At 40.6% G+C, this 288,358-nt stretch overlaps 3 protein-coding genes across 12 annotated transcripts; 1 reads left to right on the forward strand and 2 right to left on the reverse strand.

Moving 5' to 3' along the window:
* Positions 1-67,012: 67,012 nt before the first annotated feature.
* Positions 67,013-138,639, reverse strand: SMARCA1 (SWI/SNF related, matrix associated, actin dependent regulator of chromatin, subfamily a, member 1). 6 transcript variants are annotated; one of them, XM_045473256.1, is made up of 25 exons: positions 138,297-138,639; positions 133,517-133,603; positions 131,055-131,221; positions 130,628-130,728; positions 130,423-130,523; positions 127,615-127,794; positions 123,616-123,771; positions 122,219-122,350; positions 121,183-121,251; positions 115,694-115,803; positions 114,131-114,357; positions 113,043-113,164; positions 110,686-110,721; positions 109,622-109,774; positions 107,203-107,335; positions 106,289-106,437; positions 105,406-105,525; positions 98,671-98,781; positions 98,295-98,408; positions 88,341-88,463; positions 85,899-86,031; positions 82,223-82,341; positions 81,898-82,110; positions 68,854-68,964; positions 67,013-67,752 (listed from the first exon to the last, which is right to left on the reverse strand). In XM_045473256.1, exons 1-25 carry the CDS (start codon positions 138,465-138,467, stop codon positions 67,681-67,683), a joined length of 3,210 nt encoding a protein of 1,069 aa, XP_045329212.1. In that variant the 5' UTR covers positions 138,468-138,639; the 3' UTR covers positions 67,013-67,680. The 6 variants fall into 6 exon arrangements, with proteins under 6 accessions (XP_045329212.1, XP_045329216.1, XP_045329215.1 ...); XM_045473260.1 differs by having other exon boundaries at positions 67,013-67,821; positions 138,297-138,605; XM_045473259.1 differs by having other exon boundaries at positions 68,823-68,964; positions 138,297-138,605.
* An 8,555-nt stretch (positions 138,640-147,194) lies between these two features.
* OCRL (OCRL inositol polyphosphate-5-phosphatase) lies at positions 147,195-205,068 on the forward strand. 5 transcript variants are annotated; one of them, XM_045470616.1, is made up of 24 exons: positions 154,075-154,319; positions 154,581-154,660; positions 159,293-159,372; positions 162,151-162,189; positions 170,884-170,994; positions 171,424-171,513; positions 172,224-172,344; positions 172,432-172,593; positions 173,850-173,951; positions 174,945-175,059; positions 176,248-176,364; positions 176,469-176,656; positions 179,095-179,206; positions 181,039-181,148; positions 182,977-183,112; positions 187,728-187,838; positions 188,499-188,664; positions 188,928-189,163; positions 196,453-196,476; positions 199,311-199,427; positions 200,325-200,409; positions 201,035-201,162; positions 202,281-202,392; positions 202,613-205,068. In XM_045470616.1, exons 1-24 carry the CDS (start codon positions 154,281-154,283, stop codon positions 202,732-202,734), a joined length of 2,703 nt encoding a protein of 900 aa, XP_045326572.1. In that variant the 5' UTR covers positions 154,075-154,280; the 3' UTR covers positions 202,735-205,068. The 5 variants fall into 5 exon arrangements, with proteins under 5 accessions (XP_045326576.1, XP_045326572.1, XP_045326574.1 ...); XM_045470618.1 differs by having other exon boundaries at positions 162,154-162,189; XM_045470620.1 differs by lacking the exons at positions 154,075-154,319; positions 154,581-154,660 and adding an exon at positions 147,195-147,223.
* A 46,875-nt stretch (positions 205,069-251,943) lies between these two features.
* Positions 251,944-261,312, reverse strand: APLN (apelin). The gene is made up of 3 exons (XM_045470738.1): positions 260,859-261,312; positions 255,211-255,382; positions 251,944-254,526 (listed from the first exon to the last, which is right to left on the reverse strand). The coding sequence occupies exons 1-2, from the start codon at positions 260,923-260,925 to the stop codon at positions 255,216-255,218; spliced, it is 234 nt and encodes a 77-aa protein (XP_045326694.1). The 5' UTR covers positions 260,926-261,312; the 3' UTR covers positions 251,944-254,526; positions 255,211-255,215.
* Between the last annotated feature and the right edge of the window lie 27,046 nt (positions 261,313-288,358).

Genomic DNA, 288,358 nt, shown 5'->3' on the forward strand with positions numbered 1-288,358 from the left:
CTGGATTTATGACCAACAGGCGTTGTCCAGACCACCAGCCTAGGACACAATACAGTCACACGCACACACACACACACACACACACACACACACACACACACAGAAACAGTAACAAAACTACCCTTCTCTGGATCAGTTCCCACTTGCAGAATCGGAGGAATGCTAGCCCCTTTGAAATTCCTCCTTCTAGCCCAAGTTAGCTGTGGTGAAGGATAGAAAAGGAAGGATCCTTGGGGTTTGGGGCAAAGGCTACCTTACACCTTATTTCCACATGGTTCCTGGAGACCAGGTCCTAGTAATTATCTCTGAGCCCACCACATTGTCACTGTGCAAAGAATCTACTGCTACTTGCTGTCACAGCACTCCACCTCCGTAATTCTGTTAGTGTCGTCACCACTACCACAGCAGGACCCTTCCGTATTGGCACTCTTAGTCTCATACAGAAATACCACACCAGGATGTGCTGGTACATTCTAGATACTCCTTGGGAGCCCCCACTACCCCAGACTCTGATATTTGTCCCAAAGGAATATGGTAGCAGCCTATGTGAGTGTCAACCCACCACCATGTCCTTGATAATTCCTCTCTCTACACATTAGCATTATCCCTAAACCAAGTTGGTGGATCTTAACTCTGTTACCAAGTTGAGCTCCTAATAATATTAGATATGTATTGTGCAAGTGCTTTGTAGTGAAGCACTGTGATAACTGTATTATCACACTTAATTCTCAAAGCTATTAGGCAGTTCCTGATTAGAATTAGTTTTGTGTGGAAAAGTACAAATGAAAAGGAAGTAATAGTGACTTAAACAGCATGGGGCATAGTTTCCTCTCGTGTTCAAGTAGGACTGGTATGATACGCCCCAGATTCCTATTCTGTTCCTCCATCTTGTGTGTTGCTTCTATTCCCATCATCATTTCACAGTCCTGGTTGGTTGCTGGGGTTTTAGCCACGATTGATCCCATCCCATCCAACACAAAGTAGAAAAGCAGTGGGAAGGGCATGCCCCTTCTTATTAAGGACATTCTTTACAAGTTGCACATAATGCTTATGCTTGCAATTCATTGCCTGATCTTAGTTACATGGTTACACCTAACTGCTAAACTGGTTGGGAAGCATGGTTCTTCTTCTTGACGACTATGTAGTCAGCTGAAGAACTGGGGTTTTGTTGCTCATGAAGAAATGATAATATATTTAGGGGATAATTAGCAATCTCTACCACAGGTAGGTACAAGGCTCCCACATATGATTGTGTATTTTGTGGGTTTAGAAAATCTGAGAGAAAGATGAAAGATGAGATCTAGCCAGTGCCCCCTAGCCAAACAAGTGTTCCCTAGCTCAAGGTTCTATCAGGCCAGAAGAAGGAGTGCCTTTCTGCATTAGGTTGAACCATATGAAATTATCATTTTTATAGACCAAAATAATGGAACACCAGCAATTTCCTATGGTTCAACCTAATAATACAACCTTACCACTACTCTACCTAATGGGGACAGAACAGGCCCTTTTATTCCCCAATAGTTAAATGCTAAATATTTAACAACCAGCTCTTTGAGGAAAAAAGCCCTTATTCATACTATTTGTTGATTGCCATGGTGTAAATATTCCTACCATGGCCAATTTCAAATCTTCAAATTGACATTCCTGAACACAGAGTTGGGAAGAGATATGCAAGAGTACACCATTACATAGTATTTCCACACACAAATATAAGTAAATAATCTCAAGAACATATATAAGCAAAATGTAGTAAAACAATTAGGAAGTGATGAGTTTTGTGTATTTGTTTTTAATATAATTTTCATTATAAGTTTGTATAATTTAATTTTTAATAATGGCTCTACTACTTAAAAATTAGCTTGCAAAATTTCCTAAAAGCTAACAATTGGCTCCTGTGACCCAGAATGAGCTGACTCTTGTACACCTTTGGCTAAAGATCGTAGTCCATTTATCCAGTCATTTGACTTGCCCAGCAAACTCCTTGCTTCCTTCTCTAAACTAATAACTAGCTACTCACCTGTCCAGCCCTCCAGATTTGTAATGAGATGAACTGAATATATATGGATTAGGCTACATCCGGGGATTTCTGTCCATATATCAGCACTTTTTAAACTTCTTCTATTTATCTTTTCAGCCTATACTACCCCTTGGGGTAATAAAATTTATATGTACTCCCCACTGGGTGAAGTCTACATTCATTTCCTTAGTTTATTTATTGTAAAATGATCTCATTAGTCCTCTAGCTTCAGAAAGGGCCCCTACCTGCCCTTTCTAGGATCCAACATAGACAACAGCTCCATTTTCTCTTTCTCCCATCCCCCTACCCTCACTTTTGATAACAAAAATTTCTATACTGTAAGCCATCCTTTCTCTACATAGAGAAAGCCTAATATTTTGTCCTTGTGGTCAAATGTATCCACCCACTCATCCATCCAGAAAGTGTAATCTCATAGTCTCCCTGGCTAGTCTCTCCATCTTCATTATGGTTTACAGATTAAACATTTTGAAGTCCACATAAGGCCCTTCATGAAGTCCATATAAATCCCTTTTCAAGGACTTCAAATTTTGTCACTCCCTACCTCACATGTGACATTTCAGCAACACTGAAAAGCCTGGAAAGCCTGGAGTGGCTTACACTCTCCAGGTGTTCCTTGCCTTGTGCTGCTGATTTTCTGTCTGAAATGCCCTCTCCTCCTTTGCCTGCCCCACACATTCACCTGTCAAAAGCTTGTTCATCTGACTTCATCTCCTCCATGAAGACTTCCCTGATACCTCAAGACAGAATTCATTAATTTCTCCACTGCACAGCATCTCTACTCTACATAATTCTGCTATTATGTGATAAATAGGGTTGCCAAATTTAGCGAATAAAAATACAGGACACCCAGTTAAATTTGAATTTCAGATGAACAATGAATAATTGTTGTTAGAAGTATGCCCCATGTGATATTTAGAACATATTTATGTTAGAAATTATTTCTTATTTATCTCAAGCTCAAACTTACCTAGGCATCCTATATTTTATCTAGCAACTCTAATGACACCACACTAGCATTTCTTTCTGGCTGCTCATCTATGAGTTCCTCAAGGGCAAGGATTTTGGCTTGTTTACCTATATTTCCTTGGGCACCATGCTGTCCTTAGCATATGGTAAGAGTTCACTAAATGTTTTTGGAACTACATTCGGGTACTATTTTATACCATTTGAAGTAGTTTACATATATCATCTTATCGAATCTCACAAAAATCCTGTGAGGTTAGGGGTGCCTGGGTGGCTCAGTTGGTTGAGCAACCGACTTTGGCTCAGGTCATGATCTCACAGCTCATGAGTTCAAGCCCCGCGTTGGGCTCTGTGCTGACAGCTCAGAGCTTGGAGCCTGCTTCAGATTCTGTGTCTCCCTCTCTCTCTGCCCCTGACCTACTTGCATTCTGTCTCTGTCTCTCTCAAAAATAAATTTTTAAAAGTTTTTAAAAAATCCTGCAAGGTTAAAAATATACATATATATTATCTTCATTATACCAGCCATGAAACCAGGGGCCAGAGAGAAGTGACTTACCCAAGACCATACAATGTGAACACTACAAAGCCATAATTGAGACCAGATCCTTCTGAGTCCCTAGTTCTTTCCACTAAACCACGTTGCTGTTTTCATCTGTATATGGCCACAGATTTTTTGCAACTCTGCTATTTTCAGAACTATTTCTAAGCTTTAAATAAATGATCATACTTGCTTTGGTTTTAAATGATATTATGCCTCCATTGGTATAGCAGTGACTTTAATATAGCTTGAGGTGCTTGAAGTTGAGCCTAGTGAATTTTTAATTAGGTATCAATCAAATCGAGGACTGTTATAAAGCATCATTTTTCCAGTAAAGTCAGCAACATGGTAAATGATTTTATTGGTAAACCATGAACTTTTTTTACATATTTATTATTATTATGTCAATACAGGTTTCCTCTATCTGCGTATGTATAGCAGTTGACAATATCAGCCACATTATTAGTTTGGTTTCCTCTGCTTGGCTAGCTTTTCAGTTGTGGTAAGTGAAGTCTGCATTCCCTGCCTCAGCACTTTTGAAGAAGTGGCAGTTACAGTAAAACTTATATTAACTTGCACCCAAGTAATGAGCCCTCTATTAATTGAAATTTTCTGCACTTAGCACTTACGAAAAAAAAAAAAAAACAGAGGAAATTATGTGAATATGGACTGACAAACATTTTTCCCCCAGAAACGTCTGACATTGGTCTATTCAATCCGATTTCCCGTACTACTTATTTCCATCTGGAGTTCTAGATAGTAATGAGTAATCAGCACCTTGGCCTTTATGAAGGACCCAGCTTTCTACGAGGTGTCATGGCGTTCAAAAGAGGGAAAGAAACGAATTTTAATGACTACTATAAACACTTCTGGAAAAATTTTCAAGAAACTGGTGGTTGTGGTTATCTCCTGGGAGGAAAAGTGAATGACTGGGGGACAGGGGTGAGTAGGAGGCTCATTTTGCAACACATTCCCTTGTGTACATTTTGAAATTTTTATCATGTACCTGTATTACCTAATCAAAGAAACTAAACATTGTTTCAAATACCCACCATGTTCTTTGCATGATCTGATAAATTCCCACAGTGACCTTTTAAGATAAGAAATGTTATCTCTGTCTTTATAGAGAGGAAACTGGGGCTCAAAGAATTTAGGTCACTTGCCTCAGCTCATACTGGTTAAGTGAGTAAACAAGAATCTGAACAAGGGTCAGCCTTATTCCAAAGCTATGCTAACTATGCTGCTCCTCAAAGAAAATGAAAGCCCAGAATTTGTCCTCAAGGATAATTTTATTGGACAAATAAGAGATAAAACTCTGAAGAGTTAATTACCACATTTCATGGATTCTAAAAAACACATTTTAAAGGTTCTAAAATTAGGATGTGTCTTCTAATGAGTGGCATGCTGTAGTATATTTGGTGGCATTTTATTTTTCTTAGTGATTCATAAGATAATGGTGTGTTTTTCCACCAATGGCATCTTGGAGTCAGTGAAATATAGTTGTAAAATAATGCCGAAAATCAAAATGTCTAAATGCGCGGCACAATCAGTAAGTGCTATATTTCTGAAGAAAGAGTATCCTCTTCTGTAAGAGTTGCTAGGAAATGCTTTGCACTGATTAGAGCCAAGCCTCAGTGATCGGGAGTGTATCTGTTACCTACTGCCACAATAAACCACCCCAAAACTCAGTAGCTCAAAACAACAATCACTTATTATTGCTCTCAAGTATACAGTGTAACTGGAAAATCCTGATCATCTAGGCTGGATTTGTTCATGTCTACAGTCAATTGAAGTCAGCTAAATGGTCTTGGCTAGGCTCATTCATGTCTAGAGATCAGCTGGCTGATGGCTGATCTAGTTTGGCCTCAGCTTGAGTGAGGGATGGTTTTTCACATACTTCCAGCAGGCTAGCCTAAGCATGTTCCCATGGATGTGGCAAGGGAGCAAGAGCACAGGTGCAGGAGTGAGCAGGAGGAAATGGAAGCCTCTGCTTCCACCATGTTTGTTAACATCCAGTTGGGCAAAGCATAATATGGCTGAGCCTAGAGTCCAGAGATGGGACAGAGCATACTGCCTACAATGGGAGGGATGAAGCATCCCTCCATCAATGCAATCTATCACAAATAGGCTTCAGATATGTAGGTTGAGAAAAGTAGGGCTTCGGCTGCTGGCTAAAAGAAACCCTCTGGAAAGAGGGGAATCAGCCAAATGCACTGTATGCATGTGCTTGAGGGGGTTGTTCCATCAACAAAAACAGAACCAGGCTAGGCTATAACTGTGAGTTTATTTAGGGACAATGTTGACGATGACAACACAAAATCACTGTTTGAAATAAGGATAGAGCCAATAATCTCAAAAATTAAGCCTCCCTCAACCTCTGTACCCAGAATCTCCTGAGCATCACCCACGGAACCCTAAGTCTCTACCAAATACAGCTGGAAAACAACTGCATGGCATCCTTGGCCCCAGCAGCAGACCTAGCTTATCTTTGTTCAGCTTCCTAGGCAAGCATAATGAATTCAGTTTGGAGTAAGAGCACGCTAACCCTGGAAAAGTCACCTCAGCCATCTTGTGAAGCCAAGGCATTTTCCTCACTGACCACGGCCCTATTCCTCATGTTCAACTCCTTCCAAGGCCAGAAAGAGGTCCCTACCCCAGGAAATGAACTTTAGAAAGGACGTGCAAACAACCTCCCCTAGGATTCTAATTTGCACCATAATATGTTTGCAGAGTTCTCTTCTCTGTGATATTGGTGGATAATTAACCACCTTTGAGCTCTGAATCATACTGAAGATATCCACAGCACTGAGAATTTTTCTTTTGAAAACAAAAAGGAAATCAATTTCAGCCAATTCAGTTGTTGCCATTTTATGAAGTTAAGGTGCTCAATGTAAATTAATGTTTTTAATGTATGCCTTTGATCAATAGGTGTAATTATTGATTGGAATCACCCAAAGCCAAAAGCAAACCAATCATTCCTGACACTGTAGACTTTATACCATGCAGATAAATCCTAAACACAACTGCACAGAGCTCAAGGCTTATGTGACTGTCCAATGTTACAAGTCATCTCTTAAAAAAGAACGCAAACATGTTCACTCTTTGCTTCCTTTCCTGTGCACACTACTCTAGAGTTTTCACTAATAGGATCCATGGACCAGAATAGGAGCAGCTGTTCCTGACTGGTCGCTTGTCCAGAAAATAGCCATGAGTTTTTTATATTTACTAATTATATTGCTTCTAGGAGGTATAAATTAAGCAGAACAAATGTATCCAGAGCATTCAGACAAAGCTAGCCTGATTTTCTAACTGGAGGATTACTGCAGCTCCTGTCCCCAGTCAAAAGATTACCCCATGAGAGGCGCCTGACTGGCTCAGTTGGTGAAGATGCGACTCTTGATCTCAGGGTTGTGACTTCAAGCCCCCTGTTGGGTATAGAGATTACTTAAAAATAAACTCTTTACAAATAAAGGCTTATCCTGTGAGCTAGTTTAAAGTCAAGTCTAAAATTCTTACCATTTGTCACTGTCAGGGTACCCAAAGGCCTTTCCCCTCTTAAGACACAGGATCTATTCTCAGACCCCGGTCAGTATCCTATGCCCTCACAAACACTGAGTTAATACTCATTGAACACTTATTTATGTGCTCGGCACTCTGCTAGGCCTTTCACATACGTTACCTCACTGAATCTTTACAAAACTCTATGAAACAGGTAATAGCACCCTAGTCCTGATTCTAAGATTCCATTGATTTTAAGATTCAGTATTAATTTAACAAATCCTATATGGATCACACACACTAACTAGAATATACATATCAAATACAGAAGTGTTAAAATGTTAGAATCAGGAAAAAAGCTAATATCCCCTTTGACAGATGAGGAACTGAAGCCCAGAGGAGTTAAATAACCAGTCCAAGGTCACAAAGCTAGTTAAGTGGTGACTGGGGTTCAAACCCAGATCACTGCATCCAGTGCATATAGAAGCAGCATGATCTCTTTACTTCCTTTAGCAAAGATCATTTGCCACAGGTGAGTTGCTACTCCTCTCAACAAATGCCACCTTCCATTCTATTTCATAGAGTTCTGTTTGCCCCTAGAACCTGGCTGCAAGGGTGACACCAACTACCCAGTTTCTTCCTTGCAAAAGACCTCAAACAACCAGAACTAAAGATCATCCCATGAAATAAGTAAAGATAGTATCATCTGGTAGATAAAGGTGCAGGATTGTGAATTTCAAGATGAAAGACCTAATTAATACATGTTTCAGTCTTTCCATCCAGCACCAAAACCACTGAAATATAGAGGAATCCTTGAAAGATATAAAGCAGGTGGAACAGTATTAAAGAGAAACTAGAGCCCACAATATAATCAGTAAAAATCTGTAGTGGTAGAAGACAGCAGTAAAAAGGATGCTTCATGCCTTCAGGTGGTAGAAATAGGAAGAGCTCAAGGATAACTATCAGATGATTAAGCAAGATCAAATCCCTCCCACTTCCTTCCTTCACAGGCCAGGTAATAGTAAAAATAGCAACAGTGTCTGCCTCCAGGTGGGAGCAGTAAGTATGGGACCTTAAATCAAAGAAACGGCAATGCTTTGCGTGTAAGATTTCAGACAAATTATAGGATACCCAGTCAAATTTGAATTGTAAATAAGCAAGAAAGATTTCAGCTCTATAACTGTGTCCCATATATTGCATGGGACATACTAATACTAAAAAATCATCCAGTATTTGTCTGAACATCAAATTTAACTGAAATTTAAATATAAATTTAAAACTTCTAACATTTAAGGTTTTAACATGCAATATGTGCAACATACTTACACAAAAAAAGTTCACTGCTTATCTGAAATTCAAATTTAACCAGGAATTCTTTTATTTACTAAATCTGGCAACCCTATTCAGGAGGCTAGCAACCCCTAGAAAACACCCACATCCAAAAGAATAGCCACCCATGTACTCTCACCAGCAATATGTCGTATGGTCCCTTAAAACAGTCACAACAACAGTAGCCACTTCCATCTAGTCCCTCAAGCAGACTGCACAGAGGCTAAAACATTTAAGGAAAACTCACACCATTGAATGAAACAACAAACTCAATAAATGAAAGAATTTAAGTTAGAGGAAACAAAATTAAAGAGAAATCAGAATGAGACCTTCACATAAATTCAGTTTATTCCCTCAGAGGGGCATGGAAGGATATCACATTCATAAAACAAGAATAAATGCTTTTGAATAAGAACTGAAGATTATTTTTTAAATAATCTAATTAGATATCTGAAAAATGAAAATAGAACTATTGAAATAAATAGCTCAATAGATAGACTAAATAGCAGATTACATGAAATAGCAGATTTACAGGAAAGGCAAATAAGTAAGCTGTAAGACTGAACTGAGATATTACCCAAGAGAACCCAAAGAGTCAAGGTGATAGAAACTGTGAAAACACAAAGACACAGACGACAGATCCAGAAGTTTTAATACCAGTCTAAGAGGTGTTTCAAAAGAAGAGAACAGACAAAATAGGAGGCAATATTTGATAAATATTTGAAAAATAATTGCCAAAACTTTCCCATATTGAATCATAATGAGTCTTTGATTGAAAATGACCATCAAGGACCAAGCAGGATAAATTATACACACGCACACACCCTTAGACACATTATAGTGCAATTTCAGAAACCAAGCTTACAGTGCTAAATGCTACCAATGAACAGAAAGAAGAATCAGATTATCAGAAAAGAATGACAATCAATTTGAAAGGAGACTTCCATCTGCAACACAGAATGTAAGAAAACAAGGAGCACTTCATATTGCTAATGGAACATCCTTCTAAACCTAGAATTTTATCAATCAAGAAGTAATAAAGTAAGGGTGGCTGGGTGGCTCAGTCAGTTAAGCGTCCAACTTCGGCTCACGTCATGATCTCACAGTTCGTGAATTCAAGCCCTGCATGGGGCTCTGTGCTGACAGCTCAGCCTGAAGCCTGCTTCAGAATCTGTGTCTCCCTCTCTCTGCCCCTCCCCCACTCATTCTCTCTCTGTCTCTCTCTCTCTCTCTCTCTCCCTCTGAAAAATAAATAAACATTAAAAAAAATTTTTAAGTAAGGTAAAATAAAGACATTTTCAGCCCTGGAACGATTCAGAAATTTTACCAACCACAAACTCATACTGAAAGAAGTACTGGTGGATGAATTACACAAAGGAGAAAATTGAATCCAGTAGGAAGTAGTGAGACTCAAACCTAAAACTATCAATAAGAGAATAGGGGATAGAAAGCAGAGGGTAGGGGTGTCTGGGTGTCAGTTAAGTGTCTGACTCTTGATTTTAGCTCAGGTCATGATCTCATGGTTCATAAGATTGAGCCCTGCATCAGGCTCCATACTGACACATGGAGACTGCTTGGGATTCTCTCTTTCCTCCTCTCTCTGCTCCTCCCTGACTCATTCTCTCTCTCCCTCTCTCTCTCTTTCTCTCTCTCTCCCTCTCTCTCTCTCAAAGTAAATAAACTTAAAAAAAAGAAAGCAGGGTGGGGGGGGCGCCTGTGTGGCTCAGTCGGTTAAGCGTCTGACTTCCGCTCAGGTCATGATCTCCCAGTTTGTGGGTTCAAGCCCTGCATCGGGCTCTGTGCTGACAGCTCAGAGCCCAGAGCCTGCTTCGGATTCTGTGTCTCCCTCTCTCTCTGTCCCTCTCCCACTCTTACTTTATCGCACTCTGTTTCTCAAAAATAAGTAAATGTAAAAAAATTTTTAAAAAAAGAAAGCAGAGGGTAGTAAAGCTAAGGTTATTATCTTTTCAGGAAGATGAATTAGATACTTACTAATTCTAGTGTTAAAAATATATCTTTATGTACATGTTAAAAATTTAAGGGTGATTAATAAAACATAAAAATAAAATGTATAATTTACCCACATGGAAGAGGGGAGGGGAATAAAAAAGCTCCATCCATTCAACAAAAAGCAGAAGCAGGGCATGTGGCTGGCTCGGTCAGTGGAGTGTGTGACTCTTGATCTTGGAGTTGTCAGGTGAAGCCCCATGTTGGGTGGAGACATTACTTAAAAGATCAAATCTTTTTTTAAAAAGCAGAAGGAAAAAGTTAACAAAGTGGCAGCATGATAGGTTTATAACAGGAAATAGGAAAGGAATAACTATACCTATAGGTAATCACTGTAAATGTGAAAGAATTAAACTTATCTATTTAAAGACAGTAAAAATGATACAACTACATGTTATCAAAAGACACACTTAAAATGACTCTTGTAGATTGAAAATAAAGAACTAGGGAAATGCCAGACAAATGCCAGACAAATGACAACAAAAATAAAACCAGTGTGGCTGTATCAAGAGAAGATGAAATATAAATTCAAGGCAAAAATAATTCAGAGATAAAGACAGAAACATCATTTTGATTTAAAAAACACTCCACAAAGAAGAGAAAACAGTTATGAACTTTTCTACACCTATATGCAGAGAATCAAAATATAGAAACATAAACTGATAAGTATACAATAACACACCATGCTTTATGTAAACCACAATCATAATACAATAATTTAACACATTTCTCTAAGAAACTGAGAGATCAATTAGACAAAAATTAAGGATAAAGAAAATTTGAATAACACAATACATAGAACTTTGCACTCAACAGAGAATATACCTTCTTTTAACCATATACAATTATTTACCAAAAATGATAATTTGTTACACCATAAGAAGATATCAAATTCCAAAAAACATAATGTCCTGTAGGCTATATTCACTGTTCTCAATGCAATAAAATAGGAACCAACTACAAAAAAGAAAGTGCTTTAAAATCTTTACACCTGGAAAAATGTAAATTTTTTTATGTTCATTAATTTTTGAGAGAGAGAGAAAGAGTACAAGTGGGGGAGGGGCAGAGAGAGACAGACACACACACAGAATCCCAAGCAGGCTCCAGGCTCTGAGCTGTCAGCACAGAGTCTGTCACGGGGCTTGAACTCATAGACTGGGAGGTCATGACCTGAGCCAGAGTCAGACACTTAATCGACTGAGCCACCCAGGCACCCAAATACCTGGAAAAATTTAATGAACACAATTCTAAATAACTTTTAAACTAAACTATTAATAAAATTGGAATTATAAACCATTTAAAATAGAACTAATCTCAAAACCTTAGGAATAGGTACTCAACTTCATTAATCATTGTGGAAACAACAGCAATTTAATACCATTCACAATGAAATGGCTAAAATGAAAAAAAGACAGAAAAATACCCAGTGTTAGTGAGGACACAGAGCAAATGAAAACCTCATAAACTATTTAGTGTAAATACTTAGGGACACTGGCATGAAACCACTTAAAACATATGTAACCTACAATCCAGCAATTCCACTCATATGTATATACCCAACAGAAATGCATGCATATGCTTACCTAAATATATGTAAAAGAAGGTTCAAAGAAGCATTATTTGTTATTGCTAAAAACAGGAAACAATCCAAATATCCATCAATAATTAAATGGATAAATAAATTGTTGTATATTTACACAATGAAATACTACACAGCAAGGATAATGAACCATTACCTACAACAATATGGATGAATCTTAAAAATACAATGTTAAGTGTAAATGTCCAGACTCAAAGAGTATATACCGTATTGTTACATTCACATAAAGTTCAAAAGCAGGCAACAGTAATCTATACAGCATTATAAATTAGGACAATGTTTACTCCTATAGGTGTGGGTTGGTGATGACTGAAATGCGCACGAGAGGGGGCTTTTGAGATACTGGTCATGTTCGGTTTCCTGACCAGGGTGTGTTCAGTTTGTCAAAATTCATTGAGATAAACACTTTTGATTTGTATACTTTGTTATATATATGTTATGCTTCAATAAAAATTGTAAATAAATAACTTAGGGATGTGGCCAAATAGTACTCAAAAATAAATTTAGTCTTAAAATCACATATTAGAAATAAAGATTGAAAATAAATGAACTAAGCTGTCAACTCAAGACAGTAGAAAGAAAACGATAAAATAAGTCTAATGAAGTTAAAATGAAAAAATTATACAGATAAAAATATACATTGATAATAGAAAATAAAACTCAAAAAACTAAATAAAATACCAAAAATGAGTACTCTTGAAATAATTAATATAAACAAATATAAATAATATATTTAAAATATATTTATTAAAAATATTTATTTAAAAATATTATTATAGGGGCACCCGGGTGACTCAGTTGGTTAAGCATCTAACTCTTCATCTCAGCGTTGTGACTTCAAACCCCACACTGGGCCCCACACTGGGCATGAAGCCTACTTAAAAAATTTTTTTTAATTTTTTAAAATATTATTAACAAATAATATAAACAAGAATTTAGCAAATATGATGATTTAAAAAAAGAGACAGCAAAATAAGCTATATGAGGAACACAAAAGAAATAAACTGGAGACTTTAACAATTACAGGAGAATGCCATGTACAATTTAATAACAATCAATGTAAAACCTTAAAAAAAAAAAAAAAGGACAGATTCAAGGAATATACAAATTACCAAAATCAGCCCAAGAATAACAAAGAATGTTGAATAAACCAAAAACTACAGAAGAAATTTTATTAGTAGCCAAAATTTTCTAATCCCCCCCCCCAAAAAAGTCCCAGTGGTTTTACTGACATATTCTATCAAAGCTTCAAGAAAACAATATTTACATGTAAATGAACAGAAAAAGTTCTGGAAGTATACAACCAAACTGATAATAATGGTTGCTTCCAGAAAAAAAGAGGTGGAAAATATGCATAACAAAGAGGTGATAAATAATATTTTTATTGAACATATTCATATATTACATGCATTATTTATAATTTCTTTCGAATTACTCAACAATTCAGGGGGTGCCTGGGTGGCTCAGTCAGTTAAGCATCTGATGTCAGCTCAGCCCATGATCCCCCGGTTTATGAGTTCAAGCCCTGTGTCAGGGTCTGTGTTGACAGCTCAGAGCCTGGAGCCTGCTTTGGATTCTGTGTCTCTCTCTTTCTGCCCCTCCCCTCCTCATGCTCTCTCTCTCTCTCTCTCAAAAATAAAATAAACATTAAAAAAAATAAAAAGAAGCATGGGCCTGCTGACACCTTATTTTCAGATTTATGGCCTCCAGAACTGAGAACTGTCGTTCCAAGCCCCCCAGTTCATCGTACTTTGCTACAACAGCCCTAGGAAGTTAATACAGTCCCCTACTCAAGATAATAGGATAGGGAAGTTTTTAAGTGCAATGGAGGATTTGAGTGAATTAGCTCTCTAATGCTTTGGGAAACAAATTACTCAGAGTTAGGGCACTTCTGAGGAGTCAGCTTTAGGTAAAGTTAGGAGCTATGGACAACAGAAGGGATTATAAGGGTGCTGGTGTCCTAGAAGACTCAGAATGTCTATAAAAGCCAGCGTGCTTACGACCATTTCCTTAGTGTTTCCAAAAATACTTTCTCTGAACCTATCTGATGACTTTCTGGTGCCACATAATGCATAATTTCTCCCTCTTTGGTATTATTTTTTATTTACCTAAACGGAAAATCTCTTGGGAACAGATAGCTTGAGGGGAACCAACAGAGACAGGCAGGCTCTCCCATTTCCAAGCTGTTCAGTCTGGCATCACGAAGCATCTAGTGCTCAACTCACGTGTTGTTTAATCAGAGTGGAGGCTGATTTTTGTCTTTTAAAGGGCAGCGGGCTACCCTGGGTATTAGTTAAGAGCTTTGAAGACAGAGCATCTGGAATGAGTTGGAACATTCAATCTACTTTTCTATGAAGAGCTGGAGGTGGAGCTCACTTCTTTGTCAGCCATGGTATGATTTCTTCACTATAGACCACAGGCTCAGGAATCCAAGAAGATCTTTCAGCCAACAGCTGTTGTCTAAGATTTGAAACTGAGGCCACAGAGGCCTTTCTAGAAAGCTGCCCTGCAACCCTGCTGACCTGCCTGGCAATTGAAAAGGCAAGATTCTTTCCCCAGGGCTTGAAATTGTCTCCCCCTCGTCATTAAAAATGAAATTCACAGAATTTAGAAGTTCATGAGGTTGAAATGTTCACTTGCTGAATTGGCCTTTAATGGTCTCTCATTTCTCTTCTGTGTCTTCCTGTGTTCTAGTCTTCTGTCAGCATGCCCATAACATATAGAAAATAGCCCCTTTTCAGCAAAATACCTTGAGGTTCATAAATGACAAATAGCTGAAAAGGGAGAGAGCCCGTGCCTTAGTTGGCTATGTAAGTTTAATGTGCCATCTCCTATTTTTTAATTATCTTTTGTTTTTTTAATTTCCCCAGCGAATCTTTGCAAAAGTTAGGTAACCATAATTATAAGTCAAAAGGAAGGCCTTCCCCACAGGGTAATTGGAAAGATTTTCAGCCACAATCATCTTGACCAAATATCTAATCATCATACAAATCATGCCCTTGGCATTTGCAAAGATCTTCCAAGATCTAAAAGTGTATCCCTTTAAGAAGACATCAAATAACAAATTAAAATGGGGAAATTATGGCCAAGTTTAGCATTGTCACTACATTTTGTTAAGCTTTTTGAAAGGTGGTAGAAGCTTTGATGAATGGTGTGATTCGTTCATTTATGTATTCATTCAGCAGGTATTTCTAAAGAACCTACTACATTTTAGGCACCATGCTGCACACTGAGGATACATTTGTAGTCAAGATGGACCTCGCCTTCACTGAGCTTATGGGCTAATTAGGGAGATACACAATTAAAGCAGCAATTATAATAATATGTGATGTGTTCTGTGAAAGGTTATCCTCTCAAGTTACCATGAGACTACAATGAAGGGACATTTTTCCTGGACTTGGGAGTGGGAGTGGAGTTAGGAAGATTTTCCACTGGTGGTGAAATTTCAGCTGAAACCAGAAGGATAAGTTGGTCTGGCAGGATGTGGGCAGATTATAGTTCTAGTCAGTAGAAACCCATAAAACAGTCCAAAACTGTGAGCCTATCATTGTAAAAGAGAAAGAAGTATGGCAAACAAAAATGAAATTGAGCAAGTGGACAGATGCCAGGTCATAAAAGGTTTTCTAAAATGTGTAATAAATTTAGACATTTTCCTTGGGCACTGGGAAACCACTGAAGGCTTTTGAGCAGGGAAAGGACATCATATTTATGCTTTAAAAGTACACTTCAGGGGCGCCTGGGTGGCGCAGTCGGTTAAGCGTCCGACTTCAGCCAGGTCACAATCTCGCGGTCCGTGATTTCGAGCCCCGCGTCGGGCTCTGGGCTGATGGCTCAGAGCCTGGAGCCTGTTTCCGATTCTGTGTCTCCCTCTCTCTCTGCCCCTCCCCCGTTCATGCTCTGTCTCTCTCTGTCCCAAAAATAAATAAACGTTGAAAAAAAAAATCACCCTCTTGCGTTAAAAAATAAATAAATAAATAAATAAATAAATAAATAAAAGTACACTTCAGTTGTAATGTAGAGAAAGGACTGGCAGATAGGGAAAGAGTAGATGCAGGGAGACAATGGAGTTATTGTAGTAGCTCAACAGAAATACGGGTGGCCTGGAGGGGAGTAGTAGTCTGGTGCAGTGAAGGAAATGAAGAAGAGTGGAGAGATTCACGAGATATTAAGGACATAAGATGAACAGGACTTGATGACTGAAAAGTAAGAGAGGAGAAAAAAAGTGTTAAGGATGAGTCTTTGGTTTAGGGGATAAGAAACTGGGTGGTTGGTGATGCCATTCACTGAGATTAAGAATGCACAGGAGGGGCGCCTGGGTGGCGCAGTCGGTTAAGCGTCCGACTTCAGCCAGGTCACGATCTCGCGGTCCGTGAGTTCGAGCCCCGTGTCGGGCTCTGGGCTGATGGCTCGGAGCCTGGAGCCTGTTTCCGATTCTGTGTCTCCCTCTCTCTCTGCCCCTCCCCCGTTCATGCTCTGTCTCTCTCTGTCCCAAAAAATAAATAAAAACGTTGGAAAAAAAAAAAAGAATGCACAGGAGAAGGTACGAACTTTAAGGACTGTAGAGAGGGACAGAGGAGTTTAGTTTCAGAAATTTTGAGTTTGCAGCACATGTGGTATATCCCTATAGAGATACCTAATCAGTAATTGAGGAGAAGCAGGGGATGGAAGTATAACTTGAGTGTTGCCATCATTTAGATTAGACTTAAAGCCATCAAATAAGATTGCCTAGGCAGAGAATGTAAGACAATAAGTAGAAAGGGCTGATGTTCAAGTCCTAAGAAATCCAACATTTGAAGTCTAAATGTAGGAGAATAAGCACTCAAATGAGACAGAAAAGAAAAGGTCAGGAAGTAAGAGGAAAATCAGAAAAGCTGTATCATAGAAGAATAAGAAAGGAGTGTAGTATGTTGAGTAAAGGGGAGTGGTCAACAATGTAGTATGCTGCTAAGAAGCCAAGCAAGATGTGCACTGAGAAATGTCCACTGGATTTAATGACATGGAGGTCATTTTCAGTCCCTGTATCTCAGTTGTCTCACTCTTAAAATGTAGGAATTGGGTTCATCTTGATCTCACCCAAAAGCAACCAAAGTATTTTTGCTTTTATATTTATGTATTGAGATTCTTTATATAAGATTCCATTTGAAGAAAAGAAAACTCCATGGATTAAAAAAAATCTAATGAAAACTATAGGAACTACACACTGGACTAGGAATTCCAGCTCCAGCTTGAATATTAGCAATATTAGCTATTAGCAATATTAGATTTTCCAGCTCTGATATTCTGTAATTCTATCCACTCAAGATACACTCCAATCTATGCTTATTTTACTGATATTATCTCCAAATGGCCCCTGATATGGATCTTCAAACCTCTTAGTCAGCCTCTTTATGTCGTCAACCCTATGTTAGTTTCTTTGCATCCCTCTCACTCTTCTCTCCATCAAAATCTTTCCAAGTCAAACTTAAGGGTTCAACTTCTTTCAAAAGTCTTCACTGACTCCAAGTCACTCTGACAGTATGTTCCTCTCCCCTTGTTTTAGCAATTATCACACACTCTCTAACTTAATAGTTCTCTGTTTGAGGTATGTTAGTCTTATCACCCCATTGAGACTGTAAACTCCTGTAGAGCAGCATCAATGTATTTGCTTGCCTATCCCCCCACGCCTGACACAGGCTATATGCTCAGCAAGTACCTAATAAAAACCATTTTTCTCCTAAAACTGGTACGCAGCCGGCCTCTTTAGCTGTTAAGACAGCAAGACCAAGCCCTACACTCTGATGTCTGTGGTATGCTTATTGCAAAAGATTTCCATTCTATGGCATTTTCCATAGTTAATGGGGTAGGGCAGGGAGATGTCAATATTTTAGTTGCAGTAAAGCACAAAAAAAAAAAAAAAACAGGCAAATGCCACAAGAAAGAAAACAACAGCAGGCAATGTGCTCAGGAATCTGGGACCTTTGTTACAAACCTTCAAACCCCAGCATGGGCCTGGCCTTAAGAATAAATATTTCATGCTAAGAGGCACTCATTTCTAAAGAAGGTCATGTTTGAGGTCATAGCTAGTAGACTATATTGCTTTAATGGAGACAACATAAAAATCACACATTTTCTAAACAAGGGCTATGGGGATGACTTTGCTTTGGCTTGTGATGCATTTACCCTGGAAGGAAAGCAGGTAAACATGGCTGAGACTTTCATTAAGCTATAAAAATTGATGGAGCCAATTATCTCCCTCTGAAAATCAGCCAATATAAGGAGAAGAGAAATGGATTGGAAATAGAAATGAGGCACTGACAGAGGTATGAGTGGCATCTAGGCAGTCTCTGATTTTCATAGTGTCCTACAAGGAACTAGAGGTCCTTCTGAGAGCAAAATTGACTGGTCAGTCAGCTTTTATGGAGCACTTCTTGTTCCTATGAGCCTTTGTGTTACACTCTGTCATGGGTAATATTAAAATACAGGGTTCCAGCTCCTTATTCTGGATAGATATCTACAGTGCAGTTGGTGGAGCCAAGACAAAGATATCTGAAATAACAAAAGAACATTCACAAAGTGGTATGAGCTGAAACAAAATGTAAATTAGCTTCAAGTACCCAGGGAAGTGAGGAGTCAGGGAATCACATGATGTGTGTGTGTGTGTGTGTGTGTGTGTGTGTGTGTGTGTCTCCATGTGTATGTGTGCCTACTTGTATCTGTTGAAGAGGTGGTGGTGCAATGATCTGGGAAATTGAGCTTTATCCCGAGGAAGTATATGAACTAGATTGTTGGGGGAAATGGAGCATTCTTTGTAACTATATGAGCAATGGGTACAGAGGCAAAAATAAATAGTACATGTAAATAAAAGGATAAAAAATATCCAGGTTATTTAGACAACCAGGTCTTTGTGAATAAGGTTAGGATTGTAGAGTTGGGCAACAGGCATGCCAAGATTTGTAGTGGGGGAAAAGTTATAAAGATAAATTAAGACGAGTTAAAGGAGAGCTTCAAAACCCATGGTGAACATAATACTCAATGGTAAAAGACTGAAGGCTTTCCCTCTCAGGTCAGGAACAAGATAAGTATGCTCACTTTCACCAATTCTATTCAACATTGTACTGATGGTTCTAGCCTAGGCAATCAAGCAAAAAAAAGAGAAATAAAACTCATCCGTATTGGAAAGGAAGAAGTACAACTATCTCTATTTGCATAAAATGTGATCTTATATTTAGAAAACACTAAGGAATCCACTAAAAATCTATTATACCTAATAAACATGTTCAGCAAGATTACAGAATACAAGATCAATATACAAAAATCTATTGTATTTCTATACACTTGCAATGAACAATAAAAAATGAAATTAAGAAAACAAGGATATTTACAATTGCACCAAAAAGAATAACATACTTAGGAACAAATTTTAAAAGTGAAAAACTCATATGATGAAAACTACAAAGCATTGTTGAAGGATATTAAAGTTCTAAATAAATTGGAAAACTTCCCATATTCACGGATTGGAAGATTTCATATCATAAAGATGGCAATATTCCCCAAATTAATCTGCAGATTCAACATAATTCCTATCAGAATTCCAGCTGACTTTTGTAGAAATTTACAAGCTGAATATAACTTTAATATGGAGTTGCAAAGAACAAAGTAGGAAGACTCACACTTCCTGATTTCAAAACTTTACTAAAAACAACAGTAATCAGAATAGTATGGTAGTGGCACAGGATTGGCATAGATCAGAAGAATAGAATCAGGAGTCCAAAATTAAAACCATGTGTCTAGGATCAACTGATTTTTGATAAGGGTGCTAAGACCATTCACTTGGGAAAAAATTCTTTTCAATAAATGATGCTGGGACAGCAGGATAGTCACATGCAAAAGAATGAATTTGAACCCACACCTCACATCTTACATGTCACATCTTACACAAAATTAACTCAAAATGGATCAGACCTAATGTAAGAGCTAAAACTATAAAACTCTTAGGAAACACAGAAGTAAATCTTCATTACCTCAGATTTTACAAAGGATTCTTAGATACGACACCAAAAACATGACCAAAAACAAAAACAGATAATCTGGACTTCAACAAAATTTAAAACATTTGTGCTTCAAAGGGCACCATGAAAGAAAAGTGGAAAAGAGAACAGAATGAATGCAAATATCTACAAATCATATATTGAATAAAGATATGTATCCAGATTATAAAAAGAACTCTTATGGGGAGGAGACAAATGGTGGAACAGCATGGAAGATTTTTTTGTGTCTCAAATCTATGAAATACAGCCAGATCAACACTAAACCATCCTGCACACCTAGATAACTGATTTGAGGATTAACACAACAATCTGTACAACCTGAACCACAGAACTCAGCAGGAACATGGTGCGGAGAGATAAACTGGGGGAAAAAGAAGCCAAGTAAGGCAGGGAGCTGTTTTCGCGTGCAGAGAGAGGATGGGGACGAGGCGGGGGTGGGAGGGGGAGGGAGGAGAATACGGGAAAAGCACCCCCCCAAAGCAGCTGGAGAGAAAGTGGAAAAGTGGAAACAGCCACAAGGACTGAAAAGGGATAAAGGAGAGGATTTAAATTCCATTAAGACTCTATAAGGGGGAGCACAGAGTCTGAAACTCCACAGCTCGATACCTGGCAGTGCTCTGGTGGGAAGGGCGAATCCCCAGGAGCAGAGTGAAGTCTGGAGGTCTTCAGGCCACATGGGAAGAGGCGGTTCCCCTACTGGGAGGACATCTGGTAGAGGCTGTGTGGCCCCCCCACAGGCAAAGGCCTCAGTGGACCCGGGAGAACAACCACATTCGCTGGTGCTGGAACAAGGTTGTTGGGAGTGAAACCTGGTGCCAGATGCATGTTGTGATTTGCCATAATCCCTGAAATGCTGCTGCTGCACAATCACATGAACTTTTTCTGGGGCAGGCTGGCACCCAGCCACAGTCTCTGGGTGTGAGCAGCAGCCGGGTCCTGCGAACGTTCCTGGATGCAGCCGGCACCTGGCCATTGCTTGGTGAGACTCTCCTGCAGAGGGGCAGACTGGGTCAGAGCCACAGTCCCTCAGAAGTAAGGGGTCTGGAAACACAGCCGCATCTGAGATAAAACTCAGGAGGGAGGTACCGCCTGGGGCTTGGCCACGGACAGTGTAAAAGAAGGGAGTGGGTGGAAGCCGGAGACAAAGGATAGGTGTGCGATTGCTGGCCAGGGAGAACACAGAGTTCCAATACTGGAGAATGGATAGCAGGGTGACACCATTTTTGCGCAGCCCGTGCATGCGCATACACACCTACAAGTGCCGCATCAATCCCCGCCAGTAAGCTAAGCAGCGCCATCTAGTGGAGAATGAAGCCGTTACACTAAGCCCTGCCCAACTGGGTCAAACTGGCTCTTCAGAAACACAGGTCTTTCCACCTGCTTAGTTTATGGACTATAAAGCGCTCCATAGTTTGACTTCTAGGGGAAAACGAAGTAATTTCAGTCGTATTTCAGTCTGTTCGCTGGTCCATCTGTTCAATTTTCTTTTTTTCTTTTTTTTTCTCTTTTTCGTTTCTTTTCTTTTTCTTAAATACAGAAAGAGAAAAAATTTATTTTTATTTTCAATTTTTGTTAAAAATATTTTTCTTTATTTTTTCTACTATATTTTTTACTTTTGTGTAATTTTTTTCAAATTCTATTTTACTTCCATTATTTCATTTTATTCTATTTCAGTGTATTCATTTTTTCAAATTTTCAAACGATTTCCTTTTTTTTTCTTTCTCTTTTTTTCTCTAATGTATCAAGCCCCTTTCAACACCCAGACCAAAACACACCTAGGATCTAGCATCATTTATTTGATTTTGTGTGTGTGTGTGTGTGTGTGTTGTTTTTAATTTTTTTTATTTTAATTTTTTTTAATTTCTTTACCTCATTAATTCCTTTTCTCCCTTCAAAATGACAAAACGAAGGAATTCACCCCAAAAGAAAGAGCACAAAGAAACAATAGCCAGGGACTTAGTCAACACAGATATAAGCAAGATGTCTGAACCAGAATTTAGAATCATGATAATAAGGATATTAGCTGGAGTCAAAAATAGATTAGAATCCCTTTCTATGGAGATAAAAGAAGTAAGAGCTACTCAGCATGAAATAAAAAATGCTATAACTGAGCTACAATCTTGAATGGCTTCCACGGAGGCAAGGATTAATGAGGCAGAGCAGAGAATGAATCAGTGATATAGAGGACAAACTTATGGACAATAATGAAGCAGAAAAAAGAGGAAGACTAAAAAGAGCATGATTTGAGAATTAGAGAAATCAGTGACTCATTAAAAAGGAACAACATCAGAATCATAGGGGTCCCAGAAGAGGAAGAGAGAGAAACAGGGGTAGGAGGGTTATGTGAGCAAATCATAGCAGAAAACTTTCCTAACCTGGGGAAAGACACAGACATCAAAATCCATGAAGCACAGAGGACTCTCATGAGACTCAACAAAATCCAGCCATCAACAAGGCATATCATAGTCAAATTCACAAAATACTCAGGCAAGGAGAGAAACATGAAAGCAGAAAGGGAAAAAAGTCCTTAACCTACAAGGGAAGACAGATCAGGTTTGCAGCAGCCCTATCCACAGAAACTTGTCAGGCCAGAAAGGAGTGGCATGATATATTCAGTGTGCTGAATCAGAAAAATATGCAGCCAAGAATTCTTTATCCAGCAAGGCTGCATTCAAAATAGAAGGAGAGATTAAAAGTTTCCCAGAGAAACAAAAATTAAAGGAGTTCATGACCACTAAAGCAACCATGCAAGAAATTTTAAGGGAAACTCTTTGAGGGGAGAAAAGATGAATGAATGAATAAATAAATGAATAAACAAATAAATGCCAAAAGCAACAAAGACTAGAAAGGACCAGAGAACACCACCGGAAATTCCATCTACAAGCAACATAATGGCAATAAATTCATATCTTTCAGTACTCACTATAAACATCAATGGGCTCAATGATCCAATCAAAAGACATAGAGTAACAGACTGGATAAGAAAACAAGATCCATCTATATGCTGTTTACAAGAGACCACTTTAGACCTAAAGACACCTTCAGATTGAAAGTAGGGAGATGGAGAACCATCTATCTTCCTAATGGTCAACAAAAGAAAGCCAGAGTAGTCATACTTATATCAGACAATCCAGACTTTAAAATAAAGACTGTAACAAGAGATGAATAAGGGAATTATATCATAATTAAGGGGTCTATCCACCAGGAAGACCTAACAGTTATAACATTTATCCTCCAAATGTGATAGCACCCAAATATATAAATCAATTAATCACAAACATAAAGAAACTCATTGATAACAATACCATAATAGTATGGGACTTCAACACCCGACTTACAACAATGGACAGATCATCTAAACAGAAAATCAACAAGGAAACAATGGCTTTGAATGACACACTGGACCAGATTGACTTAACAGATATATTCACAACATTTCATCCTAAAGCAGCAGAATATACATTCTTCTCCAGTGCACACAGAATGTTCTCCAGAATAGACCACATACTGGGACACAAATCAGCCCTCAACAAGTACAAAAAGATCGAGATCATACCATGCATATTTTCACCACAATGCTATGAAACTCGAAATCAACCACAAGAAAAAAATTGGAAAGGTAACAAATACTTGGAGACTAAAGAACATCCTACGAAAGAATGAATGGGCTAACCAAGAAGTTAAAGAGGAAATGTAAAAGTATATGGAAGTCAATGAAAATGATAACAAAACAACTCAAAACCTCTGGGACACAGCAAAGGCAGTCATAAGAGGAACGTATATAGCAGTCCAGGCCTTCCTAAAGAAGGAAAAGAGGTCTCAGATACACAACCTAAACTTACACCTCAAAGAGCTGGAAAAAGAACAGCAAATAAAACCCAAAACCAGCAAAAGACAGGAAATAATAATGATTAGAGCAGAAATTAATGCGATCAAAACAAAAACAAAAACAAAAACAGTAAAACACATCAATGAAACCAGAAGCTGGTTCTTTGAAAGAATTAACAAAATTGATAAACCACTAGGTTTGGATCAAAAAGAAAAAGGAATGGGCCCAAATAAATAAAATCAAGAATGAAAGAGGAGAGATCACAACCAACACTGCAGAAATAAAAAACAATAATAAGAGAATATTATGAGCAATTATACACCAATAAAATGGGCAATCTGGAAGAAATGGACAAATTCTTAGAAACATATACACTATCAAAACTGAAACAGGAAGAAATAAAAAATTTGAATAGACCCATAACCAGTAAAGAAATCAAATTAATAATCAAAAAGCTCCCAAAAAACAAGAGTCCAGGGCCCGATGGCTTTCCAGGGGAATTCTACCAAACATTTAAGACAGAGTTAACACCTATTCCCTTGAAGCTGTTGCAAAAAATAGAAATGGAAGAAAAACTTCCAAACTCTTTCCATGAAGCCAGCATTACCTTGATTCCAAAAGCAGACAAAGACCCCACTAAAAAGGAGAACTATAGACCAATTTCCCTGATGAACATGGATGCAAAAATCTTCAACAAGATACTAGCCAACTGGATCCAACAATACATTAAAAAAATTATTTACCACGACCAAGTGGGATTTATACCTGGAATGCAGAGCTAGTTCAATATACACAAACAATCAATGTGATGCATAACTTCAATAAAAGAAAGGACAAGAACCATATGATCCTCTCAATAGGTGCAGAGAAAGCATTTGACAAAATACAGCATCGCTTCTTCATAAATAAACCCAAGAAGGTAGGGATAGAAGGATCATACCTCAAGATCATAAAAGCCATATAGGAAAAACCCAACACTAATATCATCATCAGTGGAAAAAATCTGAGAGCTTTCCCCCTAAGGTCAGAAATAAGACAGGGATATCCACTCTCACCACTGTTATTCAACATAGTATTGGAAGTCTTAGCCTCAGAAATCAGAGAACACAAAGAAATAAAATGCATCCAAATCGGCCAGGAGGAGGCCAAACTTTCAGTCTTCACAGATGACATGATACGAAAACCCAAAAGATTCCACCAAAAAACTGCTAGAACTGATTAATGAATTCAGCAAAGTTGCAGGATATAAAATCAAGGCAGAGAAATCGGTTGCATTCTTATACACCAACAATGAAGTAACAGAAAGAGAAATCAAGGAATCGATCCCAATTACAATTGCACAAAAAAACATAAAATACCTAGGAATAAACATAACCAAAGAGGTGAAAAATCTATACACTGAAAACTATAGAAAGCTTATGAAAAATTGAAAAAGATACCAAAAAATGGAAAAAGATTCCATGCTCCTGGGTAGGAAGAACAAATATTGTTAAAATGTCAATACTACCCAAAGCAATCTACATATTCAATTCAATACCTATCAAAATAATACCAGTATTTTTCACAGAGCTAGAACAAACAATTCTAAAATTTGTATGGAACCAGAAAAGACCCCAAATAGCAAAAGCAATCTTGAGAAAGAAAAACAAAGCAGGAGGCATCACAATCCCAGACTTCAATACATATTACAAAGCTTTAATCATCAAGACAGTATGGTACTGGCCCAAGAACAGACACTCAGATCAATGGAACAGAATAGAGAACCCAGAAATGGACCCACAAACATATGGCCAACCAATCTTTGACAAAACAGGAAAAAATATCCATTGGAATAAAGACAGTCTCTCCAGCAAGTGGTGCTGGGAAAACTGGACAGCGACATGCAAAAAATTGAACCTGGACCACTTTCTTACACAAAAATAAACTCAAAATGGATGAAAGACCTAAATGTAAGATAGGAAGCCATCAAAATCCTCGAGAATAAAGTAGGCAAAAACCTCTTTGATCTTGGCCACAGCAACTTCTTACTCAACACGTCTCCAGAGGCAAGGGAAACAAAAGCAAAAATGAACTATTGGGACCTCATCAAAACAAAAAGCTTCTGCACAGCAAAGGAAACAATCAGCAAAACTAAAAGGCAACCGACAGAATGGGAGAAGATATTTACAAATGACATATCAGAAAAAGGGTTAGTCTCCAAAATCTATAAAGAACTTATCAAACTCAACACCCAAAAAACAAATAATTCAGTGAAGAAATGGGCAAAAGACATGACTAGACACTTCTCCGAAGAAGACATCCAGATGGCAAATAGACACATGAAAAACTGTTCAACATCACTCATCATCAGGGAAATACAAATCAAAACCACAATGAGATAACATCTCATACCTGTCAGAATGGTAACATTAATAACTCAGGCAACAACAGATGTTGGCAAGGATGTGGAGAAACAGGATCTCTTTTACATGGCTAGGGGGAATGCAAACTGGTGCAGCCACTCTAGAAAACAGTATGGAGGTTTCTCAAAACATTAAAAATAGAACTACCCTACGACTCATCAATTCCAATACTAGGTATTTATTCAAGGAATATAGGCGTGCTGTTTCAAAGGTGCAAATGCACCCCAATGTATATAGCAGCACTATCGATAATAGCCAAAGTATGGAAACAGCCCAAATGTCCATCGATGAATGAATGGATAAAGAAGATGTGGTATATATATAAATGGAGTATTATTCAGCAATCAAAAAGAATGAAATCTTGCCATTTGCAACTACGTGGATGGAACTGGAAGGTATTATGCTAAGTGAAATTAGAGAAAGACAAAAATCATATGACTTCACTCATATGAGGACTTTAAGAGACAAAACAGATGAACATAAGGGAAGGGAAGCAAAAATAATATAAAAACAGGGAGGGGGACAAAACATAAGAGACTCTTAAGTATGGAGAACAAACAGACGGTTACTAGAGGGGTTGTGGGAGGGGGAATGGGCTAAATGGGTAAGGAGCATTAAGGAATCTACTCCTGAAATCATTGTTGCACTGTATGCTAACTTGGATATAAATTTAAAAAATAAAAGAAAAAAAGATTTTGAAAAAAGAACTCTTATAACTCACTAATAAAAAGACATATAAGTCGGGGCGCCTAGGTGGCTCAGTCAGTTAAGCACCCAACTTCGGCTCCAGTGTTAATCTCATGGTTCATGGGTTCAGGCCCGCGATTGGGCTCTGCTGTCAGCACAGAGCCCACTTCAGATCCTCTGTCCCCCTATCTCTCTGCCCCTCTCCCACTCACACTCTCTCTCTCTCTCCCTCCCTCAAAAATAAATAAACATTTAAATAAATAAATAAATAAATAAATAATAGACAACTCAATTTAAATGGTCCAAAAGACATTTTTCCAATGAACATATTAAAAATGGAAAATAAGCACATGAAAAGATATTCAACATCATTAGTCATTAGGAAAACTCAAATTAAAACCACAATGAGATATTATTTCATACCCACTAGTATCGTTGGCTCAGTCAAGACAGCATGTGATGCTTTGATCTTGGGGTTATAAATTTGAGCCCCATTTTGGATGTGGAGATTACTTAACAATGAAACCTTTTTTAAGAAAGATGAATAGTAACAAGTGTTGAGGAGGATGTGGATTAATTGGAACCCTCATACCTTTCTGGTGGAATTGGAAAATTGTACAGCCACTATGGAACACCACCTAGCAATTCCTCATGGTTAAATATAGTAACCATATGACCCAGCAATTCATAGTTATATACACAAGAGAAACCAAAACATATGTCCACACAAAAGTTTGCAAATAAATGTTCATAGTAGCATTATCCATATAGTCCAAAACTGGAAACTCAAATGTCCATCAACTGATAAATGGATAGACAGAATTAGTATATCCATCCAAAAAAATATAAATCCATAAAAAAGAATGAAGTATTGATATATGTTATAACATGAATAAACCTTGAAAACATTTTTCTAAATGAAAGAACAGTTACATTGGACATACTGTATGATTCTATTTATATAAAATGTCTGGAGAAAGCATTTTATAGATTAGTGATTGCTTAGGGCTGGGGCAGGGAGAGGAGGGAAATAGAGACTGACTACTAATGGATATGGAGCTTCTTTTAGGGGGAATAGAAATTATATTGTGGTGGTGGTTGCACAACCCTGTGAAAAAAAGTAACAACCAATGATTGTATGCTTTAAATTTTTTTAATGTTTATTTTTGAGAGAGGGAGAGAGAAAGAGAGCGCATGAGCAGGGGAAGGGCAGAGAGAGGGAGCAGAATCCTAAGCAGGCTTCAGGCTCTGAGCTGTCAGCACAGAGCCTGATGCGGGGCTCAAACCCACGAACTGTGAGATCATACGGAGCCAAAATCAGACGCTTACGCCAACGCTTAATCCAGGTACCCCGAATTGTTCACTTTAAATGGGTGAATTATATGGGATGTGAATTATATATGAATAAAGCTGATATTATCAGTTGAATTGTACCTCCCAAAAAGATATGTTAAAATCCTAACCCCTCATACCCATGAATATGACCTTATTTATAAACTTAATCAAGATTTAATCAAGTTAAGATGAAGTCATTACGTTGCTGTGTAATTCAACCTGACTGGCATCCTTATAAAAAGAAGAAAATTTGAACAAAAATACTCAGGGAAAATGCCATGTGCAACAGAAGCAGAGATTGGAGTGATGCAGCTGCCAGCCAAGGAACACCAAGGATTGATATCCAGCACCAGAAGCTAAAAAGAAGCAAGGGATGATTCCAGCCAGAATCTTAAAGGGGTCATGGCCCACTGACACCTTGATTTCAGGCTTCTAGCCTCCAGAGACGTGAGACAATAAATTTCTGTTGTTTTAAGTCACCCAGTTTGTGGAATTTTGTTATGAAAGCCATATTAAAATAATACAGCTGTTAAAAATGAATAAATAGAGGCACCTGGGTGGCTCAATCGGTTAAATGCTCAACTCTCGATTTCCACTCATGTCATGACCTCATGGGTTCAAGGGATCAAGCCCATGTTGGGCTCTGTGCTGACAGCGTGGAGCCTGCTTGGGATTTTCTCTCCCTCTTTCTCTGCCCCTCCCCTGCTCATGCTCTCTATCTCAAAATTAATAAATAAGCATTTATAAATAAATAAATAAATAAATAAATAAATAAATAAATAAAACAACCCAAAGTGTTTCAACTTGTATGAGACATCAAAAATAACTAGGGGTTAAGAGACCTAAATTTTTTTGTCCCAATTCTCTCCTGACTTACTGTATTATATAAGGTAAGTCACTAGCTCTCTCTGAGCCTAAACTTTCCTATTTATAAAATAATGCAGGAATTCGTTTACATAATTATTAAGGCTCCTTCAAGGATGACATTCCCACCATTAATAGAACTAATTTATTTTACAGTTCAGAAAACATTAGCATGGGGCTCAAAATTCAAATAACACCATAAAACGTAGGAAGATATTTTATAATCAAATGAACTTTTTCCATCTTGAGGCTCTTTTGCTCATCTTGACATCGCACTGAAACTAAAATCACCCCCATTTCTTCTTGGCTCCTATAGGAACATGAAATCATTCCCCAAGCCTTGTAGGGACTATGAGCTAAGACATAACAGTTTCTATGATATAATACAGTTATGAATTAAACTCCATTTGTTCTTTCTCTTAGACTATAAATGTAGAACATCCTTTCCAGCATTGTATTAATATAAAACCTATGTGATACCAACAACTAAGCCTCATTTAACCACAGAACGAAAGGTAGCATTGTCCTAGTTCTTGTTCTGCCTTGTATTCAAAAATGTTTTATGTAGTTTGTAAACCACTGGTTTTGATGCACATTAAAGAAATCTCATGCTGACCTCCCCTTCATTATTACAAATGTACAGCATACTTGCACAACACAGGAAGTGTTCAAAATGGCTTCCCCCTCCCTTTTCTATGTTTTAAAGATTTGGAACATAAAAGGTTTTCCTTTATGTTTCATTTCTGCTTTTTTTTAACTCTTGTTTTAATCTCTCCTGTGGTCCTTTCTCTTTGCAAGAAAAGTCACTTGACCCTCTTGAACCTGGTAAACTCTCTTGTAGCTCAATAAATGGAGTACGTCTCAGTTGCTGAATTGTGCCCCTACCATAAAGCTGTCTTTTCTTTAACACATAGCCTCACGTGAAGTTTAAATTAACTTCCCAGATCATCACAAACCAGCAGAATTTCTTTTCACAGGCTGAATATTCAGGAAGCAATTTTTTATTTAGCTTCAAAATAATGAACTCTTCTAAGTGCCAATCATTGGCTTTTTGGCAACTCATTATGGTTTCTATTTAATAGCCTGCCTGTTGCACTTAAGATTTTCCAACTTACTATTGCTAATTTGTATCAAAACTTTTTATCCTTTGGTTTTTATAAAATGGCATTTTCAATTTCATGCTACAGTAGTTAGTTTTACATTCATTCAGTCACTCATTCATTCAGCAAGTATTTTTTGAGTACTGTGCGAAGTTAAATAGATTTAATTTCTATAAATTGAACCACATTTCAATACAATACATAAGTAGTTCTTTAGAAGAAATCTAGAGTGGATCCTTCTGTAAAGTAAATAATCATTTGGTAAAGAGATATCTCTAACTTATGTTGCATTGAGTTTACTTGAAGTAAGGACCCTATAAGTTGAACATAGATGAAGCACAAATGTTTGTAAGGGGACAAGAAATGTGGTCTTGAGCCCACACAAGACAGAAAACTGGAATTAAGATTCCTATTTAAAATTAGGATCCTCAAAATCTACCCATTTTATGTAAAGGAGACGAGACAATTCTACCCATCATCTCAGGGAAACATCAAGGATACTTATGGGCTGCTAGGGGCTGCAGATTGAAAACAAATCTTCTCTGAGAAGTCAAATTCTAAGTATGTAATGTATTTCTGCATGAGGGTGCCCTCATATACATTATTCACATGGAATATTACAATAAATTAACATAAAACTTGATCCAGAACTGGTAAGACTCCTAAAGTTCTTGTGGAATTGAAAGCAATTATTTAGAAATATCTCCACACCTTAGGTTATGAAACACCCAAGAAAAGACAACCCAGAGTTTAAAACACACACACACACACACACACACACACACACACACACACACGAGAAAATTAACAACTGTGAAGAAGAATCAGTTGTCACAATAAACAGCAGGATTAGCATCTCAAGAACTGTACAAAATAAACAGCTATAAAATAGGCATGTTTAAAACAATTTTAAAAATAAAAGAATAGGATTTTGGAAAAAAATCTGAAGAACAAAAACAACAAGAAATAAAACATAGTTATTGAAATTAAAACTGAAAGAAGTAAAACTTCAGACTAGACACAGCTAAAGAGAGACTTTGTAAATAGTAAAAATTAGCTGAGAAAATTACCAACATGGAAGGATAAAAATAGATGGAAAATGTGAATGATTAAAATACCTAAGGATAGAATAAGCAGAATATAATTAAAGAGGTACTATTATTTCAAAGATCCCATTCACAATAGATGAAAAATGCATTAAAGAAAAAGTGAAGAAAAAGAATATGGAAAAGGCAATATTTGAGGAGATAATTTTATAGAACTGTTATTTTATAGAACTGCATATTTTATAGAACTGTTCTCAGATTTTATAGCTCCTCACATTAAAGACATACATTGAGGGACACCTGGATGGCTCAGTCAGTTAAGCGTCCGACTTTGGCTCAGGTCATGATTTCGCAGTCTGTGAGCTCGAGCCCTGTGTCGGGCTCTGTGCTGACAGCTCAGAGCCTGTAGCCTCTTTCAGATTCTGTGTCTCCCTCTCTCTCTGCCCCTCCCCCCGCTCACATTCTGTCTGTCTGTCTCTCTCTCTCTCTCTCTCAAAAATAATACACATTAAAAAAATTTTAAAGAAGTGCATTGACTCTTATGCAGGATTAGTAAAAACAAGTGCATATCTAGACATAGTATAGTGAAAATACAGAATAGCAAAGGTAAAACTAACCAAAAATATCCTACAAAAGAATGACCATTAGATTGACAACAGAGGCTCAAATAAAATGGAATGATAGTTTCAAAGTGATGAGGAAAATAATGTCTGCTACCCTGAAGCTTATGCCTGGCTAAACTATTTTTGAGTGGGAGTAAACAAAAGGCATTTTCAGATAAATAAGACTATAAGCATTTTCCACTCACAACCCCTCACTGAACAACAATAAAAATATGTACTTCAGTAAGGAAAAATAATAATTATTTCAGGAGAAAGTATAGGACACAAGAAACAATGACGAGAAGAAAAACTGAAAAACATGTTGACAAGTTTTAAAAGTACTGAGTATAAAAACAAACAATAATAATATTTGGGGATAGTAATAAATTTAACATAATAGGAAATAACATGGAAGAGGGGGCGGTGGTGGTAAGTATTTGTGTTCTACTGACTTTGAATTATTCAGAAAAATAGATTTAGTGATTAATATTAGACTTTGTTCAATCACATTTATCTGTACACATATAAGGGATCACATATTCATTTAAATTTTAAAAGAAATTTTAAAGAAATTTTAAAATTTTAATAGAAAAGCAGAAACAACATGTATGACTCCCAAATGAGTAGAGGGTAGAAAGAAAAAGAAAACTTAATCATTAAGAAGAATCATCACTGAAAGTTCCTCAAAAAGTTAAACATAGAGGCGCCTGGATAGCTCAGTCAGTTAAGCCTCTGACTTAAGCTCAGGTCATGATGTCATGGTTCGTGGGTTTGAGCCCCACATCAGGCTCTCTGCTGTCAGCTCAGAGCCCACTTCATATCCTGTCTCCCTCTCTCTCTTCCCCTCCTGCACTTGTTCTCTCTCTCTCCCCCGCCTCTCAAAAATAATAATAATAAATAAACTTTCAGGGTGTCTGGGTGGCTCAGTCAGGCGACCAACTTTGGCTTAGGTCATGATCTCACTGTTCATGAGTTCGAGCCCCACATTGGGCTTCTGCACTGACAGCTCGGAGCCTGGAGTCTGGTTCGGATTCTGTGTCTCCCTCTCTCTCTGTCCCTTCCCCACTTGCATTCTGTCTCTCTGTCTCTCAAAACTGAATAAAAGTTTAAAAATTTTTTAAATAATAAATAAACTTTAAAAAATTAACCATAAAGTTACCATATGACCCAGGAATTCCACTTCTAGGAATACACTCATTCAGAGAACTGAAAGCATGTCCACATAAAAACTTGTAAATTAGTGTTCACAGCAGCATTATCCACAGTAGCCAAAAAAACTGAACCAACTCAAATTCCCATCAAAGTGTGGTATATATATATATATACCATGGAATATTAGTCATAAAAAGTAGCGAAGTACTGAAATATGCTACAACATGGATGAAACTTGAAAACACCATGTAAGTCAAAGAAGCAAGACACAAAAGGCCACATATTTTATGATTCCATTTATATGAAATGTCCAGAATAGGTAAATTCATAGAGACAAAAAGTAGGTAAGTGGTTGCCAGGGGTTGTGGGAAGGAAGACTGTAAGTGACTGCTAATATATACAGGATTTCTTTGGGGGATGATGAAAGTGTTCTAAAATAAAATGTAGTGATGATTGTACAACTTTGTGAATATATCAAAAGCCACTGAATTTTATATGTTAAAAGTAGGAATTTTATAGTATGTGAATTATATCTCAATAAATAAGCTATTAAAAAACTAAACAAAAAAGAAAGAAGTTCAAATATATTGGTAGCCACAGTAAATGATGATTGATTAAATTTAGCTACCAAAGTCCCATATGGTTTTAGAGGCAAGTTTAGGGGCGCCTGGGTGGCGCAGTCGGTTAAGCGTCCGACTTCAGCCAGGTCACGATCTCGCGGTCCGGGAGTTCGAGCCCCGCGTCAGGCTCTGGGCTGATGGCTCAGAGCCTGGAGCCTGTTTCCGATTCTGTGTCTCCCTCTCTCTCTGCCCCTCCCCCGTTCATGCTCTGTCTCTCTCTGTCCCAAAAATAAATAAACGTTGAAAAAAAAAAAAAGAGGCAAGTTTAACCAAATTTTCTAAAACAAAATATATAAAAAAAATGTATAATCAAGATTTTATATAAAATATTTCATGAAAAAAGAAGCTGATCTCTCCAACTTATTTTCTGAGTCTAGAACACATTGGTACCAAAACCAGAAAAGTGCAAAAGGAAGACAAAAACAGGACAATCAGACTTATGATCATTGATGAAAAATCCTAAATTAAATATTAGCAAACCATTGTATTATAATTTTTTAAACATTTATTTATTTTTGAGAGACAGAACATGAGCGGGGGAGGCCAAGAGAGAGAGGGAGACAGAATCTGAAGCAGACTCCAAGCTCTGAGCTGCCAGCACAGAGCCTGACACAGGGCTGGAATCCACGAACCATGAGATCATGACCTGAGCCAGAGCTGGACACTCAACTGACTAAGCCATCCAGGCAACTCATAATTTTTAAATTATGACCAAGTGGTATTTATCCCAGCAATGTAAGGTTAATTTAACATTAGAATATCCATGTAATTCACAAAATTAAATGTCCAAAGGAGAAAATTCATCAAGGCTCACTAGATACAAAAAAACATTTGATAAAATTTAATATTTATTCAAATGAGTTAAATATAAAACAAATTCTTAGCCAACTTAGAACGAAAAGGAACTTCCTTGGGTACCTGAGTAGCTCAGTCAGTTAAGCATCTGATTTTGGCTCAGGTCATGAACTCACGGCTCCTGTGTTCAAGCCCCATGTCAAGCACTATGCTGATGGCATGGAGCCTGCTTGGGGTTCTCTCTCTCTCCCTTTCTCTCTGCCACCCCCACTCACTCTCTCTCTCTCAAAAATAAATATATAAACTTTAAAAAAAAAGGAACTTCCTTAACTTGATAAGGATAAACTCTTAACTGCAGGAAACAACTTGACGGTAGGTGGGGGAATGGGTAAAATAGTTGATGTGGATTCAGGAGTTCACTTGTGATGAACACAGGGTGATACATAGAAGTTTAGAATTACTATACTGTACACCTGAAAATAATGTAACACTGTATGTTAACTAACTGGAATTAAAATTAAAACTTAAGCAGCACCTGGGTAGCTCAGTTGGTTGAGCATCCGACTCTTGATTTTGGTGCAGGTCGTGATCTTGCAATTCATGAGTTCAAGCCCCTGGGCAGGCTCTGTGCTGACAGTGTGGAGCCTGCTTGAGATTTTCTGTCTCCCTCTCTCTCTCTCTGTCCCTCCCTTGCTTGGTGTCTCTCTCTCTCTCTCTCTCTCTCTCTCCCTCTCTCTCTCTCTCTCTCTTTCGCTCTCTCTCTCTCCAACATAAATAAACAAACATTTAAAACAAATAAATAGATAAATAGATAAGTCAATCAGTCAGTCATGGAGATGAAAAGTACAGCATAGGGAATATAACCAACTATATTGTAATAACTTTCTATAGTGACAGATGATGACTACACTTATCATGATGAGCATTAAGTAATGCATAGAACAGTTGAATCAATATATTCTACATCTAAAAAATTTAAAGATACAGCATTTGAAAAATACTTATATGTAGGGCACCTGGGTGGCTCAGTTGGTTGAGCATCTGACTATTGATTTTGGCTCAGGTCATGATCTCATGGTTCATGAGATCAACCCCATGTCAGGCTCTGCACTGAGAGCACTAGTCTGCTTGGGATTCTCTGTCTCCCTCTCTCTCTGCCACTCCCCAACTCTCTTTCTCTCAAAATAAATAAACTTAAAAAAATAAAAATACTTATATGAAATGGAAAGAAATGACCATAACTAGGAGTAAGAAAATCATGAAAGGTAAAAATTTCACAGGTAAAAGCAAACACACAGTAAAGGTAATAGAATAATCACTTAATACACATAAAATGCTACATATAAACCCAATGATAACCACAAATCAAAAGCCTATAATAGATACACAAATAATAGAGAGAAACGAATCCAAACAGAACATTAAAGAAAGCCATCAAACCACAATGGAAGAGACGAAAAGAAGATAGAACAGAGAAGAACTATAAAAACAACCAGAAAACAATTAACAAAATGGCAATAAGTACATACCTATCAATAAATACTTCAAATGTAAATTAACTGCTCCAATCAAAAGATATAGGGTGACTGAGTTGACTAAGAAAAAACAAGACCCATCTATACGTTGCCTACAAGAAACTCACTTGAGAACTAAAGATACATACATACTGAAAGTGAAGGGATGGGAGATCATATACAATGCAAATGGAAGGATAAAAAAAAAAGAAGCTGAGGCAGCAATACTCTTATCAGACAAAATAGGCTTCAAAATAGGCTGTGGCAAGAGACAAAGAAGGGCACTACATGGTGAAAAAAGGAATCAATCCAACAAGAGGATATAACAATTTTAAATATCTATGCATTCAACATACGTGCACATAAATATACAAATCAAATATTAATAGGCATAAAGGGAGAAATTGACAGTAATACAATACTAGGGAACTTAAACACTCCACTTACATCAATTGATACATCACACAGAAAATCTACAAAAAAAAATCAGTAGCTTTGAATGACACATTAGACCAGATGTACCTAACAGAGAACGTTCCACCTAAAAACAACAATACACATTCTTTTTATGTGCACATGGAATATTCTCCAGGATAGGTCACATGTTAGGCCACAAAACAAGTCTCAATAAATTTAGGAAGACTGAAATCATATTAAGCATCTTTTCAACCACAATTGTCCACAAACAGAAATCAACTGTAAGGAAAAAAATTGGAAAACACAAACACATGGAGGCTAAACAACATGCTATTGAACAAGTAATGGGTCAATAAAGAATCAAAGAGGAAATTTTTTTTTTTTTTAATTTTTTTTTTTTCAACGTTTATTTATTTTCGGGACAGAGAGAGACAGAGCATGAACGGGGGAGGGGCAGAGAGAGAGGGAAACACAGAATCGGAAACAGGCTCCAGGCTCTGAGCCATCAGCCCAGAGCCTGACGCGGGGCTCGAACTCACGGACCGCGAGATCGTGACCTGGCAGAAGTCGGACGCTTAACCGACTGCGCCACCCAGGCGCCCCTCAAAGAGGAAATTTAAAAATACATACATACAAATGAAAATGAAAATACAATGGTCCCAAATCTTTGGGATGCAGCAAAAGCAGTTCTAAGAAAGAAATTTATAGTAATACAGGCCCACCTCAAGAAACAAGAAAAATCACAAATAAAAACCTAAGTTTATATCTAAAGGAATAAGAAAAACAACAAACAAGGCCCAAAGCTAGAAGGAAGGAAATAATAAAAATAGGAGCAAAATAAATGAAATAGAAACTAACAAAGAAAATAGAAAATATTAATGAAATAATTAGCTTGTTCTTTTTAAAGATAAACAAAATTGATAAACCTTTAGACAGAATCATCAAGAGAAAAAGAGAGAGGACTCAAATAAAATCAGAAATGAAGGAGACATAACAACCAACACCACAGAAATACAAAGAATTATAAGAGAACATTATGAAAAATTATGTCAACAAATTGGACAACCTAGAAGAAATGGACAAATTTCTGGAAACATATAATCTTCCAAAGTAGCAAAATGAGAAAATAAGAAAACAATTCCACTTGCAATTTCATTAAAAAAGGAGAGGAAGATGGCAGCGTAGGAGGACGCTGGGCTCACTGTGTCCTGCTGACCACTTATATTCCACCCACATCTGCCTAAATAACCCAGAAAACCGCCAGAAGATTAGCAGAACAGACTCTCCAGAGCCAAGCATAGACGAGAGGCCCACAGAAGAGGGTAGGAAGGGCAGAGAGGTGGTGCGAGCTACACAAACTGGCAGAAGGGAGCCGGGATGGTGGAGGGGCAGCCCACCCGGCAAAGCAGAGCCCCCGAGTATGGCTTGCAAAAGTGGAGGGGCCGGATGGAGTGTGTTCTGACAGCCAGTGGGACTTGTCATCTAGAATGTTATAAGTCAACATCTCTGCTCCAAAAGTGGGAGGGCTAGAGGACAATGGGAGGGAGAGTTGTTGAGCCCCGGAGGACAGCACTCAGCTTGGTGGGGAACAAAGGCGTTGGGAAGCCACATCTCCCTCGCCCATCCCCTAGCCAAAATCCCAAAGGGAACCAGTTCTCGTCATGGAACTTGCTTGCACTGCACAAACACCCAAGCTGTGCATCTGCAGATCATCCCTCCAACAGGTCTGCCTCCCTCCCAGTGCCGCAGGGCCCCTCCCGAAGTGGACAACCGAAGGCAAAGCAATTTGAGTCTGCCCCTTCCACCCCTGTACACCTTGTGGCTATACCCCAGCTAATACGCCAGATCCCATCGAAGCAGCACCACAAGCCTGGCAGTGTGCAAGTAGCCCAGACAAGGGCCACACCACTCCACAGTGAGTCCTACCCCTGGGGGAGGGGAAGATAAGGTACACACCAGTCTGACTGTGGCCCTGAGGCGGGCTGGGGGCAGACACCAGGTCTGACTGTGGCCCCACCCACCAACGCAAGTTACTCAGACAGCACAGGGCAAGAGCCATGCAATTCCGCGCCACTCCAGGGACTATCCAAAGTGGCGAAATGGAAGAATTCTCCTCAAAAGAAACTCCAGGAAGTAGCGACAGCTAATGAACTGATCAAAATCAATTTAAGCATATAACAGAAAATGAATTTAAAATAATAGTCATAATATTAATCACTGGGCTTGAAAAAAGTATAGAGGACAGCAGAGAATCTATTGCTACAGAGATCAAGGGACTAAGAAACAGTCAGGAGGAGGTAAAAAATGCTATAAATGAGCTGCAAAATAAAATGGAGGTGACCACAGCTCAGATTGAAGAGGCAGAGGAGAGAATAGGTGAATTAGAATATAAAATTATGGAAAAAGAGGAAGCTGAGAAAAAGAGAGATAAAAAAGCCCAGGAGTATGAGGGGAGAATTACAGAACTAAGTGACATAATTAAGCGCAATAATATACACATAATTGGGATTCCAGAGGAGGAAGAGAGAGGGAAAGGTGCTGAAGGTGTACTTGAAGAAATCATAGTTGAGAACTTCCCTGATCTGGGGAAGGAAAAAGGCATTGAAATCCAAGAGGCACAGAGAACTCCCTTCAGATGTAACTTGAATCAATCTTCTGCACGACATATCATAGTGAAACTGGCAAAATACAAGCATAAAGAGAAAATTCTGAAAGCAGCTAGGGATAAACATGCTCTAACATATAAATGGAGAGTGATAAGACTAGGGACGGATTTATCTACTGAAACTTGGCAAGCCAGAAAGGAATGGCAGGAAATCTTCAATGTGTTGAACAGAAAAAATATGCAGCTGAGAATCCTTTATCCGGCAAGTCTGTCATTTAGAATAGAAGGAGAGATAAAGGTCTTCCCAAACAAACAAAAACTGAAGGAATTCGTCACCACTAAAACAGCCCTACAAGATTTCCTAAGGGGGATCCTGTGAGACAAGGTACCAGAGACATCACTACAAGCATGAAACCTACAGACATCACAATGACTCTAAACCCATATCTTTCTATAATAACACTGAATGTAAATGGACTAAATGCTCCAACCAAATGACATAGGGTATCAGAATGGATGAAAAAACAAGACCCATCTATTTGCTGTCTACAACAGACACATTTTAGACCTGGGGACAGCTTCGGATTGAAAGTGCGGGGATGGAGAACTATCTATCATGCTACTGGAAGTTAAAAGAAAGCTGGACTAGCCATACTTATATCAGACAAACTAGACTTTAAATTAAAGGCTGTAACAAGAGATGAAGACGGGCATTATATAATAACTACAGGGTCTATCCATCAGGAAGAGCTAACAATTATAAATGTCTATGCGACGAATACAGGAGCCCCCAAATATATAAAACAATTACAAACATAAGCAACCTTATTGATAAGAATGTGGTAATTGCAGGGGACTTTAACACTCCACTTACAGAAATGGATAGATCATCTAGACACATGGTCAATAAAGAAACAAGGGCCCTGAATGATACATTGGATCAGATGGACTTGACAGATATATTTAGAACTCTGCATCCCAAAGCAACAGAATATACTTTCTTCTCCAGTGCACATGCAACATTCTCCAAGATAGATCACATACTGGGTCACAAAACAGCCCTTCATAAGTGTACAAGAATTGAGATCATACCATGCATACTTTCAGACCACAATGCTATGAAGCTTGAAATCAACCACAGGAGAAAGTCTGGAAAACCTCCAAAAGCATGGAGGTTAAAGAACACCCTACTAAAGAATGAATGGGTCGACCAGGCAATTAGAGAAGAAATTAAGAAATATATGGAAACAAACGAAAATGAAAATACAACAATCCAAACATATTGGGATGCAGCGAAGGCAGTCCTGAGAGGAAAATACATGGCAATCCATGCCTATCTCAAGAAACAAGAAAAATCCCAAATACAAAATCTAACAGCACACCTAAAGGAAATAGAAGCAGAACAGCAAAGACACCCCACACCCAGCAGAAGATGAGAAATAATAAAGATCAGAGCAGAAATAAACAATATAGAATCTAAAAAAAACTGTAGAGCAGATCAACTAAACCAAGAGTGGGTTTTTTGAAAAAATAAACAAAATTGATAAACCTCTAGCCAGGCTTCTCAAAAAGAAAAGGGCGAGGACCCAAATACATAAAATCATGAATGAAAATGGAATTATTACAACCAATCCCTCACAAATACAAGCAATTATCAGGGAATACTATGAAAAATTACATGCCAACAAACTGGACAACCTGGAAGAAATGGACAAATTCCTAAACATCCGCACACTCCCGAAACTCAAACAGGAAGAAACAGAAAGCTTGAACAGACCCATAACCAGCGAAGAAATTGAATCAGTTATCAAAAATCTCCCAACAAATAAGAGTCCAGAACCAGATGGCTTCCGAGGGGAATTCTACCAGACATTTAAAGCAGAAATAATACCTATCCTTCTCAAGATATTCCAAAAAATAGGAAGGGAAGGAAAACTTCCAGCCTCATTTTATGAAGCCAGCATTACTTTGATTCCTAAACCAGACAGAGACCCAGTAAAAAACAGAAAACTACAGGCCAATATCCCTGATGAATATGGATGCAAAAATTCTCAATAAGATACTAGGACATCAAATTCAATAGCATATAAAAAGAATTATTCACCATGATCAAGTGGGATTCATTCCTGGGATGCAGGGCTGGTTCAACATGTGCAAATCAATCAACGTGATACATCACATTGATAAAAAAAAAAAAAAGATAAGAACCATATGATCCTGTCAATCAATACAGAAAAAGCATTTGACAAAATTCAGCATCCTTTCTTAATAAATACCCTCGAGAAAGTCGAGATAAAAGGAACACACTTAAACATCATAAAAGACATTTATGAAAAGCCCACAGCTAATATCATCCTCAATGGGAAAAAACCAAGAGCTTTCTCCCTGAGATCAGGAACACGACAGGGATGTCCACTCTCACTGCTGTTGTTTAACATAGTGTTGGAAGTTCTAGCATCAGCAATCAGACAACAAAAGGAAATCAAAGGCATCAAAATTGGCAAAGATGAAGTTAAGCTTTCATTTTTTGCAGATGACACGATATTATACATGGAAAATCCGATAGACTCCACCAAAAGTCTGCTAGAACTGATACATGAATTCAGCAAAGTCGCAGGATACAAAATCAATGTACAGAAATCAGTTGCATTCTTATACACTACTAATGAAGCAACAGAAAGACAAAGAAACTGATCCCATTCACAATTGCACCAAGAAGCATAAAATACCTAGGAATAAACCTAACCAAAGATGTAAAAGATCTGTATGCTGAAAACTATAGAAAGCTTATGAAGGAAATTGAAGAAGATATAAAGAAATGGAAAAACATTCCGTACTCATGGATTGGAAGCATAAATATTGTTAAAATGTCAATACTATCCAAAGCTGTCTACACATTCAATGCAATCCCAATCAAAATTGCACCAGCATTCTTCTTGAAACTAGAACAAGCAATCCTAAAATTCATATGGAACCACAAAAGGCCCCAAATAGCCAAAGTAATTTTGAAGAAGAAGACCAAAGCAGGAGGTATTACAATCCCAGACTTTAGCCTCTACTACAAAGGTGTAATCATCAAGACAGCATGGTATTGGCACAAAAACAGACACATACACCAATGGAGTAGAACAGAAACCCCAGAACTAGACCCACAAAAGTATGGCCAACTAATCTTCGACAAAGCAGGAAAGAATATCCAATGGAAAAAAGACAGTCTCTTTAACAAATGGTTACTGGGAGAACTGGTCAGCAACATGTAGAAGGTGGAATCTAGACCAGTTTCTTACACCATTCACAAAAATAAACTCAAAATGGATAAAGGACCTGAATGTGAGACAGGAAACCATCAAAACCCTAGAGGAGAAAGCAGGAAAAGACCTCTGTGACCTCAGCCACAGCAATTTCTTACTTGACACATCCCCAAGGGCAAGGGAATTAAAAGCAAAAATGAACTATTGGGACCTTATGAAGATAAAAACTTCTGCACTGCCAAGGAAACAATCAACAAAACTAAAAGGCAACCAACGGAATGGGAAAAGATATTTGCAAATGACATATCGGACAAAGGGCTAGTATCCAAAATCTATAAAGAGCTCACCAAACTCCACACCCGAAAAACAAATAACCCAGTGAAGAAATGGGCAGAAAACATGAATAGACACTTCTCTGAAGAAGACATCCAGATGACCAACAGGCACATGAAAAGATGCTCAACGTCGCTCCTCATCAGGGAAATACAAATCAAAACCACATTGAAATATCATCTCATGCCAGTCAGAGTGGCTAAAATGAACAAATCAGGAGACTATAGATGCTGGAGAGGATGTGGAGAAACAGGAACCCTCTTGCACTGTTGGTGGAAATGCAAACTGGTGTAGCTGCTCTGGAAAACAGTGTGGAGGTTCCTCAAAAAATTAAAAATAGACCTACCCTATGACCCAGCAGTAGCACTGCTAGGAATTTACCCAAGGGATCCAGGAGTGCTGATGCATAGGGGAACTTGCACCCCAATGTTTATAGCAGCACTCTCAACAATAGCCAAATTATGGAAAGAGCCTAAATGTCCATCAACTGACGAATGAATAAAGAAATTGTGATTTATATACACAATGGAATACTATGTGGCAATGAGAAAGAATGAAATATGGCCCTTTGTAGCAACATGGATGGAACTGGAGAGTGTTATGTTAAGTGAAATAAGTCATACAGAGAAAGACAGATACCATATGTTTTCATTCTTCTGTGGATCGTGAGAAACTTAACAGAAGTCCATGGGGGAGGGGAAGAAAAAAAAGAGGTTAGAGAGGGAGAGAGCCAAAGCATAAGAGACTCTTAAAAACTGAGAAAAAACTGAGGGTTGATGGGGGGTGGGAGGGAGGGGAGGGTGGGTGATGGGTAATGAGGAGGGCACCTTTTGGGATGAGCACTGGATGTTGTATGGAAACCAATTTGACAATAAATTTCATATTAAAAATAATAAAAAAAACAATTGCATCAAAAAATAATAAAATTCCTAGGAATAAATTTAACCAGGGAGGCAAAAGACCTATACTCCAAAAAGCATCAGACATTGTTGAAAGAAACTGAAGACCACACAAATGGAAAGCTATACCATGCTCATGGATTGGAAGAATACTGTTAAAATGTCTATACTACCCAAAGCACACTATAGATTCAATGCAATCCTTATCAAATTACCAATAAATAGCATTTTTCACAAAACTAAAACAAATAATCCTAAAATCTGTATGGAACCACCGAAGACTTCAAATAGCCAAAGCAATCTTGAGAAGGAAGAAAAAAATCTGGTGGTATCCCAATTCCAGATTTCAAGATATACTACAAAGTATTAGTAATTAAAACAGTATGGTACTGGCACAAAAATATATACATACATCAATGGACAGGATAGAGAGCCCAAAAATAAACCCACACATATATGGTCAATTAATCTACAACAAAGCAGGCAAAAATACACAATGGTGAAAAGACAGTCTTTTCAATAAAATACTGTGGAATTTAAGAAATAAAACAAATGTGATATCATGGCCTGTGAAATAGACCCCTATGTCAGGCTCTGTGCTGACAGCATGGCACCTGCTTGGGATTGCCTCTCTCTCTCCCTCTCTCTCTCTCTCTCTCTGCCTCTCCTTGCTCATGATCTCTTTTGTTCTCTCACAAAATAAATAAACACTAAACAAAGAAATAAAACAAATGAACAAACAAAAAAAAAACAAAAAAGACTTAAATACACAGAACAAACTGGTGGTTGCTAGAGGGGAAGTTGGTGGGGAAACGAGCAAAATAGACAAATAGTACTAACAGGTACAAATTTCTAGTTATAAAATAAATAAGTCGGGGTGCCTCAGTGGCTCAGCAGGTTAAGCCTCCGACTCTTGATTTAGGCTCAGGTCATGATCTCATGGTTCATGAGTTCAAGCCCTGTGTCTGGCTCCACACTGACACTGCAGAGCCTGTTGGGATTCTCTCTATCCCTCTCTCTGTGCCCCTCCCTCGCTCAGTCTCTCAAAAATAAATAAATAAACGTTTAAAATAAATAAATAAGTCATGGAGTTGAGAAGTACAACATAGGAAATATAATCAATAATATTTTAATAACTTTGTATGGTAACAGATGACTATACTTATCATGATGAGCACTGAGTAATGTATAGAACTATTGAATCAATATATTGTACACCTAAAACTAATATAACATTGTATGTCAATTATACTTCAGTAATTAAAAAAGAGTATTTTCTCCTTAAATAAATAATAATAATAACTTATATGGTGTTCTGTCTGAAAAAATATTTCGAGGCAATAAGTACCTATAAGCATAACATGCATAATAGTCCATTTTTCCCACTAATAATTTAACACAGTGATTAAAAGTATAGGCTCTGGAGTTTAACCAGCTAACATCTATTGAGGACCTACTAAGTGCCAAATCTATCCATCTTCACAATAATCCTTTGAAGTAAAGTGTTATTTAGCACCATTTTTTAGATGAAGAAGAAACAAGGCCGAGAACTTGAATTATGTACAGCTAGTGAGAACCTGATGGCAAAGCCCAAGTGGCGCTACTCTAGGTGCTCCTAGAAGGAGTCTAATCTACCCAGAGTCATGTTATGAAATTAGCCACAGGGATCTGGTAGAAGGGGAGTGTTGTCTTCAATCCTTGTCAACGCTGTCAGAGCAAAATCTTGTTTTCAGTTCATTCAATGATTTCAGTAATCTTGACACCAAGGAGTCCAGAGAATTCAGACACCTTTGCCAGAGTTTTTCAGACTATTTAAATGTTCAAACTACCCAAAGGAATTGACAGATTCAATGCAATTTCTATCAAAATCCCAATGGCATTTTTTACAGAAATAGAAAAAACAATCCCAAAATTCATATGGAAACACAAAAGAGCACAAATAGCCAAAAGAAGTTTGGGAAATAAAAACAATTTTAAATAGCAACCTCAAAGAGACTTAAGATATTGAATCCCTAAAACAAGGACAAAGTGCTATGACAAGGGACCAATTAGAGAAAACGTTTGTATAAACTTAAAATGTTATTTCCAAAATAAAACCTAGTGACAAGATTGAGCATAAAGCTGAGGAAATTTCCCAGAAAATAGAATGAAGAGGAAAAAGAGGTGGGAAATCTGAGCAAAAAGATAAGAGACATAGAGGATCAACACAAAATTCTAAATTTGATTAACAGGAATTTCAGAAAAGAGAATTGAGAGAGGAGAGTGAAAGAAATGATCAGAACAAATAATACAAGGTAATTTTATGAGTTTTGTGAAGAACAGTTTCCATATCAAAGGGGCCTTCTTCAGTGTCAAGTGCAATGAATCAAAAACACTCCACAGCAGGCCACGTCATTGCAAAATTCCAGAATGCCAAAAATCAAGAGAAGTTGCTAAATGCTTCCAAAGAGAAAAAACTAGTCATCTACAAAGGTACAAGAACCAGACTGACATTATATTTTTCATCAGCAACATCAGATGCTAGAAGACAACTGAGCCATGCCTCTAAATTCTGACCGAAAAGTACTTTCAAATGAAAATTCTGCATCTACAAAGTTATCAATCAAGTGTAAGAATTAGAATAAAACACGTTCACACATTCAAAATTCAGAGAGTTTATCTCTCACACATTCTTTCTTAAGAAGTTAGTTGAGAAGCTGTTCCATCAAGAAAAAGTAGTAAGCCAAAAAGAAAAAGAAAAAAGACATTGAGGTCCAAGATCCAGTGGCTCTCTACGCAAGGACTGAAGTGAAGAGACCACTTTTCTTTAGAACTAGGGAGCCAAGTGGAGGGCTCCAGGAACGAGGTATCCACAGAAGACAACAGGCATCAAGATATCTTATACTATCCTTAAGAGGTGCCTGGGTGGCTCAGTAGGTTAAGTGTCCAACTTTTAATTTTGGCTCAGGTATGATCTGATAGGGTCGTGGGATCAAGCTCCATGTCAGACTCTGCACTGACAGCACAGAGTCTGCCTGGGACATCTCTCTCTGCCCCTCTACCCTGTTTGCATGCTCTCTCTCTCCCTGTCTCAAAATAAATAAATAAGCATTTAAGAAAATAGAGATGTTATACTGTAAAAACAGGAACAACCTAAGGAGATGATAAAAGCAGGAAACACCTGGGAATTAGGAGAGCAACTGAGGTAGCAATAACTTAAGTGATACAATGCCCACAGACTCTTCTGGAAAGAACTACTTAAGGATGTAATACATTCAGGCAAGAAATAAAATAAAATCTTATAAGTAGAGATTTATTAGCTAGTGTTCTTTGGTAAAATTGGCTAGTGTTCCAGGCAGTAAATCAATGTAAATATAGAACTAAAATCAAGCAAGACATTGAGGTTACAGGGACTTCCCACATTGTCAATGTGGTAAGTAGCAAAACTACATTCCTCAGCCTGCCCTACAGATAGCAGATGGCTGGGGCAGGTAATGAAATAAAAATGGCACTTTAGCCTTCTAAAAGAGTCTTTTTGGGGGCACCTGGCTGGCTCACTCAGTAGAATATGCGACTCTTGATCTCAGGGTCATGAGTTTGAGCCCCACATTGGGGTTACTCAAAAAAAATTAAGACTATGAAATGAAGTATATCTATATATTTTTAAAGTCTTTTTCACCTTCTTCCCCCTTTTTCCTGTTTCTTGCCTGGAGTATAGACACAAGGACTAGAACACCAGCAGCCACATTATAACCTTGAAAATGAAAATCACACACTAAACATGGTAAAACAGAACACAGGAATATTAGGGAGTTCCTAATAAGTTCATGGAGCCCTGACCATGTCCTGACTTACCTCCAGTCTTTCTGTAGGTGTGAGACTAAACCCATACGTGTTTAAGTCACTAGAGTCAGGTCTCTAGTAACTGGCAAACGCAATTTCTAACCAATTACTAGAACATGAAATAAATGTTACAAACCTTGACTTTGTGATTATTGTTATATAAAACAGAACTTGTAAGGGGAGAGGGAAAAACATAAGTGTGATTTCCTCACCTTTCATAGTAGAGAGTCAATCAATATCATTAAAATTGAAACAATAAGGATATAAATAACAACCTCTTGATTTTTTTTCATCAATTTTTCCCTCAATCTTACAGGATCTATTAGAAACTGATATGCCTTGTGGTGAATAAATATTTTTCCAAAGTGTATAGTTTCTCCAGTTTGACCTTATTTTCTTTTTATTCCATTAATTTCTAGTAACAGTACGTTGAGTAATCTTGATAAAAAATGTGTAATATGATTCAATTTTTAAAAAAAAATGATTCTGTACATCTATCATCTGTCTGCAGTGGGATATCTAGAATGCTGTTAACCTCACATTAATGGTGATTGTATCAGGGTGGTGGGGATTGGGGTGGTTGTAGCTCTCAACATTTTACTTTGAATGGCTTGAATTTTTTTAATAATGAGGATGTATCAATTTTAGAAGAACAATAAAGTCATTTTGGAATGATATTGGATTCAAAGGTCTCCAAAAATCTCTAAGCTCTATAAGTCTATGATGTAATATTTTATGAAGCAAATATAGAGCTATAATTCAATGATAAAAGCCTCTACATTTTTTAAAAAAAATTATGCCTCACTTTATCTTCTAGCCTCCTATGATAACTAATCTTTGTCTAGGTCCAAGACCTATTAGAAATACACTAGATAGGGGTGTCTGAGTAGCTCAGTCGGTTAAGCATCCAACTCTTGATTTCAGCTCAGGTCATGATCTCATGGTTCGTGAGATCAAGCTCTGAATCGTGCTCCGCACTGACAGCACAGAGCCTGCTTGGGATTCTCTCTCTCTCTCTCTCTCTCTCTCTCTCTCTCTCTCTCTCTCTGTTTCTCCCTCTCTCTCTCCCTCCCTCCCTCTCTAAAAAATAAGCTTTTTTAAAAAGTGTTTTAAAAATGGGGCGCCTGGGTGGCTCAGTCGGTTGAGCCTCCGACTTCAGCTCGGGTCACGATCTCACGGTCCGTGAGTTCGAGCCCCACGTCGGGCTCTGGGCTGATGGCTCAGAGCCTGGAGCCTGCTTCCGATTCTGTGTCTCCCTCTCTCTCTGCCCCTCCCCTGTTCATGCTCTGTCTCTCTCTGTCTCAAAAATTAATAAATGTTAAAAAAAAAAAAAGATAAGGTTAATGAGACCCTTCAGATGTATACCAGTGGGCCATACGTTAAAAATAAATAAATAAATAAATAAATAAATAAAATAAAAAGTGTTTAAAAAACCACTAGATGACCTCAAGCAATTAACCTTAGAAGGCAGTATGTTCTCATCTCAACTAAAAACAATTTCTTGAATACAAATGAAAATTTTAAAACAGGAAGCAAAGATCTAATCCAAGAACAACGAAGAAACATTACTTACACATAAAGCCATTCTAATATTTAATTGTATGACGGTAAACTGTCTACTTAGAGAGGTTGTAAATATAACTTACATTGGCATCCTTTCTTCAAAACAAGGAATCCAAATATACTATCTGGTAGGAACACCCACTATTCCCCTAATCTCCCAGCTCTTTCATACATCTGTGCCTTTATACACACCCTAATGCCTTCTCCTTCATCTATAATTTGGATAAATGCCATTCACCTGGGAAAATTCAGTCTTTCCTACAACTACAAGCCTATAGCACTTGGCATATACTGTTATAACAGTATGCAGGGCCACAGTGTATAATTGTATAGTTTGTGCACTGCACAAAGGTACCCAGATGACGGAGTAAGTGGGAGCTGAAATTCATCTTGAGTTCAGCTGCCAAGCCAGGCTGTACCTGTCTAGAAGAAGTCTTTTTTATTAAATTTGCACAAAGGTGCCTTATAGGTTCACATTGACTCTTACAATTATTAGGTTGAAATCAAAGTTTACCCATCTATTGTACCCATCAAGGACCCTGCATAAAGTAGTAATTTAATGTTTGTTTAATGGATCCTGAATAAATATAAGATATAAACAGTTCCCTTAATCTCTTAACATCACAGTGAAAATAAGTGTCAGGCATTTTTCTCTTCTTTTATTTAACTTGAAAAAATATTTTTTTAAGTTCTACAGAAAAAAAGGAAGGATATAAAACTAAAATTTCATGAGTAGCAACTGTATGTCAGGAGCTTCACATGTATTATCTCATTTTCTTTTCCCAATAACCCTACCCATTAAGTCTCATTCAGAGTGATAGCCAAAATATTTAACACCCAGTACAACATGGGCATCCATCCATCAGAGTGGACAATGACCCAATCAGAACAGAGCCCAGCTGCAAACAGCTGCTCCACTCATGCTGGTAAGTATCAGTCCTGAGTATATCATATCATCCTATTACAGATGGGCAAATTAATGCTCAGAGAGGTTAGATAATGTGTCGAGCTCACATAGCTAGTAAGTGGACAAGCTAGGGCTAGACCCTGGATGGGTCTGATTCCCGAAACCAGTGCTCTTTCCATGATACCATGATGCTTCTCCCTGGTCTCTAAAGCCCAGCAGGAGTGTGGGAAGTTGGGTCTGAGTTTCCTGATGTTTAATCCAATGTCTATTCACTAGACTATTTACTTCTCCAAAAAGGAATAACCATTGTTTACAACTCTAAAGTAATGACCCTCATTCCACAAGTCACACACAACAAATAGTCACATTGCCTTAGAGTCATGCTTCGTATCTTAATAAATCTGAGTGAGACATTTTTATTACTTTATATATTGAAGGGGTTAGCAAAAGGAGACAATTCTTGAATAATGCTCCTGGCTCACTTTGCATTTTTAAAAGTCTGTATTCTTTAAATTTGAACTACATAATGCAGTTCCTTTCAGTAAATACACTTCAACTACTGAAGAATATACCAAACGTAATTTTGTTCTGTGACAGTTCAGGGCAATATTTTTTTTTTTAATTTTTTTTCAACGTTTATTTATTTTTGGGACAGAGAGAGACAGAGCATGAACGGGGGAGGGGCAGAGAGAGAGGGAGACACAGAATCGGAAACAGGCTCCAGGCTCTGAGCCATCAGCCCAGAGCCCGACGTGGGGCTCGAACTCACGGACCGCGAGATCGTGACCTGGCTGAAGTCGGACGCTTAACCGACTGCGCCACCCAGGCGCCCCAGGGCAATACTTTTGTATATTACACAGTTTAGTACCAATTGATGAATTCTAGCTTGTTTTAAGACCTCATATGTTTTATGAACATATGTTCATTTATGGATCTTGTTATTTACTCAATCCTTGGATCATCCATTGCATAGCACTATGGCCAGACACTATATACATCATGCCAAATCCCTACTGAGAATGAAAACATTCAACAATGTTTGGTTTCCTTTCAGGTTGTTTTCCATTACAGCCTTGTAGGAGATTTTAATAAATTTGTTGCTACTATGAAATCAGTTCTTCTCTGTAAAGGAAAGGGGATTTCCCCCTTAGGTCAGTTTTACTAGAATATAATACTAACTTAGAGGCAATCAACTCATTCTGATTTGTGACCAAAATGAATTTTCCTGGCATTAAAAGAATAAACCTAAAGAAAGATTATCACTTTAAAAATGCTTTTTTAAAGACTTGATTTCTTCGTTTTTACAGAAATAATTGGTGAATGTCTAAAAAATGCAAAATTTATACAAAGACACATTGAAATTGCTTTAGAAGAAATCAACCCAACTACAAAATATGTTATTTACAACTATACTTACACAAGTAAACATAGAAAATATTGTACATATGCCTTCTGTAATATGGGTTTGGAATCCTCTTTCCACATAAGCCACAGGAGTGGTATTCAAAATATTTAACAATCACTATGGCAAAGACATCAGCCAATCAAAATAGAAGCCAACCTTAACCCTGGAGCATAAGCCTGAGTCCTCATACCACAAATTCACTTTTAGTTGCTAGGTAGTAAGAAGACCTTGGGGTTTCCAGGGAGAGATCAAGTCAGCTGGGGTGAGGGAGGCACTCAAGAGGCTCAGGAAGGAACTATTTACCAATCACTAAGAGGTATTCAATATTTTAAATATGTATGTGTGTATATATATATATATATATACACATATATATGTATATATATATTAATGTTTATTCATTTCTGAGAGAGAGAGAGAGAGCATAAGCGGGGGAGAAGAAGACAAAGAGGGAGACACAGAATCTGAAGCAGGCTCCAGGCTCTGAGCTGTCAGCACAGAGCCCGACACAGGGCTCAAACTCACAAGCATGAGATCAAGACCTGAGCTGAAGCTGGACACTTAACCAACTGAGCCACACAGGTGCCCCTTCAATATTTTAATAACAAGTACAGTGGTACTGGCTATTAGATAATTAACATTAGTATATTATAATGAATATTATATTTTATTAAATATTACTATATTATTTACAAAATAACAAGTATGGTAGGTACCATCTGAAAACTAATCCTGCCAGTCAAGATGCTATACTTAAAATATCCGTCAGTGCCTGGCATACCCCAAGCCCTTTGTTTAACCACCCTACCCTTAACCCCTGCTGTCCAGGCAGCCATGTTATATACTATATTACTCAGACATTCACTGGCCACAGCCACCAGGACTGGCCATAGCCAATGGGACTCAGTATGGGCTCACAAGCCAAGGGCTGAAATCCAAAGGCCAGCTAGGAACACTTTCTGGCCTAACACAAAAAGATAACCTGACCAACCAATCAGATTCTTAGTCTTAGGATTTGGAGTTAGGAAACACAAAAAAGTACGCAAGGGGCAATTAGTCCTTTCCTGGGGGGAAATTAGAATGGAAAAGATGATAGCAAAGTTATCACTAAATACACAGAAGAAGGGGTCAACTAGGGTTGAACACAAGTGGCAGCAGTTAATCACAGAAGGGAGTATGGACATCACAATCAGCACATAAAGAAGGATGGCAATCCAGGTGCCAACAGGGACAAACACAGTGAGACCTGAGGGGTTCCCACAGAATAGAAAACCCAGAAATAAACCCACAACGAACTATATGGTCAATTAATCTTCAACAAAGCAGGAAAGAATATCCAATCGGAAAAAGACAGTGTCTTCAACAAATGGAGTTGGGAAAACAGACAACAACATGCAAAAGAAAGAAACTGGACCACTTTCTTACATACATCATACACAAAAATAAGTTCAAAATGGATGAAAGACCTAAATGTGAGACCTGAAGCCATAAAAATCCTAGAAGAGAACACAGGCAATACCTTCTTTGACATCACTCATATCAACTTTTTTCTAGATAGATCTCCTGAGGCAAGGGAAACAAAAGCAAAAATAAACTATTGGAACTATTGGAAGGTAAAAAGCTTCTTTCTGCACAGCAAAGGGAATAATCAACAAAACTAAAAGGCAACTAACTGAATGGGAGAAGATATCTGCAAATGACATATCTGATAAAAGGTTAGTACCCAAAATATATAAAGAACTTATAAAACTCAGCAGCCAAAAAACAATCTAATTAAATGGGCAGAAGACATGAACAGACATTTCTCCAAAGAAGACATCCAAATGGCCAACAGACACATGAAAGGATGCTCAACATCACTCATCATCAGGGAAATGCAAGTCAAAACTACAATGAGCTATCACCTCACACCTGTCGGAAGGGCTAAAATCAACAATACAAGAAACGACAGGTGTTGGTGAGGCTATAGAGAAAGGAGAACCTTCCTACACTGTTGGTGGGAATGCAAACTGGTGTAGCCACTCTGGAAAACAGTATGGAGGTTCCTCAAAAAGTTAAAAATATAACTACCCTACAGTCCATCAATATCACTATTGGGTATTTATGCAAAGAATACAAAAATACTAATTCAAATGGACACATGCACCCTCATGTTTATAACATTATTTACAATAGCAAAGATATGGAAGCAGCCTAAGTGTCCATCGATTGATGAATGGATAAAGAATATGTGGTATAGGGGCACCTGGGTGGCTCAGTTGGTTGCGTGTCTGACTTCTGATTTTGGCTTAGGTCATGATCCCAGGGTCGCAGGATCCAGCCCCACATTAGGCTCAGCATTGAGCATGGAGCCTGTTTGGGATCCTCTCTCTCCCTCTGCCCTTCTCCCCCATTCATGCTCTCTCTCTCAAATAAAGAAAGAGTATGATACACACACACACACACACACACACACACACACACACACAATGGATTATTCAGCCACAAAAAAAGAATGAAATCTTGGGATTTGCAATGACACCGATGGAGCTAGAGAGTATTATGCTAAGCGAAATAAGGCAGAGAAAAAACAAATACCAATTCATTTCATTCATATGTGGAATTTAAGAAATAAAACAAATGAGCAAAGGGAAAAGGAGAAAGAGTGAGAAACCAAGAGAAAGGCTCTTAACTATAGAGAACAAACTGATGCTTACCAGACGGTAGGGTGAGGGAGCTGATGGGGATTAAGGGGTGCACTTGTCCTGATGAGCACCAGGTGAGTTATGAAGTGTTGAATCACTATATTGTACACCTGAAACTAATTTAACAGTATATGATAACTAGAATTAAAATAAAAACCTAAAAAAAAACTTAAAAAGCCAAAAAAAAATTTTAGGGATCCCAGTAACACAACTGACAGATAAACTAGAGAAATTCTCCTGGCTTGAAACTACCAACAAAACCCCACTTCTTTTTTTAACTGTTTATTTATTTATTTATTTGTGGGGGGAGGGGCAGAGAGACAGGGAGAGAGAGAATCCCAAGCAGGCTCCACGCTGTCAGCATGGAGCCCAACACAGGGTTCCATCCCACGAACCATGATATCATGACCTGAGCCAAAATCAAGAGTCCAGTGCCTAACCAACTGAGCCACCCAGGCGCCCCAAAACCCCACTTCTACATGACCACCAAAGGCCTGATTCAAGCACCCTAGAACAGGGGTTTTTAAAGTGTGATTCCTGGACCAGCAGCATCTACATCACCAGGGAACCTGTTAGAATGGAAATTCCCACTGAAGGCCAAACTCTGGAGGTGGATCTCAGCACTCTGTTTTGTTTTTTTTTTGTTTTTTTTTTCTTTTGAGAGAGAGAGAGAGAATGTGAGAGAGCATGAGTGAGCAAGCATGAGCAGGAGACAGGCAGAGAGAGAGGGAGAGAGGGAATCCCAAGCAGGCTCCTTGCTGTCAGCACAGAACCGATGCGGGGCTCTATTCCACAAACCATAAGATCATGACCTGAGCTGAAATCAAGAGCCGGAAGCTCAACTGACTGAAGCCCCCCAGGCGCCCAGCAGTCGTGTTTAATAAGCCTCCCAGGTGATTCCAATCCAAGCTCAGGTTTGAGAAGTAAACCCTCAAAGCTGCCTTGCCCAGCATGCCAGTATTACCTGGAAGTGGACTGCCACTGCCCTTAGAACACGTCAGGGGTAAGTCCTCCCAGAGGCAGATTCTCCAGTTGGTCAGATTTGCTGACCAAGGAATTGACTTCTGTGCAATAATGTATGCCTACTGATTCCAGTATATAATTCACCATACCCAAGCAGCTGCAGGATGCAATATATACTCTGAATAAACAACCATAGGTAGGCCCACGACTTGAAGATTTGAAGATGCCACCTAGAAATTATCAACACTGGGTCCAATAAGCAGCTTTTAATGAGATCTTTCCACATCTAGATAAAACTGGCTTGTCTTCCTCCTGCAAGTGGAGGGAGCAGGTGTTTGTGGCTGAAGCCTAATAGGTAGATTGTTTCAGGCAAAAACAACTTTGGTGCAGGATACAGGAGAAAGATTAGTATACATTGGGCAAGAACCAGACTACAGGGAGGTATCAATCACTACCTGCTTACAACCTCTGCTGCTCATGCTGCCAAGTTTCATATCACATGACCTTGCCCGGTAGCCACAGGGTGTACGCCTGACCCAGTTGCAGCCAAGTCAGTCAAACCATTTACCTACAATGTGACCTGATGCAGAAGATGATCTATGTCCCTGTGATTCTCCCACTCAAAAAATCTGAGGACTATAGCAGTTAGAAATGACAGCTAATGCTTACCAAAAATGCCCTGAAGAGAAGGATCTATGAAGGATCATGGCAAGGCAAAGTAACAACAAAAGCAGAATGCATTGAACAGCATGAGGTTCCAAGAAATAAAATCAGTAGGCCATCCATTAAGGCTATAGAGAAGCAGAGATACTGAGATAGAATGACAGTGACAAGGACATTGAGAGACATCATGTGGTGTGGTCCTAAAGAGAGACCGAAAGTATAACTAACTGCCTGGATTCCTGCTGGCTTACAATACTCACCTTTGCATATTTAGGTATCAGAGTGAGTTACTAGAATGCCTGAGAAGGGGGCCATTTAAATTTGTTTTGGTGTAAGAGCAGGTGAGGGTGATTAGCAAGTTGAGAGAGACAGATGCACTGTAATGAGAGAGACAAAGAAAACAACAGAGAAATACAGGTCAAAGGAGACAGAGAAAGTCCTACTGATGCAAAGCTTGAAGGGCATTCTGTCAGACAAGTGGTCACGGCTACAACCCCTTCTCCCAGAAGTTTACCCCAAAGTCCAGTGAAATGAAGAACAAAGGAATAAATGAATGCACAAATTAATAAATAATAAATACATTTTAAATACATGAAATTAATGACATTTGTCAGGATGGACAGAGGTGACTCTGGTCAAGGCCCTGTGGCAGAATAGAGTAAGGGAGCTTCTGAGATCAAATCACTATGAGAGTAGAAAGAGATGGCACTATAGTGAGCCAGCCCTTGCTCACAGCCAGGTAGTCAAAGAGGAACAGGACTGAATCTGAGGGGTGCCAAACCCAGCAACCAATTGCACCTCGGTTCTTCTGGTGTCCTTAAGAAAAGTTAATGTTTCTAAAGAGTTCAGGTGTTTGAATTCCAGACCAGTTTTTGCGAGAGCACCTTGGCCCAGAGGTGGCCTGGGTGGGATCTCACTAAGGGGCCAGGGAAGTGACTCGAGTGGGAGTGTTCTGCACTAAACATATCAACTCTGTCATGACGAGTGACAGCGCACAGTCCAACACAGCAATGGCAACAGGGGAAATCAAAGGATCAAAACCCTTGCCAACTTCAGTAGCAGTGAAAGTGACATAAAAGCCTGTCCTGAAGCAAACAGGTTAGAAAAGCCAAGTTAGAAGTCTCCACCCTCAAAGGGCTTGTCTGAGTTCAGACCCAGTGCCAAGAGAAGAGTAGCAGGACCAAGCCCTGAACCCGGATAAACATACAGGACCTTGGGGGAATTCCCAGACACACAGAACATTTTGCTCTTACTGCCTATTTTGACCCTGCCATCTTAACCCCAGAAACATTTTTGTTCTGTGTTTTACTCTCTCCTCGACACAGAATGGAGTCACTCAGGTTAGAAGAATTCAACCTTGGTAGGAGTTTAATGCCTCTACTTCAACTTATAAGAAATTTCTTTGAATGTATAAATAGGGACTTGACATCTTGAAAGCAACTGAGCCCATGAGGAAAGACACTGTATGCTGATCTCCCCAGTTATACAGCTGGCATATGTTGCATTAAGTCCTCTTCTCAGAGTACTCTTGTTTTACCAGTTTATAACAATGATAACCTGAAGCGTGGTGCCTGGGGGCGGAAAAAAAGGCATCTCCTGAAATCCAAAAGCTGGCCTGATGGTCACAGCTAGGTCGTGTTATTCTCCTACTGGACATTAACAATTTCACATATCAACCCAAAAAAATGTTACTCTGAGAACATGAGAGTGTGCAACTAAACAAAGCCACTTCATAATTTTGTCCTAAGCCCAAAGTCAAGGTCACTGTGCCCCCAACAAACTACCAAACACTGCTGCTCCCTCTCAGCTAAAATGAGTAATCGCTATTTCTTTACCAATTATAGCTTTTCTATCTCTAACCTGCCCTCTCTATAGATTTTACTGAGAAACCCAGTTATAGAATCATCCCTTCTGACAGCATCCAGTCTAGAAGGAACCCTCATTTCCTTAGACCCTCCCTCAATCACCTAACCAAAGCTCAAATCCTATAAAAGGTTCTTTCTACTATCCTCCCAATGTGAGACCCCATGGTTCCCCATGGTTTGTGTTCTCTCCCCCTACAGCAAGTAATAAGACCAACTTGTCCAACTACAGGTGTGTTCCTCGTAGACTTTAGCTAAAGATCACTGGCATGCCCCTAAAATGTATTATTTTAATTGATTCATTTTGTCTTTATTGTTATGTGTGTGTGTGTGTGTGTGTGTGTGTGTGTGTGTGTGTGTTTCATTAAATGTTGGAGGACATAAACTTTCAGTATCATATTGATGATTTCTGGGGGTGGTAATAGGGTTTTACATGTTGAGCATACAATAGCTGCAAAGAGGTTAAGGAGAACAGGTAAATAGCTATATTATATTAGGAGAAACTGCCTAGTTAGGTTCTATTATGGTAAGTAACATTAATTATTAAACCACTTGAGTGCATTTTAATGGAAATTTGGTGCTGTTTTAACAAAATTGGTGTCAATTTGGGGGCTCAGGGGTGCGTGACATTTTCTCCCATTTAAAGTAATGGTAATTGCAACTTTGACTTAGGAGGATTTGCACTAAAGGAGATTGCCAGAAACAAATGACAAGAGGAAAGATTATAAGTATGGATGTGCAAGACCACAGATTCATTCTGAAGAATGGGAAAATTCTGGAACATCTGAGGGGAGTTGCTCATAATTTCCTTATGGAATCACCAAGAAATTACTATCAATTTCCAAGTCATAAAAATATAGCAAGTAGAACTAATCAACACAAATAAAATGGTCAATGTCTAAAACTGCACATAGTATAATTTATTAGAAACAAAAAAACAAAAAATACATGTCATTTGTAACATTGGAAACATGGTGAAACTGCACATGATAAAATTTGTTATTGACTATAATTTTAAAAATCACACGTTCTTGAAAAATTTAGATTTATAAAATTTGACCCAGGGAAACTATACCTTGATGAAAATAACATCCACAAATATGAAAAATAATTTATTGATAAGTTAAAATGAAACTAATCAATCCCAATGAAAATATGTTCAGAATAAAAATACAAATGGAAAAAAATGGAATTGTTCTACCTTGCAATTTAGAAAACTCATCAAGGATTTTAGTTAGCTTAAGGGAATTTATTTCAAATATTTGCTCAATAAAAAATCATCAATACTGGGGTATTAGTTAGGATACAGTTCCATATACCAATAAAAACAAAGTTTAAGACAGGGGCTTAAACAGATGAAAAACCATTTCTCTCCCAAGATAAAGAAGTCTAGAAGTGGGGGCACCTCAGGGCTAGAAGGCAGTTCCATGGTCATCAGAGACCCAGGCTCTTCCATCCAGCTACTACATCATCCTTGATGTGCATCCATTTAATTCAAGATGATTGCTTGAACTCCAGCCATCAAGTCCACATTCCAACCAGAAGGAAAGAAGAAAGGATGAAGAAAACTTTTAAAGACACTTTCCAGAAGTTGCAATGTCACTTCTGTTTACATCTCACTGGCCAAAACTTAGTACAGGTCCATACCTTGCTACAAAGGAAGCTGGGTAATAATAGTCTTTTAAGCCAAGTGGCAGTGTGGAAAACTGAAAATAAATGTTCTCACTAAGCAAGAAGTAGAAGATGTGTACTGGGATGCAATTAGGAGTGTCTGTCCCTGTTAGCATAATTGTGATATACATGCTTATACTCGGAAACAGGGGGTCCAAATATTCTTGGAGCCAAAATAGATGGGGGATCCAAACTCCTAGATCAAAAATACTACTAGTTCAAAATGGTAGCCAAAAATAAAATATTTTGTACCCCTCACAAATATATCAGGAAGGAAGTCTCTAAGTGATAGACTCTGAACTTTCCACTGAGCTATGCCCATGGGGGCTCAAATGTTATAATTTGGGATACTGCCAGAGGACTGTTATTCACACACTAACTATAAATCGGGACACCTCAACAGAAAGAGCCTGTGCTAGATTCCCCTCCACACTCATCTTGTACCCAGTCCTTTTGCAATGTAACACTGCAGCATCTCCCATCTAGAACTGGAGTCAATTTCTCTACCCCTTGAATCTGATCTGGCCTTGTGATTTGCTTGAAGTTGTGTGAAATCCAAGCCTGGGCCTCAAGAGACCTTGCAAGCTTTCGCTCTTCCTTTTGGAACCCTGCCAAGTTACCATGTGAACATGCCCAAACTAACCCACTGGATGATAACAGATACATGGCTGAGGTACCCCCACTGACCAAGCCAACAATCAGTCAACCACCACAACCAGAGTCACCTAACTGACCAGTAGTTGACCAAAGACATGTGAGTGAGCCCAGTCAAGACCAAAAGAACTGCCTATCTGAGCCCAACCCAAATTGCCAACCCACAGAATTGCAAATTAAACAAATGGTTGTGTTGGGGTGCCTGGCTGGCTCAGTCGGTACAGCATGAGACTTCTTGACCTCAGGGTTGTAAGTTTGAGCCCCACATCAGATGTGGAGATTACTTAAAAACATAAAAAAAATAAATGGCTGTTTTAAGCTACCAAATGTTAGAGTGGTTTGTTATGCAATAAAAGCTAACTGATGCAGAACCTAAATAAAACAAAACCAAACCAAGCTTAGTTGTCTTCAAAGCCTGAAGCTGACAATTCTGAATAGAATTCCAAATGTTTCCTTCAGTATATTAAGTCCAAACTCTACATCCTGGGAGACACAATCACTTTTACAGTTCTACGAGGTTTGAGCAGTGTAGCAACTCCAGCACCGACCTAGCACTCTGGAAGATCTCCACATAAAGAAAATTATGGCATGCAAATTATTCACACATAGTTTACATTGCTGTTTTAAAAAAAAACCCTACAAAATAAAAACAGATGTTTTAAAAACATGGGCATGCATATTCAAATTTTAGCAGTAGATGTGCATTTATAATAGCATATGAAAAGCATCACACTTTTTCTCCTACTATCATTACTAGGCAACCATTGCCATATCGCAGAAGAGAAAACTCAAAATGCTGTAACACTGTTGTATAATAAACCATTGTTCACTGATAAACTTAGTCTCACCAATAATCACAAAATATGATAGATAATAAAAAATCCCGCATAGATGATACGATTCTCATTAGAAGTTACCAAGTTTGTATTCTATAATGGTACCTCTTGTGACACCTTTTCTATTAGTCAATGTTCCTGCCATGTATGATCATGTAATCAACCACAAGCTGTAGGAACTGACCTGGCTACAGAAGCTGAACACTGAAGCAGTGTATGCATAGCGTCCATACTGGCCCCTAGAGGCGGGGGTGGGTTCAAGGCTCTTCTGTGGTCCTCCCCCTATCCTCCTACACAAGTAGTGGAGGAGTCTGAACTGATGGGTAAGATTCCCAAACACTTCTTGAACCACAGTTTCTAAGTGGGTAGAGCTGTAGAAATCTAAACAATCCCATATGGATAGCCTCTTTCTGGATTCATTCATTCCCTCTGGAGTTGGTAGTTTCGAGTTTTTTTTCTCATTGGAATAGCAAATTCTGAGTTGATTTCGGCCTAAGGGAAATGCTAAGCCATTCATCTTGCTTTGGTTCTGAGTTCCAGGCAGCCTCTACCTTAAACCTGCTTATGCTCAAGCCCAACTCAGTAGCATGCTAAACTGGAGTTTGGAACCAATGTCCCAGTTTATAAGATGCTACTTAGCTTTCTTTTACCACTCTTTTATGCACATGTATCCCTTGTGGAACACATAGAGGTGGTAAGGCCAAGGCAGAATTAAGTATTCCTGAGTCCCCAGGCCTATTACCATCATAATTCTACCCCTTAATAGATTTATAATAGATTTATAATAATCTCACCTTCACCCCTAACCCTGGCATGATCTCAGCAGACAGAGCAAACATATGCCCCAGGGAACTGACATTTGGAGAGCAAAGTCCCAAGAAAGAGATTGAGTTTCAGTCCTCCAACTTGAAGCAGTGCTTCTGTACGCCCAGAATATAATCTCCCACGTGTAACAGGCAGGTGTTAGTATTGATGCAAATATTCATTTTAGGAGGTAGGGCAGACTTCAAACTGCAGGAGCAGCAAAGGTCCAGGAAGACATGACCTAAGTCTTCCTAAAATAAGCAGTGTGACATATTTGGCCTACTGGATTGTTAGATCCAAAGAGTCACATGGCCAAGTAGATGGCAGGCCCAAACTCTTAATTCTCTTAATGTTGTTTTAAACTACATCCGGGGATAAAGAGAGAACAACGGTGGGATGAAATTCTGGGGTGTCATATGCCTTCTCTAAAGTTTTCTGAGTCCCTTGTCCGTCATACGTTCTCAAATTGACTCTGATTTGGGCATTATCTAAATCCTAATCTATGAATTTGTGGAAAAAATATAAAGGGATAGAGTAACAGAAATAACCCTTAGTGATTGGCAAGGCCTAATTGGGAGAAAATACATTCCTTGCAATGGCTTTCCTGATCAGGTATCTTCGGTGAGCACTGACCAAATGTCTAATCATGGTTGTGAACTTCAGAGGCTTCAGAGCATGGATGCAATCACTGCATGTAGAGTTCACTAATAAAAAAGGAATTGAGGGCTTTATTTCACAGGGAAAGTAGACTCTTTGAGGTGGAGAGGAAAATTTAATAAAGAAAAAGCAAATCCAAAAGTCAAAAAGACATTAAGTAATGCCTATACCCAGAATGGCTTGGCTTTGAGAACTGGGTTCACCTGGAAATAGTGGAAGGCTATTAGTCAGCAGGTAGAATGATTACAGGATATTTTAAAACTTTTGTCCAGGAGATACTTTGAGCTTTTGTTGTGATGGGAGAAAAGTTAGAGAAGAATTAGGAAATAAAGAAAGAGAATAAAGTTTGACATCTTAGAAGCCAGGACAGATGTATGAAAGAAAAAGATATACCCAGACCTAACTGCAATCCTCCCTCATGAAGGTAAGGGAGGCTGTCTACCTACCTGTATGCAGTATAGCTAACACATATGGAGAAACAATAGATGGAATACTCTTGGCGATCAGAAGAAAATGGGTAAATTATATTTCATCAATGCTCTCATATGGCCAGTACAAAAACTAAATGGCATTTGGGAGACTTATACTCAATTCTGGGAGAGAAATGAATAAGGTATCTATCAATCCCAACTGATGATGATAATGGTCACACACCAAATATTCTAGAAAAGATAAGACCTGGTGCAAAGATCTTTACTGTCTTAGATATAACAAATGGGCTTTGGTCTTTACCACCAAATGAGGTATATTAGTTCAAAGCTGTATTCATGATGGGAGGTAGACAACTGCACATACATGGTACTCACCATCAACCTTCCATAGATAAATGGGGACTCTCAAAAATAGACCACAAAATTTGGTAGTCGTATACGGACACATACTAATAGCTATCTCATGGGGAAAAGATCAGAAATTAACCAAGCATGTCTCGGCCTTCAATGGAAATATATAGCTTGAATCTGATTACAGTGGCCTAGATGAAAGTTTCCCTAGTGGGAAAGCAATGTATCAGGAAATGGACAAATCATCAGGTCACAGATGTAAAAGCCTGGTGATACCACAACACAGTTATATGCCACACCACAGTGATAAAGGCCTACACTTGGTCATCTCGTGAACCACTGCTACAGGCAAGAGGCACCAACCAGCACGGACACCACTTATAGAGACAATAGCCTGGGCACTAGCTTTGGCCTTACAAAAACTTGGTAACCTTTTAACCTCTGCCGAATAAGAAATCCCAACGCCACAGCTACTGGTTATATGAGAAAGTTTCATTTGTTTATGGAGAGAAATCAGAACCTAGCACTTTGTACCAGTGCAGAATATCCTGATCCAAGCACATCATCTGCTAAGTGTCTATAGAGGAGTAGACCTAAGAACAGGTCAGTGATATACTATCCAATCAATATTCTCCTTGAACACTCTATACCTTTTAATGAAATAACTAAGGGCTAAGAAGAACTATGTATACAAGGGGAGTGTCTTAATTGGGGTTTCCTCAGAAGCAGACCCTGGGATGATTCTCAGGCAAGTAGTATTACCGACAAGTTGACTCCAGAAAATACCCAGAGAGGAACAAGTGATACAGGGAAAGAAACAAAGTCAATAAAAAGTGTGTCATCAACACAACTACTACTTTGAATGACTGGAGCTTAATTCTTTGAGTAAACTCCAGGGAACCATATAGAAAAGACCCGACCTGATTCCTTGTTTGCAGAATGTGCAAAGAGGGAAGTGGATAGAAGAACAGGGACCCTGAGAAAGACCTCACTCAAGGGGTGAGAGAGTTTGGGTACTTATACACCAACCCCAATTAGTTTTTGGTTAAGAGGCACTCAGAGGTGTTAACTTTCTAGTTCTTCCAACCTATCATGCAAAGGGTAGAAAAGCCTTCCAAAACTTCTGATAAAGTCCTCAGACAAAGCCCTTAGACAAAGAGCGGCAGTTAGAAATCAGCTGGAGCACACAGAAATAAGGCTGAGGCATAGGGGACAGAACAGATGGCATTAGCTATATATATTTGAACCACAGGAAAATCTTACCCCTTGTCAATTGGGGAGGGTAGCTTGGACAGACTAAATGAAGGAGACATGGAACAGAATTCTGATAGAAGTTTGAAATTTGATGACAACTAGAGGATTTCAAGAGTTAGTTAAGAATAGCTAGAGAGAAAACAACGTGGACACCAGCACCATCATGGGACTTGAAACTGGCAGGGGAATCTGAAATAGCTGCATTGGCTACTGCACCACAGAGGAGGAACAATAACCTACAGTGGGGACCTTGGCCAGTAATTGGGAAATAATAGCATTTTATTTTGGTGACAGTAGACAGCTCCACCAGTTGAGCAGAGGCTTTTCAAACCAAACACCCTGCAACTAAGATAGCTGCAATAACTTCTCTTAACTGCAAGGTCTCAGACAATACACCAAATGTGGGCACAGGTTTCATGGGAGAATTGTGTAATGCGACAAGTATCCAGGTTTTCCATATAGCATAACCACTCATAGGCCAGGGAAAAAGGAGCTGTGCAATAAAGAATGAGATACAAATGGCTATTATTACAATGAGAGATTACTGAGCTCACTGCCTTCTTTTGATTCTAAGGAAATTAGTGCCTGAGTATCCAGTGGATCAAGACAGATGCTTTCCAAGTGCCTCTTTGGGAGCCCAAGGATTATTGGTAAACCCATTCACCTCTTGTCTTCTACAGAGGTCTTGAGTGAAGAAAACCACTCAGGGTCCCTGTTCTTCTATCCACTTCCCTCCTTGCACATTCTGCAAACAAGGAATCAGGTTGGGTCAGATTCCCATACAACCGATTGGACCATTTTTGCTGGTGAGCTGGATCATTGTGCATTTATACAATTGTATTCAAGAATACAGCATGCTCTTCTGCTTCCTCTGGCCTCCAAGTAGCTGGTAAACTGATTGTCCTGCTTTATCTCTCCAAGCCTAGGGCTACTACCCCATCAGTCTCAGCCCCTTGTTAGAAATGGGATTTCTTTCTTAGAACTTTTGAATTTTCTATCATACCTTAATTTCTCTGTGTAAAACTGATAATAAGAGAGGTTTCAAATAGAGACTTGGGCATTTTGTATCTCCAACATTGTATTATTTGGACTATGCTATCATCTGGGGTTCACTGCATGGGCCTCCTTGGTAGGCTATGTGCAACAACAACGCTGTACATAAAATAAGATGAATATAGTAGGTGGTGATTTTTTCACTGAATATATAGTGTGGCCTTTAAGTTAAAGTCCTGAATAAAACCATTTCACAAGTTTCTGAGGATGACATCAGAGGTATTCAGTGAACATCTTGGAGAGCTGAATTTCACTTCTCTTTGGTCCAAAAAAGTTTCATAAGAGCCATGATATGGATCAGGAAAATGGCCCCATGAAAAGGTTCCAGGAACTTACCTGCAGATTTTCTCCCCTAAAGCAGATAGTCACATACAGCTTAACTATTAACCCCTCTGGGTTAACAGAGAAAGAACAAGCAGAGATTGTTAAATTTCCATGAAAGAAGTTTAAAGATCCTAATTGTACTTGCACGCACCCTGCATCTTAATTCCTAAGAAATGCTGAACTGATTGATCAGAGTCCAGGACCCTCACTGTTTTTCAGTGCACAAAACTTGGGGGTTTCAAAAAAACCCTCTCGGGTATCATTTTCTCTAGCTCAGGTAATACAGCATTTAATCTCACTGGTGTACAAAATTCCAAGATTTTATTTTGGGCTTAAGAGCTCTGGATTGAAGTTTGAAGCAAAAGCACCAGCTATTGAAGAATTACCTTGCTTACCTTTGCCTCCTTTGTGAATCTTACAGAAAGGGTAGTTAAGTGGGACAGATTTGGGGATCTCTCGGTCCCTTGACCTAATATCACCCTAACCTCATAATAGCACCTTCATTTCACCCCAATCTCCAACAGAGTACAAGACTCTAAGTCCTAACAATAGAAACAGTAAAAGGAACCCAATCAGGAGCATGGCAGGAAGAAATATGAAATCTAGACAATGAATGAAGACTTGGAAGAGTCCAGCAGACACTGGTTTGTCCTCCTAGATCTATTCCTATGTTTCAGAATGCCTATGAGAAGACTGAGGGTGTAAAAGATGCCGACTTGCATGCACGGCTACCCAAATTTTGCTGGTGATACACTAAATAGAGTCTGATAGGAAATGCAAAAGATCTTGGTGGGGGGTGGGAGGGTGGGGAACAACTCTTTAGTGATCCAAGCCTTGTCTGGTAATGAAAATCACTGTCCTGCATTCCCCAACTTTGCTTATTTGCTATGTGTTTCACACTAGATCCCAATTCATTTTCCCTGTTCCCCTGACAACCTGACCTCCATCCTGATTAATCACAAACCAACAGTTTCATGTGAAAAACACAGGTTGTTTCCTGAGCCAACAGGCCCCGTGGCAGAGGCAGTAATGTTAAACACTCCATTTGTTCCCCTACATTTGCCAGCCCTCTTTCAGATACACAGGACCATGTGACTACTTTGGGACAATAAAATATAAGTGGGTGTGACATGTGTCACCTCTGAGCCTACGTAATGACGAACCTACATGAGACTCTTCAGCTTCTCTTTCTCCTACAGTAGCAGCTGAAAAGGCCACATGTCCCAGATTGTACTGCCACAATACTAAACACTGGAGCCTCAGTCAGTCTGGAACCTTAAGTGACTGTGTGAAACAGATCCCCTCCCATTCTCATATCCTTCTGACCTGCATGGAATCTGTAGTGTGAGCAAGAAATAAACTCTTGGTGTATAAAAACTCTGATACTTTGAGATTGTTTGTTTTCTGAGCCTAACTGTAGTCCTATGGATGCCAGCCCCCATTCTTCCACATGCATAGCACTTATTTCGTAACCTTAACTTAGTTGTTAATAACTCTACATGTTATACCCAGACTCCTCTGAACTGGCTCTATGGGACAGAAGATCATGCACAAGTCAGCAAACAAAGCTTTAACTTTCAACCAAATACATAGTAGAGTGAGCAAAACAATTCAATAAACACAACTATTTTTCTACTGCACAAAAAACAGGAAATAATTAAATTTCTTATAGACATTTCTTTATTATATTTTCCCACTTGAATATTTAGAGAATAATTTAAATGTAATGCATACTGACAGCAAGCACAGTATCAAATATTAGTTTTTTTTTTAATATTTTTCTGTTCTCACCCTTTATTCCTTTAGGAAAAAAATATTTAGATGACCTCAAAAGAAACAATTATTATGCTAATCACAGTATGCAGTAACACATACAAGCCCATACTCAATAGAAAAGAAAGCAACAAAGAAGTGAAAAAGTCTTTCTCCTCAAATCATTTTAATTCATTTTTCCACAGCCATATAAATTTAAAGTATGAAACAACAATAATACAGCTATAGAATCTAGGTTCTCTTTCAAAGCAGCGGCATATAAAACATAGAAAAGCTAAAACCTCAGCACAAGCTTCAAAAGAACAAGGACTGAGAGGATTTTGATGAAGACATGAAATGCACAAAATACAGTACACAAAAATACTAGAATGCATAAAATATAAAGCTACACATTTCAGGTAGAAAGCATTGTAAAATATATAAAATATGCAAGAAATCAAAACCAAAGAGATTTTTCTTAGAGTACCATGAATACACTGGAACTGGCAATTAGCATTTGAAGATGGGAACAAGAAAATAGCAGTTTCCCATTTAAAACTTTATTTCTAGGCTTTAGGATTTCACCTTCTTGACATCCTTCTTTCCAGAGCTCTCAGTAGCTGACTCTGCTTTTCTTTTCTGTGACTAAAATGGAAACAGATTTAATGTTCTGCTCCAATATGCACATTTTTAAATGGCCCAACAATGTTAAATCTAGGATGTAAATGCATCAAAAAAAAATTTTAACATGAATATTCACTTAAATGTTATACTCACAGTTAATGTTCTATATAGCCCAACAAAATATATAACCCAATGTAAAATAACCTTCAAAGACTTTTTTTTTTAAAAAGACATAAAATACCCATCAAAAATAGTCAGCAAATGTCTACTTACACAGGGTACCATAAATGTACTCTCATGTTAAAGAACTACTTAATACTTAAAGTTTTCTAGGCAAATGCTATTTATTTTTAAAACCTTATGATAGATGTTAAAGCACCATATTTCATATATTCTATGATGCGCATTTCTTTTTCACTTTAGCATCTCTGAAATCAGGATGCATCTTACAGTTGATGACAAATGAGTTAGTTGGCAGCAGTTTCACTTAGCAATACAGAAAATGATGCTGTTTCTTACAATAGGAAGCATCTTAGACTTGATGAAATATGGTAGTTTACTTAACCACACTCAAATACTATGATCTATTAAAGAATATTTCAAATTGTAGCTATACAAGGCGACCTGACTGGATTAAAACCAAGTCATCTTATTATTCAGCAATTTATTTGTTACCAAGTAGACCAAGTAAAAGCTTTGCTGTCTGCTCCAAGTCTCATTTGTACTCATAGTTCCACAAAGATCAGAAAACTTATTTGATCAAATCAGAACTCCAAGTTTCAACCTCAGCCCCATCCCATCCCACCCCACCCCTCTCCTACTCCCCCACGACAACTTGACTCTCCATTCAAAGGATTTTACTTGCATTATACTTCTGCTTAAAGTCATGAGGAATTTTTTAAAATATTGAGCCCTCTTACTAGGGAGTTCCTAACCATATGTTCTACAAACAAATAAGGAATGCGGTTGTAGTGTATTCTTTTTCTGTCAAAAACAAATTAGCATTTCATAAAAACAGTTTTTATAATAGGTATCACGTGGCATTAAACATAATATAGGCATTTTAATTATGTAAAAAAAGTGAGATCTACCTAAAAGTTAGGAAAATGCTGAAAATTTTACCATTGGAGTTTTAGTTGCCCGTTTCTTCTTTTCTGCTCTCTCTCTTTCCTCAATTTCCATATTTTCTTTCTCAATCAATGAAATCAGAGTATTACAGCGTCTCTGGAATTCCTAAACCAAATAGTAACAGACTTTTAATTTCTGCAACTCCGGCATAATCTTTAAAAAGTTGTAATTATTTATTGTATCGTTTCTGTGGTACAGGATTTCTAAAGTTGATTTACTTCAGAACAATATTCATACAGGATATTAATGGATTCCACCAAAAATATATGGAGGGGGTAAATGTCATCCAGTGGGGTGAATGGGTAAACCAACTGTGGTCCATCCATTCAATGAAATACTATTCAGCTATAGGAAGGAAAGAACTATTGGTACACAACAACCTGGATGAACCAAAAGTGAATTACATGGAGTGAAAACAGCCAATCTCAAACAATTATTTACCATATTCTATTTACAGTACATTCTTGAAATAACAAAAGTTTAGAAATGGAGAACTTATCAGTGGTGGCCAGGAGGTAGGAAAGGGGGGGAGAATGTATGTGACTATAAAAAGCTAGCATAAGGGAGTCTTGTGGTGCTGATTATACACACCTACAAGTGATGAAACTGCATTGAACCACACACACACACACACACACACACACACACACACACACACACAAGTGCATGTATAACCAATGAAATCCGAATAAGCTCTATGGATTATACTACTACGGATTTTCTGATTTGACATCGTAGTATAGCTATGCAAGATGTTACCATTGGGGAAAACTTGGTGAAGGGTGAATGGGACCTTCCTGTACATTTCTTTATAACTTCCTGTGAATCGTTTCAAAATAAAAAGTCAACAAAAATCACAGAAACAAAAAAGGGGGAAGTCCTATTGCCAAAATAAGTTTTGGAAGTATTCAGGCTACAGATGTACAACAGATTTCTTTCTACATACAGGGCTTCTCAGTTCCTGATGAGCACTCTCAAGCACTAGGTGGGAGATGTAGGATGCAAGCAGTTCTCAAAGCTATTCAACCAACAGAAATCTCTTCTCACAGGACATCTTGTAGGATCAGAGTCCTGAGGAGCACATCTCAGGAAACACTGCTGTATTTGTTAATGCAGAGAAAACAATAGCTGAAAAGATTTTGCCTTAACCTTGCCACTACCTATATTTCACTGCCAGCAAATCAATGCATCCAAACTATAAATAGTGCTTATAAATGTATGGTGAGCATTAAACATGTGATTCATTAATATGGATACTCACATATATTAACCCTGCATACACAGCTGTATTTAAAGGTAATTCATAGATAAATAACATTTTAAGGTACAATTCCTTTTCTGTATTAGCAACAGGGTATGATACATACAACATAGCTAAACACACAAATGAAAATGTAGGTTTACTGGCAATTAAGAACCCCCAACAGGGGCGCCTAGGTGGCTCAGTCAGTTAAGTGTCTGACTTTGGGTCAGGTCATGATCTCATGGCTCATGAGTTCAAGCCCCGCATCAGACTCTGTGCTGACAGCTTGGAGCCTGGAGCCTGCTTTGGATTCTGTGTCTCCCTCTCTCTCTGCCCCTCCCCTGCTCGCTCACTCGCTCTCTCAAAAATAAATAAACATTAAAAAATTTTGAAAAAGAACCCCCAACAAAAATATGGTCAAAGTACAAGAATAGAAAACTCATAAAAAATTAAAATGTCCACATATTTACAAAATTTTCACTGAAACTAATGATCAAAACCATTATTACACTATATGTTAACTTGGAGTTAAAGAAAATTAAATAAATAAATAAACTAAATAAACTAATGATCAAAGAAATGCAAAGTGAAACAAAGCCATCTTTATCAAATTACCAATGATATGTGCATGCATGTGTATGTGGTGTACATATCCAGTATTGGCAATAAGATGGGGATATGCGAACTTTCATTCACTGATGATGGCATGCCAATGTTAATATCTGTTATGGACTGAATTGTATTCCCCCCAAATTCATACATTGAAACTTAACACCCCCACAATGTGACTACTGTTTGAAGACAAAGCCTTTAAGGAGTTAATTAAGTTAAATGAGATCGTAAGGAGCGGGGCCCTAATCTGACAGGACTGGTCATCTTCTAAGAAGAGGAAGAAACACCCAGAGATACCTCTCTCTACACTCTTACAGACAAATGGCCATGTGAGAACACAGCAAGAAGATACTATCTATAAGCCAGGCAGAAAAACCTCACCAGAATCAAACCCTGCTGACACTTTGATCTTGGACTTCCAGTCTCCAAAACTGTGAAAAATTTCTGTTTAAGCCACCCCATTTGCGGTATTCTGTTATGGCATCCCAAGCAGACTAATACTCATATACTACGTTCATGGCGCCTGGCTGGCTCAGTCAGTGGAGCACATGACTCTTGATCTCGGGGTTGTGGGTTTGAGCTCCACTGGGTATAGAGATTACTTAAAAATAAAGTCTTTAAAATAATATATACTACACCTTCCTAGAAGGCAATTTGGGAGTATCAGTGAAGCATCTTAAAAATCTCCTACCTTTTGAGCTAACAATTCCATTCCTAGAAACTTAATGTAAGAAAATAAGAGATGTATACAAAAACTTACAAAAGAATATTTGGAGAAGTTATTATTTTTTTAGCATGGAAATACTGAGAACGAAATTTGTGATCATTTAAAAATGGAATACACAGACACATCTTACTATATACATATCTACACAATTATAGCGGAGAGATTACTAACTACAGCATTACCAGTTAGCAGCAACTATCTCTAAAAGTAGGACTAATGCTAACTTTTATTTTCATGTCTATACTAGTCTGTATTTTCCAAATTTTCTGCAATGAATGTGTAATTCTTGGGCAATCTATAACATTTTTAAGAAATGGCAAGTGACTTTTTAATACACTTTTACTTTTCCAAATAAAAGCCAGAAAATGACATACAACATAGGAAATGATACATACAGAAATATTATTGACTATCCAAGCATTTTCTACTCTCTAAAAATTCAAGCCCAAAAGGAGGCAGAAAGCCAAAGGCAGTGTAACCAGAAAAACAAATCCTCTTATTGTTTTTAAAATATTACTATTTAAAAAAATATGTATATTACTATTTATTAAAAATAACCTTACAGAACACTGGTATATTCATGTTTCTTCTGCATCCTCAATTATACAAGGTTAAATAATTTAGGAAAAATAACATCCTTACTTACCAAAATAATACTGATGTTTTTAATATGCAGACCAAATATTCTCCATACCTTCATTCAATAACACACATACAAACTAAACAGCATGTTATTCAATTTATCTATTATAAAAAGGGCTAAGTTGACCCTGATGAGATTTGATTGTTGGTTTCTAGGGAGACTAGATAGAGTCTTTATGTGAAGCTGATTCTTGAATCATTAAGCTATACCCTCTGGCTGTTATTATTCTCAATAAGTAATAGCAGCCAGTGACTGAAGATATCTGTAAGATACATGTTCATGGTTCATATGGGTGATTCAGGGGAACTAATACTTTTGAGACTGTGTCATATGCTGGGAAGGAGAACATCTCCAAATGATTATAAATAGACTGTATAATAAGTTCTCACCTTTATTCCTTTTAACCTGTCACTACTCCAGACACAGAAAAATACCCTCTCTAGAGAACAGCACCAAGGAGTGGGAGAGTATGGATATTACCTTTCTAGCATAGGTAATGTCACTTCCTCTATAGATATCAACCCCATTTTTTATTCACATGCTTAAACACTGCCTAACCAAACAGATGGTATCATAAACAGAACACTAGCTGAAACCAGAAATTACAAGGCAAAAGGCCAGATTACCAATAAAACAGTGATTCACTTTTTGAATAACTAAGTGACTATGAAAAATTTCATGACATCTAAAGCACCTTCATCTTACAGGATTTCTCCTTTCACATTCATATTCTCCTAAATTCTTGCACCTCTTTATATTCCTATTTTCCTGGGGTTACAGGGAGTGTTTTGTGTGGTCTCAAAAGGTTTCCACAAACTCTGCAGTGTAATTATCTTTTTCACCATTTCCAAACGCAGGATTAGGAATGAAGTTGGAGGGAGAAAAACAGCACATAAGAAGAAGAGAGAGAATGCAAAAACAACAAAAAACAAAAAAGAATACAAAAATGACAAATGGAAAACTGGTCTGCAGTGTGAATAGTGGTGGCAAAAGGAAAAAAGGTATTGTGTTCATACATGTGTGGGAGATGCTATAGTTTTAAAAAGTTAAACCAAGGTCTTCTCAGAGCTTTTAGTACCCTAATGTAGATTGGAAGTGTCAAGGACGAGATTCAGTATCAGCATTTCCTAAATCTATTTGAACACAGAACCTTTGTTCTACATATCACAGATTTGCATATCCTAGAACAATGTTTGGTAGAAACCAAGGTGGGAGATGCTGTGCAGGTTAAGATAGATGAGGCTAAGTTTGGATCAAAGTACAAAGAACCTAGACACTACCAGTGGAGAACTGAAGAATTTTACTTAATTTAGCTGACAAAAAGATTTCATTAATGGATTTCTATGCAGAAGCAGTGATGTACTCAAAGGTGTATTTTGTACTGGGAAATCTTCCCTTGATACAGATTCTTGGTTGTGTGAGTTCATAAAATTACAGACTCTCAAAATTAGAAAACTTTAAAAATCATTCAAGATGATGCTGAATCCTTTCTACTAGGTCCTTGCTAGTTAGTTGTCTGACCCGTCTGAATTCTTCCAATGATGGGAATACCAATAGACTACCTCCCAAGGTTTTCTATTCCACCTTTAGACAAATTAAAAATGTTCCATAATGCAATGCTACCTTATATTTCCAACAACTGGTTCTAGGTCTAATTCTTATACTCACAGAGAACAAGCTGATTCCCTCTTCTGGATGACAATCCTTCAAATATTACAGGAAGTTCCCATGCCTCCATCACAAACACCTCCCAAACACCTCTCTTTTGAGCTAAATAGCCTCTCCCTTTACCTATCCTTCATTTAACCTGATTCACTTAACCTTCATTTACCCACATTCTTTTAACCAGAGCTCAGCACATCTTCTCTGTGAAGAGCCAAACAATAAATAGTTTCAGCTTTGCAGACCACACAGTCTCTGTCACAACTACTCAGCTCTACCACTGTAGCATGAAAGCAGCTGTAGACAATACATAAATGAATGAGTATGGCTGTGTTCCAATAAAACCTTACTTACAGATACTAAAATTTGAATTTTGTAAAATTTTCACATTTCACAAAATAGCTTTTTAATTTTCTTCCAACCATTTGAAAATCTAAAAATAATTCTTGGCTTGCAGGCCAATACAAAAACAGGTTGGTGGGGGGCAGGCTGTAGTCTGCCAACCCGTTTTAAACTATAGTCTTTAGATTTACTTTAAACAAATTGTGGTGCCTTGGTTTTTCCATACCTTCTTAATGGTTTGTGATTCTATTCAATGCAAAGTCACCCACGTTTCAACTTTTGAAATACTTTTCAAAAGTACTATTCAACTTTTGAATACTAGGATATGTATCTCTACTTTTATTTAATAAATGATGAAATATTTGCAATAAGCAGTGCTGCCCTTTACTGTGTGGTGAATATCAACCACACCAGGCACCAAGTTCAAATATCCTTTGCCCCAATACTCAGCTTCAAAGCATCAATTCAAAAGGCACAGAAAGCATCAATAGACTTGAAGTGACTTATTGAAAGAGATTAAAGAGCCTCCATGTTACACTTCCTATGTACTAAAATCCTAGACACTAAGCCTGCCTAAGTCTGAATGACAGAAGGTCTGTGCTTGTTATAGTTCAAAGTCAAAAGCAGGTGAATGAACAAGGGAAAAAAAATAAACTGCACTTCACATTTGCACCTCTAAATCTGTAGGTAGTTCTAAAAAGTCAGAATTTTCTTCTACAATTCTTAGTAAAATAAAATTGGTATTTTTCTCCTTTGCTCTTTTATTACCTCCCCATACTTTCCTTCTAGAATCAATACCTTTAACTATACATTCTCTGGTATATTTTCCAGGCTGTCACTTTTGAACATTTATCATACTTAAAAATAATGCAACAGCATTCTATATTAGAATCTCAGGGTCCAAGCATATTGGCAGTTAAATGGGAGTTAATATTCTAATAAATATATCATATATGTCTCAAACAAGTATCAAAAGTTATGATACTTTTACATAACTGCTGCCATTTAAACATCATTATTTATGTTTTTGTCACTTCCTCAGAAGATAACACAGAAGTATAAATACATAAAATGGACCCCTGTTAGCGCATTTACTGTATTTCAGATTGCTAGAACAGTTCAGTCTTAAATCAAACACTGTATTTGCTAATAAAGCACATGATATTTATACCAGGCTTTTCAAACTTACAAAAAAATAAAAAATTCAGGTATGACAGTCAAATAAAGTCTCTCATTAGAAAAAGGTAGACAAAAAGAAAAGAACTCAGAGTCATTCCTACATTTCTTTACTTTCTATCCAAATGTGATCCAACTATAGGAGACTATGAGACAGAAGCCAACTAAAGTACAAATGTTCCATGCCCATTTATTCACTGAATGCCTACTTTGTGCAAGGTGCTATGCTGGTCCCTTTAGATATAACCAATGCACTTGAGGGTTAAGAGAGCAGCAGTATAAAAAAAAGGAATCTAGGGCAGATGGTGATACATTAGCCAAGGGAAGGGGGAAAAAAGGAGGAACAGAGAAAAGACAGAGATAGAAATTTGGTGATAATCAGCCTATATGGTAATTGAGGCAGACATTTGCCCACTTGCACAGAACAGTGTTTCTAAAATGTAAATCTGATCACTGTCACTGCCCTATTAAAATCTTTCAATGATTCTTTCCATTTCCTATAGACACGAAGAAGACTTCTGTACAGCAGACAAGGCCCTTCACAATTTGGCTGCCAGCTATCTCTTCTTCTCTGAGTACCTCCCTACTTATACTAACCTCCTTGCAATTTCTTCATATGCTGTTTCCACAACCCAGAATGTAGTCCCATGGCCATTTCCTAGTTTTCCTAGACTTGGATCCAAGAAGGACCTCTTCTGTGAAGCCATTCCTCTAACCTAACCCCAAGGCAAAGTTAAGCACTACCTCTCCTGTACATGCCTTTGTATAGACCCTTTTTCAAACTTAAGGCTGAAAAGGGACAATTCAGTCTTTTAAATGCATGAGGAATTACATTCCTATGAGCATAAATATATTTTTTTAATATTTTAATAATTCTACAGTCAAGAAGCATCCATCAGTATATATTACAGTTCACCAACTTTACAGTGTAATTGATATTTTCACATTTCTTTGTAATGCTCCAAAATATCAGTATTAGCTATTATCACACAATTAAGTGCTAATACACAAAATTTAAAAAAAAACAAGCAGCACTCTGTAAGAAATCTCCTAGACTATGCTGCATAAGCAACAAACCAAAATGTTATTGCAACTACTGAATTAAGTGGGAAATGTTTTAATTTGACTTTCATTTTTCTAAAGTATCTATAAAGAAAATCCTTCTCTAACTGGACAGATAATTTATAAAATATCCTGTGCTGAACTAGTAACCCAATTATCATTTACTATCACTGATAAACTTATAAAAAGGGAAGCAACCTAATAAAAAGCTATAGCAATATTTTTTAGAAAGTATTTTTTCTCCTGCAATTCTAATGAGAGATGTCAATGTCTTAATTTTAAATAAGGAACACTTCCATTAATAACAAAGTTGTGATTTGAAAACAAACAGTAATAATGTGAAGTTTTTATTACACTGTATGCAACAGTGTGTGATTCTTTTTCTCAGATGCTATCAGAAAAATTCATTTAACTACCTAAGGCACGGTAATTGTAAACAACTCATTACTAATATTTTGATTCAGTTCCAAGGTACATGGCCACAGGCAATGCACACACAGCTTCCTGAGGTGGCTATGAGAGGAAAGAAAACAGCTCCTCAGAGGCTAAAAGGTAAGAATGTTTTTTGACTCAAATTAAGAGTCAAAGCAACTCTGTAAAGGATGCAATAAATAGTTATATCAAGAAATGTTCTTTAGCTCAGAGAGTTAAATTCTGCCTTTTCTTCTTGAAGTCCTTAAAAGGACCTAAGCAGGTCTAAGGAATTACTGGTTGAACTTTGGGTATTTTCCACATGTCCTTTCCAGTAAACTGACTAACGTGGGAGATCTTTTGGACCTCTCAGGTTCCTCTCCAATCTCCCAGTCATGTCAGTCTGTCACTAAATGAATGGAGATAATATCCTGAAACTCATTCCCTAAAAGGAATGGCAAAAAAATTAATAAGCTCATGTTAGTAAACAGATTGGCAAGCATTACATAAAAGGTACTATATAAACACAGAGTATTATCATTTCCTCTTATAATCACTTGGTAAAGGTCCTTTTAACTTTGATCATCTGTGAATGTCCTACAACTAAGACCCCATTATAAGATATTTTTCTTTGAAGGAAATGGTAGGGCAATTCACATGCTCTGAGCTTAAAAAACTAAATTGATCATATCCTTCCTACTTGTTTATGTAGTTCAATAGAGACTGATTGCTTACTTAAAGACCACACAAGTTCTCAGAGAAAGAAATCACTATCTTTTTAGCACACAGAAATAGAACTAAAACTCATTTTCTCTTTTGTATAGCCAGCATTTTTAAATGGAGAAAAGCCTCAAAGAAATCTTCATACTTTAGCTGAAGGCTTTAAAAGTGAAGCATATTTAGAAGTGGAGGTTCATGCCTTTAAGCACTTTAAGACTGTTAGTTAACTCAGGAGCCATGAATTCAGTACTTTGAGATGTCTGAATAAAATATAACTACCAAGGTTCCCACTTTTTTCCTAAGTATTTCACACTATTTATTGGCATCCCTGGGAAAGAAGAGTCACTTTTAAGCAAAACTCTGTTTTTAAAGATAGCTTCTTTGGTAAGCTAAGTTTAAAGTTTAATCATTAATAAGATTTTAATTTGAACACAGTGACACACTCACATAATCAAACTACATCCTCCGTGTTTCTAAGATAGGATTTTTCAATGAAACAAATTAATATCGGAAATGAAAACTGCCTCTTTCCCAGGGGAAAGTTCTCTTCCTAGATTGTACATGAGATTCACTGTATGAGAGCAATTATTTAAAATAAGGAGGGCAAATGGATCATCTATTAATACTCCATTCCTTTAACTGCCTAATAATTGATGTTGTCATGAAATATTCCAAAAACACCTTATGAATATATGCATGTTCTAAAATATATTACTTATACTCTAAATCCAGAAGCATAAGTAAAAATTATCCATTAACTAGGAGGGAAATAAAAAGCAATATGATAGAAAAGTTAAACAAAAAACTCTGGATTAAAATATTTAAATATAAAATAAACTATTATATGTTCTCAAAGATTCTTTAGAAATCATAAACTCCACCTTCCAGAATGACAAAGGTATCTTCATTATTAACAAATAAAATAAAGGTTTCACTTCATATTCACCTAATGAATTAATATTTGCCCTTTGGAAAATATACATAGGAGATTTAAATCTCCTGGTAAAGAAAGAAGTAAATGCTTTGTAGAAAGAAGATGGAGGAAAATGAGGATCTTTACAAGGGAGTTCAGAGCCATCTAGTGGTTGTTAATAATATACCGGTTTTTTTATTTAGAAAATGAAATAAGGATATGTAGTTCCATAGCCATGTTCATGTATTTCAAATAACATAAGGTTTTTCTTGCACTTGTGAATGTTTCATCCTCTGCTTTAGTTTAATGATTCTAGAGACTGAAAACAGCATCAAACTCTCAACATTTTAAAAAATTAGTAACATATTACTGAAATAATACTCAAAATCCAGCAAATGATCTATCACATAAAAGGGCATTTATGATCTAAAACATGATTCACTGACAAATGCAGGTAGGCATTTGTCTTTTGCAAGCTGTTGGTGCTTCTCTACATTAGATCATTACACACATAAAACTCCAAATGGCTAAAATTTTTAAACTCATGGCCTTTGAAAGGAGTTCTCTGCTAAACATGGTCATAGATGCACTGAGTTAGAAGACACCTTAAAAGGCCAACTAGCTCACTGCCAAAGCCTTCAGACAGTCAAAGGAGAATCTCTTTCAAAGCTAACAGAAAAGCTATTCTATACCATTCTTCAATAATCTATTTCAATGATCCAAAGAACTCTGTCAAACAACTCTTTCCTACATCAAACTTCTGGCTTTCATGCTACAAATTAATTCTTATCTTTTTTATTCTTATTTTTTAATTCAATGCTTCCTACTATACCTTATTAACATAAACCTCTTCATATTCTTTTGTGTAAGCAGAGCACTTTAAATTTATGCCTATTGAATGTTATGGTGTGAGACTCAACCTATCCATCATTCCAATTTCTCTAGTTCCTTTTGAATCCTGGCTTGATCCAAAGTATTTGCTAGCTCTCCAGCATTATGTATTTCATAAACTTGATAGATATATTCTAATAGTCCAAGAACACTCTAAATTGATGTTACAGTTTTAAGAAATACTTGATCTTATCTGCCAGAATTAGAGTCTTCAGTGCAGCAACCCAGATTTTTCTTTTTTTTCAGTTCAGCTTGAACTTAAAATAAAAAATGAATCAGAGGCACCTGGGTGGCTCAGTCAGTTAAGCATCTGACTTGATTTCGGCTGAAGTCATGATCTCGTGGTTTGTGGGTTCGAGCCCCACGTTGGGCTCTGCGCCGGCGGTGTAGAGCCTGCTCGGAATTCTGTCTCCCCCTCTCTCTCTGGCCTTCCCAGCCTCTCTCTCAATCTCAAAATAAATAAATAACCTTTAAAAAAATATGGGGCACCTGGGTGGCCCAGTCGGTTGAGTATCTGACTTCGACTTGGGTCATGATCCCGCGGTTCGTGGGTTCGAGCCCCACATCAGGCTCTGTGCTGGCAGCTCGGAGCGTAGAGCCTGCTTCGGATTCTGTGTCTCCCTCTCTCTCCACCCCATCCCTCTTGTGCTCTCTCTCTTTCAAAAATGAATAAATATTTTAAAAATTTCACAAAAAAATAAATAAGTAAGGGGCACCTGTGTGGCTCAGTCAGTTAAGCATCTGACTCTTAGCTCATGTCATGATCTCACTGTTTGTGGATTCGAGCCCCACATCAGGCTCTGCACAGTCAGTGCAGGATTCTGCCTGGGATTCTGTCTCTCCCTCTCTCTGCCCCTTCCCTGATCGCTCTTTTTCTAAAAATAAATAAATATACATACATACATAAATGAATCAAACAAAACATTAAGCATTGCTTTGCACCCTTATTTCCACTTGGCCAAGAAAACATTTATGAAAGATAGCAGCTACTTAAAAATGTCCATTATTTGAACTGTTAGTTTCTGGTGCTTTTAATTTTTAGGCTATATAAAGCTACTTTTGTCTTAATTACCTCAGCTGACAAAAGACTGACAATGCTAACATTAAAAATGTGTTGTATTCTGGGGTGCCTGGGTGGCGCAGTCGGTTAAGCGTCCGACTTCAGCCAGGTCACGATCTCGCGGTCCGTGAGTTCGAGCCCCACGTCGGGCTCTGGGCTGATGGCTCAGAGCCTGGAGCCTGTTTCCGATTCTGTGTCTCCCTCTCTCTCTGCCCCTCCCCCGTTCATGCTTTGTCTCTCTCTGTCCCAAAAATAAATAAACGTTGAAAAAAAAATTAAAAAAAAATGTGTTGCATTTTAAAAACCATTCAATATCAATTTGAACTCTGTTAAGCAGCATTAAAATTTAACAGGCACACAATTTACATTAGGAAGTAACAAAGTAAATTGCATGAAGCTAAAATTCTTTTCTACTTAATTATTCTCTGTCTCATAATATTCTTTTAAAGACTCACTTAGGCAACAATTCCTTCTCATTGAAAATAAATCCTTAAGTTGCTCACACAGTGTGAAGCACCACCTGCCTAATTACAAATGGGGAAGTATACCTTTAAAGTGGACAGCTCTGGTGGTCACCATTTTAACCAAGTGATCAAACTTAGCATCACCAAGAGGGGGACAACCTATGTCATCGTGCCCCCTGACGTGATGCAATAAGTACACATCACTTATGTCACATTCTTGCCAAAAATGCTTAACCTAAATCTAAAAATGAGCGAGATAAATGTGGAACATTCTATGGGGTGCCTGGGTGGCTCTGTGGGTTAAGCGTCCGACTTTGGCTCAGGTCATGATCTCACAGTTTGTGGGTTGAGCACCGCATCGGGCTCTGTGCTGACATCTCAGAGCCTGGAGAGCCTGCTTCAGATTCTGTATGTCTCTCTCTCTCTCTCTCTGCCCCTCCCCTCCTCACACTCTGTCTCAAAAATAAACATTAAAATTTTTTAACAAAAAAAAAATGTGGGACATTCTAGAAAACAGTAAGTTCAGGTACCTTAAAAAGCCATTTGTCATGAAAAACAAAAAGTTGTAGATTGAAAAAGACTAAAGAGGATCAGCAACAAAATGCAATATGTGAACCTTGCCTAGATCATCAATTTAAGAAAACAGCTATGAAAGACACCTTGAGAGAAACTGGAAAATTCTGTACATGGGACTGTATACCAGATGACATTACTGAATCACTGTTCACATTTTCAGGTAGGATAAAGGTATTATGGTTATGTAAAGAAAAGTTCTTATTTCTAGGAGATAAATGTTTAAGTATTTAGAGGTGGACACTCATGATTTTTTCAACTTACTTCCAAATGGCTCAGAAATATAGAATGTATATTTATGACTATCAGATACAGATACGTATTTCTGAATATAGGTATGTTCCTGTATTTCTGAATACAAAATATAGGCTCTATGTGTACATACAGATTCTATGTATATATGTACAAATGTATATGTGGGTGGGGGAGAAAGCCAATGTGGCAAAAATGTTAACCATTAAAGAATCTAAATGAGGAATATATGACATTTGAAATTTTTCAAGATAAAAAGTTGAAGGAAATAAGAAAAGAATACATACCATGGCAGTTCTAGACTTGATAAACCAGTCAAATCTAAACTGAGGAGCATTCCGTACACACTGTCTTAATTCTTCATACACGTTTTCTCTGTCAAAGCCCATTTTGTGTAACATACAAATCAAGAATCTATCTTCTTCCTCAGTATAGTTCTTTCCTTTGCTGGTTCCATACTGAATACGTAACTGATGAAATGGAGCCTTGTATCTTGCAATCTATAAATTTAAACAAAATAGTGATTTTAACTAAATGTGTAATAAGTCAAAACTAATCACTGTATCAATTAAAACAATCTAATAATAATTTTTAAATTATGAAATAAAGTACTTTGGCATCCAGGGCTTTCTTGATACTGATCCTTCGTTGAATTCTTGCTTCTCCACGTTCAATCTGAGCCATAATTTTCTCAATGTCCTGTAATTCATTGCAACGTTCCCAAAAGACAGCTGAAAAACACAATTATTACTTTTCAATAAATGTACTACCATCTTAAACAAGTGGATCCAAGGAACTATAGAATAAAGAATTAACAGGGCATGATGTAGTAAACTTACACTGTTTAAAACTTAAGATTCAGATTCATCTGTATATGTGTATATGTTCAATTATTAAATACCCCTTTTTATTTAAAAGTAAGACCTTGGGGCACCTGCGTAGCTCAGTTAAAGCTTCCGATTTCGGCTCAGGTCATGATCTTGCAAACCAGTCCATGAGTTCAAGCCCCGCGTCAGGCTCTAGGCTGACAGCTCAGAGCCTGGAGCCTGCTTTGGCTTATCTCCCTCTCACTCTGCCCCTCACTGGCTCATGCTCTGTGTCTCTCTCTCAAAAATAAACATTAAAAAATTTAAAACACCTCAACAAGAAGGTTTTAGATTAGTGAATTTCTTTTCATGAAATATTATAGAATTTTTAATTATCAATCTCAAATGACTAGAATTTTTAAAGATACTACAGACACTAATTTAAGCTATGCTTTCATTCAAACATGATATAAAAGGGACCAAACACATAAAGTGAAACAGGAGAGAGGTAGCCATATAAACTTAGAGAACACAGCTTCCTAGCAAGAAAAAACAAAAACAAAACCCATTATCAACTCAAACTTCTTATGAAGCAGCAATTTATTACTGAAACTTTTTGTTAAATTTATCTTGAGAGAGAGCAAAAGAGAGTGCATGTGAGAGAGGGAGAGAGAGATTCCCAAGCAGGTTCCGTGCTGTCAGCACAGAGCCCAATGTAGGGCTCGATCTCATGAACCCAGAGATCATGACCTGAGCTGAAACCAAGAGTAGAACTCTTGAGAGCCACCTAAGCACCACTCTTACCAAAACTCTTATTTCACTTTTGGAACCACTCACTAAACTTACAATATTTCCAACAACCTATACCCTGTTTTCTAAACTTACCTGAAATAGTCTTTTCTCTTAAAAACAAAACAAAAAAAACACAAAGTCACCCAAATTTTATATATGATCTAAATGATCTGGCTGCATTAGGTCACATCTTATGACTTCAGTGGAGGGTATTTTAATGTTTGTTTGTTTGTTTGTTTATGTTATTGAGAGAGAGAGAGAGAGAGAGAGAGAGAGAGAGAGAATCCCAACCAGGCCATGTGCTGTCAGTGCAGAGCCCGATGCAGGGTTAAATCCCATGACCATGAGATCATGACCTGAGCCAAAATCAAGAGTTGGATGCTCAACCGACTGAGCCACCCAGGTGCCCCAGTGAAAGGCCTTTTAATGGCATACTCTACATTCTCAAATTTTTCATTTTTAGAGCCTATCACAAAAGGAATGTTAGTGCTCTCTGATTTTTATTTGCGGAGGGGCGGGGGCTTCAGTAACAAACATTTATTTCTCACAGTTATGGAGGCTGAGAAGTCCCAAGATCAAGGTGCTGGAAGATTCCAAGTCCAGTGAGAGCCCACACCCTGGTTCATAGATGACGGTCTTCCCAATGTGTCCTCACATGCTGGAAAGGGCAAGGGAGCTCTCTGGGGTCTCTTTTATAAGGGCACTAATCCCATTCGTGAGTACTCCACCCTTATGACCTAATCACCTCCCAACCCTACCTGCTAATACCATCACACTGAGGGTTAGGATCTCAACATCTAAATTTGAGGGGGAAACATTCAACCTATAGCACACAATCTGAACATTAGTGGGCCATTTTCTTCTTTGCGCTGGACGTTAACCACCCATCTCAGCATCACAAAAGAAACTGTCACTCTCTGGTTTTTATAAGCACCTTTGTTCATTTATTCATTCTCTCTTATTCATTCAGCATACAAATGCCTGCTATGTAGAAGATACGAACAGCCAATTATATACACTTCTTTTATTGCAACCAACTACATGAAACCATTCCGATCTCCCCATCCTGTGACATGGCCCCAATTTAACCGCGCTGAGCCAGTCCTGCCACCGGGCTTGGTGTCAAATGTGAGAGAACATCTGATATGGTATCATTCTGAATCACTTCTTTTCTTGCAATTTCATAAACATTGATGCTATTTTGAAGAAAATTCTACTTTGGAAAATCTCTCCGCACAAAATCTCTTATATTCTTTTCATTAGAATGAAAATGCTGTTAGAATTTCTCATCTATTTTTACCCTTTCTAAGCCCCCAAATGCTGTAAACTTATGTGATAAAGCTTACAAGTAATAGTAATGCTATACTGGAATCAAGGAAAAGGAAGTTCATAAATTTGGTATTATATGAAGTAAAAGCTCAATATAATCAGCCTCTAAATTCCTTGTTAATCACCAGAAACCCTCTCTGATTTCCAAAAGAAAAAGTGTCTTTTCTCTTATTAAACCTGGATTTCTTCAAGCACTAACAGTACAGATAAATTAAAAGCTGTTCCTAGCTTATATTAATTTTTGGTATATTTATTAGTATCCTCTCCCAGCTATTTTTCATGGCAAAAACACAGAATTTCAACTGTTAAAGCCACATAGGCTTTGAGGGGTTAGCACAGAAACCTAAACCTGCTTTGTCATATTGTTTCTATAAGGGAAAAAAAATGCTCTAGATTCTAAATAGCTGATACTCAGACTAAATTTGAAAGTTCAACCTATTTTGTAAGTAAGAAAATTCCTGTTCTACATATAGAAAACTTGCTAGAGATAATTACCGATTTTTACTAAGATTTCTTTCAGAAGCCTGAGGTTCCATGTGCTGCGACATTGGCATTCATATTAACTCTATATGCTTCAAGACCAAAGACACAGCTAAGTAAGGGAGAGGATTCCAGAACCAATCAAAAGATTTATTGTAGGGGGGTATCTGGGTGGCTCAGTAGGTTGAGCATTGACTTCGACTCAGGTCTTGATCTTACAGTTTGTGGGTTCGAGCCGCATGTTGTGCTCTGTGCTGACAGCTCAGAGCATGGAACCTGCTTTGCATTCTCTCTCATTCTCTCTCTCATTCTCTCTCTCTCTCTCTCAAAAATGAATAAACATTAAAAAATTTTCTTTTAATTAAAAAAATTTAAAAATTAAAAATAATTCTAGCAGTCTTTTTAGATCTATTCCAGCTTGCCTCAAGTTAATGGAATCCACATGACCTGTCTGGAGCTGATTAGAATTCTAAGGGTGTTTGAGGACCTAAATTCCCTGAGAAGAATCTTCTACTTCAAGGATGTCCTAGAAAGACACAAATTCAATCTTCTGAACCTCAAGTCTCAGATCTGAATTGCCCATAAGAGGATCAAATTCCAGAGATGGGTAAGTGGGAAACTCATTTTGTCAATGCTCATTCAACAGCTACCCTTGTTTCGTTAGGACTTTACTTGGCTCGATAAGCTAACTGCTAAGGATAATAGCAGCCTGTTTAGGTAAATCTTATAATCTTATCGTGGAAATACAATTACATTTTATCCTGTTACCTACACTTTATGCTTAATAGTTTAAAAGATCTCTGAACAATGATACAATTAAATTGATACTAAAGAAATGAATAGGTTACAATTAAACACTACGTTTAAAGTTATACACAAACCTGAATACTCCATGACCTCTTCAGGTGATTTGCCCTCCACCTCTCGAGCTATATTATCAATGTCATCTCTTCCATACTTCTCATTAGCTTTAATAAACTGGTTAAAATCTCGCTTAGTCCAGTTTGTGAATCCCTGTGAACAAAATATTAAGCATCATCAACAGAGGTTAAATTAGCAAATCCATTTATCCATTTATTATTCTACATGTTTTTTACAATGATACATTAAAAACAGTTTGAAAGACTTAAAATGTTCCTCCTTATAAAATCCCAGGGTATTTTTGGAATCAGAAGTTGAGTGTTATAAAAATAACTGATTTTCTATCATGAAGAGATATACTTCTAAGTACTACAAATGGATTTATAGTTCCAAAATATTGTGTAGTTTTTAATTCCATATTTTATAGAGGCCTACATTAAAATACAAATGCACTGATATAAAAATGCTAATATAAAAACGAAGTCCTTTATATTTCAGTGCTTCAACAGTTTTTTTTCAGATCTGTTCCCATGTAAATTAAGAAAGGAATGTGGTTGCATTAAATCCAAAAAACTTAGAGGGAAAAATAAGAATGCAGAAAATATTTCATACTCTTTATAGCATTCCAAATTACAGGTGACCCTTGGGTTTGTTTTTTTGTTTTTTTGTTTTTTTGATGAATACAGTGCAGCACTGTAAGTGTATCTTCTCTTCCTTATGATCTACTTAATAACATTTTCTCTTCTCTAGCTTACTTTATTGTAAGAATACAGTATGTAATACATGTAACATGAAAAGTATGCGTTAATCTGCTATTTATGTTAGCAGTAAGGCTTCCAGTAAACAGTAGGCTATTAGTAGATAAGCTTTGGGGGAGTCAAAATTACAGGAAATTTTTCAGCTTCATGGGGGGTCAGCATCCCTAACTCCCACATTGTTCAAGGGTCAACTGTACTGTGAATAAATAATTTCTATTCAAAATTGTATTCATAAAATAGAATCTGTATAAACAGAATATGACTGGTCCCACTCAATTTCCTTATTAAAAGATTGAACAGTTTAATCACTGTTTTAAATCTCTGGTATTATTAGCATGTCTGTGAAATGACAAAACCAAGAATTTGTTTTCTACTTCTTATTTCCCAACCCATAAAAATGTGATATCCCTGGCAGTTCAAAACTCTATCCCTAGCTTTTAGTTGATGAAGATTTCAGGTGACCCCACATTTTGTTTCTTTGCCATGATTTTTTATTAAGATTAATTATTTAAGGCACCAGAGAAAGATGTTTAAAGATGAATTCAACTACTAGGAGGAACAAAAAAAAATTTACTTTACTTCTAGTTACAAACTAAAGCAATTTCTCAGTTGATAATGTGTATTCACAATATACTGTACATTCACCATATACTACAAGCCAAGTAGTATTCTAAGACCAGAACTTTACTTCTGTGTTCAGGAAATAAATTGTGAAAATACAACATGAATATTTAAATGTTTTATTTTATTCTGTGGTAAGTCCTAATATTCAGCCAAAGCAATTACATTGTCAAACTAAACTTTATGACTTCCAGGCATTTGGCTGCAAAACTTATGATTATACTTTGCAAAAATTCATTCAGTAAAGTTACACATCATAACAAAGATCTATATAATAAGATAAAAATACAAAACTATCTTTCAATAATTAATGTGGCCAACTTTCCTAGCACTGTGCTTTGCATATTTTTCAAAACAACTTGTTGAATAAATAAATCTTGCTAGCAACTTTCTATATACTAAGGTGGAACCATCCAGTACATTTGTTTATTATCTTGCAAGGGTCTTTTACACTGTAACTTTTTTTATTTTCTACAGATTATTTGTGTATTACTTCTATACTCATAAAACTCATTAAACCAACAATGACCAGAAAGCATTAATATTTTGTTCAAATGAAAATGTTCCCTATTTAATAACTATTAGCTTTTAATTACACAATAATCACATTACAGGTTCAGAAATCTCTCATTGTTATATGAAAGTCCTTTCCAAGAAAGGATAAAAAGCATTTTGAGAATTACAAAATTATTCTAATAAAATATTAGTAGAGTACAATTTCAGAGGACAGTTCACAAAAATGAAATAAATTTAAACTTTGAAGAATATGCTCGTAATTACTGTCTACCAAGCTTCGTATGTGTATTAACTGAGTTTAGTATAATTGCTAAAATATGTCTTCTTAGTAATAACTGACACTTATATTTTGCATTTATGTATTCTCTAGCATTTCCAAATGCATGTATTCTACAAATGGGATAAAAAAAAAAGAGGAATATCTTATCTAAATGTATGTTTACAAAATAGCCCTGAGTGTTGCTGATGTGTCTAATCAGCCCATACAATAAAAGGTAAATGTGATCTGTTTTTTTTCTTTTTCTACTGGTTAATGAAGAAGCACTTCAGCCACTTAAAATATTTTACTTGTGTGAGAAGTTTTTCTTTTTCTTCAGTCTCTTCTGGTGTAAGAGGTTCAGCTCCATCAATCTTTTTTTGCTCCTCTCTTTGAGCCACAGCTGGATTGGGGATATCAGGATTCCTTGGGACCTATAAATCAAGAGATGAATTTTAATCAAACTGTTGAGAAAAATTAATTAAGGGTATATATATACGTATCAATCTTAGAGTTATTTCAACAGTAAACAATATAAAGCCATACCAGAATGATACGGGATCCTCTCCACGTTCTTACTACAATGCTATTACCAAAATAAAAACCATTTTTAAATGTGCCATGTGGTATTTTAGAGTTAAGCCCACAGCTAAATGCCACATTATATTCTAGATTTATTTATAACTGTGGAACAAAATACATCCTTGTAATATTGTAATATATGGTGGTAACAATAATACCATTATGCCAACACTAACATTATACAATAAAATTTCAAGCCCAGAAGAAACAAAAAGTTTGGCAGTACAAAAAGAACTCATACACACCTGGCAATATAGACCAGGGTAGAGAAGTGCAATGCACTCAATGCTCTGATCACTTCAAAATGCAAAAAGAAAGGAATGATTTTACTGCCTGCCAGGGCATGGAAAGGGAGAGCAACTTCACATAAAATGCCAAGACTGGAAGAAGTGACAGGATAATGAAGAACCCAAACTCTACACTCTACATATATAGAGAATATATGTAAGAGGGAAAGGGTGGCTGAGTATGTGAACAACTGTGATGCAATCAGCAGTCAAGAGAAAAAGATAAAGTAGCAGTGACCAACAGAAATTCTAGTGTTTAGGATACAGAGTTACAGATAAACTGACAACTAAGAAGAGAGTTCAAGTCCAAAAGAGTGGGGACAGAAGCTCAGCTCTCCAAGGAAACAAGCAATCAGCCAGGCACCTGTATCTCAAAACCGCAGCCCCTATATCCAGTGTGTCACAGTGAACACAACCAGTACAGCTCAGCAGTTTGCAGCAGCATTCACTGTATGGATTGACAAACTAAGTCACTCAGCCCAAAGCCTCACACCATTTCTATGTGCACCTGCAGTAACATAAGTAACATAAGAGGGCAAGTACCTAACATGTGTACTGCATTTTATAGTATTCCATTAAACATGAAAAGAAAAGGGTTGGGGCACCTGGGTGGCTCAGTCAGTTAAACGTCCAACTCTGGCTTGGGTAATGATCTTGAGGTCCTGGAGTTCGAGCCCCACATCGGGCTCTCTGCTGTCAGCACACAGCCCATTTCAGATTCTCTGTCCTTCTCTCTCTGTCCCTCCCCCACTCATGCTCTCTCTCTTAAAAATAAATACAAAAAATTTTTTTTAATTAAAAAAAAACAGGCTGACACTAAGCCTTCCACTGTTTGATATGCACACCTATCATAAACAACTCATTCCCTATGGTTTTACTACAATGTAATTATGATACACATCAGAGTACATTTTTCTAATTGTTGTACATATTTCATAGAGTTTGAAACCATAGTGTAACTTGAAAATAAATATTTTTTAATTTATTTTTTGAGAGAGAGTGAGTGAGCCAGTAAGCGTGAGCCAGGGAGGGGCAGAGAGTGGTGGGGGGGAGACAGAGGATCAGAAGCAGGTTCTGCGTTGACAACAGTGAACCTGATGCAGGGCTCAAATTCACAAACCATGAGATCATGACTTGAGCCGAAGTCAGACACTCAACAATAATTTTTAATATTTTCATAATAATTTTTAAATTATTGTATCCAGTAGTTTTTTAAATGTAAACCCTACTAATTTTAAAAGAATTACTGAAAAAACAGGTTCATTTGCAATCATCAGTACCAGACAATCAAATTAGTAAGTACAGACTAAATGTCTATTATGTCTGTAGCACCATGACAGGTATTCACTGGAATATAAAATCAGTGGACATGGTCCTTGCCTACAGGAAGCCTCACAACCCAGTTGTGGAATTTTGAACTCTAAGGATTTGGGGAGCTGAAGAAGAGGCAAACAATATTTGAGGCTGGAACACTAGGAGCAAAACCAGTAAAAGCAATGCCAGGAAGGATCATACAGGGTTTATGTTGAAAAGGGGTAAGAAACAAGGCCAGGTGGAGAGAGATTTACAAGACTTTTAAACTACACAGTACACAACAGCAAGCCACTGGAGATTTTTCAATAGGAGACTAAAGTGTCAAAACGTGTTTTCACTTGGAAGCTTTGTGCTGGATGCACTGAAGTGTGGAAACGGCAAGAAAACCAGCTAAACAGCCATAATCTAGAAATGAGGTATGATCACCTGGCCTAAGATGGTTACAAATGTAAATGGAAAACGTATAAATTAAAAATGAAATGCAGGCCAATGACAAGCATGACTAAAATAACTTTTATCAAAAAATATATATATAAAATAATTTTTCAATAGCTAAATTCAATTTTTAAATTACAGGCGCACCACCAATTCCATTCCTAACATATCTATCTATACAAAGGCTTTTACAAAGGGGTGCCTGGGTGGCTCAGTCAGTTGAGTGTCTGACTCTTGATTTTGGCTCAAGTCATGATCTCATGGTTCGTGGTTTTGAGCCACATCAGGCTCCGCAGCAGAGCCTGCTTGGGATTCTCTCTCTCTCCCTCTCTCTCTACCCATTCTGCACTCTCTCAAAATAAATAAATAAACTTAAAAAAAAATACTTTTGCAAAAATGTTCATAGCTTTACTGCCAACAGCCAAAAGCCAGAAAACAGCCCAAATGTCCATCAACATGAGAACAGATAAGCAAACTGGTATATCCTTACAATGGGATAGTATTTAGCAGTAAAAAGGAATGAGCCACCAAGAATGGGACATGAATGAATCTCAAAAACATTATGTTAAGAGAAAAACACCTTACACATAACACATGATTACATTAATGTGAAATTCTAGAGTAAATAACTAATCTATGGAGGAAACTACTATCAGAACGGTGGTTGTCTCTGGGGAGTGAGTATAGAGATTGACTGGGAAGAGGCACTTTCTGGGGTGACGGTAATATGCTATATCTCCATAGGGGTTTAGTTCTGCAAATATACGTTTGTCAAAATACAATGAATGAAACCCTTAAGATTTATACATTTCATTGTATGCTAATTTTACCTTGAAAAAAGTATCAAATAAATATTGAACACTGGCTAATAATATGCACGTTGAAGTGTTTCTGAGTGAAATATACTTAGGTCTGCAACTCTGAAATGCATAAAAAATAAGCTGGATATCCATTTGCTAGAAGGCTGGAGAAACGGACAAATAGGTGATAAAGCCAATATAGTAAGATATAAATTGAAGAATATATGTGGTGTGTATGTAGATGTTCACTATACAATCATTTCAATATTTTTATATGGTTAAAATTTTTACATAACAAAATGTTTGGAAAAAATTACAGACAGAGCTTTAAAAAGTTTAATAGACCTGGGGTGCCTGGTGGCTCAGTCGGTTAAACATCCAACTTTGGCTCAGGTCATGATCTCACGGTTCATGAGTTCAAAGCCCGCATCGGGCTCTGTGCTGACAGCTCAGAGTGTGGAGCCTGCTTCAGATTCTGTGTCTCCCTCTTTCTCTGCTCCTCCCCTGCTTGCACTCTCTCTCTCAAAAATGAATAAACATTAAAAACATTTTTTTAAAAAAAAGTTTAATAGACCCTTGGTGATATATGAAATTACTGTGACTTTAAGTTTTAATTTTAACTGAGAAAAACTTATTTAATCTTAAGATATTTCTCTATGAAATAGCTTCAAAATCTCCATGTCCAAGAAACCATTTTAACAAAGTACATATTTTATAAATATCTAATTTTATGCCAGAAAATGGAAATACACCTGGAAACATACCTGCACAAAATAAACTGCTCATTCCTATGCAGATATGCCCAATACTAAAAATTTCCCCCTTGAATTTTAACAAAAGCAAAATCATAATACTATATTACACCATTAGATTTTAGGCTCCTTGGCAGACTACTTTTTCCACATCTACTGCTAATATTTTCAGTGCAGCAAAACTTTAGAAGGACTTCATCTGTGTTATGTTTACTATTTTAATTAAAATACCTAACCGCTAAAATTTCTAGTATTAGAAATTACTCAAAATGCCTACATTCCCATATCTCTTCCTATAATATTCATTTTTAAAAGGTATTTATTTTTTCATTTGTCATATTTGAAGCTGGAGAAAGCTGTAGAACATTCTAACATTTATCTTCAATAAAAAATTCGTTAGGGACAGATACAGACATTTGACAAATGGAGAAAGTTCTATAATCTCCGTGAGTTTTGTACATATTTTATAAATATGTTCTTATCAGCATTAAACTTCCTGGAGTGATTTCAAAGTGCTATATAAGAATTAAGTAAGTAAATCATAGAGATACCTACACACTACCTGAAATATTCATACTGTATGTCTTACTGATGGCCCTCCCCCCAGTAACACTTAACACAGCCACAATAAACTAAAAGTTATCTTTCGAGAGGAAACATCTCCATTATTACTTGGATTTCTAGTCAGACATTAAGGAATGTGCAACTAAGAGCTGTGTTCCATTGAAAAGTGAAAAAAAAATTGGTCATGGTCAGAATGAGTTTTAGGAAGCCTTTCATAGAAATATGGAACAATGAATTAAATGCAGTGGCACACAAAGTCATGTAGTGACCTGAAATCAGCACATGGTACTGTCCTGCCACTGCAAACAGCTGGCTCACGATGGCACATTACCAAAACTCACAGATATTATAGAACTTTCTCCATTTGTCAAGTGTCTGTATCTGTCCCTAAAGAATATTTTATTGAAGATAAATGTTAGAATGTTCTACAGCTTCCTCCAGCTTCAAATATGGCACAGGTCTTTCACACCAGATCTTAGACTCAATGGGACTTACAGATCCTCCGTTTTTTTTTTTAATTCTGCAATCGAAATTTCAATGAAGTCATCCTCTTCCAATAGAAAGATTTCAGGGAACAAGTGATTAAACACACTGAGTAACTCATTTAAGTTGCAAGGGCAGTAAAGCTTCTGAATGTGTCTAACTTGCAATAAGGTCAAAGCTAAGACAGCAGGGAGAATTGGCACATGATGCACTGCTATCCAACAAGTGGTTAGGGCAAAACAAACAAAACTTCTCAGGTTCAAATAAAATAAAACACTTTAATTCCAGATGTTATCATGAGCAATATTGTTGTGACCTTGTTGTGCTGAGTATCAGGGGGAAAAACAAAATAAAATTAAAAATGCAAATAGGCAGGCTCGGGAGAAAAAATGTTCTTTACTAAGTGCTTCAAAAGTACAGAGTCCCCAACTAGACCCACCCAAAATCACTACAGAATAAGACTATGGGGGCTCAAAATGGACAAAACAGTACCGTGCACCACAATACCCCCAGCTATAAGACAACACCTCTCTCCCCAACAACCCTTTAAGCAGAAAGGGGGCAAGAGTCCTTTTTAAGAACTTAACTATGCTTCGAGAATACCCGGTAGTTTCACTGTAGCAGTTGTGTTCAACTGAGAATAAACCATTGCTCCATTCACTTTATGGCTCTAGTGAGTTTTCTGTAGCTATAGGGGGAAAAATGTTAGATACCTCTGAGAAGATATGTATAACCGTTATTAATATCACATGGTCCTGGGAAAAAAAAAAACTTTTGCAGAGGACTAGCATGCCATGCTCCTCTGCCTATAGTCTCAACTCCAACACGACACCCACCCAATTGAAGCACACACCTTAGCTCAGATCTGCATCCCCTGGTAAAGAATGGAAGAGACAAGGTTCAGAAAGAGCCAACATCCAGAATGTACTCTTATTTGTGTTATAAATCCTCAACTAAATAAATATGCATATGGAGGATCAAGGCAAGCCTTAAGATGACACAAACACAATCCACGATGAGGCTGAAGAGAACACACAGCTAGTAGAGTGGTAGGAGATAAATTCTCCTTCCACCATCGCCACCATGCTCCAAGCTGCCATCATCTTCTCTCATCTTTTCACCCTTCAACAGCCGCCTGGCTGGTGTCCCTGGGTAAAGTCATCATTCTCTGTATGTAGCCAGGGTGATCTTTTAAAAAATGTAAATCTGATCATACTCCTCATCTTAAAAGTTGTTTAACCTAGGGCAAATTACTCAACCTCTATGTGCCTCGGTTTCCCCATCTGTAAAACAGAAATACAGTCTCAGGGCTGTTAGGAGGATAATGAGCCAATCTTCTTATTTTTAAATTTTTTTTAACGTTTATTCATTTTTGAGAGACAGAGAGAAACATAGCACGAGCGGGGGAGGGGCAGAGATAGCGGGAGACACAGAATCCGAAGCAGGCTCCAGGCTCTGAGCTGTCAGCACAGAGCCCGCCGAGGGGCCGAACCCACGAACCGTGACATTGCGACCTGAGCTGAAGTCGGACGCTTAATCGACTGATCCACCCAGGCATCCCGAGCTAATCTTTTTAAATAACTTAGAACAGAAAGCAACACAAGTAAGGACCAAATAGGTAACTGCTATTAGTATTTCACGACCCACTCACCCCTCCATCTTAAGAACGTCTCAATGGTTTTCCTTTGCTCTAAAGCTAAAGTTCAACTTAATTAATAGGACCTACAATTAATGTTCAGTTAATGACCCACTCCACAACTTCATCTCACCCCTCTCCCTCATCACTCCTTACCAACCCTGGTCTGCCTTCAGTTTCTGAAGGGGCAATCCTCCTTCCTACTGTAACACCTTTGTACCTATGGTTTCCCTGATGAGCTCTTCTCTCCCATACTTCATACTTTGGCTAATTCCTGTGCATCTCTCTGATCTTAACTTAATGACACTGCCTTAGGGACCAACTCCCTGATCTCCCAATCCACATTTGATACCCATATCATGTTCCCTTGCAGCACCCTCTGTAAGCACAGAAAACAACTAATGCCATTACTCTGTTGTATCAACTTAATATCCATCTCCTCCAATGAAACACAAGTTCCATGCACTGAGGGACCTTGTCTGTCTTATTCACTACTTTCTCATCACTGCACGGCATAGGACCTGGCACAGAGGAGTCCTCAGTAAATATGAATTAAATGAAAAACAGCCCTCCTTTCACTCATACTCCCTTCTCCTGTTACTTCTCTCTGGGAGGTGAGGAAGAGAAAACAGCAAGGTGCCATAGCGTGGATTCCATGCCATCTTCCCTTTCCTCATTCATCCCTGTCCTCCCTCCTTCCACCTGCCTGCTTCTTGTCACCCTCTGCAGCTGTCCCTTCATTCCTCTCTCTACTAAGGTTTCTCTCTCCTCCATCTCCTTCCAGTTGGCTACTACCCAAATATGATTGTAAGACCTCACCCCTAACCACAAACCGCCCGTAATGAAAGGCACTGCTTACATTAAAACCAGAGTTGTGGCGAGAATGTGGTGGGCACTGTACTATGACAGGGAAAAGAATTTCAGTATCTCCAAAGGAGCACGAATAGTTATATCCGCAGAGATGATTTTTTTCATTGCTGCTATTTGACTACCACTTGGCTTACCTCCCAAACAACATGTCACACCACTATAAACACAGTCCTTATTTAGGACTGCAAAGAGAAGCAGGGTTATGTCACATGCAGAAATAGCCCACAATGCCTGGGGGAAAGAGCATAGCATTTGAACAGTGAGAACTCAGGTTTGAGACCAGCACCCTTGGCAACTCTGTTAGCTATGTGAATTTGAACAAGTCTTTTAACCTCTCTGAACTTCAGTCTCCTCATGTCTTATATGGAGGAAATAACACCAATGTCACAGGACTGTTAGAAATCAGATGAAGTGTGTGATAAAGGATTTCATAAATTATAAAAGGCTCTATACAGATATTTGATTAATAACTGGGTCTAACATTTCAATTAATTTTCAAGTCTCACTGATAACAGTCCATAAAAGTAACAATATAACGATTAACATGTTTATAACTTTAGTGGGATAATATATATTTGTATATTTGTTCACCTCATGAAATATTACTAATCATTTTATTAATATACTATTTTCATTTTTATTTTGAATCATTAAAATAACATGTTATTATCACTATTTTTGAAATATTGGATAATTCTCCATTAATTTTACAGTTTCTTCTGGCATATTGCCATTTTCACTTTCTTTGAAACTGATTTTACTCCTGGTCTGAATGTTCAACCATGGTACTTTTAGTCTTTTACAACTTCCTAAGACAGATTTTATCCAGTCATGTTGATTCAATACATTCAAATTTAATCACATTTCCTAACCAGATTATAATTAACTACTTATATTCACCTTAAGTTTCTTGTTCCTGTTTATATATATTGAAATTTAGTACATAAATAGCAAGCAAACCTTTTTTGCTCCATTTCAAATGGTACTGCTCTCACTCTGGACAAACAGTAGAAATACTCTAGAAATTCACTCTACTTTCAAAATATAAATGAACTAAGCATCTTATCTACATGAAGCTGTTCTAGACACATTACAACTACTAATCAAAATAATTGGGTATAGTTCCACTTGTGATAAAGGTTCACAAAATAAATTAAAGCATAGCTTCCAATGCATGAAACAGAAAAGCTCATAAAACTACAATAGTGTTAATATTTTTTAAGTTTATTTATTTATTTTTGAGAAAGAGAAAGAGAAAGGAAGGGACAGAGAGAATCCCAAGCAGGCTCTACACCGACAGCACAGAGACCAACATGGGGCTGGAACTCACGAACCATGAGATCACGATCTTAGCCAAAATCCAGAGTTGGACACTTAACCGACTGAGCCACCCAGTCCCTAGTGTTAATATTTTTTATAATTTTGTTTATACTACTGAATTTTATACCTTGGTCATCCCTTTCCATTCACCAGAAAGTGAGTTTCAGCATATAGAAATAACCAGATATGCTTAATCTCTCAGTGTGAAAGCTTTAGGGTGACAAACATTTCACTCACTAAAAATGGGTTCCTATCTACTTAAAAATTAAGAGTTTTGATTTCCAAACTATCATTTTGTAAAGTTTTTTTAAATTTTTATTCATTTATTTTGAGAGAGAGAGTGAGTGGGGAGAGGAGCAGAGAGAGTGGGAGAGAAAGAATCCCAAGCAGGCTCCACGCTGTCAGCACAGAGCCAGAAGTGGAGCTCCATCTCATGACCTTGAGATTAAGACCTGAACCAAAATAGACACTTAACCAACTGAGCCACACAGGCACTCATCTAAAAGATCATTTTAAAATGTTAAAATTCATTATAATGTTTATTATTAGCTTTAACACCTACGTGGCAACAATCAATAACCACCAACAGTGCTTTCATCAACCCAAGAACAATAAATACAAAAGTATTATTTCTTGATCTTATTAAGGAAAATGATTTAAAAAAAACCTCCTGTCATCTATCATATATTCACTTCTAATTAAAGTTAATTGTTCGATTGTTCTTTCTACATAGTCTCTGACCAAACACTAGCATTATTAAAATAATGTTATTATCATTATTTTTGAAATGTTGGATAATTCTCCATTAATCCCATTTCAAATTCATCCTATTGGTGACTTGATAGTTTGATGCTTTACTTCTAGTTAAACCTCCTCTTTGGTTTTAAAAACACCACTATTTTGAATTATTCTGATGTTCTCTCACATTAAAATGGAATTCTTTCCAGTCTACTTTAACAGATTATATTAGTTTAGAAGATTAGATTATAGGGCTTCCTGGGTGGCTTAGTTAAGCATCTGAGTCTTAATTTTAGCACAGGTCATGATCTCACAGTTTGTGGGATCAAGCCCCACATCAGGCTTCACGCTTGCTGGAGCCTGCTTAAGATTTCCTCTCTCCCTCTTCCTCTACCCTTCCCCCACCTGCATGCATACACTCTCTCCTCAAAAAAATTATACTAATCTGAAAACTTTTAAAAATAATAAATACTTGAAAAATTACCTTATAGCCTATTGTCTTCCTGTAATAAAGAATTTCCTTTTCCAGGAGCTCAAACAAACGTGGTGGGAAAAACTGAAAATCCTGAACATTTGGCTGCTTTGGAGGTCGGGGAGCCTATGGGGGGAAATGCATTATACACATATTTGTTTTCAGTACATGAAGTGAACATACTTTTCTTTAACTATTTATTTAATATATAGAAAAATAAATATAATAAGTCCCTTTATATAAGGCTGGGCATACCAGCTACTTTTCTACATTGTTGTTATATTTTAAAGACTATAATTTCACACTAATATAAACCAATCAAAATCACAGACCATGTTACAGGAGAATTCTGCTGTAGAGCAAAACAACAGAGCTCATTCTTTTTTACCTTTGGAACCTTTGGCTCACTGACACGTAAAGCCTCTCTAAAGTAGGCATCCACTGCGTAGTTTGCTTTGCGTTCTCGTTTAGGAGGTTCGATCCATTCCACCATCCCAAGCTATACACAGTAAGAACAAGGAATTTAATTATTCCAAAATGTTTATAAAAAATCAAATACAGCAAAGTTGCACAAGCATGAGAAAACTAAAGCTATTAGGAAGAATCAAACTTGCTTTAGATGTCACAATTATGTATCCCAAGTTCCAAAACCTTGTACCATACAGGCCAAGTTCAGGTTCAAGGATGCTTATCTTTTTTCTTTTTTTTTGTAAATAAGTTTAATTCTTATTAAAAAAAAACCTAGTTCTTCCTTAGTAATTGGGAAGAATTTGCACAGATTAGTATTTTATGTTAAAATGAATACACAGTATCTAATACAGATGGAAGACTAACGTTGATTCTGGTGACTGTGTCAAGTGTATGAATTAGAAATAGCTGAATGGAGTATGATGAATATCAACACAACAGGCATGTGTCCCTTCAAATCAAGAGTTAAGTAAGGTCTTGGGGCACGTGGGTGGCTCAGTCAGTTGAGCATCCAACTTCAGCTCAGGTCATGATCTCACCAGCTCATGAGTTCGAGCCCCACATTGGGCTCAGTGCTGACAGCTCAGAGCCTGGAGCCTGCTTCAGATTCTGTCTCCATCTCTCACTCTCTCTGCCCCTTCCCCACTCGCACACTCTGTCTCTAACTCTGTCTCTGTCTCTCTCTCTCAAATGTAAATAAACAAATTTTTTAAAAAGATGTAAAATGAAGTAAGGTCTTAGTAAGACAGCTGTGGGAAAAGTCAGTGGAATCAGAAAGACCTGAATTTGAAACCAGGTTCTGCCACTTTACCAGTTGTAGAACTTGGGGAAGATTAATTTCTCCCTCTATGAAGTGAGAATAGTAATACCTAACTTTAGGATTAAATGTGACCATGTAAGTGAAGGTATTAAATAAACTGCCAGGAGGTAAATGTAAATTATTATTAAATATCCAAAGTTGGGTGAACAATGGTTAGGTTGCATTAAAAGACTTTACCCCAATATTAACTAGAAAATACAATTTAAAAGCCAATAGGCAAAACTGACAATCCAAAATTCTGGAGTCTCAAGAGACGGTTTTCCAGTTCAGATATTTTTTTTTTGGTTTCAGAGTGTCTATCCTAGTGCCTGTACACAAAAGAGGCCATTAATCTATAATTAATACCACTCTATTTGATTCTATCTGAGGGTTGAGTTCCAACCTTGGTATCCTATTTTAAGAATGGATGATAAACCAAGATGACTAAGATGGTCAGAGATCTACAAACTCTCAGTGTCCAGAGAAGGGAAGACTAAAGACAGACATAATGGTGGCATTCACATATGTAAAAGTCTATCAAATAGAAGAGAACACAGTTCTCTTTTGAGCCATAAGGTTAAAACCAATGGGGAAAGTAAACTGCTACTTGATATAATTTAACAAATATGTCGTAAGTACCTATTTTATTATTTACAAGTCAGCGTCATGGATACAAAGATGAATAAAATAATGTCTTCCATCAAGGAGCTTGTAAGTCAAATAAGAAGTGTTATGAGAAGCAAAAAACATAAAACAGTGAAATGAACTCTCCCAAGAGGAGTATGATTCCCAACATGACCACATGCAAATAGAGGCTGGATAACTGTCCTACATGCTCTAGATGGGATTTCTTAATTACAAAAAAGGTCGGACTAAATGACCTTTAAGTTATCTTTTAACTCTAAAAGCTTATGAAATACAGATAGTATAATGTAAGTTTACATAAAATAAAAATACCCAGTGAAATGAGTTTTGTTTTTTTCCCCTCAACTGAATTAATGCTAGAGGATAGTAACAGAAAAGATGTTTTATTAATAACCAATATGTTATTTGTCTCAATTGGGATGAAAATAAATCAATAATAATTTAAATTAACTTAATCAAAAGTAATGTACTGGCCATTTAACCCAAACTTATATGCAAGTCTAGGTATTCAAACTTGGAATAAGCATTAAGGGTCAATTCCCAAACTTTGAAAAACACCAAATGGTGCTGAATTAGTTTTAGATAAGTAAATTAATACAAACTAATTCAAGTTGATTTCTTCAGGATCAATGTCAGTCATTATGATTTAATTTACCGGACAGACATGGCTGTAAAGTAATGCAACTGGTTCAACAAATCATATATGAACATTTACCTCATTATATAATTCCCATGATTTATGTACAAACAACATTCTTCTATGTTTTCAATTCTCTTCAAAGGATAATATTAACCTATTTTTTGAACCTATCTAGAAAATATGAAAAGCCAGAAATAAAAGGTAATCTCAAGTCAGAATATTTTTAAAAATCTTATTTGGCCATTCAATTATAAAAACACAAGTCATCATAATTATTACTAAAATTTCTCTATATGTGTGCATTACTTTGCTAGAAATGGAAGCACAGGAAAACCTGATATATTAGAAAGACAAATATTTTACTAAGTCTAATTTTACTCTAAGAATGTAGATATGAAGATCCACTGATATTTAGACTTTTCGCTGTTTAATATTTTTCCACTTTATAAAATACTCTTATTACCAATAAGCCCATGGAAATAACTGTAAAATTTACAAAATTCATACCACACAATGAGATATGGAAAACAATTTCTACCTTATGCATGCAAGCCATCACGTTCATCTCATCAGAATAAAACGTAAACAGTCTAAACTAAGATTACAGATAGAACCACCAAATAGATGTAAGTGAAGACACTAAAAACTACCAGAAATAACGATAGCAACAGAGCATTATCAGCATACTAGTTGCAATGCAAACTAAAATGGCTCACCTCTCATTCTTCAGTAAAATCAATATCCAAAATAAGCTTTCTTATTTTAACAAAATTCATTTCTGTGAGTTAAAAATATAACAGCCTTATGGAACAATTTCAGCAAACAAAATGATAAAATTATATTATAACTCAGAAAGTGAAATAAATATCCATGAGTCCATGCTGATATAAATAACTGAGTATATAAATAAATGGGAAGGGACAGGTCTTCCTTACAGAAAACTCTCCACTAATAAGTGTGGGAGGAATGAAAGGAAAACAAAATTACTATTAGGCAAACACCACAATAATAACTATTGCAGGCAAACTCCAATACATGCTTAAATCAATGGGTATGTTTGAGTATATTCCCCAAGATATTTATCAAGTACAAAGGGAAAATGGTAACTCTACAGTGAAGAAACCCAGAAGACACCACCTCAACTAAGTGATCAAGGTTAACAGTCCCTACAATACAACACAGCAACATCTTATATTCCCTGGTAAGATGTACTGAGGACATAACATCTCTTCCATGGCATTCTTGCCAAAAAATATATAATCCAATCATGAGATAATGTCAGACAAACCCAAAATGAGAGACAAACTACAAAATAACTGACCAATACTCTTCAAAATGGTAAAAACTGGGAAAGACAAAGAAATACTGAGAACACAGATTAAAAGAGCCTAAAAATATCAGCAAAAAAATGCAATCTGGGTCAACAGAATGAGAAGACAGGCTCAGAATGACAGAAAATATTTGCAAAACATAGCTTATAAATGACTATTATCCAAAATATACAAAAAACTCCTAAAATTCAACAATAAGAAAACAAACAACCTGATTTTAGGTGTTTTTTTAAGTAGGCTCCACACCGAGGATGAGGCTTGAACTCACAAACCCCAAGAACCAGAGTCACATGCTCTACTGACAGAGACAGTGAGGTGCCCCACAAACAACCTGATTTTAAAAATGGGCAAAGGGGGCATCTGGGTAGCTCAGTCAGTTGGGCGTCTGACTTCAGCTTGGGTCATGATTTCACCTTCCGTGAGTTCGAACCCCACATCTGGCTCTGTGCTGACAGCTCAGAGCCTGGAGCCTGCTTCTGAGTCTGTGTCTCCTCTCTCTCTGCTCCTCCCCTGCTCATACATTCTCTCTCTCAAAAATAAATAAACATTAAAAATTTTAAAATAAATAAATAAAAATAAAAATGGGCAAAGGATCTGAAAAGATGCCTTGCCAAAGAAGACATATAGATGGAAATAAGCAAATGCAAATAGGCTGAACATCTTCTGTCAGTGAAATACAAATGAGAACAATGAGATACTACTACACACCTGTTAGAATGGCCAAAATCCAGAACATTGACAATACCAAATGCTAGTGAGAATGTGGAGCAACAGGAACTCTCATTCACTGCTCATAGGAATGCAAGAAGAGTTGGCAGCTTCTTACAATACTAAACATAAACTTACCATGTACTCTAGCAACCATGCTCCTTGGTAACCACCCAAAGGAGTTAAACTCTCTGTCCATCCAAAAACCTGCACATGGGTTTTTATGAGAGCTTTATTCATAACTGCGAAAACTTGGAAGCAACCAGGGTGTCCTTCAGTAGGTGAATGAATAAATAAATTGTAATACATCCAGACAATGGAGTATTACTCAGCACTAAAAAGAAAAGAGCTATCAAGCCATGAAAAAAACAGAAGCCACCTTAAATGCATACTACTAAGTCAAAGAAGCCAATCTGAAAAGGCTACATACTCTAGGATTCCAACTATATAATATTCTGGAAAATGCAAAATTATGATGACAGTACAAAGATCAGTGGTTGCCAGAGGCTGTAGAGACAGAGAAATGAATAGGTAGTGTACCAAGGACTTTTAGGGCAGTGAAACTATTCTGCATGATACTCTAATGGTGGATACATGTCATCATACATTTATCCATACCCACAGAATGTATAACACCAATAGTGAACTCTAACATAAAAGATGGATTTTGGGGGCGCCTGGGTGGCGCAGTCGGTTAAGCGTCCGACTTCAGCCAGGTCACGATCTCGCGGTCCGTGAGTTCGAGCCCCGCGTCGGGCTCTGGGCTGATGGCTCAGAGCCTGGAGCCTGTTTCCGATTCTGTGTCTCCCTCTCTCTCTGCCCCTCCCCCGTTCATGCTCTGTCTCTCTCTGTCCCAAAAATAAATAAACGTTGAAAAAAAAAATTTAAAAAAAAGATGGACTTTGAATGATAATGATGTATCAGTGTCAGTTCAATTTTAACAAATATACCACTCTGATATGGGAAACTGGTAGTGCAGTAGGCTATGTTTGTTTGGGGCAGGGAGAATATGGGAACTCTTTGCATTTTCTGCTTGATTTTGCTGTGAATCTAAACTGCTCTTTAAGGCTTCAGGGGTGGCTGGGTGGCTCAGTCAGGTAAGCGTCCAACTTCGGCTCAGGTCATGATCTCATGGTTCATGGGTTCAAGCCCCACATTCGGCTCTTGGAGCCTCCTTTGGATTCTGTGTCTCCCTCTCTCTCACTGCCCCTCCCCTGCTTATGCTCTGTCTCTGTCTGTCTCCCTTTCTCAAAAATAAATAAACATTAAAATAAATTTTTTTAAATAAAGCTCCATTTTTAAAAATTGCAATGTTGAGACCCTGGATTGTATTTCCTAGAACAGAGAAAGAACATTAGGGAGAAAATGTGTTTATTTCCTGGACTTGACAATTGTACTATGATCATGTAAATTGTTAACACTAGGGGAAGCTGAGTGAAGGATACATGTGAACTCCATATTATTTTTTGTAATGAAGTCTAAAGTCATTTAAAATTTAAAAAAATTTAGGGGCACCTGGGTGGCTCACTCAGTCAAACATTTAACTTCAGTTCAGGTCATGCTCTCTCTCACAGTTCCTAGGTTCGAGCCCCACATCAGGCTCTGTGCTGATAGCTCAGAACTTGGAGCCTGCTTTGGATTCTGTGTCTCCCTCTCTCTGCCCCTCCCCTGCTCACACTCTTTCTCTCAAAAATAAATAAATATTTTTTAAAAATTTTAAGTTAAAAAAATTTAAAAATTTTTAGTTATGGGGCGCCTGGGTGGCTCAGTCTGTTGAGTGTCCGACTTCAGCTCAGGCCATGGTCTCCCGATTTGTGAGTTCAAGCCCCACATCAGGCTCTGTGCTAACAGCTCAGAGCCTGCAGCCTGCTTCAGATTCCGTGTCTCCTCCTCTCTCTGCCCCTCCCATGCACATGCTCTGTCTCTCTCGGTCTCTCAATAATAAATAAATGTTAAAAAATTTTTTTAATTTAGTTATAGCCATAATTTTAAACAAAGTAAGTAAAACTCCCACTTCCTCAAAGGACTCTTGTTGTCCATACAGTGCATTACTGTACCCTCAATTTGACAGGGGAGAAAAATGAGTACCCAAAGTCAATTAGTGACACAGTTGGGATTTCAGCTTCAGAATCCAGGAACTCAACCACAATCCTACACTGCTTCTCAAAAACAAGAGTAGCAGTAGCAACAGCAGCAAATACAATGATGAAGATTATGGTACTAATAATCTAGCAGAATATATTAAAAGATAACACTTGCATGAGATCTTCTGATTTACAGCAAATTTTACTCCATAGCAGAGCACTGTAAGAGTTAAGTGCCAGTGGTTATTTTATTTTATTATCATTTTAATTTTATTTATTTATTTAAGTAATCTCTACACCCAACACGAGGCTTGAACTCACAACCCCAAGACCAAGAGTCGCATACGCTTCTGACTGAGCCAGCGAGGCTCCCCTGCCAGTGTTTTTTAATAATGGTTATGGGGAGAAATGCTAATTTGAGAGTCTAATGGTTAAGGTAAAAGGTTACCTTCTGTTTTTCTCTATAATCTTCTCCTTCAAACTTGTACAAACTTTGTTCAGTGTCCATTCTAAAATTTCTCAGAGAAGATTCTCCCATTTTCTGCAAGCGTTCATTCATCTCTGCGGTCTAAAGTTCAATACATTGAAATTAGAAAATTATCACTGAACTGCTTATAAAAATCTGTGGACTCTCTTTTTAGAAGTCAGGTTTTGACATGAAATATCCAATCGGTTAATTTACAAGGTAAGAATACAATGCTAACATTAAGTGAATATAAATTTAACTTCAAGTATTTTAAATATTTAAATGGTTATTCAAGTATTCTCTATTAGGCTTTCTTTAAAATCTTTTATCACTGAAGATATAGTCACACTTTGATTTCAGTCTACTCTTACTTATATTTGAAATTATCCATAATTTTTAAAATAAAAGAGATAAATTCAACACAAAACTATAATAGTCTGAAACAGCTTATTAGACTTTAACAAATGATCCTTTAATATTTCATGAAATGTTCACAAGAGATTTTCATTCAATGCAATTTATCAGTAGATAATTTCTAATACAGTGCAAAAAAATGGGAGTTGTAAAAATGTGGTCCTGATAGATGTGATTAAAAATGAAATTTATTTGGCTTTTAAGTAAATATCAACATCATTTTCAATAAAAATAAGGTATAAGGTCACTCAATTTTAAACTCTATTTCTTAGTGTTTATCACCAAAAACTAAACTAAAAAACCCTAAACCACCTCTGGATATCAATCTACAAATCCTTAAAACAGGAATTATTTTAAACATGCATTTGAAATGATGAAAATACAAGAAGCATGCCGAAGTATGTTGATGTTAAAGCAATTCATCATGAAAACAAATGCCATTTTAACAAACCTTCTTTTCCCCTCTTTCTAGGAGAGTTGTAATATCTTCATCTGTCAGCTCACTTTCTTTAGAAGCAAAAACATGGGTGGCTCCATGACGTATCATTTGCAACATTTCCTCTTTTGCCAGCTTATTAGACTGTTGGTCAATGAGTCTTCCTAATAATAAAAGTTGTGTATTTTCAATTATATTCCAGAGAAAGCACAGCATCATAGTTCTAACCAGACACTACCACATTTAACCATAAGTCAAGCTTTATGAGAAAGAACAATTAGTGAACTTTAAAGTTATATTAATGAACAGCCCTACCAATTTTTCTTCTACCATACCTTCTATTTCAATAGAAGTTTTTCTGTAAAATTCTAATTTTTAAAAAAGGAAGAACTTCTAAGCTATGCCTCACTGACATTTTAATTGCTTCCAAAAATAGTAAATTATCCCATAATTTATTGGGATTTTGAGTGCAAAGCTATTTTGCATCTTTGTACTTCTGAAATTAAATTTCTTTATCTTAAAATGTGAGTCACACTGACAGATGTGACTCTAAAACTCAGAAGAACAGAAATATTTTTTCATGTTCAAACTTCATTTTTCAGATCAAAATTTCTTTCCACCAACAGGCACTCTCTAATACCTGCTTAAAATGTTTTAACCTAGACATTTTAACTGCTGCTTAATATCAGAATCTTCAGAAGACATGCCATTGGCATTCACCTAGAAGGTAGTGAGTTCAACTATCTACTCCATACATTACTGAATACAAGGCTTTAAATTAGAAAGATTTAAATTGGCACTTATTAAAAAAACTGACTTTTTTCCTCTAAATTTGCAAATTTTTGTCAACTTTAAAAGTAATCTCCTTTAAAGAAAATTGCATGTGTTTTTGCAAACAAACACCTAATTGAGTTTATATGTTTAAATACCTTGTTGTATAACAATTGAGTCAAGTCTCAGTTTTATCTCTGCTCTTTCTACAATCCTTTCTTCAACAGTGTTGTCAGTGATGAGACGGAACACACGTACTGGCTTCTTCTGACCAATACGATGTGCTCGATCCTAGTAGAAAGAATCCTAATGTAAGATATTGGGTATTCTGGATAAAATATATAGTATAGCCATCATATGCTATAAAATGCTGGATATAAAATTAGTTTCTGAGCTCTCTAGACCTGTCACTTTTTAAAGAAGGATGATGAGAGGTGGTGGTGACTCAGTCGGTTGAGTGTCTGACTCTTGATTTCAGCTCAAGTCATGATCTCACAGTTCATGGGATCAAGCCCCACACTGGGCTCCACACTGACAGCACGGAGCCTGCTTGGGATTCTCTCTCTCTCTCCCTCTCTCTCTGCCCTTTCTGTGCTCACTCTCTCTCTCAAAAGTAAATAAGCTTTAAAAAAGGAAGATGATGAATATTAAGAATATCTACAGATCACTGTGACCAAAAAAAATCTGCAAATATTATACTATACCATTAATGGAAAACTTCCAGAAAGACAACAGCCAAAGCACCTGTAAGATGAGGACTAGAGGGAGTTTATTAAATAAATTTACGCCACTAAATACAAACATCTTCCCCACTAGCAAGAAATTTTGTGAGGGGCAAAGTAATTATCAAGGGTTGCTGTGGTGGCAAAGTTAGCTTTCTCTCATCATCACGCAGTTCCTTCTGTTTATGGAGGCAATTTAGGGATGTAAAGGGTCATAAAAATTAATGGTATATCAAAATCCTTACTATATAATGGTCTAGAATTAGTCCTATGATTTATAGTTGGTAAAGGTGACAGATGGCAAGTACTGATTATATAAAAATAGCTAGGGAAGTGTCTTTAAAACACAGAAGCTGCTAGGGGTGCCTGGGTGGTTCAGTTGGTTAAGCGTCCGACTTCGGCTCAGGTCATGATCTCATGGTTCATGGGTTCGAGCTCCACATCAGGATCCGTGCTGATAGCTCAGAGCCTCGAGTCTGCTTCAGATTCTGTGTCTCCCTCTCACTCTGCCCCTCCCCCACTCGTGCTCTGTCTCTCTCTCTCTCTCTCTCTCAAAAGTAAACATTAAAAATATAAAAATAAAAATGTCCTGATGGTCAATATGTTTCAATTCTCTATTATAAAAAAAAAAAAGAAGGTGGTGGGTGCACTCCTGAGTTTTGGCCTCAAAAAATATAAATACAAATATATAAATACATTTTTAAAAAAGGAAGAACTTGGGGTGTCTGGGTGGCTCAGTCGGCTAAGCGTCCGACTTCAGCTCAGGTCATGATCTCGTGGCCAGTGAGTTCGAGCCCCGCATCGGGCTCTGTGCTGACAGCTCAGAGCCTGGAGCCTGTTTTGGATTCTGTGTCTCCCTGTCTCTCTGACCCACCCCGTTCATGCTCTATCTCTCTCTGTCTCAAAAATAAATAAACGTTATAAAAAAAATTTAATAAAAAAGGAAGAACTTCTAAGCTATGCCTCATTGACATGACTTTAATTGCTTCCAAAGAGAATAAATTATCCCATAATTTATTGGGATTTTGAGTGCATAGCTGTTTTGCATCTTTGTACTTCTGAAATTAAATTTCTTTATCTTAAAATGTGAGTCACACTGACAGATGTAGCTCTAATTTAGTAAATGACACCATGATGAAAAGGAAGAGAAATAGCTCCTTGAAAAATTTTTTAAAGAGTAGGATAGTTTAGTTTTGTTTGAGAAAGAGAGAAAGAGTGTGTGTGTGCACACATGCAAGCAGGAGAGAGGCAGAGGGAGACAGGGGCAGAGAATCTTAACCAGGTTCCAAGCTCATCACAGAGCCAGATGCTTAACCAAATGAGCCACCCAGGTGCCCCAAAAGGGTAGGATCGTTTCTAATGCTATCCTTAGGTAGCAAACATTTTCCTGGAATATATTCTTTTGTTACCTTTTTACCTCCTCACCTCAAATGTTTTATTACAAAAGGTAAAATCATATCTCTCCCAATTTCAGTGCTAAGGATTTTAATATATTTACATATTAAGCAGAATTAATACTGACAGATTGACTTTTTAACCCTTTTCATTAAGACGTACGTATATGTCCCCTTCAATATTCAGGAGTGGGAAAAAATATTACTGTTTCATGATAAAAGTCAAAATAAACACACAAATACTATCATTGGGTCTGGGGTATATGTGTGTTTGTTTTTGTTTCCTTTTTTGTTTTGCAACTGGCACAGCATCTTTTGTTTCCCAGGATAATCTATTTCAACATCTTGAAAACCTCCCAAAAAATAGTTACCCTTTTATCATTATTTATGTCTGTGCTGTATATATTAACAATAATATTCTGAGCTAAGATAAATGTCTGGCGTCATTGAAGATTACTAACCATAGCTTGTAGATCAACCTGTGGATTCCAGTCTGAATCATATAGTATAACCACATCAGCACTTGCCAAGTTAATTCCGAGACCCCCAGCTCTGGTACTCAGCATAAAGATGAATTTGCTACTATTAGGAACATTAAAGGCCTCTATTGCTTCCTTTTTTAAATTGACATAGGAGATGAAAGAAAAAGAGAGAAAAAATAACATTTTATTACCACAGTCCTTAAGAAAGAAACATTTTTAACATGCATATACAAAACCCCACTTTATACTATTCTTCCATCTCAAAAATATTAAAGCAAATGCCTATATATTGTACTTTGTGAATTACTGTAGAAAGTATATTACATAAAGTTCCTAATCTTTAGAAGCTTACATCAATAGAGACAAACTCAGAACAACTGCACAAAGTAATAAATATTTTATTTAAAGTAATAATAGTGAATATGTTTTAATTGAGAGCTGAAAAATATCTAGGAAGTAAAATGTCAGCTATCTCAACTTCATTCCCATTACTTTATATAGGATTAATAAGGAAGGTATAGTTTAGAAGATCAGCCAAGAGAGAAAAAGGTTCAGGATGCAAATGAGAGCAATGGATAAAGGGGAGGCTAAGTAGATTTATTTCCATATCATGAAAAGGGGTAAACAGGGAAGTAATGAGGAAATTCAGGAAGGTAATCCAGGGATATTTAGTAAAGAGTCTTAACAATTAATGGGATGCTAACATCTGAACTATATAAAGATCTCATACAAATTAATTAGAAAGAAAACACTAAGACCCCAATAGAAAAATGAGCAAAAAGAAAAAACAGACAACTCACAGAAGAACAAATACAAATGGCTAATAAATACAAAAATAATGTTCAATCTCACTAGTAAACAAATAAATGCAAATTAAAACATAATACCATTTTTTGAAGATTAAAAAAATGATAATACTCAATGTTGACGAGGGGGCGGTGAGACGGGCACTCTCATACATTGCTGCAGGGAGTGTAAATTGGTACAACCTTTCTGGAAAGCAATTTGGCAATATGCATCAAGAGTCTTAAAAATGTTCATACCCTTTGACCCAGTAATTCCACTTCTAGGAATTTATCCTAAGGAAATAATCAGAAATGTGCACAAAGATTTATGTATAAGGACTTTCACTTTAGCATTATTTATAATAGTGAAAAACTGGAAACAACCTAAATGATCAACAATTGGGGAATAGATCATTTATAGTACGTCCACTGGATATATATTATACTTAAATTATTTACAATAAATTTTATTACTGATATAGGAAAGTACAACATAATGCTAAGTAAAATGTTACCAAACTTCATATATAGTATATATAATTTAACAGCAATTACTTATATATGTTATATATACAAAAAGAGATTGGCCAGAAATACTTTTATTTTGCAAATTTCCTTCAGCAATCATATATTACTTTCATAATCAGAAAATACAGGAAGTTATATTTTTAATGAATGGAATGGCATGGTAAAAAGTTGCAGCAGAGGTGACACTCACTGCCGCAGTCCATATAGCATGTAGAGGGGGCAGTGTAGAAAGCAGCATGGTGTAGTGAGAGGCAATTTGGTGTAGAGGAAATAGCAAAAACCTGGTGTGAATCATTATCATTCATTACACATGTGTTTCTAAGCAAGCATTTAACCTCTCTGAGACAGTTTCAAGTGGAGAAAATTATACCAGAAAATTATACTTTACTGGAATGCTAGAAGAATTCAGTTGGAACTATACATTGCCTAGCTTCAAGTAGTTGCTTGACAAATGTTATATCCTTTCCCTATAACAGTGAGGAGGCCAATTAAGTAAAGGTTATAGGAAATGAGTCAGAGAATGACCAGAGTCTTAGCTAGCTGAATTTACCTGTACCACTGAAGGGCAAATCTGAGAACTACTGAAAAAGAACTGTTAACAGCTGGCAAATAACGAAAGTAATGAATCAAATATGGTCATTTCCTCCTTACTAGGGAAATAGATGAAATGATTATGTGGACAGCAGTATAATGGGAAAGGGGGGCATTTCCAAAAAAAAAAAAAAAACAGCTCTGCTTTGCTGTATCTAAAGTCTAACTACTATAGTTAGTAAACTACTAAAGTAAACTATTATAGATCAGGGATCAGTGTAAACTTTGAGACACCCATTATTTGCAAATGTTATCAATGGGTAGCAGGTTAACCCTGAATATTAAAAGAGCCTGTGTGTCTGCTATAGGCCCTATCCTATGCTATGAACCAAGCTTCAATAAGTAAGCACACAAGGGACAGTGTTCACTGAAGCTATGGAAGGAAAGAGACACGAACTAAGAGTCTTTGTAGCCTGAGATGGGGCCCTAAAGTTGAGGTAAAAGGCCTGTGTGCAATTTCCTGACAGTGTATCCTGCATGACACAGTTTAAAAACTATACTCACATCTATTATATCCAATGATCCTCACAACATTATCAGAAAAAAAGAAGCCTAGGTATTAACATTACCCTAATAATACAGTTAAAAATACTGAGGCTCAGAGAATTAAATAGCTTGCATATACTACAAAGTGGTGGAGTTGGTGTTAAAATTTAGGTCTTCTGAAACCAAGTTCAATGCATTTTCCACTATACCATGAAATCACAATCTTTGCCCAGAGCAGGAGAATAGACTTAAAAGAGAAGTCAAAGACATAGCCTTGAAGGACCACAGAAAAAAGAAGATAAATTAGCAAAGCCCTCCTCCCCCCAAGAAAGTGCTTTACATTAGACCCATGACATTCAGGAGGGATAATCTAAAGATCTGTTAATAATTCCTTTTGGGAATTCTTACAGGCTGAGAAAGATACTGGGTGCTAGTTAGCCTTCCTCACTAGCTAAGTGACTCATTCCTGTACACCAACCTTTTAGTATTCCAAGATCCAAATGCATGATAAGCACCTATACCTATGCTTATCCAATTTCAGTTTTACAAAATCTCTCTAACACTGAGATTATTCCCTTTACAAATTACTGTTTCATGAGTCTTTAGGGTTGCTAATAAACTAGAAAAATCTCAACTGTTAAACTCCAAAATGGCGAGGGTCTACTGTAGGAAGGAAATCAAGAAAAATAAGATACAGAATCAGAAGTTAAAAAGTAGGATGAGAAACAGTAATCAAAAGGTTAGAGATAGCAGTGGTTAGAGGAGGTAAGGGTATAATGGTACAGTGTCCTTTAGATAAGTAAGGATGTCTTTGACGATCTTGAAAAGGATGATTTGTGAAGAGTCAGTGTAATGGGAGCCAAACTGAAGATCTCAGACAGAGAGAGAGAGGTGTTAGTGAGAAATTCAATGCACCTAGCTTAAAAAAAAAAAGTCAAAGTTCAAAACTAGTGAATGATGAAAAATATGGATTAACTGAACTCTGAATTTGAAGTTTTTTTTCCCCTCACCTCTCTTTCTTCATGTGGGGTTTGTCCATCCAGTCGACAGTACTCATAACCACGCCACATACAATAATCCTCCAGAATGTCCAGCAAGCGAGTCATCTGGCTAAAAATGAGAACCCTTGAACCTAAAACATTTCCCCCCAAAGAGCAAGTTATTCAATTTGTGTAAAACTAATTTGAAACTTACAAAAATAAAAGTAAACATCACATGTAATAAAAATGCATAGTGCCTGAACACTCCACAAAACACACACATGCACACACACACAACCTTCAAGGAATGCTATACAGAATTATGCATTGCTGAGTTATGCATTTTTAAGGACTTCAAAACCCTCCACACATACTGAGATTATTTAAAGTCTTCCTTTATTCTGTCCCAAGGATGAGTGATGGTCCACACCACCTTTCACTAGAATACTGCAGTAGTCTCCCAACTAGTCTCCTGTTTCTCATCTGTCATCCTCAGTGGAACCCGCATACTGCTTCCAAGGTTCTCCTTCAAACATAGAAGTCTGATCGTGCCAGCTGACACAGCAAAATCTTCTAGGACAAACCCCCTCCTCACCTTCCAAGTGGTCCAAAGTCCTTAAAGCATGCTTAAAAGGCCTTCTATAATCTGGCCCATCCAACTTTCCAGATTCATCAACTACCACTGTACCCAAATACCATAAGCTCTGCATTCCCTATTTTCACACTGCTGTTTCATTGCCCTAGATAATGTTTCCCTTCCTTTTCCCCATGAGTTACTCCTACACATTCTCCAGTGCTTAACTTCAAATGTTGTCTTTATGAAGATTTCCCCAACTCCCAGTATCTCAACTTATTTATTATTTACTTATTACTTACTCCTAGCATCTCAACTTACAAATTGCAACTATTCCTCTTCACTACACTATGAGTTTCTCCAAGGCAAAGACTGTTGTCTTACACATCTTTGTATACCCAGCCCATAGGACAATTCCTAGCAAATAATAAGTACTCAACAATGTTTGCTGAATGAATGGATGATGAGTAAATACGCAAAATATTATTTATACACAAGTCACTAATACAGTCATTTCAAGTGAATGTATAGATTTGTAACTCACCCTGTTCTTTCAGTTTGGCCAAGAGTTTATCAAGAACTACCATTTTACCACTATTGCTGACAATGTGCTCATCAGTGGTATAAGGTGGGCCAGGTTCAGCACCATCAAACAGGTAAGGATGATTACAACACTTTCGAAGCTGCATCAGAATGTTTAAGAGTCGCATCTTGTCCATCTTGCCAGCAGAGTTTAACACATCAATATCCTTCATCAGGATTTTTGTATACCTAAAATTTTAAACTATAATTAATCATTGATTATTAGAAAGGTTTAATGGCATCAAGCAATATCCCTTTGGTGATCAGCATTGAGTCCTATTTAAATATAAACAACAGGTCTGACTTTGAGACTAAATCTGATCACTAAAATCAAGAAACTTTTGAACATTTTAACGTGTACATTGCCCATAAACCTGTTTCCTCCTGCTTTATCCATTGCTACAAATTGCCATTAGCTGATAAGTATTCAGATAACTGTATCTGATAATTAACTATTCAATAACTACAATATTTGCTGAAAGATGGCATCTAACTTTTACTTGTTTGAGCTTAAAACTATCACAATTTCTTATACCTATATTCATAAGGCATTTTTTTCGGATCTATAAATGTTTTTCATTATCTTTTGTTGACCTTTACCCAGATGAAAACAGACCTATTTATCCACCTGAACAGCAATTAATATTTAATTATAGTAACAGCCAACTTGCACTGAGTGAAAGTGCCAGGTATCATGGGAAGGGCTTTCTATAAATTATCTTGTTAAATCTTCACAACAACTCTGAGGTAGGTACTAGAATCACCCCCATTTTATGAATGGAAATTCAGGCAGCTATGAGAAGTGAAACAGCCTACTCAGGACCACAAAAAGGGACAAAGCTGGAGTTTGGTCTTTTGTTTGAATCTAGAGAAATATACTCTTCACCACTACCCTATACTGGTCTCAGTAGTAGAGAAGTCATTATACATTATAAGTGACCTGATTTTATTTATATAAGCAACATTTTGCTTCTTTAAGCAGCATTATGACATAAGCATATCTAATTTGTGATTCCTTGTGACTTCTCTTGTCAATTTCCTGCTTTGCTTGTACTTATCAAACCGATTCAGCTTCTATTTTTGTAATACCCACAATCGCTATTCTCATCCATCTTATTATTACTTATTATGGTTATTACTATTTTCACTGATGCAAAAAGCAAAAATAACAAACAAACGTGCAAGTGACATCAGCCTCTTTAACCCTGACATCAACTCATAAGCTAAGTATCATACCTGTTTTACAGAAGAGAAACTGAGGTTATAGAATTTGCCCAAGCTAAAAAGCTACTAAGAGACGAAGCACTGTATTCAAATACAGGTGTATAGACTCAAGGCCGACATGCTTTCCCAAAAGCTAAATAAAATATTCACTAATTTTCTATTAAAATATTTGAACTACTTAACTTGCCATTTAAACATAAAATGTAAGTTTTGATCTAAAGGCATAACTGAACCACTAAAAAGTTAAATTTTAATAAATCCTTATACATAAATAAATGCTAATGGAAACAAAATAGCTCACCATTCTCGCTGCATCTTACTCAGTCCCAAGTAAATCTTTATTTCCTTTTTAGGAGGTAGGCTCTTCTCTACATCAGTTTTTATACGACGTAACAAAAATGGTTTTAAAACCTAAAAAGTGACAGTTTTCATAAAAGTTTATAAAATATCTAATATTATAAACTACATCTTTCATTGACAACACCCTAGTGTGAAATTTACTTCCCAATGCATAATCTGAAAGAAATCTGGCATCCACCAATGCCAGATGCCAATATTCTCAGTAAAAAAGAATCAAGTAATGGCCCATTAGAAAATCAGAATGGCGGGGGGTCGCCTAGGTGGCTCAGTTGGTTGAGCGCCAGACTTCAGCTCAGGTCATGATCTCACAGTTCTTGGGTTCAAGCCCAGTGTTAGGTTCTGTGCTGACAGCTCAGAGCCTAGAGCCTGCTTCAGATTCTGTGTCTCCCTCTCTCTCTGCCCCTCCCCCTCTCCCTGCCCCTCCCCCCTCACAAAAATAAATAAACATTTAAAAAATTTAAAAAAAATAAAATTGGAATAGGGAACCTAAATTAGATATTCTTAATTTGATGGCACAAAATACATTAAAAAGACAACAAGATTACTGACTACTGAATAGTCATAAAAGAATCTCTTTTTAAAGTTTATTTATTTATTTTGAGAGAGACAGAAACTGTGAGTGTGGGGGAGGGGCAGAGAGAGAGAGAGAGAGAGAGAGAGAGAGAATCCCAAGCAGGATCTGTGCTGTTAGCGCAGAGCCTGACATGGGGCTCAGTCTCACATACCAAGAGATTATGACCTGAGCTGAGGTCCAGAGTCAGATGTTTAACTGGGGCGCCTGGGTGGCTCAGTCGATTAAGTGTCCAACTTTGGCTCAGGTCATGATCTTATGCTCCATCGGTTCAAGCCCTTCGTTGGGCTCTGCACTGACAGCTCAGAGCGTGGAGCCTGCTTCAGATTCTGTGTCTCCCTCTCTATCTGCCCCTCCCCTGCTCATACTCTGTCTCTCTCCATCTCTCAAAAGTGAATAAATTTTCTAAAAAAAACCTTTTAATTAAAAATAAGTCAGATGCTTAATTGACTAAGCCACTCAGGTGCCCCAAAAGAATCTTTTTTTTTTAAAGCTGTTGTCATACAAGATTTGTTTTTTCATTTGGTATAGGAATAATTTTGACGGTAAGGAATATACATTTTTCCAAAAAAGACATACAGATGGCTAACAGACACATGAAAGATGCTCAACATCACTAATCATCAGGGAAATGCAAACCAAAACTGCAATGAGATATCACTTTACACCTGTCAGAATGGCTCATATCAAAAATACAAGAAATATCAAGTGCTGGCAAGAATGTGGAGAAAAAGGAACTTCATACACTATTGGTGGGAATATAAATTGGTGTAGCCACTGTGGAAAACAGTATGGAGGTTCCTCAAAAAAATAAAAATAGAAATACCATATGATCCAATAATTCCACTACTGGGTATTTACCCACAGAAAATGAAAACACTAATTTTAAAATATATATGCACTCCTATAGTTATTGCAACATTATTTACAACAACCAAGATACAGAAGCAACACCCAGATGTCCACCGATAGATGAACAGATAAAGATATATGTATATATGTGCATATATGTGTGTGTACATACACACATGATGGAATGTTACTCAGCCGTAAAAAAAAGGATGAAATCTTGACATTTGTGACAACATGAATGGACCTAGAAGGTATTATGCTAACTGAAACAGCAAGATTTTTAAATCTTAGAGGAAATCTGAAGTCAGAGTATGGATCAGAGTGTCACTAAAAGTAAGATAAAGATGTAGGCCTCTTCAAAATAGTTAAATATATACATGAAGAGAAAATGGTTCAATGTTAAGATACAGATAAATAGAGAAAAAAGGTGAAATAATCAGTGTACACCTGCAAGACAGATTCTATCACAAGAACATAATAGCACTACCGTCTATAGAGTACCTGCAATGTGCCAGAAACTGCACCATAAACTTTACAAGACTGAGTAATAAATCCTTGCAATACATCCTTAATGGGAATGTGATTATTTCAATTTTTATTAACTTAACCAAAGTCATTTTGCCAGTAAGTGGTAGAAGCCGAATTCAAACCGACATCAAGCTGATTCTACCATCAGCTCAGTCCCTGATTAGCTGTTGTGAGCCTAGACAAGTTCCTTAACTTTTCTGAGACTATTTATTCATCCATTCATCAAAAAATTATGATATATGTATATGACAAGCATTTTAAAATTAGGATAATGATACCTATTTCCAAAGCTGCTGAGAAAATTTGTGGTAGTACTTGTGTAGACCTTAATAACTGTAGATGTTAGTAAACAGCAGATATTATTATTAGAGATCTATGGGAGGTAAAGAAAAGGAGAGTAAAAGACAACTTCTGGTTACTGGTTTGGGCCACTTACATTTTTCTAAGAGAGGTTCTTAAGAGTTTAAACTGTCTGTGAGACATTTAGTCAGAAAGACTCAGAAGGCAGTGGGATATGTAGGAACTCAGCAAGAAATATGGAAAGAGAAACTTGGTAGTTATAAATAGATAGGTAGTTACTAAAACCATAGGAGTGGATGCCCAGAGAGAGCACATATGAAAAAGAAAGTCAAAGACAAAGCCCTACAAAACATGAAACTTTCAGGGACAGACTGAGAAAGAAAAGCCCATAAAGGAGCCTGATAGGAATGGCCAAAAAGGTAAGAGAAAATCCACTCTGTATCCCAGAAACCAAGTAGGAAATGGTTTCATGCAGGAGTGGTTAGCAGTGCTAAGCAGTACAGAAAAGACAAAATACTGAGCAAAAGGTATACCCTGAATTCAGCAACTGGAAATTGACTGAAGACCTTGCAAGGTAAGTTTCAGTTGTGTGGAATGGATAGAAGCCAGTGGTCAGCGGTTTCAAGAGTAAACAGGAGATCAGGTAGTAGACACGGAGAATATAAACTAATTTTTCAAGAAGCTGAGATATCAAGGGAAGAAACCAGAATCTCAGCTAGAGACACACAATGTTGAGAGTACTATTTTGTATATTTGTGAGGGTGGGTGGGTATGGGTATGAGTTTGGATTTTAAAATACTTCAGCATGTTTACATGTTAGAAAAAAGAGCCAATATAAAGTGAGAGCCAGAAAATTCAGTCAATAAGAATGATAAATAATGGGGAAAGGTCCATAAGGAAACAGGAAGAGATGAATGAGATCCAAGGTTCATGCTGAAAGACTTAGCCACTGACCAGAGAAAACACCTCTTCCACTCAGAAAGAAGGTAAACACAGAGGCAGATATCCTTGGAAGATGGATATCCTTGAAGGAGTTCCTACCTAATAACTTCTATTTTCTCTGCTGAGAAAGGAGAAGGGCAGGGAGTATCCATGATAGAAGTCTTGGAGAGATTGGGGAAGGTCTGAAATAGTTGTTATAGGAAATTGGAAAGAATGTTATAGGCAGCCATGTTGAAGGATTGCTGACATCATCAAATCCCAGCTTATGTTACAGAACATGAAATCTGGAGTTGTTCCAACGTATACAGTTGTATAACCTTCTTTATCAGTGTTGAGAAGCCCCCAGTATAGAGCAAGTCACTCTTCTAGTAAATGGTAGAAGCAGAATTCAAACCCAGAAGACACAGACAGTTATAGTATTCTAGTTTAGGGTTTCCAGGGCAGAAATGACAGATGGACAAGAGAGAAAAAGAGTTTGGGAGTATTGGCAAAAGGGTGATTCAAGAGATTGAAAATGGGCTCAGTTCACTGATACAGAAAAAAGTAACCATAGGGGCGCCTGGTTGGCTCAGTCAGTGGAGCATGCAACTCTTGATCTTGAGGTTGTGAGTTTGAGCCCCATGCTGGGTACAGATATTACTTAAAAATAAAATCTTTTTAAAAAATTTTTTTATTTTTTTAATTAATTTACTTACTTTTGAGAGACAGACAGCACAAGCAGGGGAGGGTCAGAGAGTAGGAGACACAGAATCTCAAGCAGACACCACACCATCAGCACAGAGCCCGATGCAGAGCTCGAATCCACGAACCGCGAGATCATGACCTAAACCGAAGTCGAACACTTAACTGAGCCACCCAGGTGCCTCACTTTTTCCTTTTTTTAAATAAAGGTTTTGGGGTGCCTGGGTGGTTCAGTCGGTTAAGCATCTGACTTTGGCTCAGGTCATGATCTCGCAGTTCGTGGGTTCGGGCCCCACACTGGGCTCTTTGCTGTCAGCTCAGAGACCATTTCAGATCCTCTGTCCCCCTCTCTCTGCACCTCCCCTCACTTCAAAATAAACATTTTAAAAAACTTTTAAGAAAAAAGTAACAACAGAAAAGAGGTAATGGATGGGGAGAAAAACAGGGGTCCAAGGACTAGAGGTCTCTGTATGGTAACAAAGTACAGGAGTAACAGGAATGAAGGAGTTAAAAGGACATAAGAAGTTGTTATCAAAGAATGGAAAATTGTTGTCTTTTCTTAAGTTTATTTATTTTAGAGAGACAATGAGAGCGAGCAAAGGAGGGGCAGAGAGAGAGGGAGAGAGCTCTGCCAGTGCAGAGCCTGATGAGGGCTCAAACGCACGAATCGTGAGATCATGACCTGAGCTGAAATCAAGACTCAGACGCTTAACCGACTGAGCTACCCAGGTGCCCCAGAAAACTGGTTTTTAACAAATGTGAGGGAGTCACCTGGATGAATAGATGACAGAGAAGAGAATGGGTAGAGGTTGGACCTGCAACATAACTTAAGCTTTAAAGGAAGAGTTCTATACATGATGGTGGAAAAGCAGTGGCTTAAAAGTGGCATGGGTGGGGGGGCATCTGGGTGGCTCAGTCTGTTAGGCATCTCACTTTAGCTTAGGTCATGATCTCACAGCTTGTGAGTTTGAGCCCCGTGCTGGTCTCTGTGCTGACAGCTCAGAGCCTGGAGCCTGCTTTGGATTCTTTATTTCCCTCACTCTCTGCCCCTCCCCCACTTGTGCTCTGTGTCTCTCTCAAAAAATGAACAAACATTAAAAATTTTTTTAATTAAAAAAAAAGCAGGGGGCGCCTGAGTGGCTCAGTCAGTTAAGCATCCAACTTCGGCTCAGGTCATGATCTCACAGTCTGTGAGTTCGAGCCCCGCATCAGGCTCTGTGCTGACAGCCCAGAGCCTGGAACCTGCTTCGAATTCTCTCTCCCTCTCTCTCTGCCCCTCCCACACTCATGCTCTTTCAAAAATGAATAAATGTTAAATTTTTTTTTTAATTTTAACAAGAAGTGGCATTGGGGAACTAGAAAAATACTGATGCCATCTTGAGACAGGCTGAGAATATAATGGAGTTCATTTCCCAAAGAGGCTGTCAGAAAGGTTGGGAGAAGCAGTGAGACTGAGCCAAGAGGTAAACCCAAAAGTTCAAACAGATTCTACGGCCGTTTGTTTTCTAGCTGGGTTATATACATTTAATTACTAAATTTTCTTGTCTATTACTTACTGCGTGAAGTCTTTCCACAAGCTTTTGATCACCAAGACAGTTTTTAGTGTCAAACCAAGAATCAAAGTCCTGTGGAGGGGTGGAAATTCTGCAGTAAGCACACAGGTGTTTGTTTGTTTGTTTTAATAAACTCAATATTCTATAAATTCTTATACAGTGATACAGCAGTAATTCATTTTAAAAGCACTTTCAAAAATATATTAACCATGATGGTCAATATTATTTACTTATGAAAATAGCTAAAATACTGGATGAGTTAAGAAAATTTGAATTCCATGATACAGGAACTCCGCCAGCAGGGTTTCCTTATAAGACTTTTATGAGGCTTCCCCACACCATAGTAGTATTATATCCAGTTAAAGAGTTAGAGTAGGAGTGAGAATATAAAATTGAAGGCACATAATAATAATGAAACTTTTACACAAACAATAAAAATGAACAAAAGCAATATAAGGTATACAAACCAATGGATAGCTGAACTTGGTACTTTTTATTATCAATTAATAGCACTAATGAGGAAAGCTCCAAAAGTCCTTAAATCGTTCAATTCGGTTTGCTGCACTAGCATAACCTTGTGTTAATGATAAAAACAATGTAAATCATACATTTACAAAATATGTTGTTTTTCGAATCACACATTATGAGCTCTTCAGTACTCACAAATATTAATGACTACAATAATCAAAGATCATTTTAAAGACTCCACCTGCCAACCTAGTATGTAGAAAGCCCTTTCAAAGAAAATTTTGAGCTTGCTGTTATGAACTCAGCCTATCTCATATCTTAAGTTGTGGTAACAAGGAGATATAGGCAAAGTTTAAAAGGCAGAATAATCTCAAAGAAAAGAAAATCATTTCTCTAAATATCCCCATTTGAAAAATTTGTGCTTAAGAGCTTTTTTTCTGAGAACACCAAAACACACAGATAAACAGTTACAAATGAAAAAAGAACTATAAATTTTATCTATATTCTATGATTGGAAAAGAGATCTGTGAACATAAGAAGACTGTACTTAAAACATAGGACTTAAACTTACATCTGCAGAATTAAAGACATCAGGCAATAAAAAGTTGAGTAATGCCCAGAGTTCATGCAGGTTATTCTGCAAAGGTGTTCCAGTTAGGAGCAAGCGGTTAGTTGACTTGAACTCACGAACAATCTCTGAAAGCTAGAAAAAAATAATAGTTCTGTTAACATTATTTCATTTGTAAGAATGCTCAACATCCGGAGTTCTTTATCCAACCAATGCATTTTTTTAATAAATCTTGAAAATTATCTTTCTATAGAAAAATATCCTAGTTCAGGTGACACTGCCACAGTGAGTCACAACTGAACAAAATATTCTAGGCATTTCTACACTTATAAGAACGCAAATCATAGTCCTACCTGACACCCCTCCCTCACTTTAAAAAACTTATTTGGTCTATTTTGGGTCCACAGAAACAGTCAGAACTCCATGGAATCCAGGCTAGTCACTTAACACAATAACATCTTTCTCCCTGCCAATCATGTTCATCCACATACCTAGCCAAGTTCTAACTTGGCCTGGTAACAATTTTTTTTAAAGTAGGCTTCGCACCCAGTGCAGAACCCAATGCAGGGCTTGAACTCACAACCCTGAGATCAAGATCTGAGCTGAGATCAAGAGTCAGATGCTCAACCAACTGAGCCACCCAGGTGCCTCAAAGGCTGGTGACAATTTCTAAGCACCAGAGTTGAGCCCATTTTCCCTGATATCTTAACTTTCTAAATATAAGACTATAAAAATTAAAGCACAAAGCATAAAAGAACAGTAATCTTATCAATACAAATGCATATTTTTATAATGCTCTTAAACAATTATTCTCTAACATGCATCCTTTTATAAGGTATTAGTCTCAATTTGAAGTTAGTATGATCTGCCTGGTGGTTTTGCTCCAGTTCTGTCCCTGTTTCTCCCAAAGTAGCCCAGTAATCATAATAATCGATGCTTTTCCTATTGTTGATGGAGTTGAATAGCAAGAAATAGTGGTATTTTTCAAAATTTACACCATGCTCTAACTCACACAAATCAGGTAATTCCAGGAAATTATTGTTTCTAATCCTTATGAATACACATAAGGTAGAAGGCTCCTCAATAAAAATCAATGCAAATGCCTCTGGTACACAAATATTACCAAAATATTAAAATACTGTAGCTTAACAGAGTTAGACTGCAACAGGTATAGAAAATGAACACCTTATTTTCTTTACATTAAAAACTGTGTTCAATTTTCATTTGTCTCATATTCAATAATTTAAACTTCAAATCATTTTTAAAATGGATTTTCATTCATATTCTGTGAATAAAATCACAATCTTCCATCACATTTTTTCTTTTGAATACACAGAAGTAATAAACGGACATGGTTAGTTAAAAGAAAAGTTTAACAATGATATTGAAAACTGGCTTACCTTAGATTTTTCATTCTTTATTCTGTGAGCCTCATCAATGACTAGGTATCGCCAATGAAACTTTTTAAATACAGATTTTTCTTTAATTACCATCTCATAAGAAGTAACACAAACATCCCATTCTCCTGGCATCATTTCATCACGAATAAAAGCAGCCTAATGCAAAATAAAGTTCTTTATATTAGAATACACTGACATGATGATCACAGAATTAAAGCATCAAGAAAATACTAATAATTCTAAGAGCCCTCAGAATCATTTGGTCTCATCCATCTTAAAGATAGGAAAACCATTTGGTGTCATCCATTTTAAAGACAGGAAAACCAAATCCCAAAGACACATTATCTGGGTGGCATACTAATATCAACAAAAGAGAAGCAAAGGCTTCCCTTAACCGAGTACAACATATTCAATGAACTGGAAAAGTTCGTATCACCAGATGACAGATATTAAGCTCTCTTCATACAACAAATGGTCCAAAAAGACAGGAGCAAAGTAAACTGCTTTCTGAAAAGCATGTTCTTACTAAGGTCAAAGCACTACCAACTATTACCAACACAGTTTCAACAAATGAAAAGAACTCAATATACATGAATGATTTCCACCTTTTGATCTCTTTTATGTTCCTTCCATTTCTAACAGGAATGAGTCATATATTTTGTTAAGGGGTCATGAAAGCCCATTAATGCTTTTGTGAATTCCCTGATATTGTTGTAAGACTACAAATATGATCTTATAAAGAGGACTTGCTCTATCTAGTACAGAGGGCTATTTAAGACAGTGAGACTATTTAAAACTATTTTTAAATCTTCTAAATCTTCATAGGCAGTGGCCAACATAGTAGCCAAGTTGACTGAGAGCATTTTTAACTTGTATGAACTGAATTTCAGATGTTATGTATGGGTCAAAATAAAACCATAGAAGTTAACAGGGAGCAGCCAAATCTATATTGAGAAGGTTCTGATTAGTACTGTAAATATGAAATTACAGTGCATAAACAAAATTAACTGTTCACTGCAAACTCATTATTTCATAAACTCACAGTTATGCACCAAACACACTGTGGACTCATTCAACAAATATTTACCGAGTGCCCTGATATCTAAAAGGATTGTCTGGACTGAAGTAGAGGACAGAAAAAAGGCCTTTGTAGAGATCCCAGTTGCACTCTGGGAAGTGGTCATATTTAAAAAGTTAATTAAGACATTACAGAATTGGAGGCAAAATAAAGAGAACCAGGATGCCAGACTCCATTTGGTCTTGCAAACACCTTATCTTTGTTTGATTTTTTTGAAACACTCAGTTTTGAAACTCCTACAGTTTCACGGAACACACATATATTTTTAATTTATATTAGCTCTGCCTTGAAATTTGTGTAACAAAACACTGAACATCACATAATCCAAAAGCTCTTTTATAGGTGACAAAATGAAGGCCCTTCAATTGTCACTCAATGTCACACACGGTCAATAGCAAAGCCAGAACTAAAACCAGATCTTCCGTTTCCAGGTCCAAGATCTTTGATGTCTCTGAAGTGGAAAAGGAAGGAAAAACCATGTTTGGTGGGCGCCTGGCTGGCTCTGTTGGTAGAATATGCAACTCTTGATCTCAGGCTCATGAGTTCAAGCCCCACATTGGGCGTGAAGCCTACTTAAAAAATAGAAAACAACTAAAAAACCATTTTTGGGATTCACACCTCTATATACTGCAGGACTACATTAGTGTCAAACTGGGTCAGAAGTATTACTAAGAATTTCCCAACTCAATCAAATACCTGTGGTAACTTACATCAAATTTTTTATTAGTAAAACACTGACCTCATAAAATATTTACAGAAAGCCAGGAAATTATAAAAACACATTGTATCTATCCCATGTGGTATCAAGATTCAAATTTGTCTATAAATAATTATCTGGGTGGTGCCTAGGTGGCTCAGTCAGTTGAGCATCTGACTTCGACTCAGGTCATGATCTCACGGTTCGTGGGTTCGAGCCCTGCATCAGGCTCTGTGCTGACAGCTCAGAGCCTGGAGCCTGCTCCGGATTCTGTGTCTTCCTCTCTCTCTGCCCTTCCCCAACTTGTGCTCTGTCTCTCTCTGACTCAAAAATAGATGTTAAAAAAAATTTTTTAATAATTATCTGGATTTTCTCTATACATTCTAACACCAATCTGTAAGTGCTGAATATAGTACATTATTTATGTAATTAATAATTACCATTCCACAAACTCTTTGCCCATGGCCCACAATAAAATAATATTTTAGGTTGCAATCCTTTTTTAAAAATGTTTTTAAGTTTATTTATTTATTTTGAGAGAGAGAGCAAGTGGGGTAGGGATACAGAGGGGGGAGAGAGAGAATCCCAAGTAGGCCCCTCGGCGTCAGTGCAGAGCCTGATGCAGGGCTCGAACTCACAAACTGGGAGATCATGACCTGAGCCAAAATCAAGAATCAGATGAGTAACCGAGTGAGCTACCCAGGCACCCAGGTTGCAATACTTAAAAAATGAGCAATACATATCCCTACCATGTGCGAAACACTCTATTTTCTATTCTATTCTCATTTTTTTTTTATTGTTGTCCACACCAACACAAATTTGCAATATTAATGACTGGCAATATGAAAAGCACTGACTTTGAAGACTGGTTTTCAAGATTAAAAAATTTTTGAAGCCACTAGTAAAATCTCAGCCACTCATGGGGTAGAGATAGGGCAGTCACAAATTAAATACAAGCATTCTTCCTTTAAAACTCCCAGAGAGAGAAAAAAAAAAAAACTCCCTGAAATATTTCATGAAATCCTTGGATTCCGTATAATATAGGGGAAAACGACTGACACAGTTTTATTGAGACATATGAAAACACAAGTGCACATATTTCTTTTTCTTTATGATCTTAGAGAAATACTTTCAAACAAAAATCAATACTTCAGAAATACAAAGTTTTTTAAGGAATGATATTACATTAAGTAACAGCAGTGATCAGAAAAGGGTTCTAAGTGACTAATTTGCCACTGGGAAATATTAAGCATAAGGAAGAATCAAGCCTGTAATTCTAAATTTATGAGCTCAGTATTTCAATACTTAAATTATTTATAAGCTGAATTTAAATAAATTTAAGTAATTTTTCTGCAAGCAAAATGTTAAGAATAAAATTACATAATTCATTATGCTACCATTCTTTTGAGGATATCTTTTGATAACCTATCTAAATACGAAAAATAGAATAAATCTTTTCTCTAAACTATGTCCTCTGGAGGCGAAATAAAGGCAAAGTTTAATAATATGCTTTCTAAGCTGATTATTCATTTTTATATTTTTGCATAATTTATTTCTTTTAGATTAATTCTACAGTCCTAAAATCATTGTAGCCTACTAAATTGACAAATGGCTAATTTAAGCAAGAGCCCAGCATTTCCAATACCTAAGAACGTATGCAGGTATGTATTTTTCTATTCAAAGAGCAAAACTGAAAGCTGTGCCTTTGCAGAAATACAAAACACAGGCTCTCTGTATGAATAGAAAAGGCCCCATTCATGTGTGCATCTATGCACAAGTGTGTGCATGTATACCAAATCAAAGTTAAAAAATTAAAAATTTAAACATAAAAATTAAGTCATATAAAGGTATATATTTTTGGTGTCAAAATAATACAACTGATGAGTCACTGATAAGATATACTGTCAATGATGATTTCTTTTAATAAAAAGTGATTTAAAATGCAACTCAAAAAAGCTGATGTTAATGTGCCAGTTAAAAGTAAATGCAGATAAGCATAATAAAAGTGATTGCGTGTTATTAATAGGTAACACATCTACTTCACAGGAGTGTTGGATTAATTAATATATTAAAGGCATTTACAACAGAGCCTAACATAGAGTAAGCACAATGTGTTATTTACTAGTAGCAGTCAACTTAAATGTCTTTTATGGTATTTGTATAAAACTTAACCCCAGAAATGATGTTATTCTTGATTGCCTCTTTAAATCAGTTTCTCACTTACTCTTGCATCTTTGTCTCCGACGAAACAAATAACACGGAGAGATGGGACCCATCGTTTAAATTCATTCATCCAGTTGTATAGAGTAGACTTTGGAACTAAAACCATGTGAGGTCCTGGAATGTTTCGGTAATGTTTCAGGTAACCAAGCAAAGCAATCGTTTGTAAAGTCTTACCAAGACCCTGCATTATCGTTACAAAGAAAAAAATCCATAAATGTTTATTTAATGAAACATTTTGTTAGTAATAACAAAGACATTTGCCAACTAGCTCACATGGGGAAAAATTTTAAAGACCTTTGTTTTTTTTAAGTGAATAACCATACCAATTCGTACTTACTGTGTGCACAAAAAGAAACCAGGAACTTGCAGGCAGAAAGTTGCTTTGTTGCTCCTCTTAAAGGAGCAAGTAGCATACTTCATAATTTTTTCTAGTGGCAAAATTAGGGAATTTTGTGTGTATGTGTTTCACACTCAAATACCAGCCTGCTTCAATACCAGTCTTTCTTTCCCATTGTCCCCAACATTATTACAGCCCAGGCATGAAATATTCAGACTATGCATCTCAAGGGGCTTGTAGCTCTGTACTTGCATCTCACACCTTTGAAGACCTATGGAACCATAAAAGAACAAAACATGAAAGAACTCTGCAGCCAGAAAAGGCCTTAGAGATCACCTAGTCCAGTAGACTTTTTAAAAAACAACATACTGAACAGGGGAGACTGGGTGGTTCAGTTAGCTGAGCATCCAGCTCTTGATATCAGCTTAGGTAGTGATCTCATGATAAGGGGATCAAGACCGGCATCCAGCTCTGTGCAGAGCATGGAGCCTGCTTAGGATTCTCTCTCTCCCTTTCTCTCTCTGCCTCTCCCATGTGTATGCACTCTCTCTCGCTCTCTCAAAATAAATAAATAAGTAAACATTTAAAAATAAATAAGTAAAAATAAAAAACATACTGAACACCATGAACCCACCACCTAACCCATGAGGAAGGGAATGATGTCCTATGCTGTGTGGCCTTTTAAAACAGTTTCTGGCTTTATCTCTATGCAAGGTATATATTTTCTTTTATAAACCTAGGCTCAAAACTATTTTTATAGGGTTTATCCTAATATTTCACTTAATAAGATGCATCAAAACCTTAAAATACTTAAAATTCTTTAATCAAGCAATTCCATTTTTAGGAATCCTATGGAAATAATTTGAAAGGTACAGAAAAAGTAAATTACAAGGGTTCTCACAACAGCATTATTATGTACCATATACACGTGTATCAACCAATATATACTATATACATCAGTCCAAATGACCAGCAATAAGGGAGGATATTAACAGAATTATGGTAACTCTCCAGGATTATTATACAGTAATTAACAATTATTTTTACAAATATTTGAATTATGCAGAAAATATGTATGAATGTGAAGAAATCAGAATACCAAATTATATGTACAATATGATCTCAACTATATAAAATAAATACATCCAGAATTAAAATGCTAAAATAAAAGATGCCAAAATGTCAACTGTGGTTATTTCTGGGTAGCATAATTATAATTTACTTTCAATTTTTGTCTTGTTTTTTTTCCAAATTTTCTATACTCCTTAAAGTATCTTTCCCTTTTTTAATAAAAAGTACCTGGTGTCAGCATAAATTCAATATGAAGGATCTTCAGATCCTTCATGTTTAAAGGCTGCAGTCAAGAAGAGCTTGGGGCAAATAATCCTGGTCTTTCTGCTATCCAATTAACCAAGCTCCTCCCCTCCTGAGCTAATTGTAGTCTCCAACCCAGAATACTAAATATAAGGAGCTACAGACCCTTGATTTTAAAGGACCTCCTGCCACACACCTAACAGTTGCTTAGCATCTATGGGATCATTACTACACTACATGTTATAGAGCATAAACAGTCATGTGGCTCTTCTGGAGAAGAGTGATTGCAATAATGGCTCCAGAGTTTCATAAATAGGAATATCACTGGGTCATATAGATCTAGAACTCCCCCCAGTCCTCTCTTAAATCACATTTAACTTATTTTGTCTTAAAATACCAATCTAAGTCTTCATATACTCCCCCAATCTGCTGAATTAGCATCTTCAATGGACTTACTTTTTCTCTTTGGTCATTTTATTTATATGTCCATCACTCCTTAGCTTACTTCCCAGGCCCTACCTGGTATTCTGCTAGGTCAGAACTCAACATTGCTCTTTACTTTTTTTTTCCATCTATTCACTTTCTCACTGCTCACACATTGAGGCATTTACATTTATTCATTCATGCTTTCATCATTTATTGTCTGGTCTATTCATTCACTCATTTAGTGTTTGGTTTATATACCCCACCTCATTACCAAAAGGATTTCAGGTAGCCTACAAAGAAAACATGTTTCAGGTGGCCTACAGTGAAAACATGGAATGTAAATTAATGGTAAAATAGATATAAAGAAGGGCCAGGGAAAGATTAGAAGGTATTGAATAGGAAAAGACACAAAAGACACAATGGGCCAACCATTACATTACACAGGTGCTCCATTTTGGCATTCATTTTGGCTCTGAGCTTCCTGGAAGCCAAAGTATAAATAAAAACAAAAGTACAAGGAGGTTTTTTAAAACCATTTGAGGAAATCACACTAAGAATTATGTAGCCTGTGAAAGTGTAAACAATCCTAGACTCTACAAATGCCTTTTACATTATAACTAAATAAAGCAATTAGCCTCCAGACCTCAGGGGTGCAATATAGCTCAGGCACTTCAAATTTACAAAAAAAAAAATTGATAACTGAGATCCTGTTTTTAGCTATCATCTCCTTACCATTTCATCTGCCAAGATACCATTGACTCCATTTTCATACAAAGAGATCAACCAGTTCAGCCCTCGAATCTGATAATCCCTCAATGGTCCTCCTTTCACATCTAAAAAAGAAATCAAGATGCCTCATACTTTTATTAATATAATCAAGTAAATTTTTTCTAAAATCAAATTGGGAAAAAAAACGCAAACATGATGAGGTACTTACATGAAGGTGACACCTCAAATCTAACACACACATTAGATGTTTTCCGACTCTCTGAGAGTAGCTCTTCATCTTCTTCTTGTTCCGTACGCCTGTGGCGGTAGCTGAAATGAAAAGAAATACCTTTATGTTCAACACAAATGTTAAGGTGTCAATGAAGTCAGTATACATCGCTAGTATCTTCATGAAAAGAAAATGAGTTACTTAAGGTCTTGCTTAGAAGGTGGTAGAACCGGCCTACATTTTTACTGATTTCTAGTGAGAAAAACATGTTGCCTCCAAAACTTATTTACACTGACAATAACCTTATTTTTTGAACATAGAATTATACTGAATAAGTGAAGAGGAAATGAGAGTATAAGGAGGGAGAAGGGGGGACAGGAGGAAGAGAGGGAAAGAGGGAAGAAAATAGAGAGAGATGCCAACATACTCTCCAGCAGAAATTAAGCTCTGCTTGTCATCTTTCTTTATTCGAGGACGTCCCAATTTCATGTTCAGAGGAGATGTTGGAGATTTCTGTGCTGACGGTTGAATGAAATGTGCAAAAAGTTCTGTTTGCTTTAATAAAAATTCAAATCTCTTTGCTCGGTCTGCTTTCTAATGCACAAAAGAAAAAGTAATGATTTTCTTTTTTATTTGCTCGAAGTTATTTAACAAACACTTACATTGTCCTTACTTTGTACTATGTTCTAAGCACTTTAAACATGCTAACTCATTTAATTCTCTTAATAAACCTATGAGGTAGACACTAATATTATGTCCATTTTACAGGTGATAAAACTAAAGTACCGAGAGGGTAACTAACTTGCTCAAGTTCCCACAGCTAATAAGCACCTAAATTTGAAAAATGGCATTTTCAGATACTCTGAATAGAAACCAAGTGATCTAACAGAAGTAAATGCCCCAATAAGAAGTATCCTGCTGGGGCACCTGAGTGGATCGGTCTGTTAAGTTGTTGTGCATCCAACTTCTCAGGTCATGATCTCATGGCTCTGTGAGTTCAAGCCCCGCATTGGGCTCTGTGCTGATAGCTCAGAGCCTGGAGCCTGCTTCGGATTCTGTGTCTCTGTCTCTCTCTGCCCCTCCCCAACGCACAAGCGTGCACACACATGCTGTCTCTCTCTCTCAAAAGTAAGCAAACATTAAAAAAAAAGAAGTACCCTGCTTAAAGAGTCAGGGTCAGAAAGCAAATCCTCTTTCCAAACCATAATAATTTTCTTTTCCTAGTTAACAAAATAAAGCATCATAATATGTAATATATCCTAAATGCAGAAATATAAATTATTGGCTTTGATATACATATACCATAAACTGATCTCTTAAGAATTTATAAGATTTGGGGGAAAAATACACATACACATATAAGTAAAATAGTTAACATATATTAACTATTAAAAATTTATATGTGGGGCACCTGGGTGGCTTAGTTGGTTAAGTGTCCGACTTCGGCTCAGGTCATGATCTCCCTGTCTGTGAGTTTGAGCCCCGCATCGGGCTCTGTGCTGAAAGCTCAGAGCCTGGAGCCTGCTTCGGATTCTGGGTCTCCCTCTCTCTCTGCCCCTCCCTGCTCACACTCTGTGTGTGTGTGTATGTGTGTGTGTGTGTGTGTGTGTGTGTGTGTGTGTGTGAGTCTCAAAAATAAACATTAAAAAAATTTAATTGATATGTGCTATAATTTCTCAATAAATTGTAAAAGGTCATGTAACTTGTACCATATTAATGAAATAAAACTTCACTAAAAAATCTTAGAAGATCAAAAAATGTACATATTATTCTAGATGAAAAAAAAATGAAAATGATTTTTTATTTCCCAGTCACTTTCTGACCACAGGGTAGGGAATATTTGATTGCTAATGAAGGATGCATAATTAATAATACCAGAAACTTACAAGAGTTCATTAACATAAACACAAGAATTAGACAAACATTCAGACCAGAAGCTGGAAGGAGGCCAAAACTTTTCCATTTTATGTTATCCTCACTGGAATGTTGTTTTTAGAGTTGTTAAAACATTAACTGTCTATGTTAGATGTGACCTTAAACATTAAGGCATGGAGTATGGCAAAATCACTATGAACAACCAAAAAAATACTTCATTTCTACTTATTTTTATAATATTACTGCAAAAGCAACCCCTCAACAAAAAAATTCAGTTCCAACTACTTGTTAAATTTCTCTTTTGAATTAACCAAGTTCACTGGTTTTGAAAGATCCCAGGGCATAAAAGGTTAGTTAAAATGAAAGTTAAGATATGGATTTTAGTAAATAAAAACTAAATAATTTGAAATACACAGCAAAGCAGTAGGTGGCATAATTAAGATTATACTATTTAAATACGTAACAGTTTCATGTACTGGGAAAATGTCCTCTCCTCCAGAGAAAGTGTTACTGTATTACATGTCTCATAATATGTAACATTCATTCAAATATCCAAAGCAAGAACAGAGGGAGAAAAAAAATATCAGTCCAGCTCTGTGACCTGATTTCTTTCAGCCATACTGATATTCCCACTGATATTTTCACTTAGTGGATACAATATTTCTAGCATAAAGCATCTTATTATGAGATAAAGAGTGCTGAACAACAGTGAAGAGATGTGGTTTCTGTTCCCAACTATTTCATATAGTTTTTCTGCTCCTTATTTTCTCATCTGAAAACGAGATTCATTTATTCAACAAAATCTATTATGATGGATTTATTATTAAATTACTTTCCAATTCTAAAATCTATGATCCTGTATTCATTATATATGAACATGTGTCATTTTAATCTTTCACATCTCCTCAATAAAAATCAAGTACAGTGAAACTAATGTTAATATTGGGTGCCAACTACAGTTCAATGACAAAAAATCAACTACATTATTCATGATCAACCCAGGAATATATTTACCATTTTCTCTTCATATTCTGGGTCCATTTCCTTTTCAGATTTAGAAGCTTTAGCAGCAAGTTTGAGTTGAAATGAAGAAACATTTTTCTAGAATTTCAAAAAAAAATAAGCCATCAAATTGCAAAGCAAGATCTTAAAAATGGTCGACACTGTCATTTGAAGAAAGTAAAAAGTAATTAAATACTAAATAAATAAATCAACATGGGCCACACATAGACCAATGATGAGAGCATGTCATGAAGCAGGGCTTATGATTAATCCAGTTCTGTGCACCTGGGGTCCAATAAAAAATCTGTATTATAAAAGCTAGAGAAAGAACATTAATTAAAATAAACACCAAAAGGTGAAACATTGAGCCATTTCATCTATTTTTTAATTTCAAGCATAAGAAAGTACAGAACCACTGAATAGATTTAAAATCTAGAATATGGTAATATTATCATCCACAAACCAAGGAATTCAAGGAAAGTAAATATTAATTCTCAGAAACACATCTTTATGTAATAGAAACGAGCCAAAATTTCAGAAGGAGACTATGGTTTCTGTTCCTGAAAAGACACTTTTTCATTGTTTTCATATTCTAATAAGAACATTTAAACTTTTTAATGTAATACATGTTAATTTCTATTTAAATAATAACACAATACAGTTTTAAACTTTTGATTTATGTTAATTTTTCCCAACTGGAAAGAAAACTATTTTAAACCCTGTTACATAAATATTTTGTAGCAGTTTCTCAAGGCTATCAACTATTAGCATTTGATATTTAAAAAGTTGTGATTTAGTGAAAACTAACATAAATCAGCTTCTTCAAAATATTGAAATTATCTGGGGGTTATTTCATGCACACTATCCTTTGTAAAGATAAGCTTGTGCTTGCAAATATAATTAGGTATATAGAATATACCTCCTTCCCTATAATAAATAGAGAAATAATAAAAACACAAATCTACCGTTTACTATCAGAGCTGAGAGTATTTCAGTTTTAACACAGATTTTGCCCAAGTCACAAATCAGTTTGTGAAAACTACAGAAATTACGTCCATTTTATCATGGCTTTTGTCAATCAGTTCCTGAAAACTTAGATCATAAATCAAAAACAGAATGTGATGTTAAACATAAAAAAAAACATAGCTCCAATAGTTAATGAATATGCCTTCTAACATTTACTGAAATTCCTAGTTTAAGACAATTCAAACTAGGATTATGGAATTTGACCCTGGTCAGTGTTCTACTTTGAAGCACTGATCAGATATTGTTCAGTTATTCTTAACCCAAATAATAGCCATCTTGATTTAAGCATCGCATACATATATATCGTCCATGTGAGATGTTTTGAATGTAATCCTGGATGGACAAGAATAGAAAACTGCTAAAATCCCCTCAATCCCACTCTTTCAAACTGTCCCATGTACTATAAATCTGATTTTATTTTCAAAGCAACAAGTAATGGAATACTGGGTAACAAAATTCACACCTTTATCATTCCTTGAAAAGCTATATGAAGTCTAGTTTTCAAGTTTCAAAACAGTGAAAATTACTTCACATCATATACACAAGTATATATCTAATAGTGTGGGACAAAGACTTCGCTTATAGAAAAATTAAGGCTTTAATTAGAAAAAAAAAACTTTACTCAATACTCTTGCCTACCTTGTGGTAGAATACCATAAAATTTAATTATATGCTAATTAAAATTCCTAATCTTAAGCAGTGCTATTAAAAGCTGTGGGTAATTACTTAATTGGCACTATCTTCCACAACAAATTTTAAAATACCTACCTTCTAAACCTTCTCCTTTGCATATGTTTTCAAAAATACACTTCTTTTACAAGAAAACATAAAAGGATATTTTAATGAATTTCCTATGGATTTCATCATCTGGTAGTTTAGATGCCATGAGAATGTGGACAAGGTCATCAAGATGCCCTTAGAGACCATGACCTTTTTCTTGATGTTTTCATTACCAAAAATACCAACTCCAACTTCCAGTGTTAGGTTATCCACTGTCACTTAAACCAAGTTAAGCTCAAGAACCAGAACGTAAACAAAAATACGTTTCTGTAGCTAAATGTCACAAGTCAATCAACCAAATCTCATCTACTTTATGCATCACAAAAATGCTCTTACTCAGAGCCTATTTTCTTTTACTTGATATACAATTCTAGCAAGTTTGATCATCTGACTTGCCATACTACAGAGAATAAAAGCAACAGCAAATGACACAGGAAAGATCACTTAGAAGAAAGCACAATGTCAACAGCAAGAAGGGATGGCAGAAGCCCAGGACTAAAAGAGGAGTTCCACTGCAGTAACATCCCTTTTCCTTACTATTCAGGCATAATTATTTCCCTCTCCCTGCTGCATCACTTGTATTTTTATATTTTGTATTTTTACAGTTGTTTTAAATGATTGAATGGTTTTGTTACATCTATGTCATTTTATCATATGTTCTTTCTGATGAAAGTAGATGAAGTTTTTAAAAAATGATAGCTAACACCTGACAATTGAAGGAGGCGAGTGAAAAGTCATTTAGGAAATCAACACAATACTGGGGGCACTGGCTAACTCAGTCCGTAGAGCATGCGACTCTTAATCTCAGGGTTGTAAATTCAAGCCCTGCGTTGGGCATGGAGCCTAGTTAAAAATTTTTTACAAAATCAACACAATACTGGAAATGGCCGGGAAGTGGTTATTTAATTGAGGGGGAACAGCCTCCTACATCTCAAATGCCTATGTATCACTTTCAGAGTACAGTAACTGATGAACATGAAGGAAAGTTTAATCTACATTTTCAGTCCATCACTTAGGCAGTCAAGGTAGTGAGCAATCTATTTAGATGGAGTGGGGGGAGTGCCAAATTACTTTAATTAAAGGAATGAAATGATACACATGAAAGAACTTAAGTAGATATTTGGTACTCTTTAGATTTTTCAGAAAAAAATTAAAAATGAAAGATGTGGTGACTAAAATAATCAACTTAAGGTATTCAGAAAGTTCCTGCCATGCAACACTTCACTTCCCGATGCTGAGCAGACAAATGAGATAGTATTAGGACTTCTGATGAGGCTATAGAATTCATTAATATACGTATCAATTCAGTGTTTGTTACATAGGTTTTTTTTTATTGATTCCCAATTTTTTCACAACTCAAAAAATTTACACAATCTGGAAATTCAACAATCTTTACTGCCATACAAAAGAGTTTATCCCTTACATTTGCACAGTCTAGGGAATAAAAGGCACCTAGACTCATGGGTGAATTCCCCAGCATTTGATTTTATATTGATACTTCGTATCTGAACCATCTTTACAATACCATGTTACTGATTCAAGTACCACATAGATCTTAAAAAGTGTATGTTTTGTACGGTTTTCACTTACCACTACAATTGTCTTTCTGTTTAGTCAACCTTGTAACAGTAAAATATATCACTTTAAACAAATGCTGGATTTAAAATTACTAATTCACGGCAAAAGGTGTTAATTGCCTTCGAAAGCTTTTCATTTGGTCGCATCGTACCATATAATAATTCAGACAAAGCCACTTGAGATCTCTAAAGCATAATTTTAATTACCTACCGTTGTTTTAATTGCGAGATGTCTACTCGTAAACGGAAAAAAAAAAATCTACCTATAAACGATCCATTCTACAATTTAATTATACATCAACAATCCTTATACCCCATCTTATTTTTTATTCTGAACGTGTTTCATAGTTTCATTTGCATGTCTTGGTCCATATGAAATATGCCTTATGGAGATAATACATATTTTCTGGATTTGGCTTTAATAGGTGTCTGAGTGGTCCCTTTATGTATGTTAGCAGGAGCTCATCCTAGCGACGCTGGGTTAAAGAAAAAGAAAAAGAAAAAGAAAAAAAGCAAAAGAAAAAGAAAAACCCTGCATGTGTCCAGGAGCCAGCAGCGCCCACTAGGAGAGGGAGGCGGAAGCCTGGAAGGCTTGGGGCCGGATTGGGGGACCATTTGGGTGGCCCTGGAGTGAAACACTATACCGTCGGGGGCGGGGCAGGAGAGGGTGAGGGTGCACACGTTGGAAATTTTCCTAAGCCAGCGTCCACGGTTCCTCAGTTTGGGGTCTGGATTGCGGGGGAGCGGGTAGCACGCGGAGAGCTCATTTTCTCGGGGTGACACCCCCGCTTCAGCAGGCGGGGACCAAACGAACAAGGGATGATTTTTTTGCTGCCACCTAAAAGGCCGACATGGCCATTCAAAAAAAATAAAAGTCTCTCCTACCGTCCTCCGCCTCCCAACCACCAGCACCTTGAAATTCAAATTAAAAAATTGTAAGCCCCAGCAGAACCCCTTTCGCGCGGGTGTGGGATTGAAGGGCCCAGATTTCCCAGGCAGAGGCCGACGGGAAGGGGGGGAAAGGGAGCCAGCGAGAGGAGAGGGAGAGGCGGAGGCTTTTTCCTGCACAACCCCATCCCCCACCCTGTTACCCCAGTTCCGGGAATGTGGATGGGGCCGAGGGCTGTCGAGGGGCGTCCAAGCCCCCCAAGCCCCGGGATAACGGGCACCCTCCGACCCGCGCCGCGCCCGCGCCCAGCCCCGCCCCCGCCCTCCAGGCGGCATGGAGGAAAGGGGGAGGGGAGCGAATGCTAGACTGTTCCGCCGCCCCCCACTCCCAGCGCGCCCGCGGCCCCCATCCCCGCTGAGCTCCGCCGGTACCTGTCGGCGCTGAAAGGTCAGGGCTTGGGCCCCTCGGAGGGGCCCGGCTCAGGATTTGTTGACTACACACACACCCCCTTCCTATTTACCTCCTTCTTCTCGCCCTTCTCCGTGGCCACGGTGGCTTCGGTGGCCGCGGCGGCCGCTCCCTCCTCCTTAGAGGTGGATGGCCCCGGCTGCTCGTCCTCTATGACCACGATTGTGGCGGTCGCATCAGCAGCTGCCACGGTGGCTGCCACTGCAGCGGTGTCCGGCTCCATTGCGTTGGAGCGGGAACGAGGAAGGGGACGAGAGCTCCTGGGCGGCGGCAGTGGCTGCACTGGAAAGAGCTAGATGGAGCAGGGGTGGGGAATCACTCCGCTTCCAACCCCTTCGCTCAGCCCCCCCCCCTTCTTTAAATAACCCTCAACCCTGCCCCACTTCCGTCCACCCACCCTACGTCATGGCCTCCCCCCCGTCACCCTCCCCCCTTCCTCCACCCCCCCCCCAACGATCGCGAGACTCCCCCTCCCCACCAAGAGCCCGGGCCCGGCCCCGCACGACCAACTGTTGCCTGAGTGTGGGGCGCGGACTGGGGTGGAGGCGGGAACCCAGAAGCCCGCGGCTCCCTAAAAATCTGCCTTCCCACACGCCCCCAACAGTCAGCCTGAGCTCCCCACGCATATGTGTGCAGAAGGAATCCTCTTTCCCTTAAATCTGCTCTTTGTACCTCGGGGCGCTCTCCCCTTCTTGCACAAAGAACTTTTACTCTGCTTGTAACTGCACTGTAAAAGGTCTCACTATTTGCAAAGCAGAGAACCCCTCTGGGGACTGCCCCTTCCCAGGTTCCAAAAGGGGTATTGGTGGTGCTATTCCCACCTTTGGAAATTCTGCAGAAAGAGAAGCATTCCTTGAATCTCTTGATTATAGCTGCAAACATTCTCTTACAAGGCAAAGCGTGACACTTGGGTTTTATGTATATTTGCTCTATTTGCAACTCTGATACTTCTCAGATGGCCAAAGTGCAGGAGCCCTTCTGTTGCCATCACCGCTGAATTTTAAAACTCGTTGCGTGGGGGACAAGGTCAAGGGCCTCAGAGAACCTGGGGCAAATCATGGTAGAAACCCAATATTAGTAATTGGATTAAATTACCGTGAGTTTTTTGGTATGTGTTCTTTTTGTATCCCCATTATTAAGTAGTAATTAAACACCAATAATAGGCATAATCATGGATATAAAAGCATTTTGTAAAGGGTGGGACAGTAGGCAAATGTCAATTATTAAATATTATTGTTTCTATTTCTCCTCACCATTTATTTTGATCAATCATGGGAAGGTTTACATCTTTCTAGATTTTGATCATTACAGACGAAAGATAGCAAAACAGGTGGAAAATAGTATACCAAACAACAATCACAAAATCTACAATTTCCAAAATGAAGCAAATACTTTTCAAAGTGTAAACAAATCATGATTAATTTCCCTCAACACACCTTCCTAAATTACCAACTAAAATCAAATGTGATTTCTATGAATAGCAGGAAAGCACACAATTGCCCCCCAAATATATCCCTTTTTCCTGGGAATAATAGCCTAAATTCCTCTCTGTTTTAAAGTTGTGACTGCTTCATATGCAAAATCCTTGTGACATTTTACCTACTATTGGTCATTTAAACCTTAGTGTAAAGAGGTGTGAGATACTGTCCAGGGACTGGTTTTGCACACAGGTTTTTAGAGGCAAAGAGCAAGACAGTGGTGACTGAAGGAGTGTGTCACTGAGACTGGTAGTGATAGCTTTGCTCTGATTTTACTTTCATTATTTTTATCATTTGCCCTTGTTTCTCATCCTGAAGTACACATGTGTAGTATCCAATGGGTGTGTGTGTGTGTGTGTGTGTGTGTGTGTGTGTGTGTGTGTGTAGCATATATAACAATGGTTTGTATTTCTGGAACATCAACCTTAATCAAAAAGTGGGATGGAATTAAACCACTTAACTGATCATTTGAAACACTATTTTTTCTGTAAAATATGCAGATGTATTAAGGAATGAACTGCAGAGTTTGAACTCTCTCCACATAAAAGCTTGAGACTTCCAGTTAGATATCCTACCCCTTCACCACCACCTTTTCAGTCTCCTCAGTCATTAAGACTTGTTTCATAGGGAAGTCCAGGAAGCACTAAAAGACAAGGATGTACGTATCCACTTGACTTGAAAAGGATCCTTCTAGAAAGTGTAATGAAAGATTTCTTTTTCATGAAACTGAAGCTATGGAAGGATATAATTCCCCTTTCCTTGCCTGGGGATTCAAAGAAAAAAGGGTTAGTAAATATTTATTATGTATTGGTGTGTTCCTGCTTACAAAGATACTTTATTCCACTGTATTTCTCATTTCCAATGCATAGTATTTCAGTTACACCTTGGGCTAAATGCACTCTTAGAGGAAATCTGGGAAACTCACATCCGTTTGTAATACCTTTTCTTTCAAAACATGTGTTTCAAGTTCCAAAAAAAATAAGTTAGAAATTCATTTGAGGGCCAGAACATATTTGTGTGTTGGTAATTTTCCATATGTGTATAATGTGATCCTTCCTTTTCAGGATGACATGGCTGAAAGTGCTACCAAGTAATGAGTTTGGCTGGAAAGGTCAATGCTTGGTCCATAGACCTTGCTTCAGGATTCATGTAAATATTGCCCTTTGGCTTGTGGCAACAGCTGCTATTTACAGAGCATGTGCTATCCTTATTTGCAAATCTGCCTAAAATTCATGATCTGTAGACTTTGCTCAACAAAAGTCATCTCATTTCTGAGCCTACCCAACACTTTGCTCTATCTGTTGCTACTACTACCTTCTATTTTGTCTTTTCATTTGAAATGGTCTTTAATTGCTGTACTCCAGTGAGGTAGGAGAACAAACCAAACTTTTGTAGAGGATCTTGGGGTCATATTTGGGAGCCTCAAAACCAATCCTAGTCTACTAGACAATACACCCATCTTGGCAGATAGCAAGTATCATAGAAATTATCCAATAGTCATTTTTGTATAGCCAAACAGTATCTACCAGAATGCATGTCCAGTAGTGGTATTAAATACTTTGATAGAGTTCATGAAGGCAAGGTCAAAGACTTGGTGTTCATTCTCTTATCCTGTATCTGATATTTATCATTGAAACCACAGTGTGACTTAAAACTACATTGTGATCCCACTAATCAACGTTCTTTAGAAGTTGGTACAAAGGATTCCGGTCACAGTATCTTGCTTACCAACTATAGTAACCTCTCTGTTCTTAGCAGTAAGCTTTCTCACCATTCTCCTTGAAGACATTTATGATATGTCATTTTTGAAAATATGGTTATTTCCTCAGCACTCTGTATATTAAGGAAAAGGTCATCATAGTGGCTAGTATACATCAACCATTTCTTGAGCACTCACTATTGTACTAGGTTCCTGACATATGATGTTGCTAATCCTCCTGGTAATACTATGAAATAAATGTTATTATCCCTATTTTACAGATCAGAAAATGGAGACTTAGGGTAATAACTCATCTAAGGTTTCACAGCTAGTGAGTGACAAAAGCCAGATTCAAATCCCAGGCCGTCTGGCTCCAAACCTCATCTTTCCACTTTACCTTTATTAAGTTCTCTGTTCTTCATAGGGCTTCCTCTTTGACAGTTGAAATCATATTGAGAAAATTACTGAAAAATACTTTTGCCATCTATCTCCAAAGTGTTCCCTCTGGATTTCTGAGGAGACATTATCACTCTTTAAGGCTCTGGTAGTATGCACGGCCAGATAATTTCTTAGGCTGTACATAAAAGTTGCTGTAAGGTGGAGATTAGAGAATAATTTGGGATTCTTGAACAGCATGTACCCAACGTAAATTCTCAGAACAGTAATGGGACTCAGGACACAGTGCAGAGTGGGGGAAAAGCTAACTGAAACAACTTAAATGTGCAAGAGGAAGTGTTTGGCAAAATGTTGTACAAAACATTCATAAAGGGAATACTATGCAATCATTATGAATGGTTATGGAAGTATGTATCTGGTTGATATGGAAATATAACCCTAATAGGTTGTTTTTTCCATTTTTCAAGTTTTCATTTTGTTCATTTTATGTGTATATAAAATATTTGAGTCTCAACAGTCAAAATTATATTAAAATATATGTTCCTAGAATCTCTACTACAACACTGCCTTATCTTTTTTTCTGTTCCCATCAAGTAACCACTTGTATTCTTTTTCAGTTTTCTTTCCCATTTTTACACCAAAAAGCTAACTAGCTATATGATATTCTCCACATATAGTAGAGATCACTCCATATTAGATTGGTAGTCTTTCTCGGACTTTTTATAACTCCACGTTATAGAATCATGTGTCCCCCCTCATTTCCTAGGTCGTTTTTTTGTTATTTTATTTTTTTTATTTTTGGAAGAGAGAAAGGGAGAAAGAACGTAAGTGGGGGAGGAGCAGAGAGAGAGGGAGACACAGAATCCAAAGCAGGTTTCAGGCTCTGAGCTGTCAGCACAGAGCTGGATGCAGGGCTTGAACTTACAGTGAGATCATGACCTGAGCTGAAGTCAGATGCCCAACTGACTGAGCCACCCAGGCGCCCCTCCTAGGTCATTTTCAACAGGGCGAGTCAATATGACAAATTCTACCTAATAGGATAAGAGTAGAATAGATATCTCACTTCTAGGCCAATTTTTTAAGAGATAGTCTGTGGCCTTCTTGCTCCCGGTTCCTTTACAGTCATGATCACAGAGGCCCCTAATATATTGTTGAGTGAAAAAAGGCCAGCAACGAAGAAGAATGATCCCATTTTTTAAAAGAAAGAAGGAAAGAAAGAAAGAATTGAGTACGTAACTAATTTACATAAATAGATTTCCACAAAGGAAAAGGTCTTGAGGGTTCTACCCCAAATGTTAAAGTAGTTGCAAGAAGGTGGTGGGATTATGAGTGACTTTTTTCTTATTTTGTTTCTCTATTACTTCTAATTTTCCTTGGTGAAGGTGCTTATACTTATATAATGAATAAATAACATTTTAAAGGATTAATTGCAAAATATTGCTCAAAACTAGACAGGTTGAAATAATCCCTAACAGATGGAGTAGGAGCTAGTAGACAGAATGATTCAAAAAAAGGAAAAGAACACTTTCATACTAAAGAGACAACACAGTTATTTAATGTGTAAAGTAAGAGAAGAAATATAAATTACTGGGCCGTTTGCAATAATGTTACCTGGTTAAAGAACTATTTTTGACATTATCATTTTAAGTTGTATGTAAAAGGATTTTTCAACTTTTAAAAATTATCACCCAAATCCTAGTTCTAAAAAAAAGATATTGGGGCGCCTGGGTGGCGCAGTCGGTTAAGCGTCCGACTTCAGCCAGGTCACGATCTCGCGGTCCGTGAGTTCGAGCCCCGCATCAGGCTCTGGGCTGATGGCTCGGAGCCTGGAGCCTGTTTCCGATTCTGTGTCTCCCTCTCTCTCTGCCCCTCCCCGGTTCATGCTCTGTCTCTCTCTGTCCCAAAAATAAATAAACGTTGAAAAAAAAAATAAAATAATAAAAAAAAGATATTGTCAGTTTTTTAAACACTTCCCACCCTGAAATTGTATACAGCAAAGCATGCCCTAAAACCTGTAACACATACTAAGTAGTCTGAACTGGGTTTTCTAAAAACACATGGTGAATATTACCAGAAGGAGAATAGCACAATTATTACCAACCTGGGCTCTAGAGTCAGAAAGACTTGGAGTTCAAATGCTACCAAATTATTTAACCTCCCTACGCCTCAGGTTTGCATCTGCAAAATGGATATAATATCTAACTCAAAACCAACTGCAATTAAAATAACAACTTTTAAAAAACCTAACTCAGAGTTGCTTTACAGAGAATTTAATGCACAAGTATATGTAAAACATTCGCATTGTCTTGGTACATAATGTGCATTCATTGGATGGTAGTTAACATGAAGGTGATGCATTGAGCTTCAGACTGAGCCAAGGAAAAAGCCAGGACACAAGAAAAGTCAGTCTGGAAGTAAGTCGTGAACTAAAGTGGAAATAAAGCAAAACTGTTGTTTGCCAAGTTAATTTTCTCTCTCCATTATCATTTATTAGGGTCAGCAATTACACTTTCTCAAAGGTAAGTTCTGAAGAAAAGTAGTAAATGAGGGAAAAGAGGGTCAGGACACTTTCCTACATAGACCGTGACCTCCTTGAGGACAGGGACCATATCTGATTCATCTTTGTTAAAAGCCTGCATGAAATGAGGTGGAAGGAAGCGGGCCCAGAAACTGGCTCCCCAGCTCCATTGTGTCTTCCACCCTCCACATATACCCTTCAGATTTTATGTTTGCCCCTGAGGTTTCTCCCACTTTTCCTCCTAGGTATCTATTTGGCAAGATCTCATATGCATAAAAATACATCTATAGGACACGTTTGAAGGCTCTTTTACAGCTTATCCACTATGGGTAGAACTAAATAGGAAGGACTATGATGGCTCACAAAGAGAATGGATGAGGTCCTTGTCCTACACCTAGACCAGAGGTCTCAGACTTTAACACATCAGCATCACCTGGAGGGCTTGTTAAAACACAGATGGCTTGCCCCATTCCCAAAGCTTCTGAATCAATAGGTTTGCAGTGTGTCTAGGAATTTCCCTTTATAACAAGTTCCCAGGTGATAATGATGCTTCTAGCCCAGGGACCACACCTTAGAACCAATGACCAAGAACAGAGATAGCAAACTTTTTCTGTAAAAGGCCAGATAATAAATATTTCAGACTTTGTGGCCCTTAAGGTCTTTATCACATGACGCTATTGTGGTAGCATGAAAGCAGCCATAGGCAGTAGGTAAACCCATGAGTGTAGCTGGGTTCCAATAAAATTTTATTTATTTATGGACACTGAAATTTGAATTTCATATGAGATATTATTCCTCTTTTGATTTTTTGAACAATTAAAAAATATAAAAACCAGTATTAGGTTGAGGGGCATACAAATATTGGCATCAGGCTGTTTTCTGATCCCTGCCTGAAAAAGGTTCATTATCTAATGAAGGCAAAACAAATACAAGTGAAAAAATGAGACATATCAAAGGAGTAAATGTATGAGAAGGTGTTTAACCTCAATAGTCATCAGAGAAATGCAAATTAAAGCCACAACAAGGGCTCAGTTGGTTAAGCGCCTGACTCTTGGTTTCACCTCAGGTCACGATTGCATGGTTCATGGGTTCGAGCCCTGTGTTGGGCTCTGCACTGACAGCGCAGAACCTGCTTGGGATTCTCTCCTTCCCTCTCTCTCTCTGCCCCTCCCCTGCTCTCTCTCTCTCTCTCTCAAAAAAAAAAAAAAATAACAAACTTTAAAGCCACTATGAGATCCTGCTACACATCCACTAGAAAGGCTAAAATGTTTTAAAGATTAACAGTACCAAGAATTGATCAGGATGAGAAGGAATAGGAACTCTCATATAGTGCAGGTGAGAGTGTAAATTGTACAACCACTTTGGAAACCAGTTTGGCATTATTAACCAGAGCTGAACACTTATATACCCTATTGCGGGTTGTGGTAGAGAAAGAGATATAATGCCACCCAGATTCCCCTTCAAGGAAAGACATTCTGCACAGGTATGGGTAATGCACCAACAGATAGCCTCCAGCTGCCAGCTCCTTGAGGGTCTACATTATCTTCAGAGAGTTGCTTTGCCCAAGGTCACACTCTTCCTAAGGTGAATGAGCAAGGCAGGAGCAATGCAGAACACATGAATGAGTGCTACTTGTTCCAAAGCTCTATACCAAATCAGCTCAAGCTTTGTCAGACTTGTATCACAGTTCATCTTTTTTCTCTGCTTAATCCTACTTCCTTCACCTTTCTTTCACAAATGTTAGTCCCTAATAAACATCTTGTACTCAATACTCCATCTCAGCCCTTACTTCTGGAGAGCCCAACATGCAACACCTTTGACCTGGTAATTCCACCAGGATAATATACCCTAGAAAATAATCATTCATATGTGCACCAAAAGCCATACACAAGAATGTTCATAGCAGGTTTTATTTATAATAGCCAAATTCTTGCAACCATTTAAATGTCCATCAACAGGAGAGTGAATGAATTGTATTCATACAATGGAATACTATACATCAGTGAAAATGACAGCTACATACAGATACATGCATGACATAATATTGAGTGAAATGAGCAAGACATGAAATAGTGCATACTGTTATGTCATTTATATAAATTTCAAAAACAGGCAAAGATATTTATGGCTGCATCTGTAAGGGGTAAAACTGTAAAGAAAAGCAACTAAATGATTATCATAGAAGTCAAGACAGTGGCTATGTACAGGGATGATCCTCAAAAATTTAAACAACTGGTAAGACACAAACCTTGACTAATCCAAACAGACAGAAGCTTTTATGCCTCATCAGATTATCCTGGCTCAGTACCAGCCCTGGTTTAATTCTGGGTGGAAGAAGAAGAGGTGGTCAGAAAGAGAGGTATCAGGTTGAGGGGTGTCTTCCAAAATGCTAACAATGTTTGCTTTCTTTTCTTTTTTTATTAAAGACTTTATTTTTAAGTAATTTCTACACTCAACCTGGAACTTGAACCGTCGGCCCCGAGATCAAGAGGCACCCCAATGATGTTTGATTTCTTGACCTGGCTAGAGGTTACATGGGCATTCACTTTACAATCATTTGTTAAGCTGTACATATATATTTTATGTTCATCAAAAGAAGGAAAAAATAGGCATACTATGGAAAAATATAAATAAATGTTTTGTAAATGATTTACTTGAAAACGTATAACAATAAAATGCTGAGGAGGTGGTGGGAGAGTAAAGATAAGAAACATCAGAGCTCATCATGTGCTTATTCGTTCTGTAACAATATGATACAAGATAGACCTTGAAAAGCTCCAAGAAGTTCTATAAGAGGTACACAGAGACACTGTTGTTCAGAAGAGGGAGCATTCTTTTCCAGCTGAGGGGTGACAGGAGAAGAGCTTCAAGAGGAAGGACCATTTGAGGTGAGCATTGAAGAACAGAGAATATTCCAGCAGGTATAGTTGCAGAGGAGGTTGGGGAAAAGACAACATTAATGAGATGGAAATCGTACCATGTGATCAAGAAATTAAATAGTCAAATTGATTAAAGCAGCATTTCACAACTTGTTTTGATGCTTAACACCATTAGGAAAATTCTAAATCATGCATTATTTTCTGCAAGGGATAATTATATGTTCCACAGATACCTATCAAATAGCTACCGTGCTAGATGCTAGGTGCTAGGTGCTAGGTACACAGCCATAGCAAGAGAGAAAATGTTCTTGAGCTTACACTGCCTATATTTAGACTTAATTTCTTTCTAGAGGCACCATTCTTCCTGAGAGCAGAAAACAATCTAGCCTTGTCCCCGTAAACTCAGTCAATTCATTGCTGTGTGTGTGTGCGTGTGTGTGTGTGTGTGTGTGTATCATTTCATGTTAAACTCAATCAGATTTAGGAGTTACCTCTTCCCTTCTTTACTCTCACGTTGATTTGGAACTCTAGAGTTTATGCAAGACTGAAATAGCAGTGGTGGGGAGGAGGTGTCTACTTCTAGGGCTCTTGATATATTCTGCACCATCTTTCCCTGGGATATACAGTCACCCTCTTATCCATCCCTACTGCCATTCATTAAGGCAGCTAACTCCCCATCAGGCCTCTAATGACACAGTCCCTACTGCTACCAAACGCTGCTTCCTCTCATCATGACCACAAGATCCCATCTTCTAAGTTCCCTTTTCCTACTTGCCTTCCTCTTCTCAGTTCTGAGGATTTTATCCACTAGGGTAGAGTAATGGGGTGAGTAACATAACATATCTTCCCCAGCAAGTATTCTTCCTAAATCTGTCTTACACCCTGGACTGAGGCATAAAACAATAACCTAAAAACCAAGAGAATGTTCTGTCCTTCTTTCATGATACCTGTGTTGGAGGTGAGACCAGTCTTATGTGTCACTGCCTGCCTCGAGAAGGGTCACAGGGTTGAGGATAGAAGGGAGCTTAAGTAATGCTCATAGATCATCCCACTAGATCTATCACAGTGTAGATTTTTTTCATAGTAGGCTCCATGCCCAACATGGGGCTTGAACTCATGACCCTGAGATTAAGAGTTGCATGCTCTACCAATTGAGCCAGCAGGCGCCCCCACAGTGGATTAAATATCACAAATAGACAAAAAAAAAGTTGAATTTAGTCATAACCCTATTTTCTCTTTTCAGGTTTTTGAAGTATGTACTAGAGAAATCTTTACGTGCCATGTAAGAATTTTGATCAGATAAATGCAACTTATGGGTCCGATGATTATCACCTCGAGAATTTGTAGAATTTTTATCATTTTTACAGTCTGTGTTTCAACATCAGCATCTCTCTAATTCTTTGTGGGTATATATTAACCAGCTTGTGACCATTAAAAAAAATTAACACTCTGTAAAGGTTAAGACCGAGATGACAAGTTAGCAGTATTCAGCTGAATTATCAATGGAGTACCTGAATCATGAGCACACCAGTCTGATTGCCACTAACCACTGCACATGTTCAGTTCTTAAGAGAAACGCTGGGTAGAGCATAAGGTTTATAAAGAGTGGTCTTGGGAAGTAACTGGGAAGCTATGTTCAGCACAAAATCCTTGGGGCCTTAAATGCCAGGCTAACTCTATATTCTTTCAGTTCAGCATCTCCAGAAGGAAAGTAGGCCTGGGCAATGCCAGACCTGGCTATGGGATTCTTGAAACAGAAAGGAGAGCCTGACCTAGCAGAAAGAAATAGGGGTGGAGGCAGAAGGAAATGAAGAAATTAGCTAGGGTGGGAATAAAGCAGCAAGTACCAAATTCTAAAAGAAATGAAAAGTACAAATGGAAATCTGTAAATAAAAATGAGCTCTTCTTTATGCCACTTTGTATGGAAAGCCAGATCTATGTTGGATTTGTGTATATGAAAAGTGAAGCTTTTCAACTAGCAGTGATTTAAAAATCAGTGAATCATTTATACCTCTGTTCAGCCTGCCTTTCAGCCTCTGGCTGCTGACTCACCTATGTGAAATCCTCCCCAGCCTCATCTATGTTAGGCAGGCCTGTTTCTGCCTTTGCAGGCCCTAAGCTCTCTCACTCGTGAAGGCTTCAGCCAGCATCATATTAAACATATTAAAATGCATCCACATCTTGCATTAAATATTTATATTTTTGTTATAAATTTTTGAAAGGGCTTTTGTAATTCTGCTTTGGAATTATTTGTCTGTGCATAACTAATTTAATTTATAATGGCTGTGATTTCTCCATAATTATTATGCATATTGGAAATTCTTGAGAAGTGAGAAGATCCAACCCAGAAATTGTTTTTAAAGACAGTGGATTTTTTAATAAATAGAAAACTGGGGTGCCTGGGTGGCTCAGTTAGTTAAATGTCTGACTCTCAATTTTGGCTCAGGTCAGGATCTCATGGCTCCGGAGATAGAGTCCCTGAAGCCCTGCTTCAGATTCTCTTTCTCCCTCTCTTCACCCCTCCCCCACTGACACTCATGCTTGCGTGCTTGCCTCTCTTTCTCTCTCTCAAGATACATAAGTAAACTTTAAAAAAATAAAAAATAAAATGTAATAATGAACTTGATATGTTATATTTTGTAGCCATTTAATTAAATAATTATTTATAAGTTTTCTCATTTTCTTTTAGTATTTTATATTCTTTTCTTAAGATCTCACTTTTTAAATTTTCTCTCTAAAAAGCCTGTAAGTTCTAAGCTCTTAGTTACAGTAGTCTAATGTATAAAAGATAGGCACTGATCACCAATTTAATTGTGTGTGTGTGTATGTTGTACATATATGGTGTGCATGTGTGTTGTCTGTGTATATTTGTGGTGGTGGTGAAGGTGGTGAGACTCATGTTTTCTTGAAGCTAGAGTTTCATTTAATTTTTTTAATGCTTATTTTTGAGAGACAGAGAGAGTGTGAGCAGTGGAGGGGCAGAGGGAGAGGGAGACACAGAATCTGAAGCAGGCTCCAGGCTCTGAGCTGTCAGCACGGAGCCTGACACAGGGCTCGAACCCATGAGCTGTGAGATCATGACCTGAGCCGAAGTTGGATGCTTAACCAACTGAGCCCCACTGGAGTTTCACTTATTTAAATTTTGTTCCACAGCCATTTAACTCTTTGCATTGGATGTCTCTTGCATCTAAATACAAGTATAGGCTGTAAGACCTTTATTTAGTTAGGCACAATGCCATCTGATGATGATAGGTGAGAATGATCAGAGATATACACTAAGGAATTTGCTATAGAACTGACAAAACTTGAGTTATTGGATATGATAGATGAAGGGGAAACACGGTTCACCAATAAATCTGAAGTTTCAAACTTGGGTGACCAAACAATGATATCATTAACAACTGTAGCTAAGTCAGAAGGTGGTTGTGGCTAAAATAATGATTTTAGCCAACTTACAAAAATTACTTAACATATACAGAAGCATCTAAGTAAGCATAGTCCCTGAAGTGATCCTAAAAAAATACAATAATTTGCTACAGGATCAGACCCAGGGGAATGATTGCATTCGTCAAGCTTGCCTTCATTCTCTCTGCTGGTCTTAGGCTGAGGGGATACATACCTTTACTTAACTTTGACTCCAGAATAAGCTATTTCAATGCATCCCAACTACCACTTTAAACTCCCTCACCCCATGACCTACTGCTTTGCCTGCTATACTAATTCCCAAGCTTAATGCACCTTCTTGGTATATTTTTACTACTCCCGCTTTTCAAAATCTGCCAAGCATTGCTACAGAAAGTTACAGACCCGTGCTGATTTGGACCACCATAGAAATTCATGTCATCTTCCTCCAATTGGGCTTTCTCTGTTGACCCTAAACACTTTATTAATTTTTCTGGATTCACTGTCACTCTCCAACTGTGGCTGTTCCCTCCTTCTCCACCTTATTCAAGTTCTCAAACCCTCTCTCTCAACTTCAGTTTCATCAAATTAAATGCGATAATACAGGTAGGGAAGTTACCATAATGCCTGGCACATAGAGGGTTCTAAATAAACACTTACTGTTAATACTGTTAATATTGAACGAACAGCATAATGTGTTTGGTTAAAAAGTTCCAACTCTGGGGTGCCTGCATGGCTCAGTCAGTTGAGCAGGTGACTCTTGGTCTCAGCTCAGGTCTTGATCTTGAGGTCGTGAGTTCAAGCCCCCTATTGGGCTCTGCACTGGGCATGAGGCCTACTTTAAAAAAAAAGTTCCAACTTCAGAGTCAGACTAACATTAACTTTGAATCTTGATTCTGACATTTACTAGTTAATGGGAAAGCTGCTAAACTTCTCTGAGTCTCATTTTTCTCACCTTTAAAATGGAAACAATAATATTACCACTTTACAGGGATTTAGTGAGGATTAAATGAAAGTATGTATGTAAATCCATGTGGAGATTGTCACATGAGCATTCAACATTAGCCACCAGGATTATTTTTGGTATTACTATTACAACATCCACTTACTATTTTTTTTTTTTTTTTTTGGAGAAAGTCATTGTCTCCCCTGTGAGAGACCACAGTTTTTAGTGACCTCACCTCAATATATTTCCATTTTTTCCCAACCTCTTATTTGTTTTATTTTAGAAAGGGAGAGCACGTGTGAGTGCAAGTGGGGCAGAGGGGAAAAGGGAGAGAGAGAGAGAGAGAGAGAGAGAGAGAATGAGCAGGGGAGAGGGGCAGAGGGAGAGAGAGAGAATTCTAAGCAGTCTCCATGACCCTGGGATCATGACATGAGCTGAAATCAAGAGCCGGATGCTCAACCAACTGAGCCATCCTGGCGCCCTGGTGTGATGTGAATTTTCAAATTTTGCCAAACCAATGGTTGTGAAATGCTATCTCATTGCTTCAATTTTCAATTTCTCTGAATAGTAATGAAGTGAAACTTCCTTTCTTGTCTTTATTGGCCATTTGGGTTTCTTTGACTATGAATTGCTTATTCATATATTTTGTCAATTTTTCTACCAGGTTTCTTTCTTTTTCTCACTGATTTATAGCAGTTCTTATACATTCTGAACACTAATTCATTCATTACTTTAATCAATATTTTTCTAGTGTATACTTTGTTCCAAGAATGGTTGTAGGTGCTGGGAATGCAGTTATGAACAAAACAGACAAAATCTCTGCCCTCATGGAACTTATATTCTAGTGGAGGAAGGTAAACAATAAACAAGATCAATAAGTAAAATATAGGATAATGGATAGTGATGGATCCTATGGGGGGAAAAAATGAATGTGGAAGATGAATGAAGCTGCATGTTTCAGTAGAAATGGATAAGGAGATTGTTGAATTGCAATGTTAAATGAAGATGTCTAGGAAGGCTTCACTGAGAATGTGTCATTTGAACAAAGACCCAAAGGAGGTGAGAGGCCAGGCAGAGTAAACAGCAAGTGCAAAGGCCCTGAAGCAATAGTGTGCCTAGAAAGTTCTAGGAATAACACGGAGCAGTGTGACTAAGCAGAGTGAGTTGCAGAGTGTGGTGGGAGAGAAATAGGTAAGATGATGACAAGTAGAAGTGTAGAACTTCATAGGTTATCCTTTGTCAGTTATATGCATCAAAAATATCTTCTCCCAGTATGTGGCTTGTCTTTTAACATGTTTATGTTGTCTTGAAGCACATGCATTTTGAACTTTAATGTAGTTAAATGTATCTATTGATTCCTTTATTGTTTGCACTATCTGGTGTCTTAAAGAGCCATTCTCATTCCCTATTCCCAGCTCATAAAGATATTCTCCTATTTTCTTTGGAAAGCTGTAAAATTTTGCTTTTTCACATTTGGATCTTGAATCAACATGGGATTGAAATTTTCCTCAATGGTATGAGGTAGGGATCTAGTTTTATTATTTTCTATAGTGATGATCAGGAGTCCCAGCATCATTTAGTGAATAATCCATTCTTCTCCCATTGATTTGAAATGCCACATATGTTGCATATCAACTTTCCATATATGTGTGGGTCTCTTTGGGGCTCTGTATTCTGTTCTATGGGTCTGACCAGCTCCACTCCACACTGTTTTAATTACTATAGATTTAAGATCAGTCTTGCTATTTAGTCCAGTGTAGATTCTTGAACAAGTAAAAAATACAATTGAAACATTACTCTGAGAAGAATGTTGTTATGATTATCAACAGAGTAAAATGATCAAAGGAGATATCACAAGAGCTAACAAAGTGAATGGTGGTACAGATGGGGAGAAAACAAGGAATCTGAAAGTAACTCCAAAGAAAATATTAATAACCTTTGTTGACGGATTAGATACAGAGAAATTAGGAGAGAGGAAGAAAGCATATGGCTTCGAAGTTTCAAGCCTGAGTGGCAGTGTGAAATGACGAGTTAGTTTTGTCATCCAGTATTGTGTTAACGATGGGGTGTATTAGGCAAGGGGTCTGAGCTAAGGGAAGTGTATTTGGTCGTTGTTTGCTTAGAGATGACCTGGAGGGGGTGCAAAGGAAGAGCAAAGGTCTGAGCTTTGAGGATTTGTCCGACGATTTCGGTGGTGGAAGGAAGAAGAGGAAGGGGAGAACATCTGAGAGGTAGAATTAACCAACACGGCGCGTTCTAACTGTAATAAGGATTTTTTTTACTGGATGATGTGGGTCCTATTGGCCCAACACATTTGAGTTTTCCCACAGGTATGGCTGTGTTTTGTTTCTGTGGCAATCTTCAAAATCCACAGAATAATTCTGGTGTCACAGGCAGCATTTAAAACGCACTCCTCCTTGGACCTGGTAGAGACGCCCGCGTCCGTCGGTCTCTCGCTGCAGTTCCGCAGGTTGGCCGCAGGGGGCGAAATCTGCGGCGGCCTGGAAAACTGACGGGGGCGCAAGGCGCCGCTCTCTCTTGGGTCAGGCTCTCGGTTCTCGGCTCGGCTCCCGGCTCCCGGCTCCCGGCTCCCGACTCCCGGCTCCCGGCGCCCGGTGCCCGGTGCCCTGCGCGGAGTTGTTCCTCAAACAGCGCGCAACCAAGGGCGGTGGGATCCGCCCGCAGTCCGCAGCCCCACTGAGCCCGGAGGCCGCCGGGATGGAGCCGCCGCTCCCGGTCGGAGCCCAGCCCCTTGCCGTATCCACCAGAGGGAAGGGGGAGGGGAGGCCGCGCAGGACGGGAGGGGCGGGGGTCGGAGGGACTGCGGAACGCGGCAGAGGGGTGGGTGGTCGGTCGGACTCAGAGGCAGAGCCGAGCCGAGGAGGGGGGCCGGCGCGGGAGGCGATGCCTTGGGCACCCAGGAGGGCGGGCAGAGGGGCGGGAGCCTCCCTCCACCCCGCACCGCGCCACCCCTCCCCGGCCGCGCTTCTGGAGGAGACCCTTGACTGTCGCCCACATACTGTTGAGGGTATGGAGATGAAGGGTGCTCTCCGGGAGCCCTGCTTCCTGACGCTAGCCCAAAGGAACGGGCAATATGAGTAAGTAACCACCTGATTCCCACGGAGGAGGGGAGCCTGCCATTACCTCCTAACCCCAAACCGCGACAAGCCGCCCACTCTCCGTCCACTGAGGCAGCGTGGACAACAGGTTCAGGCCCAGGTGTGAAGTGTGAGTGCTGTAGCCATGGGGCTTTGTCCCCAACTCTCAAGCCGCTAGGTCGCTCCTGGCAGTGTGGCTCAGTGGAAGGACTCAACAGGCGGGCGTTGAAGCAGGAAGCCTGGGTTTTTAGTTCCTGCCTCTGCAACTGGCATGTGTTGTGTAATCTTGGGCAAGTCAACAATGATTTCTGGGCCTTGGTGTCCTCATCGGTCAAATGAAAACATTAACTGCCTTACCTTATAGACTTTGAAGTTGCAACCGGTGGAATAATAAATAAATGCAAAAGCGGTTTGCAAAAAGTAAAAGTGTTGTAGAAGAGCTGCATTGTTAACCTTACAGAAGTGCCTTTTCTTAACCCATTCAACTGGTTCCTCCTGTCGCCCTACTCCCTTATTTCACTTGCTTGCAGGCATATTCATTAATTCAGTAATGGTTTAGTGTAAGCCAGTAACTGCCTCACTTATTGACTTGACTATTAGAAAAAGTAACGAAACGTGTAGAAATATAAACAGCATTTGGCAGTGTATCAGTGTGTGTTACTTTCCATTCTGCCTTGCATATATAGGAGGTCAGTAAATACTGTTGACTGGTTGAATAAAAGATTATTTTGATAAGCTATCACTATAGCTGCTGATCTCACTCCCTTTCCACTAATGCCTCATCTTAAAAGTATCCATGGTGACCATTACATACATAGCATAGGCCCTATCGCTCTGTGCCCAATTCACCTCCCTTGGGTCTTCTGTTGGTTTCTTGACATCGGAGTTTAAAAATCGGTGATTTTTAAATCCTGCTTTCTCCCAACATTGGATTCGGCCAATTTTTCTCGGTCCCTGCTTTTAGATCTTACAGACTCAGTCTGGGTCTATGCTGTCGAATTTACACAGAAGAAATTCCCACTGACCTAACCTGCCCTTTTCTTGAGACTCTTGCTGCCACTCTAACTGGACAACAGCAGGGCCTATGAAGTGGTTCTTCCTTAGGTCCTGGTTGGTCAGTTCTGTTGATGTGGTAAATTGATGTTATTTTCCCCTGATTTCATCAAACACTGAAAGACCAGTTGAATAGTAAATTCAACAGAAAAGTGAATTGAAAAGTGGAATACCACTGCCACTTCCACAGGCTAGAATGGGGTGGAGAGATGTGACCCTTGAATAAATCAGTAAATTTTTTACAGCTTGGTTTCCTCTTCTGTAAAAACAATGTTTTGAGGATTAAATAAAATAGCTACATTGTTGAGATGACCACAGCCTCAGATATGGTTCCTTGGTTTGATAGGGTTGGAGCTCTAGTTAGCTAATAGGGGAGTGAGCAGCTGGTCTTGAGATGAATGCCTCATTCTATCTTGTCTCATGTGGTAGGAGAACTGGTAAACTCGGAGTGATAGCTCTATTTGTGTCCTCTCCACAAAGAAATGAAAGTTTTATGTTCCATATTTGTTTGAGTTAAGGGGGTATAGCAACAACTGAGACTTAATTGGCTTGGTGTGTGCCAGGTCCTCTTCTGAGCACTTTCCATGAATTAGTTCATTTAACCCTCATGTCAGGGTTACTGTGAAATTGTGATATTATCACCATCACCCCCATTTTCTAGATACAGAAATTGAGGCACAGAGAGATTAAGTCACTTGTTCATAGTTAGGAAGTAGCATACCTGAGATTTGAACACATGTAACATTTCAGAATGACACCGTTTGAGATGTTTCTTTTGAAATCATTTATTGGAGATACCGACTATTGTCATACCATCTATAACCCTCACATTCTTGTCTCATGGGTACCTTCTCTGACTTGGGCTCTTCTCACAACTTTTTTCCTTTGGTCTTTTTATTCTAGAACTTGAAGTCTGTTTTAGTATTTAGTACTGTAGTTCCTGCTGTCAACCTGCTGTCAATAGGAGAAATTTAGTTGAGAGAGTAAAATTACAATTGAAAATAAGGGTTTTTTTCAAGGAGACTGGATTATGATGCAACCTGTTTCATCTTTAACCTTCCTTGAACAAATCAAAGTATTTCCTAGAATAATGCTGGGTCTGCATTCAAAATTTGTTACTCTTTTCTGTTTGACAACACTCAAGTTCTAATTTCCATTGTTTTGTCATACACCTATTATTTTTCATCTTTCTGTTCTGAAAGTAATGATTACATTTAGGAAGAATTTTTAAAAAAAATTTTTAAGTAGGCTCCATGCCCAATATGGAGCTTGAACTCATGACCCTGAGACCAAGAGTCGTATGCTCTACTGACTGAGCCAGCCATGAACTCCAGAAGAATTTTTATACTTCTTAACCCTATTCTTGCTACAATTTATTTAGTGACTAACACATGGTAGATATTGTGGAATTGACTTAAATTCCAAGTTGATCTTTGTTTTGTGATGGATTTTTTGGGGGGAGGTTGCATTTTTAAATTGAGATATAATTGACATATATTAGTTTCAAGTGCACAACACGATTCAATATTTGTGTATATTGTGAAATGACCACAGTAAGGCTCCTTAACATCCATCACCATACATAGTTATAGATTTTTTTCTTATGATGAGAACTTTTGAGATCTACTCTCTTAGCACCTTTCAAATATACAGTACAGTATTATTGATTGTAGTCACCATGCTATACATTACATCCCCACGACTTATTTATTTTATAACTGGAAGTTTGAGCCTTTTGACCCCCTCCATCCATTTCACCTACCCCCCACCTCTAACCACCACCTATCCTCTGTATCTATGATTTTGGTTTTTTGGTTTTGTTTTGTTTTTAGATTCTACATATAAGTGAGATCATATGATATTTGTCTTTTTCTACCTTATTTCACTTAGAATAATGCCCTCAAGGTCCATCTATGTTGTCCCTTTTGTGAGGGCTTTTAACAGTACAACCTAGTTCAAGCTTTAACTGCTAATATCAAACACTGTCTTTTTAGTCATTTCTTGGAGATTGTATTGGTTTGTGTTCATTTTCCCCAAAGTAAGCTCTTCCTCCTTCACTCTTGCTTTTTATCTAGTTTCTGATCTCCATCTGGGTTTATAGGACTCTGCTCGACTCATGAATTTTTCACATTGAAAGGAGCCTGCCCCATGTTCCTCTAGTCACCTTAAAATATGAACCCCTACAGATTAGGCATGCAGAATCAGAGCAGAAAGACAGCATTAATAGTTTTATTTCCCTTAGTTCTATCTGAGCAATTCCTTTCCCCATGTGATCTCCTTTAAAGTTAATACATTTGAAAAAAATTCAAAAAGCTAAAACAAGCCCCTGAGAAGACATCAAACTAGAAATAAAGCCCTTCAAAACAATGACATTTTTTAATGTCAGGTTGAACAAATTATATTTAGAAATTTATCTCTGTTTATAGCTTAGTGAAACTTAGTGAAATTGATTCAACCAATATTTATTGAGCATCTCTTAGGCAGGAGACAACTGAATATGATAGGGTCTTTGTTTTCAAGGAGCTCAAATCAATGAAGGAAATAAATATAACTGCAATGAAGGGTGTAAATGCTCTAGTAGAGGGGCAAACAAAGGGGACCAAACAAAGGGGACTGCTTCTGCTTGGGGGAATTAGGAAAAGCTGCAAAGAGGAGGTGATATTTGAGCTGGGTCTTGGAAAGAATAGAAGAGTGTTCCTGGCAAAAAGAACCACCTGAAGACTGCTTGATTTGGGGAAGCTAGGAGATGTTCAGAATGGTCGTTTTACCAGTAGGTCATACCTTGATCCTGGGCCACTAAGGATAAGCAGTAAATGAAAATTAATATTTCAGGAGTACCTAGGAATTTAGAAGTCCTTCATTTCGTACTGGGAGGCCAAATCAGTTATGTTTACCTAGAAATACCAGCATGAAGTTGGAAACCATAGTAAAACACAAGGAATATAAGGCACTGGTTGTGATATCTGCTGCCTTGGTCACAGGTTATGTTAACTGATCCAGCTGGCTGAGCACCTCTTCTTACTTCTCCATGAACCTGTATAGTCGTTTGAAGAGATAGAGCCATTCTTTGGTAAAAGCCAGAGGAATATAATCTGAAAGCTAATTTATGAAATTTCTAATTCACTTATTCAGCAAACTTGAGTGACTGCTATGTGCCAAGCACTGTGATAGTTGCTAGAAACACTATGGTGAAAATGCAATCATAAGTCTGCCCTCATGGCATTCACACCTAGCTATTCTTTGCTCTAGTATACATACTCTGAAGGTGTATGCACTATAATCCTTGCTTTTGAGATTGTAAGCTGTTTTTAGGACATAGACTATTATATATTCTTTATGGCATAGTACAGTGTGGGTATTCAGATATTGATCGTCACTAACATTCTCTTAGATCTCGAGTGATATCTCACTGTCATGATGCTCAGATCCAGGAAATATATGAGATATAGTAAGTAATATGAGATATAGTAAGTCTAATAAATATGGACCAGATTTGTGTAACAACACAGCAGTATATTTTGTTGTTAAATGTTTGGGTTTTTCAGTAGCCATTCGTTGATGCCTTCTTCTGTTTCCTAGGTTAATAATCCAGTTGCGCGAGAAGGAACAGCATGTTCAAGATATCATTCCTATAAATAGCCACTTTAGATGCGTTCAAGGTACTAGCTTTAATTGCCTAGCTAGTTTTACGGTGTTTTTCCTTAGTCGTTCTTGCATTGTCTAATACCATACATATTTAAATATGTCACTGCACATAAAATGAAATGTATTAGTCTTTGCATAAAGTTATAACATTACTAAGCTACCATTGAGAACATGGTAAATACTTTGTCTATGAGTGCTGAAGGGCTATACTGAAATATGTATATAGACTCACCTGCTTCCCTGGCTGGGTGTTAGAGATGTATGTAGTCTCTTACCTATGTAGGTAGTCTTTTATGCTTATGGACTTCTATGTGGATTTAAATGACATTCTTGGTTTAACAAACACACTGCTCATTGTAAAGTATCAAGGTCACTGGATTCACATACATTCAGTACTTTCTCCCCACACTGTTTGAAGTTAAAACATTTGGCAACATGCCTTACCAGATTTTAATACCTTACACTCAATTGTGCTGATTCTCAGACCTTGATGTTGGTGAATCATACTCCAGAAAGGACATATTTGGCTTCGTGCCCTCAAATTTGGGGACAGAGAACAGAAAATCTGTTGTTTCATCTGCTACAATGAGACTCAAAATTTGGGAGCTTTGTGTGGGAAGTGTTGCTTCTGTCGTCTCACATTGCTGTAGAAGGAAAATTGATTACTAGAGAACAAATGCATTATGTTTCCAGTAGGTTCATTGGCTTTGTCAGAAAGAAACATTCTGTATCAGCTGTAGCTTCTTGAAAAACTTGAATCTTACCTTGCATGGATTCTTTTTTAAACTACATTGAACTTTTTTTTATCACAGAAGTAATATGTATACTGTAGAAAGTTTGGAAAGAACAGAAAAGTATACAGAAAATAAGTACATTCCCATCCTTCAGGAACAAACACATAACATTTTCCCTTTTTTTTTTCCCACATGTAACTTTCAGGGTGGGCAGAACTCACACTATATGTAGTTTTTTGTCTGTTCTGCATGCCATCATATTATGAGTGCTTTTCCATGCTATAAATTGGTAGTGTACTATTCCATTTTATGAATAGCCTATAATGTAAGTATTCCTGTGTTTGACATTTGAGTTATTTTTTGCTAGTTTAAATAGTAATGTGATGAATATCTCTGTACATAAATCTTCTTGCACATCTCATATTAGGATTTATTCCTGTAAGTAGAAATACTAAGTGGGTATGACTTTTTAAGACAACATTGTATTGAGAATTAAAAACAACAGTCTCCACATTGTGTAGAAGAGTGAAATAGCCGTTTAGCCTGACCTGTGTGAGAGTTACATGTTGAACAAGGCACTTGCCTGCCATAGTAAGTTGCTGTGGTCACTTTACTTTTCATGGTGTAGTACCCTTTATTACATACCTAGCCCTTTAAGGAGGAGAAAAACTAAAGAACACAACTTTAGGGTTTCGCATCCTATTAACCCTCTACCTTTTTGTACTACTTCTACAGTCTCTTTAACTCTCTTTCTCTTAGTATTGTTTTTAATAAGAAATATAAGGTAGATTGTTAGGTTGGAATCTAAGAAAATATGTGTGTGCACACATAGTTGTTCCCCATAACAAATCTAGAATGGCTACCTCCTTGAGTTTTCACATCCTTTGTTTCCCAGCCTGTGCATCCTTTTTGATAAGTCTATAAATACTTGGGTTTTAAGGAATTAAAGTTACTGAAGAACAGTGGGGAACTTAAAGTACTATGTCCTGATTCACTATTGTCTGTTGATTCATCATGCTAGTAAGGATATTGAGGCTATTTTTTTAATATTAGACTACTTAGTCCCTTACCATAGCTTCTGTAGTAACTGAATAATGCAGCCAAATATACAATCTGGGCTTCTGAAGGAGCTAGAAAAGGCTGAGGCTACTCCATCTGGCCAAGGTAGATCCAGACTAATCCTAGGGAGTCAGTACCCAGAGTTCAACTAGCCAGGAGGGTCTTACAGGTGCTGTTGGCCAAATCCAGGGAAGTCCGAGAGGAAGAGATGGGTTGGATCTAGACACTGGAGCTAAGGAAAGAAGTTCAGGACAGCCGGGGGAGGAGAGAAAACCGAGCTCTGAACTACAGAGACTGTGCTTTGCCCTGTTTTATACTTCCTTGTTGGGTGTGGTAGACCCGACCCAGGTATTAAATTGTAGCCTGAAGGTCAAGAACTGAAGGTATTCTCTGATCCTAAAAATGGCAAAGGCTGAAGAAAGGAGATTGCTGGAAGTTTTCAGAGACTAGGTCCAAGTTAAGAAAATAATTCACTTCTGGGCCTTTGGGGTCACTTTCTTGACTTTTTATAAGAATTGTCTAGGGACACCTGCCTGGCATAGTTGGTAGAGCATGTGACTCTTGATCTCAGTGTTTTAAATCGAAGCCCCATGTTGGGTGTAGAGATTACTTAAAAATAAAATCTTAAAAAAAAGAATAAATGACACAGATTATATTAACGTCAGTATGTTTTGGTTGAGGGGAATTAAACTCCCCTTCACTTGAATTAACATGTTCTTATATTGCCTACTGTTGTCGTTGCTTGATTTGCTTTGAGTTGTTCCATTCAGTTATTTGTTTAGTTTTCTTTTAGTTGAATTGTCATAATCTTTAGAACCTAGTGCTACCAAAATCCATTTTTAAAAATGCTAAACAAAAAAACAAAGGATTTGTAAAATGTATTGTAAGACCTAGGAGTGGTGATTGAGAGAAGCAGTTATTTACTTAGGCATGTACTTCTTTTAGTTGTAATGAATGGTTTTCCCTTCCCTAATCTTGTTCTTTCTTCTTTTCCCTCAGAAGCAGAAGAAACTCTTTTGATTGATATAGCTTCAAACAGTGAGTATCTTTCTGAGTGGAGTTGATTTTTGTTCAACAAATATTTAATTGAATACCCACTATATTTAAGACACCATTTTTGGCACATTTTTATTTTACTGTCTTATTCTGTATTCTTCATTTTCTATTTTTTTTAATGTTTATTTATTTATTTGGGGGGGGCGCACATGAGCCTGAGTGGGGGAGGGGCAGAGAGAGAAAGAGAGAGAGAATATCCCAAGCAGGCTCTGCTGTGTCAGCACAGAGCCCACCGAGGGGCTCGATCTCACAAAGTGTGACATCTTGACCTGAGCCGAAATCAAGAGTTGGAAGCTTAACTGACTGAGCCACCCAGGCGCCTCTATTCTTCATTTTCTTAAGGCAGCCATGTGAATTAGCATTGTCCTCCCAAAAACATTTAGGCTAAGCATAAGAAAAAGCAGGTGGCTGGCAAGAATCTTTAAAAAGTTGAAAATATGATCTGCTTGTCTAATGCTGAACTTCTTTGAGCCATCAGTATTTTTGCCATCAGTTAAATCATTACTGTGGAATTAAAAATTCCAGAAAGAGCCAGAAAATGTTTAAAGCACATAAGGTTTATGAGTGGTTTTGTTTTTATTTTAACTGCTATTATATTTTTTTTAATTTTTTTTTTCCAACGTTTATTCATTTCTGGGACAGAGAGAGACAGAGCATGAACGGGGGAGGGGCAGAGAGAGAGGGAGACACAGAATCGGAAACAGGCTGTAGGCTCTGAGCCATCAGCCCAGAGCCCGACGCGGGGCTCGAACTCACGGACCGCAAGATCGTGACCTGGCTGAAGTCAGACGCTCAACCGACTGTGCCACCCAGGCGCCCCATTAACTGCTATTATATTTTTAAAAATTTTCTGACTTGCTTTTTAGTTTTGGATATTAAATCATAATTTTTTCCTTTATTTTATCATTTTGGGAGGCTATAGAGTCACTCTCGTACCAGATACCTTGCTTTTCCCAAGCTACCCTTTTTTCCTTAAAGTAATTTTGGTCTTTTATTTAACTTCCATTCCCTCAAGGCATCCCTTTATCAGGAAGAACATGATCTTCCTTCTCACTGTTTCAGTTCTCTCATTTTTATCTGTTTGAAGCAAATCATCTTGACTTTCTGTGCAAGCTGTTCTCTGTTTATCATCTAATTGTACTGTGTTATGGGGAGGAGAAAATGGGCACTTGAATGCTACCTTGACTAGTCTGTGGTTGCTATGGAAAAGAGTTTGTGATCATATAAATGTAAATCAAAGTGGTTGCCTTATCTTCTGGTTGAGTCCTTGGATAGTGGGGCTTAGCCCTTACCTTGGGGCTATGGGTTATACATAACTTTGTTTAGAAACAGTCTCTGTACTTGCCACCATTAATTTGTATTGAACAGTTTAGATAGGCTTTTTCTGGTTTGGGTTTTATTATTCTTTTCATTGGTCATGGATTTTAGAAGTCTTAACGGTTGATTCTGAAAGGCTAAATAAACCCAGCTGCTGACTTGTGCAGGTATCCAAGAGAGCAAATAACTTACTATCTCTGTCTTACTGTGCTTAGAAAGGAGAAGGCAGAAACAACACTAAAAAAGCAAAATTTGAGCAAAGGCATTTCAGCAGTGACTGGCATTGCTGCTGAAATAAGATGTTGAAATGTCCTGTTCTTGCTGTAGAAATAGATATTTGATCTAAGGCTGAAAAAGTTAAACTGAGCTGTGCTTTTTCTCTCATAAACATTTATGGCATTAGTTGTTTTGGCCTTGCCTACATAGAAATTAGCCATGTGTTGTTATGTCCAGAGTTCCAGTTACTGGATCACAGCAAGGTAATAGTTCAGTAACCACTTGAATAAAATCCTTTGTTACGTCTGCCCATTTAGTAATATTTGCAGTGAAATAAGATTTTATCATGATCCTTGGGCTTCATACATAAACCTTTAAAGCACACAGTATGTTGCTTGAGGGAGGCCCTGGGTTTGTTTGTAGTCCTGATTTTAACATAAATATGTGTTTTCCCATTATCTGCATGTTGGTATTAAACATTTTAAAATAATTTTTTTCTGATTGTAGAGGAAATAGACATATCTTCATTATAAACAATTTGAAGAATTTAGAAAAGTTTAAAGTACCAAATTAAAATTATGCTTCTGCAACCTAGAGATCAGCACTGTAGTTAATATTGTATCTCCTTCCAGTTTTCTATTTCTACTTTTGTATGATTGGAATCTTTAAACAAAATTTTTTTAATGTTTATTTATTTTTGAGAGAGAGAGAGACAGAGTATGAGCGGGGGAGGTACAGAGAGGAAGGGAGACACAGAATCCGAAGCAGGCTCCAGGCTCTTAGCTGTCAGCACAGAGCCCGACGTAGGGCTTGAACCCACAGACTGAGATAATGACCTGAGCCAAAGTCGGACGCCCAACCGACTGAGCCACCCAGATGCCCCAATATGATTGGAATCTTTATATGTAGCTTTTATCCTGCATTTTCATTTAATATTATATTGTAACTTTTTTCCATGTCATTTAAAATTATTTAAAAACATGATTTTTAAAGACTAATATTTCACCATAGGTTATGTGCCAAATTTTATTGAATTAACTCCTTTACAAAATTAAGACACTGTCAAGGAACATGGTCTATCATTCTACTTCTTCAGGTCCTCTTTATATTTCTCAGTAACGTTTTGTGTTTTCTTCATATATATCATACATTTGTAGGTTAAGGATTTTATGGTACATTTTATTTGTTTGAGTGCTGTTGTCAGTGGAATCTTTTTCTAATTGCTTATTTCTATTATATAGAGAAGTTATTGAGTTTTAGATATTTATTTTTTATCTAGCCACTTTATAGAAATATATTTTAAATTTTGGGGGTTCTGTTTATTTTGTTTTTGGTTTTGATAGACGGCTGTGGTCATCTACAAATAATAATTTTGTTTCCTTTTTAGTAGCTACAACTATTAGTTTTGCTTTGTGTCTCATTATACCAATGAGAATTTTAAGACCAATATTAAATAATGATGATAATCCTTGTTTGGCTCCTATTTTCAGTAAGAAAGCCTCAGGTGGTGCTTCATTGTTGAGGACATTATTGCCTGTGGATTTGATAGGGTTTTTTTAAAAAACCATATTAAGAAACTCCATTTCAAGTTTGTGTGGTTTTTAAGATCATGAATGTATATTGAATTTTATCAGATGTCTTTACACTATTTGTATTGTAAAGGAATATTGTTATTACTTATTTGTCCCATCGATGGACTGTATTATATTAATTTCCTAATAATAAATCTTCCCTTATTCATTATTCAACAAATATTTGTTGAGTGCCTTCTGTTTGCCAAGCACTGTTCTAAGTGCTGCAGAATCAGTAGAGAACAACATAGCTAAGATTGCTGCTCCTGCTTTTGTTCTTGCTTCTGTGCTGTTTGGTACTAGTGTCACACAGATACCTATAATCCATCATATAAAAATATGAATACCTTTTATGTGTCAGGCACTGTGCTGGTCTAAGGATATATCAGAAAGCAGTATAGTCATGGTACTTCATTTAATAGTGCAGGAAACAGACTTTAAACTGATAAGGTATAGATACTTACATAATTGCAGTTTTGATCAATGCTATCAAGGAGAAATACAAAGAGTTTATAAAAGGGCTGACTAAATTAGGTGGCATGGTCAGGGAAGGCCTATTTAATAAGTACCATTTAAATAGAGACCAGAGGGGCTAAGTAAGACGGGTAAAAATGGGGGAGAGAAAAGTATGCCAGGTAGAAGGAACCACATGTGTAAAGGTCTCAAATTGGGTAAGTAGCTTGACACCTTTGAAATAAAAGAAGGCCAGGGTGGTTGGAACAAGGCTTAGGCATCAAGTTAGGATGGGGTAAGGCCAGATCCAGTAGTATCTTGTAAGTCATGGTGAGGAATCTGGATTTTTATATTAAAAAAAATGGGAAGAATATGAAGGATTTTATCCCAGGGTGTCAATCATTTGCATGGAAATCAGTTAGGAAGCTGTTTCCAGTTTTTAAGCTAGAGACTATGAGTATGGTGGCAGTATAAACGGAGAGAAGTAGACGGATTTGATAAATGTTTTCAGAGGTTAAATCAGCAGAGGTTGGTTTGGGCATGGGGGTAAGTTAGAGAAGTGTCAGAGATGAATCTTAGGTTACTAGCATGAATGTGGATGATGGTACCATCTGCCAAAATGAGAACATTGTGGGAGGAATGAGTTTTCCTTTGAGGGGGTCATGAGTTCAGTTTTAGCTATATTTAGTTTGAAATTTCTTTGAGACATTTGAGTGTAGATTATAAATTGACAGTTGAATGTATGCATCTGAAGCTCTAAAGAAAGGTCTGGGCCACTAGCACATAGATGTATTTGAAACCCTGAGAGATGATATGATTGAAAATAGAGCTGTGCTATCAGATACGTTAGTTTCTAGCTACATGTGCCTATTTAAATTAATTAGAAATAAAATTAGAAGTTCAGTTCCTCAAAGTAGTCACATTTCAAGTACTCAGTAGCCACATGTGATTATTGGTTACCATATTGGACAATGCTGATACAGAGTGAGAAAAAGGTTTAGGACTGAACGCTAAGGAATTCTGCTTGTTTAAAGGTTAGATAGAGGAGGAGATACCTCAAAGGGCACTAAAAAATTAGTGATCAAAGACAGAGGCAAACTAGATGAGGATGGTATCATAGAATCCTTTGGAAAAGAGTATTCAAGGAGTGGTCAACTATTGATTTCTACTGATAGGTCTGATAAGATGACTGAAGAGGATCCATTGGATTTAGCAATTTGGAGGTTCTTGGTGACCTTAACAAAGCTATTTCAGAGGGGTGGTGGGAGCCAAAGTCATATTGGAATGGATTAAAGAGAGAAATGGGAGGTAAGTAGTGACTGTGTGTTTTTAATAAAGCTTTACTGTGGAGGGGAATGTAGAGATGGACTGGAGTTGGAGGGAAATACAGGGTCCAGGAAGGTTATTGTTTTTCAAATGGGGAGAATTTAGAACACAATTTGTTTCTTTTAATTTTTTAAAGTTCATTTATTTTATCTTGAGAGAGACAGCATGAGTTGGGGAGGGGCAGAGAGAAAGGGAGAGAGAGAATCCCAAGCAGGCTCCGCAGTGTTGGCACAGAGCCTGACGTGGAGCTCAGACTCACGAAACTGTGAGATCATGACCTGAGCTGAAACCAAGAATCAGGTACTTAACAGACTGAGTCACCAGGCGCAATTTAATTTAATGCTAATGGGAAGGAGCCTGTGAAAGGGGGAGATGAAAGATATTGGGGGGAGGTGTCTAGGGAATGATTGTGAGTGTAAAATTCCTGAGAGAACTAGAGGGGTTATAATTCAAAGAGAAGGTGGTCTTTGATAGGAGGGCTCCTCTTATATCAGAAGGGAAAGGAGAAGATGGGTACAAACACAGGTAGCTTTCCATGTGGTGCCTTCCATTTCCTCTGAAGCATGAGGTGAAGCAATCAGCTTGGAATGAGAGGGTTTGAGAAGAGGGGGATCCACAGATAAATGAGGAGGTGCGAAATAGTTTTTCCACTATTGAAACTTAACATTACTTCCTATCATAGAGGGCCAGATTGAAGTTAGCAATCAATTTGTAATAATTTGTGTGTGTGTGTGTGTGTGTGTGTGTGTGTGTGTGTTTACTCCCTCTGGAGTAAGGCAGTTAGTTGGATTTCTGAGGGTTGAAAGTTAATCAGGTAGGTGCTGTGGAGGAACAGAGTGGTAAGGCAGTTCTGGGCTTTTGCAACAGAGTTGTTTTTTTTTTAAATTTTATTTATTTTTGAGACAGAGAGAGACAGAGCATGAACGGGGGAGGGGCAGAGAGAGAGGGAGACACAGAATTGGAAGCAGGCTCCAGGCTCTGAGCCATCAGCCCAGAGCCCCACGCGGGGCTCGAACTCACGGACCGTGAGATCGTGACCTGAGCTGAAGTCAGCCGCTTAACCGACTGAGCCACCCAGGCGCCCCTGCAACAGAGTTTAATGATGACATCTGTTTGATAAAATGGGAAGTGAATGTAGGAGTGTGTGAATGGACACTAAGTAGAAGGCTGGAGGTTCCCATTTGAGCAAGTAAGCTGGAAATAGCAGGTCAGAGTTGGGTATTTTAATTAGAGATTTATGAGGTGATAGTGTTTCTATGATGAAAAATTTCAGGGTATAACTGAGGGAGTCCCCATAGGGACTGAGGGAGTAGGTAGCTGAGATGGTGGGGCAAGGTCATTGCATGAGGAAGTTGAAGATGTTTATTGTGTTTTCTGTGTTAATTTGGAAGGGACTCAAATTTAAGCCAAGAGTTTGAGTGGAGAGGAAGTCATATGAGTCAGGTATTGAATCCTGGATTCAGAAGTTTTGGGAAGGATGGCACATGATCTCATGGGGGAGGGAAGGGAAGAAGCTGGTATAGCCCAGTGGGTGAACCTCGAAGGAGAAAGGATTTGTCCTGAGGGAGGAGAAGAGGGAATGGTCTAGAGTTGGCGTTAGGACAAAAAAGGACACCAGTCTTAAATTCCATAGGGTGTGAGAGACCATAAACAACATCCAGGGATAAGCCACTTTGCAGATGAGTCTTTGGTTTTCAATCTGGATGCACATGAATCACTTGGGGAGTATTTTAAAAACTACCAGTGCCTGGGCTTCACTCCCTGACATTCTGCTTTATTGGCCTGGGATGGGATGCAAATGTCTGTTTTCTAAAAATGCCTCTGGTAATTCTAATGCATTTTGTTGAGAGTTACTGAGAGACATAGGGAATGTTCAGAGGAGAAGTTTGAGGATATAGGAGTGCCTGCTGGTCACAAAGAGGCCAGGGGGTTTTGGAAGGAAGAGTAGTAGAAGGTTGGGTCATGGGATAATTTGTCCTCTTTCCCATACAACATGGTGAGAGAACATCCAATGTTATTTTGTAAGCAATTTCTGGAATTTTCTGTTAAATGAGTCAGTGTATTTTTTGTGTTTGCTAAAATATATCTTTCAAGGATTGTGGGAGAGAGAGAAAATGTATTATTGTTTAAGTTTTATCAGATAGAGACTGATCTTTTAATTTCTTTTCTACTTTTAATATAAATTATCTGAGAAAGGGAGGACTACTTGTGCCCTGAAGGAGGTTTTCCCTGTATCTTCAAGGCTGCGATAACTGACAGCCTTTATTCATGCCCTTCATTTTTTTCTTCTCTTTACATTAACACCCTCAGTAATTTTCTTATCTGTGGTCTGCTTGGGTGCCTCCTTTCTCAGTATTTTTACCTCTTTTCTTCTAATCACTAAATCTGTGAAGATAGAAACTTACAGAAATACAAAGGAAAAAGAGTCAGAGGTTCACAAGTGGATTTCCAACATAAGAAAGTAGGATTTTCATTTCATTTTCTCATCTCTTTGTCATTTACAAGTATGAAAGAGGTTCAATAGTCATTGATTAAATGCCTTCTGTCTGAGAAGTCTGACATTCATTGTCACCAGTAAAGGAACCAACCATCCTGGTTTGCCTGAGACTTTCCCAGTGTTCGCTTTGAAAGTCCTGAGTCCTGAGAAGCCCCTCCGTCCCAGACAGTCTGGGAGCTCCTCAGAAGTGTTGTGTTGGATAACTTGTATGTGTAGCCCACTTCTTGCTCTCAAGGAGCTTATGGTTTCCAGGAGCATGAGAAAGCAATATATGTAGTAAGTCAGTTAAATAAGAATATAAACAAGTACATAGGTTTCCTGGATCACCATATCCAGACCATTGATATGGATGAGAACTAGGGCATCAGAAAAAGGGAGACAGTATGTTAGACACATAAGAAACTAAAGTCCTAGATAACTTTACTATTAATTATACTGTTTTCCAGTTGGCTGTGCTTGAACCAGGCCACTCCTAGTCATAGGTCATTATATTGCTTTCATATGTTTATTCAAGATATGCATTGTTTGGGGCGCCTGGGTGGCGCAGTCGGTTAAGCGTCCGACTTCAGCCAGGTTACGATCTCGCGGTCCGTGAGTTCGAGCCCTGCGTCGGGCTCTGGGCTGATGGCTCGGAGCCTGGAGCCTGTTTCTGATTCTGTGTCTCCCTCTCTCTCTGCCCCTCCCCCGTTCATGCTCTGTCTCTCTCTGTCCCAAAAATAAAATAAACGTTGGAAAAAAAAAATTAAAAAAAAAAAAAAAAGATATGCATTGTTTACTTGAGGTAATGAGATCTAGATGCTTCTTTCCGGAATAATTCAAACCAATTCCACTACTCTTTTCTTTTTTAATTAGTTTGTAAATTCAATTGTCTAGGTACAATGTGTACCTAGGAGCAAACCATCTTATTTTCTTTATTCCCTTTATGCTTTAGGTACTCTTACTATATGATCTGTATTTGAAATGGTAGGAATCTACGGCTGGAAGATGGGAGGAGGGTGGTTGGGGAATTGATCTTTTGTTAGAATTTGGTCCCTACGTTGACAATGGAGACTATGATTTCAATATCACTGTACTGGGCTGTTCATTGACACAGTTCATCGGCCCCTTAGATTTCCCTGTCTGTATTGCAACCCCACCACAACAAATCCCCTGATCCTGTAGATATGCTTCCTACATTAGAAGTCTTAGAATATGTGTGATCTGGACCTTCTCTTGTTAAACTAATAAGTTGAGAATCTGACCCCAAGAAAGCACATATTCCATAGCTGTATGTGTATGGATTTCACTTCTTTTTAGGTGGCTGCAAAATTCGGATTCAGGGAGACTGGACCAGGGAGCGCCGCTTTGAAATCCCTGATGAGGAACATTGTTTGAAGTTCCTCTCAGAGGTCCTTGCTGCTCAGGAAGGTAACTCAAGACTCAGCAGTTTTCTTTCTACTTGTTTGAATGGTAGTGACATTCTGGCATGCAGATGCAGAGGCAAGCAGCCGTTAGCAAAGTACCTCACCCCTTGAGTCTTCATAGCTGATTTTTCTTCCTTCAGGAATGAACCAGGGTTAGGCTAGAGAACAGGTGTATTCAGCTATAAGGAAGGACACTGAGCCATTTTCCAGAATCTTCAGTGTCATAGCATGGACAGGTTACTGAAGACAGTAATCCTCCTTCTGTTCCCAGATCATCCCAGAGCTGCCCTCATTCTCTTAGTCTCTTCCTTTACATGCAAGAATGCTTCTGGTCCCTGCATTTGAGGAGTGCTGAATGAATGGCTTTTGGTTATGGTAAAATTCACTCAGTGAAGGGCTCCCCTGTTTCTGACCATGACTCTTATCTCTCTAGCTCAGTCACAGCTTCTTGTTCCAGAACCAAAGGACTCATCTAGCTGGTACCAGAAATTAGACACTAAGGACAAACCTTCTGCTTTTTCAGGTACTGAAAAGATTCTCTTTTGCCTGGTTGCTATGATCATTGCAGAGTCAATAGATTTTATCTGGACAGATAAGATAGTGTGGATTAATGTCAATCTCAGACACCTTCTCCTATGGAGTGGTTTTATTGAGTTCATGCCCACTGACTGATGTTCATTCCTGATATTTTCTGTGGCATGTTAGCTCCTCAGGAGCCAGCTTAGCAGTGTGGTAAAGATTGGCGTGCTCCAGGCCCAAACTGCTTGGGTTTAAATTCCAATTCTACGACTTGCTAGTTACATATGACCTTGGTCAAGTTACTCAACAATGCTGAGTTGCCATTTCTTTTTCTGTAACATGAGAAGATTTTTAACACTACTGGCCATATGGGGTCTTTGTGATGATTAAAAGAGATAATAATATAATCCCTTACTATCAACCAGACATTATGCTAAGTCTTCAATAAATGTTAGCTGTTATTATTCAGGTTCCAAATTAATGTAACTTGCTGTTGTTCTAGTTAATATGTCAAGTCCTTCAGGGACAGATGTGTTTCTTCCCCCAGTCTAACTTATCACTCTCCTTGTGATACCTTTCTGTTTGGTAATGCCATTGAGCAAATAGTGATCAAATCAAAACCACTGTGATGAAGGCAAAAAGCTCTGTCTATCCTGGATAATTTGGATGTTATCTTTATTTTCCCCCTTTGATTCTGGATTCTGTGTACTTCAGGGCTTCTTGGATTTGAGGATAATTTTTCATCTATGAATTTGGACAAGAAAATTAATTCACAAAATCATCCTACAGGGATTCATCGGGAACCCCCACCTCCACCCCCTTCTGTGAATAGAATGTAAGTCCTATGTCATAACATATTTCTCATTTAGGAACTTTTATATTTTAGGCAGTTTCACTTTTGAATTTCTCATTTATTTGCTAGGCTTCCACGTGACAAAGAAGCTCCTAATAAGGAACAGCCCAAAGTGACCAACACCATGCGGAAGCTCTTTGTACCAAATACCCAGTCTGGGCAGCGAGAAGGTCTCATCAAACATATCCTGGCAAAGCGAGAGAAAGAATATGTCAATATTCAGAATTTCAGGTTAGTCTCTCTTCTACTTACTGAGGTATGGCATAAAATGTCCTTTTGTTACTTAAGGTATTAGTTTAATTAGCTTAAGAATCAAAGCATAATAAAAAGGAATGGTCAGCCAGTTCAAGCCCCTATCTCTATATTAGTCAGTGACATACATATACAAACATATATATATACAAAACTGTAGCAAATGCTACAGTTTCCCTTGGATTTTCTAACTACTAATGATACCGTGTCTACTAATGGTTCTGTCTACTCAGAACCAAATCAAACTCACATGTACTGGAGAATTATCCCTTAGCACATTCCCTAAGCAAATGTGTTTATCTTTCTGGACTGCTGAGTTTTTTCTCACCAATATTAGAAGATTAAAGTCTCCCATTACCACTAGTTTAACTTGCTTACTTTGGTAAGTTAACTAAAGAACATTTCACCCAGTCCTCTTGTTTGAGAGGTCTGTCTTGGATTCTTTCTTCTTTTCTCTGTATCATATTTTTCATTTCACCTTTGCTTGTCAATCTCTTCTTCTCTGGACCTAGCATGAGTGGTATCTGATGTGGTGTGGTGTATATCCCAACGTGCAAAGCAGCAACACTTTTCTTTGTTGTTTGTGAACGGCACGTGCCCTTAATAGTCCAAGATTCCAGTCCCATACATCCCATTAAGCCTCATTTGTTATAATTCAATTATAACTGTATCCCTACGCCAAAATCTATAGTTCCTCATATTCCCCATGATGCTTATTTTTGTATGTAAACAGTTAAGACAGTTATGAGTTTTTCCTTCTGCTTTCCCCCTTAGTACTATATCTGCCTCAACAGAATTTCCTACACAGATGTCCTTGTAATCCTTTGGGAAATGAGTTTTTGGATTCAACTATAGCTCCTTATGGAACAGTTATCCACATCAGACGTATTTACAGCATGAAGATACCTTTTTTCCCCATCTACAAGCTCTCCCTTCAAGTATAAGTTTGGATGGAGTTTAATTGAAAGGAAATGTGGTAGAGCAATTAACTTTATGTTTTTTAAATAGAGACTTGGTTTCCTTTTGTGGATTCACCTAATATGAAATTTAGAGAATGAGCCTACTGCCTTTGTGTTCTACATGCAAGAGGTTTTTCTTATATGTGTATAGCAAAACATTTTGAGAAATTATGTTGGCTTATTGTGAATATACCCTTGTATAAAGAGTGATGAGAGAACTTTCATTGCTTCATACTTGACCTTTGTTTTCAAGTAATTTTTCATATTATGTATTAGATTTTTTGTTGGAACGTGGAACGTGAATGGCCAGTCTCCAGATAGTGAGCTGGAACCTTGGCTGAACTGTGATTCGAATCCTCCTGATATCTACTGCATTGGGTAAAGAACACATCTGGAATTTCCTTTTGGCTATATGTTTGGTATTAGTTTACATGACATTTTGCCCTCCTTTTTTTAACAATTTGGTAAAAACCTACTATAGACTATATGTGAGAATTATCTTGTGGGTCAAATTTGTGAGATAAGAAAGGAATGATACCTGAAATGGTGAAAGGAAACATCTAGTCATCCCAAAATGCAAATAAAACTATATTCTTTTTTTTTTTGAATCTTTATTTATTTTTGAGAGAGAGAGAGAGAGAGAGCACAAGCAGGGGAGGGGCAGAAAGACAGGAAGACACAGAATCTGAAACAGGCTCCAGGCTCTGAGCTGTCAGCACGGAGCCCGACATGGGGCTCGAACCCACAAACCGTGAGATCATGACCTGAGCCGAAGTCGAGTGCTTAACTGACTGAGCCACCCAGGTGCCCCCAAATAAAACTATATATATATATATTTTAATGTTTATTTTATTTTTGAGAGAGACAGACAGAATGCAAGTGGGTTAGGGGCAGAGAGAGAGGGAGACACAGAATCCGAAGCAGACTCCAGGCTCTGAGCTGTCAGCACAGAGCCCGATGTGGGGCTCAAACCCACGAGCTGTGAGATCATGACCTGAGCCGAAGTCAGACACTCAACCAACTGAGCCACCCAGGTGCCCCTAAAACTATATTCTTAACAGCAACTGAGACTTGAGGTCATTTCCAACAGTGACTATTCCTAGGATATATAAGCAAAGCTCCACTGTTATCCCTTGTGGAGGTTTTTGTTTGTTTGTTTATGTTTTGCATAACCTGTGCATATACTTATAAAGAGTCTTTTGAAAACAAAGTTGCTTGTCCTTACTGATCACCTGGGTCAGTGGACCAGTTCTATAAAGTTTCTCTCTTTCCCCATTCCCTTTCCACCTAATGTCTCAGAAAATGGGATGGGAGGTAGTCAGAGATAATTATGGGATATGTATAGATCTCATGTCTTCGTGTTTTTTTCAGATTCCAAGAGCTGGACTTGAGCACGGAAGCCTTTTTCTACTTTGAATCTGTGAAGGAACAAGAGTGGTCCATGGCTGTAGAGAGGGGTTTGCATTCCAAAGCCAAGTATAAGAAAGTAAGCTGCATTTCATTATTAGTATACAACTAAATAGAACTCACTAGAAGTTATTCTGTTATCTATAACTTGTTCCAAAAGAATGGCTTAATTGAATTCTTCTCTGTGTGTAATATTGCAATAGGGCAGAATAGTCCTTTACACCTATTTTCTAAAAATAATTTTTTTCCTAAGCTTTCTGACCCTATATTTTCATTGCTTAGGTAGCTTTTAGGAGAAAAAAAAGAATTTTATTCTCAGAATGATAATTAGCTTATGATAATTACTTACAGAGTAACAGTAAGAGTTTAAGATCAAAATTGTTCACTGACCTGGTCAGAACCAGATACTTTACAGAAAAGCAGTTTGAAGCATGTGGGTACATAGGGTATGCTGTGGAATCAGGAAGAAGTATTGTGGAATTTAAATGAGTTCTAAACATTGTAAATCAAAAGTAGAGTTGACTTTAGCAAGGTGGGCTAATTTCTTGGTCTTTGGAAGGCATGTGGTAGAGGCTACCAGAAGAGTTATTTTAATTACATGGTTACCATAGTAACCCCTTTAAAAGGAGTCCTCTGAATATTTTTCATCCACTCCTTCCAACAGTTGATATAGGTAATAAAAATCCTGAAGGTGTTATTCCTCTCACATAGATCCCTGACTAACACATATTTCAGACATATTTCTAGCTCTAGTTTACATACTTAAAAAAAGATTGCTATTTTAGAAATTTTAATTTCTTAAGAAATTGGAAATCAGAAACTAGGAAGGAGAGGCAAAAGGAATAAGCTGGGATAGGGGTTTTAGATTTGATTTTTTAATGCTAACTACTCCTGGTAAGTTTAAAAGTGATTAAAATAGATACATAGGTAGGTAGATAGATAGATAGATAGATACATACATACATACATACGTACATACATACATACATACATACATACATACATAGATTTGATTAAAATAATGTATCCTAGAGCTGAGTATACTTGATGTCCCCAAAGATTTTTATCTCCAACTGATCAGAGCTGGATTAGAGTTTCCCCAGAGAAATTTTGTTTCCTTTGTATGGGGTCCACTGGGAAATTAAAGGGTTTGGATTCAGATTTGAACATCATTAATATCTTCTTGGTGGAAAATTAGTTGTGGGATTAGATGTGTGGCAAAGAGTGTATTAACATGAACCTTTTTCTAACTCCCTGGAACTCGTAGGTTCAGCTAGTCCGCCTTGTTGGGATGATGCTCCTCATATTTGCCAGAAAGGACCAGTGGCAGTATGTCCGTGATGTTGCTACAGAAACAGTTGGAACTGGAATCATGGGGAAAATGGTGAGTTACTTTGGAAATGAGCTTGATTATTATTTATGTCCATGTGAAATTCACCTGCCAGTTCTGTCTTTGTACTAATTGTGAATAATTACTCTTGCTAACAGGGAAACAAAGGTGGGGTAGCTGTGAGATTTGTATTTCACAACACTACCTTTTGCATTGTCAATTCTCACCTGGCTGCCCATGTGGAGGACTTTGAGAGAAGGAACCAAGATTATAAGGACATCTGTGCACGAATGAGTTTTGTGGTCCCAAACCAGACACTCCCACAGCTGAACATCATGAAACATGAGTGAGTGGTTAAATCTCCTTTGTCCTTTGAATAGTGGGGCTGAAACGAGATTAAACTGGTAGGAAACTATGGAACTGTGAAGAGTGAATGAATACTATTTAGGGATTGGAGTTGCAAAGAAGAGCGGGTTTTTGAGGAATTCACTGAGGCAGATTCACTGAGGAGATTCACTGAGACAGAGAAATCAGATTTGCTATCAGAGGTTCTGTTAGTGGGCATGTAAGAGTAATGCTGGAGGGGTGTGTCAATTGGAGTCAGTTTTTATTATTTAAAAAATTTTTTTAAGTTTATTTTGAGAGAGTGAGTGAGCATGGGTGGGGGAGGGGTAGAGAGAGAGAGAGAGAGAGAGAGAGAAAGAGAAAGAGACACAGTCTCAAACAGGCTCTGCACTGCCAGTGTGGAGCCTGATGTGGAGTTTGAACCCACAAACCGTGAACTCATGACCTGAATGGAAATCATGAGTCAGGTGCTTAACTGACTGAGTCACCAGGCACCCCTTTATTGTTTTTTATTATAAAATAGAAATGTTTATTATGAATGTAATAAAAGATAAAAGTAGAAATCACTTTGCTGTCCCCTAGCCAGTTTCTATCTTCAAAGGAAAGTGTTATTAATAGTTTGGTGTGTATCCTGGAACTGTGCTGTCCAATGTGATAGCTAGTAGCCATAGGTGGCTATTGGACACTTAAAAGTAGCTAGTCCAAATTGAGATGTATTGTAAGCATAAACTATACACTGGATTTTCAGAGACTTAGTAAGAAAAATGTAAAATATCTCCATTTTTCAATATTGATTACATGTCAAAATGATAATTTGGATATATTGAGTTAAATGAAATATATTGTTAAAGTTATATTCACTTGTTTCTTTTCATTTTTAAATGCAGCTACTAAAAAATTTAAAATTACATCTCTGACATGCATCTTATTTCCTTTGAATAGTGCTGTTCTAGACCTTTCTGTATATACAAACACATGCACACTCATTATAGAGGACTGTATTGTCCTATTGTGGGTCTCATTCCAAGCCAGTGTGTGTATGTATTATATTAATTTATGCATTATATATATATTGTATTATATCTATATTATTTTTTTAATGGCTGTGAATCATTAAGAATTGGGGCACTGGAGATGTAGACAACAACGGATCAACAGGATAATATGAGAAAAGTTTGTGAAGAATGGACTTAATAAGAATACAAGCAGAAATCAGTTGAGGGATGGACTGGGTAGTACGAAATGATTAGTCTTCAAGAAATTCATATTGGTAATTGAAATTCTGAGAGGGTGGTGTGATTTGGAATAAGTGATTTGAGATGGGAATTAGGAAAACAAAAGATAATTTAACATATTAGGATCAGCACAGAGTAGGGTATTTGGGAAAATAGTAGGGAAGAGTAGTGATATTGGCCTGATTCCATAATGTCTCAATAATAAGGATCCTATAGAATTCTTTTTTTAAAATTTTTTTTATGTTTATTTATTTTTGAGAGAGAGGGAGAGACAGAGCATGAGCAGGAGAGGGGCAGAGAGAGAGGAAGACACAGAATCCGAAGCAGGCTCCAGGCTCTGAGCGTTCAGCACAGAGTCTGACGCGGGGCTTGAACTCACAAACCGCGAGATCATGACCTGAGCTGAAGTCGGACGCTCAGCTGACTGAGCCACCCAGGTGCCCCGAGGATCCTATAGAATTCTGCTTCATGGTAGTAAAGTCAAGGCCTTGACGTTAATGGTCATGAGGTTGTCCTGAAATGCCTTAAATTTATTTCCTCAGGATTCCAGACATTTCATGTTGCATTTAAGATTGGCAAAGAGACCCATTCAGGACTTGAGATAGCTCACAGGAGAATCCTTTTTAGTGTGGTAATTTCTGGGTCTTCCCTGTGGGGGGACTCTCAGCTCATCTAGGGGCCTGTGGCAAGCCAGTCTCCTTCCTGCCTGAGACTTGGACTGTTCATCTGGGGCAGGAGTAGGCAAATTGGCTATGGTGCATAGCTGGTCAGACCACGCAGACCTTAGTTAAGAGTCTGCAGAATGTCAGGGCTCAGAGAGGCAGAAAATGTTCAGATTCTCTTCCCCTGGAAGAGGGGCAGGAAGCCAGACAAAATTTTGGAGCTAGTCCAGCAAATAAACTACATGCTTCTTTTAGGCAGTTAACTCCTTAGCTTCTGAATTCCACACATATACTGTATTTCCCTCTCTTTGTTCTTCATGTATGGAGTGCCTATCTTCCCACCTATTTGGTAATCCCTAGTCCTTCTCAGGTGTTGGTAGTACTTGCCCCCAGAGGATAAGTTACAGCTTAAACTCCTTGTGTCAGGTAGTGATAAATGAATCCTTATCAACAATCTACTAGTTTTCTTCTTTCTGTTCTTCTCTGATTGACTTGTTATGGTAATTCTTGCTACTTCTGTTCCTGTATTTCTTGATCTTCAGTGTTGTCATCTGGTTGGGAGATTTGAACTATAGGCTTTGCATGCCTGATGCCAATGAAGTGAAGAGTCTTATAAACAAGAATGACCTTCAGAGACTCTTGAAGTTTGACCAGGTAAGTAAATTTTTGTTTTATGGGTATGTTCCTAGATGGCAGATAAAATTGTTCGGTTTATGAGATATATGTGTGGGAGGTGTGTCTTACTCTAGGAATAGATGGAAAGGTCTCATTGTCTTGGGAAAACAGTGTGACTAGCGATGCAGCGAATGCACACAGGTTTGTAGTGCTTTTATTGAGCGTTTGCATAGGAGAAGGGGAGATAAAAAGTAAATATAACATTTGTTCATTGTCTTTATCAAGAAGACATTTTAGAGATTTATATAAAATAAGTTGGATAATGGGTGGGGTTAATTGGAGACCACTTCCTGGAGGAAGTGGGCCTTCAGCTATGTTGATGCGGTTTGGCAGATGGGACAGGGAATGTTGCTCTATGATTACTTGGCAGTCTTAGAAACAGCATAGAAGTAAAAGAGGGAGGCCCTGTGAGGGGATTGGGAAGAACAGAAGTTTGGGATAAATAGCACAGACTGTGGTCTAATGGGAACTGATTGAGAAGTTGGGCCTGGCTGGCTTATAGATGTTAAAACCTGTGGGAAAAGCATTGATTTGGTAACATTTATATAAAACTTGGTATTCAGGAACCTAGTTTTCTGTAAATTTGCCTTGGAACCTGGCACATGACTTGAATTTTTACTTCAGCTTATGGATACTGGTTGCTAAAAGTGAACACTTCTTTTTTTTTTTTTTTTTTTAATTTCTTTTTTTCAACGTTTATTTATTTTTGGGACAGAGAGAGACAGAGCATGAACGGGGGAGGGGCAGAGAGAGAGGGAGACACAGAATCGGAAACAGGCTCCAGGCTCCGAGCCATCAGCCCAGAGCCCGATGCGGGGCTCGAACTCACGGACCGCGAGATTGTGACCTGGCTGAAGTCGGACGCTCAACCGACTGCGCCACCCAGGCGCCCCTAAAAGTGAACACTTCTTATAGAGGGAAGAAAATGTTTCGACTTGATTTTAATGTCTTTAAATCCTTATGAAAGCCTTTTTGACCTTTAGACATAGTAAAAATGTAGGAGTTTTGCAGTAGAATGTTTTTTTTTTTATATATAGTGAGTCTTTTTGGGCTCTTTCTTCATATTGAGGTTGACTGGCTAATTTCTTTGCATTTCTTCCTCTGTCATGTTTCCAAAGGGGGTACAGTTGGAATAAATTCTGAGTCTTATGTAATTCTGGTAGAGTATTTGAGTGAGGATAACTTTCAAAACGATCCATAACTATTCACTGAATTTGGCTTTTGGAATTATCCATTCAACATTTGTGTGCTTTTTTAAAAAATTAAAATTGCGCTAGATGATTCCTGTCCAACTTCAGAGAAAGATTATTCTTATTTCATTTTTCCATTTTACTCAACCACTATTTTTAAAATTAGAAAAAAATTTTTTTTAACATTTATTTATTATTGAGAGACAGAGACAGAGCATGAGCATGGGAGGGTTAGAGAGAGGGGGAGACACAGAATCTGAAGCAGGCTCCAGTCTCTGAGCTGTTAGCACAGAGCCTGATGCAGGGCTGGAACTTCCCAATGACAAGATCATGACCTGAGCCGAAGTCAGACACTTAACTGAGCGACCCAGGTGCCCCACCCAACGACTATTAGCAATAAAAAATTAGTGATTTGCACATAATGAGCATTCTATCTGTGGGTGAGTTTAGATGTCATGGGAATGGCAAGATTTAATTCATAAGGTACAGAAATTTTATTTATGCACTCTGACAGTTGCAAAAGCAATGAAACTTGATAGTTAGAAATCGTTGATCAACCTGATAATCACCTGTATTAAGATGGTGTTACCCTGCTTATGTGATGCTTTTTTCTATCTCTAGCTAAATATTCAGCGCACACAGAAAAAAGCTTTTGCTGACTTCACTGAAGGAGAAATCAAGTTTATCCCCACTTATAAGTATGACTCTAAAACAGACCGATGGGATTCCAGGTAAAGTGACAAGAACCTTGTCACAGAATAGGTTCAGGCCTGGTATTATTTCTGTCCCTACAGATTGGTGAACGGCTAGGAATTTTTAGGTCATGCCAGATGCAGATATAAAGACCTAATGGTTCAGTGCTGTTACAGAAGAGTTTTTTTTTTTGTTTTTTTTTTTTTATAAATTTTTTTTTTTCAACGTTTATTTATTTTTGGGACAGAGAGAGACAGAGCATGAACGGGGGAGGGGCAGAGAGAGAGGGAGACACAGAATCGGAAACAGGCTCCAGGCTCTGAGCCATCAGCCCAGAGCCCGACGCGGGGCTCGAACTCACGGACCGCGAGATCGTGACCTGGCTGAAGTCGGACGCTTAACCGACTGCGCCACCCAGGCGCCCCAAGAGTTTTTAATGCATGTGTACTCACAGGTGAATTTATCTTAAAGTATTACTTTTGTTGAAATTTTATGGGCTGTCTGCAGTGCCTTATTTCTATCATCTCAACAGACTTGCTGAGATTTTTACCTTTCTGACCCCCTCCCATTTCCTTATCTATTGTCCTGTTCTTATTGTTTTATCCAAATTGTTTCTCAACTCTTCAACTGTGAACACCAGAAATTGAGTCACAAAAGGCTCTTCCAGCACAATGGTTCTCAGTCCTGATCACACATTAGAATCTATTGGGGGACTTTTAAAAATACTGATGCCTGCAAGCTCACTGCTGTCAGTGCAGAGTTGGCTTCAGATCCTCTGTCCCCTGCCCCCTCTGCTCACATGCTCTCTGTCTCTCAAAAGTAAATAAAACATTTAAAAAAATACTGATGCCTGGGCCTGACCTCTGCAACTGCCAGAGAAAGCTGAGAACCATTGCCCAGGGGGCCCTTTGATTTCCTGATAATCCCCAGTTAAGTACCTCTGTCAGTATGTTCCTGCTAACTATTTGCCTTCTACCTACTGTCTCTTTGTTCCCTGTGGCGTACTAGCTGGCTGAGCCCAGAAGCTTGATTAAACTTTAGATTCAGAGAGCACTAGGATGGGGTGGAGAGGGGTCTGCATTCCTGTGCTCTGAGCGAGCTGGTCAGCAAGTGAAAAGTGACACTCAAAGATCTTGTACACCTCACCTTGTTTCTTCCACTCACCTGACTTGAGAGTCAATTGAAGAGCTACTGATAAGAACTTATGTGTGTCACTTTGTGGCTTAGGTGTACAAGGTGTTACTTATTTTAATTGAATGATGACTAGGCTTTTTCCCTACCCTTGGTATTCTATGGGCTGTTATATGTTCAGACTTGCATGCTTAGATGTTAGTTCATCTCTATTTGAAGAAGCTAGTCATGAAAGTCTAGGTTGAAAAGGAGAAATCTCTAGTTATTTCCAGAGATCAAGCCCAGTCTAGGAATATAGCATTGGATTTTTAGATTCTTACCAGTTGTCTATCTGTTGTGAAATGTCATTGCAAAATGTCATAGAGCAAAGTATTCTGAGTATAATCCTGACCTTCTGAGGATATCTTAAGAAGATGCTATTATATTTTCCTCTGGGGCAGTGTTGTTAAAGATGTAATGCTAATTTGGGGAGCACTGTTTATTCATTCATTACATAACTAATCACTGAGCACCTACTTTGCACAAGACACTGTCCTCGGGGTTGGAGATTCAGTGGCAAACAAGCAGACACAGACCCTTTACAGAGTTTGCGGTATAGTAGGGAATATTATAGTTGGGATCATTAGGGAAGGAGAAGCATTTAACAAGACGGCCTAACCCTGGTCTAAACCAGTGTGGTAGGTATTACATTCTTGTGTGGTATGTTCCCTTCATAATTCCTTTCTTTATTTGCAGTGGGAAATGTCGGGTTCCAGCCTGGTGTGACCGGATTCTTTGGAGAGGAACAAATGTTAATCAGCTTCATTACCGGAGTCATATGGAACTAAAAACCAGTGACCACAAGCCTGTTAGCGCCCTCTTCCATATTGGGGTAAACACTTGTTTGTTCATTTATTTGTTTGTAGGTTAAGTATGTATTCTTAGAGCATCATTTAGACTCAAAACAGATCAGTAGTTCAGTGAGCCATAAATGTTACCATAACCAAATAATTATTTGCAATTTTGAGAAATTAGTGCCCCCAACCGTCCTAAATGCTGTCCATATGGTTCTTAATGAGCTTGGCCTTTTAGTGACACAGATGTTTCTCATGCTGCAGAGGGGCTGGGTGGTAACCTTAGCCTCCTAAAGTTGTTATTCATAAAGAAGAGTTAGAAGCTAGGTTTTAAAGAATGAGTAGATAGATAGATAGTAAGGAGGGAAAGGCCTAGGAGAGAGGTTCCAGGTGGAGGGGCTGGGAACAGCAAGAACAAAGGCATAGACTGATCAGCATACAACCAAATCTGTGTATTAGCTTAAAAGGCATATTGTCAGCTGTACTATTAGTGAAACTTTCCTGTTCAGGAGCACATGTTTTAAATTTTTCTTTAACTCTGTTGCATCCTAGGCTGGATTAATGGCCAGTTAATTTTTTTTGCCTCTGTTGTGAGTAGTTTTTGCTTTCACATTGTATTTTCTAGCTGTGTGTATACGTAGGTTATATCTTGGGATCTTGTTGATTTAATTTATTACAGCTAGTACATTAAAAGAAATTTTTTAATCTTTATTTATTTTTGAGAAAGAGAGAGACAGAGTGCGAGCATGGGAGGGGCAGAGAGAGAGGAAGACACAGAATCCGAAGCAGGCTCCAGGCTCTGGACTGTCAGCACAGAGCTGGATGCAGGGCTTGAACTCACAGACTGTGAGATCATGACCTGAGCCGAAGTCAGATGCCCAACTGACTGAGCCACCCAGACACCCCATGACAGCTAGTACATTTAGATTATTTCTTGTAGATTTCCCAGACCTACAGTCATGTAATCTGTCAGAATCTATATAGTTCAGTGCTTGATAGGGTGGACTTTATAGACTGCTTAGATTTGCATCCTTGTTCAACTACCTCCTGACCATGTAACCATGAAAATTTATGTAACAGCCCTATGCCTCAGTTTCCTCCACTATAAAATGGGGATAACAGTGGTACTACTTATGGGGATTAATGAGTTAAGACATGCAAAGAGCATAATAGGGTAGATTTCTTTCCTCTGTGTATATGTTGATTCTTTTTGCTTCTGAGATAGATTATCCCCAACATGTCTTATCCTTCTGTCTTAAAGGGGAATTTTGGGGGTATTTCCTTTATTTACAAAGTTACTTCTTGGTCTTAGAATAATCTGAAGCAATTGTGACTTGACTTTTATCCATTTTGAAATTTTAAAATAATAATAAATAATAGTTTTTCTCAAATAGTAGCTATGTGTGCTGGGGACTGGGATGGGCAGTTTAGACATATCTCATTTACTCCTCACAACAGTACTATGAGTTAAATATTTCTCAGTTAACAGGTGAGCAAATGGAGAACTAATGAGTTAAAATAACTTCCTTAAGAGCATTCAACCAGAAGGAGAGCTAAGATTTTAATCTTGTCTGTTTAACTCCCAAGCCTATGGATGTTCTTTCCACTAACCCCACAATGCCTCTATAGTTACAAAGAACTTACAGACTACATAAACCTTTAGATACTATTTCTAGCCCACCTAATTTCTATTTTGTACTTGTGAGCTGCTCTGTTTTCTTCATTTGAATTCTCTTAATTCATTTTTAAAAGGATGTCTTTCCCCAGACACTAACCTTTTTGGTTTAATCAGCTGTGCTTGGCTTTTTTGTTTGTATTTCTTTTCAGAACCTTGGAATATTTGTAATATTCCACATATATTAATCCAGAGCTCCCAGCAGGATAGTTAAAAATTTTCCATACTACCTGTGTATTTTTGTGTATCTTTAATAAATGTCTACCTTTCTAATTTTTAATACTACTTAAATTATGCAGGAAATTAAAAGTGCTTTCTCTTTAAAATTAAAAAAAAAAACGTTTTAAGCAAAATTTACAGATAAGGCTGAAGTTCTTCAATCCCTGTTCTACTCCCACCTTTGTCCCAAACCCCCACTTTCCAGCCAGGCCAACTACCATTATGAATTTATATCTTTCTAGACCAGTATAGTCCAATAGGTCTTTCTGTGATGATGGAAATGTTATAGATCTGTCCCGTCCAGTACAAAAGCTACTAGCTTCAGGTAGCTATTGATCACTTGAAGTGTGGGTAGTGAGACTAAGAGAGCTGAATTTTCAATTTTATTTAATTTGAAGTAATGTAAATTAAAAAAAAATTAATGTTTATTTTTGAGAGAGAGAGACAGAGTGCAAGCAGGAGAGGGGCAGAGAGAGAGGGAGACACAGAACCAGAAGCAGGCACCAGGCTGTGAGGTGTCAGCACAGAGCCCCACGGAGGGCTCAAACCCACTAACTGTGAGATCATGACCTGAGCCAAAGGCAGCCACTTAACCAACTGAGCAACCCAGATGCCCCTGAAGTAATGTAAATTTAAATATCCATATGTGGCAACTGGTTATTATCTTGAACAACACACTTCTAGACTTTTGCATATGCTTTTCAGTGTTTACCCATATACAATAGAGTATTGTTTTGTATATTGGTACATATATCATAAATGGTCTCATACCGTATTTGTTGGTCTGCAGCTTGCTTTTTAAAAAAAAAATCAGTGGTGTGTCTTGGAGAGCTCCCCGTGTTACTACGTAAATATCTAGCTCATTAATCATCTAACTCATTCTTAATTCCTAATTTTGTTGGTAATTTCCTTTTCTAAAGTGGGTGTATCAGGTGGTGACATTCTTATGGTGGTTTTCCCCTTCATTATCCTTGATATGCCATTAAGGGGTATGATCATGATAACCCACCGAGAAAAGTTTTGAGTTTATTGAGTTAACCACCCCATATTTTGGTCTCTTGGGCATGCTTGGGCATGATTAGAGGCTTTAAGAAAACACATTATATTTTTACCACCATTGTCATCAATGACTGTTAATAAAGGGACCAAGTGCTCAATGGCCAGTTAATTAACTTCAGAAGACTTGCTGTGGGCTAGCTGAGATATGGTTTTCACCCCTGTACTTGGTAATGGGATCTGTTGCATTGGTTCTCAGACTTTGGTGGACAGAGAAATTGCCTAGAGATCTTTTTAAAAAATGCAGTAGACCAAGGCATCTGCATTTTTTAAGACCTACATGAATTAATCCTGTTGCGTACCTGGTATTTTGGAAAGGATCTTACACTAAAGGTCCAGATACAACAATTGGATACAATTGTGGATACAACTGTGGCAGTGAGCAACTTAGCTGATCTTTTTGTATCTTGATATTCTCAAGGATCAGAAGAATAATCCTTTGGTAGCCTGGCTGGTTGTTGTGAAAAGATGACACACATAAAATACTTTATGAAATAAGAAGTTGCAAAATTTTATAAAAATATTAAAAATCTATAAAATTTCTCTTAACACTATAGTATGGACCCTGGTGACACTAGCGATTGCTTGGGCCTCAGTTGTCTAAGAGTTATGGCTTAGACATGTAAAAACCTTCCCAGTCGTTGAGATCTTTGGCTCAGCTTTGATGCTTTTATTTTCCATATTTGATTTACAACCTCTGCTACATGCATCAGTCCTTTTTTTTGCCTCAACATGGAATCTGTGAAGTTTTCTTTCTAAAAAGAAGCTGCAACCTCAATAAGTTAAAATGCTATGTTAATTATGTTCATTTTTGGCATTGATTTGTATGAAGTTTAATAGTGAAAAAAACCCGAAGCTATTTCAGGAAGCTGAAAGCGCTGTGTCAGATGGGAAAATTTTTTGATCTATTAGTCAAGATGATTTGTTTGTCATGCTTTTTTACCCTAATCTAGGGCATTTTGTATTGGCTCTTCTCTAAAATAACCATAGGATCTGTTTACTAACGTACCTTTTCATTATATAATGATATAATGCACTGACATTATGATTCTTGGCATTGCGCATAGCAGCTAATAGAATTAAATACTTTAATCATTTTTCTGCTGTTTCAGCGCTTTGTGATCATTGTCAGAAACAGTAGTAGGTATGTTTTGACACTTAATTTGTGCAATGCAGGAAATAATTTTTACCATAATTGTCACATTTCCCCCAACACCAAATAACTTAACAATGGAGCAAGAAAATATTCTTCCCAAATATTACTGCCAAGCTTTTCATTTATTTATTTGTTTGTTTATTTATTTATTTATTTATTTATTTATTATTATTTTTTTTACTGCCAAGCTTTTTAGCACAGAGGTTTAACTTTTCCAGGAAGTTAACCAATTAACCTTACCTTTACCATAAAGTGTGTAGTGCTGAAATGCTTAGTTTAATTTATATTTGTTTTAGTGATGTTTAAAAAATTGTTAGACTCTTAGAGATTCAAGCTGAGAGCACACAAGACTAAAATAAGGATCTGTTTTCTTTGAGGTAAAAGTTGTGGATGGAGTGATATTTCAGAAAGTGTTTGAAGATGTTGTTTGCACCACATTTTATTTTAAATGATTGCTGTAACAATGCCTTTTAAATTGTTAGGTAATCTCAAAGGAAGATGAGCTAGGAGCATGTAAGACTGAAAAAGAGGGTTTACTTTCTTTCAGGTGAAGGTTGTGGATGAACGGAGGTATCGGAAAGTGTTTGAAGATATTGTACGCATCATGGACAGAATGGAAAATGACTTCCTTCCTTCCTTGGAGCTCAGCAGGAGGGAGGTGAGCAAAAATACATGGCTTCCCCATGCACTGCCCATCATGGTCAGTGCAGGGGAAAGCATGTTTGTTAGAGAAGGCAACACAACAAAGTGGTGAAAACCATGTGTGTTGAAGTCAAACTGCCTCCATGCTGATTCCAGCACTGTCATTTAGTAGATGTATGACCAGAGGCGCATGTCTAACTCTCTCAGAGCCACACTTTCCTTTTCTGGTTAAAGGGGTGGTTGTGAGGATTACATGAGTTTGTATATGTGAAGCTCTTAAAACTGTGCCCAGCACAAAGTAAGCCCTCAGATGTTAGCTTTTCTTACTTAGTATTTCAGAGCTGCTGGTTAATTCATATCTCAGGAACCAGGATTTGGTCATGGGATGAATGTCCTGACCCAAGGTTGGGTTATCCTCTTAGGATCTCAGGAATAATCAGAGTAGTCCAGAGAAGTAGCAAGAGCTGCCTAATTCCTCTTCTGCTGGTGTGAGTAGAATAACAAATGAGAGGACGTGGCATACAGCCAGCTCAGTCAGTGAAGGCGTACAGACAATAGTTGTATACCTGGTCAATAATAATTACCTTATTCTTTATTCATATTCCCTATGGAATAATCCAACTGACTGACTTCCCCTACTAGTGATGCATGTTTGTGTCTGTCTGTTATTCCCCAGTTTGTGTTTGAGAATGTGAAGTTTCGGCAACTACAAAAGGAGAAGTTCCAGATCAGCAACAATGGACAGGTTCCCTGCCATTTTTCTTTCATCCCTAAACTTAATGACAGCCAGTACTGCAAACCATGGCTTCGGGCTGAACCTTTTGAGGGCTACTTGGAGCCAAGTGAGTTGTCCCTTTACCATTGTCTCTGCTTGCAATGCATCCTCTCCCCCTGGCTCCCACCCCTCCCTCTGTTTAACTTCATGTTTTCTAACCACATGTCTCTTACCTTTACTGTCATTATATTGGGGAGACCTCTTTTGTGCGTCTAGTCTCTCCTTCATCACCTGATGACTTTTTAGAGGACGATTCTTCTGTTGGTTTTCATCTCCTTTCACTTTTCCACCATAAGTTTCTGTTACCATGTGTCATTTCTTATATTTCAGATGAGACCGTGGACATTTCCCTTGATGTATATGTCAGCAAAGACTCTGTGACCATTCTGAACTCAGGGGAAGATAAGATTGAAGATATTCTAGTCCTTCACCTGGATCGAGGCAAAGATTACTTCTTGACCATTAGTGGAAATTACCTCCCAAGTTGCTTTGGTACATCCTTAGAGGCTTTGTGCCGAATGAAAAGACCAATCCGAGAAGTGCCTGTAACCAAACTCATAGACTTGGTAAGAAACATCCTAAGACACAGAACCTCCTCTAGATATAATTTTCACAATACTTAAGTTATGTCCTCATTGTCTCTAGGCTTTCTCTTTTGCTGGGGTTGGGGGAATTGTCAAGTGATAAGAACAAGAATGTCACTTTACTCTAGCACTACTTTCATTAGATTAAGTCTCAAAAAAGAGAGAGTAATCTGTAATTGGCTCTTGTCAGGAATATATAATACTGTGTTCACTGAATTAGATTAAAGACTCCCTTCTTAAAGATCTAATGCTTATTTGTTTTGCTCTTCATAATTTAAGTTACTTTTGTATAAATTAGCATGTGTGTGAGGTCCAGTAAGTTGGGGGGGGGCAGTATTATCCTCATTAAACACATGAGAAAACTGAGGCATGAGACAATAACTTTCCCAAAGTGGAATAAGTTAGCAACGAATCCGTCCCCCAGACTTTTTCATTCCCAGTTTGGTAATTCCTTACTTGTATCATCATATCTAATCCCAAACTTGGCTGCATGTTGCAGCCCAGACCTGTAAATGAACCTCAGAATCCCTGGGGGTCCTTGAACAAGTACAGATTCTTCCCTCCGTTCACCTCTGGCAATGGAAGGACAGTCTCGGTGTGCAGGGCTTAGGAACCTGCATTTTATCAGCATCCCACATGATTATAATGTACACTGAAGTTTGCTGCATGTTTAATGGGACTCAAGAAAAGGAAGCAGTAGGATTTCCCTTCCCTGACACCAAACTATAATAGCAGTGTTCTTATATAGGAAATGCTTACTACCTTCCATAATGTAAATTGATGTAGTAACAAGTTCATTCTGTTAAGAACTTTTCTTCTAAATAAAAATATTGCTGGATTTGCGTGCAGACCTCTTTGGGCTGTAAAAGCATGCTTTTGGTCTTTTACCAAGAAAAATGAGGTGATGTGGCAGCCATACTTTATCACTACTATTAGTATTCATGTTGATGTTCTTCAGCCTCACCAGAGCAGTGATGTTATCATCTAGCAAGGAGGGCTAGACCAGCGGGCAGACTGCTGGCCTGTGTGATCTGTTCTGTTGCCATGGAATTGTTTTAGCTATGACTCAGATGGCAGATTAAAACACTTGAGTCCAGTCCCAGCATTCTTTCTTGGAATTATACTTGTTTCCCTAGAGCCCTCATAACTGGGTGTATTACCTCTGTTTGAGAGAGAACCATTTTCTTCAGAAATTTACATCCTTACATTCTCTTATTTTTTTATGATACTGTTTTTTTCCTTTCACCACCATATTCTGTCTTTCCAATTTCGTATTTTACTGTTTAGGATATATTCTAAATGAAGTTTCCCATTTTTTCCCTGCCCCCTTCCTTCCATCCTAAATATCATTTCCCAGCTTTCTTTTTCCCAACGTTTAATTATGAAAGTGGCAGATGTACAGAAAAATGGGAAGGACAGTACAATGAACCCCCACATGCCTTACATAAAATAGGCATTTTTTTTTGTTTTTTGTTTTTTTGTTCTTTTTTTTTTTTTTGCTGTAACATCTGAAATTAAGTAGTGATATGTCACTTCACTGGTGAACACCTTACTCTGCCTCTCTTTTTTGAAAAATTTTTAAAAATGTTTATTTTTGAGAGAGAGCGAGCATGAGCAGGGGAGGGGCAGAGAGCGAGGGAGACACAGAATCCAATGTAGTCTCCAGGCTCTGAGCTGTCAGCGCAAAACCCGATGCGGGGCTTGAACACACGAAACATGAGATCATGACCTGAGCTGAAGTCTAAAATTATCTGTACCCCATTTGTAATATCTTCCCACTGTATTTTGATTTGATTTTGACCTTCTGCAATGCTTTCTTGTATTTGTTTATATTTGTTCCAAGACAAACATGATATTTCACATCCTATCAGATGATGCTATTAATAATGATACCCATTATCTTCTATTGTATTATTTACTCTAAAATTTTGGTGAAACCAGAAATGAGTTCAGTGCCTATGTTGAGTTTCCTTGTACTGTTTCAGAAAGATTCTTGTGCCATACCGTCTTCCCACCAAATGTGGAATGAAATACTGGCATAAACCCTTTTCATTCTTCTTGCCCTTCTCAATGATAGTGAATTTGCCACTACTAGAATAGTTGGAATTAGCACAAGTGACAGACAGAGGAAAATTTGTTTGTAATTATCTTTATTCTTTTCCAGAATAAAGATAAAATTTTCTAGTTTATTAACTAGCATATAATCATCAATATTTATTCATTACACATTGAATACAAAGTATTATGGAGTTTATGTAGGTTCCTGAAATTTAGTGGTGATGAAAGTTTACTTATATATACAATATGGCTAAATTATAAATCAAGGTTAATAAGGAATTTGGTTAGAGATACTCTAAACATTAGCTACTTTTACTGGTTAATGTCCAGTGTATTTGGTAAGTCAATATTTTGGAAAGGCATTTGTAATGAGACTTGTGGAGCTTGTAATTTGTATTAACAATAGATTCCTTTCCTGTGCTGTTTGCTCAAGCCTTATATGTTATAAAAGCTTATTGATTAACCAGCTAATTTCTATAAAAATCAATCTCAGAACCAGCTTATTTTGGCTTTAATGCATATTTGATTCATGTAACATTAACATAACTAGAAACAAGTTCAGCACATAAGAATAAAATTGACTAGAAAAGTGATTTGGGGTTCATGATACAAGTATTTTGAGTTAAGTCCAAGTATTCAAGAAATATGTATTAACATATTGGGTAAGCATGTCTCCCAGATGTAAGGGACATCATGGATAAATGCTAGAAGGTAAAAGCAGAGGCACCTAGGTGGCTCAGTCAGTTAAGCATCCAACTCATGATCTCAGCTCAGGTCTTGATCTCAGGGTCATGGGTTCAAGCCCCATGTTGGGCTCCATGCAGAGCATTGAGCCTACTTTAAAAAAAAGGTGAAAGCAAAAGACCACATATGAAAAATTATAAGATTTCCCTGGGAAGGGGCACCTGGGTGGCTCAATCAGGTAATCATCCAACTCTTGATTTCAGCTTAGGTCATGATCTCACAGTTGGTGAGGTCAAGCCCTGAGTTAGGCTCTGTGCTGACAGTACAGAGCCTGCTTGGGATTCTCTCTCTCTGCCCTTCCCGCATTTGTGCATGTGTATGCTTTCTCTCTCTCTCTCTCTCTCTCTCTCTCTCTCTCTCTCTCTCTCTCTCTTTCTCTCTCTTTCTCTCTCAAAATAGATAAAAAAAGAGATATCCCTGGGAAGAGTGAAGATTAAAGAAAAGAGTATGTGAGGCTGGTTGGGTAGGTTGGGAGCAGGGAATAGAAAGTCTTGAAGTCAACAGATGAGTTTATGCTGGAGCAGAGGGCATCTACAACTATCACAAGACTTTTATGGGTAGTATGAGGTTGTAAATTGACATATTTGGAGGAACAGCTTGGTCTTGCTTATAGAGTGGGCTAATAGACCAGGTTTGAACTTGCCAGATATGGTTAAAGGTTTTCTTGTAGATACGGAGACAAAAAATGTTGAAGGATGAATGGACAGACTATATTTTCTTGGGGACATGTTTATTAGAACAATATCAAAGTTGAAATAATAAGAATAATGGTTTGGTGATTAGTTCGTCCCCAGTGATCTTTTCATTAGGTGTTTACTTCGTCTTACTGATCAACCACTCATTTCTTATCCTGTTAGGTGTATGGTTTGTGTTTCTCCTTTTTATATTTCATTTTAATTAATCCTTTCTAGAACTTCGATATACATTCAGTTTTCTGCTTTTTATTTTCTTTTATTTTTTATTGTTAAAGTTTATTTTTGAGAGAACGCATAAGCAAGGGAGGGGCAGAGAGAGGGAGAGCGAGAATCCCAAGTAGGGTCTGTGCTGTCAGTGCAGAGCACGACATAGGGCTTGAACTCATGAACCATGAGATGATGACCTGAACTGAAATCAAGAGTCGGGCACTTAATGGACTGAGCCACCCAGGCACCCATTTGCTATTTATTTTTAAATTTGAATCTGCCTCTAAATGACTCTTTAACATTATCTTAGCTACATTTACTACTGGCAAAATTCCTCTAGGGATGAGTGTTGGAGTGAAGAATGATTTGCAGTGCATTTGTAGCATGCCAATGTTGCCCCACTAGGGAATCTGAATTAGGTTTCCTTTTTAAATGTAATCAATGCAGGGGCACCTAGGTGGCTGTCTGACTTCAGCTCAGGTCGTGATCTTACTGCTCATGAGTTTGAGCCCCATGTCGGTCTCTGTGCTGATAGCTCAGAGCCTGGAGCCTGCTTCGGATTTTGTGTCTCTCTCTCCCTCTCTGCCCCTCCCCCACTCATTCTCATTCTCTCTTTCTCAAAATCAAAAATGAATAAACATTAAAACATTTTAAATGTAATCAATGCATAGCCTTTTGTAGAGAGAGGACAGGTCAGTTGAACTAAGTGATTATAAGCAACCTTAGAACTACCTTAGGAGTATGCTGTTTATCAATGGAGGCTAAGTAGTGTTTCTGTTTGCAGAATTGAGCCTAGTGTTGAAATAAGTTATTTACATCTACTATATGCCTGTAGCCAGAGAGGTAAACTCTCAGTATAAATGTGCTGCCCCACCAATATCTAATCAAAGTCCTTTTGATTCTTCTTTCAGAATTTTCTCTTTTATCTATTTATTTAAAAAAATATAGTTTTCCCATAATTAGTTAAAGTGTTTACTCGCTCCTTTTTGATCTACCTTGATAACCTCTTAACAATCCCTTTTGCCTCTATCGCTGCTCATTCATTTTTCCTCTTCAGGGCTGTCAGACTGATCTTTCTATAATACAGCTTTGGGGCCTATCACTTCCTTGCTTAAAGGTAGTCCGTGGCCTGCCCATGCCTACTAAATACAATCCAAATTGCTTTACCTGCCATTCAAGTTCACCAAAAGTCTGACTTTAACATTCCTTTTCATACTTATTTCCCACTATTTTTCTCAACATCCTCCCATGCTGTCTGCAGAACAGATGACCAACTTTTCCCTACACCCACCTTGGGATTTACCTTCTCTGAATCTTTGCTTATTTTTGCCCCTTCCACTTGTAGTGTCCTCACCCCATCTCTACTCTTTAAAATCCTATGAATCTTTTAAGGGCTAGTTAGGTCCCATCTCCATTGTGAAAAGTCCCCTGACAGCCCCAGCCTAAAGCCATCTCCTTCTTTTGAACCCCTTTGCTTGTTTTTCATATTAACCGTTTATTGAGAACTCCTATCTGTGAATTATAACAATCTCAGGCTATAAATTGTGGGATTTCTTACCCCAAATCAATTGCATACCCAAATCAGGGACCATATCATTCCCTTCTGTGTAGCCTCCTTTCTCATCCACCCCCCACTACACCCCCCAAAGGCATGCCTTGCACTGCTCAAAGAAAACTGCTTTGAGGACCTGGTTTGACAGGTTAGTGTATAAAAACTCTGCCTAGTTTTACTCATCGAATCATGTGGCATGTATTCATGGGAGGAAAAATAGAGAAGTCTGTTAGGCTAGTTCTACTATTTCTTAATAAGTAGTCCTAAATTTAAAGAAAGGTTGTGCTCCAAAATTGTGTTAAATTAGATGTTTGGCATTCAGAATTTAGCTTTTAAATTAAAAAAATAAAGTAATTACAATACTATTAATACTGCATACTTCATAAGACAATATTACTCTGATTATTTTTAGCTCGATTTATATGTGGTATTTAAAAGTCTAGGTAAACCTACAAGAGCCTGTTTAATCCATAATGTATCTAATAATACTAAAAAACCTATCCACCATATATATAAAAGTCGTTTGGGGGAAATGTATTTAGCATTCTATTTGGAACATCAGGGAGCACACACTCCCCCACCTCCAGCGTCCTGCACATCTCTCGTAGTAAGATCGGGACTCCCTCTTTTACTATCAGACATGAGACGTGTGATTTATACTCAGGTTCTTGGTGGCCTGTGGCAGCGTTGGCAGGATTCCAGCTGGGAGTTGGTGGGGAGGTGCTGGCATACTGCACCACCAGTGTCCCAACATGCCTGGATTTTAGGCTGTTTCCTTGTCCTACAAAGTAAATATCATTATCCCTGTTTTGGAGATGAAGAAACTGAGGCTTTATAAAGTTTAGTAACTTGCCTAAGGTCTGTACAAAATTAATAGGAGGCAGAACAAAGATTTTACCCAGGACTGTCTACCACTAGTTTCTGTACTCTCTCCACTAACCATGGTGCTTTGTTTCTCACTGTCTTTTTCACAGCCTTGCCCTGCCTTGCCTCTCTGCCCAGGAAGCAGCTAGATTGCATTTTTTGAGTTGTCTAGGGGACAATAGTGGTAATGACTATAGAGTCAGTCAGACCTGAGTTCTAATCCTGTACCTGCCACTTAATACCTAATAGTATGACCTTGGGCAAATCATTTAACCTGGTAGAGCCTCAGTTTCCCCATCTGTAAAATGGGAATAATATCTACTGTGCACACTTGTGCAGACTAAATGACATTGTATACAAGTACTTTACAGTTTCCAGTACATGGCAGGTGCTCCCTAAGTGGTGGCAACAGTTATTGTTGCTCTTGTTATTGGATTATAATAAGAGCACAGAAGACAGAGCCCATTAACCTTCTTCCCTCTCCCTTGCTTCTCTTTTTTTCTCTTATATCATACAAGAAATCACAATAGGGATAATTATGGGTCTTCTGGTCCACAAAGGTCTGAAATGAAATAAATTTACATTTCAGAGGGACCTCCATATTTGGGGAGTTTAGGGGCCTTTGAGGAGGGGAGTAGGTACATGGCGAGGGAAAAGAGTGTGGGATACTGCTTAGGGTGAAAGGAATGGCAGGGAGAGGGGAGAAGCCAATTGTCTCCTTCTGAATGGCCACTGTCAAACTCACAACCAAATTCGTGCATCGAGTGGCATTAGGATGACTTAGGAAGCCGCATAGTATAGCAGCAGGGCCTGCCTCCAGGCAGCACGTGGAAAGGAGCCATCACTGGGCATTTGGCCAGGTCACCTGGAAGCTGCCAAAGGACACAAAAGTCTAGAACTGCACATGTATGCTTCTTGAGTGATAATTTCAATAAACCACATGAACGTTTAATATGTACAATAGAGAACTTTGCATGTAGAGAGAACATAATTCCATTTTCAACAATGATTTATTTGAAAAATTTAAAGCTGTTTAAAGTATATACATCTAGCAAGATAGTGAGTTCTAATAATACTGATCTGTTTCTAATTCTGTAAATTAATTCTGATTTCTGTCTGTCAATGACTATCTTTTCCTGCTCTGCTCTCAGGAAGAAGACAGCTTCCTAGAAAAGGTAATACAATCCATTGGTGGTTATGTGCTTCCTGTGCTTAATTAACACTTAACTGTGGTCCCTGGAATTTGTCCCTAATCTTTCCCATATCAGAGACCTCTGATTCCATGAGAATCCACCAAAGTCCTGCCAGCTGTTTTTAAGTGTGTCTGAAGTATAGAAAAGATATTTACTGCACTGGTGGTCGTTGAGACCCAGTACATAAAAGCAATAGGAGTCAAGTTTCCAAATTTGTATTTTTAAAATGAGAAGTAACTAAAGAGCTGTCTTGATATACGTGAAAGCTCATGAGGTGGAGCAGGGTACCATTCAGCTGTCCTCCATTTCCAATGATAATAAAAGCAGAAGTGGATTTGTGTTGTATTAAGAGTGATTTGGGGTTGGTGACAGTAGTCATTAATTACCAAAAGAATGCAGTTATATGGTTAAGAAAGAGTGTAGAATAGAATTATAGAGCTGAACAAGACCATGAGGGATCATCTGGTGTAGCTCTCTGCCTTCAGACAGGGTAATTTTCCCCATTCTAATAGATAAGACAACCAAGGCCCAAGGTTGAAAAACTCACTAAAGTCATACTGCTCCTGGTATCAGGGGTGTGGGGCAGAGGGCACTAGAACCCACATCTCCTGAATACTCAGTCAGGGAACCTAGTAAAGGGCTCCTGTAGTGCTTTGCCACTTCTGTCTTCAAGCTGGAGGTTATCTGGCTCCACACAGGGCTATCACATAGAGAAATGTGGGCTTGAAAACCATTCTTAAAGCGGTGTCACACAGCATCTAACACCATCTCCCCATTTGATGGAGTTTAATGCATTTTGATGGTGGAAATGGTGTACTGTTTTTCTGCATTAATTATTAGCGCTAAGGTTTCAAAGTCTGCTTTATTTCCCTTTGAAAATTAAAGTTATCAGGATAATTTGTGGACATTTGAGAAAGTACTATTTCTTGTGCATGATTTTTCTCTAGACTTCAGAGACACACGTCTGACATTTCATGTTATCACGCATGAATTTGAAAATGGATAGTGGATGATGTATATAACCTACTGACATTTTATTAACCTTTTTAAACCACTAAGGGTTGAGACAGTTCTGCTTCCCGGCCTTTCCTTGTTAATAGCAGGCCATGTTGTCTTTTCATCGCTGACAGTGCCTTGTGTTGCCTTAATGCCTTAGTACAGGAAAAGCACCAGTTGGATGTCAGATTTTTTAAAAAGTACATGAATCAGTGCTGAATAATTTATATATGGTAAGTTTGGAGGCATCTGCTAAATCTGTACATGTGTTGCATTTGGTTCAGAAAATGAGCAGAGTGCATTATGGACAGTGTTTTGATTCAGATACCATGTGAATACCTGGATTTAATACTTGCAACTAGAAAGAAGTTAGTGGATGAGCCCCTGATAAAGTTCTGGCAGCCACAGGGAGCATGAATATCAAGTGATAGACTCCCAGGGAGGGAGGGAGGGAGGGAAGGAAGGAAGGAAGGAAGGAAGGAAGGAAGGAAGGAAGGAGAGAGAGAGAGGAAAGAAAGAAAGAAAGAAAGAGAAAGAAAGAAAGAAAGAAAGAAAGAAAGAAAGAAAGAAAGAAAGAAAGAAAGAAGGCAAAATGGATGTGAAGAAAATAGATTTTAAATGGTAACCAACTGTCATGCTCTTTTCTCTTCCTCATTCTCTTAGAAAGGTAAAACAGCTTTAAAACGTCAGCAGTGCTGGTTGAAGAACATAGTGTTAAGCAGAGCCCTCATTTCTGCTCTAGTGTACACAGTCTTTGGAAGTCGTAAAACGCTTTTCTTTCCCATAAAGCAACATGGCTAGGGTTGGGCTAGAATTTACAGAATTTCCTAAAGTTGAAAGTACACAATTTATAACCTCAAGCTGGAGAAGGGGGGAAGATGCAAAGAATTGGTTACTGTTTTCTCCACTAGAATTTTTCTGAAGGGTGCCCTCAAGGACTTAATCTATTTCAAACACCTTTTTGATATAATTTATATTTGACTATATAAACACAAGATAACTGAGTTTATGTCCCCAGCCATTTCCAAGTTCAGGTTTAGTTGTTAGTTTTGGGTTTTTCTCTTAGATTCTTTCAGGAGAATCTAACAGAAAGTAGAAAAGTGAAAGGGGTCACAGCCTTGAGAAATCTGCTGAGTTATTAATATAAAGAATAACTTCTGGACTCAAACCTGGAACTTTTCACAGTATTTTTGGCTCTTGGTATGCTGTATTCGGTTTACTATTTTTGGATCTTAAGGGCTATGAGTTTAGTGCCTTAAGATTAGACCTTCTATTGAGGCTGAAATATTCACGAATGTAGGTGTAATGTGGAGAATTGTCTTTAATTTCTGTGGACCAGAGAGCCTCATTTAAATCAGCAATGAAAACTGTAATTTTGTGGTAAGACCTGAAAGAATCAGAAGTTAAAAGTCACCAAAAACCTAAGTAGATGCTGCTCTTCCAAAGTACTGTGTTGACCATTGTAATTTAATGGCCCACAAGTCTCAGTTGGTATGTGCACTCTGCCGTGACTGTACTGCTACAGCGCTGGCTCTCCGTGTCACCCTTGAGAGGATTTACCACACACAGTGCATCCAGTGATAAACATAATGAACCCAAATGGAATGCTTACCTGTTAAGCATCTAGAAAACGAGATTCTTTAACTGTGGGAATCAGTATCAAGTGCCTTCTGACCAGGAGTGACCCCAGTGAGAAAAAATGAAAAATCTTAAGAGATGAAGATGAAATTGTACTTACATAAGCAGAATCTGGAGGACATCAAGTTACATACATGTTTTTATTGAGACCGCTTTGATTCTCTTCCTTTTTCATCTATTAGGAGAAATCCCTTCTGCAGATGGTTCCCTTGGATGAAGGTGCCAGTGAGAGACCCCTTCAGGTCCCCAAGGAGATCTGGCTTCTGGTAGATCACTTGTTCAAATATGCCTGCCACCAGGTAAGTGACTATGGGCCTACCCTACAACTTTGGAAGGTGTGTGATACCTCCTGTTGGTATTGTGCTTGTAACTTTTGCAAGCTACCTTCACAGAATAGCACTGTCAGATCGTCTGGGCAGATGGAAGTATCCGTATTTACAGATATGACAATGGAAGCATACAAACTAAGTGATTTAGTTAAGACCACAGTGTAAGTGTAATGGTGGAGCCAGGCCCAAACTGAGCATGCCTGTCTCCTGGCTACACACAATTTCCCCTGGACCACTGTGTACCTCGGTCTATAATGCATGTTTCCTGTCTCACATAGGCATTGCAGATTTTAAAGTCCAAAGCCCATTTCTATACTTCTAATACTTCAAGCCCATTTCTTGAATTTGATTTTCATTTTTTAATCCTATCTAAAATATTAGCTACCCCCAAGCCAACCGCCCAAAAAGAGAAATTTCTTGGGACTAAATTGAAGGAAAACATTTTTTTACCTACTGAAGTGTAATAGAACTCAAAAGCAAGGTTTGGTATGGGCATGCCATTTACTGCTGCCCTAGCATTCCCTAAGATCAGTATTTAACTGTGGTTCAGCTGTTTGGACTCTGCCTTCTACTTGTCAGGAAGCTAGAAGTGGAAACATCTGGTCTCCCACTGTAGCCATCTAGTCCTCTGCCATATCAGGTATAAGCTAAAACCTGTGGAGATCATTTTCTGGTTTGAAGTAAAATTTCACACGGATTATACAGATGATAAAGGGAAAAGATGCCATTGTCACACCTCCATTCCTAATCACGAGTATGCACATTACACTTCCATTTGCATTGTCACTCTCTTGATCCCTGGATGGACTTCAGATCCTTAGGGCTGATTATCTTGCCTTGTTCCATTTATTGTCATGTCTTTGGTAGGAGGATCTGTTCCAAACCCCTGGAATGCAGGAGGAGTTACAGCAGATCATTGATTGTCTGGATACTAGCATTCCCGAGACAATCCGTATCCTTTTTGACAAAGGCTTAGGAAGCTGGATGAATTCTTGACCAAACTTTTCTTCCCTCCTACATTTGATTTTTGTGTTTCCATCTGTACTTTCTCTCTGACTGTCATCTATTATAAGGTAATCATCAAGTCTGCAGTTGTTTTTCAATTCCTTTCAGGAACTTTTGACTTCTCTCTGTATCAGACTCTTACTGAAAGGAATAAAGGGGTAGGTAACAACAACTTTTAATAAACATGGAGCATAAGACCCACAGCACTGGTACTGTTCTGCTTCAGGCTTTTGATCACTCCTGCCACCATGTATGTTGTCACTAGGACATAAAAGAGAATGGGAAACACTGGGGACTAGTTTCAAGGACTGATCGAGTGTGAACATCATTCTGCATGCCACATTCCCCTGACTCTCAAGTTGAGCCAAACCTCCCAAGAGTCTTTGATCAATTCTGTAACAACTCAGCTGCAGCATACCTGGACCAATAAAATATCAAACCCCAGTTAGGATCAATGTGCCCTGAATAACAGGAAGGAAACTGTCCCTGAGGGGGTTGGAGGAAGGAAGCAAATCAGGTCTCTGTGTGGCCTTTTTCCTAGAGCCTCTTTCCCTTGACTTAAGTTGATACAGCTGGCAGTAATCACTCTGTGGCTGAAGCACTGCTCATTTTCCTGGAGGCCCTGCCAGAACCCGTCATCTGTTATGAGCTGTATCAGCGATGCCTTGACTCTGCTCAGGATCCCCAGAACTGTCGACAGGTGAGTTTTACTGCTCTGAGGATGTGCCTGGGGTAGGTTCCCCCATAGAGAAATCAATCTAGCAAAGCCAGGCGTGTAGCTAGCTATGTGGTAAGATAGGTCTGGATCTGTTATTCATGGCAGAACACCAGCTTCGAGAGTTGGGACTTATTTATTTATGAGCGGGGGAGGGGCAGAGAGAGAGGGAGACACAGAATCGAAGCAGGCTCTGGGCTCTGAGCTGTCAGCACAGAGCCCGACACAGGGCTTGAACTCATGAACTGTGAGATCATGACCTGAGCTTAAGTCGGACATTTAACCAACTGCGCCACCCAGGTGCCCCGAGAGTTAGGACTCTTAAATTTTAGGTTGTATTATTTCCTATTATAGTTGCCACACTTTTCTAGTTGGCCTACTGAGTAGGGTGGATACCTCTACGTTGGCAGAAGATTGTTTATGAAGCTGAATTCTGGCTGACATTACCAGGAATGGTCGGTGATACTTGTGAGCCTTTCTTCTTTTTGTCTTCTTGGTGTTTTTTTTAAGATTTTATTTTTAAGTCGTCTCTGCAGACAGTGTGGGGCTACACACAACGTGGGGCTCAAACCCACAATCCTGAGATCAAGAGTCACACACTCTGCCAACTGAGCCAGCCAGGCACCCCCTTCTTGGTGTTTGTTTTTAATCTTGAAATAATTTTGATGCACAGTAACTGAGAATACTTCTCAATCAGGCTAGTGAGTATTGGGAGGAGCTCCCATCCATGCTAAATGACATTACAGAGAAAACCATTCAGCTTGGCAGATGCCATGGATGCGTGTCTGAGGAGATGGGAGAAGACCAGATTAATACCAACCTTCTTGTGAGGTGGGGTGTGCGTGTGACTGTGTGATGACCACGTAGCCTGGTCATTGAGTGTATACACAGGCCAAACAGGATGACCTTTCTGACTTGGAAGTTATTATTTGCAGGTACTCTGTTAGTCATGAGTGAATAAAGGAAAGTTGTGACAGATGAATGGGGTTCTGTATAGGTTGGATTATAAACTACTTCTGTGGCAGCTGTAAGCTCTTCTTACTCCCTTCCTTCACCTGTTCTCACTGCCCACCCTTCCCCCCCTTTTTTTAAAAAAAAAACAGGTGATTTCCCAGCTTCCAAGATGCCATAGAAATGTTTTCCATTACTTGATGGCATTCCTTCGAGAACTCTTAAAATTCTCTAAATACAACAATGTCAGCGAAAACATGATCGGTAAGAGTGCTTCATAAGAATGGCAACGTGAGTGGGGGTAGGCTGGTCGGGACAGTCTGTGTATGGTGTACACAGTGTGTTCCTTCCTTCACGTCCAGGCACATGGCAGTTACTTCCCTCCCATTGCCCTTGTCCCCTGGCCCCCCACTTCCTGTCTCTGAGGCTTTGCTTAGGTTGTGTCTGACAAAGGGTTTTACCTTTCCTTTCTCTCACCCTCTAGCTACTCTCTTCACTAGTCTTCTCCTAAGGCCTCCACCCAACCTCATGGCAAGACAGACTCCAAGTGACCGTCAACGTGCTATCCAGTTCCTTCTGGGGTTTCTTGAGAGCGATGAAGACTAATAAGCCTTTACCTCTTACTACTCTCCAAGGTTCTAGAGGCGGAAGGTCTCAGGCACTAAGTATTTCAGAATGGTTTGAAAAGTCATGCCACAGGAAGGGGCAGTTGCAGAATTTTGAGGCTGTTGGCATGAAAAAGTTGTTTCTAGTGCAAAAGGAAAAGAGTTTCCTAATCCCTCCCTTACCATATCCTGCACAGCAAAATACTTTTAGACTCACATTGCCAAGCCAAAGGTACCATATTTTGGTGTTTTTGTGTTCTCTCTTTATAAGGCAAGAGATCTATATCTACACTCCTTTATCTGGGATGTGTTTGTTGCCCTCCTGCCAGCTATCATGATTGTCCTTAGCACCCTAGGCCTAGATTCTGAGATGTTCCCATTCTAGGTCTGCAAGCACTACGTGCTCTAGCTCAGACTAGTCTGTAGTCCTTCGTCTAAAGCACTTTTGCCCGGCCCCCTCCCATATCACCTCTTTGCACTCCACTCCACTAGTACTATTACGTCAAAAGAAGTCTGGGTAAAGCTAGTGACTCCTCGGGTGTCCCCAACAGTGAGTTAACTGTCTACATGTGGTTGTGACATGCATTTGTGCATTTCTACTACAGTGGCATCTGTATGTCTCTGTAACATTGTCCTTGTCATGGATCAACACTAGGTGGAACCGTATTCTCTTGTCTCCAACCACATTGAGTAGCAGAACTTTAGGGACTGTCAGAGATGCCATCCCATTGATGTGAGAGAATCACAATCAGAGTGGAAGCACTTTGAGCGTTTCAAGAGTGAGAATATTCATGTTTGACAGGTCCTGCTTTCTACCATCCCTTTTCTGTTTTTATTCAAATTGTACATGAGCACTCATCCTGGTTGTCTGTGGGACCTGTTCCCCACTTACACATCCATCTCCAGAGCAATGCTTGCATCACAGTCAAAAAGGCAGTCTGCATCTCAGGTGGGCCTCTCCAGCGATACTGCTCCTTCCTTCAGCAAGGCTGTTGTGGATAACCCTTAGAACCCCCTCTCTGGTCTTCTGAAATACCAGGGGGTAGATGTTGCCCCCTCTCCCGTCAAGGCTGGTTCTGGGCTCTATGACCAGCTCCCCATGGTTTCTAGTCACCTTATCCAGTGTTATGTAAAAGAGACTATGCAGTGGGACCAATGAAGCCCCTTTCTCTCCCACCCAAGACAACCCTCTGAGCATTTCATTCACTCAAGCTCTGTGGGGAGCATTGTTGTTGTTGTTGTTGTTTAATTCTGTGTTGGTTGGCAAACCAGCCATCAGCCACTAACTGCAAAACTACCTGATGCAGTTTTCTTTGATTAAAACCACCCTGAGTTAACTCATTCTTGGCTGTTAATATTAAATCCAAGGAGCCTAATGTATAGGCTTTGTGTCTGGTCTTGGGCATTGACTCCTGACTCTTCTAGCACATTGAAGGAGAGAGCCAGGGGAAACACCACTGCTGAATGGTTCTTCAGTTCCCCCCATCTCTTGTAAGTTGAGTTCTGTGGGGAAGAAAAGGTATGTATCCTGTGATATACTGGTTAAATCCTTTCTTGATAGGGAGTTATGGAACTAGGAGTTAAGTTCTCTGTGCCAAATAGCTGCAGATCTGATAGGTCGGAGGCTAGGTATTGAACTTAGTTAATAGAAGATTATAGGCAGAATGCTTTTGCCATCTCCACTAGGCCAGAAGGTGATCATAGAGGCAGATTATAGAATCTGGGGCAAGGTCGTTACACAAAGACAGGGAGATGCCTGTCCTGGACACATTGTCTAGTATATTGCCAACCTGGGACCTTTGGGTGATCAAGGATGTGGTTGGTGGGGGGTGTAGGCAGCATCCTAACTCTTTCCTCATAAGGCAGGCAGATGCACTAAATTTGTTTAGTGCCTCTACGTTTTTCCAGCTCTGGCCCTGGGATGTACACTGCATTAAGGGTTTGAGACAATCTCTAGGTAGGGGAGACAGAAATAGAGTAGATGGAAGAAATCTGCCTCCCTACTGTGCCTACTCCAGCACACCAACCTCTGATTCCTAAGTAACTCTAATGTGCTATTTATTTCATAGCTCCTGAAGTAAGGAGTTCAGATTCAACTGGTAGAGAAGGACTCCACATCTATTGTTTTAGGGAAGAAATGGCTCGAACCTATATGGTGACATTGCATTAGTTTCCCTTTCACTGTTTTCTGATTCTTATTCTGTAATTGTTATATTTCTCAAAAATGTCTTGGTCACTAAGCAAAGCTGCTAGTGGGATTCTGTATTTTGTGTCATCTTTTTTATTATAATTTATTGCAAATGTTTTTCTGAATAAATATATGTTGTGTGAAAAATCAGTGTGATCTTGGTAAACGGGGGCTTATGGTCACTGGATCCTACTTGACTGCAGTCCTCACAGCTACGACTGTACTGTTATTTCCTGTCTTACACAGAAATAGAAGAATGCTCGGTATGTTTGCCCCTGGAGGGGAGAAGAAGCCATGTTATTTGCTGAGGCTAATAAAGTCACAGTGCTTCCAGAGGCCAGCCCAGGATTCTTATTTTAACTCCAGGGATTCAGGCAACAAAATAACACGATTACCAAAAAGGATGTTGATTGTTTATGCATGTAAATATCACACTGGGTCAGATTCATGATCACTCCAGCCCCAGAAATCTGACAAAACCCAACATACACATTTTGGGAGAACCCAGTTGTCCTTGCCAAAATAGCCTCAGCGGTTTAGACATGTTCCTACAAAGAGCCTGTTTTCACAAAAGTCATTTTGCAACTTTTGAAAACCCATTTTGAAGCTTTATTACCTCTCGGGGGGGGGGGGGGGATGAAGTCCATAAATTAAGTACTTCTGAGGGAGCTCTACTCTGAACTCTAATACTTTAGGAGGAAACCCCTAATTTGAGCATGCTGCCTTTTATTCCCCTGCCGATCTCCATTATGACTTTGCCCATTCTGGTTCCATTCCCTTTGAGGCTGAAGAGGCCTCAGCTGGAGCTTTCATAACCAGGGCCCTCTTCCAGTTCCCTTTGACTATGAGCTTGACGCTGATGAATGTGCTGATTCAGTGTTGTCACGAACGGTTTTCTTAGCCCCACCCAAAGCCTTGGCAGAAGAAGATGTTTCCTTTTGAGAGTGATTTCCCCCCAGTGGATGGAGACTGACACCCAGCAGTGTTTACACAGCAGCAGGCGATATGGCCGAGCACACACCTCTTTCCAGAGGTTACAAACTGCATCCCTGGATGCTGTTACAGGAGAACCATTAGGCTCTTTCAGACCACAGGACAAGCTGGTGACCTGGCTCTTGGTGTAGCCTAATGATTTAAAGCTAGACACTGCCAGAGCGGGATTACTGAGTATTAGGGAGAGAACCTTAATGGTGATCTAACCCAGTCTCATTGTTACAACGGGCAGAATCAGGCTCAGAGGGGACAATGAGGGAATCAGGGTTACTTAGATTAGTGACACAGTAATGCATAGTGGGTAAAAAAGAGTTTAAGCTTTGATGTTAGACCTAGTTCTTTTTGTTTCACTTTATTTATTTTGAGAGAGAGCACAAACAGGAGAGGGGCAAAGAGAGCGGGAGAGACAGAATCCCAAGCAGGCTCTGCGCTGTCAGTGAGGATCCCAATGGGCTCGAACTCATGAACCATGAGATCATGACCTGAGCTGAAATCAAGAGTCAGATGCTTAACTGACTGAGCCACCCAGGCACCCCAGACCTCTTTTTTTCCCCAACTTTTTATTACAAAATCTTTCAAACATACAGAAAAGTCAAAAGGATACAATGAATACCCTATACCCTTAACTCATCACCTGTTAACATTTTGTCACATTGCTTTATCTCAGAGAGGCCTGATCTTTAATCTAGATTCAGACACTTCCTCATGTGACCCCAGACTGGCTAACCTGTAGTTTCCTGGCCTACAAAATGGAACAGGTGTAGTACTGATCTTTGATGACCTAACTACATCTCCTCACTTCTCTCTTAAAAACTTCAGTGACTTCGCAGTCTAATTAGAAGAAAATCCAAACTTTCCATGGCCTACCAGGCCCTGCGTTATTAAATGAGAAAGAAACAGTGGCAACCACGGTACCTGGCGCGCAGCAGGTGTTGTGTAGATGTCAACTTATGTCCTGCTCCCCTAGCTCTCCACTATATTTCACTGACTCTACCGCACTGCCAAAGGCTTTATGGCTTTCATTTGATGTTAACCTTGTCAACTAGGTATAATCAGACCCCATGTCAGCCTACTCCGTTGCCCTCCTCCCCCCCACCACCACAGACACACCACGGTGCCACCTTCTATACGTCTGTATTTAAGCCTTTTGCTGCAGATTTTTTGGGAGTAGGGGTGAGGTGTAAATGAAAGGATGAATAACAAGCTGCGGAGCTGCGGTCACCAGCATATACACCTGGCTGTTGTTGAGCCTCAGGAGCCACACCTGCTGTTCTGCCCTTCCCCCCATTAGCCTCCTTTTGCTCTTTCCTATGCTGCCGTTCCCTGCCCTGGGTGCCTGGTTCCTAGCCCTTCTTTCTCTTCCTTCTGCTTTGTGGATAAATCCCGCCACCTCTAGTTTGTACCTTTGCTGCTCTTACCTACATTGATTCTTACCCAGTCAGTGCTACCTACCTTCTCCCTCATTTCTGTCTTGTGGAAGCTACTCCCATCCCCTAGCTCCTGCGTGGAGAAGAGGGGCTTTCCTCTTCCTCCATCACACTTTGAAGCCATGGTTTTGTGCCATTCAATTCCCCATCTTCAATTTAGATGCATGGTTCTCAACCCTGGCTGCTCATTAGAATCATGTAGGGCATGTTTCTCAAAGTGTAGTCCCCAAATGAGTATCACCTGGAAGCTGGTCTAAATCAGTGGTTCACAACCCTGGCCACATAACCTAGGGTTTTTACAAAATACTAGTACCTACACCCCACCTTACAATGTTTGAATGCTCACCAGTAACCCTCCCCTGTCCCCACCACTGTGCTCTGACACTGACTACCCCCAATTAGCTAAGCTCTTTTCCACCCCAGGGCCTTTGCACATGCTGTTTTCTCCTACTCAGAAACCACCTCTCTTGTGCACTTTAGGATAGCTCAGTTTCTACCTTTACCATGCCTAACTCAAAGTTACCACCACCCCATACACCTCCATCCCATTCATGGTTTTTTTTTGGGGGGGGGGTTGGTTTTTTGTTTGTTTGCTCCCATTCCTGGGCTTCCTGGCATAGCATTGGCTGACTGCTCCTAGGCCTGCCATATATCATTCATTCCACAGTCCTCCTCTTCATCTCTTACAGACCCTTCCTAGACTTGGTGCTTCAGGAACTAAGAGGCAGGAGATTGCTTTGGTTCTTTGCATAGGCTCCAACAGCTACATTGCCTGGTTCGAATCCTAGCTCTGCCACTTCTAGATGTCTGATCTTGGGCAAAAGTTCACTGACCTCTCTGGGCCTCAGTTACCACATCTTAAAATGGAAGTAATAATAGTATCTTCCCTCATAGGATCATCATGAGATGGCATTGGCTAGTATGTTTCAAGGGCTGGGAGCAGTGCCTCATGCATAAGCACTAAATAATTGGCAACTAGTATAATTCTAAAACCTTCCACTGGCCTCAAGGCCCAGACCTCTCTTCCTCAGCCCTTCAGCTCTCAGCAGGTGGCCACATCCTTTACTTTATGCAAATGTCAAAGCAGTTAGCTGAAGCAGCCATCTCAGAGCCCTGCTCTGCAAATCAAAATGTCTATAGCTCATCCCTCCCTCTTCCCACTTGTCAGAAATAAGTGGTCTTCCTCCTTGCCTAGGCTAACTCTTCCACTGTGCTTTGAGCCCTTCTCTTTCCACCCTGATTGGGCTTGTTCCCATCATTCATCACCACCCACCTCGCGTCTTCAATATTGATCAACCATTCATTCAATACGTATTTATTGAGGCCTCCTGCATGCCAGGTGCCTCTCAAGGTGCTGAGGCTATAGAAACCACGGTGCTTTCACTAGGAGGGTGGGGCGGGATGGGGAAAGCAGACATAGAAATAGTGCACAAGGTAATTAGTATGACAGATGCTCTGCAGAGAATAAAGGATGATGTGCCAGAGGGCATGGCGAGTGGACTTGGTCAGGGAAGGTTGCTTTGAGGAGGTGATGTCTGCTAAGACATAAATTTCAGGAAGACAAAAGATCCCAAATCCTGATTTGAATGACGATTATACAGTATATATGTCCCCCCCCCTTCCAAAAAAAAAAGCCAGCCATACAATATCTGGCAAAGAACATTCCAGGGTAAGAAAAGAGCAAATGCAAAGGCCTTAAGGCAGCAAAGCAGCTTGCTGTGTTCAGGGGACAGGCAGGGAGAACACAGTGGGGTGGTGATGGGGGTGCTGGACAGGAAGTGGTCAGGGCCTGTGGAGCCTGGAGAAGGAGGCTGCCTTTTATTCTGTGTGTGCAACAGGAAGCCATGAATGGCTTTACTTGGTAATGACATGATTTATGCTCCCTCTGACTTTAATAACAGTGATAGTCACTAACAACTACAGCTATCATTTACCCCAGGTGCTGTACTAATACATTTAACCTCACATTCACCATTGATAACCACTTTATTAAGTACTACTTTATCCCCCTTTCATAGGTGGATAAAACAGGCTCAGAGAGACTACTTGGTACTGGGCTAGTGGCAGACCAGAATATGACCCCAGACCATAATTGGTGCTCTTAAATATAGCCACTATCTCCCCAGCTGGAGTGTGAATGAAAGTGGGATGTTCCTTCAAATCTCTCTTCAAGCTACATCCCAAAATTTCAAGTCAGCTGGATGACCTTCCAGAAGCTCAAATTAACCTGACTTTGAGCAGCTTCTCCTGGCATCCTACTCTCTCCCATCAGCCAGGCTTAAAGCTTTGGTTATTTTTGGCCCCTGTCCCACTTCGAATTAGTCACCAACTGCAATTCAACAAATATTTACAGAGCACTTGCTAAGTGTAGGCCACTATGCAAGGTTCTAAAGGAAACCAAAATGAGCAAAACTGGTCATTGTAAGACATACATAATATTTTTCAAGAAGAAGTAGGAAGAAAAGAAGAAAGAAAAAGAAGAGGGAGGGAAAGAGAAAAGAGGGAAGGAAGGAAGAAGAGGGAGAGGAGGGGAGAAAAGGTGTGATGGGATAGTCTCAGAAGGGAGTCCAAGGTCAGGTTGTTCATAGTCTTGTCCATCTGGCCCCTCCTTTCCTCTGCGCACTTCCCACATCCCACCAGCAAATTCAAACCCTCATTACTTCTGGCCTGGTATATCCTGTTTAATCCCTTTCTAACTGATTTTTCAGCTCCCTTTCAGTCTATTCTACACACATCACTGCCAGACTAATCTTCCCAATGCATTACTTTGATGACACTCCCCTAATCAAAACCCCTCATAGTCCCAAGCCTCTGCTTACTGCAGAGTCCCAGTTCTTCAGCCCGGTATTAAAGCTCTCTTTCGTCTCTCCCGCCGACCTCTCTGGCCAAACCTCCCACTCTTGACCTTGTCATGCCCTCGCCTTCCCTAAACTCACATACACTCCACTTTGGCTCAGTCTGTGTAAGCCACTTGGAACTCTTTGGCCACTACCACTCCACCTGTCCAAACCCTATCAAACCCAAATGTCACTGACTCCAGGAAGCTTTTCCTCACAACTCTTGCTTCCTGTGAACTCTTAGAACCTTCCCCTTGTTCCACTATATTAACACACCACACACAAAAAAGTGTTGTTGCCAACCTGGGACTCAAAGTATCATGAGAGTGGGAACCAAGCTAGGCATATTTTGGATTTTCCCACAATGCCTTGCTGAGAGAAGTGCTCAGTGATATTTGGTTAATAAATATTATTCTTCAGATCACTTAAAGACACAAGTCTGTATACAATAGGTGTTTTTAAAAGGTGAATACATTTAATTATTCATACTGAGCTCTATTAACTTTAGAGGAGTTCACTTGTGGGTGTGTGTGTACTTAGTAAATTATATTAATGTAGTCCAAAAAGTTAATAGCTTTTAGCAGCCATCCAGTACTATTTTCTATTGTTTTTGTGGGCAACAAGATCAGCCTTGCTGAATTTGCTTTTTAAAAGTGGTTCTCAAGGTTCCTCAAAAAATTAAAAATAGAACTACCATATGATCTCCCATCCAAGTACTAACCAGGCCCAACCCTGCTTAGCTTCCGAGATCAGACGAGATTGGGCACGTTCAGGGTGGTATGGCCGTAGACTACCATGTGATCCATCAATCGCACTTCTGGGTATAGATCCAAAAGAATTGAAAACAGGGACTTGAACAGGTATTTGCACACACGTTCATAGCAGCATTATTCACAATAACTAAAATGTGCAAGCAGTCCAAGTATCCATTGATGGATGAGCGGAGAAACAAAGTGTGGTATCTGCATGCAGTGAAATATTGTTCAGCCTTAAAAATGAAGGAAATTCTGACACATGTTCTAGCATGGAAGAAGCTTGAGGACATTATGCTAAGTGAAATAAGCCAGTGGCAAAAAGACAAGTACTATATGACCCCACTTACCTAGCAAATTTATAGACAGAAAGTAGATGGTGACTGCCAGGGTCTGGGGGGAGGGAGAAATAGGAAGTTGTTGTTTAATGGGTTTAGAGTTTCAGTTTTACAAGATGGAAACATTTTGGGGATCTATTGCACAACAATATGAATATATTTCACACTACTGAATCATACACTTAAAAATGGCTACAGTGGTAATTTTTTTTTATTTGTACCACAATTAAAAAACATTTTTTAAAGTGATTCTCGAAAGGCAGATGTAATCGCATCACCCCTCTGTTTAGAGCCATTTGGTGGCTTCCCAAAACCGGGGCCCACAAGGCAGCAGGTCTGAGTGCCACTGACTCCAGCCTCCTCCCACATCCTGCTACTCCCATGGTCTCTGCTTCAGCTATACAGACTTCTTCCTTGACTGCTCTCTGCTTCCTCTCACCACAAAGCCAGCTCTTCCCATGCTGCGCTCCCACCCCCCTCCCCCCACCGCCACAGCATCGTCACAGTCTGTACTTACACGGTCATTATTGGGTCAGGCCGTTCTCCCACCAGGTCAGGAACTGCAGAGGCTGAGACCATGTTCTTTTTTTTTCCTTACTGTGCTAACCCCAGGACGTAGCCCAATATCTGGCACCCAATAATCTGTGTCATCTATAACTCTAGAGGCACAGATGAGGGAAAACATGTGTGTCCACCGCTTGTCAAAGGCAAATGAGTGTCACCTCTCTAGAAATGATATGGTCATAGGTATCAAGAGCCTAGAGACATTCATAGTAGCAGTTCCGCTTCTAGGAAATGTGCCAAGAGGAGCACAAAGGGGCAAGTCCACAGAGGTTCATCTTAGTGTTAGTAGAATGAAAACCTGGCAACAATCAGAACCAGAAGATGGGTACACATGTTATATATTTTATGGATAAAACATTATGCAGCCTTTACAAGTAATGTTGCTGAGGGATGAGCAGAAAAGCAGGCTCTAAATAGATATGTACCAAGTGTTCCTAAATTTTAAAAATCAGTTATAAAGATAATACATAAAGATAAAACATGTGATGTAGAGCATGGTGAATACAGTCAATAATACTGTATTGTTTATTTGAAAGCTGCTAAAAGAGTAGATCTTAAAAGTTCTCCTCACAAGAAAAAAATGTGTAACTCTGTGGTGGTGGATGGTAACTAGACTGTGATCATTTCACAATATACACAAATATTAAATTATTATGTCATACACCTGAAACTAATATCGTGTTATATATCAATTATATCTCAACAAAAAGTAAAATTTACAAAAGATAATACATAGACACAAAAATAGTGAAAGTCAATGTTCCATCAGTCAATAGCAGTCACCCCGCGGTGGTGGCATTGTGGGCTGCAGTGGCTCCAGAATGTCTGTTAAAGGAAGGTTTAGAAGCCATTCAAAGGGAGGCTAGTGACTGTCTGGAAACTGCAAGCCGTATTTGCATAGCAAGTGGAGTTTTTCCTTACGTTGCGTGTATATTTAGAACGACTTTGGGAGTGCTAATGGAGATTACGGTAAAGCCCCCCAAGCCACCCTCTGTGCCAGCCTAAATTATTTTGTTATTTTTATATTTCTCTGCTTCTCTAAATGTCTTACAATGAGCACCCATTACTTTTTATATCAGAAAAAGATTAAAGAAAACATTATTTCATAAAAGAAAGAAACGTCTGTGTGTTGGAATGAACGGGCACAGTGTCCTGCTCAGGCTTGTAGGAGGCTGGAGAGGGCCTCTCGGGCATGGAGCCCAGCCCCACACAGCTCCCTTACATCCCTGGCCTGCTCCGTCCCTAGCGTCTGCAAGCTTCTCTTCCCTAACTTCTGGCCCAGCACACCAGCACACCAGCAGGCAACCATGGGGCTCTCCAGCCAGCCTGGCAGCTCCCTGGGGCATGATATTCTAAGCCATGTCCTGGCACAAAGCACAGTTGCAAGTGCCATCTGGTGACCATGGGCTACTCTACCTTTAATGGTGGCCCTGGCTCCGCGCAGCAAGGATCTTTTTTACTGATTGTAGCTGTGGCCAGTAGGTGGCAGAGGAGCGTGTTCCCAGATGTAAAGCTGGTATTTAAAGCTGCAGTCACTTCTCTGGTTTTCTGATCATTTCTTTCTATTTTGAGGAATTTCATTGACTATTTTCCTTATAATCTCTCACTTATGGCCTTTGAAGTCAACAACAACAAAAACAATGTTTCAGGACTAGACTGAGATTATGTAATGGCCATGGAGGTTTCAGCACCATCTCGCTGAAAACAGGCCAAATGAAATATCATTTTCCTCTCTTGCTTCCTTCACCATCACTCAATGCTGCAAGTTATTTAGAAAGTTTCAACAAGGGTAGGGAGGTCATTTTGCTGCAGAAAAATGATGCATTAGATCTTCTCTGGAGAGGGGTCAGGAGGGATGGAGGCCTGGAGACAGCTGGAGGAGGGGGCGGCACAGATGTGAATGGGAAGGAATAGAATAATTCCTGACCATACAACTGGACAGGAAGTGGAAAGAAGGGAAACCAAAAGGCTTGTTATAGGTTGAATTGTGCCCCACCTGCCCCCATGAAAATCCATCTGTTAGAGCCCTAACCTCCAGTACTGTGATTGTGACCTTATTTGGAAATAACATCACTGCAGATGTAATTAGTTAAGTAAAATGAGGTTATTTTGGAGTAGATGGGCCCTAATCCCGTATGACTGGTGTCCTTAGAAAAAGGGGAAATTTGGGCACGGACGCACACACAGGGAGAAGGTCATGTGAAGATGAAGGTAGAGATCTGGGTGATGCACGTACAAATGAAGGAATGCCAAAGACTTCCAGCAAATGACCAGAAGCCAGGGCAGAGGCCTGGAATAGAGTCTCCCTTGCCACCCTAAGAAGGAACCAACTGTGCCAACCTGGATCTTGAGCTTCTGGCTTCTATAACTATGAGAGAATAAATGCCTTTTGCTTAAGTCTGTGGTACTTTGTCATGGCAGCCCTCTTCGAAAACTAGACTCTTTGGGCCAAGGTTCTAGGAAAAATGAGATGGTGGCAGAAAATGAATGGAATTCCTTTGCTCATCCCCAGGACTATACATGCTGGTATGAGGAGTGATGGCTGATGGAGAGAAGCCTTCCTGTTCTACCAATCTGTCCCCCACAGCCACACTTCTTAAAAGAGTTATCTCCACTTGCCACCCCCACTTTCTCACCTCCACTCACCCCTTGACCCTCTCTGGCCCATCCTTCTGATACCACTCCCACCAAGGTCACCAGCAACCTCCATGTTTCCAAAGCCAAAGGTTGTTTCTTAGCCCTTACCTTCTCCAACCTCTCAGTAGCACTTCACTACTTCTTCTGGAACACTCCCTCCACCAGGCCACCAGGACTCAAACTCCTCCCGGTTTCTTTCCCACTTCACCCACCATTTGGTCTCAGGCTCCATTGTAGGCTCATCTTCCTCCCTGACCCTATTGCTAAATGATAGCATATCCTAGGTCCTAGGCATCAGGCTTGAGCCACTTGTCTTCTTATTCTATATTCTTGCTCCGGAAACCCCACTCACTCTTCTGTCTGCTGTTGCCACCTATGTGCACATGGACCCCAAAACTCTGAAACGGTGTCCTTCCCCACCACCTTGTACTTCAGACACATTTACGGTGTCATCACACCCCATTCAGCACACACTCTACAGTCAAGTACTTCAGGCAAAAATTGAATATACACAGAAAAAAAACCTTAAATACCCCAAAAGAGAAATAATGCTCCCAGGAAGCATGTCACGCACACATGTGTGCACATGCACACACCATAAAACAACAGCTTTATTTTTTTTTTTGCATTTTTAAATCCAACTTAGTTAACATATAGTGTAACAATGGTTTCAAGAGTAGAACCCAGTGATTCATCACTTACATATGACACCCAGTGCCCTCCTTGATGCCCATCACCTATTTAGCCCATCCCTGCCACCACCTCCCTCCAGCAACCCTTAGTTTGTTCTCTGTATTTAAGAGTCTCTTATGGTTTGCCTCTCTCTCTGTTTTTATCTGATTTTTCCTTTCCATCCTCTGTGTTCATCTGTTTTGTTTCTTAAATTCCACATATATGTGAAATCATATGATATTTGTCTCTCTCTGACTGACATATTTTGCTTAGCATAACACACTCTAGTTCTAGCCACGTTGTTTCAAATGGCAAGATTTCATTCTTTTTGATCACCAATATTCTCATATATATATATATATATATATATATATATATATATACACACACACACACACACACACACACACTCTCACCACATCTTCTGTATCCATTCATCTGTCGATGGACATTGGGGCTCTTTCCATAATTTGGTTATTGTTGATAGAGCAGCTTTATTTTTTTTTAAAAAAAGATTTTATTCTTAAGTAATCTCTCCACCCAACATGGTGCTCAAACTTACAGCAAGATTCAGAGTCACATGCTCTAATGATCAAGCCAGCCAGGCTCCCCACAATAGCAGTTTTAAATACATGACCCGTATCAGCCCAGAGAGATGATCCTACCGTGACAGGCATGGAAGAACTGAGACTCAATGAAGGAGCGACAGACCCACTTCTTTGTCTTACATTAATTGAAGAGTCCATGCTTACTTGGCCAAAGGGCAGGTGGAATCACTAGAATACTTGCCATCGTCATCTTTTTCTTTGGCAGCATGAGTAGACTTGAATTCAGGTAAATCAAATGCTTGTGTGAAACCACCTGCTGGGTATCTCCACTTGAATGTCCCACAGCCATCTTAAACTCAACATATTCCACAGCAAACTCACTATACCCCCATAAACCTCCTTCTCTTCCTGTGTTTTCAATGAATGGCAGCACCATCCCACCCTGGCAATCTTCATGTCTCTTCTCTCCTTAGACAGGCAGAGCAAGGGGTGGCCCAGGATTGGCTGGTGGTGTGCTTGGAATCAGCCAGTGAGCTAACATAAATGGCTTGCTGCAGTCAAGGAACTGATACCTATGTGTAATGGCCCTAGTTGAGGTTTGGATTTAATCCAGTGATAGTCTAGGATACCCAGAATGCCAGGAGGTCCTGCTCTGTGAGGGTGGGCACAGGACAGTTGAGGGACATAAGCCAGATGCCCTGCCCACCTAGACAGCCAGAAAGGCTCCATTTAAGATGTCCATGAAGATTCTCTATGACCCTATATTTGATTTGGCACTCTCTTGTGTAACTGATGTGTAATTTGCCTCTGGACAGGTCTTGTAAAATTAGGTCTCAGTTGCTCTCAGAGGTTGACAAACTATGGCCCACCATCTGTTTTTGTAAATAAAGTTTATTGGAACAGAGTCATGCTTATTTCTTTACATGTTGTCTATGGTTGCTTTTGTCTGACAAAAGCAGCATTGAGTGGTTGCAATAGAGACCATATGGCCTGCAAAGTCTAGTATATTTACTATCTGGACATTTACAGAGAAAGTTTGCTGACCCCTGCTCTAGACTGTTGTGGTATTAGCCTTCCATCACTGGAGCCTGGGGCTCCTTAAAGAGCACACACAAACCTGGAGGTTGGCCTTGATAGGAAGTACATGTCATGTAGCATTTAACTTTTAGGAATTTACGTATATATGCTCAGAACAAAAAAAGAGATAAAATGATTTATGCAAGGGATTTCAGTCTGCTACCACTCAACAAGCACATACCTTAAAAGGGCACGAGATACATGGGGACTGTGAATCTGCTGTTCCCTCAGTCACCGTCCCTACATGCTTTTCCCTGCGTGAGCATCTTACCATACTGGGTGTGATTCTAGTGTGTACTCTTCAACAAGCCATGTTGGGACAACTGGGTAGTCATCGGAAGAAAATACAACTGGATCCACAGCTCACATCTAAACAAGTCCCACAATCAGGGACTGAGAAACTCCTCCCCTGCCCGAGGAGGCCACTGGCAGGATGGTCAGGTTGGAGACATGAAAGGTGATTGGTGCCTTGTGGGACTCAGAGACTGCAAGGGATTTGGGTTTCATGGAGCTGGTCTGCAACAGGTGGAGCCCTTGGTTGGACAGAAGGCACCCACGCTGGGCTTCTCAAATGTATATCTCTCAAAGCCAGCCAGGAGGTGGGGCTAAAGCTGATGGTCTAGGATGGAATAGGCCAGTGGCTCACATAAGGTGAAGCCTGAGGAGCATATCTTGATGTCCTAAGAAGACCACAGCCTGTCAGCCCAGGAGGTCAGGCAAACTGTTGTTCGTTAGTTACTGAAAGATTGCTGGGGCACTGTACAACTTAATGTCCGTGACAAATTTTCTCCCCCCAACCCAACCTGCCCTGACCTACAGAACCTCCAGAGGTCCTCATTCTGGAAGACTCACTGCCCATGCAAAAGATGAAGGACTTCCTATTTCAAGTCAACAACCAGAGACCCTGATGGGAAGGGAAAGGGAGAAAGTGTGAGGTACTTGGACCTAACTGGTGTCTATATCCTTGCAGGGGCTCAATCTCAGACCCTTAGAAGTATTAATTATAACAAACAGCAAAACACTTTATGTATATTAACTCATGTGGCCTGGGTGGCCACCCTATGGGGTATTATTATTCCTATTTTGCAGATGACACATGATAAATTATAGATTTCTCCAAAGTCTTAGGCACAGGAAAATAGGGTCCAGGGCTCCCAGAGGCCATGAAAAAGGCTGATGGCTAAAACCTGCTACGAGGAAATGGCATTCATTGGGAATGGCTTACCATCTCCATCCAGATGGTGTGGGAGACATCAGCTGTGGGTCAGTGATCACCTCAGCCTCAGTGACACAGCCTGGGTGTCCCCAGGCCCTCATGGCAAGTTCCTAGAGGGGAAGGGAGGGAGCTGTATTTCCTGAGGCAGTCTCCTTAGAAAACCTTTTCAATAACTCCAGATCAGCTTTGTGCTACAACCCACAGGGTCATCTGAGGCCTGATGTCTTTCAGATTCCCAGCTTGGGGCATAGAATGTTGGCTCTGGCCACATACTCACAAGCTCTGGTGTGGAGGGGAGAGAGGGTGGGGCACCTGGTAGGTTCTTTCTGACTGGCTATAACCCCAGAGAAGATGGTGGCATGCTGGAGAGTGGCCAGGCCTGCTGTTTGTCTGGCAACACGCCCACCATGGGGAACCCGATTGTGAGACCCACTCTGCACTTCCAGTTTTCTGGGCTGGAATGTCCCACAAGCAGGTGTGGGAGGGACCGCAAACACAGCTATTTTTAGATAGATACCAGGCTGGTATTGATCAAATATGGAAGGCTGGGAAGTTTGAAGGCTATGAGCAGTTCAACCTGGAGGCCAGCTTCCTGAATCCTGTCAAGAACAGAGACCTCAAGGCCTAGTTGTTCAGTTCTTTGGATGCCATCTTGGGCCACCTCTCTACCAGCAAGTCCACCAAATGGATGTGTTGTTCAGATTCGTAAGAGCTGAGGAGCGTCAACCGCACTCCTGATGGATGGCCACCAGCAGAGGCAGGCTTCCTGTGCCCTGCCAGGGGAGAGATAGGAATGTAAAGCTCTCTCCATGGTCTGCAAACCAGTCTCCCATCTCGCCTCAGCCTGCAGTCTGCCGTGTGACCACTAAGTGGCACTGTTGGGTCACAAGAAGCTCTGAGAAGCCAGGACACTCTTCTAGCCTCAGCGTTCTGGGGGGGTGAGAAAGCCCCTAGGGAAACCTGTGGTGTTCTGGGAATGTTTGGAATTTTCCTCCTTGGCAGGAAGGATCTGTTCTAGTCAGTCATGGAGGCCTGGCCTGGGCACCTCATGCCAGCCGTTGGGGAGAGTGGTGCAGAGAGGCAAAGAACGAAGCCTAAAGGGACCCTAGCTTGATTCTAGGCACCAGATCCTGGCCAATTAGCTGGACCAAAGTGCAGAAGCAAGCAGGTGTGAAATCGAAAGGAGCCAGGCAGGAGACGGGCCAGAGCAGGGGAGGACAAGGGTTTGGAGGCTGTCTTGGTTTCTGGGTTGGTAGGTTCTCTGGGATGTTTTAGGAAGGACCTTTGACCTCAAGGTATGTGGTAATTGCGGTGAGGTGCGGTTAGAGGACCCAACACAGAGCTAGCAGCCCAAACAGGAAATTGGGTCTTATGTTTGACACCATTCTTCTTCTCACTTTTTCTCATCCATGTCATCCCCAAGTTCTTTCATTTCTATCTCCTGAATACCCCTTGAATTTTTCCACTTCTATCCAACTTCACTACGTCTACCCTAGTCCAAGCCTCCAGCATATCCTTGATGTCTCTAAGATAAGGTTGCCAGATAAGATATGGGATGCCCAGTTAAACTTGAATTTCAAATACATGAATAATTAATTTTAGTATATCCCATGCAATATTTGGGATAGACTTATACTAAAATTTGTCTATCTGAAGTGCCAAATTCAGTAGGCATCATGTTTTCTTTTCTTCTGTTTTATTTTGTTTCTACATTTGGCAACCCTCTCAAGAGCCTCCCCAGCCTTACACTTCTACAACCCATTCTCTATAAAGCAGCCAGAATAAACTCAAAAATTCAAATCCAACAATGTCACTATCCTGCTCAAAGCTTTTCAGGGATTACTGATCACCTAGGGATCAGGTCTAAGCCTTCCGTGTAGCACACAAGGCCCTCCAAGCCCTGACCATCAGCCAGCTCTTAACTTTATCTCTCACTGTCCCTCTCAATGTGCACTACAGGCCCAGCATATGAAACATTCTGTTGTCCCTTACATGTGCCTCTATGCCTTCACACATACCTATCTCTGTCAGAAGGCCTTTCCCTCAGCCACCTAAAGAACTCAAAGTCAGGGAGCCAGGGTGGCTCAGTCAATTAAGTATCTGACTCTTGATTTTGGCTCAGGTCATGATCTCATAGTTTGTGAGTTTGAGTCCTGCATCAGGCTCTGCACTGACAGAGGGGAGCCTGCTTGGGATTCTCTCTCTCTCTCTCTCTCTCTCTCTCTCTCTCTCTCTCCTTCCCCCACTCGTGCTCTCTCTCTCAAAATAAATAAGTAAACACTTAAAAAAAACCTCAAAGTCAGTCATCAAACTCAACCAAGCTCTTCCTGACGTGTCCCCTGCTTCCGCTAAGCCAAGCAGGCCTTCTTTGTGCCACATAATGACCTTTAACAGAGCACTTACTTAAATGCTTCAAAATGATCTTTGTGTGTCTATCTGCTCCACTAGACTACAGCACCCTTCAAGGAGGGGAGGTCTCTGTATTATTCATCTTTGTACCCACAGTGTACGGCACAACACTTGGCCCAGGGTGGGGCACTCAATACTCGCGTGAGGCACGAATGAATGGTTAGTAAGTGATTCTAAATCTCCTGAAACTGAGAGGGACCTCTGGCAGTGACTGCAGTGACAGAAGTGGACACCAGGGGGCAGAATTACCTCAGTTTTGTTTGGCTTGTTGGCGAATGGCACAGAAAGCTGCCTCCCTGAATCTTGACACTCCCCCCACCCCCAACTCCCCTGTGGGAAAACCTGTCTGTTCTGGGTGCGCCTGGCTCAGTCAAAGTTGGCCACTGTGCTAGCCGCACATCCCTGGATCCTCATCAACCAAGCCTAGAATGTCCTTGTAGACCTGAAAGACTCCGTGAATCACAGGAAACCACTGGGCCTTGGCCCAAGCCCTGTGGCAGCTACAAATAGGACTGGGAGAAGGTGAGGCAGGTGAGGTGCCCAGGGTGCAAAATTTAGGGGGGGTGCTCTCATCCACTGCAGGGCCAAGCAAGTTCAGGGTCAGCACCTGACAGTGAGCACCTCCTGACAATTTGTGCCCTAGGCACCTCACCCGTGCCCTGGCCCCAGGCACAGCATTGAAATCTGAGACCTTGTTCTCCATCCAGCTGCCAGGCCAGCCTAACCTCAGAGGGTCCACAAAGAGGCAGGGGCCACCAGAGCTCTTTGAAGCAAGGTCAGATGGATGGTAGGTATTCAGGGATAGTGTTTCACACTGTGTAACTGGTTCATTGTAGTCTTAACTCAATGGGGTACAGACGTACAATGATTTTCTTTTTCTTCACTCACTATCTTCAGTTTGAGAGGGGTCTGGAGGCCTCCGCACTTCAGAGTTTCCTGATGTGGAAGAAGCTATTCAGCCACTACTTCCTCCAACCAAGCCCCCTGCCCTCATGCCCACACTTACACACAGATGCTGCCAGCAGTATCCTCAAAGGCCTTTGCTCCCAGGGTCCCCTCACCCAGTGGCCAGTCCTCTTGGGTAGTATAAGGTAAAACAGCTCAAACCTCACTACCTTCTGAAGCATCCACTTGACCTGAGGAAAGTGCCACGAGTCTGCCATGCAAGCAGATGTCCAACCAGGAATGAGAGGCCATTCTACTCTCCTCACAGGTCCCCCAGTCTTGATGGCATTCTCTTGGAACCCCCTAACCTGGATGGGGGCCTGGGAGGGGGGGAGAAGTTACAGCACTAGTCCAAAGCTTCCTGATCCCAATGATGACCCCCCCCCCTTTTCTGCTTGTATAGACAGTGTGGGAGGGGATTTGGAGCAGTAGAGCCTGTTCGGTAGGCTCTTTTTAAAATTTATTTTGAGAGAGAGAGAGAGAGGGAGAGTCAGAGAGAGGGAGAGAAGGAGAGAGATGATCCCAAGCAGGCTCCACACTCCCAGCATGGAGACTGATGCGGGACTTGAACTCACAAACCATGAGATCATGGCCTGAGTTGAAGTCAAGAGTCAGACGCTTCACTGAGCCACCCATTTGCCCCTAGTAGGCTCTTGATAAACTCCACAGAAAGTGCTGGCCCCCCCATTGTTGGAAGTCCCTTGGCAGTTCTCATGTGACATTTGACCTCAGCTTTAGGCCCTAGTTACCGGTTCTGGAACTACAAAACTCCCATTCACATCTTGTTGAATGTCAACTGCATAAGTCTGTATGCCTCTATTCCAACTCCTAAGGATCAGAAATAAAATGAGTGCCCTTCATTGACCTCAGCTATTTTCAATTGGGCAAAAAATGAGGCTTAGGACACCATGGTGCCAGGAGAGGAGGAAGGGATTACCTGGTGGCCAGTTTACAAGTGAGAGGCACCTTGGGATAGCAAAAAGAGCAGCTCATTGTCATTCATTGGGTGTGTGCCTTGTGCAACTCACGGATCTCTCCAAACCTGTTTCCTCATCTGTAAACTGAGGATAACACAGATGTCTCAGGAAGGCAGTAAAGATCAGATGACACCAAGTATGTAGAAGCCCTATAGAAACTGGAAAGTGCTGGCCAAAAGAGAAAGGCTAATTATTAACCAATTAAAAGAAACTGTCCCTATCCTCAAAGAACTTACAGTGATTGAGGAGTAACTCAAAACATATGATAATGGAGGCTGACCTGTCAGGAGCAGAAGAGAGTACCGGTTATAGCAGGAGGTCTTAGAATCTGATAGGCTTGGGTTCCAGCTTTGCCACGTATGAGCTGTGGGATCCTGGGTAGGTCACTTCCCCTCTCTGAACCTCAGTTTCCCTGGGTGTAAAATAGGGATGATAACACCTCCCTTAGAATATAGGAGGATCAGATAAGATAGCATACAAGAAATATGAGCTACTGAAAGGCTTAGTGGTGCATAGTGGTATACAATAAATGTTGGCTATAGTTATTATTAAAAGATCAGGAGGCAGGGTGCCTGGGTGGCTCAGTTAGTTAAGGGTCTTACTCTTGATCTGGACTCAGGTCGTAATCTCACAGTTCATGGGATCAAGCCCCGTGTTGGGCTCTGTGCTGACAGTGCAGAGTCTGCTTAGGATTCTCTCCCTCTCTCTCTGCCCCTCCCCTACTTGCTCACTCTCTCTCTAAAAGACAGAAGAAAGGAAGGAAGGAAGGAAGGAAGGAAGGAAGGAAGGAAGGAAGGAAGAAAAAATTGGTAGGCATTACAGTGGGAATGGGGAGTCAGGGAAGGTTTCATAGGAGAGATCAGGCTTGAACTTGGGTTTGAAAAAGAAGAATTTGGGAGGTCAGATGGGAGAAGATGCTTGTAGATAAGTCTTGCCAAGCATTTAAACAAAAAACCAAAGCTCCAAAGTTCACTTTGATTCTCTCTCATGGGTGATTTACATAGACAGTCATAGAGGTAGCCTGGACTGAGAGAGGTATGGCAGTGAGAAGCCACAGGGAAACTGGAGTGATGAAATGACCCTCCTGCTTCTGATGAAATTCAAATCCTTTGGTGGGCAGAGGAAGGAGAGACAACCCTGGGCCAAACTGTGTAGTCTGCCTCCAGTTTGTGATCCAGAGTGGACCTGAGCCCCTGGGCCTATCCCTCCACCCCTCTCCTGAGAAATCAGTCCTTAAGAAAGTGCTTCCTCCATTTTCCCACAAAGATGGTGCCAAAGGCAAAGACGGAAGCACCGGCCCCTCCCAAAGCCAAAGCCAAAGCCAAAGCCAAAGCCAAAGCCAAAGCCAAAGCAAAGGCTTTGAAGACCAAGAAAGCATGCTTAAAGGTGTCCACAGTCCTACGCAAAAAAAGATCTGCCCATCACCTATCTTTTGACAGCCCAAGACACTGCGTCTCTGAAGGCAACCCAAATATCCTCAAAAGAGTGCCCTCAGGAGAAACCAGCTTGACCACTCTGCCATCATCAAGTTCCCAAGTCCCGAGTCAGACATGAAGAAGACAGAAGACAATGCACTTATGTCCATTGTACATGTCAAGGCCAACGAACACCAGATCAAATAGGTTGTGAAGAAGCTCTATGACATTGACATGGCCAAGGTCAACACCTTGATCAGGCCGGATGGAGAAAAGAAGGCATGTGTTCGACTGGCTCTTGACTATGATGCTTTGGATGTTGCCAACAAAATTGGGATCATCTCAACTGAGTCCAGTTGGCTAAATCTAAATACAAATTTGTTCACAAGAAGAAAGAGAAAGAAAGAAAGAAAGAAAGAAAGAAAGAAAGAAAAAGAAAGAAAGAAAGAAAGAAAGAAAGAGAAAGGAAAGAAAAGGAAAGAAAAAAGAAAAGAAAAGAAAAGAAAAGAAAAGAAAAGAAAAGAAAAGAAAAGAAAAAAGAAAAAGACAGTGCCGCCTGGTTGTCATAGGTTAAATGAGTGAGTCCTTCCAGGGAACTTGTATGCATTTCACTAGGGCTTTCTGGAGATAATGCCTTATCGCTCAGGTTTCCCAATGTTTAGCAGCTGGAGCTCTTGTTTTCTTATGTGAAACCACAACGGATTCCTTGGGCTGTTTACATCTTCACTGTTGGCTGAATCCCAGGACCCAGGAAACACAGTTTGCGTTTGTCTTAATACCAAGGACTCACTAGTGCTGGTGGCACTCATCTGCTTTTGCCCTTGTTTGGACAAACGTGGTATATATGTCATGTCCTTTTCTCTGCCAGTGTGCATTGGTCAAGATGGGTTAGGTTATGTTGCAGTAACACAGAATCCCTAAAATCTCAGTGGCTTGACACAGGAAAGGCTTCTTTCTTTTTTAAAAAAAATATTTATTTATTTATTTATTTATTTATTTAGTATAATTTATTGTCAAGTCAGCTAACATACAGTGTATACAGTGTGCTCTTAGCTTCAGGAGTAGCTTCCCATGATTCATCGCTTACGTACAACACCCAGTGCTTGTCCAAACAAGTGCCCTCCTTAATGCCCATCACCCATTTTCCCCTCCTTCTGCCCCCCATCAACCCTCAGTTTGTTCTCTGTATTTAAGAGTCTCTTATGGTTTGCCTCCCTCTCTGTTTGAAACAATTTTTCCCCTTCTCTTCCCCCGTGGTCCTCTGTTAAGTTCTCAAATTCCATATATGAGTGAAAACATATGATATCTGTCTTTCTCTGACTGACTTATTTCACTTAGCATAATACCCTCCAGTTCCATCCACATTGTTGCAAATGGCAAGATTTCATTCTTTTACATTGCCAAGTAGTATTCCATTGTATATACATACCACATCTTCTTTATCCATTTGGGCTCTAGGAAAGGCTTATTTCTTGATCACACAACATCTAATGCAGGTCAGATGACAAATAACTGAGCTATCTGGAACATGTGATCTCTGAGATCTCCATACCAGGGAACATGTGTCTTAGGTTGGGCTGCCATGACAAAATAGCATAGATGCAGTGGCTTAAACAACAGAAATATATTTTCTCATTGTTCTGGAGCCTGGGAAGCCAAGATCAAGGTGTTAGTCAATTCAGTTCCTGGTGACAATCTCTTCCTGCCTTGTAGACTGCTACCTTCTCACTGTGTCTTCACATGGCAGGGACAGGGAGAAAGAGAGAGAAAGAGATCACTTTCATGACCTCATTTGATCTTACTTACTTCCTTAACACAAATATAGCCACACTGGAGGAATGGAGGTTAGGGCCTCAACATACGAATTGGAGGGAGGGGGATGCAATTCAGTCATAGCACATACCAACTCTGAACTACCTCAGCTCAGAAATGGTGCAAATTACTTCTGATGACTCTCCCTTGGTCAGAATTAGTCATGTGGGTCAAACTTAACTATAAGGGAGGCTGGGAAATGAAGGGGACCAAAAGTATATTTGTTGAACACGATCTTTGTCTTACACTCTCTTCTGGGCCGAGCTTTGCTGGAAAAGGAAAGTCTTGACGGTAGAACAACAGATCTGAGATATAAACGGGAAAAGCACACAGCTGACACTATCTACCAGGTAGGTTCAAGAGCCAAGACCTGGAACCTGATTCTGAATAGGATCCTTAGAGGTGGGGGTGGGAGGGTAGGAAGCTTATCCCTGTGTTTGGTATATTTTGAGCTTTATTATGTCCTTCCCAGGATGTGAACAAAATGTTTCATTACATATATATCAATAGATGCTTAGGAAATTCTGGTGAATTGGGCAGGTACCAGGCTTTTGATTCAATTGTTAAAAATTGATATATTGAACATCCCTCCACCAAGGCTTTGCTTCCTCTTCTTTTTTTTTTTTAAGAATCATTTTCCAGGGAGCCCAGGTGTCTCAGTTGGTTTGGCGTCTGACTTTGGCTCAGGTCATGATCTCAACGTTCGTGGGATCGAGCCCCACATCAGGCTCTTAGCTCTCAGCAAAGAGCTCGCTTTGGATCCTCTGCCCCTCCCTCGTACTCTCTCTTTCTAAAAAATAGACATTTTAAAAAATTTTGTTTAAATCATTTCCCACTACATATGAATAAGAAGAAGGCTAAAAAAGTGCTGCCAAGTCAGTCTTTAGAAACCTGCTTTAATGATTAGATAAGCCTGCTCTGTGAGCTGCTCAACAGCCATGGTTGATTTCTAATTTGCCAGCGAGTCTGTTCTTTTCAACACATGAACTCTGCTTTCATTTGGTGTCATTTGGAAGGCAGTATAACAAACCCACCACCTCATAGCCCAGCCTCTGTGTGGACTAGTTCAAAGTTTGAATTGGTGAAGTCCAAAATAGACAGGCTTTGCTGTTCTGAAATGTCCATAACCATGATCGGGAAATGCATGACTAGGTGCCACATCTTCCCTCTTTTACAATAGAATGTGGATAATTGTGCAATATATAGATATATATATATTTTTTTTAAGTTTTATTTATTTACTTTGAGAGACAGAGACAGAGACAGAGACAGAGAGAGAATCCCAAGCAGGCTCCATGCTTAGCATGGTGCCTGATGCGGGGCTCCATCTCACAACTGCAAGATCACGACTTGAGCAGAAATCAAGAGTTGGGCGCTTAACCAACTGAGCTACCCAGGTGCCCCAATGCATTATGTTTTGACAGATTGTTATAGGAAAAGCTCTCAGTCGTCTGGGATTGTTCTTCAATGGCTTCTCTTATGGCTTATGGGGCCCATGCCTGCTTCTCTGGCCTCACCCCTCTACCTAATGACCCAGGCACACTGGTCCCCATTGGGTTCCAAGAGACCCCAAGCCCTTTGTTGCCCTGGGGCTTTTGCACTTGTTGTTTCCTCTGCCTGGAATGTTCTCTCAGATCTTTGCAGTCTACTTCCTTCCCATCTTTCAGGTCTCTACTCAAATGCCACCACCTCATAGAGGTCTTACTAGCCATTTAAAGTCATAAAGTCTCTCCTCTTCTTCCCCAGCCACCCACATACACATATACTTTTTATCATCACTCAATTTATTTCTTTGGTAACAGTGGTCATAGTCTCCACCTATCTGTTTCGTGTACCTATTTGTGAATAACTTGGAAGTGATTTCTGAGGGTTGGGCCTGGAAAATAGGGATTGAGGTGTCTATATCCTTTGTCTCCCCTACAGGAGGGAGGAGTACTGCTGACTCCCGTTTGAGAATATTTGAATCCTAAAGTAGCAGGAGAGTTACCAAAGCCCTGGGCGAAAGTCACATGAGAGTCAACTGAGCACCTACTGTGTTTAAGTTTAGTACGCACTGTGTTCTAGGGCTCGAGGAAGTCATGGTCCCTGCCTGACTTCATGGAGCTTGCGGTTCTTATGGAAGACACACAAACAAGTAATTACACCAGCCCTACTCCTAATCATTGTCGTCGTCGTCATCATCGTCATCATCATCATCATCATCATCATCATCCTGATAGCAGTAGTAACAGCTAACACTTATATTGTGCTTACGTATTTTGTTCTGGACTTGGGGGAGGGGGGATATAGATCCTCTTCTAAAGATACTCATCATCTAGAAGTAATACAAACAGTAAGTGACACTTATATAGTGCTTATTATGTACCATGCATTGTACCTTACATCAATTAACTCTCTTAAACTTCACAGTTGTCCTATGAGACAGGCACCATAATTGTTCCCATTTTTATAGACAAAGATACTGAGGCTCAAAGAGGTCAAGTAAGTTGCTCGAGGTCACACAGCCAGTGAGTGTGAAATGAGCTATTATTAGTCACTAACCGGGAAATTCCCCTGTTTCTGTTGTGGCTGTTGTTGACCCAGGTTGCTTAGGAAGTGCTACATCAACCCCTCCTGCAGTTTAGATCCTGTCTGCTGATTGTCGTGGTAAACAAACAATTCTGTAGGAGACCTGTGTGTGCCCAGAGCACTTCTGAATTTTCTCATTGATTTTGTATGCGAATGAATAGCTTTGAACCTCAGTCTCACTGAAGCCCTTCCTCAAGTGACCGTTGCAGTAACTGATCTTGGCAGGGAAGTCATGTTTATAAGAGTTTTTCCTTGTTCTAAGTTAAGATCTCACAGTGGTCGGTTTAATGACTATGTTCCCAAATGGCATGCCTTCTCCTCAGGGATGGCCGAGAAGGCATGACAATGTAAATATCATCACGTTTAGTGCTCAAAAATAATTGAAATCAGAGAATTTGTTCATTCAACAAAGTCTTCTCAAGTTCTATTCTTGGTACTGGGGCCACAAGCAGTGAGCTAAACAGCCACCACCACCCCTTCCCCTGTCCCTGCCTTTGTGGTCCACATAATGTGATAGCAAAGAAAATGAATAAGTAAAAACTGTCATTCGAAGGGCGCCTGGGTGGTTCAGTCAGTTAAGTGTCTGACTCTTGGTTTTGCCTCAGGTCGTGATCTCGTGGCTCCAGCCCCGCATCAAGCTCCATGCTGATGGTGCAGAGCCTGCTTAGAATCCTTTCTCCCTCTCTCTCTGACCCTCCCTTGTTTGCGTTCTTTCTGTCTCAAAATAAATGTATAAACTTAAAAAAAAAAGTCATTTGATGATAAATGCTACTGGAGAAAAGGAAAACATAGAAGGGGGATAGAGAGAGCTTGGGATGGGTGCGATTCTCAAGAGGGTGACTGTGGTAAGCCTCACTGAGAAAGTGACTTGTGAGTAAAGACTTGAAAGATGTGGGAACCATTCCTGTTCCCTGTAGACTAGTCCAGGGCCCTTGTATATGCGAACCAGTGGGTGTTAGCCTGGCTTGCCAATGCCTCAGAAGTGGATCTCTTTTTAAGTCTGTTCACGTGTTCAGCAGTTGTTGGGTGGGGGTTGGCATGAGCAGCTCAGACCAAGGGACACCCCCACCGCATGGCTTGAGAAGCTGTTATGCTGAAATAACCCTGACCCCGTGCTCCTCCTGCAACTGAAGGGGGCAAGTGGACAACCAAGGAGACTCCCCAAAGTCTCAAAGGAGCAACCCCCTTCCCTAGTGTTTTATCAGTACCCTGCTGAGAACCTCAGCTGCTGTCTGTCCTTTTGGCTTTGTCCTTTTAGTGTGAAGGCAGCCCAGGGATGGCTCTCCCTCCCCATCCCCCAAACCCTCAGCAGCCTGTGCTCTGCAGAGTCACTTCCCTGCTGAGGGTTATAATATTTGCACCAAAGAGATGTTCTCTAAGCTTGGGGTGTGTGTGTGTGTGCACATATGCATGTGTGCTTTGGAAGGGGGGATGTGTCTCAGGACCCTCACATTTCATCAATTCATGTCTTTCGCTTCCAGCGTAGGACTAATGAGGTAATTGTTGTGAATTCTGGTTTCTTTCATTCATTTGACAGTATAACGTGGAGTTACGAGCCTGACTGAGTCTAGCATCAGATAAACTTGAACCGGAATACTAGACAGCCATATACTTGTTCTGTGACTTCAGACAAGTCATTTTTAACCTCTCTGAGCAGGCATTTCCTGATTTGTAAAACAGGGCTACAAAAGCAACACCTTCCTCATAAGATTGTCAAGATAAAATGAGATAATCTTTGTAAGGTGCCTGGCACAGCTGCACACAGGAGATGTTCTGGACACGGCAGCTGTTATTGCTGGTAATTAGTAAGGTGTTGCTGAGCATGTACTATGTGCCAGGCACCGTGCTAGGCGCAGGAGTGTGTAGGAGGAATTCAGAAATGAGGCCGATAACTTGACTCTGTTCCTCTCCCAGCCCCCGGGCCAGCTGCCTCATGCAGGAGACCTTTCTGGTGCATGTGTGAGCACCTGCTGAGGGTCCCACAGGGTCCAGGCCAGAGAGTGTCACTGGTTTAGTGCACCACCCATGCCCACATCTCCTACACCCACACCAGTGCTAGAGACACAACTGCGTGCTAGTTCAAGGCCACCAGTAGAGCAGGGCATGCATTTCCCAGCTGTGCATAAGACAGCTGGTGGGGTGCCAGTGCTGTGGAGATTGTAATTGGATCACCAGCATTCTGTTTCCCCTCCTCAGTTTTTTGGCCATTGGCAATGTGTCATCACTTTCTCCCTTTTCTTGGGAACTGGCTTCCCCTCCTTGTCAGAGACTCTGCCTATTATCTTTTGTGTCCTTTTCTTTTCACCACTTGCCCACTCCCCAGTTCCTGTCCTCAGTCACTACTAACCTGAGTGGTCACTGGATCACCCATGTCAATGGGGAGGCTCATTGGATCATATCAGTATGTCTTACTGGTCCACCTGACATGGCTCATTGTTGGCTGCTTTGCGAAAGAGGAGGAGGGAGGGGGTGAGAGATGACAAATACTTGCTCTCTGCCCTGGCTGACAGAGTGTCATCTCATGCAGGAGGGAGGGAGGAAGCCCAAGGGGCATTCCATACATAGCCCAGTGTGAAACTATGAAGCCTGTACTGTATGCCACCAAAGATGAAGGGAAGAGCAGTGAGGGCCACAGCAGAGGCAGGCCTAGGGATTTAAGGCAAGGAGGGTCTGGGATGGGGGGCACAGACTCAATTGTGGCCAGTGCGGTGGGAGGTAATCAGCTGTCTGAGGGCTGGTAACCAGGACTAGCAGGTGGTCAACAGTGTAAGAGATGCTGGTCAGGCCCAGGAGAGTGGCAGAACACCCAGGTGGGGGCCAGAGGTGGGGACATAAGAGAGGTACCAAGGGACCTCTGGCCAGATAGTTGCGTGGGCGTGGGGGTAGCCCTTCCTCAGCAACCCTCATTCTGCTCTCTTTTAGCCTTCATTTTCTCATCACTGTCCCTAGTCTCTCTCCCTTGGTTGTCATTGTCCTCCCTTCTTCCGACTCTTAGTTATTTCATCCATAAAATAACAGTGCTCATATTGGAGGCTTGTGCTTTTTTAAAAAATTTTACTTATTTATTTTGAGAGTGTGTGTGCGTGAGCATGAGAGAGAGGGAGAGAGAGAATCCCATCCAGGATCCTCACTGTCAGTGCAGAGCCTGATGCGGGGCTTGATCTCATGAATGGTGAGATCATGACCTCAGTCAAGATGAAGAGCCACTTGCTCAATTGCCTGAGCCACCCAGGTGCCCCTCTCCTGCTTTCTGTTCTTCTGAAATCTGACGAGTAAGATCTGCTTCCTTAGGGCTGTTCTCCCAGGTCTTTGCCCTGTAGACTCCTGTGGCTGTGTCCCCATGGGGAGGAGGCACAAAGGCCTAGGTCTTGGGTTCTCTGTTCCTGCCTGCTGGGAGTTGGGGAATAAGCCTGTTTCACTTTTCACCTGGGCTGGAGACAGGCAAGGATGCCAAGTCTAGAAGTTGCTTTTCTTCCAGAGTCAAATGACTTCCCCTCAGCACCAGTCCCTTTAAGATGAGAGGGAAGCCAAAAGAGGAGATCTTTGATGTTGTTCAATTGAGAAATCCATCAGGTGGGAGCCAGCCCGGAAATGCCGGAGTGAAGGGGTCTCTGGTTGTTGCACTGGTAGGGCTGCTGCCTGGGCTTTGTTTTTGATAGCAAACGTTCCCTGACATAAACACAGGCAGAGCAGGGAATAACAACATTCAGTCCCCAAACAAACAAAACAGGAATGGGACCTGCCTCTCACAGGCAACGGCTCTCAATGTAGTGATGTGGCTCAAGGGGACTTCACTGTGGTATTTCCTGTCTTGAACATGATGGATTTTCCATTCTTTCCCTGAATGAACACCCACCTCAGAGCTTAGAGGCTGGCAGTGGGGCTCCTCAAGGCCCCCTGGAAATGGGCAACACTGTCTTAGCTGTGCCTGGACTCAGAGGGAGCATGCCTCCTTTCTTGAGTCAGGCCTGAGATGAGTGCTTCCACTGAACCCGTCAAAGCTCCCCAAGACCCATTCCACTCAAGTGCTTGAAGACTTAGCTTGAAAGCACCTTCATTTTCTACTTCATCTTGGACTACTCCCCTTCATACACCAAATGCTCTAGCCATAACAGACTCATCTCTGCTTTCCATGAGGAGATTGTGTTTTCTTACATCCCTGACTCTCTGCTCATTCTGTTCCTTGGACCACTGGGCCCCCACCATTCTGTGCCTCTGCCCATCCGAGAGGCAGTGGTTATGAGCATGACTCTAAGCTTGATTCTGGGTTCCATCACTTACTTTGTGGCCTTGGGCAAGTCATTTAATCTCTCTGTGCCTCCATTTCTGCAATGTTAAATAAGGGTGGTGATAGCACTTACTTCATAGGATTGTGGTTAGCCCTAAATGAGTTACTATTTTTAGTGTACTTGGAAGAGTGTCTGGTACATAGGTAGCACTGTATAAAGTGTTAGGAATTGATCTCCAAATCATACTCCCTTTCAAAGTTCAGTTCAAATGCCATCTCCTCCATGAAATCTTCCTGACCTTCCAGATGGAGATGCTCTCTCTCTCCTCTAATTTCCCATAGCCCTTTAGCCGGATCTGTCCTGGGAACCTAACTACTTGGTGTTGTAACAATGTAAGCACAGGTATCAGCTACCTGAGGGCTGGGACCCATTCTGTAACTTCCACAGGATCTTACACTCAATAGGTGCTCCATAGATGCTTGGTGAATGATTGAATGGAGCTGAGAAGGATCCAGGGACAATGCAACTCTTCTTCAACCAAGGCTGGCTTCCCCAGGGGAAGGTGAGGGACCCATCATCAGCAAGTCATGTGTATAACTGGCCCCTAGGCCAGCCTGCCATCTGGTGCTGGCCCCTAGGGCAGCCTGCCATCTGGATCCATAGGCACCCCCACCCGGACTGAGACAGTGCAGCTGGCTCATGTGGATCCATCTCTACTCCCTGGTCAGGACTTCCTTGTGAGCATTTGCAAGGCTGGGGCACAGTCAATGGAACAGAGTGAAGGGATGCACCAAGCTGCCTCCATCATGTTGTCTCCTGACAGTAGCCATGAGGCACATTGGACTGGATCTCGGCTGCTCTATGCTCACTCTGATCCTGAGATTCTTTGTCCATAGTAGAGCCAAATAAATCCAGAACTTAGAGCCAAATGCCATACATTTCCTTCCCCCAAAATGCAGCTCACTGCTCCTCTTTCCATATGATTGACTCAGTTCCTTCTGACCTTAGGCCTTCAGAGGCTGCCCATTTTCTTTCCTTCCTCGTCAGGGATTATGGACACATCCAGCACCTCCTTGAGTAAGGCCCATATAGATTGAAGCTAGACTTGGGTCCTACAATGGTGCTGAGTTGTTTTCTTGGTAACCCCAAGCACCCTTATATACTTTAAAGTACTCAACGCTCTGACTTCTGTTCTTTGCCTGTCCACCTCTTGCTGAAATGACTTCTCTGTGAGCTTCAAGTGACCATAGCTTTTTTATGTATTTCACAGCACCTAGCATGGTGGGGGTGGAGGTTGGTCTTGCACGTAGTAGAGGCTTCCTTAATTCTTTTTGGTTTAATTGCTGACTTAAAGGCTTGGAAGAGGGAAATAAAACTACAATCACTCTGATCATATTCTTAACTTCCAAAACTCTGATCATGTTAGTGGATCCATGAATTACCAGACCCCTTCATGACCCTTGAGATCTAAACATTATTATGAGCTGCCCTCCACCCCATGCCATGATTTGTGCAAGCCAAGAGCCCTGTCCAAGGTATTCATGAATTTCTTGGAGTAGAGGAATAGGAAAGATTTATATTCTTTTTTTTTTGTAAGTAGACTCCACACTGAACATGGGGCTTGAACTCATGACCCTGAGATCAAGAGTCACATATTCTATCGACTGAGCCCACCAGCAACCCCAGAAGATTTATATTCTTGTGGCTTCCTCTGCTGCCCAGGTTTCTGCAGCTTGGGGCATGGTCTCTGCTTTCACTGCATTGACCAAGGCATGAAACCTTGACCCTTCGTCAGTTACCACCAAGTAAAGGAGAGAATTTACTGAAGGTTTTTGGTGGGTGGAATCCTGGGCAAGAGATCACATCACACACTGATCACAGACTTTCTTCATCTCTTTGGCTCCTTTATCCCTCTTCTCCTCTGCTCCTTACCCTTTCCCTTCAAGGTTTCTGAGGTTGCTACAAATTCATCCCCCACTTCTGAAGCCTTGGTACCTATTAAGTGTGTGAAGATTGGAGGTAGGTATCACTTTCCTCAAGAACCTAAGTCTTTTTGCTGACATAGATAGTTCTTACCCTGTACTTCATACTAAATAATGAAATTTTCTCAACCTCATTACATGAGCAAGATTCTTCCCCTCTCTGGGCCTTGGTTCCATGATCCATAAAATGGACTAAAACCACTAGACCAGTTCTGTCCAATAAAAATACAGTGTAAGCCACATACATAATTATAAACTCTCTAACAGCCACATTAAAAAAAAATAAACAGGTGAAATGAGTTCCTTTTTATCCTCTCGGGGAGCAATGGGGGAGCTAGTATAAAATTTTTTAACAGCATTATTGAGGTGTAAATGACATGATTGCAACTATTTAAGGTGTACAGTTAAAGTTTTGAAATATATATACATCTGTGAAACCATCCCCACAATCAAGAAAGTGTCTTTGTGCCCTTTGTAATTATATGTTTAATAATATATTTTAGTTAAACCAATATATCAAAAATATTGTCATTTATATATGAATTCAACATGAAAATTGAGATATTTAGCATTTTTTATATTAAGTTTTCAAGTTCCAATGTGTTTTACACAGACAGCATGTTGTGTTTTGCACTAGCTACATTTCAAGTGCTCCATTGTGACACTAGTGGTCATTTTGGACAGTGGAGATCTACATGATCTTTCAGCAGCCCTCCCTCTCTCTCTGTCTGAAGGGCGCCCTATGTCTGTATCTCTCCCGTGCATTTCCTGAAGTGTGTCCTCATCTTTGGTCTTCAGGCTCTACAATGCTTCTGTCCCTGAATCATTTCAGCTGGTCCGGTCTAAATGGGCTCCAGCTCTGTGCTGTGTACCTCGGGGGTTGTGAGCAGGCTGCTTCCCAGTGTTCAAGGTGGCTTGAGCCAAGTGTTGCTGCTGTGTGCACAACCCAGGTGCTGGTCCCTAGGGCAGCCTGCCATCTGGATCCATAGGCGCCACCACCTGGAATGAGACATCCAGAGGAGGGCCACTGGTTGGAACCCCTCTTAAGTAATCAATTCCAGAACAGACTTGGGATGGAGCCATCTGTCAACAACAGAGTTAAGGTAGATCGGTTATGAGGTGCATTATTAATAATAAAGTATGGAACTTCGCAACGAGTGACTTTTTATTATTAACGAGTTTGGATTCAGGATTATTATAACAGTGGGGTTAGAGTTACCCCTGGAACAAGGTCACTTTCACTCGAGCAGAGCTTCTGAAATGGGAGAGACAGGGTGGTGTCATACCTTTGTGCTGGGAATTGCACATGACCCCCAGTCTGTCTTCCCTTTGCAGAGCCCTTGAGCAACCATGAAGGATCACTGATAGGTGTGGCCATGATTACTACAAATTTGCGTTGGGGAGGTAGTAGTTACCACAATCTGAGTATGTCAATGGGAGCATGTTTAGAGTGTGTTATGGCGCAAAGAAGGTTGAGAAGTTCTGGAACAGTGTACCGAGGTGGGATAGGTTTCCCAGAATGAGAGGCCTCAATTTGTCTGGGGCCTGGTGCTGTTCACGGAGGCACTTAAGGAAGACATGGAGGCTGGGCAGTGCCCACCCAGGCCGAGCTAGGCAGGCTGCAGTGACAGGGTGGGAGGGCGAGCAATCTTCCAGTCCCAAATGCATTCAGAACCAACCGCTCTTTTAGCAAAGGAAGTACAAGCTTGAGGTCAGGCAGGGAAAGAGCCATAGACAATCATCTTAAACTAACAAAGCTTTCCTTTAGGCCCAAGGGACACTCTGTTGTGGCATGGCTGAGCTGCCTGCCTTCCTCAGGGACAGCAAGGGAGACTGGGAGTGGGGGATGCCTGGGCCCCCCAGCTCCCAACCGGTAGGACAGATATTTGGGGCCGGAGGGAAGCTGCAGCTTTTGCTTTTGCAGCTGTAGCGGCAGTGAAGAAAGCGGGAGGGCATCCTGAGGCGGGAAATGCCTATCAGTGTCATCCCCAGCTGCTTCCGGCTTCTTCCTTCAAGGATTCTGTGGCTCCTCTGTATCCCCGCCAACCCCTCTCCCATGCCCCAGGTTCTGGCAGGCAGCTGTGCACCCCTCTCAGGGTCCGCACGTCCCAGGTCCGCTGAGGGACTGTCAGCTCCCCATTGTTCTCTGGACTTCTCCAGCATTCCTTTGGCTCATGAGGGGAAATGCCTGAAGCTTCCCCCCACCTCCTCAGAGATGCTTGACCAAATAGTCACCACCATTCTTGGCTCCTCAAGGAATACTGTTTGAGAGTCTGGTTAGGCTGGCTGCATCACAAGTACACCTGCTGGAGGTCACAGATGGAATCTGAGGGGCTAACTAGGCCTCTGTGGCTTGGGCTCACCCTAAAGGCCCCAGGAGGGCATCTTTCCCCTCTACCTCCTGAGCATACACACAGTTACTCCACAGTTCACACACACACATTCCACCACCACCACCACCACCACCACCACCATACTCCCTATTCCCAATCCTACTCATTTCCACAGAGTTCCACACATGTTCTCATACATATGCCCCCAACCAGTCCATTTTTCCAGGGAAGATATCAGATGTGACAGAATCAGAAACTACATTTGCTGTGGGTGTGGACTGAGACTCTTCCAGAAAGCCTTCTTTGATGATAGGCAAAACTTCCTGGATGGAAGCTGCCCCCAAACTCCCCCTCCCACTATGCGTCAGGCTTATAGGCACAGGGAGTACAGTAGAGAACACACCAGATAAAACCCCTGCCATCCTGGAGTTTACATTCTAGTGTGGGGAGGGGAGAACAATAAATAAACAAGTAAAATGTATAATATGACACATGGTGATAAGTGCCATGGATAAAAAAGTAAAGACACAAGAGAAAGGAGCAGTGAGTAGGGGAGGGTTTGTAATTTTAAATATGATGGGTAGGGAAGGTTTACTGAGATGAACATTTAAGCACATATTGAAAGATGTGAGAGAATAGACCCTGCTGATATTCAGGAGAAAACTATTCTGGGATAAGGAATAGTGAGTCCAATGGCCCTGCTGTCATCTTCCCTCAGCTCCTTGCCACATGGAACTCTCCATAGGGCAGCTCACAACATGGCAGCCATCTTTCCCAGTGCAAGCAAGAGCGAGATGCTAAGTGAGTGTGAGAAAGACAGGAGTGAAAGTCTTACAGTCTAGCCTTGGAAATGACAGCACATTTCCATATTCTGGAAATTTGCCATATTCTTTTGTGATATTTTGCCATATTCTGCTTGTGAGAAGCAAGTCACTAGGTCTGGCCACACACTCAGGGAGGGATTAGATGAGGGCGGGGAATACCACGAGGCGGGGATCATGGGGACCATTCCAGAGGCTGCCTACCACAGAAGCCAGAGGGCTTAGGTGGGCACAGGATTAGTGGGATCAAATGTCTGCAGAGATGTCAAGGAAGATGAAGACCAAGGTGGGGTGAGGGGTAAAACCAGAGAGCAGGAATAGGAGGATAGGCTACAGACAGAGAAAATAAAGGCAGCTAGCAGACACCATTTATCTCAGAACTTTGCTGGTGTATGTCAGTGGAGGGACAGAGTTCTGAGCACATTTGAAGGCCAAGGGGGAGGCAAGGAGCCAGCAGAGAGGTGAACATTACAGATGGAAGGGGAAAGTGTGGAGCCAGACTCCTAGGAGAAGAGGCAGGGCATCATGTTATCTGCTGCTGAGCGTTTATATAGCACACTGTAGGTTTAAAAGCACTTTTACATATACATTCTGATTTGATCCTCATACCAACCCAGGGAGGTTGTCAGGGAAGATTATAGCATCACCCCCATTTTACAAATGAGGAAACAGGTGCAGAGAGGGGAAGTGGCTTTCCCAAGGTCAAATGGCCAGTACGTGTCTGAGTCAGGACTAGAAGTCACATATTCCATCTCTGGGTGTTTCAAGCCCAGTGCTGACTCCTTACTAGGCCCCAGTACTTTCAGCATGCTCTTCCACAGCTCAAGAACCAACCTTGGCTCCCTTGTGCCTATAAAGCTGGAGAAACTTCCTTCCCCCAAGGGGACTAAATGAGGGACTATAGTTTCAGTTAAAGCAGGGCAGACTACAGCTGGAAAGGAGTGAGAATTCCTTTACTGTCAAGGGGCTGTAACTCAATCAAATCAGATGGCTTTGGGGTGAGGGGGCAGTGGGGAAGCCCCTGCACAGTAGCTGGTGAGATGTAACCAGCACGGTCCATGGGACTCTGATTAGGCCCAATGAGGCAGCGTGTGCAGGAGAGCTGCTGAGTCTCCGTAGGCCAAGCAAGGCCCCTCAGGGGAGGAGAAGCTTGCTGTCACTGTGGAAGTGCTGTACCCATGATTTCCTCTCCTAGCCACTCAGGGTCGCTGGCTCTCCAATTAGCTGATGAGCCCAGAGAGTGGCTGCTTTTATCCAGCTTTGCCAAGGCCTGTCTTACCCTTTTAGCTGAAGCCCCTCCAGCTTTGGGCAACATTTGGAAACTCACTGGGGAGATGGCAGTCTCCTTCTGGGAATCCCTGTCTCAGGCCACACCCCCTCTGTCACCATGGCCTTAGCCCTTTCCCAGGAGAGCTGGAACACCTTGAGACTGGGGGCTGTGTCTCTCTCAAAAGGCAGGGAACCCAAGCCCTGCCATTCGTGAGCCCCAGGGCACACACAAATCACCATGAGCTTGGGAAGGGGACCAATGACAACTGGTCATCTGGAACCACCTGATATACAAGGGTTGTCAGAGACCTTCTAGAACTTCATTTTTTTGAAAAGGAAATTAAGCTAGAGAATAAGGAGGGATTTGGTCCAAGGTCACAGAGCTACTGAGAGGCCAAAGGTGAGGGCCACAGTTTGAAGGAGACTCGAAGCTAAGAAAGAAAGGACTACTAGGCAGCTAAGGCAGGAGCTCTTTTACTTTAAGTTTATTTATTTATTTTAAGAGAGAAAGAGATCACAAACAGAAGAGGGGCTGAGAGAGGGAGAGAGAGAATCCCAAGCAGGCTCTGCACAGTCAGCATAGATTCTGACGTGGGGCTCAAACTCACGAACTGAGCCATGAGATCATGACCAGAGCTGAAACCAAGAGCTGGACATTTAACCCACTGAGCTACCCAGGTGCCCCAATTCTTCTAAAGAACTGATCCAAGCAATGCTTGAAAAGTCATGGGAGTGGCATGCAGTAGGTGCTTAACAAATGCATCATAAATAAATGAAAGTGTTGTTCCTGCAGAGGTGGGGGGTGGGGTGGGGCAGGAAAGGACCAGGCCACAGGGGTAGAAAACTCTGCCCTGCTCAGGGTCCTGCTGGGTCCACATCAGTGAGGCTGGAATAGCCAGTCTGGGCTTTCTTCCCATGGGACCCAACTCTGATAAGACACTGGGGTGGTGGCGATGAGAGGGTGTTAGATGGAGGGAAGCCCCACCCTTACTTGGGATGAAGTCTTCCCCCTTACTTTCCCCTTCAATTTTTATTCAGTGCTTACCTGGTGGCACACAGTATTAGAAACACATGGACACACACACGCGCACACACACACAGCACTGACATATGAGATCCCTATGAGGCAGACACCACCAACTTCTCCATTTGACAGATCAAGAAACTGGCTCTGAGAAGCTTGAGTACTTGGCCCATAGTCTTTCCACTAATAAGTGGCCACCTGGTTTTAATGACCGTGCTCCTAACCATTAGACTGCGCTGCCTTTTGGCTGAGAAGGGCAGTTTGTAGTGGAGCTGCTGCCCCTATTAGTCATAGGCCCACTCACTCAAAAGCAGCCCTGTTTGGTGGTGGCATAGCAGTGTGTGTTTTGGGGTTGCCAGAGTCCCACATGCTTCCATACATCCTTTACCTGTCATGGGGCCTGAGGTGCTAGAACGAAAGGCCTATTAAGCCATTAGCCCCAATGAAGGCTTTGACATGAGTCTCTCAGACCTCTGCAGGGATAGCAGGGTCCTAATGAGACCACACCAGGATAGGAAAGTTTGGAAAGGAAAGGAGAAGGGGTGGACCCGGCAGCCTGTCGCCATCTCTTTTCCTTTAACACTTGTTAGACACCTACTCTGTGGCTGTGCAGGGGGCTGGTACTATTGCAGTGGGCCAAGGGGGCCTGACCCTGCAGTCACCCAGCTCACAGGCTAAGGAAGGGCAGAAACCAGCAAACAGTTACTCTGCAGTGTGACAGGGGCCAGCAAAGGGGCAGTGAGAGGGCCATGGAGGCCCAGAGAGGAGCCGAGCCTACATCTCGTCCAAACTAGTCTAGGGTGCCAGGAAAAGTCTCCCCAAAAACTTGACTCTTTCAGTGGAGGTCTTGTTTGATTCTTGCCATGGCGGGGTCTACAGAGAAGGCCCAGTGCAGTGAGTGAGTCACAGAGCTGGGACAGTCAGTGAGTCACACAACTGGGACCCAGAGTCAGCACTCGGACTCCCTGTCTGGTGCAGCAGAGCACGCGAAGACAAATAAGCTCCCATGAAGGGGGAAGGTTGTGCAATGGAGGAGAGGTGTGAGGTGAGCAGGCTTAGAAAGAAAGCCATCCTACAGTAGATGGAGTCTAAAAGAGGGGAAGGATGTCTATGGGGAAAGGTGTGACCTGATAGAGCTCAGTGCCCTGTGAGTCCCAGTGAGGTCCTGGAAAGCCTCTGACCACAGCCTCCACACTTGCGTGGTTCCTGGGGGGCAGCTGAAGGAGGGCCACACTGACCAGGCCCATCGACTGTGGAGGTAGCTCTGTATGCTGCAGCCCCAGACCTTCCACAACATGGATGTGGCCTTCCCAGCACCTTCCCCTGAGTTGACATGGCAACTCGGAATCATTCCCGCCCCCCCCCCATCCCAACTCAAGCTGTTTTGCCTGATATGGCCAGCAGCTGTGTGACTTGTGAAGAAATAACATGTCTGGCCTTCAAGACTGGGTTTGCCCTTCAGTCATCCCTGATGGGGCAGAGTTAGATGTGGATGTTAGTGGCGGGTGAGGCAGGTGGTAAGGGGTCTCTAGTGCTTCGAATGCATCCACTTGTTTCAGCTCAATGTCACCAGAGATAGGTTATGGGTCAGCATTCATCCCAGAATCCCCTGCTGGAGCTCATAAGGAGGCATCCCCCCTGAAGAGATGCCCGACTTTTAATAGACCCAAGCTTCAGTTCACCCCCAAAGCTTCCATTTTCCCATCTGCTAAATGAAGGTAATTATGCCTGGCTAAATAGCTTGTTATAAAGAAGAAATAAGATCACGTCTAACACAGAATGCATGTTCTAACAAAATGTCTAGCACAGAGTAGGTGCTCAAAAATGTCAATCTGAAGGATCCATTCTAAACATTTTGCCTGCCCCTACGATAGAACCTTCTTTCCTCTCCAGATCCTTATTATAACATCCATGAATAGATAGGAAGACAGAAGCCCCAGTGGTCTTTGGGAATCGATGAGCCCAAGCTAGAGGTCACTCAGAAATTCATAATTTCCTGATCTATTGGATGTGGCCCTGCCAACATGAGAGTCTTGGATTTTAGTGCTCACTATATTGATGACCGGCTATGGGGCATTGGTCAAGTCACCTGTCCTCTCTGGTCCCCATCCATACTGTCCTCATCTAGAGTAGTCCCCTGTTCTTGTCTAGACTATGAGGGACTGGCCTAGGCCGGAGACTTTTCAGATTGTGTTCCACAGAAGGCTAGGTGCCTCGGGGCACACTGTGGTGTGGAGAAGGTAAGACTGAATGGGTGAGGCTGTGGTCCTCCAGATCTTCCTTTGGTGGGATTCATATGTGCCACAACTTTAAAGGTAGTTTGAAAAATCTGGGCCCATGCTCCTGGCTTTGCTAGGGGGAGATGGCCCCTGGCTGCTTCCTCAGCTCCAGAGTGCATGAGCCCTGTGGCCTGGGAGCAGCCATACCAAGAGATGCTCCTGGCCCCAAATGTGACCCAAAGTTCCCATTTTCTTCCATGCCAACCAGCCTGAGCCTTCTTCCTGCACCAGTCCTTCTTCTTGACAGTCCAAACTGCCTAAACCCAAGTTGCTTCAGCCAAATACCCTGAAGAGCAGTATGGTGAGTGGGGCTGGGGTAGAGTGGGAGCCTCAGAATGGGAATAAGCACTGGCAAACTCTTTCTCTTGGGAGGGAACAGCAGGACACCGGGCCAGTGGCCTGCCTCCCAGGGTGTTCTTACTGAGTGTGGAGGGTGAGGATCTAATCTGCATTTGGGACAAAGCCTACCCAGTGCTTGAGTGTTGTTGTCATGGAGACTCAGAAAGGTGTTATTAGCATCTTTTCAACTCGTTGGCCCTGTGTGGTCCAGTCCCTTGCAATCTTAGCAGTAGCGCACCATCACCCTGGCAACCCATTAGCCTAGTGTTGTTACCATGGAAACCTCTGCAAGGTCGATCAGGCTAGAACTTCCTGGAGGAGATGTGTGCTGGGGGATCCACCCATGGCAGCACACACTCCGCAGGACTCCCAGTCAACAATGACCCACTCCATGGACACAGAAGGTAGTTTAGGATGTTTTCTGGAGTGAGCTCAGAGTCAGTGAGACAGGAAAGAATTTGGCCCTGACAAGTGGCAGGCCATGCCTCCTTACCATGGAAATGCTGCTCTTAAGGATCTCAAAGCACAATCCAAAAGTTACTCTTCCAGGAGATTGAGGCTGTCAGGAAAGGAGGCTGTGAGTCTGTCCTTCTTTCACTTTTCCATTTATTCATTCAGAATTTATTGACTGCCTATTAATACAATGGGCACTGTGTATGTCCTGGGCTCTAACTATCAGAATACCTGCTCACTCACTCATCTTACTTCCTGCTTCAATCTCCATTTGAGGAGCCGGTATTGACATGCCAAAGAGAATAGGATCAAAGGGTCTGGGTGTGTCCGGGGCGGGGCGGGGGGTGGGGTGGGGTGGGTATAGGGGAGAATATAGTCTTTCTAGAGTCTCCAGTTTTTAGCCTACCCCTTGCTTGAGTCTTCAGGGAATTGGGATCTTCGTGTGGTCTGGATCACCAAAGGTTTGCAGGGAGATTCAAGCAGCCACAGCTGTGTAATGTCAGAACCGACTACCTTGGGAAGTGATGAGTTCTCCATCCCTGGACATATGCAAAGGAGGCAAAACAACTGCTCAGTGAAGACTGTAGAAATCATAGAACACAATGATTAAGAACACAGATTCTGGAGCCAGACTTCCAAGCTTCAAATCTTGTCCCAATTGACCAGCTCTGTGACTTTGGGCAATTTACTTAAGCATATTGAGCCTTGATTTCCTTATCTGCAAAATGGGAATGATGAGAATTTCTACCTCATGGGGTTGTTGTGGGCGTTAAATGAGTATAATTTACATAAAGCACTTTGAACAGTACCTAACATATAATAAGTGCTCAATGAATATTAGCTTGTATGATCTAATGATAGCCCAATGGTGGTTCCTGCCAACACTGGGATTCTATAGGACTGTTGTTTACAAATCTACCTGAACACCCTGGATATATATATTTTACAAAAGGGATTCTAGCAAGAGTGAGACTGCCCCACGGGGGAGCTGGCTGAGGGGAGCACCTTAGAGCTTTGTATTCACCCCTTGCGTGCTTCCAGCAATAGTTTCCTTTCCAAAGCGCTTTAGGTGTCAGTGTCTTAATTGAGCCTCAAGACAGCTCAAGAGGTACAATTATCATCCCCATGTTATAGATAAGGGAGGTGAAGCTCAGAGGGGGAAAGCGAAGCAGCTTTCAAGTGGGGCAGCTTCCCCTCTATCATACCATCTAGCAGTCCCCAGGGCATGTGGGGAGGACAGAAGTTGGAAAGGGCAAGCCATGGGGCAGGCAGAGGAGGAGTCCTGCCCAACTGCAACCTGTGGAAAGCAGCTTCCACTGTTTGAGTTTCTCTAAGGAAGAGCTGAGGCCAAAGCCCAGGGAGCAGAAGAAGGTGTTTCCTAGAAATGTTGTGGGTGTGGCTGGTGTGTCTCACCCATGGGCAAAGGACAAGGCTAGGCTTGCTCCTGAGCATTCACTTGAACCTGAACTTGAATCCTCTAGAGCTTCCCTACCTCTGAGCTTATTGAGAAAGCTGGGCCTTTGGGCAAAGTCCAAGGGAGTCATTAGACTCTGATCTGATACTTCTGAACCCAACCTAATGGCTCCAGTATTTGACAGATGGCCAATGGCCTCACCAAGGAATTTTGCCTGCTGAGACTAGTAAGGTGGACTGGTGTTTTCATGCCATTTGGAGGGGTGATGAAGAAGGGCCGTTTGTTTTTTTTTTTTAAATAACTCTTCCTGTCAGTCTTGAGAACAAGAGTAATATCCTAACTCAGGGTCTCCTGAAGCTCCAGGCAAAAAAAAAAAAAAAAAAAAAAAAATATATATATATATATATATATATATATATATATATTACCTGGGAGTGTGGGAAGTGGACGGGGTGACATTAAAATTCTTTAATGATCAGTGCCAACTATCAGAATGTTCACAGGCCAGAAGCGCCTAGGAATGCTGCACTAACACACAGAGGAAAAGAGCAGCCTGATATTGGGCTTTGGCAGCGGTGGGGTGCTCCTTTAGGCCTCTCCCATGAGCACATGCAGAAATCAGATTTGCTTATTGCCTCCAGAGGCCATGAGATTTTGCCCAGTAGCTGTGAGGGTGTAGGTGTGTACTTGCTAGCAGGGATAGAGAAACGTCCCTTGAGGGGTGCCTGGATGGCTTAGTTAGTTAAGCATCTGACTTCACCTCAGGTCTGCTGTCAGCATGAAGCCTGCTTCGGATCCTCTGTCCCACTCTCTCTCTGCCCCTCCCCTGCTTGTGCATGTGTGCTCTCTCTCTCTCTCTCAAAATAAATAAACTTAAAAAAAATGTTCCTTGGGACAGCCCAAGAGCCAGATATCCTCGAACCACCCCATACGGATGCAAACAGGGCCTGGCTTGGACTTAGAGGGCCAGCGGCTGCCTTTTGCAACCACAAGCTGGATAACTTCACCCCTGGTGTCCCCGGGTGTCAGCTCCTCTTCCTTCCTGACCCACATAGCATGCACAAGCACGGTTAGCATGCACGCCGACTAATACAGTACACATCTTGGAGCAAATATACATACCTGCCCCAGTCGGTGTTCACACACACAGCCCACCTACACCCATGACCTGTAGATACACCCTTGTACCCTCACACCCTCTTAAGTCATGGGACATATATTCACACCGACAAAATCATTCACAGACTCAGAATTGTGCAACAGAAGCAGCTACAAGAGACAGCTTTGAATACCTTTAATCAGCCTCCCCTCCACACACACCTTGGTCTTTGTTCTTCCTTACACAACTTGCTGAACAGGACAGATGAGCTGACCTGGGAAGCTTCCCTTCCATGGCCTCAGCCAAGGCCTGGCTCAGGCAGGAAGAAGTCCCTGCAGTCTCCAGGATCAGCCAGCAGAGGGCAGCCTCTCACACCGCACTGCATTTCACCCAAAGACTAAGGGGCTTGGAGGAGAAAAGGCAGCAGAGCGAAAGGAAAGTGGAACGTCTAAGAAGTTTTCAAAGTGCCTCTCCAGCCTGCAGCTGGCCCAGGTGAACCCAGCCACCCGCTCCTGTGGGTGGGAGCCTCCGTCCTTCCCATATGGCCGGTGAAACTGATAGAGCATGGGGCAAGTTGTCAGAAGAGGTACCGGGCAGGCCTGTGCTCTAGCTCTGCCCAGCCAAGAGCCTGGAAGAGAACCAGCCAGCACACAGGAGTTGAATGGAATCTCTCATTCTGCACGTCACAGCCCCTCTCAGGCCCCACACCCTGTCTGTGAAATGGGTTTAAGAATAAACCACACCTGCTCACTCCCTTCTTGGCACTTGGACTCTAGTAGCATGCTCCCTCTGCCGGGAATTCCCTTTCTCCTGCTTAACCTCTACTGACCCTGAGGTCTTAGCTCCTGCTTCTTCTCAAGGAAGCCTCTCTGGACCCTCTCCCCAACTAGACTGCGATAGACTCTGTGGTAAACACCTTGGAGTCCTGTGCTTTGCCCCAGAACCTTTACCACATAGTCACACATTCCTTGTGATTTTTGAATAACATCGGATCTCCCTCACCAGGTTGTAAGGAATATGGCATATAATAGGCACTCAACCATTTGTTGAATATTCAGAGGTGAATTTCTATCACACTTAGCAGATGACAAAGCACTTTTCAGGGCAAATTGGGCAAACTGGAAAGCAGGCATTTTTCTCCCAGTTCACACAAGCATGGCACTCTTTCGTGTACCAAACATTTTAACTTCAAAAACATTTCTACTTCACTTGAGCCTTACTACAAGCCTGTGAGGAAGCTACGGATTATGATTTCTATTTTAGACACAATAAAACTGAGACCTAGGAGGGTGGAGTGACCTAGGCTTAGTATTTAGAGGAGACAGGATTTTTTTTTCCAGATCCCATGCTGAAAGGCATAATCATTATATTCCCTGGTCATCACTGTGGGCATTGTCACCTCCATTGGGTTTCAGCCATGCTCAGTCTGGCGAGATAGTGTATGGTTGGCAAATGCATAGGCTTAGGAGGGAGACAAGCCTGGGTTCCCATCCAGACATCACCTGCCATGACTTTCAGGGTAGAGGAGCATCCTGTAAGGTTTCCTGGGGGAGGCCCACTTGGCTGACACTTAAAGGATTGCGAGAATTTGGGGAGGCAGAGCGCCAGGGAAGGGAAGTCTGGGTAGACTAGAAGAGTACCAGGAAATGGGGATTGTGTGACTTAGGCTGAGGCCTTCCCAGCTTCTGTTTCCTGAAAGCTGTGTATGAAGCTCACTCCTGCACAGCTCCTGCTGAGGCCGAGGGGGCAGCCAGGGGTATAGAGGGCACTGTGGCAGTCACAGGCAGCAAGGGCTGTCACACTCTCCCCACATGCTTTTCCCTTGAGCCTCCCAGAAGCAAGGCGAGGAGCAGGTCTTCTCCACTGTCGCTCAAGCTCATGAGAGTTAAGGGCAGGCAAAATGGGCTTTTCTTACACTTGAGTTCTGAAAGTGCCAGTACAGGTTGAGGGGAAACTTGCACAAGACATGGGACCTGAAACTAGATGGGCAATTTGGGAGAGGAGATGGGATGGAGAGGACTGTGGAGCTGAGCTGGGAGGTAGTCCAGAGTTGGGTGGGGAAGGAAGGAGATCAGACCGGAACTCCTGGCAAAATCAGTGTCTGCGATCTCTGAGTGATTGGAGGTGAAGGAGCTGAGAGGTGAGCCTTCCCTCATGAGACCCCTCATCCAGCCCTTCTCTACCCCTGTGTGATCCTTGCCCCTGCTTTATGTATCTTCCTTTTTCTTTCCCCACTGACCACAGTTCTCTGAAGGAGGTGAGAGAACTCCAGGCTCTGAGAAACATTGGGGGCTTTACAGACAGGGGGATGAAGCCTCATAACTATGCACTGGTCACTGGCCCCTGTCCCCACCCTTGCCGGGGAGGGAGCCAGAGACTGACTTTACAGAAAGGTGGGCTTCTTCCGGGAAGGCAGCCTCCCATGGTCCTGCAGAAGCAGCACCTCTGCTGTCTTGGGACCAGGGGCGCTAGAGTGAAGTCCTCCCCTCAGCAACAGGTGAGTTCTGCCCTTGACTGGATGCTTGGCACTTCAGCACTGCCTTTGCTTTCCCTTCAAGTGCCTTCTCTTTCGTTTTTACCTACCACAGAAGATCCTCAGATGAACTTAGCCTCTCCATGCCTCATGTTCCTCAACTATAAATGGGTTTGTGATAGAGACTGAGTCAGGGCAAGTGATGTGTCAACAGTGCTTGGCCCATAGGAAGTGATCCCTGCACATTTGTGAGCACCATCTAGCTATGTCCCTTAAAGTGGGTCACTTTCCTTTTGGAGTCCCACTTTCTTCATCTGAAATTAAAGGAGTTTGGGGGCCTGAATGACCTCCCAGTCACCTGCCAGCTTTGTTCTTCTAGGATTCTATATGTTTGAGGTAGGGAGGGCAGGGATTGTTGTGCTATAATAATAGGTGAGGGGGGTTGGGGCTCCCCAAAAGATGAACTAACCTGCCGGGGATCACACGACCAGTTACTGGCCAAGATGAGGTTAGGATCCAGAGTGCCAAACCGCTAGTTTCAGGCAACTGGGCTGGCTAGGTTGCAGCCTGCCGATTCCTGAGCACCCAGGGAAAATCAGAAAGCATTTTGTTTGCATAATGACAGAAGTACGAGATGGAGGTTATGGCAGCCTCTGGGACCAAGGGAAGTTTGTGCAGACCCACATAACCCAGGGGTGGCCTTCCTGACTGGTCAAGGTTCCCATTTCTTGCCATATGCCCATTTCTTCTCCCAGAGCTCCTCCCTGGATTCCCTCTGGAGGGTGGCCTGAAGCATCCTCACTGTTTGCTGGGACCCCAACAAAGCCTTCTTCACAAGCAGGTGTTTTGCACCCACTCACCCCTTCAGGGAGGCCTGAGCAGGTGATGAGGCAGAGGCCCAGAAAGGGCCAAGGTGAGACTTTGCCAAGCTACCGAGCAAGCCCTGGACAGAAGTAGATTCAGGACTGGAACTCAGGTTTCTGGGCCCCTGTCCTTGTGTAGAAAGGAACCCAAGGGCCAGGCAGGTCTCCTAGAGCAAGAGCCTGGCTTTGAAATCCTAGCCCAGGTGCTTCCCAAGCTAATGCTGCTACAGGGGAGAATCCTGAGAGTCTGCTCCATCCCTGGGGAGGCCCTGTGTGCTGTCTGGGACACTGGAAGTTTCCAGTGGCCAAGGCACACTCAGGGCGGGGAAGCAGATCCCTAGCGAGAGTATGGCAGTTAACCCCACCTGAGGACAGAGCAGGGCTTGAGGCTTGACTGACCAATTAGTGGCTCTGTGAATTTGAGCAAGCAACTTGACCTCCCTGAGCTGGTTTCCTCATCTATAAATTGGGATTATGATGGCTGCCCTGTCTGCTTGTCAAAGTGAGGCTTAGCAGAGATAGCATTAGCTCCCACTAGTAAGCTTGTACCATGGGCTAGGCACTGTGACCAACACTTCACTGCATCATCTCACTCGGACTTGACCATGGCGCTGAAAAGTTAGGCAGAGTATCCTGCCCAATTTGGAAACAGGACTCAATGAGATCAAGTCAGTGCCTCTAAGTTCTCACAGATAAGTGAACAGCAGTGCTGGGATTTGAACCCTGATCTGACCCAGGCTTCCCCTACCACTGAAAGCCCTTTGTTAGAATGATTATTATCAGATTAGCATAGTACAGAGGCCAGCTCATAATCAGTTTATTAAATTCCCTTAATTCTAGACCTTGCTATAGAATGTAAGTCTTCTCCTCAGGTCCCAGGCAAGGGCCCAAGGGCTGAGTTGACACAGGGCTTGATAAATTGTGACCTGCCACCTGTTTTTATAAATAAAGTTTTGTTGAAACACAGCCATTCATTTACATTTTGCCTATGGCTGCTTTTGCAACAGCTGACTGGGGTAGTTGAGACAGAGATGGAATGGCCCGGCAAGGTCAAAAATACTATCTGGCCCTTGTTTTGAAACATTCAAGGAAATGTTCTAGATGGGGCGCTGGCCTTTGGCTGAAGTCCAAGGCAGCAATGAGGGAAGCCCCTTGCTGGGCTCTTTCTGTGAGCACTGGCCAGTTACACCGGGAAAACGGACTTTTCAACGGAGCCCTGGAGATGGGGTTCCTGGGTGGCTCAATTGGTTGAACGTCTGACTCTTGATTTCGGTTCAGATCATGATCTCACAGTGTCGTGGGTTTGAGCCCCGTGTCAGGCTGGGTGCTGATGGCACAGAGCCTGCTTGGGATTCTCTCTCTCCCTCTCTCTCTGGCCCTCCCCCACTCTCACTGTCTCTGTCTCTCTCAAAAATAAAATAAATAACTTGAAAAAAGAAAAAAAGGAGCCGTGGAGAGGTCTTCCATTTGAGGGTTCCAGAGACATGCTGGCTGAGTCTGCAACCCCTTCTTAGGGCTGGGAGCAGAAGACAGAAAGTCATCTCTGTCATTCACTTTGGCAGTTAGCTGGCCTAAGCTCACTCTGGTCAGAAAGAAACTTTGGATTGAGAAATTTCAGTTGAATAACCTTTAGGCCTGAAAAATAAAATTATATAAGCACTTCAGAATGGCTGCTTGCGCCAGGCCCGGTAGTTCTCTCCGCAGTGGAGAAGCCCAGCCCAAGCTGCAGCTTGTGGGAGAGTCTGAAATGTTAGGCTTCAGAAAACTGTGGCTCATTTTACTGCACAACTAGGGTCCTCAAAAGCCATGGGTGGTCTGGGTCTGTCTGCCTCCCTAATCTCTGTCATTGCAGAAGCTGCCTAATTTCCAGGTGGATTTGTTGTTTTTCAAGTTCTCTGTCCCCCACCCCCACCCTTCAACCTCTCAGTCTAGGACTTCTGATCCAGAAACAGTTAAGTGAATCCCTTTTTCTTTTTTCCTCTGCATTTTCTAAAAACAACCCCCTACTCTGATTCTATTGTGATTATTTGGTCAAGATATCATCAAAGAGGGCAACACATAGGTCTTGTCTTCTTTTGGTTTGATGTCTAATTATCCTCCCAGAAGGCTATCAGCTCACCTTCCCCTCATTCTCTGCCTCTAGGATGCCAGACTTGCAGTCACCCACTAGCATCCAGTTGACTACATATGCCCAGAGGACCCAGGTGCTTGCTCCCCTTCCTGACCCCACCTCCACTGCCCACCATCCTCCTGCCAACTTAACCCAATGCAATTGGGCCTCTGGAGCCAGTGTTAGAAGGATAGTCTCCATTAGCCTTTCTCGGCTCCCTCCAGCCCACACCATGCCATCTATTTGTATTGCACTTACCGAGAATGCCAAACACACTTTGTACTTAAGTCTTCCCTCTAATTAGGGGCACTTACTTCTATAGTCCCATAGGAAGAATTTGCATTTTAGAATCCAAAGTCCAGATTCTAGATTCACTTATTGGCTTCACCTCTCTGAGCCCATTTTTTCATTTCTCATTTGTAAAACGGGGATTGTGGACTATGTCACCCAGTTGTTAAGATGGTAAAATGAGTTATTTTTAAAAAGAGCTCTGAAAGCTGTTAAAGGGCTATACACTTATGGGTCACTATTAAGTTATCCTGCCCTGCCACCACCCCCTTCTCCTTGGCTTCTTGTAAAATTAGAGCTTTGGGGGTGATTAGGGAGCCAACAGACCAATCAGCATAAAGCCAGCCCACCTAAAACCTCTTTGCCTAAAACCAGTTACTCTGATGACCAGTTTGCCTAAAAGTCAAAGTAGTAATTTTGAAAGAAGACATTTTGTACCAATTTTCCTAAGAGGCACTTCCAACATAATGTCGTTATTTTAAAAGCACTATGTCACAATCTGCAGCATTTTGTCAATGACGAGATTGTTTTGCATGCTTGTGTGTGGCTTTTTTCTATCTCCTACTGAGCAGTTTTATGGCTTTTTAGCAAGTTTGTCTGCAGACCTTTTTTTAAAATTATGTATTTCTAGCACTTGACAGATTTATCAAATCTGCAGAAAAGCCCATAAGATTTATCAAATGGACCTTTTTTATCACTCCTGTCTCCTTTTCACTGGGTTTTACTCTGTATTGTGTATGCCTGTGTGAACCTAATGAGTTGATTAACCAAATTAGCATGTACCCGTGCCCCTTTCTGTTCTGCAAGGCATTGGCATTTTGACAACAAGCGTGAAGAAGTGAGACAGATGGGGCAGAACTGTATTGAACTCCTTGCAGTTTATTTTTCAGGCGTTCTCATTCATCAAGCAGCTCTATTTTGTGAAACGTAAAATGATACATACAAAGTCATTACCAAATGTACTTATTGCAGGAAACATAACAATTTTCAAGAAAGGCAAACTGGCTAAAAAGTCCCGAAAGTGTTCAAAAGTAGATAAAATTAGAAGACACCCACCAAGGATATAAGACACATTTTAGCAGAAATCCCACCTTTAACCAGAATGTCCTTAAATAAACTGCTTTTTAAAAATCTTTAAATGACACTGAAGAAAAAAAGAAAAGGACATCCAAACAGACGCCAGAACATTTAAAAGTGGACTAAGTGTTATGTGAACCAGTCATTAAGCATAGAGAGTCCTTTTGTGAATTTGTGGCAAATTGGTTCAAGGCCATTTGACCCGGAATCGATTAAGGATGCAGGCACTTACCTCCACGCAAGTGTGATATGTGGGCATGGGGACAACCATGGACCTCAGGGGACAGGAATGCCCCTCCTGAATATGACCTCCAAGAGTAAGGGTGAATTGTCAGCTTTTTAACTCTTTATTATAAAGACATATTTACACAGAACAATCTTTACAAACACAGTGAACATAATTATGGGAAGGGGACAATTTCTTAATGAAAAGGGCCTTAATATATTTGTATAAATTAGTATAAGAATCATACACAACCATTTTAAATAAGACGGTCCCCCAGCCCCCCACTGCCCTCTTCCACCCTGTGTCTCTGGACCTTCCCCAGCTTTCCCCCTTTCCCCATGGGGCTGGGCAGCTGATGAGGCAGGAGACACAGAGAGGGGGAAGGGAAAGAAGGCCCAATCCCTGGTGGGGGCATCAGTGGCAGAAGAGGCTTTCTGGACACTGGCCAGCCCCCACTCCCAGCCTGAGGGGTGTAGGGGGAAGCAGGTGCCCAGACTGGCTCCTCAGGGTGGGCCTTGAAGCAGCAGCAGCAGTAGCATTAGCAGCAGCGGAGGTAAGGGGGAGAGGCGGTTAGGCAATATTGGGATTACTGTGGGACTCGGGGGGCCCTGACTCCCCCTGTCCCCACACATACATAGGTGGCCATCAGGCTCTTGTCTCCCCTGGGAGGCCTCTGAGAAGGAAGCCTACTCGGACCTATACTTCCTCCCATCTTTCCTTCCTTCCTTCCTTCCTTCCTTCCTTCCTTCCTTCTCTCCTTCCTTCCCTCCCTTCCTTCTTCTCCCCCTTGCCCCTCCCCTAAGGAAAGGCCCCTGGGAAAGAAGGTCCAGTCAACATGAAGGGAAGGCTACTGAGTCCAATTCCTGAAGGCTACCTTCTGGCTTCTGACAACCAGTGTTGGGGTTGGAACAGTAGCCTCAGTACCTGAGCTGCCCCTATAAGAATACCTGGGGTCTGGAAGTGCTGCAGGAATGGGGGCAGCTGGCAAGTTATGGAACTTTCCAGCCCCAGTTGGGAAATGGACTGGCAGGGGCAGGCCAGGGAGGCGGGAGCAGCTCATTCCCCACACCACCACGGGGCAGTTCATAGCTGGCTTGCTTCTCCCTTCCCTGCCACCCCCAGCCCCAACCTTGGGAAAGGCACTTAATGTGTTCTGAAAAGATATCATTAAGAGGGAAGAGGACATCATCAAATGGGGGCGGGAGACCTGGGTCCTCATTCTGGCTCTGCAGTGACCCTGAATAGGTCACTATCCCTCTCCAGGTCCATTTTTGCAGGAGTTTGCATAAGAAGGCGGAGCTAAGTGATCACCAAGGTTCCTTTTGGCGCTGGTATTGCGATTCTTGGCAAAAAACACTCCTGCTTGGCTTTTGCTCCTGGGAGGGTACAGAGCCATCTCCTGAGTGAGAGCTTAAACTAGCTGGCAAGGGAGGGAAGGAGTTGGGGGTGGGGTGGGGGGCAGTGTTAGGAGACACAGAAAGGTGAGAGAGGTAACAAAGTACTTCATGGCCCCTCTCCTTTGCCTCTTCCTTCAGCCAAACATGGGATGAAGGAAAGGCCACAGCAGCTATCCCTCCTCTTCTCCAATGCCTCCCATCTCCCCTTCACCAGAGAACCAACCCCCATTCCAATGCCCCTCCCCAGGCACCTGTCTGCATCCTGATGCCCCAGCCCCTCTAACCAGAGGCTCCTTGCCTGGTGAAGGGTCCACCTGACTGGAAAGCCTGGGATCTGCTGAGGCCCACTGAAGAAGGGAGTGTTTCCCCCCAGCCCGCAGAGCACGCCCGAGGAAGAATGGGCTGGGTGAAGCTTGGGCTGTTAGATGGGAGGAGGTGGGGACTAGAGGAAGGGGGGTGGGGTAGGAGAAGGCTGGCCTTCCAGTGCTGGGTCTCCAAAATCAGTCTAGGGAAGAGCCAGGAAGAGGGGCTGAATGGATCCATTGGAGAGAAAGGGAATCATCCCAACTAGGGGCAGGATCATGCCATTTGGGGAAGCCAGTGGGTGAGAAGAGCCGGGACCATCAGCAGCGAGGACAGGTGCAAGATGAGAGGCGAATGGATGTGAGGGCTCCAGAGAAGAAGACCAATCTATGGACTGGTGAGAGTTGCAGGGGGTGGATACTCAGGGACCCGTTCAGTCCTAAAGAGACAAAAATGACCAGAGAGAAGTCACTGACATGTCCTAGGTCAAAAGAACAATCTGGGAAAGGAAAGGAGACAGGCTTCACTCCCCTCTCCCCACAACCCTGAGCCTAAAGCCCCAGGTCTCTGAGTTGGTGCCACCTTGTCCAGGCTACAGGGGTGACACCGCAGGCCAGGTCTCAGGGACAGTCTTAGGCTTTGCTTTCTCTGCTATTGCCTTGGAATTTTCTCTTTCCCAAGGCTCTGGGCAACTCTCTTCCTGTTCTCTGCCTACTGCCCCTAAGGCTCTCTGCTTCCCTCCCCCTGTCTAGTGAACATCCACCCTGCACACCTATAAGCATACCCTGGGGCACCCCTCTCCAGCTCATCAAGGCTCCCCAGGACTTCTAGAACTCTCCAACTGGGCCAGCCTGCCCAAACCCAGGCAGCAGGGTGGAGGGGAGCTGGCACCCTATTCCTAGAGAGTCGGGAGATTGGCCTGAGGTGTAAGCCCTCTCTGGGCCTTGGTCTCCATGTCTGTAAAAGGAAGGTCTAAGATGGGTGTTCTGTAAGCCCCTGTATTATGTGTGGGGCTGGAACTTCTTGGGACAGGTGTCTGCCAGTGATAAGCAGCAGGACCACCAGGCTTCCAGGCTGTCCCTCCCTGCTCCTTCCACTGCCCACTGACCAGAGGCTCAAGTACCTGCTTCAGAAAGGCATGGGGCCCTTGTGGGAGAGGCGCGGCCGCTGGCGGCGGAATTTCCTCCGACCTCCCTGCCATGGCCCTGGTCCGTTCCTCGACCCTTTGGGCTGCACCAGGTGGCGGACATTGCTCTCCTCCAGCCCATTCCCATCAGAAGGCTGCAGCAGGGGCCCTGCAGGAAGAAGAAAGCCTGTTAGCCAGGAAGGCTGATGCAAATGGACAGGGGGCCATGGGCTCATGGTAGAGGGCAATCTCTTCATGAGATAGTACTCATCAAAGCTTTTCTCTGTTTTTATCTTTTATCTTGGTGAACAATTTGCAATTTTTACACTGCCCTGGCTACTACTCACATCTTGCGATTTATGGAGCTCACTTTATGTCCTTTGGCAGCTCTCTCATGTTTCTGGCAGGCGCAAACATATTCTTCATTTAGAACATCATTGTGGGGTACAGTTTGGGGCATATGTCTATACTTGGTTAGGGCACAGCAAGCAATAACCCCCCCTCCATTGTACCCTTGCAATGGATACACTTAAAACATTTCAAACATATATTTCAATGACATGACTCCCCCCAGCACCATGTACCCATCACCCAGATTCCACAGTTCTCCAGATGGAGTCATATATGCTTTAGTTATCCCCTTTCTTTGTGAAGCATTCCATAGCAAATCCAGAACATCATGTCACTGTGCTCCTACATCCTTCAATATGCAGGTAACCCACTTTTGAGTACTCAAGATCTCACACCTCACCCCTGGGCATCTCATCAGTGTTTAGGCATCTCACTTGCTCCTTGTGATCTCCCTGTGGGTATGGCTGGGTGGGGGGTTGTCTCTGGCTCTGTGTGCCTTAAGCTGGGTTCCATTCAGTTTATGAGCAGATTTAGAGACCAAAATATCTTATATGAATGAATGAGTGAACCACTGAGTGAATGGTCACTTGAAGCAGCAAGTGTGTGCATCAGGAGGGGTGTGGTCTGCTGCAGCTGCCCCCCCCAACCAGATGCCCCATCTCCTTTCATTCCCAGATCACACCCCTACCCTGTGTCTGATGTAAACCCCTTCCACTTAAATCCCAGTTGGCTTCTCTTCTGCTCTCTAGGGCTCTGCTCTATATCTGTCCACATCTGGCTTAGAGTAGAAGCCTCCTGATGTCAGGCCAAGCCCTGACGATAGAATCCAAGTGGTGCTGGGTGTCATTAGGCACAGTGAGGGAGAAGACACGTGGGCCAGCTCTCACGAAGGCTGCAGCACACCCAGGGAAGGCAAGCTTGCACTCCAGAAACAAGCCTGACCTCTGGAAGCAGGCAGAACAGGGAGATGAGAAAGTGCTGGGCAGAAGGCAGACTTGCGGGGAACTTGTGCAATGGCCAGTCCACGGCTGGCCTGCAGAAATACAGCCTCTGAGGTCAGTGATCACTAATCCCAGTCTCTCTCCTCCCACACCACCGGGTTCGCCCTCAGCTATGTCCCTGCCCCTCAAGCCCCACTTCCATCCATCCAGGAATCCCTACAACTAGCTCACAGTTTCCATAGAACCACCCGTTGGCTGCTAGCCCCCCAGTCATACCCCTGGCGGCTCTCCTTTCCCTCCTCCTGCCTCCAGCATCCCCAAGCTCTGGTTCCTCTGTTGCCTCCTTGGCTCTCATGATTCCTCCTCCCTTTGCACACAATTTCCAGGCATTTATCCTCCTCTTGGGCCAAAAGCAGGCGAGGTTTGTCCTTTGGGCCCTCTCCACCCAGGCTCCTGGGGCCAACCTCAGCTGCTTCAGCTTCTGCCCTGTGTTTTGGGGTCCCCTCAAGGCTCTTCCTGACCACTGAGGTGGGTAAGAATGAAGCTGATAAGGAGTCAGTACAAGAGAAACACTCAGGACAGGAAGGACTGTGGTGAGGGTGTGGCCAGGCACAGGGAAGGACCTGAGGGGTCGTGATAATGTGAGGCCTTGGTTCTTGAGTCCATGTCCTGGACTACTGGGGCTGGGGTGGGGGTGGGGGGACGATGGCACAGGTTACAGACCCAGGGGTATAGCGGGCATGGAGAAGAGAGGCAAGGTGCCTAGATGGGGAGGGTGTCATCTCCAAGTATTCAGCACCCAGGATATGTGTGTTGGGGGCAGTAAGGAAGGGGGGATTAGGGGTGAAAGGCCCTAAGTGGGGGGAGGTCAAGAACCAGGATGGGGAACAGGGATGCTGGCTCAGACTCTGGCCAGGGAGACATCTAGACTCCAAGCCTGCAGAGAAGAACTACTTTGAGCCAGACCCCAGAGAGCAGCCACCCAGAAGCCCCTGGCACATTGCATCCCATCAGGTGGGGGGGGGGGGCTCACTGTCTTCTTTGTAGCAGGAAGTCTGCAGCTCCTCCCACACCCTGATCCCATCACCCACCTGTTTCCTACTTTTGATTCTGAGTCTGGCTCACCCTAAGATAAGCTGACACCTGAAACCCGGGCTTTATCCTGTCCAAAGGGACATTTGAAGGCTGCTGATTTTCATCACTGCAGAGGTCCTGCCTGTACAAAAGAATTCCCCTTTAGAAATGGCGGCCATCCTCAGTGCACTTAAATATTTTCTTCCAACTCATTTGCTACTTAAGGGGAAGCTGGGGCAACCCCCCAAAGAATCTGAAGCCTAGAGGAACTGGAGCCATTGCTCTCTGAAGCACCATCAGAACAGGGCTCCAGCATCTCTGCACTGAGAACTGCAGTCAGGGGTGAACAGGATTTGATTTTCATGTAACCTGAACTCTAACCCTGCCAGTGCACAAAGAAGTACATGTGACTTTTCAGGAACATGCCAGCCTCACCAGGAATGAGGCACCTGTTTTTCCTCCTGCCATCCAGCCTATCTTATGATTGCTTTAAAAGTCCACACGAGTGCTCTGCTGGCGACCCACTGGCTGTGTCCTCTCCACTGCTCTGTGGTACCACAGGTACCTCCCTGATGAGGCACCCTTCCTTTGTCTGCCCAGCCCTCCACCCCAGTGCCCTGAGCTATCTTCCTGGGCCAGTTTTGCTGCCCTTGGACACATCACACTCTGGCAGCTTGGCCCTTCACTTCACTTGCATTAACCCTTCGCCGGAGAGGCCTGACTCAGGTTACAAGAGTGCTTGGCACTTAGGGACTGGGGATGGGGTGCAGATGCCCCTTCTCTGAGAGTAGGCTATCCTCACTCACACTATCACCGTGACTGCAGGCTTTGAGTTAGGGCTCAGGAGGAAGAGGGGGAGGAGGGGGAGGGGAGAAGGAGAAAGAGAGGTGCTCAAAGACCAAGGGACACTTGGCCCTGGCCCGGCAGTTCTCAGACTCCGAAAACAAGGTGTATCCCAGGTCAGGAGGCACTGAAGGAGTCTGTGTGTGTCTGGTGAGGGGAGGGCGGGAGGACATTCCAAGTCAGGACAGAGTATATTGTGGAGGAAGCAAGGTTTTCAGGCCTGGGACTTTGACTGGAGACTTTGGCTGGGGAGAGCATGCAAGTCTGGGCCAACGGCAAGGTGGTTTTGGGTCCCTGTTTCTGATCCAGGATAGGAAGCAGGAGGAGCCAGGCCATAGGTACCCAGACCCTTGGCTGGTGGCCACCTGCCCGGAAGTGCCCCTCCTTGGCTCCAGGAGATGTCATGGAATGGAAAAGGCACTGAGAACCTTAGAAGTGTCCAGTGCTAGGCTTAAGCAAAATGTGAGGGTACTAAATTTACCCAAACAAGGGCATGAAGACAGATGGCCTAATGAAGAAGGGGGAATTAAAGCAAGAGGTGACAGGGTCTGGGCCAAAACACAGTGTTACTTCCCCCTTGAAACTAGCTGTCCTGTTCCCTTTACCGGCTGGATCCTGAAAGGGTTCTAGTGGTAGTCGGTTGCCCAAGGGTCTCCCCATAGTCTCTTGGGGAAGCACCAAGTATGTAGATCAGAAAGCCCCAGACTTCTCTGGGACACCCTCTCTGCACCCACTCTTTCTTCCCTGAAGGCACCACCTTGGACTATTTGCCAGCAGTGGTGTCATGCGGGTGTCTTGTCTTGCCAACTGCATTGGATAGTAGGCTCCTGGAGGGCAGGTCCATGTGGTGTCTCTCATTCATACCTTTTGCTCTCTGTTTGCCTGCCTGACAGGGATTTCTGAAGAAAAGCCCTGCTCCTTCTTACCAAGGAAGAGGCTGACCCAGCACTTGGGTCCTGGAGAAGAAGACACTGGACAGCTAGCTGAAGACAGGGGGTGACAGAGCCAACCAATTGCACCTATCTGAGAAGCCAGGCAATGCTCCCAGGGCCAGGGCAGTGCCAAAAGGCAAGAGCAGAGAAAGGAGGCAGCCTACAAAGGGAGAGAAGTAGAGCCCTGCCGGCCCCTCAGAGGCTCCTGGGCTGCAGGCCATCCTCCCGCTCTGGAGGGTCTGGAACTAAGTAGGGCCCCATGCCCTTCCTCTAGCAAACCTGCTGCCCTGCCCTCTCCTTCCCTCTGCTCCCACCTTTCTGTGACTCCAGCCCCTGGCACTGGCATTAGTCCACCTGGTCTTGGCCTTCCCCTTCTGTGGTGCCAGGCAGGCAGCAGTGACAGCCAGATCACAGGACTGTGGCAGCTGGAGGTGGGAGCTGACCGCCCCAGGAGACACTGCCGCACAGGGGACAAGCAGCCTGGGCCGGGGCTGCCAGGGCATCTGGGGAAACCAGGTTTGGGGAGGGCAAGGGAGCACCAGCGCCAAGTATGCCAGGTGAGGGGCGGTGTGTGGTGCGGGTGGGGGAGAAAGGACTCCCCGCATGGAGGTGTCAAGTCAGGTCCACGTTTCCTGTTTGGGTGCCTGGAGACACCGGGACTGAGGTGAAGCCTGCCTGGGGCTGAGTAAAGGCCAGGGCCAGGATATCAAAGAAGGAGTCCCCGAGGTGTCGAGGAGTCTGCGAGGAGGGCCTCTCGTGCGGCAGCAGGAGAACAGACCAGACAGGACCTTGGGGAAAGGGAAGAGAAGAGCTGCCTGGCCTGGCCCTGCCTGGCCGGCCCCGGGGAAGCCTGCCTCCGCTCCCATGCAGGCTGGAAGGAGCAGCAGCTGGGCTCCACGCCGCCGCCCCCGCCGCGCGCTCCTGCCTATGCAACAAGTGTCACGTCTGCATCTTGGCACATCATCCCCAGTGGCCCGCGCCCCAGGACTGGCGGTTGGCCCCTAACCTCCGGGGCCGGAAAACCTTCCACTCGGGAGGCCAGCCCACCAGGCTCAGTCAGGTCGGTTCCCTCCACTGATCCCCGGGGAGCAAGACGGACGCCGCCCCCCCCCCCCCCCCCCGCCCCACATACACCCTCCACCACGCGGGGTGCAGGCCGCGGGACCCGGGGCGCACGCCAGCGGCCCTGAGCTCTTCGGACTAACAGGGGCCGCCGGGAGGGGCAAGGCCCCGGGTGGGTGATGCCCCCGAACCAGCCAGGCACCCCCCCTCCCCCGCGGAGGAAGCGGTCGGCCCGGCCGGCCGACGGGTCCCTGGCCCAAGGCGCCCTGTCAGTCAGCCGGTGGCCCGGCGCGGCCGGCGCGTGGCTGCTCCCGCTGGGCTCGCGCCCGGTCCCGGGAGGAGGAGAGCGCGCGAGCTGGGGGGCGGAGGGGAGGGAGCGCGTCGGCTGCGGTTCCGGAGCGCGGCGAGGGGCTCGCGGGCGAGCGGCAGGGCACGCACTCACCTCCACACGCCGCGGTCAAGGAGAGCCAGAGCAGCAGGAGCGCCTGCACGCACCGCCGCAGATTCATGCTGCTCCTCTGCCGCCGCGCGGCAGCCGGGGGCCAGGGGGCGGGGAGGCCGGGGAGACCGGGCGGGAGGCGAGGCGAAGCGAGGCGCGAGCCGCGGATCGTGCGTGCGTGCGGGCGCTGAGCTCGCGTGGCTGCCGGGCTGCGCCGCGGGCTGGCCGGCTGCCGCGCTCGCTCGCCGCCGCCTCTCCGGCAGCTTCCCTCTCCCGCCGCCGGACAGCGCCGCCACACTGGCCTCAGCGGGCGGCTTCGGGGACGGCGGCGAGCTCTCTCCAAGAGGCTGGCTGCTCGGCCGCGGCTCCGACTGCCCGTGGCCCAGGCTGCCAGCGAGAACGCTCCCCGCTCACTCCAGGGGCTGCATTTTGTAGCTTGTGGCTTGGCTGCGAGCCCACTTGGTCATGTGGTCATCTGGAGGGCTGGAGGGCTGGGGGGGGGGGGCAGGAAGAGAGAGAGAGAGCGCGCAAGCCTCCCGCACCGCCCCCCTCCCAGCGCACACTGTGCGGCCCCAGCCAGGGCGCGAGAGGGAACCTCGAGGTGGCCCCACAACAAAGGCGGCACCGCTGCTCCAACAACCCACAACCGCTCCTGGACAATGCCCGCCTGGCCGGGGGCCAGAGGATTTTGGAGACCTGAAGGATTTCAAACACAGGAAGCATTTGGGGCGGTGGAGGGGCACACTTAACCCTTTCTCACCTCGCTTCCTTAATGGCTGTCCAGGAACCAGGGCGCTCCAGGGAGGACCCCCCTGCCTAGTCTGTCCCCACTTACCCCCTCCACCTCTGACCGGCTCCTTCCTGCTGCCACTCCCCAGCCAAGACACCTCCCCTCCTATACACACACACTGGCCCTCCTTTCTCCTCTGCGTCTTCAGCTGGGTTTGTATTGGGGTGACTGTCTAGGCTTGTGCCCAAGACTGACAGCAGCTCCTATGGTGTCCCCTCTCTTGTTTCCCATCATCATGAGAGGGGACAGTTTACCCAACTCTGAACAGTCTAGCCTGGATTCATTTTGCACGTACTTGGGATTCCCCTTTGTAAGTGGGTCCTGAAGTTATTTGCCTTCCCAAACTAGTCTGTCAGCTCATACAGGCTAGGAGCTCCGAAGGGAAAGGACTGCCTCTTTCACGGGGCTGGGAAGCCCCTAAGATAGGACCTTGTCTTCTCATTCTTCTGCATCTCTCCAAGGTCCCTAGTATCAGACTCTGCACATAGGTGGCACTCGACACATGGTAAAGACTGAATAGAAAGGTGTTTCCACATTTCAGCCAGACAGTTTCTTGAAGCGCAGGTGCAGATTTACACACAAAAAATACATTGGACAGTGTGCGTGCCATAAAACATGTGAGAGACCACGGCCTATTTAAAATATTTTTGAAATGTTAAAACAATCCAGTATATACACTATTTCTTGTCTGTCTGCCCCCACTCATACTGTCAACTCCACAAGAAGGGGATCTCTGCTTTGTGCACAGCTGTATCCCAGATCTAGAACACTGACGGGGACCCGGTTGGGGCTCAGTACCTAATTTTGAATATATAAATGAAGTTTTCAAAAACATCCATATTGCGTCAATCAAGGCAGTGGGAAGGGACTAAAAGAGGGTTCCTGTTAATAGTCTATGACCCTATTAGCCACAGTCCAGTAGGAAAAAGGCAGAGCCATGTGAAGCAGAGTGCCTCTCTTCATCTGTATGTATGATAGGGAAAGAGAGGATAAAATAGGTAGAGAGGGAAAGGATAGGACCTGAGGTCCCTGGGTGGGGACAAACACATATTTTGGAACAATGCTGGGAATGTCTGACTACAGCAAACTCCCTCAGGCTTAAGGTTCCTTTTAAGAATGTAACGGACCCCACCTACTCCCCCTCAGGTTTCCCTCAGGAATTTGACAAAAGACCTGACTAAAAATAAGTAGTAGACCATAAAACCTATGACCCACAAGGAACAGTATGACCATAGACCACCCCTCATACAATGGGATAGAGCCAATCAGGAATGGACAACCCAGCACCTAGAGTTGTCCAGCCAATAAGGGTAGGGCCTGAGAAGGAATAAGGGGGAAGGGTAGGGGAGCTGACCAGAACCTTAAAAAGCAAGGACCCTTGCCTGTAGTCCACGGGCACTCACTTTTGAATGCCCCCTCTCTGTAAAGAGAGCTTTCCTACTGTTCTTCCTTTCTAATCTGATATTCTAATAAACTTTTGCCTGCAGCTCATTTTGTGTCCACCTCTTCATTCTTCAAAGCAGCGAGACAACAAATCCCGGGTATTGAGGTAATAAAATCCTGCAACATAAGGCTTAGGCTGCAAGCAGTTGGCATTAGTAACATGATTTCATTTCCGCTGGTGCTGTCCCCCTGGAAAGAGCCTCCCAATTAGGAGGACAAACACCTGGCCTTGAGTTTGCACCCTTATCTGCTGTAGGGGCTTGCTAACGTTACCTACTTACTGGATTTCATGAGGATGATCATCTCTATCCTCTTCTCTTCAGGGTTCTGAGGGGATTAAATGAGATAAGGTACCTGAAGGCACTGTGCAAATGAGGAACAAACCCTTGTAGGGTCATTTATAGGAAGCGTGATCCTCCAGCCCCTGATGGATCAAGCCTGTTAAACCCCAAACGAGTGCCCCCATAACTAGGTTAATAGAAGCATTTGTACATTTTTTTTTATTTTTGAGAGAGCACAAGTGGGGGAGGGTCAGAGAGAGGGGGACAGAGGATCCAAAGCAGGCTCTGCACTGACAGCAACAAGCCACAGGGAGGGCTTGATCTCACAGACTGAGAGATCATGACCTGAGCCAAAGTTGGACACTCAACCAACTCAGCCACCCAGGCGCCCCTAGGAGCACCTTTACTAGGGTGTGCATGAGCTATTTGCTGAGTGGTTTGAGCTGCACTTTCCAATACAGTGGATACTAATAATATTTAAAATAAAATGAAAAAGTCATTTCCTCTGTCACATTGGCCTCAATTCAGTTGCTTAGTAGCAACATGTGGCCCGTGGTGACCATATTGGACAGCACAGAACAGAAACTTCCAGTCATTGATAAAGTTCTATCACACAGTTCTGGGTTTAAAGCACCTCATTCATTCTTCTTTGTCCTGTAATCCTTTTTCCCACTTTACCTAACTTCAAATGCACAAGGGGAAAAAATACAAAAGCAAACCAATAGCATTCAAGGCAAGCAGTGCAAAGTAGATCGAAGGCATGCATTTAAAAGCAAGATTTAAAGAGTTGAACACATGGGAGAATCATGTTTTAATCTAATCTGTCTCTCCATTTAACCAAGTTCCCTCCATTTTTTCCAGTCCCAGATCCAAGATTTCATCTTCCTCCTTTCTCAGGCTACTCTTGACTACAGAGAATTTGCCCTCTTCATAACAGCTGTGGCTGTATCTTTTATTGGCAGCTACTCCTGCAATGAGTTGGGAGCACTTCTGTGTCTGCATGCTGTGCGTTGTGGGCCTGTGTAAAGGGTCCACCACCAGCATACCCATTCTGGAATTGAGGCCCATAAGGCAAGGAATGCAACATTGATTGCTCACTCTGAAACCTCCAGGGGCTCCCATAGATCTTAATATCATATTCAAATGACCAGTTTTCATATCTGTCTCCACTTACTGACTTTTTAAAAAAAATTTTTTAATGTTTTTATTTATTTTTGAGACAGAGCATGAGCAGGGGAGGGGCAGAGAAAGAGGGAGACACAGAATCTGAAGCAGGCTCCAGGCTCCAAGCTGTCAGCACAGAGCCCGATGTGGGGCTCAAACCCACAGACCGTGAGATCATGACCTGAGCCAAAGTTGGATGCTTAAGTGACTGAGCCACCCAGGCGTCCCATCGACTCACTGACTTTAAGGTCGCTGGAATGATAGTACTGAGGATAGTGCCTAGCACATACTCGGCACCTGGAAACTGCTTGTTGAAGAAATAATTGTTGACATAACTGTGCTGTCTTTGTTCATTTGTTGAAGAAGATGATACCATTGAGTTAATATCAGCAAATAAATGTTTTTATGTTTATTTTTGAGAGAGAGAGAGAGAGAGAGAGGGAGACGGGGTGGGGGAGGGGCAGAGAGAGAGGGGGACAAAAGATCCGAAGCAGGCTCTGTGCTGACAGCATAGACCCTGACGTGGGGCTCAAACTCACCAACCGCGAGATCATGACCTGAGCCCAAGTCAGATGCTTAATCGACTGAGCCACCCAGGTGCCCCAGCAAATAAATGTTTTAAAGTGCTTCTTCAGGGGCACAGAGGACATACACAAAACCACCTCCACCCTCCAGCCCCAAGGCAGCAAGCAGCTCTGAAGTGCATTGTTGCATAGGAGTATTGGGTCAGGGTAAGACTCAGTTTTCAATCAAGGTCAGGGACAATCCTGGGGGCAAGGGTAGGACTCAGTGTATTATTGGACACAGACATGAGATAGCTGACCTATGTGAAGCCATTTTGTGTCTTGTCACCCTATCACTGCTGTGCACAAGCTATTCAGCACTGCTAGTGTCCTATGTCACCATCACCAGTTGATGCCCTTCCATTGATTCATCCAGCTCTGTCTTCTGGGTTTGAGTGACCACAGTGGTATACTAGAAAAGACCCAGCTTTTAGAATTTCAAATAACTGAATTCAAATTCCCCCTCCTCAGTGTCATTCATTAACTGTGTGACCTTGGGAAAGTGATTTAACCTCTCTGAACCTCCATCTCTTCAGCTGTTAAATAAGGATAGTAATAGTACCTACCGTATTATGGTTGCAAGATTCAATAAGATAATGCATGTAAAGAACTTAGCAGCGTGGTCCCTAGTCCATGGAAGTTGCTCATTCAATGTTACTTTTCTCTTCTTCCTGACACGCCCCTCCTGCTTAGGGCTCAGGCCTCTGGCCTCTTGAAACTGATCAAGAAGGAAAGGCTCTGTCTTTGCTCTGCTCCATCCACACCTGTCTTTTTAGTAGCCATCAAAACTGCTCACTGTCTTATTCCCCCAAAGCACCGATCTCTGCTGGAGCCAATCTGCTGAATGCATTTGATCCAGGGAGTTAATGTGTGATACTGGTTTGAGGTTTTGCCTCCTAGGTATGGTATTCATTTTAACGGGGGCCTTTGGGAGACAATGTCCTACCCTAGGGTAATATCAAGCTTCATCCTTTTGAGCAAAGAGACACTTTAGTGACTTTCATTTAGCTGCTCTAAATGGAGCTCACCCTGCTTCAAAGTCAATGCAAAAAGGGATTACCTCTGGCAGTTCATAACCCAACTATTAACCTGCAGGTCTGGCTACTGAAACCACAGAGTGCAATCCTGTTGCAGCCTATTCCTCTTTGCCTGTCCCCACGGATGACGACGACGACAATGATGATGGTGATGATGATGATGCTGATATACTGAAATTTATTGAGCATGTGCCATGTGTCAAGCACTGTTCTGAATGCTTTACATGTATTAATTCATTTAATCCTCACACCTGTGAAGTAGTCCTATTCCTTATCATCCCCATTTTACAGATGAAGCAACTGAGGCTTATAGACGTTAAGTAGTTTTCCCAGGCCTGCCTAACCTTAAAGCCCTAACTGAAGGCTCTTCCCTCACTGAGCTTTGAGAATCAAATGCTCACATCTCTAGGCCCATATATCACTTTATTTGCACTTTCTAAAAAAACATTACAAGTAAAAATTTATTGACCTGGAGAAACAGTAATTGTATATTTAATATTGCTTCTAATTTATCGTAGGCATTACTTCCCAAAAATGTTAATCATGGCTGGATTGCAAGAGTATTAGGGAAATGTGGCCCCGTTGTTTATATAAGTATACCACATTATAAATCTACTGGAGATCTGAAGGGATTTGCCTTTGTGGAATTTGAAACAAAAGAACAAGCAGCAAAAGCTATTGAGGTAGGACCAGAACCTTTGGTAAGAAAGTTTTTCTTTCTTTTTTTTTTTTTAATTTTTTTAACGTTTATTTATTTTTGAGACAGGAAGAGACAGCATGAACGGGGGGAGGGTCAGAGAGAGAGGGAGACACAGAATCCGAAGCAGGCTCCAGGCTCTGAGCTGTCAGCACAGAGCCCGATGCGGGGCTCGAACTCGCGGACCGCGAGATCATGACCTGAGCCGAAGTCAGATGCTTAACCGACTGAGCCACCCAGGCGCCCCAATAAAGTTTTTCTTAACCTTCCTGAATTGCACTCTCTTGAAGGTTCACTTTATTTGCACTTTTAACACCGAACTCATATTGTCTCGAATCAATGAAGCAGTGAAACATAATGGTTAAACATCTCAGTTCTGGAGTAAGGCAGCTCTGCCACTTACTAAATAGGTAACTTCAGGCAAATTATTTGTCCATTCTGAGTCTTAGTTTCCTCATCTGGAAAAAAGGGCTAGTACCTAGCTCCCTGAGTTATTGGAAGGATTAAATAAAGGTATACCTAGAAAATACTTGGTATAGTGCTTGGGTCTCCGAGAAAGGCAATCATTATATAAATGTTACATATTTTCATAGATATTTGTGTGTATGTCTTACCAATACTTTGAGTTAGTAACACTGTCTTATTCATTTTTGTGTTCTCACCAGCAGTGCTGGTGTCCAAAGCAGATGCTCCATAAATGTTCATTGAATGCAGGAAGGAGCTGTATAGTCATATTAATAATCACTCTGGGTTTATGATATATATCATGTCCTTATTTGGATACTTTTATTTGGGCAAAATCATGACAACTTGTGCAGGGGTTTCCTAGATGGATCAATACCAACGGTTAGCAGAAATAACAAAGAGATGCGAACGTCCCCCACCCCCAATTATGTAGTGGTTGTTTTTACCGGAATAATGTAAAAAGCGCAGTGGGGAGAGGACATCGGGAGAATGATGACCTGGCCAGTAATCAGAGAAATCTCATAACAGAAAGAGCCCCAACTCCCTCATTATGCAGATGGAAAAACTGAGGCCAGGCCCACACAAGAATAGTGACTTGCCCAAGTTTACACAGAAAGCTGATGGCTAAGTCAGGATGAAGATCTACGTTCTAAGTAACTCCCATCTCCTGCTTTTCCCACCATGCCTTCCCAGTATAGAGCTCTCACTCAGTGGCCAAGTGGTGCCCCAGCTGGCTGTGCAGGTGCTCAGAACTCTGTAGTTAGGTATAGGATCGTCATTACACAGCCCAGTCCTTCTGGAGCACCTCATAATAATGTGTCTTTCCAATATCGCTTATCTAATCTGTTCCCTAAGACATAAGCTAAATTAATGAGCAAAGAAATTCAGTAGCAGCAACATTGATAAAAAATATTTAAGAAGAGTCTCCAAGCTACCCCTGTCTCTGGAGCTACTTAACGGAACTTGAAAAACAGCCGAAGAGGTTAGCTGCTACTTGATGCCTCACTAACTAGTTCCATGACAAATGATCTTTGCTTGGTTAAGCACCAGCAGAACACATGAATTTTCACTGTATCATTACTTAGCATTTGTCTTTTGAATTCTATTGGCCAGCATTGAGCTTTCTTTGTTTTTATTTATTATTTAGAGGCGGGGGGCAGAAAGAGAGGGAGACAGAATCCCAAGCAGGCTTCGTGCTGTCAATGCAGAGCCTGACTCAGGGCTCGATCCTACGAACCACGAGATCATGACCTGAGCCGAAATCAAGAGGCAGACGCCTAACCACTTAACTGACTGAGCCACCCTGTTGCCCCCAGAGTTGAGCTTTCTAACTCATCTGTATCCACCAGAGCAACCAGCATAATGCTTACCATACAGTACATGCTTAAGATACATTCAGTGATTAACTTACTCATTTTAATCAGAGAGCATGATGTTAGTTATGCCAAACCTAGCCTGGAACCTAGTCTATCAATCAAAGATGTTCGTGACTGTTTGGAGAGGGAAAAAAACCCTGGTTGTTGGGACTTGTTGGACTTTGCTGTGGTTTCTTCTTCATCTAGTTGTGTGATTCTACTTTCACCTTGGTGGCCAGTGCCTCCTAGTCATGATCATCGATGGATCCTAATTCTGGCCACAGACAGAGATCTTTTCTCTCACACTTGTCCTTTCCCCAAGCACACAGACTCAAATACTAACCAATACAAGTTGTCACTTTTGCAAAACGTCAAGAAGTAGCCAGGTTGCAGCATAACTGCATGCCTCTATTTGCATCCACAGTGTTGATCGCTCTCAGCTCTACTGCACGCGAAATCCTTCTGTGGAGCACCTTTCAGCCACTCCCAAAGGGACTCCAAGGGTCCCAGAAATGCTTATTCCACTCCCATGTTTCTTCCAACTTCTTGGCAAACTACATACATTCTCTGGTTCTCTTATATATTTCAGAGACACCAGAGGTTCGCTCGCAGACACACCTCATTTGACACAGTGATCGTGTTCCTGAAAAATATTATGGCAATGGAATCCAGATAATCAGCCATAGTTCAAATGTCTTCAAAGGGTTCATTGTTTACTAGCAGAATAGGTCCTGTGAGATCCTCCAAGAAGGCGAAGAACTAACTGCACCTCTGCTCCTGCTGCCGTCCCATCTGCACAGAGTTGCCCCCTTTTCCTCACCTCCAGCTCAATTCCTTCTGATCCTTTGGCCCATCCCAGAGCCACACAGGTCCCTGTTCCTCCTGTTGGTCTTTCAGAGCAGTTACATTTCCTCTGCACATCCTCTATGACGTCTCCCAGGGGCCTCCATCCTTCCTCCCCTCTACAGTCTATAAATACTCTGATCTCCCAGGGGAAGCGTGTGGATTCCTTCCTCAGGCAGTAAGGCCCTCATGAGTGGGCCTAGGAGAGCCACTCCCAAATGAGCATTTTATCCCCAAGGCCCAGTGAGCCACTGAACCTTTCTTCCTCTTACTTTGCTGGTTAATCTTATCTAGACTTATATCAGGTGGGATGTTATCCAATCCCAAATCTGGCACCTTTTTGTGCTGAGCCAGAGCAAAGACTATTGGGGACTAGGTGTAGAGTCTATGCCAGTTTGGTTATGGACGTGGAGCTCTGAGACAATGAGGTTAAAGTCAGGAGGATAATCTGGGTCAGTTTTGCTTCATCCCAAATCCAACTTTGTACCCCTAAAGTGATCAGAGTTTGGCACCAACCATCACATGGGTTCTAACCCTAGTCACAGACCGAGATTTTCTTGGTTTCTCTTTTCTTTGCCTTTCATACATTTCCTGAATGCATAAAGAAAGAGTATCATAGTGTACCAACCTTTAAAAAGTAACACTATGGGGGGAAAAAAGGAAGAAAAAGAAAAGCAGCCATTTTACAGAAAAATCCCATGTATTAGTTTCCCAAGACCATTGTAGCAAATTACCAAAAACTTGGTGCCTTAAAACAACAGAAATTTACTCTCTCTCAGTTCTGGAGGCCAGAAGTCGAAAATCACAAAGTCTTGGGGTGCCTGGGTGCCTCAGCCAGTTAAGCACCTGACTCTTGGTTTTGGCTCAGGTCATGTTCTCGCCATTGGTGGGTTCAAGCCCCGCATCAGGCTCTGCGCTGACAGTGTAGAGCCTGCTTGGGATTCTGTCTCCCTGTCTCTGCACCTCCCCTGCTTGCTTGCTCTCTTTCTCAAAAATAAATAAATAAACATTTAAAAAATAAAATAAAATCACAAAGTCTCTGGGGGTGACTCTTTCCTTGCCTCTTTCAGCTTCCAATGTGTCTCCAGGCATGCTTGGATTGGGGCTGTATCATCCTCCCATAACCCTCTCCTCTTCTGTTGCAGTAACCTCCCTCTACCTCACTCTTTAAAGACACTTGTCATTAAATTTAGGGCCCACCTGGATAATCCGGGATGATATCATTTTGAGATCATCAAGTTAGTTACATCTGGAAAGACCTTTTTCCAAATAAGATTACATTCACATGTTCCAGGGGTTAAGATGTAGACATATCTTTTGGGGGGTCACTTTTCAACCAACTATGCCCCACTACCTCCATTCACATCCCTGGCATGTGAACAGGTTGAACTTTCTGTCAATTTTACCTCTAAAGTCTGTACACTCATCTAGGTTTCTACTGCCCCAACCTCATTCAATCTTTATCATTTCTCACACATCACTGTCCATAGCAGTGCTATGGTCATGCTGGTCTTGCTCTTCTTGAAAACTTTCTGTGGGCTCTGAGGATCGAGGCCCAATTCTTGGCCATGGTCTGCAAGGCCCTGCATAATCTAGTCCCTGTCCCCCTTGCCAGACTCCTCTCTTACCTCTCACCCCCTTTCTGTCTGTAATTCCATGTCCGTTCCTGTCACAATGCCTTCCCAATGTTCTCCCTTCCTCTTAGAAAACTCTCTACCTCACCCTATCATCTCCTGACTGACACCCCTCATCCATCAGCTCAACTCTAAGGTCAACTAACTCTTTCTCAAGAGATGCTTTGTCTGGCCTCTCAGCTGTCCCTGTAATGGCATCTCTCATAGTTTGCAACTAGAATTGTGTTGCATCAATGTCTCTCTGCCTCCCTCCCCAACTCAACTAGACTGAGCCCCACAAGGGCAAGGACTGCAGCTGTCTGGTTTCATCATTATGTCTTCAGCATTCAATCAGCGTCTGATGCATAATGGGTGTTCAGTCATTATTTGAATGAATATGTGAATGGATGAATGAGCAAATGAATGGATTAATCTGAACATTTGTGTTCTAATCCCTCAAGTTCCTCTCCTAAAAAATGAGAGAGGGGAGCCTGGGTGGCTCAGTTGAACATCTGGCTCTTGGTTTTGGCTCAGCTCATGATCTCACAGCTCGTGAGTTCGAGCCCTGCATGGGGCTTTGTGCTCACAGCTCAGAGCCTGGAGCCTGCTTCAGATTCTGTGTCTCCCTCTCTCTCTGCCCCTCCCCCGTTCATGCTCTGTCTCTCTCTGTCCCAAAAATAAATAAACTTAAAAAAAAATTAAAAAAAAAACAAACATTTTTTTTTAAATGAGAGAAACAGTGTCTATCTCATGGTGTTGAGTAAGAATCAAAATGAAATAACGGAGAAGGGGCTTTATAAACCATGAGATGCCTTAGTAATTTAAAGAATCATTATGATGTTGGCAGATGTAAGCAGATTTTTGGGGGATGGGGAGGTGCACTGCACATGGTGTAGGTGCAGCTGGAGAAATGAAGGTGGAGATGAGGTATGATACTTGACGTCTACATTCCTCTGAATAAGAAGGGTTTCTGTGGCTTTGCTGTGTAGGATAAAATTACGAGAACACTCAATTCTCCTGCTCCAGACTTGAAGCTCATAACTTATCACCCTCTGAGATCAAAAGAAAATGCTACTCTCCTCAGGTGTAAATGTTGCCTGGAGTCACCCTGGGCCTTTAGAGTTTTGATTGTCTTCCTTTAAAGCATTAAAGCATCTGCTCCAGGTGCGGGCTGAGGATAGGGTGACAGCCTCCTGGGCTGGGTCTATCTCCACCAGTGCTTCCCCACAAGGTGATCTATCAGCTGTAGCACATTTAAGGAGCTGCCCAGCTGACAAATGACTTTGAAGCATGCCCCTTGGCTTTTCATTCTTTACCTTCTTGGCTTTCACTACTAATGGGGCGGTGGCGGGGGGCTGGGGTGGGTGGAGAGTATCACCCCCTTCCTTCTGCTCCTCTAGCACATGCATCTAAAAGGCATCCCTGGAGGCTTGACATTTCAGGTCTTTAGTTTCTTACATTTGATTTCCCCAGACCCCATCAAATCATAATCTCCTTTCCTGCAGGGAAGGGACACTTCCACCTCTTCCTCCATATCCTCTTAGCTCCTTGCATTTGGGTCAAGAGACCGAAAAAGGCATTTCTCATTTCCATCTTGTCTTCCATTGTTTTCTCCCCTGGGATGTCTATGCATTCAAGGACCTGAGATACCTCACTGGTCTGGAATGTCCACAGCAAGCTGATCCTCTGAATCATAGACTTAAAGAAATTGGAAAAAGCAGAACTCATTAGGCTGTCATTTCCCGTTTCCTCCTCTACCCTGGATGTCTTCCCACTGGCTTGCCAGTGCGCTTCTGTCATTCCACTGGGCTTTGAGGCTCTGTCTACACCATCCCAGAAAGGTGAAGAACAAAGGCATGTCTCTGAATAATCCAAGCAAAATCTCCAGTTTGGTCCCAATGATTTGGACATCCTAGTATGAAGCACTATTTTGATACAAAGCTTCAAGACAATTCCCTCTAATAGGTATAACTGAAGCTGTAAAGGACCTTGCAAAGATCTACTCCTTTTTTGTTTATAGCTTTATCGAGGTATAATCGACATACAGGAACCTGCATACCTTGCATGCCGTGTACAAAAAGTGTACAATTTGCTAAGTTTTGACATATACGTACCCCCATGAAACCATCACCACCAAGTTTCCGTGATTCCCTATAATTTCCTCTTGCCCCTTTGTAATACATCATTCCATCCACCCTCCAGTGCCCCATCCCCAGGTAACCACTGATGTGCTTTCTGTTACTCTCTAGCTTGCATTTTTTAGAATTTTATATAAATGGAATAATACAATATGCACTTTTTTCTTTTTGGCTGGCTTCTTTCACTCACCAAAAGTATTTTGAGATTCATTAATGTTGTATGTATTAATAGTGTCATATGCATCAGTAGGTTGTTTCTAATTTTTGACTATTGCAAAAAATGCTATGAACACTCATGTATGTATGATGACTAATCATGTTTCATGTGCTGGTTGGCCATTTGTATATTTTCTTTGGAGATATGTCTGTTCAGATCCTTTGCCCATTTTTAGTTGAGATATTTGTCTTTTTATTGTTAAGTTGTAAGAATTCTTTATATATTGTGAAATAGTATGTCTTCAATTCTATTGGGGATATGCCTGTAAGTATTTACCTGAGTCATATGGTGACTCTATTTTTAACCTTTTGAGGAACAACCAAACTATTTTCCAAATCAGCTGTACCATTATATAATCCCACCAACAACATATGAAGTTCCTATTTTTCTACCTCACCAATACTTGTTATTGTCTGTATTTTTTTTTAGCCATCTTAGTGATGTGAAGTGATACTGTGGTTTTGATTTGTATTTTCCTAATGACTACCAATATTGAGCATCTTTTTTAAAAAGTATATTTATTTATTGTGAGAGAGACAGACACAGCAGGAAGGGGGGAGGGGCAGAGAGAAAGAGGGAGAGAGAGAATACCAAGCAGGCTCCATGCTGTCAGTATGGAGCAAGACACAGGGCTTAAACCCATGAACCATGAGATCATGACCTGAGCTGAAATCCAGAGTCAGATGCTTAACTGACTAAGCCACCCAGGCACCCCAAGCATCTTTTTAAAAAAATGTTTAGGGGTACTTGGGTGGCTCAGTCAGTTAAGCTTCCTACTTCAGCTCAGGTCATGATCTCGTGGTCTGTGAGTTCGGGCCCCACATCGGGCTCTGTGTTGACAGCCTGGAGCCTGCTTCAGATTCTGTGTCTCCCTCTGTCTCTGCCTCTCCCCTGCTCATGTTCTGTCTCTCTCTCTCAAAAATAAGTAAAAACATTAAAAAATAAAATTAAAAAAAATGTTTATTTATTCATTTTGAGTAGGGGGGAGAGGCAGAGAGAGAGAATCCCAAGCAGGCTCCATGCTGTCAGCACACAGCCAGACGCGGGGTTCGATATTATGAACTATGAGATCATGATCTGAGCCAAAATCAAGAGTCAAATGCTTACCCAACTGAGCCACCTAGGTGCCCTTATATTGAGCATCTTTTAATGTGCTTTTAGGACTTTTATCTTCTTTGCAAAAATATCCATTCAAATCCTTTGTCCATTTAAAAACTGATATATAACTTATATGACATAAAATTCACCATTTTAGGGGCACTTGGCTAGCTCAGTCGGTAGAGCATGCAACTCTTGATCTTGGGACAGTGAGTTCAAGCCCCATATTAGGTGTAGAGCTTTTTTTTTTTTAAATCACCATTTTAATGTGTACAACTCAGTGGCTGTTAGTATAGTCACTAAGTTGTGCAACCATCACCAGTATCTAATTCTAGAACATTTCCACCACCCCAAAAAGAAACTCCATATCTATAAGCAATCAGTTCCAATTCGCCCCTTCTTCTACCTCCTGGCAACCACTAATCCGCTTCATATCTACATGGGTTTGCCTTTTCCATACATTTTATATAAATGGAATCCTATAATATACAACCTTCCATGAATGGCTTCTTTCACTTAGCATAAAGTTTCAAGGTTTGTCCATGTAGCAGCATGTTTCAGTATTTTTTGTTTTTTATGGTTCAATAATATTCCATTGTATGAATATACTACATTCCTTAATCCATTCATCAGTTGTTGGACATTTGAATTGCTACCACTTTAGAGCTGTTATAAATAATGCTGTTATAAGCTTTATGTACAAATTTTTGTGTGAATGTGTTTTCAATTCCCCTATGATGTATATACATAGGAATGGAATTGTTGGATGTTATGATAAATTTATGATCAACTTTGTGAAGAACTGCTAACGTGTTTTTGATAGCAGCTGCACCATTTTACATTCCCATCAGGAATGTAAGAATGTTCTAATCTCTCCACATCCTCCCTCAAACACTTAATGTAGGGGTGTTCTAACCTCTCCACATTCTCCCCCAACACTTATTTTCTATTTTTGTTTTTATTATAACCATTGTAGTAGGTGTGAAGTGGTAACTCATTGTGGTTTTGATTTGCATTTCCCTCATGACTAATCATGTTTCATGTGCTGGTTGGCCATTTGTATATTTTCTTTGGAGAATGTCTGTTCAGAGCCTTTGCCCATTTTTTACTTGAGGTATTTGTCTTTTGATTGTTAAGTTGTAAGCATTCTTTATATATTGTGGGATAGTAGAACGCTTATCAGACATATGATTTGCAAATATTTTCTTTCATTGTGTGCATTGTCTTTTCGCTGTCTTAAGAGTGTCCTTTGATGCACAGAAATTTTTAATTTTGATGAAGTCTAATTTATCTATGTTTTCGTTGGTTGCTTTTGCTTTTGGTGTCGTACCTAAGAAACAATTGTTTAATACAAGGGCAGAGATTTACACTTATGTTTCCTTCTAAGAACTTTATACTGTTACTTCTTACATTTAGGTCTATAATCTATTTTGAGTTAATTTCATACATGTTGTAAGAAAGGAGAGCAAGTTCATTCTTTTGCATATGGCTGTGCATTTGTTCCAGCACCATTTGTTGAAAATACTATTCTTTTTCCCATTGAATTATAAACAGTATTGTTTTAAAATTTCAGTTTCCAATTGTTTGTTCCTAGTATATAGAAATAAAATTGATATGCATGTATCAATCATGTATTCTGAAACATTGCTAAAGTTGCTTATTGGTTCTCATAGCTTTCTTATAGGTCCCATTAGATTTTCTAAGTAGATGATCATGTCAATTGCAATTAAAGTTGGTTTTACTTCTTCCTTTTCTATCTAGATGCTTTTTGTTTCATTTTCTTGACTTTTGCACTGGCTAGAACTTCTAGTAAAATGTTGAATAAGGGTAGACATCCTCATCTTGCTCCTGATCTTAGGGGGAAGGAATTCAGTAATAACATTAAATGTTATGTTACCTATAGGTTTTTCATGATACCATTCATCAAGATGAGGAAGTTTCCTTATTTTTCCAGCTTGCTGAGAGTTTGCCTTTTTGCCAAATCCTTTTTCTGAATTTATTGAAATAAACATATGGTGGTTTTCTGGTTTTTTAAAATTTCTTAATATGGTGAATTACATTGCTCGATTTTCTCATGGTAAATCAACCTTGTCTTGCTGGGATAAACCTCATTCAATCATGGATGTATTCTCCTCTTAATATATTGTTAGATTTTATTTATTAAATTGTTGTATCTATATTTATGAGAGATAGTAATCTGTAATTTTCTTGTTATATACTTTTCTGGTTTTGTTATCAGCGTAATGCTGATAACAAACATAGATACAAGTAATGGGGAAATATTCCATCATTCTCAAGGTTCCGGAAGACTTTGTATAGAATTGGTATTACTTCTTTAAATGTTTCACAAAATTCAGCAGTGAAGTCATCTGGTCTTGAAGTTATCTTTGTAGTAAGGTGGTTAACTATAAATCCAATTTTCTTAATAGAGGGCTATTCATAATGCCTATTTCTTCTTGAGTGAGTTTTTGTATTTTATGTCTTCAAGAAAACTGTCCATTTCATCTAAGTTGTCGAGTTTATTGTCAGAAAGTTGTTCATGATATTCCCTTAGTATGCTTTTAAAATCTGTAGAATCTGTAGTTATATCACTTCTGTCATTCCTCATATTAGTAATTTGTGTCTTCTTTCTTCTTTTCCTGATTTTCCCTGGCTAGAGATTTATCAATTTTATTGATCTTCTCCAAGAACCAGCTTTGGGTTTCATTTATTTTCTCTATTGTTTATTTCTTTTCTAGTTCCTTGGTTTCTGCTCTGATCTTTATTATTTCCTTTCTTCTACTTACTTTGGGTTTAATTTGTTCATCTTTCTCTAGCCTTTTACAGTGAAAGCTGAAAATCATTGATTTGAGACCTTTCTTCTTCTCTAGTATAGGCATTTAGTGGCATCCCACAAATTCTGTTATGTTGTATTTTAATTTTCATCTATTTCAAAATATGTTCCAAATTTCCTTTTGATTTTTTTTTTTTTTTTGTGCCCCATGGATTATCTAGAAGTGTATAATTTAGTTTCCAGGTATTTGGTAAATTTCCACAGATCTTTCTGTTATTGCTTCATGATTTATTTTTTTTAAATTTTTTTTCAACGTTTTATTTATTTTTGGGACAGAGAGAGACAGAGCATGAACGGGGGAGGGGCAGAGAGAGAGGGAGACAGAGTCGGAAACAGGCTCCAGGCTCTGAGCCATCAGCCCAGAGCCCGACGCGGGGCTCGAACTCACGGACTGCGAGATCGTGACCTGGCTGAAGTCGGACGCTTAACCGACTGCGCCACCCAGGCGCCCCCATGATTTATTTTTTTAATTTATTTAATGTTTATTTATTTATTTATTTATTTTAGCGTTTTATTTTATTTTTGAGACAGAGAGAGACAGAGCATGAACGGGGGAGGGTCAGAGAGAGGGAGACACAGAATCTGAAACAGGCTCCAGGCTCTGAGCTGTGAGCACAGAGCCCGACGCGGGGCTTGAACTCACGGACCGCGAGATCATGACCTGAGCCAAAGTCGGCCGCTTAACCGACTGAGCCACCCAGGCGCCCCAATGTTTATTTATTTTAAGAGAGACACAGAGAGTGAGCAGGGAAGGGGGAGAGAGTGAGGGAGACATTGAATCCAAAGCAGGCTCCAGGCTCTGAGCTGTCACCACAGAGCCTGATGCGGGGCTCAAACTCATAGACCAAGAGATCATGACCTGAGCTGAAGTCAGGTGCTCAACCGACTGAGCAACCCAGGTGCCCTGGTTCCTGATTTAAATTAATTGTAGTCATAGAATATTCTTTGTGTAACTTGGACTCTTAAAATTTTTGAGACTTGTTTTATGTCCCACAGTATGGCCTATCAGTCTTAGTAAATGTGCTTTATGCTCTTGAAAATGTGTTCTGCTCCCATTGAGTTGAGTGTTCTATAAATGTCAATTAGGTCAACTTGCTTGATAGTGTTATTCATATCTTCTGTATCCTTGCTGATTTTCTGCCTACTTTTTCTGTCTCTCTTATTGAGGGATGAGTGTGAACTCTATGACTACAATTGTGGGCTTTTCTGTTTCTGCTTGTGGTTCTGCTTGTGGTTCTGTCAGCTTTTGCTGCATGTATTTTGAAGCTCTATTAAGGGCATGAATATTTAGGATTGTTATATCCTCTTGTTGAATTGAGCCCTTTATCACTATGAAAGAACCTTCTTTTTTTTCTCATTTTTTAAATGTTTATTTTTTGAGAGAGAGAGAGAGAAACACAGACAGGGGTGAGTAGGGGAGGGGCAGAGAGAGATGGAAACATAGAATCTGAAGCAGGCTCCAGGCTTGGAGCTGTCAGCACAGAGCCCGACATGGGGCTCGAACTCAAGAACCTCAAGATCACGACCTGAGCTGAAGTCAGGTGCTTAACTGACTGAGCCATACAGATGCCCCAGAACCTTCTTTATCTCTGGTAATGATTTCTGCTTTAAAATATGTTTCATCTCATATAGCAATTCCACATTTCTTTTTATTAGTGTTAACATGGCATATTTTTCCATACTTTTACTTTTTAAATGTATTTTTAACTGTATAGTTAAAATACTTTACTTGTGGGCAGCATATAATATAATTGGTTCTTGTTTTCTTATCCAATGTGACAACCTCTGCCCTTTATTTATGTATTTAAACCATTTACATTTTATTTGATTATGGATATAGTTAGCTTTAAATCTATCATTTTGTTATTTGTTTTCTATTTTCCCCATCTGTTCTTTGTTTCCTTTTTTCTTTTTTTCTGTCTTCTTTGAGACTAACTGGATTTTTTTCATTCCATTTTGTCTTATTTTTTGGTTTATCACCTATAACTCTTTGTTTCAGGTTTATAGTAAACATCTTTTTAAAAATTTTTAAAATTTATTTTGATAGAGAGAGAGAGACAGAATATGAGCGGGGGAGGGTCAGAGAGAATCCAAAGCAGGCTCCAGGCTCTGAGCTGTTAGCACAGAGCCCCACGCGGAGCTCGAACCCACAAACCATGAGATCATGACCAGAGCCAAACTGAGACGCTTAACTGACTGAGCCACCCAGCCACCCCTATAGTAAACATCTTTAACTTAATCAATCTTCAACTGATATATACCACATCACATATACAATAAAGACTTTACCATAGTACATGCCGTTTTCTCCCTTCCCAATCTTTGTGCCATTGTTGTCATAGGTTTTACATTTACATATGTTATAAAACGCACACATGTTTTTTGCTTAAACAGTCTAGTATCAAAGATATTTATATAACTTTTAAAAATCTTCTGGATTTACCCATGTCGTTATGACTTTTAGTGCTCTTCCTTCCTTTGTGTAAATCTATGTTTTCATCTTCTTTCCATTTCTTGCAGTGTGGGTCTGCTTGTGATGAATTCTTTCAGCTTTTGTATGACTGAAATGTCTTTATTTGGCCTTCCTTTTTGAAAGATATTTTTGCCTAATATAGAATCCCTGGTTGACAGGTTTTTTTCTTTCAGTACTTTCAAACTTTTGCTCTGTAGCTTTCTCACTTGCATTGTTTACAATGAGAAATCTTACCTTTGTTTCTCTGTACATAACATGTCTTTTTTTCTCTAGCTGCTGTTAAAATATTCTCCTTAACACTGGCTTTGAACAATTCGATTATGATGTGCCTTGATGTGGTTTTCTTCAAGTTTCTTGAACTTGGACCTTTCTGAGCTCCTGGGATGTCTGGGTTTATAGTTTTCATTAAATTTGGAAATTTGGAGGGGGTATCATTTCTTTAAACATTTTTCTGTTCCCACCTGTCTCTTTTTCAGGGACTCAAATTATATTTATATTAGGCCACTTGAATTTTTCCTGTAGCTCAATGATGCTCTGTTCATTTCTTTTCATTCTCTTTTCTGAGTGTGTTTCATTTTGAGTCATTTCTATTGCTAAGTATTCAAGTTCACTAGTCTTTTTTTCCTGCAATGTCTAACCCGCCATTAATCCCATTGAAAGTATTTTTAACCCCACGTGTTGTAGTTTTCACATTTATTGGTTTGATTCAGGCATTTAAAAACATCTTCCATTGTCTCCAATTTTGAACTTATGGATACAGTTACAAGAATTGCTTTAGTATCCTTAATTACTAATTCTAACATCTATGTCAATTCTGGTTTGATTTCAATTAATTGATTTATCTACTCCTTATGGGCCATGGTTAACTGCTCTGTCCATGCCAAGTAATTTTTTTTTTTTTTTTTGGATGCCAGACATTATGAATTCTACCTTGCTGGGTTCTTTATATGCCTGTATTCCTTTCCCAGTGCGATTTTGTTTGTCTGGACACATTTTTGGTCGTTACAACTGGAGAGTGCTATTGGTATCCAATAATTAGAGGCCAGGTATGATGGTAAACGTGCTACAATGTTCAGGACAGCCCCCACAACAAAGAATTATCAAGCTCAAAATGTCAGTTGTTCTGAGGTTGAGATATTCTTGAACTTTGTTCTGGGACTCAGTTAAGTTTCTTGGAAATTGTTTGATCCCTTTGGGTCCTGCTGTTAAGCTGTGTTAGATGAAACTAGAGTGGTGCTCAGTCTAGGGCTAGTTATTCCCCAATACAGAGGCAAGACCCTTCTGTGTACTCTACCTAATGTCCCAATTTTAGCTGATTGGGAGGTGGTATTATTCTCAGCCCTGTGTGAATTCTGAGCACTGTTCACTCTAGTCATGTAATATGGTTCTCTCCCCAGTATCAGACAGTGTCCTCACAAATGCTCATGAACCTACACAGAGTCTGTTCCATCCCTTTTTCACCCCCAGTGCCCAGCTCATGTCAGGATGCCCTAGAGATACCTCAAAGTCACTCTTTCTGCTCTTACTCCTACCTCCAATCTACTCCTTTTGTATCTCAGGGAACGGTGTCAGTGCCCTAACCTTGAAATCCAAGACTCACCCTCCACTCCTGCCTCATCGTCACCCCGCCATTTAATCGGTCAATTTGGTTTTGCCAATGTCTCCTGCATTCTGTTCTTACTTTCCACATCCACCTTTTCTGCCCTAGCTTGGGCTATTATCATCATAGGAAGGCTCCAACTTGCACCTCCAGCATTCCCCACTACTCCTCCAATACACACCCCCACCCCGGTACCACAGAAGTCGTTACTACTTATCAAGCAGGCCAGGCCCTTTCACAACTCTACACTTTTGCACATGGTATTCTTTTTGCCCGAGATATAGTTCCTCCCTTCTTTGTCAAGAAAACTCCTCGTCCTTCAAGAGCCAGCTCAAAAGTAACCTCTTCTGTCAAGCCCTGCCCTCTGTTCTACTGTGTCCTGTTCACACTTTAACAAAGCTGATCACATCTGTTTACACTGCTGTCTATCTCTCCCACTAAATTCCCCCTAGGAATCTAGCAGTCCCTGTAGGTGCTTGCTATGGACAGAGTTGTGTCCCTCCTCCAAATTCCCATGTTGAATCTTTATCCCCCAATGTGACTGTATCTGGAGATAGGGTCTTTAGGAGGTAATTAAGGTTAAATGAGGTCATAAGGGTGGGCCCTAATCCCATAGGACTTGGGTCCTTACAAGAGGAAGAGATGTGTGAGAACACATTGGGAAAGTGGCTGTCTGCAGGCCAGGAAGAGAGGGCCACCAGAATCCGAGGATGCTGGCACCTTGATCTCGGACTTCCAGCCTCCAGACTGTAATAAAATAGATATCTGTTGTTTAAGCCACCCGGACCCTGGTATGTTGTTATAGAAGCCAGGCTGGCTACTACACTGCTTAATACATGGTGAATGCATTTTTGAATGAATGAGAAAGAATAAAATAGAAGAGGGAAGGATGGAATGAATGGGGAGAGAAGATGAAGAAAGCTAGAGACAACCAGAAAAGAATAAGAAAAATTAAGGAAGCAGGAGAAAGAAGGCAGAGGATGGACACGAGTTCATGAGGGATCCAAATAACCTGTGGAGACCATGTCCGTGCCCCGGAAGCCATTGCCAAGATGGAGGTGGCTGAGTACAGGCCCCAGGGCAGGGGAGGGGCTGAGCATCCAGGCACAAGATGTTACATAGACTACATGTATATATACATAACAATATCCCCCTAGAGGGACCAGGTGGTGCTTCTCTCAGAAGCTTGCGTCCCCCAGGAAAGGACCTGGCTCCTGGGGCTTTTGGAAGGAGGCCTGCGGGCTCTTTGGCTGGGCAACAGCTGGGTGCCCTTGTTTCCCCAGTCAAAGGTAGCTGCGGTCCACACGCAGCTGCAGGAGAGACCAGTAGAGTGTTTACCCAATGGCCCGAGTGTCCTCAGAGGACTCGGCTTTCAGTTACACAGCAAACAGCTGGCTCCGGATGGGCAGCGTCCTGGGCGCTGCGAACTGGCAGCTCCAGCGATGTTTAAGCCTCGACCATGAAAATGCCTCCTTCAACCCCCGCCCTCCCCCGGCTTGGGGGGTGGGGTGTGTGCTCACTTACGAGCTGGGACCTGACAGGTGGCGTTTTTCAGGCGCCCGTTCTGAGGGAACACCCCCCACCCCCACCAAAACGAATACGAAGTTTTTTGTCGCCCGGGGCTCGTCGAATTGGTTTCAGATTCGGCCACCCGCTGCAGCAGACAGCGGCTGTCTTTCCAGTAAGAAGACATTTCCTGGCGGGGAAGCCGGACAGACAGGCGGCGGCGGCGGCGCAGAGCAGTGCCAGCCGCCCGGGAAGCGAGGGCCTCCGTCCGCCCCAGGAGGGCAGTGCAGCGCCCGCCTCCCGGAGCCCGCGCCGCGGGATCCGCCCTCCTCGCCGCGCCACCAGCACCAGGGGCCAGTCTCCGCCGCCCGCCGGGCAGGGGCGAGGGCACCGTGCCGCCGAGCCTGGCCCCTACCCCCGACGCTCCGCCCACCCGGCCCAGCCTGAAAGATCAGGGCTACCGGGCAAAACAGGATCCACAGTTAGAAACCAACCGAATAATAGACTTGGAACACATTTGAACACTTTTTTTTTTTTTTTTTTTTTTTTTTTGCCGGGGTGGGGGGCTTGGAGGGATTTGGGGCGGGGCAGGGTAAGGGACTGGTGGAGAGAGTTGCAGGGAGCCGCTCATTGCGACCGGTCCCCCAGTGCAAGCTCAGTGCTTGCGATGCTAGCAATCCTCGCTAGGCCCAGCCGTTAGTCGGGTGCAGGGACGTGACAGGACCGCGAGGGCTGGTTCTTTATTCTATTGTTCCCGCTCATCAGAAAGGGCTCCCAGCAAACCCATTCTGCTAGTCCCAGCTTTCCCGCTTGCTTGGAGACCTCTGCTTTGCTGTTGCTATTCGGGACAGGGTTTTTTGTCCATGCTAAGACCTTATTTACAGTATCTACACTAGGATGTTGACCCCCCAGACTACCAAAACGCTGAGCCAGCCGTTAGGTGGGGACGTGTGGCAGAGTGGAGGAATGGAGATTTGCTCCTACCCAAGCAGCCACACACTTCCCCGGAAGCACCCCGAAGTTCACACTCTGCTGCCTGACTCCTTGGCAGTGCTTTTTTTTTTTTTTAATTTTTTTTTCAACGTTTATTCATTTTTGGGACAGAGAGAGACAGAGCATGAACGGGGGAGGGGCAGAGAGAGAGGGAGACACAGAATCGGAAACAGGCTCCAGGCTCTGAGCCATCAGCCCAGAGCCCGACGCGTGGCTCAAACTCACGGACCGCGAGATCGTGACCTGGCTGAAGTCGGACGCCTAACCGACTGCGCCACCCAGGCGCCCCTGGCAGTGCTTTTCAAACATTGTTACTTGGAGGAGCCACTTGGGGTCCTTATTAAAATGCTTCTTCTTCTTTTTTTAGAAAGAGAGCGTAAGACCCCGGGAGAGGGGCAGAGGGAGAGAGAGGCAGAGAATCTTAAGCATAGAGCCCAACGTAGGGCTCTAGCCCACGACCCTGGGATCATGACCTGAGCGGAAATCAAGGATCAGAAGCTGCAACCCACTGGGCCACTCAGGCGCCACTAAAATGCAGATTCTGATTTAGAAGATCTGGGGAGGGCCTGATGTTCTGCATTCTTCACGGGCTCCCAAGCGATGCCGCTGCTGCCTGTACCACACTTGGAGCCAGACCAAGGGGGTAGATCATTGCTCTTAACTGCAGCTGGGTATTAAAATCACCTGGGGAGCTTGGAACACTTGAACTTCACTAAAAGCGAAAATCTTAAATGTTCTCACTACAAAAAAAAGGTGCCTATGTGAAGTTATGGATAAGTTAACTCAATTGTGTTATCATTTCACAATGTATACCTATATTAAATCATAAACCTTTACAAACATCATGTTGTACAACCTAAATATATACAATTTTTATTTCTCAATGGTACTGTGATAAAGCTGGGGGAAAACTAATTAGGCCAGTCCCCACCCCATGCTCCCCCCCAGATAGTTTGATTTAATTGGTCTAGGGTAAGATTTGGGCTTTTTTTTTTCTTAAGTAAGCTTTTCAGGTGATTTTTATGGGCAGCCGGGATTGGGAGCCACTCACCCAAGCGGCTGTGAGGAGGGACATAGGCTGTAGCCAGGGACATTGATTTCATACTGGGCCCAACTGTAGGGTTATGACCAAACTAAGAATTCATTTTGTGATCAATAAACATAATTGGTCTGTATGGTTTCAAATACTTCGTTTTACCTCACATTCAATCATCAAATATTTATTGAGGCATTGTATTGTACTGGGCACTGTGCTAGCTACTAAGGATTCAGCAGTGAATAAGATTGACATGGAGCTGACAGTCTAGTGTTATCATGGACAGTAATCAAATAATCACCAAAATAAATGGAAATGTACAATTGACTGAGCGCTAGGAAGGAAAGAATCTGATTTAATGTGTACATGGGGAGAGTAAGGGCAGGAAAATGAAAATTACTTACCTGCAATCTGGAGGATGAATTGTCACTAATAGGTGAAAAGGCTGGAAGGAAGAGAGAATGTTCTAGGCAGAGAGACTGACAGTTGGGCATGTGGCCAGAATGTAGTCAGGGTGGTCATGGGGCAAGATGAAGCATGAAAGGCAGAGAGGTACCTATGTACATCACAGGTTCCCAGAAAATTGACATCCCCAGGGGACTTTTAAAAATATACCCATGCTTGGGTTCCAACCCTGAGGTTCAGTTTCACTGATCTGGGGTAAGAGCTGTGCACCCAACAGACCCTGGATAGGAGGGGTCAAGGCTGAGCTCTTCCATGAGTATTCAGAGAGTAGGCTTCTGTACTGCAGATTAAAATTCAGATCTTGGTGCTCTGGATACCAACAGCATTAACACAGGTAGAGGAGTTGGCATTTTGTTTTCAAAATGAACATGCCTGCCTTTCATAGTGCCTAGACAGAAGGCCAGCGCCCACCTCAAGCTGCTAAACTGCTTAGGAGCAGGGCCAATATGTTCCTTAAAGAAACAGCTGTGGATCAGCTCAAGTGTTTGAACAAGTATGCAGATGAAGTTCCAGAATATTGGGTCTTGGAGTGTGAAAACACATTAGCTTGGACGGCTGGAGGATGTGATGTTTGAGTAGCATGGCCTTGAGGCTGGGGCTGGAGCTGAACCAGCATTTTAGCCAGAGGGAATGACAGAGGTGAAGGTAGGAAGGTGGGAGATGTGCAGCACTCCCAGGGCACAGTGAGCAATCTAGTTTGGCCAGTAGGGGTGTTTGGAAGGAGTTTGAGACCCCACTGCCTGTTCTGATCACACTGGTCCTACCGCTCATTTGACAAACCACTTCATAAACACATCATAGGGTTAGAAGGTGAGACTGTTGGGGAGGGGGGAATTCCATCCAGGAATGACTAGAAAGGGCCTGCTCTGTCAGCCTGAGGCTCAAAGATGCAAATGTGTAGGCTCCCCTTGGAGGAAGTCACCTAGGAGGGTTGGCACCACTTGCAACCAGACTGTGTGTACTATAATGTGGGGCTTGTGGCCTTTTTGTGTGTGCCACAGACCCCTTAGCAGTCTGGTGGAGCCTACAGTCCCCTTTTCAGACTAATGTTTTTAAGCGCATAAAATAAAACATAAAGGATTATGATTGGAATCAATTATGATGAAATACAGCTAACAACATATTTTTAAAATTTGTGCCTCATTACTAGCACGTGAAATAAGATCTAGCAGTAAGTCTTACAATTTCAAGATAGTCATGAGCATCTTGATATTTTAAGAGATCAAACTTCGCTCAACTGTGATATGAAAATATGTGTGATTTCTGTTGGGGGTCCTCTGGTGTTCTGGTGCATTTTTGCCTGCATTCATGATTGAAAGAAGTGCTAAAATATAGTTTAACAAAGAGCAGATACAAGGGCGCCTGGGTGGCTCAGTCGGCTAGGCGTCTGACTCTTGATTTCTGCTCAGGTCATGATCTCACAGTTCCTGAGATGGAGCTCTGCGTTGGCCTCTGCGGTGACAGCACGGAGCCTGCTTCAGGTTCCCTCTGTCTCCGTCTCTTTCTGCCCCTTCCATGTGCACATTCTCTCTATGAAAACAATAAATAGACTTTTTTAAAAAAGAGAGCAGATATAAACGTGCAATTTTCCCTGTCCAAGTTCATGAACCCTCTGAATTCCAATCACAGACCCCTTAGAAGGCTAGAGGCCTAGGTTAAGGACCCACAGATACCCATCTATGAGAATGGCCCTTTGCTTCAAGTTGCCTCACTGCAGCTCTCATTTTGGGGGGGAAGGGGTGGAGCTGGAGATGTGGTTTCAGAATCAGCCTGCCATCCTGCCGTCTCTCCTCTACACTCTTAGAGCCTATGTCATTTGGTTTTCTTCTGTGGCAGGTGGAGGACTTTTCATCTCCAACAGTGTTCCTCTTTCCACGCGTGTCAACTGCACATCTGCTGAGTGCAGGGCTCTGTGCTATGCCCCTCACCACCAGAATCGGGGGCCACAAAGAGATAGCTATTAGTAATAATACCTACACTTGCCAAACACTTTTTATATGCCAGGTACCTGCTGGCACTTCATTCACTCACTCATTCATTCATTCATTCATTCAATAAAGATTTACTGAGTGCCTGCTCTGTGCCAGGCACTGTTTAGGGGCTGTGGGGATGGCAGGGAATAAGACAGCTAAACTCCCAGCTGTCCTGAAGTGTACACTCTAGAGGGACGGACAAATTGTTATGCAGAGTAAATACGTAAATGACACAGTATGCCAGCTTGCTAGATGTGCTACGTGCTATGGAGAAAAGCAAAGCAGAGAAAGGGGAGAGGGAGTACTTCTTGGGAAAAGTGGGGGCAGTGTCAAACAGGGTGACCATGGAAAGTCTTACTGAGGAGGTGGGCATTTGGGACTAGACCTGAAGGAAGTGAGGGGTGAGCCTTCGCAGGGATTTGGAGGAAGAGCATTCTGGGCAGAGGGAACAGCTTTGCCAAGCCGCTGAGGCTGGAACACAGAGGAGGCCTGTGGGCTGGAGGAGAGGAGTGAGTGGAAGAGTGGTGGGAGAGGAGGGCAGAAGGGAGGTGAGAGGGCTTGAATGGAGCCACACACCCCCACCCCCGGGAGCGCTGCTACAAGACAGTAGCATTATTCCCATTTTCAAATGAGGGAACTATGGCTCAGAAAGCTCAGTGCCTTGAGTAGTGAGGGGCAGAGCAGAAACGTGGAGGCCTCACACCTCCCCATCGCCTGGCTCCAGGCTCAGAGAAGGGTCAGCATGTTCTTTATTTCCTTCTGCTGCTTCCAGGTTCTTGACAAAATATTGTCACCTCCCAAGGACCGAATGCTGCTCTGCGTACCCCGCCTCCTCACTGTAGCCACCAGCATCCACTTTACTTTGTGAGCACCTGCTATGTTTCAGGTACCTTTTCAGATGCAGAGAAGAAAATGATGAA

This window comes from Leopardus geoffroyi, chromosome X, assembly GCF_018350155.1.
Source record: "Leopardus geoffroyi isolate Oge1 chromosome X, O.geoffroyi_Oge1_pat1.0, whole genome shotgun sequence".
NCBI classification, from domain to species: Eukaryota; Metazoa; Chordata; class Mammalia; order Carnivora; family Felidae; genus Leopardus; species Leopardus geoffroyi.

Coding starts and splice junctions, on each gene's coding strand:
- SMARCA1 (XM_045473256.1), bottom strand. CDS start 138,467: ATGGAGCCGGACACCGCTGCAGTGGCAGCCACCGTGGCAGCTGCTGAT. Junction 123,772..127,614: donor TCGGAGACAAAGATGCAAGA/GTAAGTGAGAAA, acceptor ATTTTGCATTAG/GCTGCTTTTATTCGTGATGA. Junction 88,464..98,294: donor GGAAGACAATAGGCTATAAG/GTAATTTTTCAA, acceptor CTTGATTTATAG/GTCCCAAGGAATCCTGATAT.
- OCRL (XM_045470616.1), top strand. CDS start 154,281: ATGGAGCCGCCGCTCCCGGTCGGAGCCCAGCCCCTTGCC. Junction 159,373..162,150: donor CCACTTTAGATGCGTTCAAG/GTACTAGCTTTA, acceptor CTTTTCCCTCAG/AAGCAGAAGAAACTCTTTTG. Junction 201,163..202,280: donor ATCCCCAGAACTGTCGACAG/GTGAGTTTTACT, acceptor AAAAAAAAACAG/GTGATTTCCCAGCTTCCAAG.
- APLN (XM_045470738.1), bottom strand. CDS start 260,925: ATGAATCTGCGGCGGTGCGTGCAGGCGCTCCTGCTGCTCTGGCTCTCC. Junction 255,383..260,858: donor CTTGACCGCGGCGTGTGGAG/GTGAGTGCGTGC, acceptor TTCTTCCTGCAG/GGCCCCTGCTGCAGCCTTCT.